At 35.4% G+C, this 215,035-nt stretch overlaps 5 protein-coding genes across 6 annotated transcripts in view; 2 read left to right on the top strand and 3 right to left on the bottom strand.

Moving 5' to 3' along the window:
- Positions 1 to 7,609: 7,609 nt before the first annotated feature.
- Positions 7,610 to 88,129, top strand: LOC136029122 (lysosome membrane protein 2-like). Its single transcript, XM_065707199.1, has 10 exons — positions 7,610 to 7,722; positions 12,846 to 13,001; positions 28,378 to 28,535; positions 36,899 to 37,046; positions 43,455 to 43,733; positions 61,689 to 61,924; positions 71,184 to 71,457; positions 75,817 to 75,978; positions 84,134 to 84,283; positions 87,969 to 88,129. Exons 2-10 carry the CDS (start codon positions 12,876 to 12,878, stop codon positions 87,987 to 87,989), a joined length of 1,554 nt encoding a protein of 517 aa, XP_065563271.1. The 5' UTR covers positions 7,610 to 7,722; positions 12,846 to 12,875; the 3' UTR covers positions 87,990 to 88,129.
- A 12,512-nt stretch (positions 88,130 to 100,641) lies between these two features.
- Positions 100,642 to 137,887, top strand: LOC136029103 (ubiquinone biosynthesis monooxygenase COQ6, mitochondrial-like). The gene is made up of 9 exons (XM_065707170.1): positions 100,642 to 100,842; positions 111,922 to 112,112; positions 115,064 to 115,297; positions 118,251 to 118,361; positions 124,953 to 125,015; positions 127,055 to 127,377; positions 129,922 to 130,037; positions 134,136 to 134,329; positions 137,773 to 137,887. Exons 1-8 carry the CDS (start codon positions 100,734 to 100,736, stop codon positions 134,327 to 134,329), a joined length of 1,341 nt encoding a protein of 446 aa, XP_065563242.1. The 5' UTR covers positions 100,642 to 100,733; the 3' UTR covers positions 137,773 to 137,887.
- LOC136029104 (uncharacterized) lies at positions 134,979 to 152,206 on the bottom strand. 2 transcript variants are annotated; one of them, XR_010617975.1, is made up of 6 exons: positions 152,047 to 152,205; positions 145,392 to 145,470; positions 143,511 to 143,610; positions 139,099 to 139,314; positions 137,105 to 137,272; positions 134,979 to 135,951 (listed from the first exon to the last, which is right to left on the bottom strand). XR_010617975.1 is itself a non-coding variant. In XM_065707171.1 (5 exons), the coding sequence occupies exons 1-4, from the start codon at positions 152,126 to 152,128 to the stop codon at positions 139,141 to 139,143; spliced, it is 435 nt and encodes a 144-aa protein (XP_065563243.1). In that variant the 5' UTR covers positions 152,129 to 152,206; the 3' UTR covers positions 135,814 to 135,951; positions 139,099 to 139,140. The 2 variants fall into 2 exon arrangements, 1 of the variants encoding a protein (XP_065563243.1); XM_065707171.1 differs by lacking the exon at positions 137,105 to 137,272 and having other exon boundaries at positions 135,814 to 135,951; positions 152,047 to 152,206.
- A 15,203-nt stretch (positions 152,207 to 167,409) lies between these two features.
- Positions 167,410 to 194,992, bottom strand: LOC136029106 (uncharacterized). The gene is made up of 4 exons (XM_065707172.1): positions 194,851 to 194,992; positions 183,061 to 185,991; positions 181,538 to 181,718; positions 167,410 to 168,645 (listed from the first exon to the last, which is right to left on the bottom strand). Exons 1-4 carry the CDS (start codon positions 194,879 to 194,881, stop codon positions 168,447 to 168,449), a joined length of 3,342 nt encoding a protein of 1,113 aa, XP_065563244.1. The 5' UTR covers positions 194,882 to 194,992; the 3' UTR covers positions 167,410 to 168,446.
- Positions 194,993 to 207,803: 12,811 nt separating this feature from the next.
- The window catches only part of LOC136029107 (C2 domain-containing protein 2-like), a gene marked incomplete in the record, with an annotated part of 86,613 nt that continues 79,381 nt past the window's right edge, over positions 207,804 to 215,035 (bottom strand). The window contains 3 exon segments of the mRNA XM_065707173.1: positions 207,804 to 208,195; positions 211,540 to 211,692; positions 214,288 to 214,398. Coding sequence (XP_065563245.1) covers positions 208,156 to 208,195; positions 211,540 to 211,692; positions 214,288 to 214,398 — 304 coding nt within the window.

Below are 215,035 nucleotides of genomic sequence, written 5' to 3' on the forward strand. Positions count from 1 at the left end.
ATCAGGCTTGCTGCTGATAGAGAAAGTAAGAAAAGAAAGCGTGCCGAGGAATCAGAGCAACCTGAAAGTTATCGCCTGGCATTCAGGTACAGCCCAGTCGATGATTATAGCTTGAGTAGATGTGTTCAAATCGGGACAATGTCTAAAATTTGTCCCTATTGCAAGGCCTTGAAATTCAATGGTGAAACAATGGGAATGTGTTGCGCCTCATTAAAAGTTAAACTTCCTCTATTGGCTGCACCACCAAAGCCATTGAAGACTTTCCTTACTGAACTACGTCAGAATCTAAGCGTTTTTTGTCACAAATCAGAAAATACAACTCATGTTTCCAAATGACGTCGTTCGGAGCCCAAATCGGAAATCCAGATGAATTTATGTCTTCTTTCAAAGTAAAAGGGCAAATTTATCATAGAGCAGGGTCCCTTCTACCATTCTCGGGCGAGAATCATAAATTTTTACAATTGTACTTCATCAGTGATAGAAATTCTGAATTGAATGCACGTTGCGAAATTTCTCCCAACGTTGAAAGGACTATCGTTTCCCAATTGCAACATCTTTTCCACGAAAATAATAATTTAGTGCGTCTGTTCAAAACAGCCATCGATTTAATGCCTACTGATACGCATAAAATTGTTATTTCCGCTGACAAAACGCCTCCTGGCCAACATATGCGTAGATACAAAGCTCCAACTATCGACGAAGTGGCAATCGTTATGCTCGGTGATCAGTTTTTACCTCGAGATATTATTCTTCATAAGCGAAACGCTCAATTGTTAAGAATTGCTGAGACTCATCGATGCTACGATGCCCTACAATATCCTATCATTTTTTGGGATGGAGCCGACGGCTATCACTTTAATATTAATTGATGAATCCAGCCACTAACAAAGAAATGAATAAGAAATGCAGTGCAATGCATTATTATTCCTATAGACTAATGATTCGGCAGGATGAAGAAAATTATATTTTAAAATGCCGTGAATTGTTTCACCAATTTGTCGTTGATATGTATGCTAAAATTGAATCAGAACGTTTGCTATATATCCGCCTGAATCAGACCATGCTCCGCTCTGAACAATACATTCATTTGCGAGATGCAGTTATAAATGACGGTAATACCACAAACGTTGGAAGATTAACAATTTTACCTTCGTCATATGCTGGCAGTCCCCATCATATGCATGAATATGCTCAAGATGCTATTGCGTATGTTCGTCTCTATGGTCGTCCAGATTTATTTATTACATTTACATGTAATCAATCTTGGGACGAGATACTGCAGCTTTTACTTCAAGGACAATCGGCGGTTCATAGGCATGACATTACGGCCCGTGTCTTCCGGCAAAAGTTGAAATCACTGATAAACTACATAGTAAAACTTGAAGTGTTTGGGTCAGTGCGATGCTGGATGTACTCAGTGGAATGGCAAAAACGAGGTTTGCCACACGCACATATACTAATCTGGCTACATAAAAAAATTACTTCGAACGAAATTGATGATGTGATTTCCGCTGAAATACCTGATAAAAATGTCGATAAGGGGTTACATGATATTATTGTAAAAAATATGATACATGGACCTTGCGGTGCACTGAACGAAAATTCACCATGCATGGCCAAAGGAAGGTGCACAAAGCAATATCCTCGACTTTTAGTATCCAACACAATTACTGGCAATGATGGTTACCCACAATATAGAAGAAGATCTACTGAAGATGGCGGTAAAACAGCAATAATAAAGAAGCGTAACGGTACCAACATCGAAGTAGATAACCAGTGGGTTGTTCCATATTCCCCATTATTATCAAAAACATTTAATGCACACATAAACGTTGAATACTGTAACTCCGTAAAGGCAATCAAATACATATGTAAATACGTCAACAAAGGCAGTGACTTGGCAGTTATTGGCTTGCAGCCCGAAATCAAAGATTTCGACAAAATCGTACAATATCAGGCTGGAAGATACATAAGCAGTAATGAAGCTGTTTGGCGAATTCTTTCATTTCCGATACATGAACGTAGTCCAGCTGTTGTTCACTTAGCGGTACATTTACAGAATGGTCAACGTGTTTATTTCACGGAAACCAACGTGCAACAAAGAGCCCTGAATCCACCGGATACAACATTAACAGCTTTTTTTTCGCTTTGCAAAAATGATTCTTTTGCAAAAAAACTGCTGTATACTGAAGTGCCTTCGTATTACACGTGGAATACTAAAAATAAAGTATTTGAACGTCGAAAACAGGGTAAGTCAGTCGACGGCCAACCTACCATCTTCAAAGATACCACGATAGGAAGACTCTACACCGTTCACCCCAATCAACATGAATGCTTCTTTCTACGCCTGCTTTTGGTGAATGTACCCGGTCCGACATCCTTTGAGTATTTGAGAACTGTAAACGGTACTATACATGACACTTACCGTAGTGCATGCCAAGCTCTGAATTTATTGGAGAATGACCAACACTGGGATAACTGCATCAATGACGCGTACGAAACGTCAACCCCAAGTCAAATTCGTGCATTGTTTGGCATCATTTTAACAACTTACTCTCCATCAGCTCCTACAGAGTTATGGGAAAAATATAAGTCAAAAATGTCCGAAGATATACTCCATCGAAAACAGTTAGAGACGTCAGATATGACTTTTTATTTTACATCAGAAATTTATAAATCAAATACATATGTAAATACGTCAACAAAGGCAGTGACTTGGCAGTTATTGGCTTGCAGCCCGAAATCAAAGATTTCGACAAAATCGTACAATATCAGGCTGGAAGATACATAAGCAGTAATGAAGCTGTTTGGCGAATTCTTTCATTTCCGATACATGAACGTAGTCCAGCTGTTGTTCACTTAGCGGTACATTTACAGAATGGTCAACGTGTTTATTTCACGGAAACCAACGTGCAACAAAGAGCCCTGAATCCACCGGATACAACATTAACAGCTTTTTTTTCGCTTTGCAAAAATGATTCTTTTGCAAAAAAACTGCTGTATACTGAAGTGCCTTCGTATTACACGTGGAATACTAAAAATAAAGTATTTGAACGTCGAAAACAGGGTAAGTCAGTCGACGGCCAACCTACCATCTTCAAAGATACCACGATAGGAAGACTCTACACCGTTCACCCCAATCAACATGAATGCTTCTTTCTACGCCTGCTTTTGGTGAATGTACCCGGTCCGACATCCTTTGAGTATTTGAGAACTGTAAACGGTACTATACATGACACTTACCGTAGTGCATGCCAAGCTCTGAATTTATTGGAGAATGACCAACACTGGGATAACTGCATCAATGACGCGTACGAAACGTCAACCCCAAGTCAAATTCGTGCATTGTTTGGCATCATTTTAACAACTTACTCTCCATCAGCTCCTACAGAGTTATGGGAAAAATATAAGTCAAAAATGTCCGAAGATATACTCCATCGAAAACAGTTAGAGACGTCAGATATGACTTTTTATTTTACATCAGAAATTTATAAATCAAATACATATGTAAATACGTCAACAAAGGCAGTGACTTGGCAGTTATTGGCTTGCAGCCCGAAATCAAAGATTTCGACAAAATCGTACAATATCAGGCTGGAAGATACATAAGCAGTAATGAAGCTGTTTGGCGAATTCTTTCATTTCCGATACATGAACGTAGTCCAGCTGTTGTTCACTTAGCGGTACATTTACAGAATGGTCAACGTGTTTATTTCACGGAAACCAACGTGCAACAAAGAGCCCTGAATCCACCGGATACAACATTAACAGCTTTTTTTTCGCTTTGCAAAAATGATTCTTTTGCAAAAAAACTGCTGTATACTGAAGTGCCTTCGTATTACACGTGGAATACTAAAAATAAAGTATTTGAACGTCGAAAACAGGGTAAGTCAGTCGACGGCCAACCTACCATCTTCAAAGATACCACGATAGGAAGACTCTACACCGTTCACCCCAATCAACATGAATGCTTCTTTCTACGCCTGCTTTTGGTGAATGTACCCGGTCCGACATCCTTTGAGTATTTGAGAACTGTAAACGGTACTATACATGACACTTACCGTAGTGCATGCCAAGCTCTGAATTTATTGGAGAATGACCAACACTGGGATAACTGCATCAATGACGCGTACGAAACGTCAACCCCAAGTCAAATTCGTGCATTGTTTGGCATCATTTTAACAACTTACTCTCCATCAGCTCCTACAGAGTTATGGGAAAAATATAAGTCAAAAATGTCCGAAGATATACTCCATCGAAAACAGTTAGAGACGTCAGATATGACTTTTTATTTTACATCAGAAATTTATAACTACACTTTAGTTATTATAGAAGATTTGTGCGTACATATGGCAAACAAACCTCTTCAGGATTTGGGAATGCCTTCACCTAACCGTATCGCTGCTGTTTCGACATGTGTAGAATTGGATCGTGAACAAAGTTACAATACGAGTGATCTATTGTCGTATGTACAAAATAACATTTCCAAGTTAACGTCGGAACAAAAAGACATTTATGATACGATAATGCATTTTGTCGATAACAACGTTGGAGAAATTTTCTTTTTGGATGCACCAGGAGGTACTGGTAAAACGTTTGTGATAAAACTGATTCTGGCATCAATTCGATCAAAAAATGATATAGCGTTGGCAATTGTGTCGTCCGGAATAGCCGCAACATTGCTGCCTAGTGGAAGAACTGCTCATTCCGCTTTGAAATTGCCTCTGAATTTGCATTTTACAGAAACTCCCACGTGCAATATTTCCAAATCATCTGGGATGGGTAAAGTATTGCAGCAATGCAAACTTATTATTTGGGATGGGTGCACAATGGCGCACAAAAAATCGCTCGAGGCTCTGGATCAATTCTTGAAAGATTTGAGAGGGAAGTCGAAACCGACTTACTGCTAAAAGAGGAAGTGAAAAAAGAAGGCGTGCCGAGGAATCACAAAAACAGCAAGAAATCAGGCTTGCTGCTGATAGAGAAAGTAAGAAAAGAAAGCGTGCCGAGGAATCAGAGCAACCTGAAAGTTATCGCCTGGCATTCAGGTACAGCCCAGTCGATGATTATAGCTTGAGTAGATGTGTTCAAATCGGGACAATGTCTAAAATTTGTCCCTATTGCAAGGCCTTGAAATTCAATGGTGAAACAATGGGAATGTGTTGCGCCTCAGGAAAAGTTAAACTTCCTCTATTGGCTGTTCTAATTTATGGGCACACGTAAAAATATTAAAATTAACCACAAATATGCGTGTCCGATTGCAAAACGATGACTCTGGTCCAACATTTTCAGATCAATTTCTGGCAATTGGAAACGGAAAGCTCCCAGTAGACTCAATTTCAGGACGTATACAACTACCTGCTGATTTCTGTAATTTAGTAACGTCCAAAAATGAATTGATTGAAAAAGTTTTTCCGAATATTCTAAAAAATTATAAAAATAATAAATGGCTAAGTGAAAGAGCGATTCTCGCACCCAAAAAATATAGACGTCCACGAAATCAACAATATTGTTTTGACCAAGATTCGAGACCAGGCAGTCCTTTACAAGTCAGTCGACACAGTTTTGGAACCAAATGAAGCGGTTAATTATCCATCTGAATTTTTCAATTCCATAGATCCTTCAGGGTTTCCACCACACGTGCTACAACTAAAAATAGGCGTACCATGAAGCGCCACCCCAACACCTAGTTGGTGGGGGCACTTCGCGCCCCCCCAAGCCCCCCCGCGCGCGTAAGTCGTTACGCGCCATATTAGTTACGCGCCATTGTAGTTGTGTCCCTATGTCCCACCTGTGAATATAGATATATATATATATATATATATATATATATATATATATATATATATATATATATATATATATATATATATATATATATATATATATATATATATGTTTTTAACTACGTAAAACTTGCGAATATACAACATTCTTTGCTGTCCCATTGTCTGTGCATATAAATGGATTGTCAGGTTTACCGACTCTTGAACATGCAACATATAATGGTCCATAGGAAAACAATCCGTATTCAGATCTATACCTCATGATTCTAATGATTGCCCTTGAGCTTTGTTGATGGTGATTGCTAATCGACGATTCCCTGTGTCGCCGTCGTCATTTATATATCCCCGTGTGCCCCCCGGTGTCCCGGTCGTCATTTATGTCCCGGTGTCCCAGTCTGTGAATTCTCTTTGAAGGTCCCGTGCGTCATTGATATTCCTTGTGTCCCGGTGTCCCGGTCGTCATTCGTGTCCTGGTGTCCCAGTCTGTATATACATTCGTTTTTGAATTGGTCTTTATTTAGGTTTTAGTTTTCTGCCTTTTTTTTAGTTTTTTTTAGTTATACCTCATGATTCTAATGATTGCCCTTGAGCTTTGTTGATGGTGATTGCTAATCGAACATATTCCCTGTGTCCCGGTCGTCATTTGTATTCCGGTGTCCCAGTCTGTATATACATTCGTTTTTGAAATGGTAAATGATGAAATAAATTTTTGTATTTTTCCCCTTTTTTTTCTGTTTAGTTTTTTTTTGGTTTTTACATTTTTTTAGTTTTTTAGTTTTTTTTTCTTTTTTCTTTTTAGTTTTTTTTTTTATTTTTTTTAGGTTTGTTTTTCTCCTTTATTTTTCTTTTTGTTTCCTTTTTTTAGTTTTTTTTATTTTTTAGTTTTTTAGCTTTTTTAGTTTTTTTATTAGTTTTTAGTTTGTTTTTTTCTTTTTAGTTTTTTTGCAGTTTTTACCGTTTTTTTAGTTTTTTTTTACTTATGTCCTGGTCGTCATTTTTACTCCCTGTGTCCCGGTCGTCATTTGTGATGGTTTGTTGACGGTGTTTTGTTGATGGTGATTGCTAATTGAACATTCCTTGTGTCCCGGTCGCTTTCTCTTTGAGTGTCCCGGTCGTCATTTATATTCCCTATGTGCCGGTGTCCTGGTCGTCATTTGTGTCCCAATGTAATTTCGTAATTTCGTCAGTCGAAAACATGACGTCAGTCGACACAGAAACATGACGTCACCTGACACACAGACAGACAGACAACTTATTTTTATATATATAGAAGATATATATATATATATATATATATATATATATATATATATATATATATATATATATATATATATATATATATATATATATATCTTGTGTAGACCATGGGAATATAGAGTATCGCGCATTAGATAACCTATATTTTAGTCTCAAATAGTCTAATTACTCTTAATTTTCGTTTTTGGCAAAGATAAAGATGAATATCCTTAGATTTGGAAGTAAAAGTTTTTACTGTCAGACGCAAAAACATAAAATAAAAACACCAACGATTAGGTACAAACTGCATTATTTTTCAATTGTGACTCGATTTTTTACATGGCCAATCAGAATCTGAAATCTAAAACACGATAAAAAAAAATCCTCATGGCTTTATTCCAAGAGTTGATTGCAGCTATAACATATCAGCAAGATTAAGGTGAAAAAATGTTAAGTCATATATTTTGTTCATCTTTCTTTGTTTACACTTCGATTTTTTAATCTGTCAGTAACTGTTCGACTTTGAAATTGATTAACCGTTTCTATTAATAGTACTTTGATAAGAGATTTATTTGTGCATAATAAAAATAAGACGACCTCAGAAGTTAGTTTTTCTTCAGCTGTTCGACCATAACCGCAAAATACTCTTGAAAGATATTCACTTATTCCTTTTGCTTGAAAGAATTGTTAAGTACAGGTACGTAGGCATAGGATTCTAGCTCTCTTGACTTGACCTTTTGCAAATCTGAGATTTATTTTAATCATTATTTCCTGAAATTCTCATATATATCCTATTTATTCATTTAAATAATAAAATTATTCTTTTATTCTTTTGATTAATTTAAATCCACTCCCCTAAAAGGCGTATGTGTCTGATTGGATCCTTGGAGTTTGTGCACCAATTTTGTACTTGTACGACACTTCTTGCATATTATGATGATTATTTAAGTGGAATCCTACATCTTTAGTAAAAAACTAACCAATTATAGGTTTAAGTCAGGCAGTTTTAAGTCTTTAAATCCCCCACCCCTAACACACAAAAACAGATTAGTTCGTTTTGTTTCTTAAATGTTGACAATTTCTCAACTATCCAACATTTCAACTTCACTGAAACTGTCACGTACTTCACAATATAAGTACACTCTTAATATATTTATGTTATTTATTCCTTGAAAATTAACAATTCCTCCAAAAAGTAAAACTACTGAATATTACCTTTCCCGACCTGACCAAGACCATTGAGAGTGGAGAAAATTATAATATTGCTGGAATTGACACAACAATTTATTTTGAGCGATGGTTTCATTTTGGAGGGTAGGGGCAAAGTTCAAAAGTACACGAAAGTGAAGACAGTATAGGGGTAACCAAACCCAAAAAAAAATCGTACCTCAAAGGCTAGGGAGAGGGGACTGGTATAAAGCTTCCTTCCTACGTGTGTTTCTGTAATAAATTGCTTTATTTTTGCCAGGAGGTTAAATCGTAGTAATTTTAATTACTAACATGATGAATAGCAATTTGGACAAAATGTATCCAGGCTGACATTATGAAATCCAGTCAACGCATCTCCTAATTTTACAACTGAGAGCGATTTGGAAGAAAATTTCTATTAAGGCTGCCATTATGAAATCTAGGCAGTAAATCATTGTTAAGAGTATACCGTTTTTAAAATGCGTATCAAAGGGTTGTTGTTTTGCGTAACGGGAGAGTCTTTGGACCGGAACGAGTGTTTGTGACTCCGGATTTTTCACCTGAGGAATGCGAGATTAGAAACAAATTAAAAACGATACATCAAAAAGCCTGCACCGAGAACCTGAAATCTAAGTAGAAGGGAATGAAGTTAACTGGTAGTGAAACCATTCCATCCATTAAACCATACCATCAGCCTGGTGAGCAGATATATGGGTTGATAGGGCTATAAACAGGAATTACAGGAATATTTTTGATAATAATATATCTATTGATTCTTTCAGTATTGAAAGAATTCAAATCAATATTTTTCAGTATTGATTTGGTCTTTGAACTGTGAGGACATAAACTGGATTTAACTCTGAATCTAATTGGATTGCGCAACTAGTGACATTGAGTTCAGTAAGAGATTAAAAAATATTATTATCTTTGAGCATTCAAAGAGTGTAGACGTAAAGCGGCATAATAAGACATTAATGTAACCCTAATTTGCAAGCAGGAGAGGGGCAGTTCTCCCGTCGCAAGCGTCAACACTGGAACCACACAATATTTATTTCCATTTGTGAAAATGGAAACAAACTTTCGGTTTAATTCAGTGGCATTGGAATATAATTATAAAGGTGTACCGTGTCCCGCAATTCCCGTTCCACTGGGCCACCTTCCAACGGTGATTGCCACTTCTATGTGCCCATATTCAAGAAAAAGTGCTTGTTATTTTGTGTACGGAAGAGAATAATGGAAGACTAATACTGTTCATTCTTCGCGGATTATAGCTGAAATTTACAATGTCAGTAGTGACCCAGTCGTCCTTTGAGCAATTCAAGATGCTGATCAATGAGAAGTTGGACAAAATCCCAACGGCACAAGCTCAAGTTTCTACAAAGCTACACTCAACTTCGGCAGAAATTAAAATTCTAAAGGATGAGGCTGTGTTGCGAGACCATAAAATTTCTGAGCTTGAGTTAGCCTTTGATGACCAAAAGACCCAATCAGAAGCTGGTGCTAGCCTTTGAAGTAAAAATTTCTACTGCATCTTCTTGGTCTCGTGTTTAATTAGTGTCCCTTTGTTTTAGTATCTTCAGTTAATTGCATTGGACGAGTGAAGTTTATTGTTTTGTGAAGTTTATTGTTTTGTGTCAGTGAAGTTTATATGAGGAAATGCTGTTCGAATTTCTGGTTATCGAAGTCAACATAGCATCTGAGAAAGGTACTTTTATGCTTGTTCTACCACCATCCTAGTTCTAGCTCCAAGAAATATTTGGATATATTTGAAGAATTTGCTAAGATGGTCAGTTCCAAGAAAAGAAAAATCATTCTCATGGGAGACTTTAACATCGAGACTTCTTCAGTAAGCCATGACTCAAGTACTTCTGCGCCTTCGAGTACTCTGGCTACAGACTTCCTTAATACATCATTGGCTGCTGGCTTTGTTCCATCCTTCTGGATTCCAACTCGGGTTACAAATCAAAATGCATCTATTATTAATAATCAACTCTCAAATTTCCCTGTTGGGTTATGTGACGTAATATTTACGGATGTGTCTGATCATTTTATTCTCATGAGCGAGTTTCTCCGGTATTCCGGTGAAAAGGGTCAAATGAAAAAATCTAGAAGGATGGGTCAAGGTTCAGTTAAGCTATTAAATGCCAAGTTACTTTGTACTGATTGGTTGCAATGCTTGGAGTCAGATGACGTTGAATTTGTATCCAGGTCGTTTACTGAAACATTTCAGAATGCTTTAAATGAAACTTGCCCTCTTGTGAAGAAAAGGTGTAAAAAGTACGAGGTGCCTGTAAAGCCATGGATAACAAGAGGCTTGCTTAAGAGTATTGAGGAAAAAATCGACTTTACGCTGAATACATAAATTCTCCCACATCAAATAATGAAACTACATTCAAATCTTATAAAACCGTCTTACAAGACTAATAAGATGGGCGAAGAAAATTCATTTTGAGAAACTATTACTCGAAGCTGAAGGATCTCCAAAAATGACCTGGACAATAATTAACGAGTTTCTTAACAAAAGCAAAAGTCAAGGGCTTCCCGACTCAATGAATGTATCGGATGGATCAACAGTGAATGGTAAGCAAAAGGTAGCCGAGGAAATGAACCAGTACTTTGCTAGGATTGGAGAGGCCACCGTAAACAGTAATTTAAATGACTGCTTGGATGTGGAATCTGGATTTGGTGACTTTCTTCCTCGCCCCGTCGATTCTTCCATATTTCTCTCTCCCGTGACTGAAGTAGAACTGAAGAATCTGGTAAAAATCATGAAGAACGGATATTCTGAAGGAACAAATTGCTCATCTACTTATCTACTGAAACAAACCATTGGATGCTATGCTCAAGTGCTGGTTCATCTGGTCAATCTAGGCTTCAAGCACGGATCTTTCCCTGAAGTGATGAAAACTGCGCGAGTTATTCCCATACATAAAGGAGGAAACAAGCAAGGTCCATCCAATTATCGACCTATTTCCATTTTGTCCGCTTTTAGCAAAGTTATTGAAAAGTGTATTTATAACAGGTTGAACAGTTTTTTGAAGAAAACAAATTTTTTCAGCCCATTTCAATTTGGATTCAGGTCTTCATACTCTACAGAACATACAATATTAAAGCTAACCCGGTTTTTGAATGATGCTATGGATAAAGGCCTGCTACCTGCAACAATATTTTTTGACATAAAAAAAGCTTTCGACACTATTTCTCATAAAATTCTAGTATCTAAGCTACATAATTGCGATGTTAGAGGACAAGCGAGTCGCCAAATTGAATCATACCTGAAGGACAGAAAACAAATATTGGATGCAAATGGCTACATTTCAGGTAAGCAAAATCTATCTAATGGTGTGGGGGTTCCTCAGGGGTCCATACTTGGACCACTGTTATTTCTTATCTATGTAAATGATCTCCCTCTAAGCCTAACCTGCCATAGGACTGATATGGATCTCCGTTTACTGTTTGCTGATGATACGGCCAGCTCTACCTGCGACATAGATCATCAATCTCAAAAATCAAATCTTGAATTATCACTGAAAAAGATGCTTCACTGGTTCCATTGTAAGAAATTAGTTGTCAACACTTCAAAGACTCTTTTAATGGTTCTTTCAAGAACTACTGCAGTACCAGCGTTACAAGAGGTTGAAGTCACATTTGGAGGTCGAGTAATAAAAATAAATCGAGTGCAGACAACTCAGTATCTTGGAGTCATTGTTGACCAGAATTTAAGCTGGAAAGCTCATATCGCTAGCCTAAGGCTTAAGTTAGGAAGGAACGTAGGTGTAATCGTCTTAAATTTTTCCTTCCTTTTTATGCTTTAAAATCAATCTATTTTTCTCTTGCTCATTCGTATATCAATTATTGTTCCATTATTTATTTGAGTACGTTTCAGTCACACATTTCTCCTATTGTGAAATTACAAAATAAAGCAATGAGAATCCTTAAGATGCGTGTCCGTTATCTAAAGGATATGCAACCAGATTGTTTTAAATTATTTTTTCCAGGCCCTCCCTCAGTCCGACCATATAATACTCGTTGTCCTTTAAGTAAGCTTCCTGTGCCTTTCATTGTCTCCGAACGGTCTAGATTTTCGCCTAAAAATGTTCTTACAAATTATTGGAACACATATGAATCTTTTTTTGATCTGAGTCTATCGCCATTAACATTAAAAACTAAAATCAAAGCTCTGCTAATTAGTAAATATTAATTTGTGAGTAGCTCCCGACCCTTCAGCTATCGGATAAATATTGAGAATATTTTTAATAAATATTTTTCTGCATTTATTTTCTTGGCGTGGGATAGAGTGAAAAGTGTGATGACATCCGTTTCTTCTGGGTTTGTTTGTTTTTACTGTATTGTCGCCCAGCTTTCAAACCAGTCTCCCTGCTGGGGATGTTATGTGAATAGTTTGAGTATGTATAGTTAAAGAATAATAAAGAAATTGAACCTGAACTTGAACTAAATTCATCAAGAAAAAATTTGAGGTAGATAAAATTGGGGAGGATAAGGTGGTTAAATGGCTAGGAGAGAGCGTTATTGAGAGTGTAACTACTACTAAGAGTGAGTAACCACGCTTAATCATTGTTAAGAGTAGTCCTTTGTGCATCAATTCTTTAATTCAAGTATACTCCTTTTTAGGTCATCTACAATTTCGATGAGTATAAGATCATGGGTTGTTGCACATTAAAAAGTGGTGGGATTACAAGTCTAGTACTAGGTATAGCAATACTTCTAGCTGGAAGCATTGGAGGTTTTGTTGGATTTCCAGCACTGTTTAAGAGCGAGGTTAGAAAGGTAAGAAAAAGTCAAATTTAATGTTCAGGCTGTAACTCGGATAATACCTGCGACTATAATATTTAATATATTATAATTGAACTCAATAAGACAATGAGTTTATATGCTTTTACTTGCTATTAGTTAAAAATGGGCCCAAAAAGAAATTTCAAAGAAATTTAAGAGCTATATTAAACCAAATGCGAGCAGAAATAAAGTCATATAATCATTCGAATTGAAACAAACAGAAATTACTGTCAGCGAACAGATGAGACCAAGATTAAACAAAATTACAGTGAAGACAAAATCAAAACGAACAGAAAGCACCACGATCGGGGTAGGGCTAAGTCCCCAAGCCTTCCAAAGGCCCGAATGTCATTTCAGAGACCCTCTCAAATACTCCCTTCAGAGACCCTCTCATTAATACTGATGAGTTAAAGTTTTAACTCAATACCGTAAACTGTTCCCAATGTATTGTAGATAATGTCAAAAAGCGGTGTATATAGTGTCTTCTGATTACATGGGTCCGTTTTCGCTTCCAGGGTATACTTTTGAGAAATACAGGGAATCTTGGATTGGCGAACGATCCATAAGAGCTTGCTCAAAGTGCAACTATTCAGGAACAAAAAGTTTCATGATTATTTCTGGGTCCCCTACCCCCTCCCCCATTCCCAACAAAATGTCTGATTTTCTTGTCTAACAGGTATATATATATATATATATATATATATATATATATATATATATAATATTTCGAACTAAGGGGAAACCAAGGATCATATATTCCCCTTTTTCCATTATAAAGCTTTTTTAGATAATGTGCAATTTTCAAAATTTATGGCCCTTGTCCCAGGGCTCTGGGGGTCATATCATTCTCGGAGTCATATTTATTGTATCTTCACTATTGTGTAATAAAGTTTGACTCTTTCTCAAAGCTCTACTTTTTAAAACAATAAAAAAAACTTTAGTGTAAAGAGCGAGGTGTTGAGGAGGGGACAACCTCTTTCATATACGGAATAATTTCTGTTTGTTTTACGTTTTAATGTCGCTCCTTACTTGCAGTTAAAACAAACTTGTTTTCTTATTTAATTTCTGAACGTTTTTTGAATTAATACATGTTTAGGTTTTGGCTCACTGCACATGAATGTTTAAAACGAAATTTGCATATTAATATTTGTTTTTGCCAAATGGCTTTCTCATAGTTTTGATATGACGATTTTGAAAAAGGGGTGGGGGAGAAGGCCTAGTTTCCCTCCGGTTTTTGGTTACTGAAAAAGAAAACTAAAACTTTTTATTTTCTTACGAGCGTTTTTATTAGTAATAGATATACGTAACTTACGAATTAACTAGCGTAACGAACTTCTATATTTGTATACTTCTATTACGCATATGATGGGGTTTTCACCCCTCGTCAATACCTTGCTCTTTACACTAAAGCTTGAATTTCATCCCTGTTCTTTAAGAATGACCCCTGAATCACAAAGGCCGTAGAATAAATAGTTGAAATTACTAAAAATACTTTGGCTTAAATAGCAAGGTATTGTGGAAGAGGCGAACCCCCTTATTCCAAAATATTTTCTGTTCGTTTTGAGTTTAAATGCTGCTCCTTACTTCCAGTTGAAAAAACTTTTTTATCATTGTTTTTTTATTAACACTAGAAAATCCTGCGCCCCCTTCATGGAAATTCTCTTCCCTCATGATAAATTCCTCCATGGAAAGATACCGTTTTTATATACCTCAGTATTGTAATGACCTAGTCACGCTTGTTAAACTTATGCGGAAAAATTGAAGATTTTAATGCATGGAAAAGTTTACATTAAATTGCTTAAACAGCAAGAAAACTGGTAATTAAAGAAATATTTGTTGTATTTTGACAAGGAATTATAGTACTATTACTACTACTACTACTACTGGCGGTACTACTATTGCTACTACTACAAGTATTACTGTTAATAAGACTAACGGTATTCAGTTGAAACTATCAGGGTATGTCGAGGGGATATTGAACTAGCCGAAAATACTGTATGTGAGTAGTACTATTGATACTTTTGCTAATACTACTGCTGCTGCCTCTACTAGTATTCCCAGTGCACCTACCGCTACTGTTACTACTACTATGACTATTGCTGTTGCTTATGATAAGTATATTAAGGTAAAACTTTCAAGGAATGGTCGGGGTAGTGTTGAACTGCATCAAAACATCCTATGGGCATGTAGGTTAGGTTGTTGAAACGAAAAGTCCGTAATATCTCGAGAACGGCTTAGCGTATTAAGTTGAATATTTTAGGGAATTTTGAGGAGGAAGTCAAACTCAATCTAAACATACCATGCACTTGCGGGTTACCAAAGGGGTATATTAGCAATATCCAAGCTAATTTACCCCTAATATCCAATATCCAACCTTAGGGAATTGCGCTAAATATTTCAGGGTTACTTATATTACTACCACTTTTGCTAATGCTCCTGCTGGCTGCTAATTCTACTGACACTATTGAACTAGATCAAAATAATCATCCAGTGCATTGTGATTATCAAAAGAGCGTATATAGGATATTTTGGAACTGGAATAGAGTTTAAGGCAAACACTATCAGGGGAAGCTTATGTTGGTATTAAACTACATCAAAAGGCACTTTGTGCATGATGGTTATCGAAGAAACGTGTCAGCAATATCTTAAGCACGACTGAGGTTATTAAATTGAAGGTTTCGGAGCTACTAGTATTATTACTTCTACACTACTACTGCTATTAATATTGACCTGAATTAGAAGTATTTTAGTGTATCCAGGTTGTAAAAATGGCATAGATACAATGTTTAGGAATAGGAAAGGGTATTAAGTTATATACTAATACTACTACTTCTACTAATAACTCACTGCAGCACCAAGCCGCCTGAGGCCAACACAGTTACGCAGGCTCCTCCTCCAACCTAATCTGTTGAAGGCCTCCCTCTTTACACCCTCCCAGGAAGTTCCCATTTCCTTTAAATCTTTAGCTATGAAATCCTCCTAACCCAGACAAGGACGACCAGCTTTCTGTGTAGCCCCAGACGGTTGGCCAAAAAGGACAATATTCGGCAATCTGTCACCCTTCATCCGCAGAACGTGGCCTTGCCATCTCAAATTTTCTTTCGTTATAGCCCTAGAAAGCGGGATTGAACCACATTTTTCGTACAACCTACTGTTTGAAATACGATCAGTCAGCCGGGTACCCAGAATAATCCGTAGGCAATTTCTCTGGAAAACATCTAGTAAATTTTCATCTGCTTTTCGGAGCGAACCTTTTTTAACTGTGAAAAAACACCGTGAGCCTTAGCTATTCTGCTTTTAACATCTTCACTGCTCCCACCGTCTTCACTAATAATACTACCAAGGTAAGTGAAGCTCCCAACCTGATCAGTCTTTTCGTTACCCAATGTCACATTTTCATCTTCACTTATTCCTAGCCTTAGTGACTTAGTCTTGGAAAGTTAAAGGTTGGTGTAACACTAAATCAAAAGTTATTACATGTATCCAGATTATTAAAAGGGCTTATATCCAATATCCCAGTAACAGCTTGTGGTACTGCATTGGAACTTTCGAAGCATAATATTGTGAATGTTAATCCAACACAAAAGACACTATGTCCATCACGTTTGTTATAAGGATGTATTTGCAGTACGCTAGGAACGGATAAAGGCAATTACTTGAAACATTCAGTGCATGTTGAAGAGGATGTTTAATTAAATTCTAATGTTAAAAGGAAGTATCTCTAATATACCTGGAATGGCAAGAGGATTAAGGTCAAACTTTCAGGGGTTACTGGGGTGTATGTTGAACAAAATAAAAGCGTGCTTCATGCATGCAGGATGCAAAAAAGGCGTATCAGCAATATCTCAGAGAAGGCTGAGACAATTCAATTGAATCTTTCAGGGCTTCTGCAGCTACTAAAGTTAGCCTATTTGTACTACTACTCCGAATACTGCAACTACTATTTATGCTACTACCAGTACTGCTACTACTACTAATACTACCAACTATTTTTCGTAGCAGTTGTTGCCAACTGCTTGTGACTGCGACTACTTGGAGCTGCGATGATGACTGTGTGCAACTTTGACTGCAGTAAATGCTTGCGCCTGCAGCTGTTTATGACTGCGTCTAAGAATACTTGTGACTCTGACAGCAAATACTTGACTCAATGACTTTGACTACTTGCGACTGCTACTCCTTGTGACTGATGCTGCGAAAACTTGGAACTGCGACTGTGTCTAAATGCGACTACTACTACTGCCACTACTACTACTACTGCTACCACTACTACCACTACTACTTCGACTAATGCTACTAATACTGCTGCTGCTACTAGCTCTACTACTACTACTACTACCAGTATTACTACTGCAGCTGCCACTACTAATACGAATACTACTTCTACTTCTAGTACTGCTTCTACTTCTCCTACTACTGCTACTGTTACTACTACTTCTACTACTACTACTACAACTATTACTGCTACTACAGTAACAGTAACTACTATTACTACTATTTTTACTAAACTACATCAAAAGATTTTAAGTACATCCAGACTGTCAAAAGAGCACAGATGTAATAACTCAGAAATAGAAAAAGCTATTGAAATAAGTTGAAAATCTTAAGGGAGGTTGAGGGGGATATAAAACTAAATAAAAACAATTACATGTATCCAGATTGTCCAAAGAGTGTCTATGCGATACTCAAATAAAAGCTTAGGATATTATGTGGGACCTTCAGAGTATGTTTTTGAGGATATTGAACTAAATTAAAAGAGACTAGGTGTATTCCCATTGCCCTTAGGGCATATCTACGATAATTAAGGAACAGCTAGGGGTATTGAGTTAAGACTGCCAGGACACATTAAGTGGAAAATTGAACTTAATCAAAATACACTATGTGCATATAAGGTTGTCAAAAGGGTAAATCTTCAGTATCGCCGGAAGAGTCCAGAAACTTTCAGGGCATATTAAGGAGATACTGAACTAGGCATTTTGCACGTTTTTTGCACATATCTCGGTTCTTGTGGCTGTTAGGTTATTTATGTTTATTATAAATATTGTAAAAGACTAAATTCTCAATAAGTTTTTTGATTTTTTTTGTATGTTCAATCGTGTTTTCGACTGAAGGAAATGATTGCGCAGTGTTTATTTATTTAGAAGAGGGCCGGCGTCTTCAAACCCAGGAAATTCCCCCACGAATAATTCCCCAATGCGCAAAATTGAGCAGTTACAGAGAAAGTATAAAATGGATGCCTCAACATGTGAATCAGGTGTCCTAAGGGGCAACAGAAGGACGAGATATCAAAATAGGTTCTTGAATTTTAAGAGAAGGACTAGAATTTTTGATTTCTGATCAAATGAGCACCCTTCGAAGCTTCTATGGCAATGCGGGGAGATGGGGATAAAATAGGGGAAGTTTCCTCCTATACAAAATGAATTCTGCTCGTTTCGGGTTTGATGTTACTCTTTACTCTCATAATAACGGTGTAGATCAGAGGTAATCCCAGAAATCAAAGAGGATTATACATCAATTTCTAGCTCCATTTCTTTTCTTTAGAACTTATTCTGTATCATGGTTGTGGCAGTAGCTGCAACTTAGTAAAGAGTGAACAACAGCCCATACTAACCAAAAGTTGTAAAAACACGTTTTGAAAAAAACTGCTTAAAAAAAAAAACCCATCTTACACTGATTCAGGAATTTTAACTATTATTGCGGTTAATTTTAAAAGTAGAAACTTTTTGCGAAAACGAATTTGTGGTGATTTTGAAAAAGAGCCTGAAACCCCTGAAAAATGGTGCCAAATCGAGATAAAAAGTGCACCAATTGGAATCAGCATGGTCGAACCCTTGTATAAGATAAATACAGTCCACCGCCTCAAATAACAAGGAAAATCATTTTTTACATGGGTAGAACTGATCGGTCTCCTTTTTTTTGTCTTTTTTTATTCCTTTTTTCCAGGGCTAATGAGCTATCAGAACATCAGAGAGAGATGTTTAATGGCTTATTTTAAACCATTTCTAATATTTACGATTTTTATAGATTCAACAATCTGCAAGTGTCACATGGCATTAAAATTGACACTTTCTGTGGCATTTCTCACGGGGTGGGGCTAGCAGGCTACCAGAACATTACAGCAGATGTTTAATAGGTCAGATAAAAGCTATCGCTCATATCTACATATTTTCAATAAATTAAACCTTCTGTAGGTGCCGAATGGTACGAAAAATGACACTTTTGGTACCGTGTCTCAATTAGAAAATCAGGGGCTAGTGGGCTACCAGAACTTCTTAGACAGATGTTTAATGGCTCATTTGAAACCTAATGGTCATATCTAGGTGTTCTTTTTTTATCAATTCTACCATCCGTAAGTTCCATATAGCATTAAGAATGGCATTTCCGGTGCTACTTCTTAAGTCGAAAAGCTTAAAAATATAAAACGGTACCATTGTAATAATTATGATCCAAAACCATTGATTCATAAAAAATTGAGATTCATAAAAAAAAATTCCTGTATAGGCCCCCTCCAGACCCCCTTAGTAAATTTCGTAAATCGTATGCTCACCAGTAGGCTACTGCAACATCAGCAGGGCTAGCAGGTACCACACTATCGTAGAGCTATGTTTAATGTCTCATTTAAAAGCTATTGCTCATATCTACATGTTTTTTTTTCTTCTTTTTTCTTACAAATTCTACCATCTGTTAGATTTAATAGATTTCAATGTTAACTAGTCTCTTGGGAGAATTCGCTATGAACACTTTGTCATTAATATGGTCAGCCAACGTTGAGGCTCGCAGAATGATTTACACTTTTAATCAGAATGTCAAGGGTTCAAGTCCTTATTGGGGACTTTTTTTTCTATCATGGTTTTGTGCTTTCTATGTGATTGTTTGGAGAACCCGTCATTTTGTTAAGGCTGACTAAGGTAAATCTCAACCAACGTTATTTTTCCTACTATGCCAAAAAAAATATGATTAACCGCCAAATTTATACTTGGTTTTTGTGTTTTCAGTAAAACACGAGTTTTCTATAATCCTACAAACATTGGGAAGTACAATTAGTCGGTTTATTTGTACTAGTTTTATTGATATATGTTACTTTATTTTTTAAATTAATCTTTGCAGGTTTTTTAAATTTAATGTAGAAGCAACACTAAAATGATATTTTTTTGGGGGGGAGAGAGCATTCCCCTCGTATAGGAGTAATTTCTGTTCGTTTTAAGTTTTAATGTCACTTTTTACTTTCAGTTGAAAAAAACTTTTTTTTTATTTAATTTCTGATCGTTTTTCAAATAATACCGAGAAATCCATGCTACACAAAATGGTCTACACGATTTTGAAGGTGGTCAACCTTGACAATTAGGAAATAGGAGCTATTTTTCTAATGAGATTTTTAAGGTTTTCAAAACCTAAGGAAAATCTTGGTACGTCTATCTTATTTTACTAAACATCCCCCCTCCTCCTGATAAACACCAGAATACTTTAGACATACAGGTGTGGAATAGCAACAAGCAAAAATAAGTTGGAAAGTAACCTGACAACTAGAATAGTATCACAGAAAAAAAAATGCAAATAGGTTTATAGTGCTATAATTTCTCTATATACATTAAAATATTTTTATTATCTCTATCAAATAGCATAAAAAGTAAATAATATGAATAAATAAATATAATAATAAGTAATCCTTCTTTTATGATACAACTTTGAGTAGTTCCAGCGACCCCTAAGTTGCAGGGGGTTGGGGTTCAGAGCATCTTTTGTTCCAAAAATAGTGCATGGAACATTAACAGTTCACAAAAAAAATCACAAAAATTGTTAATTAGCAGAAAAATGATCGTATATAAGGAACAAAACCATAATTGAAAAAATATTCCCGATTAAGGATTTGAAACCATGTCATTCTGATTACGCGCTAGAAACTGAACTGCGGCGGCTGATAATCGAATTACAATCAAATGGTTTTTTTATAGGATCATAATTGTGTAATGGTACTTATGTATTATACCGCCAATACTCATGTTATTCATCCATTGATTCACTTTTAAACTGGTTTCTTTCGCTATTTTCTTTCAGCTTAGTGTGTGACAAGAAAAAAGTAAGTAACAGAATAGATGGGAAATATGTAATTTGGGCTATATATTTGCACTTTAGAGGGTGTTGGGGGTAAAGTATTTGGACAGTGTGAAGTTAGAAAACAGTTCTTGTTTGATAATATGTGGAATAATTGTACTTAACACACCTTCCACGCAGACACGCTATACTCTATCCTTGTCCCCCCTAATATGCAAATATATAGCCCAAATTTGTTTCTAAACATTAGATTTTAATCATACTTAGGTGTATTTCGTTAGAATTAACCTAACTACACTTCTTAAGTGTTGACGGTATAATATATAGGTACCTGTGTAACTTACAGCCCTTTTCCCTGGGACTACGGATAGCCATGTCATCACCAAAAGCACAGTTATTGGACTTTATTCAGAAAATACATTTGTAATTGGCTATCATAAAACACTGAGTTAATTGAAGTTTCTGTTGTAAAGAGTGAGAGTATTAAACTATATTTGGTGAAGCCGAACGTTTGCAAACAGGAGGGAGGAGGAGGTATGTCAAGGAATAGTCATTGGCTAATGGTTAATGGAATAGTTATGATTGAGTTAGTTGGGAGGGGAGTATACAATAGAGGCTCTTTTAAATATCCAGTGAAGGGTTTTGGACTATAATTTTCATAATGGTACCGTTTTATACTTTCAAGCTTTTCAAGTTAAGAAGTGGCACCAAAAGTGCTGATTTTAGTGCGCTATTACACTTGCAGATGATAGAACTGATAAAAAGTCGTAGATATGAGCAATAGCTTTCAAAAGCAATTGAAAATTTCTCTAAGAAGTTCTGGTAACCCACTAGCCCCAGATTTTCGACTTCAGACATGACACCAATTGCGCCACTTTTAGTACCATTTGCCACTTGCAGATTACGGAATCTATAGGAAAATTTGTAGATATGAGAAATGGCTTTTATATGAGCTGTTAAACATCTGTCTACGATATTTTGGTTGCCCACTATCACCACCCCTTGAGAAATGGTACCATGTGAGAAATGGTGCCATCACCACCCCATTTTTAGTGCCATGTGGCACTTTCAGATGATGTAATTTATAAAAAGTACGTAGGTATAACAAATAGCTTTTGAATGAGCCATTAAAAATCTCTCTATGATGTTTTGGTAAACCACTAGCCCCGAAAAAAAAACGGAAGACAGATCAGTGCTATCAATGCGAAAAAGTGACTTTCCTTGCTGTTCTGGGTGGGGGGCTGTAATTTCCCGGTTCAGGGTTGTCAACTATGCTGATTTCAATGATACTTTGATCTGACGCCGTTTTCGTGGGGTTTCACGTTTTTTTATTTGAAATCACTGTAAATTTCTTTTCGCAATAAGCTTTTACTTTTAAGAGGAACCGAAATATTAGTTACCATTCTTGGCAGTTACTATTCAGTTACCATTCAGCGTCAGATGGGAATTTTTTTTACTAGGTGGTTTTTTCTAAACGCATTTTTTAACTTTTGGTTTCTATGGGCTGTTGTTCGCTTAGTTACCATTAGTTACCACTAGTTACCGCTTAGTTACCACTTAGTTACCAATCAGTGTCAGATGGGAAATTTTTTGCTAGGCAGTTTTTGTCTAGACACATTTTTTAACTTTTGGTTTCTATGGGCTGTTGTTCGCTCTTTACTAGGTTGCAGTTACCGCTGCAACGATGATAACCAGATTCCCAGAGTTCACATTATGGCTTAGTTGATCTTCATTTTGAGTAATACTAAAGCGTATTTTTTGCAATTTAAAATTATATATTGCTCACTATTGGTATTCTGGCTGGTAAGACCAAAATATTACCTGATATATCAATCCATTATTTATATATGTTTATCAATGCCTTGGCGGTTATTAAAAAAATATTATTTTTATGCTTATGTTTTAATATAATTTTATTATTTACTGACATCGTGGCTGGTGTAACGTTATAAAGGCTTTATAGATTAGTTGGTGCTTGTTAATTAAACGAAACACACTCAAGAATTACGCTTAGGGTAGATATGACAAAAACCGCTCTCACAGCCACTTAGACAAGTGACTGATCAGAGAGGAAATATATAATATGGGGTGTATATTTGTATATTCGGGGGGGGGGGGGTAAATTATGGCGGGTCTGCATGCAAAATGTGTTAGCTACAATATTCTGCATATTATGAAGTAAGAATTGTTTTCTAATATCACGCTGTCTAAATACTTAACCCCTACCACTAATGTGTAAACATTCAAATTATATATTTCTCATCTACTCTGTCACTTGTTCTTTTGGCTATGAAACCGGTTTTCTCAGATCTAACCTACGTACTCACTTTTGACTCCTAAATAAGTATTCTTTTATTTATTAATGGCTTTTGTGTTTTCAGTAAAGCGCTAGTTTTCTATAGTCATACAAACGTAGGGAATATAATTAGTTGGTTTATTTGTTCTAGTTTTATTGTTATAATCTAGATAGACTTTGAAACAATAACTGTTGTTCGTTTAACGTTTCAACTTCGCTCTTTGCTTCTGTCAGAAATTTTCTTTTTCATTAGTTTATCTGAAGGCTCATTTAGAGTTAGGATGTTTTCGCTTTAAAAATGCAGCCATCGAGGCATCTGCCCCTCTCCCTAACACTATAATACAATCAGAGAAGCCTACTGTAGAAGTTCATAGCTCTTATCTGCAAAAATTTTGTATTTTTGTACTTTTGATCAAAGAGATCACAGATGCATACTCTTTGTCTTTTTTCCCCGATGGATGATCATACAGAACCAAGGGTCCTAGAAGATTGGGAGAAGACTCATTTGAACAAAAATAAAAAGTTTAAGTGCAATTTTAAATACCCAGATTGACTGGAGGTCTATCCCTTCTACCGGAGACTTACGGTCTCCTGGCTTGAGCAACAAGGAGAATCCCTGTTCGCGTCGGTAGCACTGATGCGTCCTTATTTTTTTTTATCTTTTCTGTTGCTAGCTAAGCACTGGAATATCATAGAGAGTGACAAAATTCCCATACTACTTGAATTGAGACCTTTTACTTTTTAGTCATAAAATAAGCAACAAGCATTCTATTTTAGTACCTTTCCAACCCAAACCTTCCCTATTTAACACAGTTTTACTTGCTTAATGTCATTCACTCAGAATATTCTTGCAGAAAACCCATCAGAAATGAAATCTAGTTGGTTATCAAGTTTTACAAGAAAAGGTAGAAGATAGAACAATCGCAACATTTCGAAAGCGTTTTAAAACAGATAAAATTATAGATAGTGATTTAGAGAGGAACAAATTTTTTTGGGCATTTCGAAGTTAAGAATGAAATAGCTTCCAAAGAGGACTTATAGTTAGTATTATTGATAATTTGGTATACTAGTTTTTTAAATATTATGGATACGAAGTCAAAAATAGATTATTGAAGATTATGAATATGATTCTCGTAAAAAGGGGAGTATATATTCATTTTAGGAGAGCTATGGTTAGTCCCCCTTTATAAGAAAGGGGATAGTATGGTAAATAGAGACGTTGGCTCTATTTCGGGAAGATAGAAATTCTTTAGTATAATGATACTTTTTAACCCAAGAATTTGTGGAAACAAATTTTTAAGAGAAAAACAGTGTGGTTGGTTTTTAGAAGGGGAGATAATGTTTTGATCAATATTTAACCCATAGATTAATAATTGAGAAGTAACTGGATCATCATACCTCTTTATTCCTCAGTTTAGCAAATTATGAACATCCATTGGTTAAGCAATGAACTTTGAAAACACGAAAAAAACAAATCTTTTTTTCTGTTTGTGAACAACGCTACATCGGTGGTACAGTAGTCTAAACATCCGTTTTTGCCGATATTTTCGCATAAAATTCAGAAAGTCATAAAAAATTCCAGCAATATTTTGGAGTTTTATTGTAGTAAGTCAAAGGACATGCCATCTATGAATTATTCAATACACCGATGTTTATATGCGTTATCTACAACATATAGACGATGTAGTGTGTATGTATTATTCTATATATAATATTTATAATAATATATAATATCTTTCTATACCGATGACTCATTACGCTTGGCTAGAGCACTCTATTTCCACTGATATACAATTAATAAGGGGCTGATATTGGAAAAAAAGAAAACAAAACAAAATCGCATATGTTAGTCTGGTAGGAAAACTCACTATAATGTTCATGCCAAAATTTATATCTTATGAACAAGCATTTTTGACGCTAATCAAGACATAAACTAGTGGTAATTATTCAAAGTAAGTTTAGCCAGTTCACAAACTTACTAAGTTTAGGTAACACTTGATAAGGGTAGCAAAATATTTGGATTCAACCGAAGTTTGGCAAATACACTAGCATCTAAATAGCCAAGGCAATAGATTCCAAAATCTAAATCTAACTAGCCCAGCATGGGATAAGGCCGAGATCAGTGTATTAATGTTTCCTATTGCCTTACTTCGGATTATACTTTTTTAATGAAGCATTCTGTATAGTCAAAGAGACCAGAAAAGCGGAAAAGATGACCCCCCAAAAAAACAACAACAAAAAAACAAGAAGCAAATGGGCATAAGAAGATAAAGCGGATAGAAATGAATATCAATATTTAGCTCTTGACAACTACCTTTCACGTTAAGCAAACCATAACTAACGAAAACAATTTACAAAAACCACAGTTTAGTTAGACTTACGAAATATTTAGTTTCAGCCGATTTTGAGCAAAAAAATATTTCCATCCACCCAACCACCGCCGTGGTTGGGAATTATTCCAACCATTGAATCGTTCAACCACCATATAACTCAATCACGATCAGTTCAACCACCATATAAATCAGATTTGTTTCAATTTTGTGTCTCCAGAGAGGTTTTTCGACACATAGTTTTGAAAAAAGGAGCAAAAAATAAACATTGCAATTGATGCTATTTTCCCCAATAGCAAAACGCGACTCAATGAGAGAAAAACCCGACTCTTACACCATGGGACATACAAATACTGGGAAAAAAGGAGATATATTCATAAAGTCAACAATTTTCTTCTTTGGGGGGAAATATGCGACATGTTAATAGAAAAACATGTCTTTGTGGGTATTTTTACAGTCGAACATATTGTTGCCTTTGCATGTGAGCAATTAGTTTCAGGTATTTTTTTTCTTTTCTTCTTGAGGGTTTGTCCGAACATGTCTTTTTGTTTTTATTCCAAAAGTACTCAATTACCAAAAATTATTTTTACACAAATGTATATATATGGAACACTTTCTTGTGATTGTGTATAATTTTCTTTTCCCGTAGCCTACTCCTGAAAAAAAATCGATCATATTTTATTCTTCTTTTCTTTTACCTTAAGACTCCCTGTTTTTTGTAATATATTTCAGCACGATTTCACTATCATTTTCTTTACTTTACTACCTAAGTATATTTCCACTTAGTCGGCATTCCATACCTTTCTACCTTTCTAATTCCTCACAAACATAATTTTTTCTTCCCTATTTTTCTATCTTTTTCCTAAAATTTTTTTTTTAACAATTCCTTTATTCATACGATTCTCCATCCATAAATTTACCACACAACATTTTCAACATTCACTTTTTAGCTATCCATGGTGGTAAGGGGTGCTCCCATTGATTATACCTTTAACATATAAACATTAAAATTCAAATTTACAATCCATATTGTAAACTTTAAACTTAAAATACACTTTTTCACTACATTAACATAATTAAACCAAATCAAAAAACATAATACCATTTTTTTTAAATACATCACATTTCGTCACATTCTACTCTCGCTGGGCTTGCAATACTAGATAGCTACTTTAATCCATAAACAATTCCAAGAAATCAGTCAATTCACAATCCAGGTGATTCATATCTCTCTCAAGACCAAAAATAGTTTCCACTATTTTAAATTAAAATTCAGGCAATCATCTAAAAAAAATCACTTCAAATCTAAACTCTATAGTCTAAAATTTCATACAAAATCCATTACCATTTCTGTATTCCCAAGAAATTTATTCAATCTTACACGCCTCACGTTCAAAATACTCTCTTACATTCAAATCTTACCTAATATATAAACCTAGAAATAGTAAATAAATTTTGAAACTAACTATTATAATTTGAAAATTCTAATCTGATATCAAACTCTAAACTCAAACACTTCAAAGTCTTGAAAGTCGTTGAACTTGTATTTTATATTTGAAACTTTCTGACCATGCTATTAAGCAGCCTGTGATGCCACTAGACTTTGAAAAGCAATGTCACACTCTAGTCCATCAAAGAGCTTCCAAAGACTTGGATCTGCCAAGATGAACACTGTGGAAACTCTCTCTGGCGGCCGTCGTTTTCGCCTCAAACTACCTGAGGTCAACGCAGCTAGGCATAATCCTCCTCCATCCGAATCTATTCAAAGCCCTCCTCTTTACACTATCCTAGGAAGTCCCCATTTCCCTTAAATCTTTCCTTACAGCATCCTCCCACCGCAATCGGAGAGGACCTGATTTTTGTTTGGCCCTAGATCTTTGGTTTTCGTTTGCCTGATTTTTGGCAATCTGTCATACTTCATCCGCAGAACGTGCCCTAACCAACTCAACCTTTGATAGACCTAAAAAGAAGAGTTGAACTACACTTTTCGTACACCCTTCTGTTTGAGATACTGTCAGTCATTCGGCTACCCAAAACATTCCGTAGACAATTTCTTTGGAAAACATCTGGCAAATCTTCGTCCGTTTTTCGGAGCGCCCCTGCTTCAGAACCGTACTTTACAACCGTCATCACTGTAGCTTCCAATATTCTTATTTGTAGACTTATCTTCCTGTTCTTCGCAAAAAATTTCAGCTTCGAGAAAAAACCTTGAGCCATGGCTATTCTACGTTTAACATTCTCATCGCGCCCACAGTCTTTACTAATAATACTATCAAGGTAAGTTAAGCTATCGACCTGATCGTGTAGTAAAGTAGGGTCTTGGGGTAACACTATAATGGTTTGTTAACCTTGCCCTTGCAGGTGGTATGATTAGGGTCTTAAGATGATTAAAACTTGGCTAGTATTTCCTTGGGGAGGGGCTGACTAATTATCTGAAGCGTACCTACTGGGAATTGACGAGAAGCTTAAATAACGTTTTATATATATATATATATATATATATATATATATATATATATATATATATATATATATATATATATATATATATATATATATATATATATATATATATATAATATATATATAAGGCAATGCTAAGTCAGCTAATAGTCAGCTAAGGCAATGCTGATAAGAAAATATATTTGAAAAATGCTTTAAGTGTTTATGTTTATGGCAATATAATTAATTTCAGCAAGCCGTATTAGAAAATGGCACGGATGTTTGGGCAGCCTGGATGGAACCGCCAGTTGCAGTCTACCAAAATTTCACATTCTTCAATGTACTCAACCCTGAAGAAGTATTAAGTGGTGGGAAGCCACGCTTGTCAGAAGTGGGACCCTTTGTGTACAGGTTTGTTTATTAGTCACTTTTTATCCTAGCGTAGTATCTGTCAATTAATTATTTCGTCTTTAGCGTATGATGAATCAGACAACTTTAAGACGTTTTGAAATACGAAGTTTTGTTAAAATTTATTGCAAATCTCTTTTATTTTAGGGCGAATTTCATAAACACGATAAGTGCAGCAAAAGCTGTAAAAAAAAAGACCTGGTTTGCAAATTCTTTCCAAAGGTACTATTATAACAACCGATAAGATATATTAAATTGTCTTATATATTAAACTTATATAACCGATAAAATGATTAAACATGCTCAATCAAACCTGTTTATCGTTTTGATCCGATTACGAATTTCGAAAGAGGATATAGCGTCAAGTTCTCAAACAGTTTTACTAAATCTAAGCTATGAATTTTTATAGTCGAATGTTTTTTCCAGTTTAAGATAAAAACAATAACAATTGTCCAAGTTGTAAACGGTTTGACGATCAACCGTCAATCGTAACTCTGAAAGAAGAAGTTAATGCTTAAGAGAGTCACTTCTTCGAAAAGGGAGTTTTTTTTTTATGAGTTGAATCCAATACTGAATCCAAAATAACCAAACTGAAGAGTAAAAAAACCCTAGTATTAAATAAATGTAGAGTTATATTTAAATATTTTCTGATGATCGCTGATGTGTTTACCATATTTGTGTTTTTTTCTGGTATATATGACCGTATTTCCTAATACTAAGCATTATCTACTAGCATTAGGTAAATGTAGTGTCTCATTTAAGTGCTCTCTGATGATCGCTAATTTAAGTTTATGATGTTTGTGCCTTTTTTTTTGTTTATGACCGTATTTTTGGCTTTAAGATTCACTTAATCTTATTTATCTTATCTTATCAGAATTATATTTGTGAAATTCTGGTACCTGGAACACTTTAGCAACATTACAGCCATATTATATTTGCGCTGCTAATGACTGTTTATAGGTACAATCGAGGGGGTATAACTTTCAAAAATCAAATACACCATGTGGTGAGGGCCAAGCAAGGTGAAACTAGGCAAAGCGTGGCAGAATCGTCTGGTCAATTTGACACTCGAGATGTACACTTGGTTGTGGAAGCTGTCCAAACCCTCGCTCTTTATTATGAAGTTTTGATTTATTACTTAGATTAGAAGAACGTTAACTACATCCTTGGAACTCATAATAATTTTGAAATATAAACACTCCATTTTGAGACCCAGTAGCCTCACCAGAAGCAACTTGAAAGGAATGCTTCTACAGGAGAAAAGACAAAACTGAAACAGGTATTTTAACTACCGCAAATTAAATACACATTTTGCTACTACTATTACTAATAACTCAGCGTAGGACCAAGCCGCCTGGGGCCAACACAGCTACGCATGCTCCTCCTCCAACCCATTCTATTCAAGGCCTCCCTTTTTATACCCTCCCAGGAAGTTCCCATTTCCTTCAAATCTTTATTTGTGACATCCTCCCCTCCCAGACGAGGACGACCTGCTATCCGTGTAGCCCGAGACGGTTGGCCAAAAAGGACAATCTTCGGCAGTCTGTCATCCTTCATCCCCAGAACGTGGCCTACCCATCTGAACTTTTCTTTCATTTTAGCCCTAGAAAGTGGGATTAAACAAGATTTTTAGTACAGCCTACTGTTTGAATACGGTCAGTCAGCCGGGTACCCAGAACAATCCGTAGGCAATTTCTCTGGAAAACATCAAGTAAAGTTCCATCTGCTTTTCGGAGCACCCATGCTTCAAAGCTATATTTGACCCTTGTTATCACTGTACCTTCCAATATTCTAATCTTGGTTTGCAGACTTATCTTCCTAATCTTCCGAACTTTTTTTAACTGTGAAAATACACCCTGAGCCTGGGCTATTCTAATTTTAACGTTTTAACTGCTCCACCCGTATTTACTAACAATACTACCAAGGTAAGTGAAGCCCCCACATGATCAATCTTTTCTTTACCCAACGCCACCTTTTCATTTTCACTTATTCCTAACCTTAGTGACTTAGTCTTCTTAAAATTAATTTTGAAACCTATTCTAGCACCCTGAACTCGCAAAACTCTAAAAATTCCTTCACTTTGCTCGCACTTCATCTATTATGCTTAAATCGTCAGCATAATTTAGTCTAAGAGAGTTTTTCCTCTCCGTTTAATTCCGTGGTTTCCAATTACCCTTCCTTTGCTCCGTAAGAAAAAGCCATCAAAATGATCCATATAAAGGGGGATAGAAAATATCCCTGCTTAACTCTTGATTTAATACAAAACCAGCGTCTAACCTCATTTCCTACCTTAAGCGCAGCAGTATTATTCTCGTACATAGCACAAATCACTTTAATGTATTTGTCTCGTATACCATATAAGGAAGAATGAGACCTTTGCTAAAGCTCTTCTATCAACAGAATTCAAATACTTGCTCATAATCTATAAAATTGAGGACCAAAGGTGTTTGACAACGCTTGGTTTCCATAATAGGCCCTCTGATAAGCTTAGGTTTTGAGAAAACAAAGATTTGGAAAGCTGTGCCAGTTTATCAAAATTGGCAAATCAAGTTTATCAAAGTTTTAAATAACCAAACTGCTATTACGAATCCCATATTTGTTAATGCAATTTGATAGTTTCTTGAAGCACAATATATTTACTTGACTTCAAGCAAAAAGCGTGTTTCTAAACAAGTGCTTTTTTCGTTTCATTTTACTTTATTATTGCTTAAGGCTGCTTAAAAAACCGGTAACGTCATAAAAATGATCTAAAATGACAGCCTGGGAGCAGTCAGGATCTATGGGATCCAAAGTTTTTTACTTTTACTCTCTTCTTTACTTCTCTTCTTTTAGACTAAAAAAGTACATTGTCATTATCAAAAGGCCTTGTTGTTGCTCTTTGTCAGAATTTTAATTTTTAATGTGATAATGAGGAAACAACTAATTCAAATCCAACACTTGTATCTATAGATTAATTTAAAACACATTTTCCACCAAAAAATTTTCGGAGGAAAGTCAAGAGCTACGGTAACCCAAAGATGACCAGAAATAAAGTCAAACAATTTTTTAAGCTAAAACTACCATAAATAAATAAATAAAACCCAAGAAGACCAGAAATTACAGTAAATGATCAAGTCTAACTTAAAACCAGCGGAAATTACCAAAGAGAAAAGTTGCGCTATCGTCCTCCGTTCCTTCAAAAAAACAAAAAATAATTTGAACTAGACTGAAAATAATTTTATTTTGATTTTATTTCTGTTTTTATTTCTCATAGCATAAAAAATCCCAGTCATTACGAAGGTTACTGAAAAAAAAATAACAACCAAATTAATATAGACTTAGAATTTATTGTACATCCTGACATTCTTTCCTGAAAGTCTTAAAATTTTTATTTTGAGTTGTACGAGGGTTCTGAAGAATGGGATTAAGTTGCACAGGGGTTCAGTTGCACAAGGGTTGAGTTGCATAATGGTTCATTTACATGGGGGTTCAGTTAACCGTGACTTTAATTGCACCTGGATCAGATGAAGAAGAGTCCAGTTTCTTAGGTTCAGTTGTGCGGGGTCTAGTTACACATGGGCTCAGTTGTATTGGAACCATCCCTAAGACAACTTATTTGCATATATATGTGCTACTAAAAAGTGATACAAATTAATTGAATGTCTATGAGTGCCCTTGTAAATTTTTTGGGGATGGTAGTCACAATAGAATTGTAGTAAAGAGACACATTCGATCCTGTTCTTTGGGTATGTCGTGCATTACAAATCAATATATTCCATTCACTGATCCTCCGGAATTTCGTCAATGTTAATTAGAATGAGAAAGAAAACAAACTGAAGCTTATGAAAGTCTCCCTGAAGTCTTGAAAATTAACATAAAATTTATTTCTTAGTTCTGATAAAAAATATTTGTACTTTTGGGGACTTTTCTTACAACAAGTTTGAAGTGCTTGGAAATGCACAAAGTATTGCTGTTTTGATTTGTGGCTCCAAAAGTCACAATTTCATTTCAAAAGTTTTAGCCTGATCAAACATAGCAGTGAATAGTTGGTCCTTGTCTCTGAGACATGAGTTAAGTTCGTTCAATTGTCATGTTATATCAAGTAGAAAAGCAAAGTCATAAATCCATTCTGCATGTTAGAAATCAACAATGGCTTTACCTTTCTCTTCCATAAATATTTGTATTTCGTTTCTGAGATCAACACTAGCTTCAATATTTTACCAAGCTTAAGCATCTAATGTCAGAAACGAAACAACATCTTGTAATTCTGAATCAAAATTTTATAAGAAATTTTGAAATAAATTTTATATGTCCCGAACCATGCAAACGAATGAAATTCCTTCTTTAACAACAACTTTCAAAACGCTAGGACAAACGCGCAAAGCTCTTTTGACAGGTTGGATGAAAATATTATCTTTTGATTAATTTCAATATTCCCTTCAAACCTTCCTGTGAATTTTGACTTATCTGCGTCTAAAGTAAATTTAACCTTTACTGTTTGTGAAATGTTGCAAACTAATTTAACAATCTAAATTCACATAGGATCTTCTTATTTAGCTCATAATATGAAAAAAACTTCGTTTTCTTAAAGAGTTAAAGAGGCTGCGTCCCAAAGTCGAACCTTAAAACGTACAGGAATTAGGAGAGGCAGTTTAGGAGAGGCAAGATTTTCCTACGAAACTTTCAAGGGCACTTACTCGGAGAATTCCGCATCGAATGAGTCTTCGTACACCCAGATCCGATGTCGGCTGTGACCTGTAGGCGAGGCAACAAAAAAAGAATATGAAAATTAAGTGGCTATGCGTGGTTTCTGGAAAACACGGAAGGAGTTATCGGATCGAGCTGAAATTTCGCGGATAAGCTCCTGGGCCCTAGGGGACCTTAACTTGGCAATTTCAGCCCGATCGGACAACGTTAAAGGGGGGCTGGGGTTGGTTGGTCGAAACTTTCGGCCAGATTTTCCCCATGAAGGAAAAGTCGGAGGGGGATGAAATTTGGCAGGTTTCTTAGTTGGAGCTCGGGCTACGAAATGCATCCCTCCCCATCCCTCTGCGACCACTGGAACCGAAGATGGCTTAACATTGTCGTGGTTCGCCTCTTTATAGAGGCACGAGTGTGCCTCCTTGATTATTCCCCTCAGCATTCACTGAAAGCGTCAACTAAATACCATTAGCAATTCCTCCATCTTTTATTGCAGGGAGGCGCACTTGAAAGATGGAATGCACAAAGTGTCTTTTGATGAACTTAAGCATTCCACTCAAAATTCTCTCGAGGTTTCAATTTAATGCCTTTAAATGTTCCTGAGGTATTGCACTCATTTGTCATTTTGACATACTGGGTTTATATAGTGCCTTTTTATTTAGTTCAACATCTCAAGTTACATTTCCTGAAAATTTGAAGTTTATAATCTTAGCCGTTCCTGAGATATTACAGCCACGTCCTTTTAACAGCCAGGGTGTACACACTATAAGTTCAGAATCACCTTTCAAATTCTTCAAATGCTTCGACTTAAAACCAGTCCTTGACTGTTCTTGAAATATTGAAGATATACCGTTTTGACAGCCTGGATGTGTATAGTTTCTTTTGATTTAGTTTAATATACCCGTTAGCATCCCCTGTAATTTAATACCTGTAGCCGTTTGCCCAGATACGCCCTTTTGACAACCTGGATGCACCTAGTGTATTTTGATTTGGTACAAAATCCCCTTTAACATTCCGTAAAATTTTTAACTTAATTACTTTAGCTATTTACAACATATTAAAGATAATCCCTTTTGAAAACATGGATGCACTTAAACTCTCTTGCAATCGCAAACAATCACGATCGCAAGAAATCGTATTTGCAGTCGCAAATATTCAAACTCACAAGTTGTTGCAGGCGTACGAAGTCGCAGTTTTAGTCACAGTTGCAAGTAGACATAGGCAGAAGTAGCTCGAGTCAAAAGTAGCTGCAGTCAAAAGTAGTAGCAGCAGCTGTCGAAAGGAGTCGCTGTAGCTGTCACAAGTAGTCACAGTTACACATAGTCTGAGTCACAAGTGGTCCTAGCTGCAGCAGCAAGTAGTCAAAGTTGCAGTCGCAAGTAGTTGCAGTCACAGTCATAATTAGTCGAGTTGGTCAGTGGTCATAGTCACAGCCGCAAGTAGTTAGACTAATAAGTAGTTACAGTCGCAGTGGTAGTAATAGTCTTAGCCCTGGAAGTTTTCTGATACGCCCCTTTGACAACAAGTATGCACATAGTGTTTTTTATTCTGTTCAACAACCCCCTCGAAATAACCTGAATATTTTATCTTAATATTTCACCCTAAGCCTCTTTGGGTACCAAGGATCAAACATGACCCCTTTTCCCAACCCTAACACCTTCTTACTAAGTAGAAATTAAAAAAAAAACATGTCATTGAATAGCCAAAAAACTGAGTAGTGCATTAATAAGATTATTGTTAAAATTACTCAAGAGGAAACATTTCAAATTAAGTACCTACAAGAACACTTCCAATTATCCTCTTTGTTATGTTTATCCCTTTCATTTTTCAAATTTATTCCTAAATCAATAGAGTTCTTATTTTCTTCTAATTCCAAAAATATCAGTTTTATTGCTTAATTTTTATTATGTAAAGAACAAACATCCGATTTAATTTTTCCCTTGGACATCATAATAAATTCCACAGACAAGATGCACTTTCAGTGCCTAAATAGAAGTTATCAAAAGAAATGTGCAATTCTTTGGGGTGTTTGCTCTGCTTGGATCCATCCATTGATAATATAACAAGAAAATGGATTCATCCAATATTACTTAAGGTGGAAATAACGTATGATTAAGATAGATCCTCCTACTTAGATCCTCCCATGCTAAGTGGCGTATAGGGCAGTAATGGTTGACCTCCAAGTCGGATGATCCTGAGACACAGACGACAGCTCATTGACGGCTGATCGTACAACTCTTGCCTCATCTTCTGCACAACTTTTGAACTCTTCTAGATGCCCAGAGGAGTCCAGTACCAAATGTCATAGGGAAGTCATCCTTGCCTCATTCGTGTCATGTGATCTCAGTATCGTTACCTTCTATGTCGGAATTCATCGGTTATTTGATGTTTCTTAGTGAGAAGCCTGAACAGGGTGCTGGGTACTTTATCAGCCCAACCAACCGCAAGTATTACTCGCAAGCGACTATTCTCAAATCCAAGTCACCTTTTCCCTACAGCTATAGACAGGCTCCAGGATTCGCATCCGCATGCCAATCTGGAGATTATGTTTCTATTGAATAGAAGCAGTTTCAACTTAAGAGAATTGTTGCTAGATTTTATAAAATATTTTAACTGAGAGAATGCCAAGACCTGCATATGCAATTCAAAAGATGATCTCTCTACCGCACTTGACGATTTGAGTTGGTATATTGCGTAGATACTTCAACTCGCTTGCTTCTCCGAATTTTATTTCCTTGAGCTTAAGGCCTGCAGCTAGCGAAGTGATGACACTGTTGAACATTGCCTTGGTATTGTTCGCATTAATATGCAGGCCTGTTTGTTAAGATTTTGAAGCTACCTCCTCAATGCTTCGTTGTTTATGTTCTGTAGAATGAGTAGCTGTAGCTAAGTCATGAGTAAAATAGCAGTCATAAAATTTTTTCCGAGGGTTCAACTGTACCACTCCAAAGAAGTTGCAAGATCTCAAATCGAATTCGATGATTATGAGAAATAAGATTGGAGATCACACGTCAGTATCTCTTCAGTTTTTACTGCACACAAGTGCCCTTTATACAGGGCTTTTATCGTCTTTTTAGCGTTTCGAGGGATTCTTAAAACCACATAATTTTCAACTTTGCTCTACGATCGGCTGAGTCAAGAGTTTTCAGAAATTTTATGAAAACCAAGAAGAAATGTCCCTGTTATTCATTCAATTCTTCAAGCAGAACCCGAAGGATAAAGATAAGGTCACAACACGATCGATTTGGTCAAAAGCCATGTTGTTCATATCTTAGCATAGAATCATCTTGTCTTTGAATTCGAGGATTACAGTGGGAATCAATAGTTTGTTTGTTTATGAGTTTTTACTAACGAAAAGCATTGTCGAATTAGTTTATGCTTGTTATATTCAAGGTTCAACCTGGAATCAATGATGAAACTTTGATGAAATATCGCTTGAAGACTTGTAACAGCAAAAGAAAAACCGTCGAAAACTCGGTTTCCGGTTGTAGGTAAACATTAGATGGAGCCAGGGGACCAAAAATGTTTTCATTTTGATATTATTTGATAATGTAAGTGTTTTGAGGCTAGAATTTAGAAAACTAAAAAAAAACAAAAAAACACACATTTGATAAGATTGAAACTTGAAAAATTCACAGATTTTAATATTCATGACAAAATAAGACTCTTATTTACCATTAATTTAGACAGGATCGAAAAAAGATAATCGTCAATGCTGAAACACCAAACGGAACTATCGTTTATAAGGAATTCAAGTATTGGTTTTTTGATGCCGAAAAATCTGCACCTCTTAAAGAAGACACAGTTGTCACGATAATAAACCCTGTACTAACGGTAAGTCTCTTCTTCTATCTTCTTATGCAAATAACATTGCGGTTTCTTTACGTCAAATATGTTTAAAATTTCCCCTTGAAACCATTTAAATTATGACACAGCTGTTACGATAATAAACCCTGTACTAACGGTAAGTCTCTTCTTCTTTCTTCTTATGTAAATAACATTGCAGTTTCTTTACGTCAAATATGTTTAAAATTTCCCCTTGAAACCATTCAAATTATGACACAGCTGTTACGATAATAAACCCTGTACTAACGGTTAGTCTCTTCTTCTTTCTTCTTATGTAAATAACATTGCAGTTTCTTTAGGTCAAATATGCTTAAAATTTCCCCTTGAAACCATTTAAATTATGTTTTTTTTTCTTGAACAAAGGAAAAACATATAACAAAAATAGTCCGGGAGATCTAATTGCACATCTAGAAACCTTTGTCCTCAGGAAAGCGAAACACATAGGAAATAAATGCACTCAAAGCAAACAATCACACGGTAAAAAAATAAATAAATATAAGAGTAGAAGACTCAAATCTAGAAAAACTTATATAGCCCAAAATTCCGAAGAGTGCAAATTGAAAATACTCCTCCATGTGGCAATTTTGTAAAAGTATGAGGCAAAGAAGTGCTAAAAAAAAGAAGTGCAATTAAACGATAATTAAACGATTATTCTTATTGCATGTTTTTGCTGTTTTATTTTTATTAGTAACATCGTTATGAAAGTTCATGTTATGAATTTGTAAATTTGAATTGGACCCTTTGGAAAGTATGTTTTTTTCCTTGTTTAATTAAGACAGCTCCCTTGGTAGCCTTTATCAACGGGCAAAAAACCTTAAAAAAAACTAGCTTAAACTAAACATGAAAGAACAAAAAAAACTACATCCAAACACTATACTAAAAACGGAAAGAAAGACGAACAACAACTCACATTAAAAAAAATCCAATCACATAACGACACATAAGCCACAAGCCAGGATGTATGTTAACAACTAATGTATAAATATATATTTAAAATGATTTTCTGATATGGGACTCGAGCAAAGTAACACCATGTTTTTATTTATAAATCTTACATTTTCCTTGGGTGAAATTAACTATAAAAAAATACAGGCCAAGAATATATTAAATATAATAAATTTAATAAATATTTTGCATTACTTATCTTGCACAAGCTCATTGACTTCTTCCAAAATTCATTTTGTCTTAGCCTACTTTTTAAAATCGAACTTTTATGAGGCTGAATATACTAAATGGCTTAATCTTGTTTACTGTTATGAGTATATATATTTTTTTAGCCATTTTTTGATAAAACTGTATAAACTGCATTTACTCCATATTGATTTTCGTGTTTTTTTTTACACTAAGTTGTTTAAACCTAATTTTTATAATTTTCGGGAACTTTGTAATGGCCCAACACAATTATCAACTATTTTTGTTTCGTCAAACATTATAATTTGTTGCGAAAGATCAAATGGATGTTCAGCAACTCTGAATCACAATATTCTGGTTTTCGTTTTAATTTAAGAAATGATATCTTGCAAATGTGTGCGGTTAGAGTTCATTTCTTACATTTTGTTGATTTTTTTTAGCATAAGATTTTCCACGGGAAAAGGGATTCTGCACACATCATTTTGTATTAGTCGGCTTTCAGGCCCACTCAAAAGGAAACCCTATAAAATTCTGAAAACAACTTGAAAATATCCTAAATACTTACTTCTACAGCTCTTAAAAGTACTTCACTTTAATCTACCACCTCTTCCCCTTCTAAAAAGTGCAAATATATAGCCCCAGTTGAAATTGCATTGTGCTATGCGTCAGTGTTATGTTCAAATAGATTTGACGGCAAAGAAACAACGTCGACAAAATCAAGAAACGGGAAAATACATGGGAAATGTACGAATATGGCGATATATTTGCACGTTAGGAGGAGGGGGGTCAAAATAAAGTGAAACACTATTAGGAATCTTTACAATTAAGTATTTTTAGGATTTTTGAAGTTATTTTCAGAATTCTATAGTATTTCCTTTTGGGTGGGCCTTGAAGCAGACTAATACCTACCACGTAGTATGTGTTTTTTAATCACATCTTTGCCTGTGCTTACTAAAGATTTTATAGTTATTTTGGGTCTGATTTGATAACAAATTCAATATTTTGTTTATTTGTTTCTTCTCTAATAAAATTAGGACAAAAAAGTAACGATATATATTTATTTTCTTATCAACTTCGTTTTCTCCTATAACAAAAGTGTTTTTTTTTTTTTCATTGCAAAAGTTTGGGCCAATTTTATCACAAATGTTAGGGGGAGGGGTGCAAATTATCTTTTTATTGGATGGAAATACTCTGAAAACGGCATTCATCAAAATACTCGCTGTTGCCCCAGTAGTATTACTCGCTCAGCTACAGCAAAAAGAAAATGGTTACTAAATTTGTAGGGAAAAACTGGGGTTTTGAATTGACAAGGAGATAACCAAAAAAAGAGGAAAAATTTCGGCTAGATCACCCCTAGCCAAGCCAACATTCACAGATCCATGAAAAGGCTAGGCCAACATTCACAATTCAGAAAATGCGGGGGCGGGAAGAAAATTTTTGAATTATTTTTATAAAGATTACAAAAAGGGGGATTTTGAAAATATAGGGGGGACTTTTGGCTTATAAAAATTATAAACACCGAAATAAAAATACCTTGTAAAATCTAAAGGAGAGTTTGCACCACCACCTGATTGGTGCCCCTGTGTTGAATATGTTAAAAAATTATTCAAACTTATAATATAGTCATGAAAGCCTAAAAACTACTTAAAACCGGCAATTTCGAAATGCAATAGAATGTTGTCTGTTGAAGCAGCTAAATTATACTTTTAGCGATTTTTCGCTGATATATTGAGTCAACTATATTTTCTTTCACGGTTGGGAAAAAATGGATCTTTCAGGATTTTGTGTGGGGAGAGAGATAAAGAGAGATGTCATTGCCTAAAATAGACTATTCATTATTATCCTTGGGGTCAGGTTCAAACTTTCAGCAAAAGTTTGTTTTTTGGCGGGTGGGTGAGAGGAAGTATCATATTTTTCTCCTGTTATCACAAAAGAGTGCAAACAAAAGTCAGTTCTTCTCTACCTAGGTCAGGTCCCTTTAGATCCAGTGTCGAGGCAGCAGCTTGATAATTTCAGAACCCAATAAATTTTAAGGTATATGAAAACGTGGATGTCAGTTGCTAGTTCTAGTGCTCAGGGAAATTAGAGAAGGATTGAAGAAGTGTCTTCATCAGTGGCGGTTCTGGCTTCTCTTGCGCCAAAACAAAATCTTAATTAGCCCCCCACCCCTCCCTTTGTCTCACAACATTTTTCGTGCCAAATTTTAACAAAATTATCCATTAAATTAAATCTGACTGTACTCACTTTAGCCTCTACAAACTAATGATTATCTCGACATCCTTCACAATACGAACAGGATTAACAAGAAAATATACAAAGGTTTGACAACAAAAAATAAAAAAAGTTAATTAAATTCAGACTACACACTTTCAATTTTCAAGAAGTTGCGAAGAAGATATGGGAGAAATGAAATTTTCGGATTCAATTTGCTTATGCTTATTCGGAACTGCACCCTGTGCTTTATTTTAACAAAATTAGATTTCAAAAATTATAGAATGGTTATAACCGTTATATTTTCAATTTAAAATTTTTCCCCCGTGAAACTCCAGCACCCAGTGAAACTGTTTCCTCTGCCGAAAGTAAAACAGTTCAAAATAGGGATGATACCTTTTTATTGACAGTGAATAGATATAAAATTATTTAACTGGATATTTCGAACCCATATACAGTGTTCATCATCAGCAGTAAAACTAAAAGACATGAATAAAAATAAACAAAATTTATACCTAATAAACTAATTACATATAGTTTGGTTATAGTATTGGTTTAATCATATCTTTAACTGACCGCATTTTTAGAATTTGTTCTCCAAAATTCATTGAGGAGGAATTATTGTTGTTAAAAGAGATTTTAATAAGTAACCATTATCTGGGTTGGTTAATTGACCAGACTTTTTCGAAAAGAAGGAACAAATTTCTAGAATGTTCTAACGATATTCTGGAAACAACAGAAAAGAAAGATATTTTTTGTTCTCTACCATATGTTCCAGGTTTGAGTGGAAAACTTAAAAGAATTTTAGAAAATAATGGTTTAAAGGTAGCTTTAAGAGGTAGTAATGCTTTGGCCAGTTTTTTAAATTAGTTCTTTTAAGAGGTAGTATTCTGGAAAGGATAGGACTTCCGTAGAGCAACAAAGTGGGCTTTATAAAATCCCATGTACTTGTGGAAGCTCTTATGTGGGACGTACTAACCAGAATTTAAAAACGAGATTGCTACAACATCACAATTCTATTTCATCGTCTTTAAAGCAAAATACCAAACCTGAAGATTTCACGTCGGCCCTCTTGGAGTATATCTTTAATTTTCCTAATCATTTTATTTTGTTTGAGAATGTTTCTTTGATTTCTAGGGACCAAGGTTAAAAGCAAACTTTCAGGGAAACAATCGAAATTAAAAAAAATTCTATTCAAGAATAATTCCATAAACAGAGATACAGGTGAATTTGGATTGAACTCAATTTATGATAATTTACTGAGGTCAAATAAAGTAAATATCACCTCACCTAAGAGCTATGACCTCTGTCCACGTAATATGTCAGATAATTCCAATGAACCGGAACCGAAAAGGTCAAAGAGATTTGCCTCGGCTGTTGCATTAAACCAATACAATAATCAAACTATATGTAATTAGTTTATTAGGTATAGATTTGTTTATTTTTATTCATGTCTTTTAGTTTTACTGCTGATGATGAACACTGTATATGTGTTCGAAATATCCAGTTAAATAATTTTATATCTATTCAGTGTCAATAAAGAGGTAACATCCCTATTTTGAACTGTTTTACTTTCGTCATGGAAAGGCAGGTGTGGTCTTCGAAGTTATCTGTGTTTCCTCTGCCTCCCACCCCTTAAAATAACCTCTGATTTTCGTATATACCGATAATGCTTTCATGTATTTGGCAAAACCGCTGAGCCTGGAAACAGGAGTCGGTGGAATATATATAGAAGAAGACAGGGGACAGAATTTCGTTGATATATTAAGTTCATTAACCTCCCCTCCCTGATCCAAAATTATAAACCTATAGAATGAAGACTTATTTTTGCTATAAAGCATTTTGCTAGAAAGATACTATCGCACCATCTATTTGATTTATTTGGTTTCACGGGATGCTGGAATTAGCAAGCTGCCTTAGATGTTTTTGGATCGCAAAATTACCAAGCTGCAATTCTGAGTTAAATCCCAAAAATCACCAGCCCGGTACCAAAAGCTCACTTTTAGTGAGTACAGTATACTCTACGGGTTTTTTTTTCAGCCTGCCGTCCGCTTTGGTTCTATATAGAAAAGACTGTCCTTAAGCTTTGTGGATTCGAATTTCTAGAAATGCAATTACTTCAACGTAACAGAACTACAATATTACAGGGAGTTGCGTCAAATATGACTGAATGTCGCTCAGTCTTACTATTTAACGGGGTTTTCAAATTTATAGTAACTACTTTCTTCTCATAGTACAACGAGGGGCTTTTCACAATAAGAACAGCTCGGGAATTTCTTATTCAACGGCTAAGAAACTGTAAATCTGCGCGATTTAAGCAGTTTGCAATGAAAAATTGTACCAATTTTCCATGTCAATGGGTTTATAAATGAGACGGAATATGAAAAAACGTAAGCATGGGGATGGTATGATTGTATGATTGCTCAGCATGCACGTCAGTTGTTTTCTTTCTGTCAGGAAAAATTACATTGGAAGAGGTTCTGCTTGTATTCATGTTTGTTGTATCTCACACCTTTAGCAAAATAGTCACCGTTGTAAAAAAAAAATTTCGTTCCCCACCTGAACCAGGATGGCCACTCTTCTTCGAGAGTGAGGCTATAGCAACGACAAATCATCATACCTGTTAAGTTTTAAAACTTAGGGTTTCAGGTTTTAACCTGAAGTTGTTTTTGGTATTTTTTTTCTAATTCATAGTAGATTATTACTGTTACAAGTAGAGATTCTGCAACAACTTTTTTTAAAGAATTTTTATTCACTCTCTGTGTATATATATAAATATTTTTTTTAACACACAGTTTCATGAAAAAGTCATTCATATATAACTTGTGTGAACAATTTATATATACAAAGAAAATGCGCTTCGAGTAATGTAGCGAACTTTTAGTGAACTTTGTCTATCGTAGGCAAATATTGAAATGGCTATAGAGCTATCTAAAAATATCTTACATAAAGTTGCTGCTGTTTCCTTCTTTAATTCTATAGGTCACACTAACTTTATCTCTGTTCCAAATTTCTGTTCCAAATTCACAACACAATATTCTTATTCATTTTTAGACTTTGGCAGCACAACTTAACGGTTCCTCAGCCTCAGCTGATCTATTAGACGCACTTGCCAGGTACGAGGAAGCTTTAAACAGGAGGGGTGTGACGATAAAACTATCAGAGAGTGTTAAAAATATTCTTTTTGATGGATTTCCTCTGGTTGCCTACTTTGAAGCCATTGTTGATGTCTGCAAAGAAGTTTCCCAAGATACTTGCAGAGGGCTAGAAATTCTTATTAATAGCTTTTTAAATCAATACGCTGATGACTTGGTCTTTGGCTTTTTCAAAACTGTAAGTCGATATTTTGTAGTCCATCCCTGTTTTCTCACTAATTCTGTTTTGTCACAATACTTTGAGGCATGATGATTTATATGTTTATACGGGTAAACAAAAAAAAAATAGACCGTTCAAGAAAAACGACCCGGTTAATTTCATGGAAGGTCGTAACATTAGGTAATTAGGATTTGCTGCATTTCAGTTATTTAATGGGCGTGGAATCAATGAGTAATTGTAAATATCTATTATTTAGTTGTGATGAAAGTATGCTGATGAGCGTATGCAATAAAGAGATATATTTACTGTGCAACTTAATTGACGCTTAGGTGAAAACTATTAACGGGCAGAAATGTTCATAGGGAGAGCAAAAAGGAAACTGTCAACATTGATGAAGATCGAACATACACAACTATTGAAATATTAAAAAATATGAAACTTACAGGAGATATACTACTACTACTAATATTAAATATACTACTACTACTACTAATAATAATAATAATAATAGAATCGTTACCTAAGAAAAACACATCTACGCACGCTCCTTTTCCATCCCAATCTATTCAAAAGTCTTCCTCTTTACAACCTCCCAGAAATTTCCCATTTCCCTTACATCTTTCCTACGACATCTTCCCATCTAAACTGATGAGGATCTGCTTTTCGTTTAGCCGTAGAAAGATGACCGAAAAGGACAGTCTTTGGCAATCTGTCATCCTTAATCCGCAGAACATGCCTTAGCCATTTAAACCTTTCTTCCATTATAGGTCTAGAAATCGGGATTAACCCACACTTTTCGCACAGCCTACTGTTTGAAACATAGTCAGTCAGTTGGGTACCCAAAACAATCGGTAGATATAGTACAGTCAATCGAAGGTTTAACCTAAAAATAATTGCAATAGTTTTTATTTTGGTGGTATTCGAACCGAAAAAAGCCTCTCTACAACATATAAAAGATCGGCAAAAATCAGGCGAGGCAAAATTGATCGTTTTTTGTCTTGTCTTCAAAAATATCGACTTTTTACGAACGAGTTAATTTGCACGTATTGAAAGTCAGTAATAGGTAAATCTTGCGCATAGGTCATGGATATTCAATAGGTTTTTGTTTGAACACTCATGTTCAATTTGCTTAGGCTCGCTGTGCAAGTAGACCTTGTGATGTTCAGCAATACCATGATAAAATAAAAACGCAAACAACTCAATATCGTCACCATAACTACAGTGTCCCAAGTTTTCGAACAATCAGCCACTGTAAACAAAATCAGCAAGTCAGCATCAAGCTTAGCTTGGGTGGTTCTCAGACTTTTGCCTCGTAAATAATCAGAAAATACATTGACGAAACAGCTTTATTCTTCTTGCACGAAAGAAATATCTCTTTTTTGGTGGTTAGTGTCATTTCTGGGCTAGATAGTACTTTACGTCCATTGACGCGGTTTCTCTTTAATGAGTCATATCTTTTGTCGAAGCAGCGATATCTTAACCATCAAAGACAATAATGGCGTCTTGATATTTTGACGAAATGTAGTTGCAGTATCGTTCTAATATCTCCAAATATGCTTCTTTCTTCACCTAGAAAATCCTGTAAAGCAAAAAAACCCAGTCTAAGAAATAGGTGCAATTCAGACTACGTTACCCCAACCCCCCCCTATAGTATTAATTTTTCAAAGTCACATGGAAGCTTTTGCTAGCTCTGGCTATTTGGCTTTTGGAACATGCAAGAATCATCGAAAAGCAACGCAGGACAGGAGCAAAGTTCATATTTAAATAAATATTCTTCGTCCGTGTTCAGTCATTTGAATGCAGTTAGAAAACATTGAAACAACAATGAAGGATCTAAACAGTAGATTTTTCCCCGATTTTTTCGCTTCGTCGTTATAATGACTGCCTGATCCTTCCGTTTGAACATTTGCTCCTTCAGAGCATTCCTACCATTCCGTCAAGAATCTTGTTCCCGACTTCCATTGTTTTGTCGGCGTTAACGTATTGTGCAGCAGTCAACATTTGAAAGGATCAATCAACCAAAAAAGGAATTCTTTATTGAGACATGAAGGCTAGATGACACTCTTACTAATTTTTGTAGGATTTTTCACCAAATCCTGTCTGAGTTATTGAGAGTGTCCAGTTCAAACCATGCCAGGTTCAACCCCAACCTCCCCTATGTAAAACCGGGTTTCACGTGCGTTAGAAGCTGATCAGTTTAGAGTTTGAATAGCACCAGTCTCGTCAGATGCTTTTGAACGCTTCATAAGTCATTCTTGTCACACCGTGTGCATAATTATAACGTTGCCGTTATCCAACGTATATCTCAATGATACTAGTAGAGAAGTAGTATTTATTGCCAATGAAATGTATCCCTACTTTTGGTGGCTCACAGTAAAACATATGCACCACGTTCTTTTACTATTTAGATAAGCTCCAATTTCAGCTTGGCAAAACCTATTAAGATCTTGAATCTAACTAAAAAGTTAACTAGAAGCCAAAACTGATCAATAAGCGTATTGCTTACTGCAATAAGTAGTAAAGAACGTGTACGTTCTTTCAAACTCGAATGTTGGCAAAACGGGTTAGCTTGTTCTTGCGCATCACCGCATCTATTGAATAATGTCTCACCAAGAGGGTTGAAGAAAATTACAGATGCGGGAAAATTTTGAGATGTTTGCAAAACAGGGGGAGGGGGTGAAATAAGTAAGATACTAGGACACAACTTTTTCCTAGAATTTCGGCATAGGAAGTGTCAATTTTCTCTGCACAGATATGACTTCGTGTAATACCCAACATATATTAATGCGCACTTTATCACGCGTGTGTGTGTGTAACGGAAGAGGGGGAGGACAAGTGACTCAATGAAGGTCAAAACACAGAACTTAGTTCGTGATCTATTTACCATATTTTCCCATCACTGACACTTTAAAAGTGCAAGCTAATTTTTCTTTTAAGGTCGTTATTTTAGAGGAAAAGAAAAAAAAACGCTAATTTTACCTCGACCGATATTGGCCGATTTTTTATATCGTAGAAAAATAAATTCGGTTCGAATGATACCAAAATATAAAGTATTGCAATTTGTTTGGGGTAGCCTCTAAAACTAATTTAAATTGACTGTACTAGTAGTTTTTCTGGCAAACATTTGGCAAATCTTCCTCCATTTTTTTGAGCGTCCATGCTTCAGAAACACACTTGACCGCTGTCATCACTCTAGCCTCCAATATTCTAATCTCGATTCGTGGACTTATATTCCTATTCTTCCAAACTTATTTTCAACTGTGAACAAAACACCCTGGGCCCTGACTATTCTTCTTTTGACATCTTCATTGCACCTGCCGTCTTTACTAACAATTAAATAAAAAAATAAAGTTTTCTTAAACTAAAAGTGAGGGGTGAAATTAAAACTTAAAACGAACAGAAATTACTCCGTATATGAAAGAGGCTGTTCCCTCCTCAAATTCTTACACTTTACGCTAAAGTTTGACTCTTTCTTTCAACTCTGCTTTTTGAAACAGTAAAAAACTTTAGCGTAAAGAGCGGGGGGTTCAGGAGGGAAAAGCCCCTTTTATATATGGAGTAATTTCTGTTCGTTTTAAGTTTTAATATCGCTCCTTACTTTCAGTAAAAATAAAATTTGTTTTTTTTATTTAATATCTGAAAGTTTTTGAATTGATGTATGTTTGGATTTTGGCTATCCGCATATGCATAATTACAACGAAATTTGTATATATTTTTTTATGGCTAATTGACTTTCTCATAATTTTGATCGGACGATTTTGAGAAAAAAGAAGCGAAGGAGTAGGCCTAGTTACCTTCCAATTTCTTGGTTATTTAAAAGGCAACTAAAACTTTTAACTTTTTACGAACGTTTTTATTGGTAAAAATATACGTAACTTACGAATTAACTTACGTAACGAACTTCTATATTCGTATGTTTTATAACGCATATGAGGAGTTTCCCCCCTCGTCAATACCTCACTCTTTACACTTAAGCTTAAATTTTATCCCAATTCCTTAAGAATGACCCCTGAATCACAAAGGCCGTAAATAAATAGTTGAGATCTATAAAATTACTTTAGCGTAAAGAGCGAGTATAGGAGGAGGTGAACCCCTCATATGCATAATAATTTCTGTTCGTTTTAAGTTTTAATGCTGTTCCTTACTTTCAATTGGAAAACTTTTTCATATTTAGTTTTTCATTCTTCTTTAAAAAAATGCTAAGAAATCCTGCGCCCTCTTCATGGAAACTTTCTTTCCCCATGACAAATTCCTTCATGGAAAGTTCCCCCCGCATAACTCCATCCCCTGAACCCCTCCCCAGCGAAAAATCCCCCTGAAAACGTCTGTACGCTTCCCAATAACCATTACTATATGTAAACACTGGTCAAGGTTTGTAACTTTCAGCCCCTCCCACGGGGACTGTGGGGGATTAAGGCGTCCCCAAAGACATATTTATTAGGTTTTTAACTATGCTGAATAAAATGGATATCTCAGAATTTTTATCCGGTGTCTTTGAGAAAAAATGAGCGTGGGAGGGGTCCTAGGTGTCCTCAAATATTTTGGAGGGCACTAGAACTTTCAATTCCGTTAGAATGAGGCCTCTCACGACATTCTAGGACCATTGGGTCGATATGATCATCCCTGGGAAAAAAAACAAAAACAAAACAAATAAGCACGCATCCGTGATCTGTCTTGTGGCAAAAAATACAAAATTCCACGTTTTTGTAGATAGGAGCCTGAAACTTCTACAGTAGGGTTCTCTGATATGCTGAATGTGATTTTGTGATGTTCGTTAAGATTATATGACTTTTAAGGTGTGTTTCTCCCTATTTTCTAAAATAAGGCAAATTCACTCAGGCTCGTAACTTTTAATAAGTAATTCTAAATTTAATGACACTTTTATATTTAAAATCAGCATTAAAATGCAATTCTTTTGATGTAACTATTGTTATAAAAATTCCGTTTTTTAGAGTTTTGGTTACTTTTAAGCCGGGTCGCTCCTTACTACAGTTCGTTACCACGAACTGTTTGATACTATCTAGGTAAGTGAATCTCCACCTGTAATCATACAGCCAGTCCCAAGCCTGGATAAAGGAGGAGGGTTTGGCGGCAGACTAGCAGCCTGCCCTGGAAAAAAGATTTGCCATAGAACCGTCTAATTGAGAGCCAACATGATACTGACTATGCAACCTGCCGACGACTATGGACCGCCCCCGGACTCCTTGATGACGAATTGGGACCGCCCCCGGACACGATTTTTGAAAACGAATTGCGAAATTAAACTTGGTTTTTGGAACGTAAGGACCGTGGTTCAACTTTCTAAAACAGAACAGGTTGTGAATGAGATGGACAATTATGGCCTTGACATCCTAGCTCTGTCGGAAGTCCGTTGGACTGGTGCAGGTAGTCAAACCCTCAAGAAGGGATCCAAAATCCTGCACAGTGGCACCGAAAAAAAGAAAGAAGCAGGCGTTGCCATAATGCTGTCGAAATCTGCGTCCAGAGCCCTAACGAAATGGACGCCTATAAATGAGAGGATCATAGTGGCACGGTTCACAGGTCGCCAAGCTAGGTTAACAGTAGTCGCATGTTACGCACCAATTAATAAGGCAGACGATACCACAAAAGACAACTTCTACAACACCCTACAAGCTGTCGCCAAGGATATCCCCAGCCACGATCTCGTCTGCTTTGTTGGAGACTTCAACGCCAAGGTGGGGAGCGACAAGTCCTATTGTCCTGAGGTTCTTGGGAGCCAAGGCCTCGGCGAAATAAACGAGAATGGGATACTGTTAGTTGACTTCGCACTAACAAATGACCTTATCATCGGAGGAACCCAGTTTCAGCATAAAACTATCCACAAATACTCATGGAACTCGCCTGATGGTCGAACCCACAACCAGATTGACCATATCTTGATCAACAAAAAGTGGAAGTCAAGCCTTCAAGATGTAAGAGCCTACAGAGGAGCCGATGTCGCCTCAGACCACGCCTTGATGATTGCAAAACTGTCCCTCAAACTGAAAGGCACAAAAAAATCCCAAGCCAAAGAGAAACCTGCCTACGACTCTGAAAAGCTCTCAAACGCAGCAGTTCGTCATAGGTTCAACATACAGCTTACAAACAGGTTTGAGAGCTTGGCCCTAGATTTAGATAGAGAAGCCACTGTGGAGACAACCTGGGCCATCTAAAAGAAGCCTACAACCCAGCAATAGACAGCAATAGAAAACAACTACAAGACAGCAATAGAAACAATTGGGCACAAAAAAAGACCCAAAGACGAGTGGTTATCCGATAAGACATGGACCCTTATCGAAGAGCGTTGGAAACTAAAACAACGTCTTCTAAATGATGGAGATAACAGCGACACAGTCTTGAGTAAACAGCTGTATCGATACCAAGACAAGCTGGTGAAAAAGAGCGCTAGGGGAGATAAACGGAACTTTCTAGAACAAAAGGCAGCTATGTCAGAAGAAGCGGCCAAGCGTGGCGATTCCAGAGCCGTCTATAACATCACCAATGAAATCATCGGGAAACGTCGCAACCTAAATGGACCAGTAAAAGACGGAAACGGGAAGACAGTCACAGCCCCCGATGAAATCTCTGAAGTTTGGGCCCAACACTTCGAGAAAGTTCTCAACCGACCTAGTCCTCCGAACACAGCAGATATCCCCACAACCCCTTTCCTGGAACTTCAAATCAATACGGAAGAACCGTCAACCGAGGAACTGGTACAAGCCGCTCGCAAACTGAAGAACGGCAGAGCACCAGGAAGCGACAGGATATCAGCAGAAATGATCAAAGCCTCTTTAGGCGCTTGCATAACTGTGTGGATCACATTTTTTGCATGTATATGGAAATCAGAGAAAGTCCCTGAAGAATGGAGAAAAAGCACACTCATCAAGCTTTTTAAGAAAGGAGATGCAGCAAAATGCGATAACTGGAGGGGCATCAGTATCCTTTCTATCCCGGGGAAACTATTCTCACAGATAATCCTTCGTCGCATCCAGACAGCTTTAGATAAGCGCTTGAGAGACGAGCAACATGGCTTCCGCCCATCCCGCTCCTGCTCCGACCTTATATATGTCCTACGCATGATGATCGAAGAATGCAATGAATGGAGGCAAAAGATGTACCTTGTCTTTGTGTATTTCGAAAAAGCCTTCGATTCAATACACCGAGATTCGCTGTGGAATATCCTCCGATATTACGGCATTCCAGAAAAACTTGTATCCTTGATCATTGCCCTATATGAAAACACCGAGTGCTGCGTTCGGACCCACGAAGGAAATACAAGGTATTTCCATATCATGTCCGGTGTCAAACAGGGGTGTGTCCTCTCCCCCTTGCTTTTTGTCCTTGTAATCGATTATGTGCTCCGAGACTGCACGGGGTTTGGTATCCAAATCTGTGACAATAAACGACTAGCAGATCTTGATTTCGCCGGCGACATCACCCTGATGGAGGCAAACAAGGAAAGGCTCCAGGATCTTCTCGAAGTAATCCGAGAGAAAGCGAGTCTTTTGGGACTAAAAATCAACTCGGACAAAACAAAAAGCATGGCAACGAGCGACTCACCACTGGGCTTAAAGTGCGGGGACAATACAGTAGAGCAGGTAGTGGATTTTAGATACCTTGGAAGTACAGTCGAACGAACTGGATCCAGCGAAAAGGAGGTGCAGTCTCGGATTGGACAAGCCAGTGGAGCTTTTAATCGACTAAAGCCAGTGTGGCGATCGAAAAAGTACTCCCTGAAACTGAAAATGAGGCTGTTCAACAGTAACGTCATCTCCGCCCTCCTTTATAGCTGTGAATGTTGGAAACTAAACCAACACCAAGAAAAGAGGATTCTTGCCTTCGAGAACAACTGTCTTCGCAGAATACTGAACATTAACTGGAGAGACCACATAACCAACCAGACTGTTCGGTCTATCTCGCGCCAGCCCCTGGTAACAGATGTCATACGCCAACGAAGATGGCGCTACCTGGGGCATGTTATCCGTATGGAGGGAGACAGACTCCCCAGAACTGTACTGGAGTGGCAACCAGAGGGAACCCGAAGAAGAGGGAGGCCGAAGAATACACTTCGTCGTACGTACCAGCGGGACCTAAGACACATCAATGCGATAGTCCAACCCCAGTGGGAAGACGTCTGGGCAGCAGCACATATGAGGGACGACTGGCGGCTCTTTTTGGATGCCCTGGGTGCCTCTGGCGGCACAGGAGGAACTAAGGTCTAAGGTCTAAAGTGAATCTTTCCACTTGATCGATCTTTTCGTTACCCAACATCACCTTTCATCTTCAGTTTTTCTAGCCCTAGCGACTTAGTCTCCTTAAAATTAATTTTGAAACCTATTTTAGCACAAAGAACTCGCAAAACTTCTAAAAGTTTTTTATTTTTATTTTGCATACACTTTCATCTAGGATGCTTAAATTATCAGCATGACCTAAGTCTACGAAAGTTTTACTTACACATTTGATTCCATGTTCTCTCATTCCTTTTGCTGTGCTACGATTAAGTTCATCAAAATGATCCATGTAAACGGGGATCGACCATAACCCTGCTTAACTACTAATCAAACAGTTCGTGATAACGAACTGTAGTAAGGAGCGACCCGGCTCAATAGTAACAAAAACTCTAAAAAATGGAATTTTTATACCAATAGCTACATCAAAAGAATCTCATTTTAATACTGGTTTTAAATATATAGGTTTCATGAAGTTTAGTCTTACCCATCAAAAATTACGAGCCTGAGAAAATTTGCGTCATTTTAGAAAATAGGGGGAAACGCCCCCTAAAAGTCTTGGAATCTTAACCCTACTGTCGAAGTTTCGAGCTCCTATCTACAAAAATGTGGAATTTTGCATTTTTTGCCACAAGGCAGATCACGGATGCATGTTTATTTGTTTTATTGTTTTTTTTCCCAGGGGTGATCGTATCGACCCAGTTGCCCTAGAGTGTTGCAAGAGGGTTCATTCTAACGGAAATGAAAAGTTCTAGTGCCCTTTTTAAGTGACCAAAAAAATTGGAGGGCACCTAGGCCCCCCCCCCACGCTAATTATTTTCCCAAAGTCAATGGATCAAAATTCTGAGATAGCCATTTTATTCAGTGTAGTCGAAAAACCTTATAACTATGTCTTTGGGGACGAATTACTCCCCCACAGTCCCCGTGGGAGGGGCAACAAGTTACAAACTTTGACCTGTGCTTACATATAGGCGTTTTCAGGAGGATTTTTTAGGTTTGGGGGAGGGGTTGAGAAGAGAGGGATATGCTGGGGGAACTTTCCATCGAGAATTTGTCATGGGAGAAGAAAATTTCCATGAAGGGAGAGCAGGATTTACTATCGTTATTAAAAAAAAAAACAATTAAAAAATAAATGCGAAAAAGCTTTTTCAGCTGGAAGTAAAGAGCAGCAATAAAACTTAAAACAAACAGAAATTATTACCCATATGAGGGGCTCACCTCCTTCTAATACCTCGCTCTTTACGCTAAAGTATTTTTAGTAATTTCAACTATTTATTCTACGGCTTTTGTGATTCAGGGGTCATTCCTAATGAATTGGGATAAAATTTAAGCTTTAGTGTAAAGAGCGAGGTACTGACGATGGGGCGAATCCCCTCATATATGTAATAAAAGCATGAGAATACAAAAGTTCTTTACGTTAGCTAATTTATAAGTTACGTAAATCTTTCACCAATAAAAATATTCGTAAAAAATTTAAAGTTCTAGTTGCTTTTTTAATTAACCAAAAAATCGGAGGGCAACTAGGCTTCGTCCCCCGCTCTTTTTTTTCTCAAAATCATTCGATCAAAATTACGTGAAAGCTATTTAGCAAAAAAACTAATATGCAAATTTCGTTTTGATTATTCCTCTGTGGAGAGCCAAAATCAAAACATGCATTGATTCAAAAACGTTCAGAAATTAAATAAAAAAAAACAAGTTTTTTTAACTGGAAGTAAGGAGCGACATTAAAACTTAAAACGCACAGAAATTACTTCGTATATGAAAGAGGCTGCTACCTCATCAACGCCCCGCTCTTTACGCTAAAATTTTTTACTGTTTTAAAAAGAAGAATTGAGAAAAAGAGTCAAACTTTAGCGTAAAGAACGGGGCGTTGATGAGGTAGCAGCCTCTTTCATATACGAAGTAATTTCTGTGCGTTTTAAGTTTTAATGTTGCTCCTTACTTCCAGTTAAAAAAAACTTGTTTTTTTTTTATTTAATTTAATAGGAATCCAGCTACTAAACTCATTTCTTACCTTAACTACAACAGAGTTATTCTCGTGCATAGCACTAATCGCTTTAATGTAAAGAGTCGAGACAGAAAAGAGGTTGTACCAGCTCTCTCTCCTTCGCCAAAAAGAGGACTGAAGTCTCCTAGGAAAGTAATTTATTGTATTTAGGGGGGGGGGTATTCAATTAAATCAAAATTAACTAGGTGCATTCAGGTTGTCGAAAGAACATATCTAAATTATCCCAGGAACGGCTATAAGTGTCAAATCGAAAATTCCAGGGGATGTTAAGAGTAATGTTGAACTAAATCAAAATACACAATGCGTATCCAGGTTGTAAAAAGCGCTTATATGCAAAATTTCAGAAACTGCTAGTGTCGAGTGAAAACTTTCAGGGAATATTGATGGTGATGTAAAAAAAAAAAAAAAAAGACACAATTTGCATTCAAGATGTCAAAAGTGCGCATCTGCAAAATCTCAGGAATGGCCAGATGTATCATGCTGAGACTTTCAGGGGATGCTGGGCGGATGTTAAACTAAATCAAAAGGCACTAAATATAAATTTGTAATACTTGATGACAGGTCAAGGGTATCAAGTTGAAACTTTCGTGGAATTTTTTGGGGGACCTTGAACTAAGTCACAGAGCACTAAGAACATCCATTTTGTCAAAAGGGTATAACTGTCATATATCAGCTATGGCTAATGGCATCAATTTAAAAATTTCTGGATATTTTGAGCTAAATCAAAAGACAGTTTGCACATCCAGGTTTTCCAAAGGACGTCTCTGCCTGCCAAATTTCAGGAATGTCCAAGGGTATTCAGTTGAAAGTTTCAGGGCATGCTAAGAGGGATGTTGAACTGAATTTAAAAAAAAAACTGTGTGTGCATTCATTTTGTCGAAAGGTTTATTTGTAGTTTTTTAGAATGACTAAGAATGTCAAATTGCAACTTTTGGGTCATGTTGAGGGGGATGTTAAACTGAATCAAAAGCCACAATGTACATCCATGTTATCAAAAGGGCGCATCTATAGTATCGCAGGAATAGACAAGGGTATCAAGTTGAAGCTTTCTGGGTATGTTAAACGAATCAAAAGACAATATATGTATCCAGGTTGTCAAAATGGCATATCTGCAATATTTAAGGAAGAGCTAAAGGTATTTGGAACTTTCAAGGAATTTTTAGGTGGGTGTTTAACTAAATCAGGAGACACTATCTGCCTGCAGGTTGTCAAAGGAGGTGTATGGAAAATCTCAGGAACGGCTAAAGATAATATTAAAACTTTCAGGGAGTGTTGGAGGGCATCGAATAAAATAAAAAAATTTTATGTGTATCGGGGCTTACAAAAAGGTGTAACTGCTGTATCTCAGGTATGACTAAGGAAATAAATTAATGGCTTATGGAATTTAGCAGAATCTGTGATGAAATATTTGACATGAAAATAAAATAGACAATAAAATAGACAACAAATTTGTGAAGATGAAGGTTGTTCTTTTGATTCTTATCATGAAACAGTATCTTTTTTACATTGATCTGATTAAAATTTCAGGGCTTGAAGATGGCTCCATTAAAGTTTTAGAACCAAGGGAGAATTAAGTAGTTAAAATGAAATATTGTACAATAAGGTTGTTATAAAAAATTGAACAAGCAATATTCGTCTATATTCAAGGTTATAAATGAACGAGGGCTAGGATGACTTCAGGTAGGTTGGCAAAGGTGGTCAGGATGTCTAAGTTTATGCATATTTTTAAACCATTTATTCGAGAAATATATCCCTCTCCCCTTCCAATCGATCAATTTTCGGTCGTAGAAGTTTTTTTATTTTTTGCAGAATTTTGTCGAAAATACAAATAGCAAGCCGACGAACATTCTCAGCCGACGAACAGAATAATTTCTAATTTAATCTAATTTAATCTAATTTAAACAGACGAACAGATTAACGAAATAGCTCAATTCTCAAGCCGACGAACAGAAAAGAACTATACAAAAATATTCATTTTGTTAATCATTAAAAAATATTTCAATTAAAACAAGAATATTAGTCAAAAGGGAAAAATTCCCCTAAAAGGAATTCTTCAAAGAATAGAAAAGAGTTAAATTAAATCCAATGCGAGCAGGGATAAAGCCAAATAATAATTCCAACTTAAAACGAACAAAAATCATTATCTATGAATAAATGAGACCCAAAACGAATTGAAATTTTAATAAACTAACAAGTCAAGCCTAAAACGAATAGAAATTCCCACAAATAGGAGCTGGGATAACGCCTCCTAAGTCTTCGAAGGGCCAGACCGTCCTTTACACTTAACTGAAAACAAAATATATTTTGAAAATTTTCTATTTATAACGCTAATAAATCTGGAATCACAGAGACATCTATGACCAGGACTTCTGGGACTGGTAGTACCACACTTATTTATAAACTTTGATTAGCCTTGAGATATACATTTTTTGTTGCTGTAGATACTAGGACTAATTAAGCACACTGCTCGAGTGAAAATGATTTTCAGTAAAGAAGAAAGGGTGTTCTCACCTTTAAAAGGCTTGGGGAGTGTTGTCCCTACTCTTGTTTGCAGTGAGCTCTGTCCGATTTAAGTTTCATTTATTATTTTACTTTAATTCTTTTTGTCTTTGGTTAAACGGTACTCTTAGTTTTTTTTCTTTTTTGGAAATTTTTTTTTACAATAATTACACGAAATGAGCAGAATAGTTTCCTTTGGCATCAATTCTTATTAGCTTCTTATTAACTTATTAACTTCCCAGCTCGACCATTATTTGCCCCGCATTCCAGCTTCAAAGGAATGGTGTATATAGATGGTGTATATCCTTATCCTCCGCCTTCAAAATGCCCATAAATCGGCAAATCAAACGCAACAGTAAAGATCAGTTGGTGAATCCAGTATCTAATTTTTTTTAAATCCAATCTAACAATATGAAAACTCCTAAGCTGTGGTAAAGTTTTCTCTGCGTCTTGTATATATGATTTCAGATCTCTTGTAAGCGTGGTTATTTTTTTTCAAGCTGTAGTTTCATTTCGAGCCAATTTAAAAAAAAGAAAACTTTTTTCTTTTTTAAAAAAAGAAAAAAAGACAATTGAAAAAAGATTTAAATGTCTCTTTCAGAACCAACGCTTTAGCGTTGCCTATAGCAAAGGTCATAAGGCTCCAATGTTTTATTATTATTATTATTATTATTATTTTTCCAGAGGCACTTCATATGAAAGGCGTGCTCGTATAAACTTTGGAACGGGTTCACTCGACTGGAAGTTGGATGTTCTGTTCCTGTTTTTAAGAGTTAAGGGTAATTGAAGGGTAACAATTCCCCCCCCTCTTCCACGCTCTTTTTTCCAAAATAAATCCAAAAATTTTTTGAGATAGCCATTCTGTTAAAAACTGTTTGAAGATCAGATAAAAAAAATCTCCGGGGTCGAAACAACCCCCAGGACCCTAAGGAAAGTGTTGTAAGTTATGCCCTATGAGCAAATAATGTTTTTATGGAAGGGATGATCGTATAAATTTCTGCAGAGGCTTATTCAGTTTGGAATTAGAAGTTCTAGTGCCTTATTTAAAAGTCAAAAGTGATCGGAGTGCAACTAGCCCCCCACCTAAGGCCTTCTTTTCCCCAAATGCATCGATCAAGATTTTGAAATAGCCATTTTGTTCAAAATAGTTTAAAGATCAAATAACAAAACGTCAGGGTTGAAACGACCCCCCAGACCCGGGGACAAGTGTCGTAAGTTATGCCTCGGGGTATATAGGGCTTTTATGGGTATATAAGGGTTGCAAATTATGCCCCGGGGGCATATAAGATTCTTTTCGAAGACGTGGTAGTATAAACTTCAGAGGGGACTCAAACGATTAGAGATTGAAAGTTCTAGTTCCCTTTTTAAGATTCGAAAGGGATGGGACAGCAACTGGAACCCACTTACCAGCCGTCTTTTCCCCAAATGTGCACAATCCTCGGGGTATACAAACCCTGGGGCTTAAAAGCCCCCCCTCCTGAAACCAGGGGAGGTATTGTAAATGATGTCCTTGGGGTATATAAGGTTATTATGGAAGAGGTGGTCGTATAAGTTTGAGAGGGGGCTCGTTTGATTGGAGATAGAAATCTCCAGTTCTCTTTTTAAGAGTCAAAAGAAAACAGGGGTTGGCTAGCCCCCCCCCCCCGTTCTCCTCTTTTCCTCAAATCCATCCAATCAAATTTTGAGATAGCAATTTTGTTAAGATAAGTTCAAAGATCAAATAACAAAAACCCCAGAATCAAGACAACCCTCCAGAGCCTGGGGACAAGTTTCTTAAGGTCTACCCCAGGGGTATAAAAGACTTTTATGCGAGGATTTTTGAAATAGCTCATAGATCAGATAAGCATGACCCCCACCCCACTAAACAACTTATCAACGGTATTTTATTCCAAACTCTTGGAAACTGATCTCTAACCCTCCCTCCGTGGCCCAACCCTCCCACCAAAAAATCATTAATGATTTTAAATCTAAAAATTTTGGGAACTCACCCTTAGCCGTCCATGGCCCAACCCCACTCTCCCCCCAAAATGAATTATTTACGATATCTTATTCCAACACTTATGGGAGATGACCCCTGGCCCTCCATGGCCCTATCCCGCCCAAAAAATATCCATGATAAATCATGGGAGTTGAATCCTGTCCCGATCTCCATAGAGATAATAAAGCACTTATTAAAACCCTAATAAAACACTTATTAATGATATTTTATTTTTGAAATCTGACCCCTGGACCTTCCTCTATGGCGTAAAGTCCCCCAACATAATTCACTAGAAACAAGAGCCTAAAACCTTCTGCGTCATTGGAACTTCACTGAAAACGAATTATGTTAAATTTTTTTGTACTTGTAAACATAAAATTACAATAAAATTTGAGCTGATGAAGTTTTAGCAACTAATATTGTAATATATAAAGTATAATATAAAGTATTTAATTTTATTAGTTATATCCCAGACTGTTCAAGACAAATATAGTTCCACTACTAACAAGAGTTCGGATACTGCCCCTTTCCCAACAAATGAATAATGTTACAAATATTTTCTTTTTCAGTTATTACAGCCTTAAAAATGAAAATAAAAATTACAGTGAAATAAAATTTTCAACTGATGAGCTTTCAACAACTAATACCATTATATAACAAATATTAATTTTGACTTTTTTTAGTTCTTTCCTAGACTGTTCAAGATACATATAGTTTTCAGTAAAGCGCCAATGACGAAGTAGGTTTTAGACTTTTACAGCTGGGAAAGGATGCAGTACCCAAAATCTTGTTTGTAATGATTTTGTTCGTTTTAAACTTGATTTGGATATTCATTTAAGTTCTACTGGTTTTAAGATTTATTTATTCATTTATATTAGTACCTGTTGTATGTTGGTTAGCTATGGTTGTTTATTTAATTTATGTTCGGTTTGGATTTCATTTATAATTCAATAGCAAAAGATTTTTTTTCATTTTAAGCTTGATTTGCATATTCAATTTAAAGCTTTACTCGTTTTAATATTTATTTATTCGTTTATATTAGTACCTGTTATATGTATTTTGCTATGATTATTTATTTGATTTCCGTTTTGGGTTTCATTTACTCTTTAATAATGATTTCTGGTCGTTTTGAGTTTGATTCATTGTAGATTCTTATTTCTTCTGTCTTACGTTTAACATGACCCTTACTTTTCATTGAAAAACTTCCTTTTTGGGCAGTTTTTTTTTTTTTTTTATTGATCTCTTAAATAGGATGTTTTAAGAAGGAACTCTCAGATAAAGCTTTTTCAGCATAAATGAGAAACTACAAATATTGCTTAATTATTTCGAATCAGAGTAACGAAGAGGCCCCCTATTTTAACCGATCATCAATACAATTGATCATTGTATAAAAATATTTTTATATTCGGGAACCCAGTCGTTTTTGACTGAAATTTTATTTCAAAGGAAACGAACCATTAACTAAAAGACTTCAAAATAACCCATATTTTCATAAAAAGAATATTAACAAGAACACATTCTTCATCGGGTGTCTTATGCAATTAAGTTTGTGAGTTTTTTACATAAACAAGTTTTTGAGTTTCCTACGTTTCCCTTTTTATTAAATAAAAAAAAACAAGTTTTTTAACGGAAAGTAAGGAGCGACATCGAAACTTAAAACGAACAGAAATTACTTCGTATATGAAAGGAGCTGCTTCCTCATCAACGCCCCACTCTTTACGCTAAAGTCTGACTCTTTCTCTTAACTCTACTTTTTAAAACAGTAAAAAACTTTAGCGTAAAGAGCGGGGCGTTGATGAGGAAAAGGTTGTTTGTTAGGTTCATCCCCCGGAAACTTCTATCTCAGTGGGATATTCTCCCCGTAGAAAATCTATCCCAAGGATATCCCACTGAGATAGAAGTTTCCGGGGGATGAACTTAACAAGGGTAATTTTACGCGACAGAAATTTGCCAGAATCATGTACAAAATTCGTTTTATTTCTTTAACTTTTTTGTCAGCGACCTCATGTTACATTTAGAAATGTTCTGGGGAAAAGGTTCCGAGGGAATTTCACGCGGAGTTGGACTGAAGCGAGTCTTTTTTCAAATAGAAGTAAGCTAAGAAGTGTTTTTCAAGTGGAATATTAAGCTAGGAATTTCCTTGGGAGTATTTGCAGTGAGGATGGAATAGTCCGTGGGTAATTTTCTGGGGAAGAACTTTATATAGGCGGGACAACCTACTGAAAGTAAGGAGTAACATTTAACCATAAAGCAAAGAAAAATGATCCGTATATAAGGGGGGCTGCCCCGCTTACATACCCCATTCTTCATGCTAGAGTTCGACCTTTTGTCTAAATTCCTTAAAAATAATTCTTGAAACACAAGGGCCATGTAATTAGAATCAGAGCCTTTTTAAAAGTACTTAACAAACCTTCGCGTGAAGAGAGGAGTGTTGAGGAGGGGGTAGCCCCCCTCATGTATGGAATAATTTGTGATCTTTTTAAGGTTTCATACTGCTCCTTACTTTCAGTAGCAAAAATATGTTTTTTTTTTATTTAATTGAATACTAGGCAGATGGTCTACTAATGCATTATGGCATTTTCAGAAACATATTACACAGCCAACTTACTAGAGGGGATAATTCACTGAAATGGGCTACTCGAAGCAAATTGTTTTTCACAGCGTCTAGCATTGTATTTAATAAGAAATTTGCAAAACCCGATCATTATGAATAGTCACGAATGAACGCTATTTATAACATCTTAGCACTCAGACTTTTTGTTTTGCAGGGTATTTTGAATAAAAGGTACTTTGTTTAACCGCTTGACTTACTACATGCTGTATTAGAAATTTCTATTCAATGTGACCTTGTAAAAAGTACAATAGATCTAATTCAGCAGCTGTAGATAGAACTTGGGTAAGAACGCTGGTGGATTTGGAGCTTTGACTCCAAAAACCATATGATTTGCCCTCATGTAAATCCCCCATAATCTGCTAAGAACTTCCATATATTTGCATAATTTCTTTTCTTGAAAACTCCCTCCTCGGCCAAAAGTATTTCCTGTGTAACTGTCCAAGTTGAAGGGGTTTGAGGTACACAGGAAGAATATTATCTGCATTGTATTTGTAAAGATGTTTGATTATTCGCTCCTTGATAAGGTTTGTTCTTTTGATTTTCTTTTATATTACTCAAGTCTTCTGTTTATTTTTGATACGTTTTGATCAATTATAGTACAAGTTTTTTGACATTAATATATTTATTGCTTATTATTTTTTTTAAGGCAAATGGAACAGATGAAGGTAATTTTGAAATCGAAAATGGTAAAAACAATCCAGACAATTTAGGAATCATCAGATCTTGGAAAAACAGTTCATACTTGGACAACTACTGGTATGACCTGGATGGTCAGAACTCTTGTAACAAAATCAACGGAACAGACGGGACAATTTTCGGTCCCTTGACAATTGGAACCGATAAAACCCAGCGTCTGTATCTTTTTGTTACTGACCTTTGCCGGTAAATTTTATTTTTAACTCTTCTCTGTTATGCCACCGCTCTAAATTGTTCTGAAAAATAATTGAACATTAAACTAAATTGAATTCCTTTTAGTTTTTCGAGGAAACATATTACCTTTGATTTAGTCTTATTACTTAAAATGTACTATTTAATGGAATGAAAATATTCCACTTAACATAGTATGAAATGATAAATGCACCTCCGGTGCCAAGGCCCCATGGTGTTTTGCAGCAACTGCGATCCATGGGTCATTTTATGACCCATTATGATAATTTTACATTATGATCATTACATTATGGTCATTTTAGGAATGTATTAAATTATATCTCCGGGTAATAAATATGTAGACTTAGACTACGCATTACATTTCCAGATGTACCTCTTATACTTATCAGATGTACCTCTTAAACTTTAGAAGTTTGTTCATTGCTAAAGAAATTTGAGTTTATTCTAAGTGAATAATTATCCTTTGCTACTTTCTAAGTGATGAGGTTAGAAACTTGGCCTACAGCAAAAAAGTCAACTTTTGAACTAAGACAGATAGATTTTTTTTTTACGGCAGTCGATAGCTCTTGATGAGCTGATCAAAGTATATGTCATCCATTTTTGGTAGAAACATTCCTTCATGAGATATACCAGTTTGAAAGTTTAAAAGAGTTGACTGCTTCAGTAGTAAGGTTCACACTAAAACTAAAAAAATAGACAATGTCAGTAGGAAGGCCCAAAAAAACAAAAATTTGCAATTATTACAAATGGTGATTCTCTATTTTGACAAGAGATTACAATAATTCAAAAACCTTACAAAAGAAAACCAAAAGTTTGAAGCTTAGCACATATCCTTGTTAGAAATCGAACTAGCTTCCATAATGAATTACCTTTGAACAAACTCAGTATGAAAAGACATTAAATTGCAGAAAGAGCAAAAAACTAGACATTGCCAAAATATGTGTATATGTTTAAACAAGGAATCACAACAATTCAAAAACCTTACAAAAGAAAACCAAAAGTTTGAAGCTTAGCACATATCCTTGTTAGAAATCGAACTAGCTTCCATAATAAATTATCTTTGAACAAATTCAGTATGAAAAGACATTAAATTGCAGAAAGAGCAAAAAACTAGACATTGCCAAAATATGTGTATATGTTTAAACAAAGAATCACAGCAATTCAAAAACCTTGCAAAAGGAAACCAAAAGTTTGAAGCTTAGCACATATCCTTGTTAGAAATCGAACGATATGTTTCCATAATAAATTATCTTTGAACAAACTCAGTATGAAAAGACATTAAATTGCAGAAAGAGCAAAAAACTAGACATTGCCAAAATATGTGTATATGTTTAAACAAGGAATCATAACAATTCAAAAACCTTAGAAAATTAAACCAAAATCTTGAAGCTTAGTAAAAATCGTTGTTAGAATTGGGACTTGTCTTAATAATAAAATATCTTTGACTTGCTTTAATAATCAAACATCTTTGAAATGACAGTATGAAAAGACAATGAATTGCGTAAAGAGCAAAACAATGGTAATTGCAAAAATATTTGTATATATTTTAAGAAGGGATTACAACAATTCAAAAACCATAAAACAGAAAAACAAAAGTTTGACCCGGCTCAATAGTAAACGAAACTCTAACAAACGAAATTTTGATACTGAGAGATACATTAAAAGAATCGGATTTTTATGCTGATTTTAAATATACAAGTTTCATCAAAATTCAGTTAGGATTTACTTACTCATCAAAAATTACGAACCTGAGAAAATTTGCTCTATTTTGGAGAATAGGGGGAGACACCCCCTAAAAGTCATAGAATCTTAAACATTCAATAACACGATCGCATTCAGCGTATCAGAGAACCCTATTGTAGAAGTTTCAAGCTCCTATCTACAAAATGTGGAACTTCGTATTTTTCGCCAGAAGACTGATCACGGGTCCATGTTTATTTAATTTTTTCCCAGAGGTCGTCGAGTCGACCAAGTAGTCCTGGAATGTCGCAAGAGGGCCAGTTCCAACGAAAATTAAAAGTTCTACGGCCTTTTTTGGAGGGCACCTAGGCCCCCTACCATGCTCATTTTTTCAAAGTCAGCGGATCAAAATCTGAGATAGCCATTTTGTTCAGCATAGTCTAAAAATAATAATAATTATGTCTTTGGGGATGACTTACTCACCCACAACCCCCGAGAAAGGCGCTACAAGTTGCAAACTTTGACCAGTGTTTACATACATTAATGGTTATTGGGAAGTGTACAGACGTTTTCAGGGAGATTTTTTGGTTGGGAGGGGGTTTGAAAGGAGGGGGCTACCTGGTAGGATCTTTCCTTGGAGGAATTTGTCATGGGGGAAGAGAAATTCAATGATGGGGATGCAGGATTTTGCAAGTATTTAATAAAAAAACAATGAAAAAATAAATATGAAAAAGATTTTTCAACTGAAAGTAAGGAGCAGCATTAAAACTTAAAACGAACAGAAATTATTACGCATAAAAGGGTTCTTCTCCTCCTAAATACCTCGCTCTTTACGTTAAATTATTTTTAGTAATTTCAACTATTTATTCTACGGGCCTTCTGGGGTCATTCTTACAGAATTGGGACAAAATTGAAGCTTTAGTGTAAAGAGCGTGGTATTAACGAGGGGACAAATCCCCTCATATACATAATAAAAATATACAAATATAGAAGTTCGTTACGTAAGTTAATTCTTAAGTTACGTATGTTTTTTACTAATAAAAACGTTCTTTAAAAATTAAAAGTTCTTGTTGCCTTTTTAAGTAACCGAAAAATTGGAGGCCAACAAGGCCTCCTCCCCCACCGCTTTTTTTCTCAAAATCGTCTGATCAAAGCTAAGAGAAAGTCATTTAGCCAAAAAAAAGAATTAATGTGCAAATTTCATTTTAATAATTTATGTACGGAGACTCAAAATCAAACATGCATTAATTCAAAAACATTCAGAAATTGAATAAAAAAAAAACTAGGTTTTTTAACTGAAAGTAAGGAGCGACATTAAAACTTAAAACGAACAGAAATTACACCGTGCATTCAAACTTTAGCGTAAAGACCCGGGTGTTGAGAAGGGAACACCTCTTTTCATACACGGTGTAATTTCTGTTCCTTTTAAGTTTTAATGTCGCTCCTTACTTTCAGTTAAAAAACTTAGTATTTTTTAATTTATCGTTGTTAGAAATCTGACTTGCTCTAATAATCCAATATCTTTGAAAAGAAAGCTAATTGTCACAAAATGTCTGTGGCCTGAAGACAAGCGACAATGAGAATCCATATATAGAAAACCTGCCGCGTGCCGAGCGGCGGGGCCCGATGGCGGCAGGCAAATATTCCACGTTTTTTCAGATAGAAGCTTGAAAATTTGGGATTTTTTGGTATCATGAATATGATAGTAGGACTTTTCTCAAGATGTTTTACCTTTTTGGGAGTGTTTCCCCTTTTTGGAAACCAGGCAAGTTTTCTCAGGCTTGTAAGTTAGGACATTCGACTTCGATAAAACGATGATGAAATCAGCAAAATGAAAACTTCAAAATAAAAGAATTTCGCAGAAGAAATGTGATATCTGGAAAACCAATTTATGCTCCAGTTCTTCAAAATCCAAATATGTCTATCCGTATTGGACAAAATTCCACCTTAGCTAGAAAAAACGTTACTTCTAGCACAAAACAAATCTTATGTATCATGACAACTTTAGAAATTATTTTTAAGTTAACGAAGTCAGTTTATATGTAGAGAAGTTTATGTCATCTTCCATGATTTTCATAGTATTACTGTATTAATATACAAAAAGCAGAAGTATCAAATCAGAAGTTTCAGAAAACAACCCGAAAAATTGCAATTATGCGTATGAGATTGACGATTCCAGAATTATAACTATTATTCTATCGGTCATAGAATATCTTTTTCTAAATCCTCCCAGTTCTTCCCTAGTCACTTGTCTTTTCTTCGACCACACTCCTAGCCTTACATCTAGTAGACGGTCGGAAATCTTACTTATACATACATAAAAACAGAGTTATAGGTTTATAATTAACTTGCACACCCTTATCTCCCTGTTTAAACAGAGGCAGCACAAGAGATATTTTCCATGATGTCGGCCACTATTTTTCCTACCAAATTTTACTAAACAGCATCCGGATCAGGGGCATTGTAAATGAACACTGCTTTTTGTATTTTATCGCTGGAATACCACCAGGGTCAGGGACAGAGCCACCTTTAGCACTTTTAATTGCTTTTTCTGTTTCTTCCTGAGAGATTGTGCCACACAGTGTATAAATTTTGTTCGTTTAACAGGCACTCCACCTTCTGAGAATTCAAACCTGTTTCAATAAGTAGATTCGTCAGTAAAATGGGTGCCATCTTGTTTTCTTTGCTCACAAAGTGATCCGGCCATGATTCCGGATCTGGAACTAGGTTTGGGCTATTCTCTATCAGTTGTAATTCCTCTGTATTCCTCACTCTATTCCAAAATTCTCCCATACCTATACTCCTGGAAAGTTCTTAGAGTAGAAATTAGTTGTTTTTTTTAAGGTGAACATTTGTTTCTTTTTCAAAACTAAGCTTTTGTGCGTTTTCCTCTCAATCCTGTGCTACTGTAATTGTTGCAATTTGTTCTTGTGAGTCTGCACACTTCATCTTTTGTGCAAGAATTCTTAGTCTCTGTTTACTGTTTTTGGAATCATCACCAAAAGAACTTCAACTTACCTGTTTCGCTTCTTTTACTATCGGGTTTATAGTAATAGCTGTATCATATCCTAGGGTACAGTGTCCGCATAAAAATCTTCTTTATTAATTTTTTCAAAATTTTCATCATTCCTCCTGATATAAAATGTTTTTTTTTACATGCTGTCATTTTTTCCCGTTCATTCTTTTTCAACCTGCCTAGACAAATCGTGTCTCTTATTATTTAATCGTTCTGTTCTATCTCTAAACTTTTTAAGAGCTACCGGCATCTTTTTCCTAATTTATAATCGTACCGGAATTTGATCTGAACCTTTGTTATGCGTAACTCGAACGTCTAGGGATCCAGTTGATAGCCTAGAATCCACAAGCGTATATTCAATTACACTAAAATTTAACCAGAAGAGCAAGTAAACTCACCCCTTTGCTTATCCTGACCAAACCCTCCGTTTCTAATTCCCAGACCCTATTCTCTACAAAGTCACAAGAGCTCTCTCCCCCAGCAGTTAACTCTTCTCTTCTCATCTTGGCTGCTGCTTTGCATCTTATATGCTACTGGGACAACTAGCGTTTTAACAGCCAATTCTAAAGATGAATGAATAAGCAGCTCCGGCACAACTGACGTATAAGCAATAAAATCGCCTATAACTACTAGACAATTATGACGGTATTTATTTTTTACATTTTCTAATTCGCACACTAGAATTTTCCAAGTATCCTCACTAGCGAATGATCTATTTTGGGAGGCAATATAAGCAAAACTTATAATTATGCTCATCACATCACGACAACTTACTCTAGTCCAAACTATGTTTTCCGAATTACTTTGTATTGTGAACATTTTAACGAATGATTTGTTCCTTTATGCATGTTCGCAAATCTCCGCAGAACTGTTTGCTATTCAAAAATTGTCTCGACAACTTAAATAATTTAAAACCCGGCACTTGTATATCATCATGTTCCGAAAACCATGATTCCGTTAATCCTTTTACATCCCACTTCGTAAAATTTTCTTCTACCACTTCTTTTAATTTATTCCGTAGGCCTTGCACATTCCATGTTGTTATCGACACCGTTTGTATATGACCAAGATCCTCCTGTTTATTGTTGAGGTAAGACCCTCTTAGACTGGCTTTGACCTATTTAAGTAGAGATAAGATTCAGTGGAGGAACTTGTATACGAACCCCCTCGTCTAGCTGTTACTATGGCACCATGTTGCGCTACTTTTTCAAACTTCTTCCCTTTTCTAGCAACATTTCTGTGGTCAGTTCTGTGTATGTCGTTGGGGCTAGGGATTTCTCCAAATTTACACGCTCTCTTTTGGTCGCTCTTTGTTGTCATGTGACCCACTAGGGAAAAGTGAATTCTTTGCTACACGTATTGTTACTTCAAATATTGTCTCAGTTTCACTCACACTTCGAGTTTCATTTTCTATGTTTTCTTCCATTTCCGCTTGTTGGATTTGCATAACTTCCATTCGCATTAGCTCACCTTGTGGGTACTGTGCCTAAGGCCTTGTTTTGAACCACCCAACCTTTGACGACATTTTCGCAGGGGGTCAAAAATGGATATTTTCTCGTCGACAAACAGTCGATCTCCGCAAAGACGTATACGCTTGTTTTGTCCAATCACCTTTCCTTTAATGATAAAGCTGGCTTTCAGCTTCTTACTAGGCTAGCGTGCAATCTAGGGCTGCAGATACGACCTGGCGTTTTAGTACCACTCCATTTCTTAGTGTCTTATCTCGAATGTCCGAAGAATTAAATGCTGTCACAATGGGTCCTGATTTGAGGTGAAAAATGTCTTTAATATCTATAAATACAAGATCAAGGGACGGAATGTACCAAGAACTAAATTCACCAATTTTTTCTTTTAATGTTTGCCTTGGGGGGGGGGGTCTTTGAGCCAAATTGAAAAGAATCAGGTTGTCCTGCTTGAATTAAGCTTCCAGCATATTTGCTCAGATCTCCCAGTCGTAAAGGTTTTTACACAAAAAAACTATTTTTCGTTTTGCTTCCACCTTTGATTCAGTAAGTTGAAGTGTTATTGCACTAAGATATTCTTCAATAGCGGATATGCTCTTTGATAGACTGGGCAATCGGTTAATATATTCTAAATTTTGAATCTTTGCCATAAACTCCTCTATCGCCAATGTATTTACTGCAGAAACGTTTTTCAGTGAAGTTTCTTATTGTAATAAACTCGTTTGCTATCGTAATTCAAACTGGTATTTGAAGTCCCTTCAAACTATTTCGTTCAAGATATGAAATGGAGGAGTAATTTCCACAAGTATCTAATGACGATAAACTCGTTCGGTATCGTATTTCAAACTGAAATATGATAGCGATATCGTATTTTGTATTTCCAAATAAAAATCACTACATGTGAACAACAGGCAAATTGCATAGTTAAAATCCCTTCCCCCGGAGGCTATGGGGAGTCATGTCATCCCTAGAGACATAGTCATTGGATTTTTTCAACTATTGTGAATCGAATGGCTAACTTAAAATTTTAATCGGATGTTTTTGGGAAAAATAAGAGTGCGGAAGGGGGGCTAGTTGCCCTCCGATCTTTTTGTTCACTAAAAAAGGGCCCTAGAGCTTTTTATTTCCATTCGAATGAGCCCTCTCCCGGTCTTTTGTTCTAGAGCCATTGGTTCAATGCGATCACCCCTGGGAAAAACATGTACCCGTTATCTTTCTTCAGGGGTTCTGTGCTATGCTGGATCTGATGTTACGATATTCATTAAGATCACCTTATTTTTGGAGGGATGATTTTCTCCTTTTTCAAAAATCAGAAAATTTTTCTCAAGCTCGTAGCTTTTGGTTGTTAAGATCGAACTTGTCGAATCTTGTATATTTGGAATCAGCAGAACAAGCCAATCCTTTTGACGCACACATTCTTATCAGAATTTCTTTTTTAGAGTTTTGGTTGGTGTTGTGCCGACATACTCCTTCCTTACAGTTTGTTACCACAAACCGTTTGATAATAAAGAAACGATATGTGAGAGCAAGTTTACTTACTCTAGGAGAAATATACTCTTGAGCATGTTCTATATCATGTGTATTAGACATCTTAAGGAATAGGGAAGATCAGCCATGATTGGGACAAAACATATTTTAGTACCTCTGGCTCGCAGGTAATTAATAATCACATTGTAATTCTTACATATTTGTTCCTTACTGGAATTATCATAAAAACTATTCCGACCAAAAATTTTAGATTCCTCATTTTCACTCCCCTCTAAATTCATGAAAGTATGAGAGACTTTTGTTCAGACAAAAAAATGCATTAATAACAAGTAATTCATTAAATAATTTATTTGATATGAACAAACATGAACAATGAACATAAAAGTAAATCTTTCAAATCGTCAACATGAACATTGTCTTATTAATAACAACAAACTGATTCATTTATACATAACATATATACATCTTAATGTTAACTATTTAGGATTTGCGATACAATAAAGATTGATTTCAAGCTGTAATCTAAGAGCCATACCGTAATCTTTCCTCTGTACAAAAATGAAATCATACGAATATGGCAATCTCGTGGCGTTGCTCAAATTTCAACTGTAATTTATTAAGTTTGACTAATCATGGTTGCAGCGGTAGCTGCAACCTATTAAAGAGCTAACAACAGCCCATAGTAACCAAAAATTAAAAAACGTGTTGTGAAAAAGCCCTCTGACATTGATTCGGAAATGGTAACAATTACTTCGGTTCGTCTTAAAAGTAAAAGTTCATTGCAAAAAGAAATTTATGGTGATTTCGAAAGAAAACCTGAAACCCCTCGAAAATGGTTTAAGATCAAAATGGAGAGTGTTTCATTAGAATCAGCATGGTTGAAAAATATATAGAAGAAATCACAGTCTCTGGCTCGGTGACAAGCAAAAACCATTCTTTTTGGCCCCAGGCAAGAGTTCTGCGGAACTTTCCAAAATGTAATGTCATATTCATCAATCTGGCCTGAGGTCCACACTTTCCGTAAAATCCGCACAGGTTAGACCCTTACTAGTTTCCAGGAATAAGCCGACATCGGCGGCATAGAAAGAAAAAGAAAAAAAAACGGGACAAAACCAAAGGGTTGCTCTCGCAACACAATTGTCCGTTCTAAGTTCCAACTTCGCTCTTTACTTCCCTTGGAAAAACTTCTTTTTTTAAATTTCAAGATTAAGATCGGTCTGCAAGCGCGACTATGATCTTGCCCTCTTGCGGATGCTACCCGGTACTTTCTTAGATGGGTTGGTCTGGAAAACGCATTCATACAGGTCCTATTTCTGTATAATAATTTTTTATTCTTTCATTCAGGCGTTTGAGAAGAATTCTACTTCTTGAGTGGTTTAATCGGTTTGTATTGGGCTCGAATGACTGTGACACTGTACGATTTTAAGTCGAAGGGGGTGGGTCCAAAATCCTATATTCATCCTCTGCCTATCCCAATCCCCTTAGGGGCCAAATGAACTAGTCTCACTCATTGTGATTTTTTGTTTTATTTAATATGCAAAGTAATTATCATTTTACAAATTTTGCACAATAGTTTTCTTTTTCCAAGTGGCTACTCTTATTTTAGGTCCCTTTACATGACATATAACAGTGATATTACCCACTTTGGAATTAAAACTAGAAGATATACTGTACCACAAGCAGCACTCGCTAGCCCAATTGATAATTCTGAAAACTTGTGTTTCTGCCATGATCTTGATCATCCAGAAGTATGTCCAGGTGCTACTCTTGGCCTTGAGTCGTGTCAGTTTGGGGCCCCTGTTGTTATGTCTACACCCCATTTTTATACTACTACCTCTTTGGAGCTGTTGAATGATTTTGACGGGATTAGTCCTACACAGGTAAGAAGGAAAAAACAGGTTCTTGTGAAAATTTCAATTAAATTAATCTACAATTGGCAGGAAACATGGGACCAGTTTAAAAAAAGATCATGATTTTAGTGAAGCCCTCACTTTTTTTTTCTTTTCCAAATATAAATAAAGAGAACGATGCATGTCTATAAGGCATTGTACTTGAAAGTTATCTTTTTATTACATTTATGATGTGTATATGTAGGAGTTTTTTTTATTTTTTTTATTATAAGTTTTTCTTTTTCAAAGAGATTTAACTACAATTTAGCTGTTACTGCCAACCTTGCCTATGGATGGATTTTTAGTTATTCATCCAAACAAGATTCATGTCTGTTCAATGGAAGACTGTATATACTGTGTCTTTAAATGTGTTCTAATACACAACTGCATATGATACGCATTCCAGTCTTCTATTGATGAATTCTCATTGTCATTTGTCTTCTAATTGCAGACAATTTGAGCCTTTTCTTGATGTCATGACTTCAGCACAGGTTCGATACATCAATCCTGTGAAAAGTTCGGATTCATTTTTCAAGTCCTGACCTATTTAGATCATTTTCGTGGCCAGTCATCATTCTACCTTGTTTTCCAACCGTAGATTACATTGTTCATTTTTGTTTATATAGATATAGATAAGTATATCTATATCTATAGATATAGATATAGATATATATCTATATATATATAGATATAGGTATAGATAATAAATACGTCTCTCCCAGTTTCGAACCACAGATCACTGTTCAAAATTTTCCGCTGTCGTTTGTCCCATACCTTTTTCTTTAGCTGCTGCGATTCTCACTTTTACTAGTTTTCTCGTCACATTTATCTGTGCTTTATTTTGATAAATCAATCCCTTAAGCATTTTAAATTACCTGAAATTAAAATTAGCACCTTTGGAATGTTACGCTTTTTTGTTATTAGACCATTAACTTTGCCTTGGCTTGTCGTTTGTCATTATGAAAAACATAATGCCGAACATTTGTTTTTTTTTAACAAAGGCTTTTAACAGTATCAGGTTCTTGGCTAACGTCCTTATAAACTCTAATGTCTTTATTTATAGCTATTTCATTGCTTAGAACTTTTACAAAATGTTGAACGTCGACTTTTTACCCGGCTTGTCTTTTATCATTATGAAATACATATCCCCTAAACTTTATTTTTTTTTACAAAGGCATGGTAACTATTGACAACCTTATCTATGTCAAAACCCCAAACTATCATTTTTCAATGTTGACACATTATGGTTCTCGCTGTCGCTTATCTTCTTACCCCATTTTTGTTTCTTTTTCTTTTTGGACTTTCATGAATGTAGAAACAACGCTACCAGGATCTTTTTTACTTATACGAAATAATGTATATTCATTTTAAGTTTTAATGTCACTCCTTAGTTCAGGTTGAAAACTTATTTCTAGTATAATTTATAATTATCACCAAGCTAGGGGAGATAAGACACCTCTAGAAAATACTGCAGACAACCTTATCAGCTACGAAAAACTTTCGTTCTATAACATTAAGTTCATTATCCATACTTCAGAAAACAATACATGTTCTTCAGGAACGTTTGTTTTTCGATGAACAAAAAGTTGTTTTTACTCGGCCGACTTCGCCTGAAAAAGCCATAATGAAGACAGGTCTTTATAAATCGCCTACTGACTAGCAGAAACTAGAAAGCTACAGTAACAAAAGAGATCTGTTTCCTTTTCGGATGAAATGACCAAAAAATGTGTTTTTCTTTAAACCCTAAGCAGAAGCAAAAACTTTCCCTCCCCTCATTTACTGTCGTTAGAACTACACAGACTTAATCGTAATGTGAAGTTTGAAGGATCGATTCCAAACTATCATTCGAGTTTAATTTTGGTGGAATTTTAGTTGAAAAGTTTTTTGCTTTAGTTAATTTTTTTTCACAATAATCTTTCGCTTGTAAGATGTGTAGGCGATTTGTAAAACTTACTAAGAGGGTCTAAAGAGGGAGTATATGTCAGGGGTTCTTGTAAACTTCCAGTTAAGGGCCATGGACCTTAATTATTGCAATGGTACACTTTACTAACAGAATCACGCCTCTAATAATGTCATTTCACATATTGGTGTTTCTGTTTCTAGGATTTTAATTGCGCAGCTTATTAAGGGGGTCTGTAGGAGGAACATGCGGGAGGTGTTCTTGCAAACCTCCAGTTAAGGGTTTAGAACCATAATTATTACATTGATACCGTTTTATACTTCCAAGATTTTCCACTTGAGAAGTAGCACCAAAAGTGTTATTTTCAGTACTATATCTCACTTACGATTGGTGGAATTGATAAAAAGCACGTAGATATGAGAAAAGGTTTCCAAATGAGCCACTAAACATCACTCTTAGAAGTTCTTGTATCCCACAACCCCAACTTTTCCACTTGAGACATAGCACCAAAAGTTCCATATTTATTACCATTTGAAACTTGCGGATTGTGGAATTTATAGAAAGATCGTAGATATGAGCACTATATTTTATACGAGTTATTAAAAATCTACCTAAGATGTTGTGGTAGGCCGCTAGCCCCATCCCTTGAGAAACGGCATCCTTTTTTCGTACTATATGGCATTTGCGGATGGTGGAGTTTATATAAACCACGTACATATGAGAAATAGCTTCTGAATGAGCTCTTAAGCATCTGTCTATGGTTTTCTAGTAGCCCGCTAGGCCTGGAAAAAAGAAGAAAAAAGGTCGTTTTAACGTTTTTTAACTTTTAGTTACTATGGGATGTGATTCGCTCTTTCCAAGGTTGCAGCTAATGCTTCAACTATGACGAAGAGTTCATTGCAAATTCTCCCCAGAAACTAGTTAACATTGAAACCTGTGAAACCTAATAGATGGTAGAATTTGTAAAAACCTAGTAAATATAAGCAGTAGCTTTTAAAGGAGCCATTAAACATCTATCTTTGATGGTATGGTAGCCTGCTAATGTTTCAGTACCTTACTGATGAGGAGACGATTTATGAAACTTACTAAGGGGGCTAGGAGGGGGAGTGTATGGTAGGGACTCTTATAACCTTCCAGTCAAGGGCTCTGGAACATAACTTTTACTATAGTGGCTGGTTTGTACTTCAGAGCTTTATCGCTTAAGAAGTGGCACCAAAAGTGCTGTTTTCTGTGGTACGTCGCACTTACGAATGGTAGAATCGACAAAAAAGCATGCAGATATGACAAATAGCTTTGAAATTAGCCATTAAACTTAACTCTTAAAAGTTCTCTTAACCAATAGCCCCAGCTTTTCTACTTGAGACATGGCACCAAAAGTGGCATTTTTAGTGCCATTTGGAACTTGCAGACGTTTATCAAAAGAACGTAGACATAAGTCATATCTTTGATATGAGCTATAAAAATTTTGTCTACAATGTTCTGGTAGCCTGCTAGTGCCACCCCTTGAGAAATGACAAAGAACTGCCATTTAAAATACGTGCAAAAAAAGCACGTATATGTGAGCAATAGCTTCTGATTGAGCCATTAAGCATCTCTCTATGTTCTGGTAACCCTCCAGGCCTGAGAAAAAAATTGGAGGCAGATCAGTGCTACCGATGCAAAAAAGTGATTTTCCTTGTTGTTGAAGAAAAGGGACTGTTGAAGAAGGGGGGCTGTTTTTGACCATAATGATTTCAGTGGTACCCTTTTCATCTTCATCTGACGCCATTTTTGAGGGTTTTCAGGCTTTTTTCGAAATCACTCTGACTTTCTTTTCACAATAAACTTTTACTTTTAGGACAAACCGATATAATAGATACCATTCCTGAATCAGTGTCAGATGACAATTTTTTCCACTATGCAGTTTTCTTCAAAACGCTTTTTTTAACATTTGGTTACTATGGGCTGTTGTTCGCTCTTTCCTAGGTTGCAACTACCGCTGAAAGGAATTGCTATCCGTGATGTTGCGACGGCACGAGCAGAGAACTATGGTCCAAAGATTGCAACTTATTCTTTATATATTTTCGGTAAAGAATTTCTGTTTTTCCGATGGAAAAGGGTCACAGATTGCAAGTGGACTTTTTAAGTGGGAGCTACATAATATTACAAATGCTACTAAGCACTAGGTATCAGATAGCCTTAAAACCACTCTTACTAAACCACGGAGATAGATTTTAGGTTTCTGAGGCTTTATCAAGCTGATATACTAATTTTTCTCTGAGAAGGCACCAAATTTATTTCCTTTTGCTCCCTATACGGTCAGAACCTTTATTACGTAACTATTGGACATGCTGAAATAGGTGGTACGGTTTTCCTTTGAGTTGTTTTTAGTTATTGATATTCATGTTATCTTTATCAAATGAATGGCAGTAGTTCAAACGCTAATCATTTATGCTTTCTTTTTTTTTCAGGAGTTACACGAAACTTACTTGGACCTTGATCCGGTTGTTTCAGTGCCTTTAAAGGCTAGAAAGCGTATACAGATTAACTTACGAGTTAAGAAGTCGTATCCTTTTCCATCATACCAAGGCTTGAAGAAGGATTACTACTTTCCAGTAATGTGGGTTGAAGAGGTGAGAAGTCTTCTTTCTTAGTAAAAAGGAGAGGTTAGTATTCCTGTTTTCAATTTTTGACCAAAACTCAAGAACAAAAAATCATCGGAAAGCAATTTTATGGGAGGGAGATTTTCAGCGATGATTGAACTGTCTTGAGGGAATTTGAGGGAAGGGAAGATGCACTTCACGCTGGATGAAGTTTCCAGGCATGAGTTTTTTGTGAGGGAGGGGGTAAGCGATATTTATTGGCATTATTTGAAAAACGGTCAGATATTAAATTTTAAAAAAAACAAGCTTTTCTAGCACAAAACTTTTCGACCAAAGCTTCAAGTGTAATAGACTTCTATGCGAATGATCCAGCTAGATATTCTACAATTATTGACCTATTGACTGGATAAGATGGTCTTGCAAGAGACCCTCCTCCTCTCCCCGTCCCCTGTTACTTCATGAAAAATCTCCAAGAGGGCTCAGGTTAAGAAATGAAGGTTTTTCTACAGAAAAAGCGTCATATTGTCTCTGACTGTCACAAAATCATGTTAAATTTGAACATTTTGGGTCTAGATAAGATTGGGGCTGAAGCGTCTTAATCTCTTACCATGAGCCAAAAATTTTGAACAATGGCTAACAATTTAATATTTGTGTAAGCATGTTCTACGAGTATAGATCAAACAGTTTGTGGTAACGAACTGTAAGTAACGAGCGACTCGGCTCAATAGAAACCGAAACTCTATAAATTTTAATATTAGTAGATACATCAAAGGAAACAGCTTATTATGCTGATTCCAAATATATAAAATTCATCAAGTTTAGTGCTACTAATCAAAAGTTACAAGCTTGAAAAAAAATTGCGCGATGTTTTAAATAGGGGAGAAACATCCCCGAAAAGTCAAGGAATCTTAATAGAAATCACTCCATAATAATCAGAGTACCAGAGAACCCTATTATAGAAGTTTCAAATTCCTATATACAAAAATGTAGAATTTTGCTATTTTTGCCTGAAGACAGATCACGAATGCCTGTTCATTTGGGTTTTTTTCCCAGGAGTGATTGTATTGAGATAATGGGCCTAGAAGACCGGGAGAGGGTACATTCGAACAAAATTAAAACTTCTAGTGCCCATTTAATAGAAAAAACGATCAGAGGGCAGATGGCCCCCCACCCACACCCATTTTTTCCTCAAAGCTAGCTGATCCAAATTTTGCAATAGCGATTTCGCTCAGTATAGTTTAAAGAACGAATAACTATGTCATTAGGTGTAAAATGAATCCCATAGTCCGTGGGGAGACGCCTGTAAGTTATGAAATTTGCCCATATTTACTTAAAGTATTTGTTATTGGGAAGTTTACAGACATTTTTCGATTGGGGGGGGGGGCTGGGTTGTTCTTGAGGTATATTTATATAGGGAGAATCTTTTTTTGAGAGAGTAAATTTCCTGGGAGGGAATTTTTCAGGGAATTCTTCTTTTTTCTATATGGTTGAAGCTTCTGGTGAGCAGTTCTTTGGTAGGCTGAAATAAATAGTGTAATCTTCTTTAGGATTGGAACCGTCTTTTAGCATTTTTGACCCATTTTCTTAAAATCAAGAAAATTGCCTTGTATTGCCTACTTTTGATGAAATCTTATACCTTAGTTCCTTCTGTGCCTCCAGAGATGCCTAGAACATCCACGAAAAGTCTCCAGTCATCTCGAAGGTGTGCTACAGCTAGTACGGCTTCTCATTCGGTTTGTAGGGACGCATGTATATTTGACAAGTCTCTTCTATGTGAGCACCTTTGGGTGTTTCTAGGAAGGCTTCATCTTGTTGATCCTTCTGGTTGCAAGAAGAGGATGGAGTTTGGCAAGCGATCTCTGCCCATCCTGTCATTTCTTTTCCTCTGGGTCCAGTTTATATTTGAGATTCTTCTGAGGCAAGTGTTTTCGAATGATTGTATTTATTTCTCTTGTTGCTAATTATTGTGTCAAGTTTCAGAACCGTAAAGCAGTACTGACAGAACATTGCTTTGGAACAGTCGTAGCTTTAGTCTCAAAGAGTTTTTTTAGATCTTCAAACTCGTCTGAGATGGTTAAACACCCCGTGTACTTGTCCCAGCCTAAGTTGGACTTCTCTTGCGTTTTAGCCAGTGTTTTTTACTGTACTGCTCAGGTGTATGAACTCAAGCACCTGCTCTATTCGGTCATCTCCGCATTTAATATCAAGAGGAAATTCACTGGTAGCCATGCGTTTTGTTTTATTTTTGTTGATTTTTAGTCCAAATTGTTTTGCTGCATCTTTAACACTATTTATAAAGGTCTGCAGTCTCAGTTTGCAAGTTTCAAGAAGGCTTATGTTGTCAGCAAAATCGAGATCTCTAAGTCTGGCCAGCTATGTAATATCAATTCCATATCCCTCACATCTACTTAAGATTTAACCAACAACAAGGATAAACAGTAGGGGGAGGGAGAGGACACATTCCTACTTTAATCCAGTCATTATTTTAAAATATCTCGTATTCCCTTGTCCAGTTTGTGAACATCATTCTGTATCTTTGTAGAAAGCGATGATAAGTTTAATGATTTTTTTTCCGTATGCCATAATGTGAGAGTATTCTTCAGGGTGTTGCTTCATCTACTGAGTCAAAAACTTTCTCAAAATCAATAAACATAAGATACAATTTCCTTCTCACCTCATTGGTTGCTTCAAGCAGCAATTTGAGGACAAATGTGAGATCAGTACAGAAGCAGTTTTGACAAAAGCCATGTTGCTGCTCGCGTAGGTGTTTGTCAGGATGTGGTTTTATTTTGTTGTGAATTACGAGAGCGACCAACTCGGATTAAAAGAAGGGAGACACACTTTGTGGCATCTTCTAATTTGACACATTTTACCAGGGTGCTTCTAGTCCAATCTTTAGGCAACTTTTCCGACTCCCTAATTGTCTTGAAGAATTTAATTCAGAAGGTCATGCAAGGAATGACAGTCATTTTAAACATTTCTGCTGTGATCCTTTCTTTGCCAGGGGATCGTCCATTTTCAATTTTTTTATTGCCATACAAATCTCTGTGATATCCGGAGGGTCTAAGTTGATTGGAAGGCTAGGTAGAGGTATATCATGGAGCGTTGGTGGTTCTAGAGGAGGAGGACGGTCTAGATGCATCTGAAAATGGTCTGCACAGACTTTGCTCACATCTCCTGGATCTATTACAAGACGTCAATTCGGGTCTCGTACAGGACTTTCCATACTCTGGTGTCTCCCAATGATTTCATTGGTTAAACGGTTTACGGTCTTCGAACCCCCTCTTCTTGCACTTCTTCAGCTAGTTCCACTTTCTTTTAAAGGTGGTTACGTTTGTCCTTCCTAGCACTCTTTTCACCATCTTGTGATGATATTGCTACGTCGGGTTGCTGAACATGCGATTCTCAGCACTGCAGTTAGGAAGAAGAAGTTTTGCCTCCTTGCGCTTTTCAAAATAGTCTTATGTTTCATCCGACTACCATTGAACTTTTGATAAGAAACTACATTTAATGAACATAAGTAAAATAATTGGATGTACGTGTGTTAGAATATATATATATATATATATATATATATATATATATATATATATATATATATATATATATATATATATATGTATGAATAGAATATACATGTGTTTTGTTTTGAATCATTCAACCTTCAGAGTTTAGGTATGTTCGGGAGGTAAGGCGTTTTTGTACTAATTGTCAATTATTTTTGACAGTTTGATTTAATAAGATTCCATAAGCTGTGTCCGTTTTTTCTTTCTTTTCTTTTGACGAGAGGAGGTTAGTTTCAAGAAAACTCTTGAATTCAAATTAAATCTAATCAATATTTGAATTATCACTCACCAGAGTGTTCCCTGATATGTCTCATAACGTCATAGATTTATAAGCGGGTAGTGTTGGGATGATGCTTTAACCTTCGGCAAGTTAAAAGGTGTAAAGCCACAAAGCAGACATTTCTTAATAGAGAGAAAACCCTAAAAATTGACTGAGTTTGACTGACTGATTGATTTTGACTGATTGACTTTGGCTCTGCGGTATTACCATTTTTTTCACTATCAATTTTTAAAAAGACTTTTGCCAAAAAAGAAGTTTTTCAAAGAAAAATGAAATGCTACTTGAAACCAAAGACGAGAAGAAAGAAAAATGATAATTCAAACTTAAAATGTACAAATATCAGTGAATAAATGAGACCAAAAATGGCCACAAATTACAATTGAATTAACAAGTCAAACTTGAAACAAACAGGAGTAGGTTTAGCAGGTTGAACATTTTGTTATTTGAACATTGTGTTTTTATTCGTCACAACATCAACAAAAAAGAAATTAACCAAAACTACCAAAAAAAAGCTAATGAGAGCAGACTGATTGTTTGATATATAATGATGTTTGAGAAATGAACATAAAAGAAATATGATCCTCTCTTGTTCCCCCCTCCCATTTCAAAATATTATATCTACTTTATCTCCCGTCCGACCCTTCCTCAAATTTTCAGAACTGTAATTGAGGTGTCTTCATGGGCGGAAAGTTTTAGCAAATGAACATGAAAAAAAACATGTCCCTCTCTTGGTCCACCCATTTCAAAATTGAACATCTACTTTATCTCCCGTCCGATCCTTCCTCAAATTTTCTTCTGGGTCCCTTAACTGGTAATTTACACCCTTAACTTAGACCCAAATCCATGCCTATACCTAAGATATTGTAGATACGCCCTTTCGACAATCTGAACACGCAGAGAGTGTCTTGTTTTAGTTCAAGATTCCCTTTAATATTTACCGATGCTTTAAATTTAATATAATTGGGCGTTCCTGATATAATAAAAAGAGACCCTTTTGACCACCGGAATGCTTAGCCTAAAGTTTTTTTTTTTGTTTATTTCAACATCCTTTAGAATTTCCCTAAATTTCTCTACTTGACACGCTTAGCTGTTGACACGCTCTCTACTTGACACACTTAGCTCTTCCTCAGAGATTTGAGATACGCCTTTTTGACAGTCTGGATGTATATAGCGTTTTTAGTTCACTTCAACATCCACTTCAACATTCCCTGAAAGTTTCAATTAAATACCCTTAGCCATTCCCAAATTATTTTATGTAAGCCCTTTTGACATCATGGACGCACATAGTGCTTTCGATTTTCTCACCATACTCCTCAACATTCTCCAAAAGTTTCAAGTTAATACCTTTAGCCATTTCTGAAATGTTGCACATTCACCCTTTTGACAACCTGTATGCTGACAGGGTCTTTGGTTTATCTTAACATTTTCTTCAATCTTCCTTGAAAGTTTCAACTTAATACCTTTAGCTGTTTCTAAGATATTTCACGTAAACCCTTTTGACAACCTGCACGCAATTAGTTTCTTCTGGTTTAGTTAAAAATCCCCTTGAATGACATAAATACATTAAGTTAAAACCCTCAGCCACTCTTGGAATATTATATACGGCTTGTTAAAACGTGGATGCAAATAGTGTATTTTTATTTAGTTCAGCATCCTTCTCAACATTCCTTGAAAGTTTCAGCTTGATACCTCAACCCGTTTTGTGATATTGCACAGTGACCCTTTTTAAAACCTGGATGCACAAAGTATCTTTTAGTTTAATTCAACATGCCCTGAACATTCCCTGGCGGTTTCAACTTGATACCCTCAGCAACTCCTAAGATACTGCAGATACGTCATTTTAACAACATTAACAAACATAGAGTCTTTTGACTTAGTCGAACATCCCGCTCAACATTCTATTAAATTTAAAAATTCATATCCGTCGCCGTTCCTGAAAAATTGCATGTAGGCCCTTTTGGAAACACAGATGCATGTAGTTTCTTTTGATTTTGTTCAGCATGGCCTTGAAGTTTTAGTGTAATACCGGTAGCCATTCCTTGGATACTGCATAAATGTCCTTTTAACAACCTGGATATAGACCGTGTCTATTGATTTTGTGCTAACTCCCCTTTAATGCTCCTTGAAAGTTACAGCTTGATACCCCCAGCTGTTTCTCAGATATCGCAAAGATGCCCTTTTGACAGCCGTGTGTCTTTTGGTTTAGTTCCACATCCTCTACTACATTCCGGGAAGTCCCAACTTAATACCCTTAGTTGTTCCCGATGTATTACAAGTACGCTCGTTGACAATATGGATATACTACATTGTTTCTTTTGATTTAGTTCGATAGTCCCTCCAACATACCTTGAAATTTTAACCTTAATACCCTTAGCCACTCCTGAAATCTTGCAGATACGCCATTTTGGGAAGCTGGATGAACGTTGGGTATTTTGATTTAGTTCAACATCCCCTAACAGGAATGTCACATATAGGGATAGGGAGACTCCCTCCCACTGATATTTTCAGACAGTCGGTAAAAAAAATTGTGTCGGTAAAATACTAGATTAAAGAACAATTATTTAACTTGCTCAAATTTTTGTATTAGGTAAATTGGCGTAAAATTAATGAAAGATCAGTCGTTAAAAAACAAAACATGAAATAATTTTTCCAGGCTAGTCACCCAGACCAGTCAGCAAATTTGATTCACCCTCCCCCCAACATTTTCGCTAGTGACACCTCTTCCCCTTAAAGATTCCGGGACAGTTTTAACGTGACACCTTTATTTTTTTTTTTGAGATATCGTTGATAAGGCCTTTTGACAACCAGAATGCAGATTGTGTATTTCGATTTAGTTCTAGCTCCCCCTCAACACTCCCTCTAACTTTCAACTTGATACTTGCAGTCGTTCCTAAGATATTGGAGATACCCCTTTTTACATCCTCCATATGCATAGTGTTTTTGATTTAGTACCACTTACTCCCAACATTTCCTGAAAGCCTCACCTTAATACCCTCAGTCTTTTTTGGAGACCCAGGATCAAACATACCTTCCTCTCCCAACAATAAGACCTATGTGTAAATAATAGGTACTTATTATAATTCCCCAAGACGCATAGTTGTTGGATCTTTTGCTATTTTGGACAAAATGTCTATCCAAAAATTTATATTAAGGTTGGGTGGGCGGAAACTATGAAGGGCATGGGAGAGAGGCTGATTGCACTTCAATCACTTTAGAGTCTTAAAATGGGTATTAAGATTTTTACTATTCAATTAAATATACTCCGAAATTTTTCTGACAACTTCTGCCATACGAAGTGACCTGAGGAAAAAATAAGTAAATAATGCAAGAAAGCCGCTTCATTGTTTGCGTATGCAGCTCTGATACACCGCCTATGATAAATAAGTGAGTAATTTCATGACCTTAAAATAGGAATCTTTTTGTCTGAATTTCCATTTTCTCTATTATTTTAGACAGCAAGAAAGGAAAATTTGGACAAAAAAAATGTTAACAACATACAACAGAATGGATGCTTCAAAAGAACAAAAAAAATAATAGGAACGGTTTAATCCCAAAGATTAATTGTTTCGATTTATTCTCAATATGTCTTTTTTTAAATTGCTATTTTGTAACTGCAAACCGATCTATTCCACTTGCAAATGAAAATATTGAGGATGCACAAAAGAGCACCGAACAGGTACCAAAGGCTCCCTTTTAGAGAGGATTGCCGCCCAATGATTCAGAGTCCAAAAATGTATGTCAAATATTTAAAAAATATTTAAAATGTTATATGTGTCAATAGACCTCAGTCTCACTATACCCACTGACAGAGCTAATCCAGGTAATCCAGAGCTGTGTTTTTAGGCCCACAAATTCCACGCTTACACATTTTCACCTTTCAATCGTTAGGTTTTAAGCTGTAGGAAAAAGCAAAATATAAAATTCAAACTTTGACTTAGTTCTATTAAGTTTTTGAATGGCTGTAAATTACTTATCAATCGCCTTTTCTTTAAAAATAAGCCTTTATATATTTGATGATACAAACTTAGTTTTCAGTAAGTTGATAATTTTTGGGAATGAGAAGTGGATTTTCTTAATGATGTAAGTAAATAAGCGGATTCTAGATTATTATTTGGAATACAAATATTCAATGATAAATATACAGCTACACTGGAATCCAATTGGCACAAAACCTGGTACTTTGGCTAACTAGTGTAATCTCTTTTATAATCTTCTTGTTCTTTTAATGTTATGGAACTTTCCCAAAATTTATTATAGTCATTTACTCATGGTGTCTTATCATGTATATTTTACCATCTATACCATCTATATCTATATTTACCATCTATATATATTTCAGGGTGCTGACGTTGATCAGGCTACTGCGGATCTGCTCAAAACTGAAGTATATGAAGTAATCGCTACATTGGATATCACTAGATGGGTTGTAACTGGCATTGGAATAGCATTAACTCTTACAGGTGCTTTTGCTACAGCCAAGGCTTTTAAAGTAAGCTCTTCGACAATTATAGTAAACGGTGAAATATTCAAAGGGGAATCTTTTTCAGCCAGGAAATTTCGATTTCCTGGCGCTGTTTTATTTCGATGATAATCGTCGAAAGTAAGTACAAGAAAAAAATAATACGGCGTTCAGCTTTACAGACCCTACCGTCGTTGCTGATCTGCGTTTCATGACCCTTCAGCCAGGAAGTTTGCCCTCCAAGCTTTTTGCTTACTCGAAAAGGACACTAGAACTCTTAATTTCCGTTCGGTTGAGTCCTACACCGATCTTCTAGGGCAATTGGTTCGACAAGATTATCCCTGGGGAAAAGAAAATAAAAAAAAACAAACACACACAAAATATCCGTGATCTTTCTTCTAGTAAAACCTACAAGATTCTACATTTTTACAGATGAGAGCATCAATCCTTTACAGTAGGGGTAGGGCTCTTTTATACGCTGGATCTGATGGTTGCGATTTTCAAGATTCCCTGACTTTCTGGGGTTGTTTCTCTCCTTTTAAGAAAATCAGGTAAATTTTATCAGGCTCGCAGCTTTTGATTAGTCATATTAAATTTAAGGAATTTTATATGTTTGGAATCAGCAGAAAAGGCCAATTATTATGTATCTATTTATTAAAATTCTGGTTTTTAATGTATCGATTACTATTGCACCGAGTGACTCCTTACTTACAGTTCTTTACCACGAACTGTTTTATAATATATCGTTTTGAATAAATAAAAAATAGGTAAAATTATGAATACTCTAAAACAATAAATCAAAAATAAAAGAAATAAAGTAAAGTCTAACAAATAATATAAGAAAGTTGTAAAACCAGAAAGCTGGGGAGAGGTTTGTTTATACCTCACCTTAGAATAAAAGTTTTATCAATCGAGGGACTAGCTTTCATCAAACTCCTTTCTTTTCATGTCTAACAAATAAGGAGTTTGGTGGTAGTTTCATCGAATTTATTTCATTGGTGGAAGTGTACACTTGTCTGACTGTTTTGAGGCATTTTTGCCTTTTTCTACTGTTTTGAAAAAGTGAAAAAAGCCGTGGCTTTTTTAATAGGGTCAAACAGTTCGAGGTACCGGTAAGTAAGTAAGGAGTAAGCAAGTAACGACCCTGCCCAATAGTAAACGAAACTCTAAAAGATGGAGTTTCGATACCCATGGATATATATAAAAAAATTAGATTATATATATATATATATATATATATATATATATATATATATATATATATATATATATACATATATATATATGTATATACAACACTGTGCTGGGTAGAGAATTTAGAGTGGCGAAACCCTATATAGGCCAGTGTATTCTCCTGATGAGCCCTTATGTTGGGTGTTGCCTCTGAATTATTTGTCTATATTATTTTTTCTATTGTTTGGTAAATGACGACTTATACTTATCGACGACATGACTGCCTGTCCATGGATTATTCTTTATGGTTGATTCTGTGTGGCTATGCTGTTTGACCTATGTGATTGTATGGATGAATAGGGTTGAGGCCTCATTCAAGTGCTGGTCTATATTAATCACTAATCTAGGAAAACAGTCTTCCTTTTCTCCTTCTGTCTCTCTTTTTTTTTTCTTTTTTTTTTGTGTGTTTGTGCTGTTGCATTGGTGATTTCTCTTTTCATGATATATATATATATATATATATATATATATATATATATTTATTTCATTAAGTTTAACTTTACCCATCAAAGGCTACGAGCTTGAAAAAGTTTGCCTAATCTTCGATAAAAGGGAGAAAACGCCCCCTAAAAGTTAGATAATCTAAATTTAAATCACACCGTGAGTTTCACCGCATCAAATAACCCTATTATAGAGGTTTAAAGCTCCTATCAGCAAAAATGCAGAATTTTGCATTTTTGCCAGAAGAAAGATCACGGATGCATGTTTATTTGTTGGTTGTTGTTTTTTGTCAGGGATGATCGAATCGACCCATTGGTTCTACAAAATCGTGAGAGGGCTCATTTGAGCGTAAATTAAAAGTTCTAGTGGCTCTTTTTAAATGATCAAAAAGATTAGAGGGAAACTAAGTCCCCTCCCCACCCCATTTTTCCCAAACTCGCTTGATAAAAATTTTGAGATAGCCCTTTTTGTAAATCATAGCTGACAGGCCCAATAACTATGTATTTGGACAATAACATGCCCAATAGTTCCACGGGAGAATTTTTATAGGGAGGGAAGTTTCTAGGGGGTAAGCTTGTCAGGGGAAATTATACACTTAGGGAATCCGCCAGAACTCCTATACAAAACTATTTTTATATGACTTGCTTTCTCTTTTCCGTCGTAATTTTACGCTTGGGGTTGTTAAGGGTAATCGTTCGGTGTAAATTTTCACCGATGTTGAATTGTCTAGAGGATTTTTCTGTGTGGAGGGTGATCTTTCCGTGGAAGTGGGCCCAGATTTCCTGGCATTACTTAAAAAATGATCAGGAATTAAATTAAAAAACAAGTTTTCTCAACTGAAAGTAAGGAGCAACATTAAAACGAGCAGAACATATTCCGTATATGAAGGGGACTGCCCCCTCCTCAATTCCTTGCTCTCTACACTAAAGTTCGAATTTTGTCTCAATTCTTTAAAGATGACTGAAACACAATGGTCCTTTAATTAGAAAAATAAGTTTTTATTCAAAGTGCTAAAAAAGTTCAGCGTAAAGAGCGAGGTGTTGAGGAGCGGGCAGCCCCCTTCATGTATGTTATAATTTCTTTTCGTTTTAAATTTTTACATTGCTCCTCGCTTTCAGTTGAAAAACTTGTTTTTATTTAATTTTTTTAAGAACTATTGCATCACTTCTTTGCTGACCATACAAGAGGGCTTGTGCTTGAGCTTCTCCGTACCGCAGCTAATCATTTTGTGAGAAGATATTAAATTGTTTTTGTTTTACAGTATTTGTGTTCCCCTAGTAGAGTAGCACAGTTAAGTATATTTGAAGATTGGGCTTGCCAAATTGGCTTCAAGGAAAATGATTTATTTTCAGTTGATATTTTATCTATAATGAGATGCTACTTCTTATTTCCAGGAAATTTCATTTTGGACGTACAGGTCTACAGCGATTAAGTGCTCTAATACTCATTTGCACCTGACAAAACAACAGTGGCGTAATTTCGTTAAAATCCTGGAGGGGGACAAAGTCGGAGCCAATTTTCCTGAATCAAGTGAAAATCGTAGTAAAAACTAAAAAAAAAGCCATTTAGTACCATAAAGGTAATTATGTACTAAAAAAAACTGATCTGTTTCTTTTGATGCTTCAATTATGCAGGTTTATCTTAGTTTTGACAATATTTTGTAAGAAACTAAATTTCATCTGGGGGGACGGGGCAGTTGCACTCCCCCCTGCCCATAGAGAATTATGCCCTTGCAAAATAATGAAAAAAATTTTGGTGATAATCATAAGAAATATCTTAGCGAGATAATTTTTCCTTGGAATAAACTTTTCAGCCAAAGCCTGAAAAAGTGGCAATTTTTACAGCTCATTGATCTCTGGGCTTTGTGTAAAGGAGAGATTAAGTCAGGTATTACTTTGTAAAGTTTTTTTTGCATAGTATAGGGCGTCTCTCCATGTATAGTTATTGTTTACCCATCCATAAATGAAAAGGCAGTGCATTATTTGATCAGTAAATATGAGTAAAATGCTGCTTGAATATTATTTATTTATTTTTTTTTCAGAATTCAAAAGAAGTTGTTTGAAGACACTCAAAACTTGGAATTATTGTAAATCAATGTCTGTGATCTTTTTTTTTTATTTTCACTACTACTCAAATAAAGCAGAATGTACGCATGGCAGAAAACCTTAATTATATCCTAAATAAAGCAGATGTCATCTTTGATTCAGAAAATGTCTTCTTTTTTAATATTTGACCCAGCTAGGGCCATAAATGCTCATGCAGAAGATGCCTTTTTCGGTCAGGTTCTGATGAATATACATAAGCAATTGCTGCGTTTAATGTATGGAATAAGGTTAGTAGCTTGTTTCGTATTAAATCAGGAATCGAGTCAGGTTGCATTTTATCCCCATTTACACGGATCCTTTTGATAACCTTGTCCTAAGGCACACAGCAAAGACAATGGGAGAACATGGAATCAAATTGGAAAGTAAAACTCTCCTGGACATAGATTATGTTGATGATTAGGTGGAAATATTAGCAAAATGAATGATCTTTTGTAGGTTTTGCGAATTCAATGTGTAAAAATAGGTTTGCAAATTAATGTTAAAAAGACTAAGTCGCTAACACTAGGAATAATTGAAGATGATACTGAGTAGCGAGAAGACTGATCAAAGGGACAGCTTCACGTACTTAGGTAGTAAAAATTAGTAATGATGGTAGGTACAGTGAACATGTTAAAGGCAGAATAGCCACGGCCTAGGGTGTTTTTTCACAATTGAAAGAAGTTTGGAAGAATAGGAAGATAAGTCTTCGAACCAAGATTAGAATATTACAGTGGTCAAGTATGTTTCTGATGCGTAGGTGCTCCCAAAAAATGAGGAGGATTTGTTAGACGTTTTCCAGAGATATTGCCTATGAATTGTTTTGGGTACCCGACAGACTAACTGCATCGTAAATAGTAAGCTGAAAGGAAAAATGTGGTCCGATCATGGACTTTTTAGGGCTAAAATGAGAAAAAAAATTAGATGGCTTAGGCACGTTCTGCAGATGATGGACGACATATCGCCATAGACTCTCTGTTGACCAACCGTCTAGGTTTAAACAAAAGCAGGATGCAATGAATGGGGTGCGGGGATGTCGTAAGGAAAGACTCAAGGGAAATGGGGGGGGTGTAAAGAAGGATGCTTTAAATAGATTGTGATCGAGGAGGAACGTGCGCAGCTTTGTTGGCCTCAGGCGACTTGGTGCTGCATTGAGTTGCAAGTAGTACTAGTAGTAAACATACTGTAAGCCAACGTCTTGGTTAAAATTCTTAGAAAGTAATAGTAGTGGGGACTTCTTGGAATCCATCAGAGCCCTATCCCTTCAAATCCCAGTCCAAGCACTTTTTTTAAGTTTCTTCAAGACAAAGGTACTTGTTACGTCATACTGGGTGGTTTTTCTTTGTTGTTACGTCATAAGAGATTGTTTGCCTATGCAAATTATTTGAGGATGACGTAATCTCGCGTGACTTGACTTGTTTCTTCAGGACCCATCAGTCAAGGGGGAACCTCCAGTTGTAACTGAGGATGACGTATTGAACACATCTAGGTGTTACATAATAGCTATGTAAATTTAAATACACGTGTAGTTTATTTTATTTATTTAAGAATTAACGACGCTTCTTGACTACTATGGTCCCTGCGTCGGCCCTGCAGTGTATTCCTGCAGCGTGATTCGATCTCTGGGTCCCGTATTACCAAGCTAAGGTCAAATCCACTGCGCCACCACAGGACAATACACGTGTAGTTGTTTTTTTTTTCTTGAAGATGTTTTCCTCAGGGAACCTTATAATCCTTCATTAAAGGTTTTTGTTCGCTGTAGGAATCGAACGTAAGACCAGAGATTTCCTCAATGGAATGGTGCCTTATACAACAGAGCCAACAAATCATTCCTAATAATATGTTTCGGGAAATCAATTCTACGCCGTGGTCTGTTCCCGAGCACGTTCTAGCATGCAACAATGTTATTGACTATTTATCTATTACGTACACCTGCTTGTTACATTGTTCTTAATTTTCAACGTTAAAAAGGTGCCCTGCTACTAAAGCATAGTAGCTTGTTTCGCATTAAATCAGGAGTTAAGTCAGGTTGCATTTTATCCCCATTTACATGGATACTTTTGATAAACTTTGTCCTAAGGGACACAGCAAAGACAATGGGAGAACATGGAATCAAATTGGAAAGTAAAACTCTCCTGGAAATAGATTATGTTGATGGTTAGGTGGAAATATTAGCAAAATGAATGATCTTTTGTAGTTTTTGCAAATTCAATGTGTAAAAATAGGTTTGCAAATTAATGTTAAAAAGACTAAGTCGCTAACAATAGGAATAATTGAAGACAATACTGAGTAGCGAGAAGACTGATCAAGGGGACAGCTTCACGTACTTAGGTAGTAAAAATTAGTAATGATGGTAGGTACAGTGAACATATTAAAGGCAGAATAGCCGAGGCCTTGGGTGTTTTTTCACAATTGAAAGAAGTTTGGAAGAATAGGAAGATAAGTCTTCGAACAAAGATTAGAATATTACAGTGGTCAAGTACGTTTCTGATGCGTAGGTGCTCAAAAAAATGAGGAGGATTTGTTAGATATTTTCCAGAGATATTACCTATGAATTGTTTTGAGTACCCGACTGACTAACTGCATCTTAAATAAAAAGCTGTAAGGAAAATGTGGTCCGATCATAGACTTTTTAGGGCTACAATGAGAAAAAATTAGATGGCTAAGGCACGTTCTGAAGATGAAGGACGACATATCGCCATAGACTCTCTGTTGACCAACCGTCTAGGTTTAAATAAAAACAGGATGCAACGAATGGGGTGCGAGGATATCGTAAGGAAAGACTCAAGGGAAATGGGGAGGGATGTAAAGAAGGAGGCTTTAAATAGATTGTGATCGAGGAGGAACGTGCGCAGCTTTGTTGGCCTCAGGCGACTTGGTGCTGCATTGAGTTGCAAGTAGTACTAGTAGTAAACATACTGTAAGCCAACGTCTTGGTTAAAATTCTTAGAAAGTAATAGTAGTGGGGACTTCTTGGAAACCATCAGAGCCCTATCCCTTCGAATCCCGGTCCAAGCACTTTTTTAAGTTTCTTCAAGACAAAGGTGCTTGTTATGTGATACTAGGTGGTTTTTCTTTGTTGTTACGTCATAAGAGATTGTTTGCCTATGCAAATTAATTGAGGATGACGTAATCTCGCGTGACTTGACTTGTTTCTTCAGGACCCATCAGTCAAGTGGGGAACCTCCAGTTGTAACTGAGGATGACGTATTGAGCACACCTAGGTGTTACATAATAGCTATGTAAATTTAAATACACGTGTAGTTGTTTTCTTTTTGAAGATATTTTCCTCAGGGAACCTTATAATCCTTCATTAAAGGTTTTTGTTCGCTGTAGGAATCGAAAGTAAGACCAGAGATTTCCTCAATGGAATGGTGCCTTATACAACAGAGCCAACAAATCATTCCCAATAATATGTTTCGGGAAATCAATTCTACGCTGTGGTCTGTTCCCGAACACGTGCTAGCATGCAACAATGTTATTGATTATTTACCTATTACGTACACCTGCTTGTTACATTGTTCTTAATTTTCAGCGTTAACAAAGGTGTCCTGCTACTTAAGCATCATTGTGCAAAATGATTTCACTAGGAAATTGAGTTTTAAGTAGTACTAGTAGTAAACATACTGTAAACCAACGTGTTGGTTAAAATTCTTAGAAAGTAATAGTAGTGGGGACTTTTTGGATTCCATCAGAACCATATCCCTTTGAACAGTTCAACTTATCCTGAGCACCGGTAACACAATTATGTAAAAAACTGGAGAAGTCAGAGCTCCTTGGCATACACCATTCGGAATCGGAAATAGTTGACTTCCATCTTTAATTCCAGCCTTCAGATTTCCATACATGTATCTTTAACAGGTAATTACCCCAGCATCAGTACCTTTCAAAAGGGCATCAAGCAAAACTTGCGAAAATATACACGAATCAAAAGCTCTTGCAACATCAAGTGCACAAAAGACCAAGAAATCATCTTGGAATGAAATATATATATAACAAGAAATATATATATATATATATATATATATATATATATATATATATATATATATATATATATATATATATATATATATATATATATATATATATATATATATATATATATATATATATATATATATATATTCAATTTTATATATTCAAGAGTCTGTTTACGGACTCTTGAACATGCAACATATAATTGTGTCCATGGGGAAACAATCCGTAATCAGATCTATACCTTATTTTTCTAATGATTGCCCTTGAGCTTTCTTATCTCTATTACTAATTACTAAATTACTAATTACTAAACTAATTACTAATTGACTCTATTACTAAAATATTTACTAAGATCAACCACCAATATTATCTGAAAAAACCCTCTAACAAGCAGTTTTGAGTCAAATGTGAGTGATTTCCATTAATCTACTTTCTCCGTATCTCAATTATTATAGACATAGGAAAGACGCGATCCGTAGAATTTCCGAAACGTTTCCATTAGAAAGTATTCCCCGAATCAAAATATTAGTATTGCTTCCTTGGTCCAGCTGTCTAGTGCATCATTCTGTTGAGGGGAAATCTCTTTCTATTGCTAAAGGGGACAAAAATCTTTGATATATGAAGGCTCTTTGAGGAAAAAGATCTTGAAGAAAATGAAATCTAAAAAAAGTATTTTTTAAGACATTTTGAAGAAAAACGTCGTGTTTGAAAAAAACACGTGGCGGCACCCCACATGTGTGTCCTCGTCAGTAACGAGCAGGGATCCCCACGAGATCTAAAGAAACAAGTCACAGGAGAATGCGTCATCCTTAACACAGGTGAACAATCCCTTTTACGTAAGAACCGAATAAATCTTGAAGAAAAACCTCTTGAGAAAAATGTCTTAAAAAATGTCTTAAAAGATACCTTGAAGAAAAATGTGCCAAAATTGTCTTGGAAAATCTTGAAACGTCTTGAAAAATGTCTTTAGGAAAAATATCTTCAAAAACATCTTGAAATTCCTTGAAGCGCCATGAAAAAATGTCTTGAAGAAAAACTTCACAAAAACCGTCTTGTAAATGTCTTAAAAAGTGCCTTGAAATGTCTTGAAGAATATCTGGTACTCTAACAACTCCTATTATGTAACATCAACACAAATCATGTTTTGGCGGGGGCCCTGAATGTTTTTCCCTACATCCTTAAATTTTTAAGATATCAAATTAACTAGTACGAAACGTGTACGTTTGTATTTTGCTTTGATATGGATCTGAAAGTTTTTCCTAGCCCTCATAGGTTTTGAACATAAGAACAAAAGAAATTTCGAAGAAAACATTCCCTGTTACGTAACAAACACCTGTATCTCTTTGAAAACACTCCCAATTACATAACAAGCACCTGCGTCTTGAAGAAAATTAATAACACTTGCATCTTGAGGAAATCGTCGTTAAACTTCTTCGTGATCTTAAATCATTAAAGAAGAAGAGAGTATAAAAAGAAGAATATTGATATTGGAGTCAAAAGTAAATATGTAGTCTCACAACAACAAACTAATCTTTAAGGCTTTTCATAGTCTTACAAGAGCTGTGATACCATTAACTTTCAGTATACAATTAAAATTATCTTAAAAACTTTGCCATAAAAACAATATGTTTAAATTTATTAAACAGCATACGATTAAACAGCTAATTGCAGTTAAACAGCATACATTAAACAGCATACTGAGGGGGAATCCCAGTCGAATCCGAATTTGGACAAAAAATCTTCAGCTAATAAAGGGTCCCTGAGAAAAATGTATTGAAAAAATGAAATATCTTAAAGCATTATGTAACATCCCGCGTTTATGTCCTCTTAAAGTATTACCCAAATGCGTGTTATCCTTAATTACAAGTTGGTATCCCCTATGGGGGCCTGAAAAAACAAGTCACGTATGAATGCGTCATCCTTAACATAAGTAAACATTCCCCTATTACGTAAGAACTAAAGAAGGCATAACGAAAAAAGCCTTCAAGAAAAATGAGATGAAGTAGTAGCAGTAGGAGTAGAGTTAATAGTGGTAGTCTTAGCTTTAGTAGCCGTAGTAGCAGTAGCAGTAAGAAGTAGTTGTTCGAGTACAAGCAGTAATATTATCATTCAAGCATTGTCTTTTGGTTAGTTCAACATCCCCCACAGCAAGCCTTACAACTTTTAATTTCTCACACGAAACTGTTCATAAGATATTGCTGGTATGCCCTTTTGACAATCTACATACGGATGGCTGGTTGTCTTTTGTATAGCAGAAATTTTAAAAATATTAATTGAAAATCTCATCTTTATACCCCTAGGTATAGTCGTAATAGGAGTCAAAGCAGTAGTATTATCACTCAAGTTAATTCAATTAGCCATTGCTATTACATTGTCGGTATACCTTTGGATAACCAGTATATGCATATACTTCTTGAAACTTTCATCTTAATGCTTTTAAGCTTAAAAGTAGTAGTGATAGCAGTCGCAGTTGGAGCAATGGTAATAAAAGTAGTAGAACTAGTAACTATTAGTAATAGTGTGTATATATTGCCTTTTGGTCAATCGATCTCCCCGTTTAAGTATTCTTTGTGAGTTCCAACATAATACACAAATCAACTCTTAAGATACGCTGTTTTCACAATCTAAATGCACATAGTCTCTTTTATTAGCTTGAATTTGCCATTTATATTCTCTCAAATTTTACCTTCATATACTTGGCCTTAATATTACTATTATCACAGCAGTTTGGGGTGGTATTGTAAGTAGTTCAGTGTTGGTGTTGTATTAGTAGTAGTAGTAGTAATATCAGTAGTAGCAGCAGTATTAATAGCGGTAGTAGCATATGCATATTCCTTTTGGTCTGTTGAACATCGATTGCATGATACCCCGGAAGTTTACCTTGACACGGTAAACCATTCCAGAAATATTGTTGCTTTGTCCTTTTGACATCTTTTCGACGCCCTTTTCACCTTAATCCTCTAAGCCTTACAAGTTGTTGCGATTGAAGTAGTATTTATAGTAGTTTAGCAGCAGTATTAGTAAAAGTAGCAGTGGTATTAGTGTTGGTAGTGATATGTATATATTACGCTTTTGTCAATTGATCTTCTTCTTCAAGTATTTTCTGAAAGTTCGAAGTTCGAATCTGCTTGCGCGTAGTGTGTTCTGATTTCCCCCTCAATATTCTGTCAAACTTTCACCTTCGTATACTTAGCCTTAAATGTACTAATCAAACAGTTCGTGGTAACGAACTGTAGTAAGGAGCGACCCGGCTCAATAGTAACCAAAAGTCTAAAAAATGGAATTTTGGTACCAATAGCTACATCAAAAAAATTGCATTTTAATGCTGATTTTAAATATATAAGTTTCATCAAGTTTAGTATTACCCATCAAAAGTTACGAGCCTGAGAAAATTTGCGTTATTTTAGAAAATAGGGGGAAACACCCCCTAAAAATCATACATTCTAACGAAAATCACACCATCAGATTCAGCGTATTAGAGAACCCTACTGTAGAAGTTTCAAGCTCCTATCTACAAAAATGGGGAATTTTATATTTTTTGCCATAAGGCAGATCACGGATGCGTGTTTATTTGTTTTTTGTTTTTTTTTTTCCCAGGGGTCATCGTATCGACCCAGTTGTCCTATAATGTTGCTAGAGGGCTCATTCTAACGGAAATGAAAAGTTCTAGTGCCCTTCTTAAGTGACCAAAAAAATTGGAGGGCACCTAGGCCCCCTCCCACGCTAATTATTTTCCCAAAGTCAACGGATCAAAATGCTGAGATAGCCATTTTATTCAGCCTAGTCGAAAAACCTTACAACTATGTCTTTGAGGACGACTTACTCCCCCACAGTCCCTGTGGGAGGGGTTACAAGTTCAAAACTTTGACCAGTGCTTACATATAGTAATGGTTATTGGGAAGTGTACAGGCGCTTTCAGGAGGATTTTTTGGTTGGAGACAGGGGTTGAGAAGAGGGGGACATGCTGGGGGAACTTTTCATCGAGAAATTTGTCATGGGGGAAGAAATTTTCCATAAAGGGAGCGCAGGATTTACTAGTATTACTTAAAAAAAAACAATGAAAAAGTTTTTTTTCAGCTGGAAGTAAGCAGCAGCATTGAAACTTAAAACGAACAGAAATTATTACCCATATGAGGGGCTCACCTCCTCCTAATACCTCGCTCTTTACGCTAAAGTATTTTCAGTAATTTCAACTATTTATTCTGCGGCTTTTGTGATTCAGGGGTCATTCTTAATGAATTGGGACAAAATTGAAGCTTTATTGTAAAGAGCGAGGTACTGACGAGGGGGCAAACCCCCTCATATATGTAATAAAAACATAAGAATACAAAAGTTCTTTACGTAAGCTAATTTATAAGTTATGTATATCTTTTACTTATAAAAAGATTCGTAAAAAATTAGAAGTTCTAGTTGCCTTTTTAATTAACCGAAAATCGGAGGGCAACTAGGCTTCCTCCCCCGCTCTTTTTTTCTCAAAATCATTCGATCAAAATTATGAGAAAGCCATTTAGCCAAAAAAATTAAATATACAAATTTCGTTTTAGTTATTCCTCTGCGGAGAGCCAAAATCAAAACAAGCATTGATTCAAAAACGTTCAGAAATTAAATAAAAAAACAAGTTTTTTAAATGAAAGTAAGGAGAGACATTAAAACTTAAAACAAACAGAAATTACTCCGTATATGAAAGGGTCTTTTTCTTCTCAACGCCCCGCTCTTTACGCTAAAGTTTTTTTGCTGTTTTAAAATGTAGAGCTAAGAGAAAGAGTCAAACTTTAGCGTAGAGAGCGGGGCGTTGAGAAGGAACGCCCCGCTTATATATAGAACCCCCCTTTCATATACGGAGTAATTTCTGTTCGTTTTAAGTTTTAATGTCGCTCCTTACTTTCATTTAAAAAACTTTTTTTTTTATTTAATATCATAATAGTACTGGTAGTAGTAGGACAGTAGTAGCAGTAATAGTGTATTAATATTAGTAGCAGCAGTATTAGTTGCGGCAGCAGCAGGTACATTTTGCCTTTTGGTCAACTGAACATCCCACTCATGATTGACCCACTTGCTGATACACCCGTAATGGTAACCTTTATACACATAGTATTTTTTTATTTAGTTCAATTTTCCCCTCAATATTTCATCAGATGTTTTTTTTTTTTTTTTTCAATATCCTTAGCCTTAGTAGTACTCGCTACAGAAGTAGTTTTAGTGATAATGGTGGTAGTAGTAATAGTAGTTGTGGTAGCTGTAGAATCTGCAGTAGTTGTAGTAGTAGTACCGTCCAAACATGACCTTTTTGTGAATTGAATATCTCCCTTATTATTTACTTGACAACCTAAACACACATTTGATTTAGTTCAACGCTCCCCTTAATATTCCCTGAAAGACTCGTCTTAATTTCCTTCGTATTTTGGGAAAGTAGAAGTCAAACATGTATACCTTTTCTCAATAATATATACTATATGTAAACAATGAAAAATTACCTAACTTAAAGTCCTTGCTCTGAGGCCTTTGGGGGGGGGTCTCCAAACGTACAATTACTAAACCTTTCAACAATGCTAAAAAAATTGATTTGGAAATCAATTTCCAATGTCTGTTTAGGAAAATGATGGGCGTAGGGGAGTTTGGGGGGGGCTCTCTAACCACCTATTTCTTATTAACCCTATATACCCCCAGGGTATAACTTAAACCCCTTTCCCCGGTGCTCTAGGGGGTTGTGTCAACCCTGGAGGCATTGTTATATGTCCTTTGGACTATTTTAAACAAAATTGCCATCCCACAGTTTCAATCAGATGTGTTTGGTGAAAAAATGGGTAGTTGGGTGAGGGGGGGGGGGGCTAGTTGACCTCTATCGCTTTTTACTCTTGAAAGGGAACAAGGACTTCCAATTTCAGCCAAATGAGCCACCTTTAAAGTTTTATACAACCACCCCTTCCATAAGAGCCTCAAATGTCCCAGGGGTATAACATACAACCCTCGCCCTCAGGCTCTGGTGGTTTAATTAAGCCCAAAAGCCTTTATATATGATCTTTGGGCTATTTTAAATAAAAGGACTGTCTCAAAGTATCTATTGGACTACAACCCTCGCCGCCAGGCTCTGCTGGTTTGTATCAACCCTAAGAGCCTTGTTATATGCTCTTTGGACTATTTATATGTATTTTTGGAAAACACGACCTGTGTGTGTGGGGGGGGGTAGCTGACCTCTAATCACTTTTACTCTAAAAAATGCACTAGAAATTTTCATTACCAATCCAATGAGTCATCTCTAAAGAATATACGACCACGCTTTCTATAAAAACCTTATAAACCCCCAGGGAGTAACTTACAACCCTTGCCGATGAACAAAATTGCTATTTCTAGATTCTGATGGGATATCTTTGGGGAAAAGATCAGCGTGGGGTTGGGGGAACTGGTTGCTCTCAAATCACTGTCGACTCTTAAAAAGGTCACTATAACTTCCAATTTCAAAACAAATGAGCCTTATCTGAATTTTATACACCATCTATTTTATAAAAACCTTGTATACCCTCCAGAGCATGACTTAAAACCCTATCCCCAGGGCACTGGGGGTTTGTGTCAATCTTATAGGCATTGTTATATGTTTTTTGGACTATTTTGCACACAATCACTTATCTGACATTTTCAGCCCGATTTGTTTGGTGAAAAGAGGGGTAGTCAGGTGAGGGAGGGAGGGTTATCTGCCCTCCATCACTTTAGACTCTTAAAAGGGAAGTAGATATTCCAATTTTCAACCAAATGAGTCTCTTCTAAGGTCTATACAACCATCCCTTTCAAAAAAACCTTACATACCCCAGGGGTATACTTTACGTGTGTGTTTCAGTGTGTGAGGGAGAGGGCGTCGGCCTTCTGATAACTTTTACTTTTAAAAAGGGAACTAGAAATTCTGATTACCAATCGAATGAGCCCCCTTCAAAGTTTATACGACAACGCTTTCTATAAAAACCTTATATGCCCTCAGGCACAACTCACAACCCTTGCCCTAAGGGTTATATGCGGTTTGTCATCCTCAAAGCCGTAACTTCCGGACTTTTAAGGCACTTTGAACAAAATGGATATCTCAAAATTTTAATTGGATGTGTTTGCAGAAAGGATGGGCATGGGGGAGATGATTGCCTACTAAGCACTGTCGACTATCAAAATGGACACTAGCCCTTTCAAATCCCGATCGAATGAGCCCTTTTTCAAGCTGTTATGACGACTCCTTCAATACGAAGTGCCCTGGTCTAAAAAATTAAATAATAAAAAAAAATTAATAATACATTGCTCCAACATCGTTCAATTGGCAGCTATTACGTTGCCTATGATGATCTTCCTCTTTGAGCATTATCTGAAAGTTCCAACTTAATACCCAAATCAATGCTTGATATACGCCATTTTGACAATCTGCAAGTGTCTTTTGATTTTGTTCAAATTTCCCCTAAATATTGTACATAAAGTAGTCTGGTAGCATTGGTAGTGGTATTAGTACTGGTTGCATGCAACTATTGCCTTTTTGATCATCACCCACATCATTTCCTGAATTTTTCAGATTAATATACTCAGTTATTCCTGTGTTAAACCCTTTTGACAATCCGTATAGTCATAAAGTGTTTTGAAATCCTCAAAGACATAAATTCAAAAAATTTCAAATACGCTGAACGCAATGGCTATACCATTTTTTTTTATTTGATGATTTTGGGAATTGATTGGCAGGGGAGGTTGCTTGTTAATTTCGAGTGACTTTTGACTACTAAAAAGGGCACTAGCCCTTTCAATTTACAATCGAATGAACTTTTTTGAAGTTTCTATGACAACAAATAGCCATCTCAAAAATTTCTATCAGGGAAATTTCGGGAAACTAAGAGGTGTGGTGGGGGGCTATCTGCCCTCCAATCATTTTGAATTTTAAAAAGAGCACTAGAACTTCTGATTACCAATCCAATGATCCTCTTTTGAAACTCATACGACCATCCTTTGTATAAAAACCTTATATGCCCCAGGGCTTAACTTACAGCCCTTGCACATAGGGCTATGGGGGATTGTCATCCTCAAAGACATATTTCCCGGACCTTTTAACTAGATTGAACAATGGGTGATTTTGATTGGATGTGTTTGGAGAAATGGTGGGCGTGCGATTGGTTGCCCTCCAATTACTTTCGACTATTAAAAAGGGCAATAGCCTTTACAATTTTCAATCGAATTAGCCCTTATTTAATTTTTTTATGACAACTCCTTTGATACGAAGTACCCTGGTCTATAAAAAAAGAGATGAATAGCCAAAGTCGTTACCAGTTTAATCGTGCATTTACATATTACGAAAATCCGTCCAGATTTAGCAATCCGTGGGGAGATTTCGTCTGTTTTCGTGCTTAAAAACTTTCTAGCTTTCTGCAACGATTATAGTCAAATCAGGAAGGATTCTTGGCATGGTTTTCAAATGAATGAAACCATGATTATAGATCATCGAAAACTTCATGGACTTATAACAGTGGTTCAAGGCTACCCAGCTTGTATGATTCTGCTCACCCAGGGTATAAGAAAACCAAGAAAAATTGTCATTTTCTTGACAAAAGTGTCATTTGGCCTTCTATCACTCAACAGCCTTCAGAGGAGGGTCATGTCGATGCATTTATTCAAATACTTTGTCTTAAAACGTTGAGTTTTCTGTGCCTTCGTTTGAAAAGATACGACCGGATTTCCGAAATGTGTAAATTAACCGTAATGGACGAATAGACCAAATTCAAAATTTAGTAATGCTTAAAATACTTCAGATCTCGAAATTTTCGACTAGTACCTTTTCTGGCCAAAATGTTACTATATCAGGTGGAGGAATGGTGGGTTTTGCTGCAGCTTGCTGCTTAGGTATGATTTCAAAACGAACTTTTTCTATTAAGCCTTGGCTATTTGTCTAGTGCTAAAATAATGTTGGGGAAAAAAACTGTGACTTATGTGGTCAGGTAGGTTCTATCAGACTCCTAAACTGGTATTATTTTGTTCAGAAAAATAAGTGAGCTTTTCTAAGCCTTATTTTAATAATTTCTAAAACACAAATAGCCTACTTACCCTAGGCTATGCCCAAGGTTAGGCTGTGTAATGACAAAGTCTTAATGATAGCTTTTTGATGAATTTGAAAGTAGTATAATTAAGAAAATACAGTAATAAAACTCTATCTGAGAAGTTTTCAGCTATTTTACAAAGTAGTTAAGTTAAGGAAAGGTGACTTACAGGATTGGACCCAGAGCCTCAATGATAGTCTAGGCCATTCTAGGAAATTATGGTAAATGTTAAGTTTTGTTCCAAGTGCTCTAGTTTCCAGTTTAGAGCACTTAGAAATGCTAATTCTAGAAGTACATCCATTTTTGGTGGACCCTCTTCCTCCATGGGGCAAACTAAAAACACATAAAGTGGGCTTGTTTACAGGTAACATTACCTGTAGAGCAAAGTGTATTAGTCCATGAGCCCTGTGGGCAGCAGGGCAAGGTCTGTAGTCTATACTTATTTAATAAACCTTTTTTTTTTTGTTTTTTTTAATCTTATCACTCTTTGTTGAATAAATATAGAATACAGACCTCGCCCTGCTGCCCACAGGGCTCATGGACCAATACACTTCACTCTTAGGTAATGTTACCTGTAAGCAAGCCCACTATATGCATTTTTAGTTTGCCTTATGGAGGAAGAGAGTCAACCAGAAATGGATGTACTTCTCTAATAATAGCAAAGAAACAATATGTGATTGTCAGAATCTTGCTATATGCAGTAATATGCACTTTAGAGCATTTGGAATGAAACTAGACATTTACCAAAATTATTTTTTAGCATTTACCTCTACTCTATCCTCCTCTGGTTAAGGTTTATTATAGGCTAGAAATCAGATAAAAAAAAGAAATATGCTATTATATTCATAATTAAATTTTCTTTCCAAATGATGTAATTGCTGCCATTACAATTGCATTCTAACCCCTCCCACTGGTAGGACTAGATATAGGCCTTTGCTATTCAATTTTTGTTTGGTAAAATTCTAGCATAAGGATGTCTTGCTATCTTGGAAAGTAGTTGAATTAGGTGTATAACCCACTGGGTAATGGCAACCCTCCAGATCTATGAATGGCCCATACCAGCCATTATCTGGGTAATTTAAAGCTGAGGCAAGCCTAACCACTGTTTTACTTTTCTACAGTTTGTCTGTTGTTCTTTTTTGTGTTTGTGGGTATTTTTTTACTTGTCAGAAGAAGCAAATTCAGCTCTAAGCAAGATATTATAATCTTTTCTCTTATGTCCCTCATTTGTGTTTTGTATTGTAATTTTTGTCTGTATATATCATAAATGAATTTAGTTCTTCATATTATGCTTGATTTTTGTTTGACCCCTGATTTGAGGAGTGTTTAAGGCATCCTAACAAAGTGCTAACAACCTTCTTTGCTAAGAAGTGTGTTTTTGTTTGCTAATATAAAATTCTTATTTAAATTACTGAAGAACTTCTTCAACAAATATAATGGCTTTTAGAATTTTAGTATGATATTCAGACATTTTGACAAGTAAAAATAAAACTCACTAATTTTGATGTTGTTGTTATTCATTTTGATAATAATCACTAATAACTCTCTAGTTTTAAAGTTTGCATAATATTAACTGCAGTATTAAAAAGTTTGGAGTCTAGCTAAAATTCTTCTTTTTATGTTTGAAGGTTATGTAATGATTAATTCTAAAATGTTAAATTCATGAATTTACTGCCCAATTAATATGTTACCAGTAGTTTTTGTTAGATGGCAATCCAGCCTCCACAAGGTAACAAAAAATTTCCTAGTTTATATTATAAAGGACACTAGCAAGAATCATGATTTTGACTTCATATCAGCCTGCTCACCAATGTTCAGGCAAAATAAGGACTTGCCTTGCTATTGGCTTTGTTGCAAGATTTTTGAAGTATCTTCTCAAAGTTGTAGGCTTGAAACTAGCTCTAATAAGTGATATGCTGTGCTATTGTCTTGCTTCACTTGCTTATCTCAAGCATAATTTCAAAATTGCAGGCTTGAATCAAGGATTTACCCTGCCCTTGACTTGTTAGAGATTTTTTTTTCAAAACTGCAGGCTTGACATGAGCTTGAGCCAAAGATTTGCCATGCCATTGACTTGTCTCAAGAATTTTTCAAGATTTTAATTGCAGGCATGAAACAAGCTTGGATTAGGGGTTTTCATGCTGAAATAAGCTTGAATCAAGGATTTGCCTTGTCATTGGCTTGTTTCATGACTTTTTATTTATTTTAGGCCAGAAGCAAGCTTGAATTAGGCATTTTCCTTGCTACTATCCAGTTTTGCAAACTTTTTCTAAGTATTTGTTTGAGTTTGCAACAGGGGAAAAGCTGAATTACTTGCAGGCTAGAAAGACTTAGATTAAATTTTTGGGGCTCACCCAAAACCCAATGGCTGAACATATAGTGATTAAAATACTGAACAATTTCCTTTCAGCATAGTGAAGTTCACTATGTAGAATGATAAAAATATTAGGTGGTAAAAAAAATAATTGGAAAGAATAATGACATATATTAAACTACAGTTCTGGGCCAGAAAACTACTTACCAATCCCATAGTATATGGTCATACTCAACTGAAAATTTAATTAAACTTATGTTTCTCTTTTAGTTTTCTTTTAAATTCACCAAGATCTTCATATTTTTCACAATATGTTCTAAATTGTCAGATCATTTAATGCCTCTGAGTTTCATGTCTTTTAAGCAACATCAACCTGGCTGACACAGTAGGTGAGGCATAAAGATCATGTCTAACCTTTTTACTACTGCTACTAATAATAATAACTCACTGCAGCACCAAGCCACCTGTGTCCAACACAACTACGCACGCTCCTCCTCCAACCTAATCTATTTAAAGCCTCCCTCTTTACACCCTCCCAGGAAGTTCCCATTTCATTTAAATCTTTATTTATGAAATCCTCCCAACCCAGACAAGGACGACCTGCTTTCCGTGTAGCCCCAGACGGTTGGCCAAAAAGGACAATCTTTGGTAATCTGTCAACCTTCATCCGTAGAACGTGGCCTAGCCATCTCAACCTTTCTTTCAATATAGCCCCAGAAAGCGGGATTGAACCACACTTTTCATACAACCTACTGTTTGAAATACGGTCAGTCAGCTGGGTTCCCAGAACAATCCGTAGGCAATTTCTCTGGAAAACATCTAGTAAATTTTCATCTGCTTTTTGGAGTGCCCATGCTTCAGAGCCATATTTGACCACTGTCATCACTGTAGCTTCCAATATTCTAATCTTGGTTTGTAGACTTATCTTTCTATTCTTCCAAACTTTTTTTAACTGTGAAAAAACACTCTGGGCCTTAGCTATTCTACTTTTAACATCTTCACTGCTCCCACCATCTTTACTAATAATACTACCAAGGTAACTGAAGCTCCCAACCTGATCAATCTTTTCGTTACCTAATGTCACCTGTTCATCTTCACTTATTCCTAGCCTTAGTGACTTAGTCTTCTTAACATTAATTTTCAAGCCTATTTTAGCACCCTGAACTCGTAAAACCTCTGAAAATTTGTTCATTTTGCTCACACTTTCATCTAATATGCTTAAATCATCAGCATAAACTAAGTCCAAGAGCCTTCTTCCTCTCCATTTGATTCCATGGTCTCCTATTGCTTTTCCTGTGCTCCTTAAGACGAAGTCCATCAAAATGATCCATATAAAGGGGGATAGAACACAACCCTGCTTAACTCCTGATTTAATACAAAACCAGTTGCTAACCTCATTTCCTACCTTAACGGCAGCAGTATTATTCTCGTACATAGCGCAAATCACTTTAATGTATTTTTCAGGTATTCCATATAATGACAAGACCTTTGTTAACGCTGTTCTATCAACATAATCGAAAGCTTGCTCATAATCGATAAAACTGAGGACCAAAGGTGTTTGACAATGAAGGGACTTCTCAATTATTAACCTAAGAGTGAAAACATGGTTGACACATCCTCTACCTTTTCTAAAACCGCATTGTTCTTCCCTTAAAACTTTGTCTACAGCATGTCTCAGTCTAAAAAGTATCATATTACTCAGTAATTTGCTACCTACAGAGACCAGACTAATGCCTCGATAATTACGACACTCACTCTTGTCACCTTTCTTATACAGTGGTTTAATCAAGATTTTCCTAAAATCATTGGGTACTTCCCCTTTTTCAAAAATCATGTTTATAATCTTCAATAGCTTATTCCTAACCTCAGAGCCACCATATTTAAGAAACTCATTAATCATACTATCAGCACCTGGGCCTTATTATTTTTTAATCCTTTTAGTACTGTCTCTAATTTTTCCTCACTAAACAAATCTTCCTTCACATCCAAGGTATCACAAAGTTTTTCATTTTCATCTATATCTTTTCCTGCAACTGTGTCTCGGTTTAGCACATTCTCAAAATGTTCCACCCATCTTTCTTTAACTTTTTCCTTATCACTAATTGTAGCCCCATTTCTATCTTTAACTGGGACTAGTCCGGATTGGCTACTCCCTTTCAATTTATTAACATGCCAGTATAATATTTTACTATTTTGCCGTCTAGCCGCATCTTCCAGATCCTCAGCAATCATATCCATCGCCTCCACTTCACATCTCCTTAGTTCATATTTTAATGCTTTCTCCACTTTCTATACATTCCTTTTGTTTTCATACAACCTATCCTATCCTTGTTTCATACAAACCTAAAGCTTTTTCACTAATATTCCTAGTTGCAGTCTTAGCACTCTTCCCTAGGATACCATCAGCAACTTCACAAATTGTTTTTCTGAAATTATTCCATCCATCTTCCACATTGTCAAATTTTAAACTCTCAAGTTTAGTACTCAACTATTCCTGGAATTTTTTTCTCAAATTTTCATCCTGAAGTCTACCAACATCATAACTTTCCGGGAGGGAGTTACCCTTCCGAAATTTCAGCTTTAAATTAACCTTAGACACTAATAGATGGCGATCTTTACTTTTAAAATTAATAACAGCACTCCTATTTACCCTAGTATCTTGTATTGATCCTGCTTGTCTTCTGTTTACAATAACAATCAATAAGGTTTGCTGTCTTACCATCACGTGAATACCATGTCAACTTATGGGCCATTTTGTGACCAAACACCGTATTGGTTATAACTAGGTTGTTATACCTACAAAATTGCAAAAGCCTATAGCCATTACTGTTTTCTTTTTCTACACCAAATTTACCTAGGCTAGGATACCATCTATCCCTATTTCAAAAACTATTTCAAAGTAGCAAAAACACCATATTTCTACCTGGTACTCTGTCTATTTGCTCCTGTAACTGTAAGTCAAATTCATCTGAGTCACTAGTATCTCCATCAGTTGGTTCAATGGGGGCATATACTATTATAAATGGTACCCTAAACTTTTTAGTCATAAAATGAGTAATTAATATTCTATTATTAATACCTTCCCAGCCTAAACAAGACTTAGCAGCTTCCTTATTCATCATGAGCCCTACTCCCTGTCTATGTACCCCATCCTTCCTGCCTGAGTAAACAAATTCTAGGTCACCTAATTTCATGCTTCCTACCCCTGGGATATGAGTTTCTGAAACTCATAATAAATTCAGTTCAAACCGTCTGAATTCGTCAGTCAAAATGTCGATGCGATATTCATTTTTTAACGTCGTAACATTCCAAGTTCCAATTTTCATGTTCTTTAAATCTTTGAAATTATTTTGGGCTCAAGAAAAGCAGTGATCCCGGATACCAGTGCAGGATGGGGACCAACATATCTTCTCAAGTCTACACCGAAGCGCTTAGGCCGGCTTAGAACAGGACAGCAAGAAGTCCCTGGGACCTCCAGTAAGTTGGAGGCTTTGTGCAATCCTGTGCCAATCTTGGTCACAACATGGTTTTCAGCACTTGGCGATGCTCTTCTATCAACAAGAGTCTAAATCCTGCACAGACAGTCCCAAGCCTATTACCTCCGACTCATTATATATTCATGCCTACAAATATTATGCTACTACGGGAAGGCAACCCATAGTAGATAAATTAGCTAGGAAGAGGTTTTTCAGCCCGAAAACGCCCATCAAAACACACCAAGCCCAGAAAAATATCCAATAATCAGAATCCCGTACGAGTGCTGTGTTGTTTACTAGGCTATAATTTCCTCGAGGGGCGCCACTCCTCAAGTGGGAAAAATTGACCGCAAGTTTTCCAGTCTTGCAGGTACCCCGAAAGGGTCGAGGCAGCCCTTTACAGAGGCCGCTGTCCATAAATCTGGATCTTATGCCCTGCCGCAGTTGTCCTCCTGTAGAGGATCCTCCCATGATGGTGTTCTGCTTCACCATGCAATTTAACTCATTACTGGGAGAAGGTTTGTAACTCATCTGACGTGTGAACACGGCAGTGGGCCCTGTTGAGTGTACGTTTGAGGGGCCTTCTTCCTCCTCCACCTGTAATCATGACCCCCCAGGGGAGGGTTTCTCAGTTTCTATTATGGACCCCACTGGGACAAGGTCCTACTTGGTCTAAGCCTCCTATGGAGCTACTTTACCTATCTGTAGGGCATTCCCCTATCTGTTGTCCTCTACCAAAACCAAGCATGATTATCTAATAATTAACTAACTAATGCAACTAATAAATAGTTGCAGTAAATTGCAACTTTACTTTAATTTAGACTATAAAGTAAAGGACAAAAATAACATATACAAGCTCTGTTGTCCTCTGCTAAAACCTAGCATGCAAACTAATAATTAACTAACTATTGCAACTAATTAATATTGTAATAAAGTACAACTTTCCTTTTAATTTATACCCTAAAATAAGAAAACACAAAAAAGCTCTATTGTCCTCTACCAAAACCTAGTATGTTAACTAATAATTAACTATTAAATAACCCATTTGGCCTGATTGCAACACCTCACAAGCCACACCTTATAGAAAACACCTTTAAGAATTTAAATTAAGAAGGAAACTTATTAGAAACCCTGCTAGTACTGAAAAGTAGACCTAAGTAGCCAATTTAGCCTGTTTGAAACATCTCACAAGCCAACACCCTATAGGAAACACATTTGAGAATTTAAATGAATAAGAAAACTTATTAGAAACTCTGCTGGTACTGCAAAAGTAGACATAAGTAGCCAATTTAGCCTGTTTGAAACATCTCACAAGCCAACACCCTATAGAGAACACCTTTGAGAATTTAAATGAAGAAGAAAACTTATTAGAAACTCTGCTAATACTGCAAAAGTAGACCTAAGTAGCCAATTTAGCCTGTTTGAAACATCTCACAAGCCAAAACCCTATAGAAAACACCTTTGAGAATTTAAATGAATAAGAAAACTTATTAGAAACTCTGCTAATACTGCAAAAGTAGACAGAAGTAGCCAATTTAGCCTGTTTGAAACATCTCACAAGCCAACACCCTATAGAAAACATCTTTGAGAATTTAAATGAATAAGAAAACTTATTAGAAACCCTGCTAGTACTGCAAAAGTAGACCTAAGTAGCCAATTTAGCTAGTTTGAAACATCTCACAAGCCAAAACACAATAGAAAATACATTTGAGAATTTAAATGAAGAAGAAAACTTATTAGAAACTCTGCTAATACTGCAAAAGTAGACCTAAGTAGCCAATTTAGCCTGTTTGAAACATCTCACAAGCCAACACCCTATAGAAAACATCTTTGAGAATTTAAATGAATAAGAAAACTTATTAGAAACTCTGCTAATACTGCAAAAGTAGACATTAGTAGCCAATTTAGTCTGTTCGGAACATCTCACACGCCGACACCTTATAGAAAACACCTTTGAGAATTTAAATTAAGAAGAAAACTTATTAGAAACTCTGCTAATACTGCAGAAGTAAACCTAAGTAGCCAATTTAGCCTGTTTGAAACATCTCACAAGCCAACACCCTATAGAAAACATTTTTGAGAATTTAAATGAAGAAAAAAAAACTTATTAGAAACTCTACTAATATGTTGCTCCTTGATCTCAGCTGAAAAGACTTCTTTCAAATAAAAATAATTTTTGACTGTGGCGGGTCATGCTACTCCTTAAGGCATAGTTGAATTTGGATTTTTCAACTATGCTGAAAAAAATGGCAATCTTAAAGTTTTGATTGGAGGTCTTTGAGGAAAAACGGACGTAGGAGGGGACTAGTTGGCCTTGAATCCTTTTGGTCAGATAAAAGGGGCGTTAAAACTCTTAATTCTAACGCCCCTAACCTAACCTAACCTTTTTGCTTTCAATGATAATTTCCTTTCACAAGAATGAGGAGCTAAATGTTTACAGGAGGGACTGATCCATAGTCCCTCCTGGAAAAACAAAATATGCCCCTAAAAATGGACCCTTTTACCCTTTCACCTGCCCTAAGAAGAAATCCTCTGAACCCCCTGCCACTAGAGCTTGATCTGCTAGCACATACATGCTAATACGTTTTTTTAGCTTCAAAATCATAATGACTTATCACAGCAGAGAAGTATCAGATGTTGTCAGTTCTATCCAACAATTAATTAAACAGCAGTTTTAAAATATATCGTTGCATTAATTAAGAAGGGATTTTTCATTTAATTTTCTAATCTAATCTGAATTATCTAATCTGTTTTCCAGTTGCTTTGATGTCATTTATAGCCTTTGGTTTTTGAGAATGTTACATTTTCTTTATTCCTACGAAAATGCTGGAAAATGAATTATTTGATACCAAACTTAATTGTTGCATATTTGAGGCCTAGAAAATGCTTCTTTTTTATGGAACTTGGTATTAACCAAGTGACATATAGCAATCACAAGTTATGTCAGTCTGTTGGTCCTGGTTTTGCTACTTAGGCACTTCCAGGTAAGCTAGGACAATGAAATTTGGCAGGCACATCAGGGACCGGACCAGATTAAATAGAAATAGTCGTTTTCCTGATTTGACCATCTGGGGGGATTGGGGGGCCTGTTAATTCGGAAAGAATAGTAGAATACAAAAATTAAGTATTTTTAACTTACGAAAAGTTGATCAGATCTTAATGAAATTTGATGTTTGGAAGGATATTTGTCTCAGAGCTGTTATTTTAAATCCCAACCGGATCTGGTGACATTGGGGGAGGGGAAGCCTAAAATCTTCGAAAACACTTAGAGTGGAGGGATCAGGATGAAACTTGGTGGGGAAAATAAGCACAAGTCCTAGATACATGATTGACATAATTGGAACGGATCCGCTCGCTTTGGGGTAGTTGGTGGGGTGGGGGTTAATTCTGAAAAACTAGGAAAAATGAGGTATTTTTGAATTACAAACGAGTGATCGGATCTCAATGAACTTTGATATGTAGAAGGATATCGTGTCTCAAAGCTCTTATTTTGAATCCCAGCCGGATTTGGTGACATTGGGCGGAGTTTTGGAGGGGACCTAAAATCATGGAAAACGCTTAGATTGGAGGGATCGGGATGAAACTTGGTGGGAAAAATAAACAGAAGTCTTAGATACGTGATTTACCATAATTGGAACGAGTCCGCTCTATTGGGGGGGGGGGGTAATTCTGAAAAATTAGAAAAAATGACGTATTTTCAACTTACGAAGGAGTGATCGGATCTTCATGAAACTTCATATTTAGAAGGACCTCGTAACTCAGATCTCTTATTTTAAATCTCAACCGGATCCAGCGTCATTTGGGGGGGGGGCAGTTGGGGGAACGGAATTCTTAGAAAATATTTAAAGCAGAGAGATCAGGATGAAACTGGATGGGAAGAATAAAAACCTGTCTAAGATACGTAACTGACATAACCGAACCAGATCTGCTCTCTTTGGTGGAGTTGGGGGGGGGTTTAGGAAAAAAGAGGTACTTGTAACTTACGAAAGGGTGACCAGATCTTAATGAAATTTAATATTTAGAAGGATCTTGTGCTTTAAAGCTCTAATTTTAAATTCCGACCAGATCCTGTGACATTGGGGGGAGTTGGAGAGGGAAACCAGAATTCTTGGAAAACATGAAAATTGGGGTGTTTTTATCTTACGAATAGGGGATTGGATCTTAATGAAATTTGATATTTAGAAGGAATTCATGTCTCAGAGTTCTTATTTCCAATCCTGATCAGATCTTTCGACATTGGGGGGAGTTGGAGGGGGAAATCTCGGAAAACGCTTGGAGTGGAGGAATCGGCATGAAGCTTGGTGGATAGAATAAGCAAATGTCCTTGATACGTGATTGATGTAACCGTACTGGATTCGCTCCCTTTGGGGGAATTGGGGGGAGGTGTTCAGTGATTTGGCGAGTTTGGTGCTTGTGGATGTGCTATGACGATGAAAATTGGTAGGGGTGTGTGGGACCTGCACAAATTGACTTGATAAAGCCGTTTTCCCAGGTTCGCCCATCTAGGGGGCTAAAAGCAGAAGAAAAATTAGAAAAAATGGGGTGTTTATAACTTACAAGTGGGTGATCAGATCTTAATGAATTTTGATATTTAGATGGACATCATGACTCAGAGCTCTTATTTTAAATCCTGGCCGGCATTAAGCCTCTGATTTTCCTTTTAAATCAATTTATTGATTCTTAGGATTTTGTTAGAGCTCATACCATATGAGCTCTTGGCTCTTAGCTCTTCTTGCCTCGACACAAGTGTCATATGAGCTCTTAGCTCTTGTTTTTAAGCGAAATTGATCAGAATTAACAAACTTCTACATCCTTTTATTGGTTATATTTTTGTCTCCGTAAGTGAGAGGCTTGACAGGATTAAAGGGATTGTAGTTTTGTGGTTGGTTGCTGTTGTTGTAAATAAATCCTAATTCTGAACAACTTTGTTTATTTTCAGTTTTTTTGTTTACCAGTTAAATTAGTTTTTACAATATGATACATTTTGAATTCCAGCAGGATATGGACTGTCCTAGTCTGTTCTCACGCCAATCCGTTGATAATGCTGTATACATATAGCTCTGATGAATCATATAGTCTTCTTTTTTTATTTTAGCCAAATCACCTGTACTGAAAGATCTTTCATTTACCATCCTGGAAGCAAGTAAGCAGAGATTTTACAAGCTACCTGAAAACTATGGCAATCGAGTAGTGGCATTATCACCAACCACAAAGAGGCTGTTTGAGTCCATTGGTGCTTGGGAACATATACAGCATGGTAGATTTAAAGAAGTAAAAGAAATGCAGGTAGTGATGAAGAGTTTGTGCAACCTAAACTATAGGCATAGCTAGGAGGATTTTGGGCTGACAATCTTTCCCCTGTCTGTCTCAAAAATTTTATTTCTAATCAAGCTTTATGTTCTTTCAATGGTTTCACCTAAGTTATACTATTACATGCATAGGTCTTATTTGGAATCCTTTGCAGGTCAATACTTTATTCTTCTAAGTCCTTACCATAATTATTCATCAATGCTTTATTTTTAGGGCAATAATCCATCTTTTGTTTTCCTCTGTTGGTCAGTCCTGGCAACATTTATAACTGAGATGGCCTAGTGGACATGACTTTTCTACTAAATCCTACTAAATCTATTAAGTAAATTACTATTAACTAAATCTTTTCTCTACTAAATCTACTAAATCTACTAATCTCCATTTAATGCAAGTGTGGATGTAATTTCCATTTATAAAGCCTCCCAAAATGACTGCAGAAAATATTTTCAATGGAAGTTAAAAAGAACAATACAATAAGGATTAACAAATGAATCGAAGGGTTTGTGGAATCAAAATGTTTCTTATTCTGAAATTTCAAGACTATTTCTATTGATGAATTATGCTCATGTAGTCTTTCACCTTTACTTTCTATGCAGTTAAACTATTATTTCCAGCAAGGTCGTATCCAAGGAGAGTTGCAAGGCTTGAAATCTCCTCTCTTCGGCTATAATTTTTGCTCGGCTCGTAAAAACATAACAAAAATGTATATAAACAAATTTTTAATGCATTTTTAATGTTTTTTTTTTGTTGCTAGCTCCTACCAATATAAAATTTACCACTTGCCTAGTGGACTCTATAATGACCACTGCTAAGATTAGATTTTGCTTAGTCCTTAGTGATAAAAACTGTCTCCGTTTTATTTTTATTTGGGAAAGAAACAGGTTACCCTTGCATTAAATTTTCCTGAACCTGTCCACAAGTTTTGCTGTAATACCTTATGTAATACCTATTCTTTACCCACTTATGGTATTAAAATTTAGTTTATTATTTTGCATAAGATTACCCACTGACATACACGTACACATAATTTTTTTTTTCTATGGGACCCAACAAAAAAAAAAAAAAAAAACAGATTGTTTTTAATAGTTCTGAGCAAGAATGGTCCATCAATTTAAGGAAATTTTGAATTTTGGCAGGGAGGGTGTCCCCCCCGTCCTGGATATGCCCTTGCACACAGGATGCGGCATAATCAGCTGTTTCCTTCTTTTATGCATATTCTAATCTTTTATCCATCAATTTCTTCATGGTTTCAATGCAAGAAATATTAAAAAGTAAGATATCTTTCAACTAATTAAGTTTAGAGATTATTAGGAGCAAGATTACTGGAACAATATTTTTAGATAAAAATATATAATGTTATTTTGACAAAAATGTAAAAAGCGTCATTGCTTGTGGGTTTCCTGTGTTTTGCAAGTTCCAGATTGGAACCCTTTATAGTAATACTAGCTGTTGGGGTTACTAGCTGTTGGGGTTACTAGGTAGTATGTTGGGAATACTACCTAGTTGGTGGGGGCGCTTCGCCCCCCCCCCCCCCCCCCAAGCCCCCCCGCGCGCGTAAGACGTTACGCGCCATATTAGTTACGCGCCATTGTAGTTGTGTCCCTATGTCCCACCTGTGAATATATATATATATATATATATATATATATATATATATATATATATATATATATATATATATATATATATATATATATATATGTGTTTTTAACTACGTAAAACTTGCGAATATACAACATTCTTTGCTGTCCCATTGTCTGTGCATATAAATAGATTGTCAGGTTTACCGACTCTTGAACATGCAACATATAATGGTCAATGGGAAAACAATCCGTATTCAGATCTATACCTCATGATTCTAATGATTGCCCTTGAGCTTTGTTGATGGTGATTGCTAATCGACCGTTCCCTGAGTCGCCATCGTCATTTATATATCCCCCTGTGCACCCCGGCGTCCCCTTTGTAGTTATGTCCCTGTGTCCCGGTCGTCATTTATATTCCCTGTGTCCCGGTCGTCATTTGTGTCCCGGTGTCCCAGTCTCTGATTTCTCTTTGAGTGTCCCGGGCGTCATTTATATTCCTTGTGTTCCGGTGTCCCGGTCGTCATTTATATCCCTAGCCCTAGAATAATAGACACACATAACGATTTTATTGTAGCTTTTTGTTGTAGAATTTGTCTTATCACAAAAACAAATGAAAGAAACTGGAAAAATAGTTAAACACAGGCTATATGGTAAAGAAATATCATAAGTAGGTAAAATGTTTTTGGTAACTGAAGTATGTAATGCTAAGAAAATATTAGTGCAAAATAGAAATAGAGTTTGGTTTCAGGTGGCAGAGGCAGAGTTTTATTAGTTTTCAAGATGTGGAAGGTAGGAATCAGAAAAAAAGAAAAAAAATATCCTTTAATTTTTCTCATTTGTAGCTGAAACGAAATGAACATGTAATTTACAACAGAAATCTATTTTGTATGCAATTCTAAGTAGTCCAGATGTTGCAAATGTTATATAGATTATATTAAGAGCCTTTCTGTGTGCGTAAACAATAATAAATTTTTGACAAGAATTTAATTCTTCAAGTACTCATTTGTTATTTGTAAGAAGTTTCATTTTCACTAGTTACATCGGCCTTTATATAGCCATGTAATTTCATTTTCCCCTTATTTTTTTGCATTTGTATCTGCTCCTTTTGTGTGTGTGTTTTTTTTTTTTTGTTAACAACACTATGATGTACTGTTTTACTGTAAGAAATAAGAAAAAAGAGAGAGAGAATAGTTCTCAAAGCGTAACATATAACATTGTTGCTAGCAAAAAATTAGACTATTAATTTTTTTCTGTTTTGAAATGGGCTCTGTGTGTTTGTTCTATCATTTTGATTTTCATTTAAATTGGGGTTGCCATTCTTGTTATAGAATCTTTTTCTTGTAGGTTTGGGAAGCTTGTACTGACTCTATGATTTCATTTCAAGACTCTGGATATAGAGGCACCTTATCATATATTGTTGAAACTGGTCTAGTTTTAAGTGCCCTTGAGAAAGCGTTGCCAGCAAATGTTGAAGTTAAGTATGAATCATCAGTTGACAGATATGAGCTACCTCATCAGGAGGAAGATAAAGTCTTGATTCATTTTAAAGATGGATCAACAATGGAAACAGATTTACTTGTAAGTAGTTTAGTGTTGCTTGTCACTTTTAATTTTGTTTTAAATTTACTTTGTGTTTTTATTTTTCTAATGATAAGAAGTTTACTTTAAAAAAATAGCATTAAAATCACTTATTAAGTAATCAATTATCTGCAGGATATTTAGTAAAATGGATTCTGCTACTGCTAGTGCTACTAACAACTCATTGTAGCGTCAAGCCACTTGAGGCTAACTCAGCTGTTCATGCTCCTCCTCCCTCCCAATATGTTTGGAATTTCAATCTTTACCCTCCTAACATGAAGATGTAGTTTCCCCTAAATCTCTTCCTATTTTCATCTTCTTCGGGAACGACCTGTTTTTTGTTTGGTCCAGATGGTTGGCCAAATACATAATCTTTGGCAACTATTTATCTGTAAAACACGGCCTAGTCATCTTAACCGTTTATTCTTTTTATCCTTAGAAAGTGAGATCAAACCATGTTTTTTTCTACAGCTTTTTGTTTGATATATGGATTGATTTTTCGATAGTTGAATGATTACCTAAAACGGTCCTTAGACAATGCCTCTGGAAAATATCTAATAAACTTTCTAAATACCCATTGCTTCAGAGCCAAATGTGGCGTCTGTCATTACTGTAGTGTTCAATATTCTAATCTTAGTTCACAGACTTACCTTACTATTCTTCCAAACTTTTTCCAACTGTGAAAACAGACCCTGTGTCTTGACTATTCTACCTTTTAGTTTGAAAATTTTTTCATTACTTTATTTCACCTCTTCATCCTTATTTATTTCCTGTCCATTATGGCTGACTTGTTTTTAAGACAACCAGAATATAATTACATGATATATAAGGATAGGCCAAATAATATTAAATAGTCTCTTTAAAGAAATGAAAAAATGTTCGGATAATCTTTTGGTTATAAATTGTGACGAGGTTATTATATTTTCTAAAAATATTTACCCATCCGACTTAATTCTGGAACCTAGTCATGGTACAAGTTCAGAAGTCTGATAATAATGAATTAGTTTTAAAAAAAATATAATATAATTTCGATTCTGAAGCTGTTAATTTCCCGTTCCCAGAAAGTAATATACATTGAAACATCGCATACTCAGCCTTTGACCCAAATTTGTAAGATTTTGCAGTAATTGTACAGATTTTGAAAATAGATGTGAAATTTTAAGCCAGAGACTAATCTCGTGAGGTTTTTCAGTGAATAAAATCACTTGGTAATTCAAAAAAATTAGTTTTCAATATAATGAACTTTTAAGTGAATACGCGAAAATTATCAAATAATATTTAAGGAAATTTTATTTAATTTCTCTTTCTTTGTTTGATTGGGGTTGATTTATGTATATGGTACCCGTGCCAGCTTGGAAGGTTGTTACACTATCATGGATCCCAGAGACAAATAAAGCAGTTTATCTTCTAACCCATCTGCTGTATCTGGGACAAATGTTTATTCTGAAAAATCTTTTTGGGGCTCATTTGCTAGCTGGTTTGTAGCAAGGATATATCTAACCTGATTTTGTCTATATCTTTTGATTTTATTAATATGTATGTATTTCACAAGCTTTGCCCATTAAAGGAATATCACAAAGAACTTATGGTAGGTGCGTCGCTATGCCTGGGTCAGGAATTTAAAGTGCCGAAACCCATATAGGATATTGTGTATTCCTCTTAGGAGCTATGGTGAATTGTGGTCACTTGGGAATTAACTCATTAGATTTAATGTGTGTTCTTTTTTAATTTATGATGGTTTATATTTACTAGTGATCCCGTTGCATGTTTATGGACCTCTCTTTTTGGTTGATTGTGTTTGACTGTATGGTTTGTCCTAGTTAATTTAGTAGGAGAGTAGGCTCAATGTCTCGCTAAAGTGTCTAAATTACCTGTCTCTCTGAATTACCGAAGTAGGAAAACAGTTGTTTTTTTTTTTCCAGATAATTACCTTTACATATTATAACTCGAAATCTATACTATTTATATATATGTATAATATGCATAGTCGATCCTCGCTACCGTGAAATTCACGGGGTCTACGATTTTTCTTCGAATTACGCATAGTTCCACTTAGGCATGGTTGGAGTTATAGAGGTCATTCTACACGAAATTCGACTTGTAAAGGTAACGAGCTATAGAGGTAAATCGAATGAAAATACCAGTTACAGAGGCACAAAATTGTTAAATCCACTCCCTATAGCCATTACAAAGTTAAGGTTAACTTTATTACTGTATGAAAATTAGATCAAGTTATATATTGTATTAGTGAAAAATACTCTCTGTATAAAAAATGCACAAACACACCACATAGCACAGTCTATATATTAATCTCAATGTGTAGTCAATCTCAAGTCTTCAGTCTTTTTCTGCGTTGGCAACATGTACATCAATCATATTTTTGATTGGAACAACTGATGAAAAATACTATCTGGTACATGGTGTATTAATTTCTTGAATTTTATAGTTGTACAATGAAGTGTAAAAGAATGAATATATGATTAAAGTTTCCCATTAGGGGCTCTTGGCACCTTTAACGGTAGTCGGATATAAGTTAGTAGTGGGGTTAATTGATTTGGCTTCTGAATAGCTCATGTAATATAATTTTTTGACATATATATATATATATATATATATATAAATAAATAAAATAAAATCAACGTCTTTGGGCTAAGCATACCAATGTGTATTTGATCAAAATTGGTCACTAGGGGCTAGAAAAAGCAACTTTTAAGATACAATCAAAGTTTTCTTTCTGTTTAGATTGGGTTACCAATATAGAATATTTTCCACTAACAATACTTTGATTCGGCTTCAAAAACTGCTTCAAACGTTTCGCGACCAAAGCCTTAGTGACGGAAATTTTTTGTAAAATTTAATTGTTATATTGTTTCTAATTATTTGTTAAGGATTTTGGTCCTGCTCACTGAAAATTTCTGGTGTTTTGAACTTAACGCATTGACCTTTTATATAGGTAGGAGCTGATGGCTTCAATTCATTGGTTCGCCGGTCTATGCAGAGTTGCAAGTATATCGACTGGAATTACGATCAAATTTCAATTGTTGGAACTTTAGGAGTTTCTGAGGTGAGTAAAATATGTGTTTGTTTTACTGTTTCAACTGTTGTGTACTGCAACATGTGTTTTCAACTGTTTCAATATTGAAATTCAGGTCTAATATGAAAGCAAATTTAAGTTTTTTCCCTTGGTAGACTGTTGTGACATATTTGTTCTATATGAAGTCAAGCGTAATGAGGAAAGAATAACAAACCATAGCAAAACAATGAAGAGTAATGCAGGACAATTTAAAGGAATCATGTAAGATTAATTTTGATTCAATTTGATTACTTAATACCTTGATACTTGATACCTTATACTTGATACCTTATAGCTTTATTGATACCTTGCTGTGATTCCTCCCTATTCGAAATTAAAGTATATACCAAAAGTACAACGAATAATTTTGGCGTAGGAAATAGGCACGTGGATAAATTAGCTTATGTAAGATGTCAATAGTAGGAGTTTCTTCTTCTGAAGAAATGAAATCTTAAAAAGAATTGAAATTACAATCAAACATAAAGCCGAGCTTAACAGGAACATAAATTACCATAAATAGCTATGTCTCCTCTCAAAATCCTCAAAGGCTTTATTGTCATTTATGGTAATCTACCATAATTTACCGTAGCATTGATTGTTAGTTATTTAGGGGAAAAAATAGATATCTAAAGGTAAAGACTCTGTTTAGCCTTTTGATTTCCTATAAATGTGAAAGAGACTTATATAAGAGGAAAGTGAAAAGAAATTGCAAATCAAAGTGATAAACCTAAATCGTTTAATACGTTTATAATCGAGTCAATTACTGTTATGATCGTCAGCTTACCGATTAAGAGTCAAAAGAAGTTCAGAGCTCGTAGATTAAGGAATGTTTGGGAAGAGGAAGCTGAGATTTGCTAAAAAGGGGTTTTTTTAGGGCAGAATTTATCTATTGTTCCAGGAAAGTCAGCACGAGTGGACTTTTTGATTAACCTGGGGAGGGGTCCCTCTCTACATGAAAGTACTGTGAAAATGCAAAAATATAGACATACCAACAAATTTGAGTCGAAATCTGCCCACAGGGACTATGAATTCTTGCTCCCCTCAAAAAAAAGAAAAAAAGAAGACATTGGTATAACGGTATCCTTCATTGTATTTCAGAACCCCCCACCACCCACACACAATGCTTGGGCATAAACTACTCTTCAAGGCCCTTCCTTAGGAGCTTTGAATATGTCGAAGAAAAATTATACAGATGGAAGAATCCTTCGCTTTTTTAATAAAAAATACGTAATTAAACGCCACATGAGAAATATTTATTTACCGTTTTTTTTTTATATACAGCCATCTGATAATTGAAGAACACTTCCATAATGGCATCCGAATAATCACAGGTCTAAATCGGTGCTTTCGACTGTTTATACTTGTAAAATTTGTTTTTATTTGTTGTTATAGCGGTGTTTAGACTTGTAAAAAGGGGGGGTATTTGGGTAGGATTGCCCATACTCCTACTATTACTTAGACCAAAGGTTTGTTGCACGATCCTGATTTTAACGAGGCATGCTTTGGTCACTGATCTTCTGAAATTTATCTGGAAGCCATTGAATTATAATGAGCTAAATAGGCATGTTTTTAAGCCATTGTCTGTGGGGTTGCAGGCAATAATGCTTCTAAAATCGCAATTTTAGTCCTATTTGTTTAAATTAGTGACTTCAAAACCTGAAAATTGCATATTTGATGGAAATCAGACATCATATCTGAAACTCGTACCTACTATCTTTTTTGACACATTTGATCATTTGAGATGGCTCCTAAACAATCGCGAGTTGAAAGAGGTGTAACATGTATACACTTATAAAAATTTGTGAGGTGGAAGTAGTAGGAATTGTTGTATCTATAAATCTTTTCTTTGAAAAGGGATATTTGTATAATAGGAAGTCCTTTGGGCTGCAAAGATAATGTTGGCCTGGAAGCATATTTTATGAACTCTTTGATCGCCCCAACTAAATTAAATCCTCAAATATTTTAATCCGATGCTATGTAGGGTGTTGGGGATATACAGGATACCGAGGATATTGGGAGTGCTTTTTTTTCTCTGATTTTGTTTTGTATTTAAAAGATGCTAGTACTTTTAATTTGAGATTTTTTAAGCCCTCCTTTTACTTCGTAGAATGATCATCTGTTTTATATCAAGTCTGCGCGCGAACGTAAAGGCTATTAAATGTACTGAAATTTATTTGCTCCTTCAGGTAATATCAAAAACCACACTGCCTTTATATGACGATAAATAACAGTTCGAATAGGGATAAATCCTCTTTTGGACTGTGAAAAAAAAGATAAAAAAATATAATGGATATTTAAATATACAGTGATTGTCATCAGTAAAAATACTAAAATAAAACAATTAAAAACAATTATGAATATGCAAAACAAAATAATTACATATTGTACCTCCCCCAAGGAGCCTAGGTGTTTTTTTAAATTCATGTAGGTCTACTCCTCTATTAAAATCCTTGCGGGGCCTGTGGAAGTTCGGCTGGGCTATCATGCCATTGATTATTCCTTAAGACTCTTTTTCGTTTTTTTTTCGTAATGATTTTTTAATCTTATCTTGTGAGAGCTTGGACGTTTATTTCTTTAAAAAGAAGTTAAGGGAAGCTTGATCAATATTTTTCTAAGCAAGATTTTATTATTCTGTTGTTGTCTTGATGTTGTTGTTGTTTGGGGTTCGGCGCGTTCAACCAATAGGTCATATGCGTTCGTAACACTTGATTTTTCTGTGCCTTGTGTAATCATTAGCTTGCATGGGTATCACTTCAGTCAATATTCCATGAATTCATATATGTATCACTTAAATCCTGCTATGGAAAGGGATATAGTCACCTGCAGCAATCGCCTGCATTTAAAAACAAGAATCAAAATAATACATTTATGCTTTGCCATTGTACAATTATAATACATATACAATGTATGCATAATAAATTAAATATTTTATAAAGAAGAGACGAACAAAAGTGGGGTTTTCAGGGCCAAACGAAAATGCTGAAAAAGCAAAACGAATATTTTGAAAGGTCAAACGCCTCTCTTCTTCAGCGCGAACAAAAAAAAATATTTAAGGGACATGCCCAAAAAGACAAAGAAAAAACCAAAAAACAAGTGCGGAGAGTCAATGTGAAAAACAAACCAATAAAATACAATCAAAAACCAAATTAAAAGATTAATAAAATTCAATAAAAGCCAAAATTAGAAGAGTTAAAACCAAATACCTAACAACGAAAAAAGTGAGTCATTCACCAATATCCAACGATTTGTACAAAATCCAAAAACTCTTGAACTGCTATCGAAGAATACTAGCAAACAGCTGACTGTTAAAAAAAAAAAAAATCATTCACTTAGACAAACGAACCAGCAATTAAATAACTTGGAGAACTGTCATTTGATCTATATTTGCATTCCTTGTACAAACCCTTTGAAACCTGAGTGGTTGATAAAGCGTTTCATTATGCGAATACGAAGGTGATTCAAGGTTTATTTCAGGGACGGTCAAAAACCCCATTTTGATCATTTTTTTCTTTATATTATGGCAGGCCAATGTGGCTTAAGAGATTATCCTTAATGATACATTTGTACTTCGTAACCTGTCGCATAATTCCAGATACAATTATAAATAGATTAAATACAGGTAAATAAAAGGACTCTTAAGATAAGAATATATAAAGAGTGAACCAAATCAATAGTCGGAACAAATTTACCTAATAAGCTTATGCTTAGTCTTCTAGCCCGAGAAGGTGAGGTGTAATGACCCAGAACAGCACGTGCTGTAAATACCTTAATAATAATAATAATTTATTTATCACCCACTTCACAAAACAGAGGTTAAGTGGAGTAAAATACAAAAGAAAAACAGCAAAAGTAATACAAAAGAAACAAATTTAATCACATACAGAAAAAAGACGGATAAGGCAATGAAAACATCCTAGCCTATAAAGCGCTTCAATAGCTAGCTTTGCAGATAATTTTTCGAAAGCACCACTAATATCTGTCGCACAATACTTTTTAACCAGTTTGGTATTCCGGTAAGAACGAGGTAGATATAAAAGAAATTTGCAGTACCGGTAATAATTTATGCGAATACGTTTTAGATCACCAGTCAACAGAAGTGGCCTAATACCAGAACAGAATGATCACAAAAATTTGAGTAAAGCCGAGTTAGCGCTCTTCTCCTATAGTGTCCACGATTTGCTACAATCTTAGATTAACCGAGCCTCAGCTTATCACTAATATCTTTGACAGCACGAGACCGGAGAGCATTCATAGAATCGCATACTGTTACCAAGCCAACGAAACGATTTAACACGAGGAATACTAAAACCATCGCAGTATAGTGTGACGAAAGTATAATACCAATCGCAGTATAATACCAAGCCAACGAAACGATTTAACACGAGGAATACTAAAACCATCGCAGTATAGTGATTCTGAACAATTATTACCGTTGAAAACGAGAAACTCGCACTTGTCAATATTTAGGTACAGGCCGATATCGCGGAAAGCAGAAGTAAGTGACTTCACTGAACGGGCAAGACCAGACTCAGTTTGACTAATCAGAAGAAGGTCATCCGCATAAGCCAGATATGAGATATCAGATGGTTCTAGTAGGCACGTAGTCGATATTTATGATAATACATTTTCAATATAAGCATTAAAAATATACGGCGAAAGAATTCCCCCTTGTCTTACACCACAACGAACAGGGATATGACCAAAATAAGAATCATCTAATGACTTAAGGCGAAGGTAAGAATGGGAGTACTAGAAACGAAGCACGTGAATTACCGACGGATTTACTCCTCTCTGGCATAATGCTGTCCATGCTTCAGTATGACAAATACTGTCAAATGCTTTAGACAAGTCTAGGGTTGCGAAATGAAGTACGCGACGAGTGCGATGGGCATCTTTTAATAAAGAAGTCAAAGCACGGTGAGCATGCTGACAGCCTAGCCCAGATCTAAAACCGGATTGATTATCATCATTTAGAGCAAGCTTAGTGATATAAGGTGTTCAAAAAGCTTGCTAAGACTACAAGCTACCGTTATCGGCCTATAAGAACTATAAGAAACCGGATCTTTTCCTTTTTTTAGAAGTGACGTAACGCTACCGCATAGGAACGAATCGGGCACACACGAACTTCTTAAATGACTTCTCGCAGCGATTCCTTAATGATTTAATGCTAAGGAATAATATATAGAGTGCTACTATGCTACCCCACTTTTTCCACGGCAGCACCCTAGTATGTTTTCTTCTGTTCAACTGGAAAGGCCTACATGCCCATTTATCAGCTTATACATAGAAGTAACACTCCTTGTCATATTTTTTTCACTTGCAGAAAAGGTGCCATATGTCGCCAAAGCCTCCACGTGTCGTGTTAATTATTTAATAATGCGTGTGCAATAAAGCTTATTGTTAGCTACAGTAAATAGTACTCTTTTACAAGGCCAGTATGAGACTTTACCAAAGAAACAGTTATACAATTTGTACGATATAAATTGTATAAACAGTTATCGTATTTAATCGAAACACCCAAATTTAATAAGAGAAAACTTATAAATTGCAAACCAAGACTGAGTAATAGAAAGTAAGAAATCTATCAAATATTAAAAAATTCTGGCCGTATTTTTGAATAGCAAGTTTTTTTGAAGTTAAACCAAAAAATTCAGCTTTGTTTTCCAACATCATCAGATATTGAAAAAATTTCAAAGATTCTTAGATTAGCCTCATGAGTTTCTTTTATTTTCATGCTAATTATTTAATAATGTGTGTGCAATAAAGCTAATTGGTAGCCAAAGTAAATAGTACACTTTTACAATGCGAGTATGAGACTTTACCATAGGGACAGTTATGCAGTTTATACGATATAAATTTTATAAACAGTTATCGTATTTAATCGAAATACCCAAATTTAATAAGACAAAGTTCATGAATTTCAACGGACTAAGTAATAGAAAGACAGAAATTTATCAATTATTAAAAACTTCTGGTTGTATTTTTGAATAGTCAATTTATTTTTTAGGCAAAATCTAAAAGTTCAGTTTTGTTTTCCAACATCATCAGATATCGAAAATTTTTTAAAGATCCTTAGTTGAGCCTAATGAAACTCTTTTATTTTCGTGTTAATTATTTAATGATATGTGTGCAATAAAGCTTATTATAACCTACACTGAATAACAATATTTTACAAGGCCAATATGAGACTTTACAAAATGGGGAGTTGGGAACAATGATAAGGCATGGAATCCTCTGATTCAAAATAACCTTACCAAGGCTTTCAAAACATTTTGTGGATGCTAGACTGAGGCAACAATCCCTGGCCTTCCTGAAAATCATATCTTTGTGTAAGAAGTTTCTTAGCTCGAGTCATCAGAATTCGCCAAAGCGCTTTTTAATAAAAAAACATTTTTAACTTTTCAGGAAACCCGTTGAAAAGTATACACTAAAAAAAGTTGAAAAGAATTATTATAGCATATATTTATTGTTTTATGTGTTCTTTAAGAATGATTGTCCTCATCAGATTTTATCTGTTTATGTTTTTGTTGATTATAATCAACAGTAAATTAAGTATTTCGCTAATTTTTCTCTTTATGCCAGGCTGATGAGAATTTTACAGCGTGGCAACGTTTCCTACCAACTGGCCCTATTGCACTGTTACCTGTAAGTATCCAATTTAATGGAATAGACTAATAGCGCCTAACCTACAGCCCATAGGTACTGTTAAGGCACCCATAGTTGTAGGGGTGCGAGTCAAAAATTAAGACTTAGGATATATTTAAATTTAAAAAAAGTAAAAATTCAATTTTGACTCCTTCTCGTAAACATCCGTCCCGGCAGACCCTTAGGTTACTAAAGACTGTCATAGATGGAAAAAGGACAATTGTCACTAGAAATAAGTCGTTTTTGGGCTCAATTTATGTTTTTCATCGTAATCCTAGTGTTTCTATTCTTTTCTTTTTAGATTTTTTCTATTCTTTCCTTTTTACCACTCGCCATTGCAATTATTCCTAGTAAAGTGATTTTTTGTTAAAATAATGTAAAATATGATGCAAGGAACTTGAAAGTGGAGATAGCATTGAAATTAAAGTTCCTATAAATGGTTATCTTAAATAAATATGCAAAACCTATTCTGCACAGTGGTTGTTTCGTGTGAGTAAGTTTTAGACACTTTTCAACATGCTGATCGTAAATTTTGTTTTGTCTCTTCGAAAGCTCCGAAAACTGCCTCGACCCATTGTTTAACCGATATTACGTCGCTTTTAAGTACGAATTTTCGCTCCTCCAGGTCCATTTATACTTAAATTCATCTGTTTCAGTATAATTCTTTAATTGCTTCTTTTCTTTTCAGTGTTATTTTTCATTAAGTTTAGATTGTATATTTATTTTATTGATTGAAAACGGAGTTTGACATTTCCAAGGCACTTAATAGACGTTATTAGATAAAATCTTGCTCTAACCCTTGGGCTTTATAGCATTTAATCCTAACATAAGTCTGCCACGTAGAAACAGTCTGATAAAACTCAAAAATTTGCTTCCATTGACTCTTCTTCTTTGCAATGTCGTTTGTATACTAAGTTAGCGGAGCTTGTGATTGACGTTTTTCAATGAAATTTTGTTTTCCCCTATCAACTTTATTGCATTACATCCTAAGAAAACTCTACCAGTTAGAAATAGTCTGATTCTCTGCTAAAAATTTTCTTTTACTGGTACTCCGTATTTGCAATTTCATTCTTCAATTTGGTAGGGAACAATGTCAAAATCTCATGCTAAAAGTCGATTAATGTAAATACTAAGAATACAGCCAACATCTGCAAACAAAAGAACACGCAAATATTGCATCTAATAAAATGTTGACAACGTAGAAGAAGGAGAGGAAGAAAATAAAAATATAATTTTCATGTTCTTAATTTGGTTCAATCTTGTGTTTTTAGCTGTAAAGAGATTGATTAAGGTATTTTTATATATTCATTACAGTTGTATTTTGTTTTCAAAATATTTTTACGGTATACACGTGTCGTAAGCGGCTTTCAAATCTGTGACATATATAGGGTATTCAAATTTATTCATCTATTGGCTAAGTAGTAAGAAGAGACAAGTGAATATTGCCAAATTATTTTTTAGACTAAAAACACACATGTATAGACATGTAGTCCTCTTAAGTATGCCCTATTTTTAAGTAATCCTAAGTGTCGTCTGTATTCAGCATACCTAGATATTCTCATGGGACTTCATTGTCTTAAAGACTGTATGAAGAGTGACCTAGAAAAAGATATTCAGGTAAAAACGAAGCAATAGTATTAAATCCAGATCTTAATTACTTCCAAAACATATTTTTGAGATGAATGCTAAATTATTTGTTTCTTAAGGTTTTGGGAGAATCCTTAAATTCGCTTTTCTAATCCGTTAAACCGTAATGTAATGTAAAAACGAAATCAGTTGTTTTCATTTATATAAAAGAACTCATTCAGTTATGTCACTTATTCAGAGCAACACTTGTTCTGTGTAAATAAAAATATAAAATTGGCCAATAGAGGAGTAAAGAAAACAGGGAATTATGAGATTTTTTTTTCTGAATCGAATTGAATTCACAAGGAGATTTGTATGTTTCCACAAAAAGAGGGAACTGATTATCAGTAACCATCATATTAGTGATACCAGCCTTTAATAGACCAATTACCAAAAGTATTTTGTTATTATAGCTGACAGAATCACTTAGTTCCTTGGTTTGGAGTACAACTCGAACCGAAGCAAAACGACTCATGAATCAATCCGAAGAAGAATTTGTTCATAGCGTAAATCATGCATTTTTTGATGAAGGTTTGAAGCAATCTGGCCCTTCTTCCGTGGTTCGTGAACTAACACCCTTTTTAGAGCAATTCATACCTTCATTTTTGTCAGAATCTACAAGAAGCTTCATGCAGCTGCCACCCAGTGTCACTAAAGTTGAAGGAACTAAATCGGCATATCCATTGGCGCTTGGGCATGCCAGCTCATATGCGGATAGGAGAATAGTGCTCGTCGGGTAAGACGTTTGCTTATTTTGTGAAACTTAGGGCTAATATTTGACATACAGGAAGGAATAAGTGGGAAAAAATTAGCGAAGGATTAATTAATTTTAAATGAGCCCTTTGAGCCTGCAAAGCTGTGTGTGCACCCTGGATATGCTTAACAGGATATTGACGAAATTTGATTCTGAATGAGACACATTAGGTCTAAAAATTATTACGACAAAATTAAGAAAGAAAAAGTAAGGAATCAAATCTGATTTTTGTCGACTCCTGGCGTCCCTTTTTTCTTCGTTTTTTTTTAAAACAACAAATCAAAAACCTTATTAACCTGACTTTTAACATGCATCTATTAGCATATAGACAGTTTCAACAAAATATAAACCAATGATTTTTTTTAAGAAGCTTTTCGATGATTTCATACTGATGCCTCTTAATTGTCGGAACAAAAAATTGTTGCTTTACTATAAGAAGAGGCATAAATAGGCAGTATGCTACAACGTAATCTCTGTTGCTACGCAAGAAGATTGCTAGAACTGTTAATTTGTAATTGAGTGATCCCTCTCCAGAAATCACTTCCTTTAGAAAAGAAAAGGATCTGTGACCGTCCTTCTCTGTAAAAAGTGTTGTATTTATGCATATACGGACTTGATACTTACGACATTGAGCTTTCGGATACTGACTAATATACTAAGAAACCCCTTTGGAATAATTTTCTGTTAAATGACTTGTATCCTCTAATCTGCGACCGATTTGGATTACGTAGATGTTGTAGATGTAATTACGCAGAGGTCTGGAGGTGCAGTGGACTCACTGTTATAAATGTGAATAGATTCGACATATACTGTCTTTTGGTCTATATAATTACTTTATCGTGTATATATTCTATTCCCACAGTTACTTATAGCGCCAAAATTAGTAAAAGGATTTAAAATGCAAACTCTTTTAGCCTCCAACCCCCAAGTCAAACTTCTAGGTCCACCTGCCTCTCTCCCAATGCACCCTGAAGGTTTTGCATTGGTCAACTTAGTTTTTGTCCAATTCAAAACTCGAGGTTCACCTGCCCCTCCCTAAATACGCCCTGAAGGTATCAAAGTGATCTACCTAGCTGTGTTTGAAATATCGCGGATTTGCCGTTTTGAAAACCTGAACAAAGACAATGACCTTTGATTAGTGTCTGTCTCCCAGCCCAAGTCATAACTTGAGGACCACTTGCACCTCCCCTCCAAAACCTACTGGAAGTTTCAATATCCCTCGAGCCCTTCCTGAAATATTATAGACATCGTATTTTGAAAACTCGGGTGCTTATAACGTCGTTTGCTATACGTAAGCGCCAGTGATGCTCCTAGGGCTGGTGGTGCTTGGAGAAAAATTAATTACAGCGCCCCCCTCACGACTCAAATGTAAGCAAAAAAGCCGAATTGAATTGAAAAATTGGACCAAAGTGGGCGATTCCCCAGTCATGGCACCAGGGTCAACTGCCCCGATGCCCCCACCCTCTCGGAAGGGCTCTGGTGAGCATCATTATATATTATTATTCAGAGGAGCATTACGACTTGAGGTGGTTTGAACTTATGCTTAAAGATTTGATTGGCCAATTTTTTAAAAAACAATATTAGTTAGAAAATGGTGTGAGGAATAAATAACTATAGAACTGATATATTGTAGTCACAGGTTATGGGTCATTCCAAGAGTAAAATTGAAATAATCTAAAAAATATATCTGAAATACTAGACAGTTTTGACAGTAAATCCTTTCTTATTTTGATTCCTGATTATTGAAAAAAAGCGTCATATATTCTTTCCATTTCTTATTTAAATTTTGCACCCTTAGAATGACAAATTATGTGTAGTAAAGAAAAAGAATTTATGAGGAAACTGACCTATGGCCTCTGGTACTAAAAATGTTCATGTCTTTTGGAGTGTTTGTGTATATGCATGGGTATGAGTATTATTTTGAGCAGACTTAAGTAAGGAGTGGGATCATATTACCTTCTTAAGAAATAAATTTGGTATAAAAGGGCTAATATATCTTTTGTCGTTTTGGGACATGAATTAGGGAATTTTCTTACGAACGTACAAAGTTAAAGGTTCCCAATTAATTGTATGAGGCTTTTTCGTTTGTAATTTACTCATTTGTCACCTGAACAACTTGATTGTTATCTCATTGTATTTCTGAAGACAATTGATTTCTCTCTAAATCTTCAGAATGATATAAGTGAGGCTTGTATATAGTAACTAAAAAGGAGTTCTATTTATCTTTATAGATTAATAAGTTTGTTTTTAGTAAGTTGCTTCTGCTGGAAGTGATCTTCAGGAAAACATGTCGGCTATTCGGTAATGGCTTTGATGTATTTTATTATTTTTCTTGTCTCTATAGTCGTCTAATAGCTCAATTAAATGCGCTTTCTTATCTGTGGCTCCCCTTAAAATGATGAATATACCAATATTTATGAATTGTCTGTACTAGAGTTGTAGAAAAGAGTGCAAGGGATTTTGTACTGAATTGTAGCTTACGCCATATATGTACAAACTCACGGCAATTTTTATTGTCTGATTTAGTGACGCCGCTCACCGTGTTCACCCCTTGGCTGGACAAGGAGTCAATCTTGGTTTTAACGATGTACGAATTTTAACTGAAGTTTTGGAGCGGAACGTCTTAGATGGCGCTTCGTTGGGTATGTTATTTTTCTTTTTTTCTTTCCAAAGGTTAAATATGCGAAAAAACCTAGGTATGGAACGTACGGAAAATATTTATTCGTTGTCTTTTTTTTGGGCGAAGGGTGGGATTAATATTCTGGAAATATGTGTAAATTTTTCTACAATTGTCAAAATAATTACTTGTCTAAACGATATTAGCAAAATTTATATTGAGTGCAAGGGATTGTTGTAATATTCAAGAGACGAGATAGGTTTTGTCTACAGAATAAAGGTCATCTCAACATTATAAACAACATTTTAAAAATAACTTGACATTAAAATTAAAATTAAAGGTCGTTCGAAACAGCAGTTGTTATTGTCTGTATTTAAGTGTAGTTTTTTTTTTGTAGAGTTAGATACGTCTTAATCCGATTCTATGTTATCTGATTGGAGATCTATTTAGAACTGAGGTGAATTTACTGGTGTTCTTGCAATACATATCTCGGGAGATCTTATGTTGCTGTATCCAATTTATGCATTAAATCATACCTAATTGAAACAATGTATTGAAATATTACTGCATTTGAAATACTATCATTATATTATTGTGACAAGCTGAATTGTTGGATTAAAAACTGCTAAATCATTAATAGTCTGATGAAGAACATTTACATTTTTGGTTTAGGACATCTTATTATAGCATCTTTCAAGCGTACAATCAGGGAAGGAGTTGATAGAGGAGCTGGAATGTAAACTGTTCAACTCTAACTAGATGGCTCTAGTTAAAATCTAGATGGCTCTGCACATGCTTAAAGTTTCATTCATCCAGCACAATCATTTCCCAATTTATTGAGAAGTCGTTGTTATGGATAGGAAATGTAGGAACCTTCTTCCCTGGTCTTCATTCCTGCTGTAGGTCCACTATTGAAAATGTTATTTGACCTAACTCAATGTTTTATTGGTGTTAGCAAGAAGTTCTACACTGGGAATGAAGCCTATATCATTGAGAGAGAAGGTTTGAGTACGTTTTGGACGTGTAGCCTAGGTGGATAAGCGAGATAGAGATGGGTGGTAAGAGGTACGTAACTGGCGATTCGGCAATCCTTTTGACATTTCAAAGAGTGTAGGTCTAGTGCCTGGTCACTCATGGTAGGTAACGATATATGGTGTGAGTGTCCGTACACAATGCAGCTCGTGTAGGTAACCTTGGTAGATAGCCTAAGAAGGCTGTAGAGATGATTTTGGTGTGAATACATGCATTCAGCCTAAGTGAGTGGTGGAGATGAAGCCCAGACACATTACCATGCATTTATATCTTATAAGTTATCATCTATATCTATTAGGCCGTAGGTTATTTGGTTATTTGGTAGGTTATTTGGCTAGTACGGATGAAACTGACAATGGTGCATGTATGGCTAATATTATTAACAGTATTATTGTCAGGCTACTATCGGTAAAAATATTCCAAACGTATATTCGCTTCAATCGATCTAGATACCTGAATGTTTATACTGATTTTTGTAGACCCTTGATGTAGAGGTGGATGCTTTCAGCATGACTTACAGAACAATGGAAAAAGGTTCGTCGTGTTTCTTTTTTTTTGTTAAGTCATTAATGTGGCTGAATGGATGAAATTGACCATGTTATATGTAGTCAGTTGCAATTGCTAATTTTATTAGCAATATCTTATCAAGTCACTATCGGCAAAAATATTGCTAATGTATGTCCGATGCAAGTGATTCAATCTGACAAACCCCCTGATGTAGCTGTGGATGCTTGCAGTCTGACTATGATTGAATAGTGCTGTACCTGTAAAGGCTGCGGAATGAGCTAATACCCCCACCACCCCTGCAAATAAAGTTCCCTCTGTTTCTGGTTTAGGTATCAATTCATTATTTTGTACGAAATGCACATATTTATTTATTTTTTTTGTTCTTTTTTGAAGAATTAAAGATAAACTCGGGAACTCAATTTGTAATGAAAAATACTTCTATATGCACTTATGTTTTACGCTTGTAGTTTATGCCTAGCGGGTGCCAAGTTTGAAAATAAAAACATGTGTGAAAATAAGCAGGAAATTAGGGAAAAAAATGTACCGTGATTGAGCTATAGAAACTAAGTTTCCTGATTGCCATCGCAAAAGACAAACACTGCCATAAATCTAAGCTATGCATTAATATGGGTATTTCTAAAATTATTCAAGATTATATACTTCAAATTAATAGTTAGTTGACGTGCCAACAAAAGCATATTTTTAGAAAGATAAGTTAGACTACCCTATTCTGTTATATTTATCCCTTTAGTTGACTTTTGTCTAATCAGTAGAATCCTTATTGTCTTCTGATTAAAAATAATAATTTTTATTACTTATTTTTTATAATCCCACTAGCTCTATATTTTTTTTAAGATCCCTATTGAACATAATGCTTGCGCTTGTGCTATCGATTGCTGTATTGCTTGACGGCCAGATAAAGAGGGCGTTACAATCGATTGGTTGGGCATGTTTAAAACAACAAAAGTTTCCGCTTAAGCGGATCAGTGTGACGACAAAATAGAGAATTTATGCAACGAAACAGATCTTAATAATAACATAACAACCAAATGAAAATTGTAGAAACTCGTAGTTTTCGGGTACGGATAGACCTAAGAAGGAGTCATGGGGCAATGAATGGTTTTATTTCGATGTTTTTGGTACTTCAATTGCAGTGTTTTATTTAATTGATTCCAATATTCAGATGTATTGAGTTCGCAAAAGGAATATGAAATTATGACTACAAGAAAAAGCAGTTTTCAGTCTTATATTTTTATTGGTATTTATCTGTTATTGTGTAGTGAATTATGTTTCTTTTCTTTTAATATTCCACTATTTTTCACTGTATGTGGGGCTTAAATGAGATAAATGTATGTTTCAAATAGTGTTTTATAATTTCTGATTATATGGGGGGAGGGGAATCTTTTCATTTTGATGTCGTTGGTATCTTCAAGGTCATCAGCAGTCCGTCATTTAGCATAGTTTTAGCCACGGAATTTTTTTCTACAGTTTTATGCTCCGTATTTGCTCCGTCCAACAATGTTTTACGAAAAATTTTGAGTATACAAAATTTTCCCGTATACCAGCAGGAAATTTCGTTTACACTTGTCGGTGAAATTTAACATTGTAAATACTATCCAACAAATTATCCAACATTATTATCCAACAAATATAAACATTGCTGGTAGAATCTCTTACTGGATTTTGAATGCGAGATTCAAAGAATTCGATATACAATAAATAAGAATTTTTTTCTTTCTTTGAAAATTCGCTTTTTGTGCGTTTAAATGCTTGGAACCTTTCCACAGGGTTAGAATTTTTATATTTGCGTCTTTGGCTTTCGTTATTAGATTTCGCACTAAATTGGCTAGTTCAGGCATACTTGACCAGCAGCTTTTTATTAGTTGACAATTGTTAGCAACAAAAGGACGGTTGAAACGCGTCCTTTTTTTCAAATTTATTTAGAATGAGATGACAACTAGTTCAGGGGATATCTTATTAAACACAACTATGACATTTAGGAATATCCCAAATAATGGCTAATTTAACATTACCTATCGATCATTAAAAAACAATTAATGTCAAATAGCTGGGATACACAAGGAAAAGAATGCAAGGGATTTTGCAGTGATACATCTGATTTAGCGGTGTAGTGGTATAAGGTGACATATACATTCTACATCCGATAGAACCAATATTTTGACAGAGGAAAGTGTATCATTCATTTTAATCGCTTATTTTACTATTAATTATGTCTCAGACAAACTAAATAAGATTACTCAGCATGAGATTAATTTCTTAAGAAACGCTTAATCTGGACGTATTTTGCTGATAATTTAAGTTGTGTGGATATTTCTTCTTTTTTTACGTTCGGTCAGACCCTAAAAATAAATATAAGTGGTATTCATATTGAAAAGCATTCAAGAAAGGATGTTAAAAAAATATATATATAATCAAATTCAATGTTGTTTTCCTACTTTTTGGTACACACAAACAGCTAAATTCACGGAAGTAGAGTGTTTCTTTGATGACTTTTTAGTCCTACAATAGCAAATTTTAGCTGTCAAGTTCTTATTTTTGGTAAAGTTGTTTAACTTTGTTGCAGGAAGTATGCTTTATCTTGCTGAATACGAAGCGCTCTCTCAAAGGCATAATGTTCCAATAATGGCCGCAATCAACTCTTTATATAATCTGTATACTACTAATCTTCAACCTTTAGTAACGCTTCGTGGCATTGGCCTGAATTTAGTAAATACAGTTGGCCCCTTAAAGTCTTTCCTTATAGGCAGAGCATCTTGAGTAAGTAATCTGAAATCGATTCGTTAAAACGTTGAAGAGCTCATACTTTTTTTTCTTGGAAGGAATGGACGTTCTTTTATAGTGACTGAAATTTTTTGCTTTACCCTTGGGTACAAGATTTGAAAAGGTTTAAACTCTTCTAAAGTTATTGGCATTCTTGGGGATTTGGTAACTTCAAATAGGTGCATTCAACTTTTATACGCTATGTTTTTAGACTCTCTCTCTCTCTCTCTCTCTCTCTCTCTCTCTCTCTCTCTCTCTCTCTCTCTCCTCTCTCTCTCTCTCCTCTCTCTCTCTCTCTCTCTCTCTCTCTCCTCTCTCTCTCTCTCTCTCTCTCTCTCTCTCTCTCTCTCCTCTCTCTCTCTCTCTCTCTCTTCTCTCTCTCTCTCTCTCTCTCTCTCTCTCTCTCTCTCTCTTTCTCTCTCTCTCCCTATCTCTCTCTCTCTCTTTCCCTCTCTGTCCTTTTCTCTTTTGGATTAGACAGAGGTAATGATTCAACTTTTATACGCTGTATTTTTAGATTCTCTCTTTTTTTTCTCTCGCTTTCTCTCTCTTTCTCTCTCTCTCTCTTTCCCTCTCTGTCCTTCTCTCTCTTTTGAATTTGAAACAGAGATAATGATTACAACAAAGATTACAAAAAAACGATGAATAGGTAAAAAAAATTTTATTAAAAATCTTAATTGAAAACCATTAAACGAAACACAATCAAAAGAATAAAGGAATAATTTTTTTGTCAAGGAGTAAAAACTAAGACACGCAGTTGTTTTGGGAGGAGGGGGGGGCTTCAAACTACAAAGATTTGGCTTGGTCATCAGGATATCCGGTCCTTAGAAAGGTTTCTTGAATATCCATCATAGTGCCAAAGCTGTGTACTGGACTTTGAAGCACAGTAATGTCTTTGTTTCTGAATATTTATAACTGGAATTGCTGAAAATAGTATGCTTGAATCAGCGTTGTGAATTAGTATTGTTGGTATTTTGTTATTCAATTTATAATATTTTTCTAGTGACTTAAATGGAATATAGCTCATTATTTATCTTGTGTAGAATTCTCTTTCAGGTTTTTGGCAATAACTCCAAAGTTTTGTATGACAGAAGGATAGGCTAGTACAATATTTATCGTCAGGGATCGGAATATCAAAGCCTGATTATCATTCTTATTAGCGTTTATGCCTGAAGACAAAGGTCTGGGTACGGGGGACAAACAGTTCGATCGTTCTACTGATAGCTCATGTCGTTCATGCTTATAATATGATGATACAAAAACGGGGATATTTAAATAGTCTATGGTAAAGTTAAATAGCTAAGTTCTAAACAAGTTAAGTACAAAAGCTAAGCATTAAAGTGCTAAGTACTTCTAATAATATGATGAGACGAAACAGGGTCGGTGTTTGACCGCCTCTAGTGATCAATGCATTGGCTTAAGTACTTCTTTAAATAGTCGATGGATGGTCTATCTGCAGGAGTTTTGCTTTTGTAGTCCATTATTAATTGAGAGTTCTTTACTATGAAATCTCCGCCCATCTGTAAAGGGTCGTCAGGGATTTCTTCAAAGGGAAGAGGTAGGCTGATATCTTGCGCTATTTTTTCTCCGTAATATGATATTGACCGGTGGTTCCAAACCTGGAAAGCAAAAACTAAAATGTGAAAAAAATGATTTTGTTCTATTCTTGATATACATCCTCCAGTACCCTAGGGGAATTCCTGAAATTGGATAACACTCGTTTAAAAGCTAATTCCCTTTATTCGTTTCGTAATCGTAAAGAAAATATATTAAATCTTGCTTCAACAAACCTAAATTTGAACTTTCCTTTTTAATTTGAGTTTAATAGTAAGTTTTTAAAGTAGATTTCATGTCAATTTTAATAGTATGCTTTGAACTAGACCTATCTGCTCAAGTAAATCTAAGTGGCTGACAAATTTGCTGATGTCCTATCTGGCTCGATTTTGCATACAGGAAGGGTTCTTTGGTTTAAAAGAAAATTAAAATAACAAAAACTCAGAATGGGGAGTTAAGGTTTGTGTTTCCTGTGTAATGTTTTTTGTGCTATTTTGTTACTCTTTTATGGTCTTCATATATCAACGAAAAAAAAAAGCAATTTTGGTATTATTTCATAGCTGACATTCAACTACATCTATCTTCCGAATTCAGTTTTTGAAATTTTGTGTATATATTGATTTTTTAGATTGGAAACACATTGAAAATTTGTTGAAAATTGTTAAAAAGGATAATATCCTTATTTTTCTTAGTGAGTTTAGAATCTTTCACTAGAAAAAGTCGAATTAATATCATAGGTCTGGCTCGGTGAAGGGATACATCTGAGAATAATGAATCCAATGATATACGTATTTTTCCTTTTTGTACAAGTTAGAGCTGCAGGATTATTGTAAAATTGCTTGTTTCAGAGCGAACATATACCTTAAGGCTAGGAGAATTAAGAGAACAAAAATATACTTAAAAAACATTAAAAATTATTAAAAACAAATTGTTCTCATTTTTGTTCTTCTTCTTCTGAATTCTGTCGTTTTAAGTTAAGTCGGCTTTGGATCTTATATTTTTCGTTGAATTCACTTCCACTCCCCCAACGAAATATGAAAGAGTAGCAGTAAGCATTAAAGATATGATTGTTGTTTATATAACGGCTTTATAAAAACTTTTCGTGGTTAAGCCCCTTGCCGCAGTGAAATGCTGGCAGTGTGCCTAGTCTATCTAACCTTACAAATTACAGTCGACTTCGGGCAAAAATATGTAATTAATTATAATTATGCGACTAACCTTGTATAAAGATCGCTCTAGTTTAAAATATTGGTAAACAGCTCTGGCTTCATCACAAAACACGGGAAAAATAGTTTTGGTTTCTTCTTTCCACTTTCTGGCGCCTTCTTGACTCCCAAACGAAATTATATGTATCGATAAACCAGGGCAAATGGATTTAAGAGACTCCTACAATGAAAAAGGGGTATAGCTTCTGTTTTTAACTCATTCGCATTCAAATTAGTGAAATAAATAAAGTAGAAGATCATAGAAAATGTAAATTACTTAATTTGCATGCATTATAATAGGTGACAGATTGACAAACAGTTATACTATATTCGGATTTTTAAATAAGGAGGTGGATTGAAAAAATAGGTTTTTCAGTAGACTTTTCAGAAATTTCAGTTACCTGACGAGAAGTCACTAGTCCTGGCAAGTTGGATTAATAGCTGTATGTGTTACTATTATAAATAGAAATATTATAATAAAAAATATCTAAATACAACGTTGGTTTGTGGTTTAAGTAATGTGCAATGACCCTATCCTCAGCAACTGTGTTAGTGATCCTTAAAAGGGTTAGAACCGGCACAAAGCAAAACCTACCAAGGTCGCTAATATTAAATACTTTCATTGTAACTGGATTATTGTGATACACTCATATTGCTCTACAAAATTGTAATTTTTTTCAGTCATGAAGATGTAAGGCTTTCTACGTTGACAGATGCTGCTATTGTGTTTCTGCGAGTATTTTTATTATAGTTCTACTGATTTTAAATATGTAAATAAATAAACCGATATACACGATATTATTTCAAAAAGCCATTTTTGTAACAAGACTTTGGACAAGAGGCTTTAAGTCTTTTTCTTATAAATTTCTCAAATAGTTTTAAGTCCTATTTTGATATCAACGCCTTAAACCATTTGATGTCATTCCAATGTTACTGTGACGCATCCCGAGGTGAATAAATCCGAGATTTAAAGAATCAGTAGTTGATATTTCAGAAAAACTATGAATACTCCGTGGATAAGGATATTAGTCTTGGAAGATCAGAGCACTAAAATACTCACAGACAAGAAGGAAAAATAAAAGGAGAAAGATGGAAAAAAGTGCTGATTAACTACCAAGTACAACAATAATAAAGGGGCAATCCGCCTCAGACAAAGACAAAGGGCAAGAGTTTAGCTGAAAGCGGTATTTTCTGTTAAAGTGAACTGTGTTCATTGTAAAAGTTTCCGGTATATATGTAGAATCAACTCAGAATTCCACTACCATTTTAGAATAAAACCATTTAGAATAAAACTGAACGGATTGTGACTTTTAACTTAATCTAGATGAAATTACTACTGGAAATGATTTATTACTAAAATCTACAAGGTTTTGTGACAAGAAATAACTGTGGAATATGTAAAAGTGCTTTTAGAGATCACTTTTTCATATTATAGCTGTAATTCGCAATCAATTAAAAGCTTTTGAGTAGAAATATGCTATAGCCTAATGTATCGAATTTTTTGGTGAAGTTTTATCTTCACAAAAAAAGTTTAATATTTAAAGTTTAATATTTTCCAACTGTAATTTTGTTTTCAGTCCATATAATAACTACAAAGTATAGATTATTTTCTTTATGATGTTATTTCATTAATTGTGCGAAAATTTCTGAAGCTCAAACTCTGCAGAAAAATACCCCAATTTGTACATATTTAATTTTATACTTAAGTATGTTAGTTCAAACATTTTAGAACTTTGTAGTATATGTGGCAATTAACTGATGTTTGGTGGTCTGCATTTCTGGAAGGCGTCAGCATTCTTAAAAATAACAACACATTAGCGAATTGTAATATATCATTAAAAATAAGTCAGGATATTTTAAATGGTGGACCCAATGACACTATTTTGCGTACGCTTCCAGTGCCAATTGAAGATTAAGGGCTAATAAGTTAAACGAATTAATATCTTTGAGATCTGTAGTTTATTCTTGTGAAATACGGGCTGTACGGTGTAAAATAAGAGTGCTTACAAATTCTCTTTCCAAATTTGCCACGTGGTTCCGTCAGGGTAGTCAAGCAAAATGCCTGAGAAGAACAAACAAACATATTGAGGTCTCCCCAAGAGATTTAAAATTAGTTACTTTGCCAGTTGAACAATCGCTGACATAAATTTGGCTTGGGACACTTAAATTCGTTTGCTTGAAATATGTGGAGTCGATTTCCTTCAAAAAATTGTCCCAATCGTCCTAGATAAAGAGAATTATTTAAAATTAAGGTTAAACGCATTTTAATCTTAAAAATTAAGTAAATTACACAAAATAAATACTACTAATTGCTAACTGAGAGTGGAATTATCCTATTCCACATATCCGAGCTCCACAGTTCTGGAGATCTTACACCATTTAATATAATTTTTACTACCTTATGTCACTGCCTTATGATCCTCGTTGCCCTCTAAAAGCCCGTGAGGTTACGGAAAAGGAGGCCGAAGTCTTATTTTATCTTCGATTAATTTTTTTTGCTCATACAAAATGAGAATTTTAATGAAGGTACAACTTCGATTGAGGTACAAGGAACAAATAACCTTAGTAAAGCAGAACTTTTAAATGTTTACTAACATGAATAAACCGTGCGATTGGCGTCCAGGAGTAAATGTAACAATCACTGGTATATTTACATTTAACAATATTAGCATCATAACTTCTTATGCCTTTTTGAAAGGCGATCAATCACTTCTGATTTCCTCTTCAAAACAAGCATTTCCATAGATTGAGCAACATTTATCCTTTCCTTTTCTTCGGAACGAGCTTTTAGTGCTGCTGCCAGTATGCTTTGAGCATGCTTTATTTGTGAAAAAAAAAATATAGATAAATATTAAGTACATTCATTCTTAAAATATACTTAGATTCTATTCACCAATCCCCACCCGAGCACAATTCGTCTCCACACCACTTACTTGAAAAAATGTACACCATTTAGTATAATTTTCCGCTCTGTTGAATATTATATGTGGGAGCTCTGTGTGACTCTCTTTTGCTCATCACCTGAGAATTCAGTTTTATCTTAATCGACATTTTAGAACTTTTTTTAGGACAAAATTATCCAACAAGTGAGACTATTCTATTCCCCCTACTCTTTTCACACTATTACTAATGGCCGAAGAAAAAATTAAGCTAATGCAAACTTATGAACTGAACAAAGGAACGTTGCAAATTAACCTTCAAAATATCCTATTTACCTTAGATTGAGTTTTCGAGCAGTAGTGCCATATTGCTGTCAGGTCGCATAATGCTGCCAACTCACCAGAAGATAAAATAATCTGAGACCAACGTAGCTGCGCACTCTTCTCCCCTCTCCCACTTTGTTAAAAGCTTCGCCCTTTAACCCCTCACATGAAGTTCCTACGATCATTGAATGTTTTCTTGTGACCTCTTCCCACCCCATTAAAGAATTTACTTCTTTTTGTTTGGCCCAAGCTTGATTGCTCAAAAATTGCATTCTTAACCTATCATCCGTCGTCCAGAAAACGCGATATCAACACTTTCAATTTTCTATAATTATAGCTTTAGAAAGTGGGACTGAATCACGTTTGCGTACAACTTGTTTCTCGTTTCTTATATCTAAAATCGTCTTTGGATAATTACTCTGGAAAGCAACTAGATTATCTTCCTCAAACTTTTGAAGTGGTTCCTTTCTAATGCCATACTTGACCTCTGTAACAACTGTCGCTTCTAGCATAATAGTCTTTGTTCTAAGACGTATCTCCAATTTCTTCAGAATGTATTTCACTCCAAAAAAAAAGAAATAAAAACAACACCCTGTGCCTCGACTGTTATATTTTTTACATCTTAACTGCACCCTTGCCATTAACGGTTTCTGTGTAAGTGCAACCGACAACTCGATCAGCTTGCTTGTTACCTATCTACAGTTTTCATCCTCAATCAGATTTAAGCGACTTACTCTTCTTAAAATTAATTTTCAGGTGCATTCTCTCACCCTGAACTCTCAAAGTCTCCAAAAGTTCATTCATTTTGCTAAATTTTAAGGACACTCAAATCGTTTTACCAATTTAAGAGAATATACACCTATAGCCTTGGCTGTGTTCCTAACACATAGCACTTACCACTTTAAAACACTTATATTCTAAGGCGTACACAGCGTTGCTATGTCAGAATTTTAATTTGTACCTAACAAAGCTCTAAAAATGTACCAGACACCAAAAATTATAGCGCTTGTTGTGCGAAGTGCAGCACGCGCATCTTCCTTCGAACAGTACTCTCTACAAAATGAACAACCAGGGTTGGTAATCTGCACCTTTAGCTATTTATGTATTACCAATGGGTCAATTATTAAGTATAATTAAACAGGCCTCCCTTAAGGATGGAACTAAATGAGCCTCGTTCTTAGAGTTTTAAATTGGATGCCAATTTCTGGAAACAAACAATTGAAAACGTACGTTCACACAGAACCTAAAGAGTGCCTGCGATGTCACAAAGACGAAAAAGACAAGTCCCGAGACATCAGTATTTTTATAACAATGAACAGAAAGAGTCCTAATTCCGGCTATCGAAAAAAAATGCTGAATTTTGTTGCAAATGTTCTGGATTTTTACCAGTTTGGCAAAATTGTACCGAATTTTTGAGATAAAGAAAAAATTGTAAAGATGTACAAGTCGGAGGAAAATGTACTGAATTTGGTACAGTTGTACCACCCATACCATCACTGGGTGTACAATGATAGGACCGCCACTGAAGCTTTTCTATTAGCTTAATAAATGTCAGTTTTTATTCTATTGAACTGAGGACTAAATAGGTTTGATAATTCTAAAACTTCTCAATTATTAAACTAAACCCAAAATTTTGTCTTCGCTTGATCTTACTTTTCTTAAGACCAAATGTACTCTTAAAACTTATCTAGTGCCTCTCTTGGTAAGATAAGTATTATCATACAAAGTAATTAGATTCCTACCGAAACAAACCTATGTCTCTGCAATTACGTCCTTAACTCATCACTTTCCTTATGGAGGAGTTTAAGCTTAATTTCTTGAAAAAGGTCTGGTGAGTTTTCCTAAGAAATCCGTTTCCCTTGAACCAGTTAAAAATTCGTATTTAGAATTTACCTCTTTTTTGGAAACTTCTGACCTCCTCCCAAAAGTGTTCTCCTATCCTTCAGATCTACATGGAAAGGGAAGCAATTTACCATCCAACCTCCCTTCGCTAAAAGAAGTGTATTTTGGAAAAGTGTTAATATTGTTGCTGATAGAGCAAAGTAAAGATTTTTGTTGTAAAAAATATATGCAGCAATGAGTAGCATGGAAGGTATGGGCCATCTTATCAAAATCAAGAGAAACCGAAGAAAGTACCACTCTTTTAAAGAAATAGAAATAATTTACCAAAAACTCGTTTTCTGGAAAATTTCAAGTTAAGGTTTTCCAAAGCCTTATGAAATCTACCAATTAATAAGGGCACACTCAGTCAGTGGTAGATTTGGTTCTTATGATTAAGATTTCCTGAGGAGTATGTGACCTTATGACTAGCCTAGAACTATAACTTGTACTGAAAGGACAAGATATTTACACGATTATATTTCATTAGTGCAGATCTATTCTTTCATCAAGCCAGAACTATGATACCGTTTAGAACCTTTCTTAGAGAGTGATCGAAAATAATTTCAAAATAGGAAAATCTTCCATGTTCACATGTTTGTAACGTTTTGGTAACGTTGTTTCAGTAAAAAAAAAAAAAAAAATCGTAAAGCCCATTTCAAAAGATGAATCCTGTGGATGGATAGAGCTGAATCGCAGCTACCAAGTGAGAGTAAATTGTCGTCTAACATTGAGACGTTAAAACCATAGGATTGCAGAAAAATAAAGTACCGGAAACTTGCATAGGGAACATGAAGCTTAAGAAGAATCATGATTTAATACAGATTTAAACAGGTTTAATTATCACAATTAAAATAACACTGGACTTTAACTAGTAAACAAAACACTTTTTTGAGAGTAAAGCGCTACGCGTAAACTTGAAATGATAAAAAAAAGCTATACAAAATGCGAAGGGGTTCCTGTCCTGTCTCATTCTCCCTCCTCCCTCCCACCCTTTCCAATAAAAATTATTTTTTCCTTACTGAATTTATTTTACAGCTGGGTAGAAAAACTTCAATAAGAGTTATACATAATGCTTCTTTGACTCTCATAATTTCTAATTTGGGTTATGGTGACTTTTTATTGCAAAATCGTGACATTTTCATTTTCAAAGTATTGTAACAATAGTTAAAGTTCAGTATGAAGAGCTGGTCTGCCAGTCCTCCCTCACGCAAATTTAGGATGATTTGTGCTCACTTAAGTTGTAATGTCGCTCTTTCCTCTCACTTGAGAAAACTTCAAATACTTTTTTATTATAGAAAAAAAAATTGCGCTCGAAAAATATTTAGTATTCAATACCTCAGAATCGATTAGCTCTTCATAGATGTCTCTTGCCACCTGACTGCTATGGTTGAGCTGAAAATAACTATTGAGCTCTTCCCTGTTACGGAAACCGCATCTAAAATAAAATTGTGAATTAAATGTACTTGAATGAAACATAGCTTAGAAAAAACTGCATGAATGTAAAAATCTGGAAGTATGTTGTGCACAGCTAACTTCATTACTTAAATATGGAAGTGCATCCGTAACCTTAAAGATGCAGCTGAGGCATTTTGCTGATATTTGCTGATATTGTGTCAGTTTCACAAGAAATGCAAATCTATTAGATTTGGGTCTTAAAACAAAAGAATTTCTTGAAAGGTAAAAAAAATAATCTAAACCTTACTGTAGAGGACACTTAATCTTATAATGTGTTTTTTTTTTATTATCCTTTCGTATGCTGCCACTTCAGGGAGAAGTTGTAAAGGCTACATTCAAGTTAATTTCATTCTACTCCAAGATAAAGACTAGGGCGACTTAACAGAAGAATATAGCTCTGTTCATGATTAAATAAAAAAAAACAAGTTTTTTTAAATGAAAGTAAGGAGCAACATTAAAACTTAAAACGAACAGAAATTACTCACGTATATGAAAGGGGCTTTTCCTCCTCAACGCCCCGCTCTTTACAATAAAGTTTGACTCTTTCTCTTAACTCTATTTTTAAAACAGTAAGAAACTTTAGCGTAAAGAGCGGGGGGTTGAGGAGGAAAAGCCCCTTTCATATACGGAGTAATTTCTGTTCGTTTTAAGTTTTAATGTTGCTCCTTACTTTCATTTAAAAAAATTTGTTTTTTTTTATTTAATTTCTGGACGCTTTTGAATTAATGCATGTTTTGATCTTGGCTCTGCGCACATAAATAATTAAAACGAAACTTACATATTAATTAATTCACTGCTGGTGTGAAAGGTGAACTCAAGATTTCCCGATGACTAGCCGAGGCTACTAACCCTTGTCCAACAGGCTCACTGATATTCTCAAACAGATAAAATCTTTTATTACTAAATTTAAAGTTGAAGGCTTGTTTGTTGCAATAAGTGTATGCTATGGGCTCAATTGTGCCAGCCGAATGTGTAGCACTAGTGGCAGGGGGTTCCAAATGAGATTGTCTAGCCCTCCGTGAACACTAGGATAAAAATAGAATGGGGAGTGGGGGAGGGGTGTGAATTAGTTACTAATCTCTCTTTGTTTAGACTAAGCCTGAATAAGGGTGCTGCGGGGTGATACCTCCTTTCTTATTACAAAAAAAAATGTTCTGACATTTATCTTAAGGCTGGATTTTACTTAAGTGATTTGCTGCATATTTCTTAAGTTATATATAGCGAGGTTTAACTGCGCATGCACTAATGTGAAAGCGGAGTGACAAGTCACTGTTTGGTCGGAGGAGAGGGGGTGTTTTGCGTAAAGAGTTCATTTTGATGCCTCCCTGAGCCGTCAAATAAATGCAGAATGAGTTTTGAGGATGGGATGGTAGAAATTGATATGTAATTCCTCTGGGCTCCTGAGAATATTTTTGGTCTACGCCTTTATTATCGGTGCTTGGAAGGAGGGGAATAATAGTATCCCCCTAATGAGTGAGCGGTTGAGGAAGGAAAGCCCCCTTGCATACGAAATAATCTCTCTTCGGCTGAAGTTTTAATGTTGCTTCTTGCTTTCAGCTGAAAATACTTCTTTCTTTCGTTTAATATCTAAAGAAATGAAATCTTTACTTTGCCAGAGGCCACCCGAAGCCGATATGCTATTCTATTAGCACTTTATATTGCTGACTTATTCTGGTAATTCGCTTCTTTAAGTTATTTAGAATCTCAGGGGATTTTGTTAGTATATTAGTAGGAATTTACTAACAAGAATATAAATATTACCTTTTATGAAATTGTGCATATGCGTCCATACCCTTTCCCAATACTTCGTAGCCTTCTTTTAGAAACCTTTCCGGATCCTCTGAAATTGAATATAGAAGTGAAAGAAATCTGCGTAAAAAGGGGAAGAGAAAGAAGAAATATGAAATAGCAACAGGCATAGATTAAGTCTATGTGCCAAAAATATTCTTCTTACCAAATATAATCAAACAGTTCGTGGTAACGAACTGTAGTAAGGAGCGACCCGGCTCAATAGTAAACGAAACTCTAAAAATCGGAATTTTCATGCTAAAAGATACATCAAAAGAATCGGATTTTTATACTGGTTTTAAATGTATAAGTTTCATCAAATTTAGTCTTTGTCATCAAAAGCTACGAGCCTGAGAAAATTTACCTTATTTTGGAAAATAGGAGGAAACACCCCCTAAAAGTCATAGAATCTTAACGAAAATCACACCATCGCATTCAGCGTATCAGAAAACATTATAGCAAAAATTTCAAGCTTCTATCTACAAAAATGTGGAATTTCGTATTTTTTGCAACAAGACAGATCACGGGTGCTTGTTTATTTGCTTTTTGTTTGTTTTTTTCTTTTTCTCAGGGGTCATCGTATCGACAAGGTGGTCCTAGAATGTCGGAAGAGGGCTCATTCTAATGGAAATGAAAAGTTCTAGTGCCCTTTTTTAAGTGACCAAAAAAATTGGAGGGCGCCTAGGCCCCCTCCCACGCTCATTTTTTTCCAAAGTCAACGGATCAAAATTTTGAGATAGCCATTTTGTTCCGCATAGTCAAAAACCATAATAACTATGTCTTTGGGGATGACTTACTCTCCCACAGTCCCTGGGGGAGGGGCTGCAATTTACAAACTTTGACCAGTGTTTACATACAGTAGATGGTTATTGGGAAGTGTACAGACGTTTTCAGGTGGATTCTTTTGGTTTGGGGGATTGGGTTGAGGGGAGGGGGCTATATCGGAGGATCTTTCCTTGTAGGAATATGTCATGGGGGAAGGAAAACTCAATGAAAAGGGCGCAGGATTTTCTAGCATTACTATAAAAAAAAATAAAAAAATAAACATGAAACAGTTTTTTCAATTGAAAGTAAGGGGTAGGATTAAAACTTAAAACGAACAGAGAATATTAAGCATATGAGGGGTTCTAAAAATACTTTAGCATAAAGAGCGAGGTATTTAGGAGGAGATAAATACATCGCTCTTTATGCTAAAGTATTTTTAGTAATTTTAACTACTTATTCTACGGCCTTTTTGATTCAGGGGTCATTCTTGAAGAATTGGGACAAAACTTAAGGGTTAGTATAAAGAGCGAGGTATTAACGAGGGGACAAACCCTCTCATATACATAATAAAAATATAAGAATATAAAAGTTTGTTAGGTTAGTTAATTCTTAAGTTACGTCTATTTTTTACTAATAAAAACGTTCGTTAAAAATTAAAAGTCCTAGTTACCTTTTTAAGTAACCGAAAAATTGGAGGGCAACTACGCCTCCCTCCCCACCCCTTATTTCTCAAAATCGTCTGATCAAAATTAAGAGGAAGCCATTTAGCCAAAAAAGAATTAGTATGCCAATTTCATTTGAATAATTTATGTACGGAGAGCCAAAATCAAACATGTATTAATTCAAAAACGTTCAGAAATTAAATAAAAAAAAACTAGGTTTTTTTTAACTGAAAGTAAGGAGCGACATTAAAACTTAAAACGAACAGAAATTACTCCGTATATGAAATGGGTTTTCCCCTCCGCAATCCCTCGCTTTTTACACTAAAGTTTGACTCTTGGCCACAATTCTAATTATTTAAAACAATTAAAAACTTTAGCGTAAAGAGCGAGGGATTGCGGAGGGGAAAACCCATTTCATATACGGAGTAATTTCTGTTCGTTTTAAGTTTTAATGTCGCTGCTTACTTTCAGTTAAAAAAAACCAATTTTTTTATTTAATGTGCATTAAGAAACCGCTTTACATGTAGGGTGCAAAATAGAATTCATTTATTGAGATAATGGTGAGCGATACGAGTTCTTGGTGAGGGACAATGCATTCTATATCAAGAAAAAAAAGTCCGGTAATATGTTGCAAGTTACTATTACCATTGCTAATTTACTTTACTTTTTCAAACATACCTTAAAGGCGTAAACGTCATTTAACTAAACCTGATACTACCTGGACTTCCCTTGAAAATCAGCCTCTTGGAAAGATTTTTCGTTACTAAAGAACAACAGGCGTTGTATATCCTGTAAGTACGGCCATGAACACCTGGAGATCTGTGACATGAGCATAGCATGAAATTCTCTGTAAGGGGGGGGGACAACTGTCCAGATGGGAGGGGCAAATTTACTTTCTTTTGGTCAGAACTCAGCTTTATACTCTCTTTTGAGGATTCTTTTTCTAAGTAGACAATGCATAATTCTAGGGAGGGACCCTGCTCCCCAAAGTAATACCCGTTGGGGGGTTTTACACGCCAAAGCCTGATGCGTCTCAATATCCTCCGGAGCTGAGTATGGATGTATTTTTTTCACCACAACTTTCCATCGTTATCATCGACTTTGTGCTGGGGAACGTTAAATAGATGGGAAACTAAATCATTGATTGTGTACCAAGAAACCTTGATTTTCTAGTTTATACAATGACTAATCGATACTAAAGAAAGAAGAAAAGATTAGGTTTGATTTTTTTCAACGAAAGTTCTATAAAGATTAGAGCTTTGCGAAGAGGTGTCAAATGTGACTCTGAACGAAGCAGATCGACCCTACTCAGTATTTGTGTTGTTAAAGAGTGGCTTGTGTGGCTTGATTATGTCCTTTTGATATACGAAGACCGCATATGTCATTTCTCACTTACAAGGATGTATTACAAAAAAGATTGTCGGTCTTATTTAAATTCTTTACTGGTGTACCTATAATCCACAGGCAGCAACAGAAAAGCTGTATAGCCTAGATTAGGCTTGGATAAGACTATAAAATCCCGTTTTGCACTAGGTCAGGACTTGAATCGTTTTCACAAGGTGTCAACGAAATTCCTTTATTGCACCCAGGAGGACTTGGCTCGTTTTGTATTGAGTCTGTCAACGCCTTGGACTTGGCTCGATTTTGAAATAAGATTGAGAACCCTTGGATGATTCAGGTTTAAATAAGGTACAAAACGTTTACATTTCTGTGATAAAGTTAGTGGTTGTGAATGGAGACTAAAAGGGTTGATTGCCCCCTGTTTGTACCTTTAGTCTTACATTTTTGTATTCATTGCAATATTCTGGTTTTTAGTGAGTTTTCACACTTCATTTTTACTTAAAAGTATATGTAAAGAATGGATAATTTGCATAATCCTAGGCATTTTCCCTTGAGTTTACTTTGGTCACATCTGGAGGTAAGTTTTTAAAAAGATTTTGATCGTTCTGAACGGGGTGGCTGTATTCAAGGTAATGTGCCATTAGGGGGCTAGAGGGTGTCAAAGAGCAAAGAAAGGTCCGGGTTTGATGACATTAATCACTTTCTGTCATTAAAAAGGGCACTAGAATTTTTCGATTTTGAATCAAACAACAAGCAGAACAAAAGGGAAGTTTTTCTTCGTCGCTATTTATTATCGAATGAGCCCCCTGTCTCGGTTTTACGACCACCCATTTTTGTGTGACATGGTCTGTAAAAAAATGAAATAAAAACATTAATAAAAGCTTAAAAACCGGCTGCCTTGTCTGCTGTTTTGCAGCAACAGCAAAATACAGGCTAATGCGTGAGCTTCGGCAGGAATGTTCCACTGGAGCTAGAGTTTGACTGATAGTTAGTTGCGCTCTGCTTTTATACAACCATTTTAGGATCAGCTTTTTAGTCAACTTAATTCAAGTTATTTTTAAGCAGAGTGGAGTAAATACGGTAAAATTTTGTTGGCCGTTTTTTATTGCGTTGCACAATATATTTTCGTAGTCATGCCTTGCTCGAAGTGCAAAAGAACCCTGAATCGCGATATACTATGTCGGCCCAATGAAATAATCTTGAGAAAGCTTGACCTAAATCAAATTTCCTGTAAAAATCCGAATTTTCACTGATACTTATTTGTCGGCCAGTACACACTCGAGAATTTGGATCTACATGTACGGGGTTGAAACAACTGAGACGCTCGGGAGATAGATAGGATATATATAATTTGGGTTGCATGTTTGCGCATTAGGAAGGGATGGGGGTAAGTATAGCAGGGCTGCAATACCAAATAAATATTTATTCAAATATAGCTATAATTTAGTTTTCCACTGAGTTGAAGCTAATTGTCTCCGGATACAAACAGCAATAAACCAGTTATTGTCTGATTTTATAGATCCAAATTCTCAAGTCTGCGCTGGCTAACAGATAAGTACCTTTTCACTTTTCAATGTGTCATTTGAGCTTTTGGAATTTTATTCCTTTATACCTTTTACATTTATTACTTTTCCAGAATGAGAAAGTCCTACTTGAAAACCAACATTAGTATTATTAGCCTGCTACCTGTTTGTTTCCATAATAGAAGAACTAAAAAAAAAAAACTGTTGAATAAAAAAGAAATCATATTAGCTCTAACCTAAGGGGCTGCGCACACGCCTCTTGCTCCTAAATCTTGTTTAACGTTACAGTACTTCTTTCCCTCTTGTACGCAAATCAAATCACGACTCTCTGAGATCAAAAATACTATTCCAGTTGACCACGCACGATTCAATTTCCTATTTCTAAGAACGGGGTATTAAGGGGGGGGACATTTGATACATAACTTTGAGCTAAAAGATTTAGTTCGATTTGATGTTCATCATTTAAATTCTAATCTTAAAAATAGCATTACGAAAGTGAAGAAGAATGGTCATTTGCTAATCTGGAAAAGCTCCAGTGCTAAACCAGAAAATTTTTAATAATTCAGCCAAATTCCTGTGCAACTTGAAATAAATTAATGGCACTTGTAAAAAAGAGCTTGATGAAACTATTCTAATAAGAAAGACATACGATTTAGTTATTTTATCCCCTTTTTGTCGAAACGGTGACATCGTAAAATTACAGTTCCTTCATTTCACTAATCGAAAGGCTAAACAAAAGTTTTCAGTTTTTTTTTTAAATTGGCCTTATTTTGAGTTATCAATCGACTGTTGGTGAGAAATAAGTACAAAAACACAAGCCAAAACAACAAAAACAAGTTTTTTCTATAGCCTATGGCTACACCTGGCCCAATTGGGGAGTAATCGGTGCACTTGCAGAGATAGTGATTAGTATTTCTGGGAAAAAATTCGTCGAGTGCTATATTTGGTAAGGGTCTAGATTAAGGGCTAATGAAAAGGAAACCTGTTAAGAAAACAATTGTTGCTTCATAATATGCAGAATAATTGTAGCTAACATAGTTTGGCTGCAGCTCCACTATACTTTATACTCACCCCCCCCCCCCTAATGTGAAAAATATATATCCCAAATTATATGTTTCCAATAAATTCCACCACCCGTCACTCTTGTTTTTTAGGTTCTTGTTCGTCACAGTTGATTCAATTTACGAGTACACGGGTTAAACCGAGAAAGAGGCATTGGAATAGCGTATCTGATTTGGGGTATGTATTTGCACGTTACGGTGGGATGGAGGTAAATTATATTGGAGCTACTGTCAAAATGTGTTAGCTACAATTATTCTGCATGTTATGGTGTAAGAATTATTTTCTTATCATGTTTCCTTCTCAATAGCCCCTAATCTAGACCTTTACCAAACATAGCACTCGAAGCGCATTTTCCCAAAAATACTAATCGCTATCTCTGGGAAAAGGTCTTGTCGTTAGGTCTGGGAAAATGATTCCTAGTTTAAGATGTTACATCGAAAATGCATCCTATATATGAGGAGACGAGACCAATCAAGTATACAACTATAAATTCAACATTCCTTTCCAATTAGAAGACAGAGAAGACTTCGCCAAATTCATTGGAAATTCATTTTATGTTTAGGGAAGATTAAAGAAGAAATTTTTATCTCAAGACTTCGAATGAACCCTTTATTATAAAAATTTTCTGTTATTTTAGAATGTAAGAATTATTTTCTTAACATGTTTCCTTCTCAATAGCCCCTAATCTAAACCTTTACCTATATCTGGTCCCATTAGAGGAGCACGGTTGGGATGTAATTTAGAGACGGTAATTGTTACATTTGAAAAGAGGATAAATTTCTCGTTGTTCATAATACTGACTTACGAATAAAGTAAACCTACCACACGATGCCTTTTCTTAAGCTGTTTACGAATATAGTAATCGCTTCTATCACAAATTCAAATTTAAGCCCTTTTTGAGCTCTTGAAAATAACCAAAATATTTCTAGTTTTCCGGTATAAAAAAGACTTGAAACACTGGTTTCAAACTTAAAACAGACAACCTAACCCAACCTTTAAAGCAACAAAATCTGCGATAGAAGCGAGTATTATATTCGTATAGAGCTTAAAAAAGGCATCGATTGACATGTTAACTTTATTCGTAGTCAATAATATGAGCAACGAAAAATTTACCGAAAAGAATATTAAATAAGAAACCAAATGGTTTATTTCCATTTTTTCCGTTTGATTTCTGTCTTATATGTAATCTTAGCCAAAAAAGTGCGTAAGATATCCATGACGGTCATTTAATTACAAAGCCCAGTGAAATCGAAAAACTTTTAAGAGAATTTTTACCTTTGATTGAAGTTTTTGCTTCATTGAGTGTGTGATTTAATTCCGATATCAAATCATTAACAGATGTTCTTAGTAGTTCCATATCTACTGAGAATTGACATTTGAAACTTTCACTGTTGATACAGCATAATTTGGGTCTTTACTAATCTTGCTCTTGCGCATGAGGAAAATACATAAAATGCAGATTGACTTTGATTGCTACTATCACCATTACAGGAGTTCGCAACTCTTGTTTTACGTTTAGAATGCGAAACGAATTTGCTGTCTCTGTCCCATTTCTTATTCTTTGTTTATGAAGAATTGGTCATTGTCTGTAAATTTTATAAAAGAAATTGGTCGTAAAAAATATTCATGTTGATGTTGTGAAGCTGCAATTTGTCAAACATAAAAGGATGTAGCAGATGGAGAGGGGAAGTAATAAGAATTATGATATCCTCAAAAGCGAGTGAAAAGTTAATTTTTGATCGAATATGGAGAATTTCTTCCTCAAGAAAAATTTCTTTGCACATTCATTAAATTTGCCAGATCAAACAGTTCGATGTAACAAGATGTAAGTAAGGACCGACCTGGCTCAATAGCAGCCAAAACCCTAAAAATAACGGAATTTTGATATCCATAGACACATCAAAAGAATTGGATAATTATGCCGATTGCAAATACATAAATTCCTTAAGGTTAAATTCACCCATCAAAGGCTATGAGCCTGATAAAATTTGCCTGATTTTCGAAAAAAGGAGGAAACATCCCCAAAGGGTCATAGAATCTAATAAAAACCCCACCATCAGATTCAGTGTATCAGAGGACTACTGTAGAGGTTTCAAACTCATATCTGCAAAAATGTGGAAATTTGTATTTTTGACAGAAGAAAGATCACGGATGTGTATTTTTTTTTTCCAGGGGTGACAGTGTCGACCCATTGGTCCTAGAACATCGTGAGTGGGCTCATTCGAACAAAACTTAAAAGTTATAGTGCCCTTTTAAGTGACCAAAAGGATTTGAGGGCAACTAGGCCCCCTTCCCCACCCATTTTTTCTCAAAATCGTCATATCAAAATTTTGAGATAGCTGTTTCGTGTATCATAGTTGAAAGGACCAATAACTGTACCTTTGGATATAACATGGCCCCCTACAGCCTCAGGGAAAAGGTCTTTAAGTTACAACATTTGCCCATTCTTGCCGTATAGTATTTGTTTTTGGGAAGTATGCATACATTTTCGGGTGGTGTGGGGAAAAATTTTCTGCTGGGGGTTTCTCCAAAAAGAATTTTCCACGGGGAGGTAAGTTTCCAGGGGGTGAGGTCAGGGAATCTATATACTGAGGGAATTTGCCAGAATTCCTATACAAAATTCTTTTTATATTTCTTGCTTTCTCTTTTCCGTCTGAATTTTACGCGTGGAGCTGTTAAGGGTAATTCGTATGGTGCAAATTTTCACCGGGATTGAATTGTCTAGAGGATATTTCCGTGGGGAGGAGGATTCTTTCGTAGAGATGAGACTAGATTTCCTGGCATTATTTAAAAACCAATGAGATATTATATAAGAAACAAGTTTTTTCAACTGAAAGTAATGAGCAAAATTAAAACTTAAAACGAACAGAAACTATTACGTATATGAGGGAGGCTGCCCCCTCCTCAACACCTCCCTCTTTCCGAAAAGTTTGAATTTTCTCCCAATGCTTTAAAGATGTAACACAACAGTCATTTAATTAGATCAGTAAGCTTTTTTTTATAACTTCTAAAAATCTTTAGCGTAATGAGTGGGGTGTTGAGGAGGGGGTAGCCCCCATCGTATACGTAATAATTTCTGTTCGTTTTAAATTTTAATGTTACTCCTTACTTTTAGTTGAAAAAAACATGTTTTTTGTTTAAAATGAGATAAAAGTGACTGTGATCAGAGTGGTTTTAATTGGTTTTGGAGCAATATTAAAACACTAAAATTTGCTCTTCGCACTAAAGTTCTTTGCACTTTTAAGAAAGCTTCGTATTCTAATTTAACCGGCCTTGTGTTTTGATATCAATACTAATGTCAATTTTGACATAAATATCCTTATATATATATATATATATATATATATATATATATATATATATATATATATATATATATATATATATATAAAGAATTAGCTTTTTATGCTGATTTCAAATATATAAGATTCACTAAGTCTAGTGTTACCCATCAAAAGCTACGAGCCTGAGAAAAATTGCCAGATTTTAGAAAAAGGGAGGAAGCGCTCCCAAAAAATCAGATAATCTTAATGAAAATTGCACCATCAGGTTCGCCGTATTAGAGAACCATACTGTAGAGGTTTCAAGCTCCATTCAGAAAAAAATGTGGGATTTTGTACTTTTGTTATAAAAAAAGGCCACAGATGCGTGTTTAGCTCCTTTTTTTACCCAGGGGTGAGTGTCGCGAGCTTATCGAACTAATAGTCCAAGAAGATTGGGAGTGGGCACATTCGAATGAGCTTTCCTGAGAAAATTTTACACTGAGGGGATTTGACAGAATTCATAAACGAAATTCTTTTTATTTGTATTACTTTCTCTTTGTGAACTCAATTTTACATGTGGAGATGCTCCTGGGGAATTCTCCGGGGAAATTTTCAGCAGATTTGGATCCTGAGAAAAATTTCCACGGAGGGGAGATTTCTGGAGTGATTGGAAATACGATTAGAAATTAAAGTCTTTTTCAAATGAAAGTATATTAAGGAGGATTTTTCAGGCCGAATCGCCCGCCAAACATTTTACGGCAGGGGAGAATTTTCAGTGAGGATGGAATTTAATGGAGGAGGGGTGTCTTTCACAAGGCAGGATCTTTCCACAGAGATGTTTCACGGAAGGGAAGGGAATTTTTCACGGAGGGTGAGCCAGATTTACCGAAAATTATTGATCCAATTACAAGATTAGCCCAAATTTTGTAAGAACAACTTCTTAAACACAAGGCCCGTTAAATTAGAATAGGAAGCTTTCTTAAAAGTGCAAAGAACTTTAGTGTGAAGAGCAAGTTTTAGTGTGTTCAGTGTCATATACGGAATAATTTATGTTTATTTTGAGTTTTAGTATAAGCTCCTAACTTTCAGTTGAATAAACTTGTTTTTATTTAATTATTATCAAAACCACTGCTGATCACAGTCACTTTCATCTCATTTTAAATAAAAAACATGTTTTTTTTTCAAATGAAAGTAAGGAGCAACATTAAAACTTAAAACGAACATAAATAATTACTTATACGATGGGGGCTACCCCCTCCTCAACACCCCACTCTTTACGCTAAAGCTTTTTAGTAGTTATACAAAAGCCTACTGATTTAATTAAATGACTTTTGTGTTACATCTTTAAAGCATTGGGACAAAATTCAAACTTTAGCGTAAAGAGGGAGGTGTTGAGGAGGGGGTAGTCTCCATCATATACGTAATAATTTCTGTTCGTTTTTAATTTCTTGTGAAAGGGAATCTCCGGAAAATCTCTTATTCGAAAATCTATCCTCAGACGATTTTGTCAGATGGCCGGGTTAGAATAGGGTTGTTTCATTATGATTTTCGTTTAAAAACAAAAAAAAAACCTTTATGGTTAGCTGACTTGACTTTACTTCCTTCTGGTTGGGGAACGACCTCTTGGGCGTTTCTCACCGTGCAGCACGGGATCAAAGTCAAAAATCCTTCGTGCGGGAGTGTCGGGGGGCATGCGAAGGAGATGTCCGTACCAGCGTAGTTTTCGTTGGGCGAGTTGGACTGAGAAGGGCGTTTGAGCAGTTAACGCCATGAGGTTCTCGTTGCTAACAAAATCGTTCCAGCGTAGTCCTTCAATGCGGCGAAGATGTTTTGTTTGGGCTATATTTAAGGTGCTAATCACAGACTGAGTGGCTGGCCAAGTTTCGACTCCGTAAAGAAGCACGTATCCCACCAAAGCATTTTATTTGCGCATCTTGGTCCTACGGCTGATAGAAGGTTTCCTCCAAAGGGCACTTAGTCTCCCCACTACTGCTGAGGGTTTGGTAATTCGGTGCATTAGATCTTTAAGGATTGATCCGTCATTTGAGAGGATAGAGCCAAGGTATGTAAATTCCTCAACAATCTCAGCTGGTTCGTCACCAACCATTAGGACTGGCGGGGGACGCGGCAAGTTACGGGGTTCAACAAACATCACTTTTGTCTTCTGCCAATTAATCGGCAGCCCTATCTTTAAGGCTTCATCAGCAAGGATTTGTAGGGCTTCTGTGAGCTTCGACGGTGAATCGGATACAAGAGCAAGGTCATCGGCATTTTTCATTTTTTTTTAGCTGCCGCAAAAAAAATGCAGTGAAAAATGCTCTTGATTTGTTTTTATCTGAATGAACTGCATGGTTTCGTGTTTTCTTTTTTTTTAAGTCAGTTATTAAATAAGCTAGATTTCACTGTCTAAAAATAATTCTCGTTGTTTTATCGTTTGTTGTTTGTATTATGGAAATGCAGTGTGATTTTCGTCGTTATTTAAGTACATAATTCAAAATGTTCGATTTTTAACATTGGAGCTGTACGATCCCAAGCTAAGCAGTTCCGGACCTGTTTTTTGACTAGTTAGTACGATTCTGCCTCTGTTATTCTGCTCTGTCTCGGTCCACATTTGTTTTGAGATTCAGTGTACATACATATATAGCCTATTGCACATACGAGCATGTACATATATTGCATATATGCTCGTACATATACTTAAACACACAAACTCACAAAAATTGGGTTAAAATAATAGAGGTACTTGACTCTTATCAAACAGTTCGTGGTAACGAACTGTAGTAAGGAGCGACCCGCCTCAGTAGCAACAGAAACTCTAAACTCTAAGTTTTTCATTGTTTTAGAAAATAGATTTGTCACTGAGTCTAACTTTAGCGTAAAGAGCGGGGCGTTGCGGAGGGGACAACCCCTTTTATATACGGAATAATTTCTGTTCGTTTTAAGTTTTAATATCGCTCTTTACTTGCAATTAAAATAAACTTGTTTTTTTATTTAATAGCCTCCAGACTCAAGTTCTTGGTCTATGTGGAACCGGTTTCTTTCTGTATTTCAGTATGTGCTCGGTTATAATTAGCTTAGCGTGAGAGTGATAAACTGCAATGTAGTTATATTTTAATATAATATTTTAGTTGGTATTTTGGTTAGGTTTGGTTAGAAACCATTTACTAAAATGCTTTCTGGGTGGGAAGTCATGATTTCCATAATCTTTATAGTAGGCTAGTCTCCATAATCTTGTTATGGAAGTATATTATTTTCAACATACTTAGGTATATTTGATTAGGATTAGCCTAACTTCACTTTTTGAGCATGGTGGCTAGAAGAAATAAGTACTGGAATAGAAATCGTAGGGGTTGGCTGTAGTAGTCATTAGCCTTCAGGTGCATTGCGTTATAGTATTACAATGCCTTGGAATAAGGCCTCATCTAGGGGGGTGGGGATTTGAGCCCCACCCCTGCGAAATATGTCTGACTTGTAAAACCGTAACAAAAATGGATAGAAAATAACTTCTATACGTTTTTTCAGTTTTTTGTGTAGCCCCCCTCCCGAAAAAGATTTTTGTGTAAAACACCCCCGAAAAAAATCGTGGATACGGTTCTGCCTTGGAATAAAGCCTGTACATTATTTCACTGTCAAATTTTGAAAGAGCAGAATCAAACGTCCAAAAACTTAAAAGTTCTTAGTCTCAGACAATTCGAAGTAAATAACACTTAGTTTGCTGAAGAAAATGAAACTTATAGCTCATTTACTTCTATTTTTAATAGCATTGTATAGGAACCTGCTATGAAAACAAAGCATGTTTTTTTTTTTAAACAAAATATAGACTTCCGTTGCAGTTTTTGCTTAATTGACTCATGAAGTTATTGCTGACAAAATCAAATGACCCACATACAATTTTTGCACCAGCTGTTCAACCATTGTATATTCACGTCTTTTCAGTGGTTTTCAACTCTACGTCGCGGTTCCATTATTTTCTCGATTTATAAAGGATGGATTTCTTTCATCCTTATAATTTTTTTTTCAATCAAAGCGCTTTCTGTTGTTTAGGGCTGTAACCACGGAGATCTATCTAGACAATTGCAGCTTGAACATGGACAAATTTTAATCGTGATTTTACATACAGCAGTCTAGGGGCATATTGGTCGCCTAGATTTTTAGAATCGTGGAATTTAGAACTCATTAATATGTTTCGTGTATTTTATATTTATGTGTGGTAAATGAATTATGTTGCTTTCATGGTTTTTTTTTGTCCATAGTGTTTAGCTTTAGAATATAAAGTGAAATGCTTTTTGTAAGTCGAATCACTAAATAATTTCATTCAGTCTAGGGGCATAATTAAATTCTGAACGAGAAGCTCTAGCGCTGCCTTAGTAAACCGCTGATCACTAATGTTTTTCTTCCTGATCATTTCATATAGGAGGTGTAGTCGAAGAAATTTGGAAGGGTTTGATTCAATTAGAGCTTGTAAAAATCGTTGCCGAGGCTAAATCGACCGAAGATTTCGTTGGAAGGGTGTTGGATGTTGGGGTCTGCGAATAGGGCCGAAAATGTGCTGTCTTGTTTAGGTTTGGAACAATTTTAGTTCCTCGGCAGTGGCGTCATTGGGGGGGGCAGTTGCTCTCCCCTAATAATTTGGATAAAAATTATTAAACAACGTTAAAATTGTTGCTCGTTTTAAGTTTTAACTTCGTTCTTTACTTTGAGTAGATAATTTTCTTTTAATTAATACATCCACGTTTTTAATATAACAAAACACGAAAAACAGGGGTCTATTACACTTCCTAAAATGTTCCACATTAATATTTATCAAAATATACCGCCTTCGAAACCTTATCATCGAGTGAATAGGTGAGCCTAGTTAATGACAAAATTGTGAAAATGTACTATACTCTCTGTTTGGCCGCGTTTGCTCAGATTATATTGTTTCCCTTGATAGGTAAGGGTCTAATACTTCCTAAAATCTATTAGTTCAATTCAGTTCACAAGATTGTATTGTTTTAAAACTTTCAAAAATGGAAATAAATACACCCTCTGTATATGCAAATAGTATGGAAATGGAATCACTGAAAAAAAGAAATTACTGAAAACAATAAAAAAAATTCCCTTAAAAACATGGAAAGAAAATCGTCGAAACAGAAAATAAGACTTGGTCCTTTTTATAATAATATTCGTACTGTACCCAGATAGGTCAAATCCGTTGTAGTCTAGTCATAGAAGTTAGTAGGGGGAAGGATCAGCTCCAAGAATCATTTAATTTTTTTAAGTATTTACTTCCAAGATTTAAATCAAAACTGTAATATAGCTCCAAATTCTGTTTTCAAACAGTTCGTGGTAACGAACTGTAGTAAGGAGCGACCCGGCTCAATAGTAACCGAAACTCTAAAAAATGGAATTTTGATATCAATAGTTACATCAAAAGAATCGCATTTTAATGCTGATTTTAAATATATAATTTTCACCAAGATCAGTTATACCCATCAAAAGTTACGAGCCTGAGAACATTTGCCTCATTTTAGAAAATAGGGGGAAACACCCCCTAAAAGTTATACAAACTTAACGAAAATCACACCATCAGATTCAGCGTATCAGAGAACCTTATTGTAGAAGTTTCAAGCTCCTATCTACGAAAATGTGGAATTTCGCATTTTTTACCAGAAGACACGGATGCGCGTTTATTTGTTTTTTTGTTTGTTTTTTCCCAGGGCTGATCGTATCGACTCAGTGGTCCTAGAATGTCACGAGAAGTTCTAGTGCCCTTTTTAAGTGACCAAAAAATTCGAGGACCCCTAGGCCCCCTCCCACGCTCATTTTTCCCCAAAGTCACCGGATCAAAATTCTGAGATAGCAATTTTATTCACCATAGTCGAAAAACCTAATAACTATGTCTTTAGGGACGACTTACTCCCCCACAGTCCCCGTGGGAGGGGCTGCAAGTTACAAACTTTAGCCTGTGTTTACATATAGTAATGGTTACTGGGAAGTGTACAGACGTTTTCAGGGGGATTTTTTTGGTTTAGGGGGAGAGTTGAGGGGGGGTTGCGTGGGAGGATATTTCCATGGAGAAATTTATCATGGGGGAAGAGAATTTCAATGAAGGGGCGCAGGATTTTCTAGCATTATTTGAAAAAAAAAGTAAAAATAAATATGAAAAGTTTTTTTCTACTGAAAGTAAGGAGCAGCATTAAAACTTAAAACGAACAAAAATTATTAGGCATATGAGGGGATTACCTCCTCGTTATACCTCACTCTTTACGCTAAAGTATTTTTAGTAATTTCAACTATTTATTCTACGGCCTCTGTGATTCAGAAGTCATTCTTAAGGAATTGGGACAAAATCTGAGCTTTAGTGTAAAGAGCAAGGTATCGATGAGGGTTGAACACCATCATATACGCAATAAAAACATACGAATATAGAAGTTCGTTACGTAAGTTGATTTGTAAGTTACGCATATTTTTTACCAATGAAAACGTTTGTAAAAAATAAAAATTTCTAGTTGCTTTTCTAAGTAATCAAAAAATTGGAGGGCAACTAGGCCTCCTCCCTCGCTCAATTTTTCTCAAAATCTTCCGATTAATTGCAATTAATTAATATGCAAATTACGTTTTAATTATTTATGTGCCGAGAGCCAAGATCAAAACATGCATTAATTCAAAAACGTCCAGAAATTAAATTAAAAAAAAGTTTTTTTAAATGAAAGTAAGGAGCAACATTAAAACTTAAAACGAACAGAAATTACTCCGTATATGAAAGGGGCTTTTCTTCCTCAACGCCCCGCTCTTTACGCTAAAGTTTCTTACTGTTTTAAAAATAGAGTTAAAAGAAAGAGTCAAACTTTAGCGTAAAGAGCGGGGCGTTGAGGAGGAAAAGCCCCTTCCATATACGGAGTAATTTCTGTTCGTTTTAAGTTTTAACGTTGCTCCTTACGTTCATTTAAAAAACTTGTTTTTTTTTATTTAATTTTGTAGTTGAAACGCCTAGTCAGCGTATATAACGACCTATTCCTTGCGTTTTAAATTCACATACTAACCCATAAATGTAGAGCTGCCTCTATATACAATACCATACTGACTTTTCGTTATTTTCGCTTTTCAAAATGTGTCTTTTAACCAGCTCCAAAAACAGAATTGATCTAAATATGCTGAGGATTATTCCTGTTATTAATCGCATTTCACGTAATGCCAGCGCTACTTGTGTGACATTTATCTCTTGATCTGCATGATGCACGAAGTTTCCGCTGGAAGTAGTACAAAGTGAATCCAAAGCAGTGGCTTGATTTCGTCAAAATCCTGATGGGGGTGGGGGGGGGGGGGTCACAATTGAAGCAATTTTTCCCAAACCAAGTGAAAATGACAGCAAAAACAAAAGAATGAGCCATTTGGTACCATAAAGGTACTATTTTGTACTATAAATGTACTTTATAGTACTATAAAGGTAAATATGTACTAGAATAATTGTTCAATTTCTGATGATGCTTGAATTATGCAGATTTATCTTAGTTTTGACAAGATTTTGGAAGAAACTAAATTTCAACTGGGAGGGGGCTAAATAGGGTCTGGGGGTAAAAAAAGTCTGGGGGGGAAGCTCTATATTTTCGAATTCTATTCAATTCGTATTTGCACTGACTTTGTCAAGGAGTCCGCGGAGTTTGCAACGAGTCAGTCTGTAGTTTAGTTTTAGCTGGGCCTTACAGTGATTCAGGACTTATCTTGTTTTGTACCAAATCAGGACTTAGTTCTTTTTTTACTCTGCTTCAGAACTTGACTCGTTCTTGCACCCGTCAGTCAAAGGCTTATGTTTCAGTCGGGTTTCACTGAGTTTAAGGTACCTCGCATGATTCCGGTTTAAAGAGAGTTTATGGTCGAAGAGAGGGGCAGGGTGATCACATGCCCGATTTATTAATCGTATATATTTAAATCCTTTGTAAAATCAACCTTTTCTCGTAAAGTGTATTTGTGAAATATTTTTCATTGGCATAATCTTTGGGGCTACGTAGGTCAAACTCACCATGGAGGGAGATTTTTACTTGATTGCTCTGAGTGAAACACCAATCTCCAAATTTTGATCCTGTGCCATTAAGGGCCTAGAGGTGTCTGGGGGCAAAAAGGACACGAAAGGGGGGTGGGTATCCTCCAATTAGTCTCGTCCCTTGAAAACAGCACCAGAATTTTCCAATTCCAATCGAAGAAACTTCCTTCCGAGTTTATTCAACAGATTCCTCTTTACTTTGTCAGCGCTATTGTTTTGACTCTAAAAATGTATCTCTGAAGCCTCTGTTTTAATTGAGCTGCTTGCATAAATTTAGACCTTTGCGTTTGTTGCCGAACATAATATGTCATCCCGGATATACAGTATTTGGACTTTTAGACCCTTTTGACCGTGGTTACTGCTCAATGTTTTTCCTAAGATCTCTAAATGTCAGTTCTGAGCCAGGGGTCTTTGGAAAATAATATCCTAAAAAAGCACATTTAGCATTTATTGTATGTTTATGGTATTTGACGGGTTACTCCCCCCCATCACAAGATACACCGAAAAGTTATCCCTGAAAACTCCTCTATAGGGACAATTCCACCATTCCCTGGTGCTGACCCCTCCTGTAGGCAATTACCCTTCCCTCCGTAGACAATTACCACCTGAAATTCCGCCCCTATCAGAAAATACCCTGAAAATTCCTGCACACGGACAATTACACTCTTCTAGTGTATTGTACTTCACTCAGACAATCACCCTTCCCCCCATAGACAGTTACCCTCCGTAAACTCCCCCTAAAATTATTCCCTAAAAATTCCTCCACGTTTAAAATTGAGCTGGCAAAGTTAAAGTAATACACATAAAATTCTCCCCAGAAAATTCCTCCCCCTCTCTGGAAAACTTCCCCCGCAGACAATTACCCTCCAGAATATTCCCTCTACATGTAAATTTGAGCAGTCGAAAGCAAAGTATGATTTCGGGCTTCTTCAAGATTTTAAATGAATATTATTCTTCTTTAAGATTCAGAAGGATATTAAGATTTTTTAATATTTTTCTCAAACCCTCCGTTTTTTCAACTTGAAGAACACGTATCTATTTTCAGTTTCATCATTACTATTCAATTTATACGTACCCCAACACAAAACAATACTTCGCAAAAGTCTTTATTATATCATTTCAGAACAAAGACTTTTCTTAATTTTTCTCCCAAACCCGTTTTTTTCAACTTGGTGTACACATCTTTTTTCACTCCCAACATTACTTTTCGAAGTTATGCATACCACCAAGCAATGCTTTTCGAAGACTTTACTATTTCATTTCAAAACAAGTTATTTTCATAATATGCCCCTCCCCCCCAAAAAAACCCTATTTTTTAAATTGGTATAAACATATTCTTTTTTTTCACTCCCAACATTACATTTTCGATTTTATGCATACCACCAGACTAAACTCTTCAGAGCCCGGTTATTTGCAGTTAAGCCTATGATAATAGTGGTTTTAAAAGAAAGGTAGGCGTGTTCCTGGTGTAAAGTGCTAGCAGTTAGAAATGGTACCAGGAAAATTGATCTATTTTTTGTTTTTCGAACAACTCATGTGCTTTCATTAACATTTTCAGACCTACAGGAAGCCTTCTCTACGGTATTGTTAAAAGAAAGATAGGCGTAGTCCCGGTATTAAGGGCAAGCAGTAAAAATCGTTACCACAAAGCTTGAAAATATATTTCAAGATTAACCTAATACTACAAGAGTCAAAAGTGTTTTTTACTACGGTAAAAAATCTCCAGAAATCTGATGAAAAGCCACGCGCCCTTTAACTAAGAAAATAACAAAAATATGAAAAAATTTAAATGTACGAAAATAGTCATTTAAAAATACACAAGGTTTTTTGGTACCTCCTCCCCCAAACAAGAATACCCCGCTCCCGAAACAAAAATCTGGATACGACCCTACCAGTGCTACCCTCCTGGAGTGCTCTCCCCTAAAGCACCCGGCAAAGGTTAAGACCTGTGCGAAGATCGGGACCTTGTTTTTTTTTCTTTTAAACACTAAAAAAAGACATGAGGTTGAACTTTGAATCCAAGTGGACTATCTAATGCAATCGTAAAATGTACGTCACGAGTTGTGTAATAGTATACTGCTTTGTTTCTAAAGAGGGATGCAGCCATCTCCTATTTATTCTTTAACGGAATGCTGCCTTATTTCCAAGCAAGCTTCAACCGGTGGTTCAAGGTGGTCGCCAACCAGATGCTTCTAATTTTATTAGAGCCTCACTGGATCTGGAACGCTTTTGAATACGACTTAGTATGGTATTGTCTGTTGTGAGCGAAGTATAAAAACTAAAAATTGATGATATTCTTAAAATATTTTTTCCATCTATGAATAATGCTAAGTCCTTTATTTTGGAAAAAAATAATGGTTTTCATATGGGTTAAATTGGATAAAACATGATAGAATATAGAGATTACCTGTCTAGCGGGGAGAGATGGGGGGGGGTCTAAAACCAGGTTAGGATCATGTCTCTCAGAATCCATATATTTAAGAGCCAAAAGGTTTGAGAAATATTGTAGTAGAGCTGTTTGCCGTATAAACCCATGGCTTCGGCAGCTAGAAAAAGGAACTGTTCCATAGGATTTGCGATAGGAAAGAAGAAATCGCATCATGTTCTACATAGGATTTTCCCCAAGAAAAAATAAAAATAGCATCTCGTTCTGAATAGGATTGGCCGTCAGAAGGACCTACCAAAAAGGAATCCCGCCACGTTCTGAATAGGATTTGCCGTCGGGAGTACAGCAGCCATTCTTACTCATCAAACTCTTCAAAATCTCATTCTCACTCATCAAACTCTCCTACTTTTCAAAACCAGGAGAGTTTTCGCAAGAGAATCTTGGATATTGCCGAATTCTTAGTGGCAGTCCTGGTGTTGACATCTTGATTCAATGTCGTGAATACTCTAAGGACGCCTATGGACGTTGAAAAGGTCGTTGGCTGCTCTCTGATCGCCTAAGTCCTTAAACATATACACTAAGACTTTTAGTTACTGTTCGATTGAGCTGCCCTTCAATTATTTTCAATCATCATTCCAATCATCATTTCCAATTCTTCATATAGAAGGCGTTCTATGTGAAGAAGCCGAAACCAAAACAAGGAAAACATGGAAATATATCGCTTTTTACTAAGTTTTCGTTATTGTGCTGAGGGTTTGACTGATTCTTGCCTGTACTGTAAGATAGAATATGGGATTTTCTTCAAACAGTTCGTGGTAGCGAACTGTAAGTAAAAAGCGGTTCGATTCAATAGTAGTCGAAACTCTAAAAAACAGAATTTTGGTTAATAGCCGAGGTTATTGAAAAAAACGAATGAATGTGGATTGACAGTTTAGTATATACACTAATATCCATTCCTGTAAGCTGTGTTAACTTTGGATAGTTAAAAAAGAACACTTAAAATATGTTTCTTTTAGGTTGCTAAATGCAATAGGTTGTATCCTCCATAACATCCCTGAAAGTTTCATCGTAACATCCTTAGCTTCAATAGTACTACCAGTAGTAGTCGTGGTAGTAGTAGCACTCGTAGTAGCAGTTATAATAGTAAGTGTAGTAGCAGTATTAGTAGTAAGTACCAGTTTTAGTAGTACTAGCAGTATACGCATAGTGCGTTTTGGTTAGTTCAATATCCCCCTTAGCATGCCCTGAAAGTTTCAACTTAATAACCTTAACAATTTCTGGTATATTGCCGATACGCCCGTTTGACAACCTGCAGGAACGGAATGTGTTTTGATTCAGCTCAACATCTTCCTAAACATTCACTGAAAGTTTAATCTTCATACAATTAACCTTTTAAGTGGTAATCGTTAGTAGTAAAAGTTACAGTAGTATTTACGAAGTACCTTTTGTTTGTTCAGCATCCCCCCTCAACATGCCTTGAAAGTTTCATCTTAATTCTCTAAGCCGTTCCTAAAAACTTTTCTCATATGCTCTTTTACAACCTGCATGCACATAGTTTGTTTTGATTTAGTTGAAACTACCCCTTAAACATTTCCCAAATGTTTCACATTAATACCATTAGCCTCAATAGTACCATCAATCGTAGTAGCAGTAGTAATATTTATAAAATATTATAAAAAGGTCAAACCTGCCCCTCTTTCCTAACAACAAATACTACATGTAAACAATGGGTGAAATTTATAACTTATTGCCCTTGTCTGAAGGTCTGGCGGGGGAGAGGGGTTGTTATCTTCAGAGTCACAGTTATAGGACCTTTCAACTACGCTGAACAAGATGGCTGTCTCAAGATTTTGGTCGGATGTCTTTGAGGAACAATGATGCATGGGAAGGGTGCCGGCTGCCCTCCAATCACTCTTGACCCTTAAAAAGGGCACTAGAACTTTCAACATCCTATCGAATGAGCCCCCGCCGATGTTTCTACAGTGATGTGCCTTGGTGAAAAAAAGAATACCTTAGACACACTTGGCTCCTTACTTAGGAAGTACTCTTGCGCTGCCAATTATTTTTTTCCTGGGGTGATCGTATCGAACCAATGGTCCTATAAGATCGGGAGAGGGCTCATTTGAACGAAGATGAAAAGTTCCAGTGCCCTTTTGAAGTGACTGGAAAGATTGGAAGGCAACTAACCCCCTCCCACTCCCCTTGTTCCCCAAAGACATTCGATCAAAATCTTGAACCATCTATCTGATTTAGCATGGTTGAAAGGTCAAATAACTATGCATTTGGGGACGACATGATCCCCATAGTCTGTGGGGAAAGAACTATAAGCTACGCAATTTGCCCATTGTTCATTAATAAACAAGTGTTTGTTATTAAAAGACATACGGATTTTTGGGGGTAGATGTAATTTCTGCGGGGGGGGGGTATTCGATGGGGATAATTTTCTGTGGAGAGTAGAGTTTCTGAGAGGAATTTTCCACGGTAAATTTACATAGGGGGAGTGAGGGTGATTTCCTGGCATGATTTGAAAAACGGTCACAAATTAAATTTAAAAAAAACAAGTTTCTCTACTAAAAGTGAGGAGCAACATTAAAACTTAAAATGAACAAAAATTATTACGTATAAGATGGGGACTCCCCTTTCTAAGACATCACTTTTTACGTCAAAGTTTGACTTTTTGTCAGAATCCTTTAAGAATGCCTGCTCAAACACAAGGGCCGTTAAATTTGAATGATAAGTATTTTTAAGTGACTTTAAGACTTTAACGTAAAGGTTGAGGAAGGTGCAGCCCTCTTCATATACGGAAGAATTTCTGTTCGTTTTACGTTTTAATGTAACTCCTTAGTTTCAGTTGAATTTTCTTTAATAAATTCTTTACTAAACGTAATCCGTCCCTAAGGCTTTCTTGTTTTGCAGAGGGGGTGTACTAATCCTGCTGTTATTACCATGGAGCGCAAGCAATAGAGTAATCGTGAAATAATTTATTATTGGTAATAAATAATAGCCTAATATAATATTGTACAGTAAAAAATTATATTAAAATTAAAACAACACAAATAACGAAAACTAAAAATACTTAACGAGATAGAAATTTGCCTCTTCAATAATCAGAGTAACACTCAATTTGTTTAAACATTCTTGCTCTTTCTTTCAGTTTTATCTCACAATATTATCAAATTAATTTAATGGGCTTGTAATAACGGATGGGGAACCTTTTTGCGGTAAATTCTGAAATTGAACTTTATTATTGTTTATTTGAATTGTATCATATTTAAATGAACAGATGGTGGCTTAAATTAGAGCTTTTAATTGGTATACTAGCTATCGTACTACAGTCCTTCAAGTACATATTAAAATCTGATTGAAAAAGAGAACTAAACGATTCGGTATAACATTGATTTGATTTTACTTATAAAGTTGTCAACATATATATCAAACACAAGAAAGTATTATTCGTAAGGCCTAACAATCATAACACAAGAGTGCAATTAGTAAACAGCAGTAACAAAATTAAATAAGAGCCCGTCTTTGGTGTTTATATAACTATAATTGGTAGCGATTCGATTCGACACCAGTAATAAAGTTATATTAGGCTAAATTCACTTTTGTGTATCCAGAATTGTGTTTTGAGGAGCAAAAATTAATGCGATATTTTGTTTTGATACAGAGCATCATAACTAAACAAAAAAAGAACAAGAAACACACACACACAAAAATATTTAAAAAAGAATTAGTGATGAAAAAATATATTGAACATGATGGCTATTTTAAAAGCCTTCAATTAAAAATGTGTCATGTACAAGCTAATTGGAAACTTTGTAACTTGAATCCTATGCGAAATTATCAGAAAATGGAGCATGCATTTTGGACTACAACGGATGTCGCAGTTTAAAGATACATTATCTCATTAGTAGCAGCTTTACTTTCTTAGGTGCAGAGGTCAAATAACGACAAATATCACCCAGAAGTTCAAAGTTCACTTTAGACATTTTACATAATTAGCTTATCTTAATTTCCTTTTGTTAATTAATCTAGCTCCGTCCCCAATGTTCTGTAAATGTTGTAAATACTGAAAAGGGTCACTAACAGCAACACTATCAGCTATACTTTCATCTTCATCACTGTATCTCTGGTTTCTAATTGTGAAGAAAACGGGACGGGCTCCACCATGAAATGGCAGTGTATGTTGCGCCGAAGTGTCTCTAGAAGAAAGGAAAAGTTTACGAATCCTCCCTTTGGGGAAAGTTTATTTTCGTGCGGTTTTCAATAGTATTTATAGAAAAAATAAAACAAATAGAAATAGTAAAGAAAAAATAGAAAATGCCATCAATGTTGCCAAAATTCCACAAATGAGTTTTTCAAGTTCGAACTACAGATTATAAATCCCAACCTGACTAAACTCTAGCTACGAATCAGTCAAGCAAAATAAATCTTAACCACTCCCTCCTTCCCAAAAGCTTGCGTCTGCCACTGAAACACGAAGGCCTTTCTTACCGACCAGAACTTATTAACATAATTGGGAAACTAACTACCATAAGAAAAGAGGGGAATACACCGCAGAATTAGGGGTAATTTCAGTCGAAATATCAACGTCAAACTCGACATCTAAGAAAGCCTTGTAGTTGAGGGTTTTTCTCGGTAGCAGTGTTTTAACGCCACCGCGGTTTTTCGCCACCTTTTAATTCAGGTAGGTTAGAATAGACATAGATATAAGAACAGATATAGACATAGACATAAACATAGATATAGACAAAAACATAGACATAGACATAGATATAGACATAAACTAACCTAACCTGTCTATTCTGATCCAACTAATCCTCTTGATGATGCAAGATTTCCTGGGTGGTGGAAAACCGCAGTGGCGTTAAAACACCAAATTCTTTTTCTCTATCTATAAAAGTGCAGAATTTCCTATTCTATAGAACTTACTCCTCTCCTTCGCCGGTAATCATACCAAACCAGCGATTGATCATGGAAGGGCTCATTTGAGCAGACATTTAAAGTACCAAGAGCAAACAAAAAAAATTGAATTTTTAAATTGGTTAAGTGGAAGCTTAAACAACTATGTGCAACTTGGCCGTGATTAAGTGAAATTGAAAACATCGAGGTTCAAAATCAAAGTTAGGGTAGCCTTCTGTCTCTCAATTCTCTAGAGACCGTCGATTTTCAAAAACCCTTCAAATAGCACTTATTCATTGGCGGAAATAGCAGGTTCATTATACCAGCTTGTCTATCTGGTCTCTAGGGGTGTTGTCGACGATCTGAAACGATTCTTCCTGACAAAAAACTTGTAAAAATTTCAGGTAGCTGAAAATATTCTATGGGACTGCTAGGACAATACATCGAAAAATGGTTGCAATCATCTTGCAGGTTCATGATAGTACCGATTTTTTTTCTAAAAGCAATATCCTTCATAGAGTATACTTGTGAAAAAGAGTGAGACATTTTCTAAAATTCCTAAGCAATTAGAGGAAACAGAGCAAAATCCTAGGAAACATTTTGTAGCATCTTCAAGAAGCTACGGCCTGATATTAAAAGCGGTATCTTCCGCCAATGAATACTTGATTACTTTTTAAATATAAATTATCGATTTTAACACAGGATTTTCGAGTTCCATCAGTTCACTTTATCACGGCCTTAAGTGGAAGCTTAAACAACTATGTGCGACTTACAAAAAAAAAAAAAACTAGGAAAAACCCCGGAGCTGGTATTTTTTAGTGAAGTTGAGTCACTACCAGCGGTTATCATTGAAGGGCTCATTTGAGCAGATATTTAAAGTACCAAGAACACAAAAAAATTGAATATTTGAATTGGTTAAGTGGAAACCTCCACAACTATGTGCGACTTAAAAAAAAACTAGAAAAAAACCCGGAGCTACATTTTTTAGTTAAGTTGAGATACATGCAACAAGTCCGTTAATTTTTGAATTGAAATCATATTGGTGGACTTTTAAATAAAAAAATTGAGGGCCATGGCTAGTTTTGCGCTTAGCGGGTGCCTACTTTGAAAGGAACGGGTATTAAAAATCAGCAGAAAATGAGCGAAAGGGATAGATCACTATGAAGCTGTAGATGTGCAACTTACCTGATTGCTTTAACTTAAGACAAACGCTGCCATAAATCTAAGCTATGCTTTAATATGAACATTATTAACATTATTCAAGATTAAAACTTTAAATTCTGGTACTTGCTAAATATCTCGATTCTACCCAAGAAGTTAAGTTAGGTTATATTTAATGAAATAAACCAAACAATGACGAATATATAACACTTTAGAAACAAATTATGGAAACTACAAGAGATAATTATGGAAAGCAGGCCGCCCAGAATGCATTATGTTAAACACCTAATCTAGCCTAATCACCTCTACTTATTAAATATTAAATAAAAATGTACATGTATTGTAGTTTCAAACAGTTCGTGGTAACGAACTGTAGTAAGGAGCGACCCGGCTCAATAGTAACCAAAACTCAAAAAAATTGAATTTTGATATCAATAGCTACACCAAAAGAATCGCATTTTAATGCCGATTTTAAATATATAAGTTTCATCAAGTTTAGTCTTACCCATCAAAAGTTACGAGCCTGAGAAAATTTGCCTTAATTAAGAAAATAGGGGGAAACACCCCCTAAAAGTCATATAATCTTAACGAAAATCACACCATCAGATTCAGCGTATCAGAGAACCCTACTGTAGAAGTTTCAAGCTCCTATCTACAAAAATGTGGAATTTTGTATTTTTTACCAGAAGACAAATCACGGGTGCGTGTTTATTTGTTTGTTTTTTTTCCTCAGGGGTCATCGTATCGACCAAGTGGTCTTAGAATGTCGCAAGAGGGCTCATTCTAACGGAAATGAAAAGTTCTAGTGCCCTTTTTAAGTGACCAAAAAAATTGGAGGGCATCTAGGCCCCCTCCCACGCTCATTTTTTCCCAATGTCAACGGATCAAAATTTTGAGATTGCCATTTTGTTCAGCATAGTCGAAAACCACAATAACTATGTATTTGGGGATGATTTACTCCCCCACAATCCCTGGGAGAGGGGCTGCAAGTTACAAACTTTGACCAGTGTTTACATATAGTAATGGTTATTGGGAAGTGTACAGACGTTTTCAGGGGGATTTTATTTTGTTTGCGGGGGTGGGGCTGAGGGGAGGGGGCTATGTTGGAGGATCTTTCCTTGGAGGAATTTGTCATGGGGGAAGAAAATTTCAAGGAAAAGGGCGGGTGATTTTCTAGCATTACTATAAGAAAACAATGAAAAATAAACATGAAAACGTTTTTTCAAATGAAAGGAAGGAGTAGCATTGAAACTTAAAACAAACAGAGATTATAACGCATATGAGGGGTTCTAAAAATACTTTAGCATAAAGAGCGAGGTATTTAGGAGGAGATAAATACCTCGCTCTTTATGCTAAAATATTTTTAGTAATTTCAACTATTTATTCTACGGCCTTTCTGATTCAGGGGTCATTCTTAAAGAATTGGGACAAAACTTAAGATTTAGTGTAAAGAGCGAGGTATTAACGAGGATACAAACCCCCTTGTATACATAATAAAAATATAAGATTATGAAAGTTTGTTACGTAAGTTGCTAATTTATAAGTTACGTATAATTTTTACTAATAAAAACGTTCGCTAAAAATTAAAAGTTCTAGTTGCCTTTTTAAGCAACCGAAAAATTGGAGGGCAACTAGGCCTCCTTCTCCACCCCTTATTTCTCAAAATCGTCTGATCAAAACTAAGAGAAAGGCATTTAGCCAAAAAAAGAATTAATATACAAATTTCATTTTAATAATTTATGTGCGGAGAGCCAAAACCAAACATGCATTAATTCAAAAACGTTCAGAAATTAAATAAAAAAAACTAATTTTTTTAGCTGAAAGTAAGGAGCGACATTAAAATTTAAAACGAACAGAAATTACTCCGTATATAAAATGGTTTGTCCCCTCCGCAATCCCTCGCTCTTTACGCTAAAGTTTGATTCTTTGTCAAAATTCTACTTTTTAAAACAATTAAAAACTTGAATCTTTGCCACAATTCTGCTTTTTAAAACAATTAAAAGCTTTAGCGTAAAGAGCGAGGCATTGCGGAGGGAACAAACCATTTTATATACGGAGTAATTTCTGTTCGTTTTAAGTTTTAATGTCGCTCCTTACTTTCAGCTAAAAAAAAATAGTTTTTTTTTATTTAATCTCTCAAAGAGACTACGCTAATTATAACTGAATGTAGACAGACAAATCGGTTTTTCTCAGATCCTTAGTTTCTTACTGTTTTAAAAATAGAGTTAAGAGAAAGAGTCAAACTTTAGCGTAAAGAGCGAGGCGTTGAGGAGGAAAAGCCCCTTTCATATACGGAGTAATTTCTGTTCGTTTCAAGTTTTAATGTTGCTCCTTACTTTCATTTAAAAAAACTTGTTTTTTATTTAATTCCCCAAAGGAGCTCACCCCATAGCCTCTTTTTATTGAAAGAAATATGTTTGTATTAAGCGTGAAATAAGGGCTCTGAGGGGCTTTAGATCTTCCTAATTCGTAGTACATCTTATATTTATGAGGTAAAATCTTGTGGTAAAATCTTGTTTGTGTTTTTTTTTTTTTTTTTTTTTTTTTTTTTTTTTTTTTTTTTTTTTTTTTTTTTTTTTTTTTTTATCGAACTATTATGATAGAAACTTGACATCTAGTGTAAAGAGTAAGAGGTTGAGTAGGTTTGCAGCCACGAGATCTAGGTAATCATGTTAATGCAAAAAATACATTGAAATGAACCATTTCGTCCCCAAAGCATTATTATGCAAAAGTTCAATTGAAGTGCAAAGAGCTGGATTGAAGAAGGATGGCAACCCCATTATACATAGGTTAATATTGAATACTATATGATAAACGAACAGAATTCAAACATGAATGACGTTGCTTTCAAGTAATAACAAAGATTTATGCTTGAAACAAACACAAATCATCTTATTTATGAAGGTGGCTACCACTGTGTTGAACCTCTTCACTTTATATTAAAGTTTGCGGGTTATTTTGCTATGATTTTACCCATGAAGGGGCTCATTTCGTTTAGTTTGTTTAAACAGCTCAATTTGTCCCTTCCACGTTTCTGAGGTCATAATGTGACACAAATGCGCATTAACATATCCATTTCATATAAAGTAAATGGTTATTATAAACAATCAAACAGTTCATTGTAACGAAGTGTGACCAAGGAGCTACCGAGGCTGACCAAGGTGCATTAGCATATTCATTCCATATAAAGTAAATGGTTATTATAAACAATCAAAAAGTTCATTGTAACGAAGTGTGACCAAGAAGCTACCAAGACTGACCAAGGTTCTGATAGTAACCGCCACTAAAAAAAATGGAGTTTTGATAACAGTAGATGCATAAAAAGAACTGGATTTCCACTGTAATTCAAAATGTGACAAATTCACAAATTTTAAAGTTACCAACCAAACGAGCCTGAGAATATTGGTCTGATCTTCGAAAAAGGGGAAAACCACCGTCAGAGAGGCTAGTGATCTTCATGGGAGATTGTGTAAATATTTTTCCGAGAAGTATGATCGTAATCGCGTTTTTATTTGTTTGTTCGTTCGTTTGTGATTTTTTTTCAGGGTTGATCGTATGGAAACAATGGCCTAATAATTTCTGGATAAACGTAATTAAATTGAAAATTAAAAGTTATAGTGTAATTTTTGAGCAGCAAAAAATATCGCGTTACAAGTGGCGTTTTCTGCATTTTTTTTGGCGCAGAAAATAATTTTGGCCCAAACGGTACTGAAATGCCATTGAGTAAATATTCTGACATCCCCAATCAATTTAAAATTATCGAAAAACTATATATCGAGCTTTCCAGATTCTGAGGTAGTTACGTCCCGTGTCGACAAATTCGTCCCTAAACATGCACGTAGTCGCTGCAAAATAAATGGTTGATATGGACATTTGTTTTAAAGCTTGGTTTAAATTCATTAATGGCTTGATAAAATTACGACAGTCGTTTATAATGGAGGAAGATCTGTGAATGTTTGTGTGGATGGAGGAAATGTGCTTGAAGCATTAAATAGTGTGTTTTTATGCCAAAACTTCTAACTCCCGATGAGCCGTCATATAGATATAGAATTTTGATTTTTTCGGAGGGGAATAGAAATTAATCTCTATTACCCCATCGTTCTCGGCAAAGTTTAGGGCTACGTCTACAATAGAGATGCGGGGAGGTGACAAGACTCCTTATATTGTAGACAATATTTTCCTCTGCAACACAAAAGATTAAACACTCACAAGTGCAGCCTACCTGAAATTCTTTCCAGTACAAAAGTTGGAGAGGTGGGGGAGGGATGTGATGAGTACAACCAAGAAAGTTCATGGAAGTAGAGGATGGAAAGGATACCAGGATATTTATCTTCACCAAGCTTTAAATGGCAATATCTCATTATATATATATATATATATATATATATATATATATATATATATATATATATATATATATATATATATATATATATATATATATATATATATATATATATATATATATATATATTATATATATACCTGCTCTTGTAGTACGATCTTTACCTCTTTTGCCTCGGATCCTACTTCTCCTCTTATGCCTACCCGCTGTTTCCAAATTCGTGACATCCTACAACTATTCAAAATGTTTCTTCTTTGATTTGACCATGAATCTTTCCTATTATCCTATATCATTTCTCTGTATGCTACCTTAACTAACCTATCCTCAGGCAATGATGTTATCCTTTCCCAAAACTTAAGCATTTTTACTAGTCTCTTATTCCTAACGGTATCTAGGCCTAAATCTCCTCTTACTGCTAGACTATTAAACCTATCATTTAAGCCTAACAGTCTCTTAAAGTACCTAAGCTGAATCCTTTCTAACCCCATTCCTTTCTCGCACCCCCACGATTCTGATCCATAATTTACTACTGAAATCAACCTTCCCTTAAAACTTGCTTCTGCAGCTTAATATCATTTGGGGTTAATTCTTTAATGCTACTTCTAAGGAACATTCCCAGTTGCCCATTCCCTTTAATTAACACATTGCCTATATGTCTCTTCCATTTTCTATCACCCATTAACTTAATTCCTAAATAATTAAATTATTCAACTATTTTTATTTCCTCCCCTCTATAGCTAAATCTTAGCCCTCAAATTTCCCTTAGCCCTCCAATTTAGTCCTAAACACCATAACTATCGACTTATCTATATACAAAGCTAACCGTTTTTTCTTAAAATCCTCTGAAGCTAAGTCTAGGAGTTTTTGAAGATTTTCCTAATTATCCGCTAGTAGCACAATGTTATCTACGAAGAGTAATCAAATCATATTAGCCATAAGCAACTTGACACTTGGTCCCTTTTTCTCCTTTATATCATTAATATACAGAGAGAATAGCCTAGGAGACAAAGTGCTTTCTTGTTTCACTCCTATCCTCCTTTGTACTATACTTGATATACGTCTACCAACCCTCACAACTACCCTCACCACCAAATACATTTTAATCACTGCAAATGCTCTCGGCTGCACTATTTCTAATGATTTTTTATCAATAATTCCCTATCAACTCCATCAAACGCCCCTCTAAGGTCTAGAAACGCTGCAAAAAGCTCAAATCCCTGTTTCCTAGTATGTTTTCTAATTAGACTATGTAAAATAAATATCTGATCGATTGTACTAAAATTTTCTCTTAATCCTGATTGAACCTCCGCCAGTTTTTTTCTCTTTCCAACCATTTATCAAGCCTTCTACACAAAATCTTAGAGAATAGCTGACTTAATGTGTTCCCCAATTTTACAAGCCTATAATTGTCATGTTCTTCTGGTTTTCCATTTTTTAAGAGGGGCACCACTATTGACGTAATCCAATGTTCCGGCCATTGGGGAACCTCTATCAACTTTGAAAAAAAATATCGCTGTCCTTGGTATTGCCCAAATCCGTGTCCACTTCCAAATCATTGCCGGTGTTCCATCTGTTCCAGATAATGATCAACCTCTCATAATTTTTAGAGATTTCTATACCTCATATTGGTTTACACGCTGAAAAAGCTCTTAATCTTCTTTTTTAAAAGGTCTATCTGGCCGCTGGCTTTCTATTCCTACTATGTTCCTAACATAGGAACTCTCCGTTTCCTATAAATAATCTGGCCAGCTTTCAGCTGGTGGAATCCTCCTTTCTTTATTTTTACACCCTAACGATCTTTTCACTAACTTCCAAAATTCTCTAATATCGCTGCCCCTAACTGCTTCTCTGATTTTATTTACTCTTTTCATATTGAAATGACCTCTTTTTCGCCTTTATAAACCTTTTATACTCTCTCCTCTCAATCTTATATTCCTCAAAATACTTATCAAACTCTTCCTTCCCTCTATACCCTTTTACTAATATGATTAAACTATTCAGTATATTTCTCAAAGCTCAACAATCGCTGTAAAAAAATCAACTCTCCTCAGACCTCTCTCTCCCATTTACAACCCTTTCTCCTACTGAATATACTACTTGGCTCAATAGGCCTATAGAACCTTAACTTCCCCATCTTTCGCCAATCTCAGGCTTCTCACCAAGCTTTCTCGCTCATTTTCTTACATTGTTTTCTCCTAAAATCACTTTTCCACCTTAGGAGACACATAAGGCGGATTCTTCATATCTATAGACTCTTCTTCTTTCCTATTTTCTACTGCCCTAATCTTACACAGTGTCCTACTTCCTTTTTCTTTTTGTCTCCACCTTTTTTCTCTAAATTTAATTCTATCTTGGCTCTAATTGCCATATGATCAGACTCCCACCAGCGCCAGAGTCTCTAATCAACACATGAAGGCCAAAGAGACAAATCCACCATAACAAAATCAATCGCACTTGGAGACCTCCCACTATAGCAAGTAAATTCTCCCTTACCCTTATCCATTCTTATTCTCCCATTCAAAGTTACCAACTTATTATTATTACAAACTCCAAAAACTTCTTTCCCCAATTATTATTCTTGTGGAGGTGATCCCTATTCGCCCTCTGCGGAGGAGCCATATCAAAATCATACAATTTCTTCCCGTTGGTAAATACATGTAGTCATGAACAGACCAGAGCATCTCTCATGTCGATCCAACATAAGCACTGAAATCTCATAGAAAGTAAAAACAATCGGCAGGATACTGTTTTGAAAAGACAAATTTTTTCCCTCTCAAGAATTGTCCAAGTATCCTCTTCCGAAAATGAACTGGACTCTGGTGGAATATATACAGCACAAAAGATAATATTTACTTTTGAAAAACAAACTCTAATCCACACAAGATTACATGACGCACTTTTCAGGTTTGACAATTTACTCTCCGCAAAAAAAAATTTATAATAAAAAAGCAACACCTCCATACGTTCTTCCGTTTCTTGATTTTCACATGAGGACACCAAAATATAGGTATTCTTCTATAAATATAGGACTTTCCAAGTCTCACTTCACCAAGTCTCAACCACTGATATCAAGTCCCACTTGCAACTACTTAACCTCAATAAACTATGGATTTTGTCTTCCGCAATTTTTTCCCGCCATGGTCCGCTAATTCCTAGTTCCAGTTTCCTTTTCCATTGTTTTCTCTTTGATTAAATCCCAAATTTCTTGGTTTAAAATCTTGCCTTTCATTTCTAAACGAGTTTGTACGGTCGCGAAAAAGGGTCTAGTGTTCCTTCTTCTATCATATGTCGGGTCATGAGGACTAATAACTTCCAGATTCGACGTTTTAGAGGCCTGACTGGAAGCAGCCGGCATAGAGTTTTTGCGCCCTGTGGCGGATAGCATTCCTACTGTCGAAAGTGCTATGCGCACTACTAAACGACGGCTGCGAATTAGCGCTCTGCTGAGACACTTGGGAAGCACTTCTCTCTCTAGCTAAATTATTTGCCATTCCACTTTCTAAATTACCTCCTTGCTGTTGCCCATTACTTCTTTTTCCCCTTCCAACAGTCTCGCGGTTCTTTAATTCTTCAGTTCTACCTGTTTCGAAGCAATTACGATAGCATTTATTTCTAGTAATCAATTTCAAACCGCGCAGCCTCACTTCTGATTGATCATCGTTTTTCATTTTATCCATCTCGATTTTTTTGGGGGGCTTCGTGCCAGCATTTCTCGTTCTGTATACTGCGGGCTAACTGATAGTTTGTGCAGACACAAATAAATGTTTTGAATATGAATATGAAGTCTCTGCCAGATACAGTACCAAATTTTATTAAGAAAGGGGGAATACTGCGGGATCATTTTTAGGCTAAATGCACCTCTAAAATGACTAGGATGCATTTGTGTGTTTGCGATAATGCTGTTAAAAGCCGAAATCAAATCATCAAAAAGTAACCGACCTCTTCTAATAGAATCAAAGTTGTAATTGCTTCGAAACAGGTATAATCATCATGAGGTTACAGCGCTTAGCATCAGCTTCAAGCTGCTGTAACTTTGATTTTGTTAGCTCGAGTTTTCTATCAAGGCTATCCACTTCGGACTGAATTATAGCGCTTTGCTGCTTAAATTCATTCATTGATTTGTCCATTCGCTGAGACCATCTTCCCAGATCCACACTGATCGGTGATACCTGTTGAGCTATTGGGTCGATCTTTTTTATATTCAAGCTCACTTCGTTAATTTTAGCTAGTATATCTGAGAATTTCTGAGCTTGATTCTCTGCCATTATTCCTTTCCTGTTATAGAATTGTTTTAACACAGAAAGGTACTTAATTTTCTATAGGCACCCCCACAAACTTTAGTCTACCGCAATCCGACGTCCCACTCATCTTCTATTTTATCCAAATTTTAACTAGCAAAGTCCGTATTATACAAGCTGTCAAATATCAGTCAAAATATTAACTTGTTCACTACTATCTGCCAAGCAAAGCTTATTCCACTTATGATTGAATCAGATAATGCACAAAGTCAATATAACCAGAAACTGGTGCTTTGACATGTAATCCTCTCAGCATACACGATGTGTTCACTGAATGAATGCCTAGTTTGAAGTGAAGCTTAAACTGAAGTTTTGTGCCTAGTTTAAGACTATCGTGCAGCAAGATGTCAAAATACATGGGGGATGTTCCTCTCTCCAAGCATACTTGCTTAGCCTCGTAGTATAGGTTACAGGTCTTTTGCTTGTCTATTTTCATCTCTTAAATAAGATATACGTTTATATCTACAATTGAATATATATATATATTTCTTTTGATCTCGGAGAAAAAGTGCTTAGAGATTAAAATAAGACAAGATTGATTAAAACTTAAATGGAGCAAACGTTGACACATATTCGAGAAGGACTGCCATCATCCTCCTCCTCCCCCAGACTCTCTGCTAAGTCTAGTAGGACTTGCAACAAACACTAAATACACAGTGGAGTTTGGAATAAAAAGGTGATTTTCCTCCTCAACGCCCTGCTCTTTACGCTAAAGTTTGACTCTTTCTCTTAACTCTATTTTTAAAACAGTAAGAAACTTTAGCGTAAAGAGCGGGGCGTTGAAGAGGAAAATCCCCTTTCATATACGGAGTAATTTCTGTTCGTTTTAAGTTTTAATGTTGCTCCTTACTTTCATTTAAAAAAACTTTTTTTTTATTTAATTTCTGGACGTTTTTGAATTAATGCATGTATTGATCTTGGCTCTCCGCACATAAATAATGAAAACGAAATTGGCATATTAATTAATTGCAATTAATCGGAAGATTTTGAGAAAAAAGGAGCGAGGGAGGAGGCCTAGTTGCCCTCCAATTTTTTTATTACTTAAAAAAGGAACTAGAACTTTTAATTGTTTACAAACGTTTTCATTTTAAAAAATATACGTAACTTACGAATTAACTTACGTAACGAACTTCTATATTCGTATATTTTTAATGCGTATATGAGGGGGTTCAACCCTCGTCGATGCCTCGCTCTTTACACTAAAGCTTAAATTTTGTCCCAATTCTTTAAGAATGACCTCTGAGTCACAAATGCCGTAGAATAAATAGTTGAAACTACTAAAAATACTTTAGCGTAAAGAGTGAAGTATAACAAGGAGGTAAACCCCTCATATGCGTAATAATTTTTGTTCGTTTGAAGTTTTAATGATGCTCCTTACTTTCAGTAGAAAAAACTTTTCATATTTATTTTTTCATTGTTTTTTTTTAAATAATGCTAGAAAATCCTGCGCCCCCTTCATCGAAATTCTCTTCCCCATGAGAAGTTTCTCCATGGAAAAATCTTCCCACGTAACCTCCCCCCCTCAACTCTCCCCCCCCTAAACCAAAAAAATCCCCCTGAAACATCTGTACACTTCCCAGTAACCATTACTATTATGTAAACACAGGTCAGAGTTTGTAACTTGTAGCCCCTCCCACGGGGACTGCGGGGGAGTAAGTCGTCCCTAAAGACATAGTTATTAGGTTTTTCGACTATGGTGAATAAAATGGCTATCTCAGAATTTTGATCCGGTGACTTTTGGGGGAAAATTAGCGTGGGAGTGGGCCTAGGTGCCCTCCAATTTTTTCGGTCACTTAAAAAGGGAACTAGAACTTTTAATTTCCATTAGAATGAGCCCTCTCACGACATTCTAGGACCACTCAGTCGATACGATCACCCCTGGGGAAAAAAACAAAACAAAAAAACAAACAAAAAACAAACACAAAATCAAATAAACACTCATCCGTGATCTGTCTTCTGGCAAAAAATGCGAAATTCCACATTTTTTTAGATAGGAGCTTGAAACTTCTACAATACGGTTTACTGGTACGCTGAATCTGATGGTGTGATTTTCGTTAAGATTGTATGACTTTTAGGGGGTGTTTTCCCCTATTTTCTAAAATGAGGCAAATTTTGTCAGGCTCGTAACTTTTGATGGGTATAACTGATCTTGATGAAACTTACATATTTAACATCAGGATTAAAATGCAATTCTTTTGATGTAACTATTGGTATCAAAATTCCATTTTTTAGAGTTTCGGTTACTATTGAGCCGGGTCACTCCTTACTATAGTTCGTTACCACGAACTGTTTGGTTCATTCTTAAAGTTTTGATTGCTCTTTGCTTGGACAATTCATTTTATTTTATTACTGACTCATATATGACTATAAGAACGTAATACTGTTTACCTGTTTGCGGCAGTCTCGAATGAGTCAGCATCCATCTTGTCACTATAAAATTCATCCATATGTTCAGGTTTAAAATTGTCGGCTTCAGCTCCATCATCAGGATGGTGTTTAATGTCATCCAAAATTTGTTGTTTTTTGTCATAAAGGGCATTGGAACCAAAAATGTGAACTTTTGAGTGCCCTAGAGAATAAAAAACTCAAATAGTACTCGTTAATTGTATTAATATAGTTAATGCTGCATTAATTGCACCCGGTTTAATATAACGTCATTTCCTACGGATGTTATAAACTGTACATCATTTTGTTTTATTATATTATATTCATTTTTCTCTTGAATTTTTGTCAATCATCTTAAATTTTCTTGATGCTTTTTTTTTCATTGACTTCCCAAAACCTTGAGTTCCCATTATTTAATTTAGCTGATACTTTCGACAATTGGAATCGATTATGCTGATTTCTAAACCATTATATAAATAATATTTTAGCTAAAGTAGGTAAATGGCAACTAAATCATTGTCAAAAGACCGTCGGAATCTTTTTTTTTTCTAGATTATACACATTATACATCAAGAAAACACGATGGTGCAATGAAGAGAAAGCAGGACAGAGGAAAAAGAGAGAAATTGAGAGACAAGAGGAGAAAGGGAGAGGGAGAAAGTAAGAGAGAGAGAGAGAAATTGAGAAAGAGAGGAAGTAAGAGAGACGGAGAGAAAAAGCAAGAGAGGGGGAGAAAGATTGAGAGAGAGAGAGAGAGGGAGGGAGAGGGAGAAAGAAAGAGAGAGAGAAAAAGAGAAAGAGAGAAAGGATAATCCCCAGCCTTTGTCCATTATAGTCAACTCTGTAGCGGGACTTGCTCATTGTGAAGAACGATGCGTTTCCTCTGTTTTGTTCCACCATTTCCTGTAGAAGGTATACTCGTAGACAATTAAAAATGTTCCATTAGATCAAAAATTGGAAATTCTAGAGCTTTGGTGATTCAAGCTCAAGTAATTAAAGGCCCACTGATCCTCTCCTTAACCCTTTTCTCCCATGTACCTTTTAAAACCGCAAAGGCATTGAAAAGGAATTGGAAATTTAGGGATTGCCATTTTGCACGAAAAGATTGAAAGAAAACTCCAGTATATGTGCTTCTAGGAGGCTATGAATGTTTAATTGTGAACTGGCAATATAACATGCTTCTAGGGTGTAAAATTTATCATGTTTATGTTTTGTGTTTGCTATTGGGATGATTATTTTTTTTTTTGTTATCGGACAGGACATATTTATCCAAGTTTTATGCAGTCCCTTTTGCTGATCAGCCTGTAACTTATTTATTTTTTTCCGTCCCCTAGACGTTAGCTTTTCATCAACATTATGTGACCGCTTACATTTGACACTGTTTCTATTGTCCTATCAATGTTCTCTCATTTCGTGTGCTGCCATAGTATTTCACCCTGAAATACTTCAACAAACGTCTATGTTTTCACCGTTTATTTCTAGACAAACTTTTTATTTTTGATAGTGCAATTGTAATTTGCCCTTACCTTGAATAATACTGTACATAGCTCCTTTTGGTGAATATTTTAATGGTTTTTCATGAACATGGTAATATGCTTTTTTCCTCTTCCTTTCTTTTAGTTCCGAGTTTTGTGGAACTGTTGTATAATCCGCTGATTCTTTATATTCATCATAGCCATACTTATCCGATAGACCAAACTTTTCAAACGGAGCTCCAGAACGGTGCATTTTAGTCGCTTCATTTTCATCGTCATATGTATCATAGACAGCAGGATCCAAATTCATTTTTGATTCTGAAAGGACCGACCCATTTTGTATAAAAATGGGCATTATTTCAACTATGTTTCGTTTAGTAGTTGGCTCAGTTGCAAGATTATTCGACGATTCATTCTCATCTATTTTCCTACCAAATTTATCTGGATGCTCGTACTGTTCTTTGTCAAACAGGGAAAATGAACTATTGGCATTTCGTGATTGCTGCAACAGTGACTGTCCTGTTTTCACACTTGCGAATAAGCTACTTGAACCAGTTCCAGATACCTCATTTGTTGGTCTAGATTCCAGGTCTGAAACCTCAAAATTTAATCCTTCATTTTCAATCTCGGGATACTTCTCAAGGTGACTAAGTACGTAATCGAACTCTTGGGACGAAAAAAAGTTTATTTCGTCCTGCTTTTCTCTTTGGTCTAGAATTTGGTGTTGAAGATTCAGAAAACTTTCTTGTTTCTGCAATGAAGAGCTGTGACTCATGGAATCTCCATTTTGAAATCCCACATCCTTTGGTGAAATGAATGTTGGGAAGTTTGGAAATGTTTCAAAGTGTTCTTGTCCTGAAGCTACTTCTATTCCATCATTTCTCTCTAAATAGTATTTCTGTTCATTATGCTGCGATTCACCTGTCCATATTTCTCCTATGTCTTGTCTTGGCCGCAGGCTGTGTAGATCAATGTTACTATTTTCACCTCCTGATTCACTGTTATGGACTTCTTCACTGAAATCAATGCTTTCAGTTGGTGACCTTGCTAACTGCCCAATATTGAAAACAGCTTCAGTAGCGTAGTTCTCACTTTTATTGGCACCAGTCTCGTAATTTGTTTGCTGGGTTTCTTGGATATCCAAGGGTACTGGAACCCAAGATCCTTTGATTGTTGTTTCGTAAAATGTCCCATGATGACTTGTCGTTGTTGCATATCCGTAATCATCAGAAGTCTTGTGTACGACATTGGAAAGATCAGGAGCTGGTACTTCTACTATATTAGGAGCATCAGTTCTAAAATATTTAGGAACAGAGATATACTCTGCGTCAGCAGTGTTATTACTTCGCTCATTATCATATTTCAAGCTGATTGATTGGTCATTTTTCGAAGTATTTACAATACCAGTTTGCAAAGAAGCCAAAAGTAGATTGTCCCTATTAGTGCTCGGTGAAGAAAGACTGTTTATTTTCCTTGTACGTTTATCCGAAAGCGGGTTCTTAACATCCTCATAAGTAAATGGAAAAAGTTTAACATTTCTAAATTTTGTTTGTTCTCGTGTCTGGTTGGGATCTTTCAGCTTTAGATTTAAATTATCTTTGTTCTGAAATGGATCAGCTTCAAGTCTACTTTCAGCTACTTGAGCTTCAAGGGCTGTCGATACAAGTTTTCCAGTGCTCACTGCTGTACTTGACTTTTCGCGAATTAATGGTATTATTTCACGTGTAGTGCTGGAAATATAATCATTGTTCTTAGATGATGGAACAACGACAAATTTTTGGGGCTTTGAATGAGTAGCTACTGAAGGACTTTTAAAAAACTGTTTTGCTGGTTGCTGAATATGCTCACTCTGGGAAACTAAAACTACCCGAGTAGAATCATAAGGATGATTATCTGAGCCAAGCAGAGGAATATGAGGCACGTTTAGCATTCGGTCGTTCAAATCTTCTTCTGATGAGTCCTTTACCCTAAAAAGCCTTTCTTTTACCCACCCTGCTCTTTTAGCCATAACACCTGAAAGCATACCTTTTGCCGACATGATTGTTTCTTTGGCTGATGCTAAAGTCTGCTTCACGTTTTCCATTGCAAAAGAGTCATCACTGTCACTTTTGTCTTCAGCTAAAAATGAGGATATAGGCACTGCTGCAGGGACGTTTCTATTTTGTGCTAATGGCACAGGTACGAATACCAATTGATGCTTTACACCATACGGATTATCAGGCGAGAAAGACAGTGAGTTATCCGTTCTTCTAGAAATGACATTATTTGGATGCTGATAGGGTGTTTGTGGAAGTGGTGCAACTAGTTTAAGAGGTGGTAGTTGGATAACTGGAAAATGTGCGTCTTGAGGTGACGATATCTTGTTCGGTTTTGTCCTTTTATCAAAATTTTCTAGGGATGAAGAATTTGAAACAGGTGATAGAGTAGTTACAGAAATCTTGTTTATGGGTAGCTGTATTGCTTTGGTAACTCCTCCTTTCACTCCCAAAGGAAATATACTTATTGACTTAGAGTCATTGCTAGCCGATTTTTCGTATTCAGAATAATCTAACGTTTCATTTTCTCCCAACTTTGTCTCTAGTTTTTCCGAAAATGTCGAAAGAGGGAAAAAAGGTAAAAACTCTTCGCTAGAAGATCCATACTGCAGGCTTTCTATTGCAACGCTCGGTGGAGTGTCTTTAAAAGCGCCTTCAACTTGAAAGTTGAGGTTATCTCTAATGACCATCCCATCTGCTATGCTCAATGGCTTCCCCACAGCAACTTTAACCTCTCTAGGAGGAACATTTCCACCAAAGTTGAAAGTAGCTCCAACTTTAACATCAAAGTTATCGAATTCTCGCAGACTCTTTTCTCTTGAAATGAACTTCGGTGGCTCAACGACCTTTATTGCATCGTCAGTTACTGAAGGTTTTTGGCTTTCTTGTGGAGGTTTAATTATATGAATAACTTCACCTCTGTCATCAGGACATACAGTTGATAAACCTGGAAAGCAAAAGAGTTGTCAAGTTTACAATTATATCAATTTCATTTTCCTGCCATGTGCCTTAAGTTGTGTCATCAATATATAAAGTGGAGAATAGTTTAGGAGTAATCTCTAGAGTTACATTAATTAGATGAGAGTGGAGAACAAATCATCCTATTGCGTGTATAACCCTCTTAAAGGCTCGTGAATTTTGGTGATATTTTAACGGATGTATTAATAAGAGGCCCGATCAGATTGTCACACAGCTTGCTGGACTTTTATTTTACCATTTTCTTATTTGATTTTAACTTTTACTTTCGCTCTCGATTAGACCAGTGGTTCCCAACGGATTTTGGGTTCTGCCCCACCTACCAATTTCTAAAATCCAGATGCCCCTCGTCATATTTAATTATTTTTTTTTATTCAAAATTTTACCTGGATTCACCTGAAGGAAGCTTAAAATACCATTAATTTGGTATCTTTCAAAAATTCGTCTGAATACTACACGTATTATACAATATTATCAGGTATTACAATATATCAGGTATCATTACAATATTATCGTCAGTATTATACGTCATTACAATATTATCAGGTATGTTTTGCTAGTCAAATGCATATGAATATGACGTCACTTAGATAAAAATCTTTTATCACAATTAACGCTCCAAATCATAGTTGGCCGAAGGGTGCACGTCTCACCCATGACCCACCAAAATACTGCTATGTCCCACCAGTGGGGCCGGTGTCCCAAGTTAGGAACCACGGGATTAGACAATCAATCATGGTCATTTCTTCTTTCCTTCCGTATCAATTTCGATTTATTTGATTTTTAACTTCTTAACAAAAAGGTGTTTAAAAAATAATGAAAAAGAAGCTTTAATGGGTAGTTTTTTAATCTTGAATTTTTGTGAGGGCTCAGGGAAAGCTTTAGGAAGTCCAAAACAGACAGAAAAGTATTCTGTTTCCAAATGATTGGGAAATTACGTCCGTAAATCCTAGTGCAAAGGAAATTCAGTGAATATGTCTCAGGAGATGTAAATAACAGGGAGCCACGCTGTCCAAAAAGTAAGAAATAACTGATTGGGAGTACGACATCTCCCCCCAAAATGTACCGAAAGTTTTTCTGTATGATTAAAACTTGTATCTTTAAAATGCTTGAGCTAAGATTACCCAAATGCGCAAAATAAGGTGGAAAAAAAAATACTAAGTCGTCTGAAAAAGGGGCTCGAAAAAAGGCCAAACTAATTATTTTGTCTGATTGGCTGGAAACCTTCAGGGGTCGTTCCTTAGGCCGAAGCATTAAAATAAGCCAGTTTTTCTCGGATCAGTTTGAAACCTTTGTTTGAAAATTGTTTGGGGATCCTAATTTACCAAAAAGATTAGGTTAAGACAACCGGCCACCGAGCATGGTGTTCGAAAACGGGCAACAACTTTTTTCCTGATCAGCTTGAAATTAAAGTCTGAAAGTCGTTGGGCTAATAGTACCCCAATAAAAACAGAAAAAGTTGGAAAAGAGTACTAGGTACCTTCAAGTGGAGGCCGATAAAAGGCCCAAAAACGTTTTTTCTGTCTGATGGGCTTGAAACTTCCTTAAAACGTTCCCCAAGTGGACTTTAATGCACAAAACAGGTTTGAAACTGAGAGCAAGGGCTTGTTGAAAATGGGAATGAAGATTGTTCTTCCTAATTTGACTGAAACTTAAACCTTTATTCTTCTTGGAATTTTTATTTTGTTGGAAATTTGTCGTTTTTGGGCAATAGGAACTTAAGTATGCACACTCACACATTAAAAGCTTTTCCTTGGCTTTCGATCAGCCCAGAAAATAGGTACAGGAAAAGGGTCAAACAACTTTTTTGTCGTTCAACAGCTCAAAACGTATACTGGAAAGCATTTGGATCAAGGAGACCTCAATATCAAGGATAAAGAAAAACTGCTTCACACAAAATGGATTCCTAAATTAAACCGAAAACTTTTTTTTTTGATAGGCCAGGACTTGGAACGTGTCTCTGTTTGGCTTTAAAATTTTATTCACAATTCTCTCGACCAAGTGGAATCAAATGCAAAAATTAATTAAATTTGGCTTTATCTATTTGTAATGGAAGAAAGTGGGCCCAGATCTCTTTTGTCTTAGATAGGCTTAGAACTTACAGGGCATGTAAACTAAATCAAGTAGATCTTAATGGAGAAAAAACGAAAAAGTTTTGTTGCATCAATTTTCTAGTCCCAAAAAGGGGCTAGTACTTTTTTCCCTCCAATCGACTGGCATTTGTATAACAAAAAGACATATTTGGACCGCCCTCACTAGTTAAGATACATCGTCATATTTATCGCCAGGTCATACAAAAGAGTACCTAGTAATCTATATATATAAAAATAAGTTGTCTGTGTGTGGATCTGTGTGTGGATCAGGTGACGTCACCTGAAAAAACTGGATTAGGTGACGTCAAAACTGAAAAAACTAAAAAAAGGCAAAAACTACAAAAAAAACTAAAAACTAATAAAAAAAATAAAAAAGCTAAAAAACTAAAAAAACTATAAAGGTAAAAACCAATAAAAAACTAAAAAAAAAACTGAAAAAACTAAAAAAAGGCAAAAACTACAAAAAAAAACTAAAAACTAATAAAAAAAGTAAAAAAGCTAAAAAACTAAAAAAACTAAAAAAACTAAAAAAAGGTAAAAAACTAAAAAAAATAAAAAATAAAAAAAAACTAAAAAAAAGGAAAAAACTGAAAAATAAGCTAAAATAAAGGTAAAAACCAATAAAAAACTAAAAAGAAAAAAAGGAAAAAACTAATAAATGACGACACTCAAAGAGAAAGCGACCAGGACAAAAGGAATGTTCGATTAGCAATCAACAAAGCACCGGGACACAGGGAGTATAAATGACGACCAGGACATAAGTAAAAAAAAAAAACTATCTATATATATAAAAATAAGTTGTCAAACTAAAAAAAGGCAAAAACTACAAAAAAAACTAAAAACTAATAAAAAAGCTAAAAAACTAAAAAAACTAAAAAAAAGGCAAAAACTACAAAAAAAAACTAAAAACTAATAAAAAAAATAAAAAAGCTAAAAAACTAAAAAAACTAAAAAAACTAAAAAAAGGTAAAAAACTAAAAAAACTAAAAACTAAAAAAAAATAAAAAAAAGGAAAAAACTGAAAAATAAGCTAAAATAAAGGTAAAAACCAATAAAAAACTAAAAAAAAACTGAAAAAACTAAAAAAAGGCAAAAACTACAAAAAAACTAAAAACTAATAAAAAAAGGAAAAAACTGAAAAATAAGCTAACATAAAGGTAAAAACCAATAAAAAACTAAAAAGAAAAAAAGGAAAAAACTAAAAAAAATTTTCATCTAAAAAACTAAAAAAAACTAAAAAAGGTAAAAACTAAAAGAACTAAAAAAGAAAAAAATAAATGACGACACTCAAAGAGAAAGCGACCAGGACAAAAGGAATGTTCGATTAGCAATCAACAAAGCACCGGGACATAGGGAGTATAAATGACGACCAGGACATAAGTAAAAAAAAAAATTAACAAAACTAAAAAGAAGGTAAAAACTACAAAAAAACTAAAAAGAAAAAAAAACTAAAAACTAATAAAAAAACTAAAAAATCTAAAAATCTAAATAAACTAAAAAAGAAAAAAAAAGGAAAAAAATAAAGGAGAAAAACAAAACTAAAAAACGAATGTATATACAGACCGGTACACCGGGATACAAATGACGACCGGGACAGAGGGAATATAAATGACGACCGGGACACAGGGACACAACTACAACGGGGACACCGGGGGAAACAGGGGGATATAAATGACGACCGGGACAAAAAAACTAAAAAGAAAAAAAAACTAAAAACTAATAAAAAAAACTAAAAAATCTAAAAATCTAAATAAGCTAAAAAAGAAAAAAAAAGGAAAAAAATAAAGGAGAAAAACAAAACTAAAAAACGAATGTATATACAGACCGGGACACCGGGATACAAATGACGACCGGGACACAGGGAATATAAATGACGACCGGGACACAGGGACACAACTACAACGGGGACACCGGAGGAAACAGGGGGATGTAAATGACGACCGGGACACCGGGACAGGGAATGGTCGATTAGCAATCACCATCAACAAAGCTCAAGGGCAATCATTAGAATCATGAGGTATAGATCTGAATACAGATTGTTTTCCCATGGACCATTATATGTTGCATGTTCAAGAGTCGGTAAACCTGACAATCTATTTATATGCAAAGACAATGGGACAGCAAAGAATGTTGTATATTCGCAAGTTTTACGTAGTTAAAACCATATATATATATATCTATCTATATTCACAGGTGGGACATAGGGACACAACTACAATGGCGCGTAACTATTATGGCGCGTAACGACTTACGCGCGCGGGGGGGCTTGGGGGGGGCGCGAAGCGCCCCCACCAACTAGGTGTTGGGGTGGCGCGAAGCGCCACCCCAACAGCTAGTCTATATATATAAAAATAAGTTGTCTGTGTGTGGATCTGTGGATCTGTGGATCAGGTGACGTCACCTGAAAAAACTGGATCAGGTGACGTCAAAACTGAAAAAACTAAAAAAAAGGCAAAAACTACAAAAAAAACTAAAAACTAATAAAAAAAATAAAAAAGCTAAAAAACTAAAAAAACTAAAAAAAGGCAAAAACTACAAAAAAAACTAAAAACTAATAAAAAAGCTAAAAAACTAAAAAAACTAAAAAAAGGCAAAAACTACAAAAAAACTAAAAACTAATAAAAAAAATAAAAAAGCTAAAAGACTAAAAAAACTAAAAAAAGGTAAAAAACTAAAAACTAAAAAAAACTAAAAAAAAGGAAAAAACTGAAAAATAAGCTAAAATAAAGGTAAAAACCAATAAAAAACTAAAAAAAAAACTGAAAAAACTAAAAAAAAGGCAAAAACTACAAAAAAAAATAAAAACTAATAAAAAAAGTAAAAAAGCTAAAAAACTAAAAAAACTAAAAAAACTAAAAAAAGGTAAAAAACTAAAAAAATAAAAAATAAAAAAATAAAAAAAAAACTAAAAAAAAGGAAAAAACTGAAAAATAAGCTAAAATAAAGGTAAAAACCAATAAAAAACTAAAAAGAAAAAAAGGAAAAAACTAAAAAAAATTTTCATCTAAAAAACTAAAAAAAACTAAAAAAGGTAAAATCTAAAAGAACTAAAAAAGAAAAAAATAAATGACGACACTCAAAGAGAAAGCGACCAGGACAAAAGGAATGTTCGATTAGCAATCAACAAAGCACCGGGACACAGGGAGTATAAATGACGACCAGGACATAAGTAAAAAAAAACTAACAAAACTAAAAAGAAGGTAAAAACTACAAAAAAAACTAAAAAGAAAAAAACTAAAAAAAGGCAAAAACTACAAAAAAAACTAAACTACAAAAAAAACTAAAAACTAATAAAAAAAAATAAAAAAGCTAAAAAACTAAAAAAACTAAAAAAACTAAAAAAAGGTAAAAAACTAAAAAAACTAAAAACTAAAAAAAAGGAAAAAACTGAAAAATAAGCTAAAATAAAGGTAAAAACCAATAAAAAACTAAAAAAAAAACTGAAAAAACTAAAAAAAGGCTAAAACTACAAAAAAAACTAAAAACTAATAAAAAAAGTAAATAAGCTAAAAAACTTAAAAAAAATAAAAAAACTAAAAAAAGGTAAAAAACCAAAAAAAAATAAAAAATAAAAAAAACTAAAAAAAAGGAAAAAACTGAAAAATAAGCTAAAATAAAGGTAAAAACCAATAAAAAACTAAAAAGAAAAAAAGGAAAAAACTAAAAAAAATTTTCATCTAAAAAACTAAAAAAAACTAAAAAAGGTAAAAACTAAAAGAACTAAAAAAGAAAAAAATAAATGACGACACTCAAAGAGAAAGCGACCAGGACAAAAGGAATGTTCGATTAGCAATCAACAAAGCACCGGGACACAGGGAGTATAAATGACGACCAGGACATAAGTAAAAAAAAAAACTAACAAAACTAAAAAGAAGGTAAAAACTACAAAAAAACTAAAAAGAAAAAAAACTAAAAACTAATAAAAAAACTAAAAAATCTAAAAATCTAAATAAACTAAAAAAGAAAAAAAAAGGAAAAAAATAAAGGAGAAAAACAAAACTAAAAAACGAATGTATATACAGACCGGGACACCGGGATACAAATGACGACCGGGACACAGGGAATATAAATGACGACCGGGACACAGGGACACAACTACAACGGGGACACCGGGGGAAACAGGGGGATATAAATGACGACCGGGACACCGGGACAGGGAATGGTCGATTAGCAATCACCATCAACAAAGCTCAAGGGCAATCATTAGAATCATGAGGTATAGATCTGAATACAGATTGTTTTCCCATGGACCATTATATGTTGCATGTTCAAGAGTCGGTAAACCTGACAATCTATTTATATGCAAAGACAATGGGACAGCAAAGAATGTTGTATATTCGCAAGTTTTACGTAGTTAAAACCATATATATATATATATATATATATATATATATATATATATATATATATATATATATATATATATATATATATATATATATATATATATATATATATATATATATAGCCCCAATGTTACGCTTTATATTATCCTGCTACGATAATTCAACCAACAGAAAGATGAAAAAAGAATTAAAATAAAAATTGAAAATAAATATTATCAGACATTCTACACCAGATATTCTGCGTATATATTGGAATATTGGTAGAATATTCCAAATCCTTTTTTTCACTATTTTCATTTGTTATTCTTTCTCTTTGGCTGCTAAGTTTCATATGCGGGGGAATTTTCCCTGGGGTAGGGGATAGTCCGGGGGAGATTTTGAGAAGGGGAAATTTCCGTGGAGGAAATCTCCCGGGGGAGTTTTCCAGGAGATTAAGCCCAACATCAGAAAAATAAGCTATATCGTTTAAGCCTATTCCTGGCACCATTAGAGTGGGGTGTGAGGTGCATAGTAACTATAGTGACCATTATATTTGGAAATTTTACTAATTGGGGAATCAGACGGTACTACTCCTTTGTTTCTTTAGAAGAGGGCATAGACTAGAATGTTACTGAAAGGTATCAAAATCTAAAATGAGAGGAACTATAGGGAATTAATTAGTCAAGTAGAACAGAAATTACTCTGAATGAAAAAATGAAAGCTAAAACAAACACAATTAAAATAAATAATCAAGTAAAGCTTGAAATGAACAGACTTCCAGAAATATGAGAAGGGCCAGTCCTTAAAATCCAGTAAAGGCTATATTTTCTTTTGCTCTCTACTGAATAGAACCTAACTTCAAAAATTTTCTTTTTTTTTTTTATTTCAAAACTAAAAAGGGATCAGCTGAGTTGTTGAACATTTCTAAAGAAAACATACTAACAAAAGTAGTAGTAACAAATTGCAAGATTAGACTCATTATTTTATACTCTTTTGAAATATCATGGTCGTTTTTCTGACAATGCATCCTTTCCCCACTGATGGTCCCGTACTTTATAGCCCTAAATTTATATTTCTTTCTCCGTTAACTGAATCTCGAAACATACCCTGAGTTCTTTTTTAAAGCGGGTTTTAAATTCCGAACCAGGTGATATCTAGTTTCACCTATGATTGATTGTAGAATTAACAAAAGAATATATATAATTTTAAATGATAAAAAAAGTGGATAAAAATGGAAGGAAAAATTATAATTGGATTAATAAATACATCCTGATTATAAAGTAATAACTTCAGCATTTTCTTTTAGCTTTATTTGTTCCTAGGACAATATCCAGTACCACCAAGGGGAGGGTGGTGCATTGTCAGAAAAGCTACCATGGTGTTTATAAATAGCATAAAATAAGGAATTTAAAGTTACAGTTTTTGTTTTATTAGCATATTTCCTTTAGAACTAGTCAACTCCTAAACCGATACCCTACAGAATTAAAACTCATTCAAACTTTAAGGATTTCTTCGATTGTATATATTGTTCTATTTCAAACAATTAATCTAGCTTAAGTAATTTGATATTTAGTAAATTCCCATGAGTATTTTCTTCCCGTTAAATAAATTCCACTCGGAATATTTAAAAAGCCAATTGTAGAATCACTTGCTGATTCGCAAATTATTGCATGCCCAAATCTAAAGGAAACATGCTAATAAAATAAAACTAGTTCTGTCAGATTTCTTACTTTATACTCTTTCAAAATAACCAGGCTGCTTTTCTGCGACGGATCCCCCCCCCCCCGACAGTCTCATTTTTCCATTCGTCACTCTTGTTTCAACATGTGTGCCCGTAAATTGAATCACCACTGACAAAATCAAGACACGGAAAAGCACATGAGAAATATGCAATTTTGGCTATAAATTTGCACATAAGGGGGGGGGAGGGGTAAAGTATGGTGGAAGCACATTCAAAATATGTCAACTATAATTTTTATGCATATTATGAAGCAACAATTGTTTTTTCGACATGTTTCCTTCTAAATAGCCCCAATTGTAGGTTTATACCACCATCGCGGTGAATTTTTCGTTGTTTATATTATTGACTGCGTTTTCGATAAAATATCGAAAGCATGAAAGCTGAAAGAGGAAGGTTATGCTATTTTAAGCCTTTTTTATACCCTTAAACTAGAAATATTTCCCAAAAACTAAGAAATATTTCCCAAAAACCCAAAAAATAGCTCAAATAGGGCTTAAATTTGAATTTGTGATTATTATTTTCGTAAAGAACTTAAAAAAAGGCATCGAGTGGTATGTTCACTTTATTCGTAAGTCAATGATAGAAACAATGAAAAATTTACCACCATCGCTCTTCACTTTTCTTGAATAGCTCTTTTTAAAGACTAATCAAAAGTAAAATCCAGAACCTACCTATTAAAAAATAAAAAGCAAAAATCCACATTTTACTATCAGAGAATATTAATCGTCATACTCGTATGATTAAGCGTTATAATGCACCCATCTGTTACACCTAACTTGCGAACAACCCAGAAACATACTGAATCCACGTTTGCTTTTTCACACACAAATAATTAAGATATCTTGCCTCTTTCGCATCTAATAAAAGAAAATTGTCAATATAGTGTTTTTAGACACCCGGAGATTTTGATTTTTCGGAAAGCAACTTCGAAACTCCTCTTTGCAAAAAAATTGTTTGGTTTGCAGTAGGCTAATAAATTTATACACTGAAGAGTATTCTTTTGCATCAATTACTACCGAATTTCGGCTGATATTATTGTGGGGGGGGGGTGCAATGGAAGAATTGAAAAGTTTATTTTAGGCCATCATTGTCGAATATACTGTGAGATGTCCTTCAGACAAATATGGGAGGAAGGAAAAGAAGATACAGTTATTATATGGCATCTCTTCCTTTAAAGAATATTTTTAAACTGAGTACGCGACACAGCAACAGTAGAGTGACAGCCCCCTCCACAAATGACGGAACTTCATTTACACCTTACTCAAAACTAGATTATTTAAAGCTCTTTTATTTTTATTTGGCATAACATTAACATAAAGAACAAGAGCTAAGAGCTCATATGGCACTTGTAATGAAAGATCGGATCCGGTCCGATTATGTTAAACACGCATCTGGAACTTGTGCTTATTCTCGAACTCGCCAAAGCACTAGAAATCTCTCCAAAACCCCCATAGAGATCGGATCTGATCCGGATATTTCAATCATGTACTTAGAACTTCAAGTTTTCAAGATTTCTGGTTTCCTATTTTTCCTTTTCCCCCCTCCACCTCCCAACGTCCCGAATCCGATCTGAATTATAAGTGGAGCATCTGAGACATGTAATCTTTCTAAATATCAAGTTTCATTAAGATCTGATCAACCATTCGTGAGATAAGCATACCTCAATTTCCCTCCAGCCCCCCCCCAGATGGTTGAAATTGGTAAATTACTGTTATCAAGTCAATTTGCGCTGGTGCTCGACACGCCTACCCATTTCATCGTCCTAGCGTGTCCAGAAGCATCGAACTCACCAAAGCACTGGAAATCCCCTTCCTCCAACTTCCCCAAAGAGAGCAGATCCGGTCCGTTTATGTCAACCATGTATTTAGGACTTGTGCTAATTCTTTCCACCAAGTTTCATCCCGATCTCTCCACTCTAAGCGTTTTCCAAGATTTCCGGTTTCACCCTCCAACTCCCCCTACTGTCAACGGATCCTATCAGGATTTAAAATAAGAGTTTTGAGACACAAGGTCCTTCTAAATATCAAATTTTATTGAGATCCGATCGTCTGTTCGTAAGTTAAAAACACCTCATTTTTTCTATTTTTTCCGAATTAACAGTCCTTCCGCTCCCCTCCCAGATGGTCAAATAGGGGAAGCGACTATTTCTAATTTAATCTTGTTCGGTCTCTGATACGCCTGCTAACTTTCAGCGATCGTTATTTTGATCACGTATCTAGTTTCGAATCTTCTTCATATAAAAATTGGGGTGGTCCGGGGCTCGAACCCAAGACCTCTCGCACCCTAAGTGAGAATCATACCACTAGACCAGCATGCCACACTTACGAACAACAATAATTTTTTATTGGTAAATAAACTCCTTAACTATCTCGTTCGCTTGCTCCCCCGCCTCAGATGGTCGAATCGGGTGAGACACTATTTCTAATTTAATCTGGTCTGGTCCCTGATATTCCCCCCACTCCCCTCCAGGTGGTCGAATCGGGGAAATGACAATTTTTAATTTAATATGGTCTGGTTCCTGATACGCCTGCCAAATTTCACCGTCCTAGATTACCTGGAAGTGTCTAAAGTAGCAAAACAGGGACCTGCCAACTTTCATCGTCCTAGCTTATCTGGAAGTGCCCGAACTAGCAAAACTGGGACCGACTGACAGACAGAACGAAGGACAGAAACTGCGATCGCTACATGTCACTTGGTAAATACCAAGTGCCATAAAAAGGTAATCGCCATACTAACGAAGATTACTGAAAAGGACTAATGAAATTCAGATTGATAGTCAAATATACACTGACATTCACTTCTGAAAGACTCAGCAATTTTTGTTTCATTAACGCTATAAAAGAAAAAAACGTTTAAATACTTTTTGTTTAAAGTCAAATGCACAAATGAAGTTCTGATCGAAGACATAAGGGCGGTTAGCCTTGGTCTTGTTTGTGGTAATCTTTTGTCCGTTTTAAGTTTGACTTGAAAGCTTATTGTAATTCCTGTTTGTTTTGGGTTTCAATTATTTATTGATAGTGGTTTATGCTCATTTTACTCTAACTTTATTCTGATTCGCCTTTGGTTTAATCTAGCACTTTACTTATCTTTGAAAAATTCTTTAGTGGGAAAAGCTCTTTAAATTAATTTATGTTTGTTTTAATGGACGTTAAATAAAAATAAAGAACAAGCTTTCCCAATTGAGAGTAAAGCACGAAATGAAAAGATAAGCCGAACTGAAAATTATTTCAAGTATCAGGGGGGATACTTATTCCGAGAATTTCTTGGTATGCCCGAGAATTTCAAGAATGATGCTGAATCTGGTATTGTGTAATCATTCATATGGTCAGTGAAGCCCTCACATTTGATCTTTTAAGATAACAACATCCCTGGAACCATGCAAATTTTATTTTCTCCGTGAAACAATACAACAAATGCTACAACAGCCCGTACCATTGCTCTATCTGGTATTGCGTAATCATTGATGTTGTCGGTGAGACAAAACAATACAATACTTCCTGTGACAGTCCTCATAACTGGTCTTTTGAGATAACAACTGAGCCAACAATATTTTCAACTCCTGAGCAGTTTTCCATTAATTTTTTGAAATTATGATTTTATGAAAATTCTGATGTAGGAATCGATCGTGAGACTCATGACTTCCTATAGTAAAAGAACGACGAAACTTCCTATAGTAAAACTCGACTGAGCCAACAAGTCGCTGATGATATTATGTACAATCAATATATTATATTGATATGTATTAAATATTATATTGATATATATTTATATATATCATGTACAATATATACAATCAATATAATATATATACAATCAATATACTGTATCTGGGACTCTAATCAACTGATGCAAAGCGTTGCAATATCGTAGCAAGTTAATCGTGCAATTGATTTCACAGTAGAATAGAATTTTTGGTAAATGCTACCAGTGATTTGTTTCCAGGCACTTTTTTGCATCATTCCGACAATATGCATACCAAGTTGATTTGAGATGCTTGCTGGACACATATATTCTTTAGATGATCAATGGAGCTTGTTTCGATCTCCAAAAATTGTAATGTATAAAATCGGTCAGGTATTTTTTTGTAATGTAATGGTCCTGAGCACATCGGATTTCAATTACCGGGCTTGCCCCTGAATTTGGGTCCCAACACTCCCATCCAGGACCCTGTGTCCCCCTACAGGGCCCCAATTCCCTCATACAGGGCTCCGTGTCCTCCTCTAGGGCTCTAACGACCCCCCCCCCAACTTTTTGCTCTCCCAACTATTTATATAATTTTGTTATTTAAAAAAAAAAAAATTCCATGTCTGAAAATCACATTAAATATACTTATAAAGAAAAAAGTCACTCGTGATATTTTAAAAATACAAAATGAAAATGATATGAATATTTCAGTCGTGACTTTTACCACTAGAAAAATAATGTTTGTAGTGACATTTTTTTATTAGTTTGATTTTTTAACTGAAATTTTTCAACTTTTTTCATGTCTTAAAATCACATTAGATGTACTTATCATAATAAAAAACTCACTTGTGATATTTTAAAATTCAAAATGAAGATGATATAAATATGTTAGTCGTGATTTTTTCTATTATCAAAATATGGTTTGTAGTGGCATTTTTTATTTATTTTTTAGACTGATTTTTTTAGACCTGGGTTTTTCATTTAACTTTTTTCCCTGTCTTAAAATCACGTGCAATCTTTTTTGAACATGTTTTTTTTTCTTATGCGGTCGTCTAAGTGGTACTCTGTGGTTGGTCATCGGTAATGATTTTTATTGTGTGTTTTCGATCAACAATGGTTGTGCAATGAAAGGATAAATACATACGTCTCACTTTTATAATGCGAGCCTAAAACTAACAGTTGATGATCAGGGCCAACTTCTTACTCATGGCGGGGAAATACATTACCTTTTGATATATCATATGATCATCTTTTTGGTATTACCATTCAACGGTACCTAAAAGCAAGACGGGCATACTCCGGCATCAATGTCATAATGTCTATGTGTCAAAACTGTAACCTATGTAAAAATAATATGGTAATAGTGAAATCGATGGCAAAATTAAAAGGGCATGGGAAGATAACATCGCCAAAGAAATTATAGACAATTTAATGAAAAGCAAAGCATCGCTAAACGAAATTTTTAGAGAACACTAGTAACTCCAACGTTTAGAATGTTTGTTAAAAAGTCAGAGATGCAAAAATTAAATTTTCAGAGACAAAGGGACAGACACACAAAAAGACATATAGACACACATACAAAATGTCACATAGACACACAGACAGAGGGAGCAAAAAGACACACAGACAGTTGCACAAAAAAAATACATAGATAGACAAAAACGAAACATAGACACACAGACAGAAATATAAAAAGGCACACAGACGGACAGAAGAAAGACACACAGAAAGATAGACGAAAAAACACATTGACACACCGACAGACAAAAAATACATATAGACAGATGGATAAAAAGAAACACAGACACACGGATAGTCAAACAAAATGTCACAAAGACCGACACACAAACACACGATCAGAGGGAAAAAGAAACATAGACACACGGACAGACAAATAAACACACTGTCAGAGAGAAAAAAGACACATAAACGCACGGACAGAAAGACAAATGCACAGACAGAATGAAAAAGACGCATAGACACGCAAACAGACATTCAAAAAGACACAAGAACAGACGGGCCAGAAGAACAATAGGTTTTTAAATTGCTAATAAATTACAAATTTAAATCAAGGCTTTGTCTTGCAACTGGCACGGTTAAGGAGAATGTTTGATGTTACATGCTAGAAACAACCTTTAATCACGGAATGTACAATGAAAAACCAAAACTGATTTTGAAAAAAATAAGGGATTTTCAACAGGTTCATTTTAGAATGGCACATGCTATGCTGCTAATGAGGTTGACAGAGACCAATTGAAATGATATCTACATCAATTTGACAGGTTATTAGAAAATTGTTCTGTCAAGTGAATATTTTTGAAAGAAAACCATACGACAATAGGTTCTTAAATTATGGATTTGTCTTGTAATTGGCTTGTTTTAAGGAAAGGTTTGAGGATACAAGCTAGAAAATAGATACAGACAACTTGAAATGATTTCTGTGTAAATTTGACAGGTTATTAGCAAATGGTTTAACTTTCAATATCAATGTTGGTTCCTCAGTGCACATCCCCTAATTCAAGCTTGTTTCTAGCATGTAACATCATGCCTTTCGCTGAAACAGGCCAGTTGCTACACAAATCCATGATTTAAATTCGAAATTTGTACCAATTTAGTAACATATTTTGCTATGGCTCCCTTCCAAAAAATTCTCACTTGACAGATCCATCTGTGATTAACCCGTCAAATTTACTCAGAAATAACCTTTAATTGTCTATATTAACCTCAGTTTCTAGCATGCAACGTCAAAAAATTCCTTAAACAAGCCAATCGCAAGTAAAATCCTTGATTTAGCAGCCTATTGTACTTTGACCCCCTTCCAAAAATATTCATATGACAGAATCATTTGCTAATAACTTCTCGAACTTGCGCAGAAATCACTTTAAATTGTCTACACCAGTCTCATTTTCTAGCGTCAAATAGTTCCTTGAAACAAGCCAATTGCAAGACAAATCCTTAACAACTTATCGTCCTATAGTCCTTTTCCAAAAATATTCACTTATCAGAACCTTATCATAAACCTGTCAAATTTACGTATGTGATTTCAATTTGTTTATGTCAAACTCATTACCAGCATACCATGCCCAATTCTAATATCAACCTGTTAAAAATCCAATTAATTTTCAAAATTAATGAAGGTTTCTGAGGGTACACTCAATGATTCAAGGTTATTTCTAGCACATAACATCAAATATTAACCTAAGACAGTCCAGTTGCAAGAGAAATCCTTGATTTAAATTGGGAAGTTTTACTAATTTAAGAACCTATTGTCTTATGGCACCCTTCCAAAATGTATTCACTTGACAGAATCATATTTTAAAGACCTGTCAAATTTATGCATAAATTATTTCAATTTGTCTATCTAAACCTCATTACCAGCACATTACGCCCAATTCCAATATGAACCTGTTAAAAATCCTTTTAATTTTCAAAATCAATGAAGGTTTCTCAGGGTAAATCCAGCGATTCAAGGTTGTTTCCAGCATGTAACATCAAACAATTCCCCAAAACAGTCCAATTGCAAGACGAACCTTGATTAAAATCTCAAATGTATACCAATTTAACAAACTATTGTCCTTTGGCAACCTTCCAAAAAGTATTTACTTGACAGAACCATTTGTTAGTAATCTGTCGAATTTACGCAGAAATCATTTCGAGTTGTCTATGTCAAACTCAAATTCTAGCATGCATCGCCAAACGTTTCCTACCAAAAGCCAATTGAAAGACAAATCCATGATATAACAGCCTGTTGTCATATGGTTCCTTTCCAAAAATATTTAATTGACAGAATCATTTTCTAATAATCTGTCAAATTCACGCAGAAATCATTTCAATTTTTCTATATCAACCTCATTTTCCATGGTGAAACGTCAAACATTTCCTCAAAAAAGTCAATTGCAAGACAAATCCTTGATATAAAAACCTATTGTCCTATGGTTCCCTTCAAAAATATTCACGACAGAACCATTTGCTGTCGTGACAATTTGAAATTGTCTATGTCAATCTCATTTTCTAGCATGTTCGTCAAACATTTCCTTAAAGCAAGTCAATTGCAAGGCAAATCCTTGATTTAACAGCCTATTGTCTTATGGCACCCTTCCAAAAAGTATTCACTTGACAGAACCATTTGCTAATAGCCTGTCAAATTTACGCAGAAATCATTTCAATTTGTCTATGTCAACCTCATTACCGACATAACAGGTCCAATTCTAATATGAACCTGTTAAGAATCCCTTTAATTTTGAAATTCAATCTCAGGGTACATTTCATGATTCAAGGTTGTTTCATGTAACATCAAACAATTTCTAAAAAGAGTCCAGTTGGAAGACATATCCTCGATTTAAATCTGAAATTTTTACAAATTTAACAATCTATTGTCCTATGAAAACCTTCCAAAAAGTATTAACTTGACAGAACAATTTCCTAATAACCTGTCAAATCATATTCAAATTGGGATTAGATTCCAACATTTGGTCTCTCATATTCAACAATATTCTTCGGAACATTTTGAGGCAAAGCATGTACTCTAAACCTGTTTTCAACCTGGTCTGGCACACTAGGTGCCACGGTTATGATAAATCATTTATCCAATAATTGTTTTGATTATATGGCATTCCTTTGCTTTTCATGAAAAATCCCTCACATCAATGTGGAGGGCGGATTTCATCTTTAGCACCCATTCCTTTAGAAAATATGCTTACTTGCACACAGTTAGAAGAAAAGGGAGGAATGGTAGGGACATTTACCAGCATCTCAGTTTGTCGGTTGATCTCTCCCTTTGCAAATGAAAACAAGAGCTAAGAGCTCATATGGCACTTGCGACGAGGCAAGAAGAGCTAAGAGCAAAGAGATCATATGGTATGAGCTCTAACAAAATTCTATGAATCAATAGATTGATTTAAAAAGGAATTACATAAAAAAAAACTAGTTTTTTTAACTGAAAGTAAGGAGCGACATTAAAACTTAAAACGAACAGAAATTACTCCGTATATGAAATAGATTGTTCCCTCCGCAATCCCTCGCTCTTTACGCTAAAGCTTTTAATTGTTTTAAAAAGCAGAATTGTGGCAAAGAGTCAAACTTTAGCGTAAAGAGCGAGGGATTGTGGAGGGAACAATCTATTTCATATACGGAGTAATTTCTGTTCGTTTTAAGTTTTAATGTCGCTCCTTACTTTCAGTTAAAAAAACTAGTTTTTTTTTATGTAATTTCTGAACGTTTTTGAATTAATGCATGTTTGATTTTGACTCTCCACACGTAAACTATTCAAATGAAATTTGCATATTAATTCCTTTTTTGGCTAAATGGCTTTCTCTTAGTTTTGATCATACGATTTTGAGAAATATGGGATGGGGAAGGAGGCCTAGTTGCCATGCAATTTTTCCGTTACATAAAAAGGCAACTATTAATTTTAATTTTAACGAATTTTTTTATTAGCAAAAAATATACGTAACTTTAGAATTAACTTACGTAACAAACTTTTATATTCTTTAATTATTATTATGTATATGAGGGGGTTTGTACCCTCGTTAATACCTCGTTCTTTACACTAAATCGTAAGTTTTGTCCCAATTCCTTAAGAATGACCCCTGAATCAGAAAGGCCGTAGAATAAATAGTTGAAATTACTAAAAATACTTTAGCATAAAGAGCGAGGTATTTATCTCCTCCTAAATACCTCGCTCTTTATGCTAAAGTATTTTTAGAACCCCTCATATGCGGAATAATCTCTGTTCGTTTTAAGTTTCAATGCTGCTTCTTCCTTTCATTTGAAAAAACGTTTTCATGTTTATTTTTCATTGTTTTCTTATAGTAATGCTAGAGAATCCTGCGCCCTTTTCATTGAATTTTTCTTCCCCCATGACAGATTCCTCCAAGGAAAGATCCTCCAACATAGCCCCCTCTCCTCAGCCCCACCCCCAAACAAAATAAAATCCCCCTGAAAACGTCTGTACACTTACCAATAACCATTACTATATGTAAACACCGGTCAAAGTTTGTAACTTGCAGCCCCTCCCCCAGGGATTGTTGGGGAGTAAGTCATCCCCAAAGACATAGTTAATATGGTTTTCAACTATGCTGAACAAAATGGCTATCTCAAAATTTTGATCCGTTGACTTTGGGGAAAAAATGAGCGTGGGAGGGGGCCTAGATGCCCTCCAATTTTTTGGTCACTTAAAAAGGGCACTAGAACTTTTCATTTCCGTTAGAATGAGCCCTCCTGCGACATTCTAGGACCACTTGGTCGATACGATGACCCCTGGGGAAAAGAAAAAAAAAAAAAACAAAAAAAAAAACAAACAAATAAACACGCACCCGTGATTTGTCTTCTGGCAAAAAATACAAAATTCCACATTTTTATAGATAGGAGCTTGAAACTTCTACAGTAGGGTTCTCTGATACGCTGAATCTGATGGTGTCATTTTCGCTAAGATCCTACGACTTTTAGGGGGTGTTTCCCCCTATTTTCCTAAATAGGGCAAATTTTCTCAGGCTCGTAACTTTTGATGGGTAAGACTAAACTTGATGAAACTTATATATTTAAAATCAGCATTAAAATGCGATTCTTTTGATGTAGCTATTGATATCAAAATTCAATTTTTTAGAGTTTTGGTTACTATTGAGCCGGGTCGCTCCTTACTACAGTTCGTTACCACGAACTGTTTGAAATAAGAGGCTTAATGCCGGTCAGGATTTAAAATAAGAGCTCTGAGTCACGATGTCCTTCTAAATATCAAAATTCATTAAGATCCGATCACCCACTTGTAAGTTATAAATACCTATTTTTTCTAATTTTTCCTCTCCCTTTAGCCCCCCAGATGGTCGAATCTGGGAAAACGACTTTATCAAGTCAAATTGTGCAGCTCCCTGACACACCTACCAATTTTCATCGTCCTAGCACGTCCAGAAGCACCAAACTCGCCAAATCACTGAACCCCTCCCCCCAACTCCCCCAAAGAGAGCGAATCGAGTACGATTCTGTCAATCACATAGCAAGGACATTTTCTTATTCTATCCACCAAGCTTCATCCCGATTCCTCCACTCCAAGTGTTTTCCAAGATTTCCCCCTCCAACTCCCCTAATGTCAAAAGATCTGGTAAGGATTTGAAATAAGTGCTCTGAGACATGAATTCCTTCTAAATATCAAATTTCATTAAAATCCCATCACCTATTCGTAAGATGAAAATACCCCAATTTTCACGTTTTCAAAGAATTTCGGTTTCCCCCTGCAACTCCCCCCAATGTCACAGGATCTGGTCGGAATTTAAAATTAGAGCTTTAAAGCACCAGATCCTTCTAAATATCAAATTTCATTAAGATCTGGTCACCCTTTCGTAAGTTATAAAAACCTCAATTTTCAAAATTACCCCCCCCCCCCTCCCAAACTCCACCAAAGAGAGCAGATCCAGTCCGGTGATGTCAGTCACGTATCTTAAACAGGTTTCTATTCTTCCCATCCAGTTTCATCCTGATCTCACCGCTTTGAGAATTTTCTACGATTTCCGGTCCCCCCAACTGCCCCCCCCCACCGGTTGAGATTTAAAATAAGAGATCTGGGTTACGAGGTCCTTCTAAATATGAAGTTTCATGAAGATCCGATCACTCCTTCGTAAGTTAAAAATACGTCATTTTTTCTTATTTTTCAGAATTAACCCCCTCCCCCCAATAGAGCTGATCCGTTCCAATTATGTAAATCACGTATCTAAGACTTCTGCTTATTTTTCCCACCAAGTTTCATCCCGATCCCTCCAATCTAAGCGTTTTCCAAGACTTTAGGTTCCCCCACCCCAAAATCCTCCCAATGTCACCAGATCCGGTCGGGATTTAAAATAAGAGCTTTGAGACACGATATCCTTCTAAATATCAAATCTCATTGAGATCCGATAACCCGTTCGTAAGTTACAAATACCTCATTTTTTTCTAATTTTTCAGAGTTAACCCCTCCTCTCCCAACTACCCCAAAGAGAGCAGATCCGTTCCGGTTATGTCAATCATGTATCTAGGACTTGTGCTTTTTTTTTACCAAGTTTCATCCCGACCCCTCCACTCTAAGTGTTTCCCAAGTTTTATGTTTCCCCCTCCCAACCCCCCCCCCCCCCAATGTCACCAGATCCGGTCGGGATTTAAAAAAGAGCTCTAAGACACGATATACTTCTAAATATCAAATTTCATTGAGATCCGATCACCCGTTCGTAAGTTAAAAATACCTCATTTTTTCTAATTTTCCAGAATTATCCCCCCCCCTAATAGAGCGGATCCGTTCCAATGATGTAAATCACGTATCTAAGACTTCTGCTTATTTTTCCCACGAAGTTTCATCCCGATCCCTCCAATCTAAGCGTTTTCAATGACTTTAGGTTCCCCCACCCCAAAATCCCCCCAATGTCACCAGATCCGGTCAGGATTTAAATTAAGATCTTTGAGACACGATATCCTTCTAAATATCAAATTTCATTGAGATCCGATCACCCGTTCGTAAGTTACAAATACCTCATTTTTTCTAGTTTTTCAGAATTAACCCCCCCCCCCTCCCAACTACCCCAAAGAGAGCGGATCCGTTCCGGTTATGTCAATCATGTATCTAGGACTTGTGCTTATTTTTTCACCAAGTTTCATACCGACCCCTCCACTCTAAGTGTTTCCCAAGTTTTAGGTTCCCCCCCTCCCAACTCCCCCCCCCAATGTCACCAGATCCGGTCGGAATTTAAAATAATAGCTTTGAGACATGATGTTCTTCCAAATATCGAATTTCATTAAGATCTGATCAACCGTTCGTAAGTTAAAAATACTTCAATTTTTCTATTTTTTCCGAATTAACGGGCCCCCCACTCCCCCTCCCCCAGATGGTCAAGTCGGGAAAACGACTATTTCTAATCTAATCTGGTCCTGTCTCTGATACGCGTGCCAAATTTCATCGTCCTAGCCTACCTGGAAGTGCCTAAAGTAGCAAAACCGGGACCGACAGAGCGACAGACCGACAGAATTTGCGATTGCTATATGTTACTTGGTTAATACCAAGTGCCATAAAAATACGATCTAAAAGGGTCGGATATGTCCCACCCTCTCCAAAAACGAAAAACAATTTATGGGTACAGTTTTTCAATTTTAATATTTCACTTTTGAAGTACTGTTACGCAGAAATTAAACTTCGGCGTAAAGAGAGAGAGGAGGGCTTGAAGGAGAGGTACCTCCTGCGCTTGAGATACCTCTAAATATAATGTTAGAAAACCAACATAAATTAAATTGAAAAGAATTAAAGATACTGTAAAGAGCGGCGTTAGAAAGACTAAAATTAGCCCATGTACAGATGACTCTGTATGCTTCAGTTTCAGCATATAATAGATATTGATTGTGCCCTAACTAGAGCAGGAGTTAAACCTTAGCGCAAAGGCCAGGGGACTTAGGGCTGCAGAAGTTAACCTCATAATGTAGTAGAATTTATGTTCTTCTTAAGTTTTAACTTCACCTTTTAATGTCATTTGAAAAAAATGTTAACATTTAAGTAGAAGTGCATTTCATCAGTTGGAGTTATGCTTTTTTTTCACTAAAGCAGGCTTCTAAGACTACTTAACTATACTCTCTTCTTAGCTCCACCTCTAACTCTCTTAACGGTGTTTAGTACCAGCTGTGACTCCGCTTCTCAACTCTGTGGACCTTCGACATTTCCCAATAGCTTCACTTTGCTTTAAACACTTCTCATAATTATGTAAATAAAAGGGGCTGCTGATGTTCATTTGTTCAGATGAGGGTTAATAGCATGTTAACTATACTTCTGTATCGATTGGTATTATCTGAAATTTACTCGATGTCTAAACACGACATGAGCCTAATTGACCTAGTAACTTCAAATGGCTGTCATTACAAAAATGCTTTTTATATTTTGTGTTCTGAATGTAGATGACCGAGTGTGCTGAAAGAGAAAGCTCTGAAAATTTACTAATGATAAACCAAAATCATTTATTTTAATAGGATACGTCGTATGTTTCTAGTTACAATAATGGATTCAATGTAAGACATTTAAGAAATATTAAAACAGATTCTATAACTTTTACATCAATAGGTAATAATCACTTTCATTCACTTTTAAAATTCGAAAATTTTTCAAATCAACCTAGAGTAAAAGAAAAAAAGAAATTGACTAGACTTCGTATTTTCTGTAAAACCAACTGAGAAAAGGCACAAAGAAATCACGGCTTCTCGTAGTAAATATTTGCTTTTTTTTAAGTTGATTAAGCATCAAGTCTCTCAATTAAAGCATATTTATTTGATACACCTTGCATATATTCAAACAATCATGCCTTTTTCGGTGGTGGCGCATCCTGAATGTATTCCCTGAAACAAAAAATTATATGAAAGGATTAAGTTACATAAATTATTTTGTGCGAAAAAGTCTTTTGAGACTACAATTATATCCCAGTTGTCAAGCACTGTTACTTTAGTAACTCTAGTCAGCCCTGTATGTATTAAATAAAAAAAAAACAAGTTTTTTCAACTGAAAGTAAGGAGTGACATCAAAACTTAAAACGCACAGAAATTACTTCGTATATGAAAGAGGCTGCTTCCTCATCAACGCCCCGCTCTTTACGCTAAAGTTTGACTCTTTCTCTCAATTCTTCTTTCTAAAACAGTAAAAAACTTTAGCGTAAAGAGCGGGGCGTTGATGAGGAAGCAGCCTCTTTCATATACGAAGTAATTTCTGTGCGTTTTAAGTTTTGATGTCACTCCTTACTTTCAGTTGAAAAAACTTGTTTTTTTTATTTAATTTCTGAACGTTTTTGAATCAATGCATGTTTTGATTTTGGCTCTCCGCAGAGGAATGATCAAAACGAAATTTGCATATTTTTTTTTTGGCTCAATGGCTTTCTCATAATTTTGATCGAATGATTTTGAGAAAAAAAGAGCGGGGGACGAAGCCTAGTTGCCCCCCGATTTTTTGGTTAATTAAAAAGGCAACTAGAACTTTTAATTTTTTACGAATCTTTTTATTGGTAAAAGATTTACGTAACTTATAAATTAGCTTACGTAAAGAACTTTTGTATTATCATGTTTTTATTACATATATGAGAGGATTCGCCCCATCGTCAGTACCTCGCTCTTTACACTAAAGCTTAAATTTTATCCCAATTCATTAAGAATGACCCCCTGAATCACAAAAGCCGTAGAATAAGTAGTTGAAATTACCGAAAATACTTTAGCGTAAAGAGCGAGGCATTAGAAGGAGGTGAGCCCCTCATATGGGTAATAATTTCTGTTTGTTTTAAGTTTTATTGCTGTTCCTTACTTCCAGCTGAAAAAGCTTTTTCACTTTTATTTTTTAATTGTTTTTTTTTAAATAATGCTAGTAAATCCTGCTCTCCCTTCATGGAAATTTTCTTCTCCCATTACAAATTTTCGAAGGAAAGTTCCCCCAGCATATCCCCCTCTTCTCAACCCCTCCCCCAAACCAAAAAAATCCTCCTGAAAACGCCTGTATACTTCCCAATAACCATTACTATATGTAAGCACAGGTCAAAGTTTGTAACTTGTTGCCCCTCCCACGGGGACTGTGGGGGAGTAAGTCGTCCCCAAAGACATAGTTATAAGGTTTTTCGACTACGCTGAATAAAATGGCTATCTCAGAATTTTGATCCGTTGACTTTGGGAAAATAATTAGCGTGGGAGGGGGCCTAGGTGCCCTCCAATTTTTTTGGTCACTTAAAAAGGGCACTAGAACTTTTCATTTCCGTTAGAATGAGCCCTCTTGGAACATTCTAGGACAACTGGGTCGATACGATCACCCCTGGGGGAAAAAAAACAAACAAAAAAACAAAAAAACAAATAAACACGCATCCGTGATCTGCCTTCTGGCAAAAAATGCAAAATTCCACATTTTTGTAGATAGGAGCTCGAAACTTCTACAGTAGGGTTCTCTGATACGCTGAATCTGATGGTGTGATTTTCGTTAAGATTCTATGACTTTTAGGGGGCGTTTCCCCCTATTTTCTAAAATAACGCAAATTTTCTCAGGCTCGTAACTTTTGATGGGTAAGACTAAACTTGATGAAACTTATATATTTAAAACCAGCATTAAAATGCGATTCTTTTGATGTAGCTATTGGTATCAAAATTCAATTTTTTAGAGTTTTGGTTACTATTGAGCCGGGTCGCTCCTTACTACAGTTCGTTACCACGAACTGTTTGACCAGGTACAAAACGCAAATACAATGTTTAAATATAAGAAAGCATTTGCAAAAGTCTTGAGATTCAATATAACTATAAATAGAATCTAGATAAATAAAAAAGGATTATCAAAGAGATACAGGTAGTGGAATCCCTACCTATATAAGAGATAGGTTTTTTTTTGTACAGGAGCAACACGGACTATATGGGTTTTGACGGGTTCTTATTCAAATCGGGTCTTCAGTACCCGGGTTGGTCCTTTTTGGGATATAAAATCGGGGTACTAGTTTGTTAATTCCAGCGCCTTAGAAAATCCGATATATCAGTTCTAGCATTTTTTTTTTTTTTTTTTTTTTTTTTTTTTTTTTTTTTTTTTTTTAATTTGGTTTTGAGCAGTGGCAGCCAATTCAAGGAAATGTAGTCGGAATAGGAAGAATTTAATTTTTTTACGGAGCATATAAAAGGTATTTTTCTTTGTCTTGACAGTTTTTTTTAGACAAAAAAAGAAGATTAAAAGAATGTGTGCATCAAAATCTAGCAGGAGCAATTTCGAGCCCCCTTCGCAAATCGTATAGTTATTATGAGGGGTAGGTTTCTGGGAAATTTTCTTCTGCAATTTTTTCATGGGGTTAGTAAATTAATAATAATTGCTCCCTATTTTCTTCCATCTGCATTATTGACAAATGTTTTCCTAACAAATGGTTTTTGAAAGTATGCTATCCAAATTACTTCACTGATTTTCCAGAGCATCGAAACCTGGAACTAGCATTCCCGACTTCAGTTTGCTTTAAATTACCAGGTGACAAAATTAGCAAGCTACCGCACCGACTTCAGATACTAAGAGGACTGAATCGGTTACAGAAGGACCGATTAGGTTTTACCAATTTTGTCGCTTTGTTACATCAGTCCCTATTACTTAAATTGCTCTGTAAATCTTATCTATCTTTGTTAAGTACTACAGTTTACTATCTCATCCTTTATTGAGAGGTGTTTAGTAGATATACTTAAAAAAAAGGTCACCTTTAGTAAGATACATTTTTTTGTGATTAACACGAAAAACAACGACAACGAACTAACATCAATTTTATCCACGGAAAAATTAAGAAAAATTCAATAAGACATTGTTAAGCCTTACGCTGGTGTTTCACTATATATTTATTGTTCCTTTCTTGTTAGTTATATTCGTAATGCTGAAAATCATTAGAATACATACAACTGAGAATTTTCAAAAAGCATAGGCTTTTATTGGTGCAGTTTAATAAAAGAACTAGGAGACTAGACGTGCATAGATATACGTATAACTAAAAATATCTAAGAACTGGTAGCTTTTGATAATCTATAAAGTAAGATCGCTAGAAAATAACAGGTAATGGTAGAATTAGTTTACTCTAAGTATTCGCCAAAAACTTTAAAACTAAAACAAAAGAAAAAATTAGTTATTATTGCTTTGGATTATGTTTTTGGGGTGAAGCATAAGAATTTTCAGGTCAGTTAGAACCATTGGTTGGCATACTTACAATTCTAAATGATGAACGGTTGAGAGAGGACACAAAGTTTCTGTCTTTACGTGGCACGGCTTGTGGCACTTCAACTGACAATCTCTGCATTCATAGCCTTGTTTTCCTAAGCGTCTAGATATTGGTGTTTTACAAACATCGCATACTGTTCCTCTGTGACAAGAAGAAGAAAATAGGTTAAAATTAAAAATTTGAAACACTTGAAAGATAACAAGTTGCTATTGTTATTTTTTTTTCTCTAAGCATGTAAGACTAATTATACCTTCATTTACTTCAATGTTTCTCCTTCGGATCAAAACTTATAGAATTCATGCACATGAAGTAAGTTGAAAGAAAACTAAAATGACAAACTAAGAAAGCAGACTACTAGAGATACTGAAAGAAATAATCCAAGGAATAGACTAAGTCGGTATAAAAACGAGCTAAACCCTGACTAGGTGCACACACTAGTCAAGTCCAAGCTCCACTTAGTCCTCCTTTCTGCCAACTTTTTTTGTAAAAAGATGGGCAGTAGTAACTTGTTTAAATCAGAAACATGAAGTTATTTTATGATTGAAGACGCAGAGAGTTCGCGCAATCCTTCCAATTTAATTTACGTTTAGTTTAATTTTAATTATTATACAATTTATTTTAGTCCATTTTAGCTCTTAATTTTGTTGTTCAGTTTTCTTTAAAAAAGTTTGTATTAGATTTTTTTTAATATTGAAGGTTGAAAATTAGACTGTATAAGCTAAGAGAGTGAATTTCTTAGAGGAATCGTTGGGTATTCGTGTAAGGAAAGTAAAATTTGCTGTTTGAGATTAGAAACCGGAAATTCTATATCCACTCTAGGTTTCTAGGAAATAATTCTCGAAAAATCAATCTGGAAATCCCGAGTCAATGTTTTTCAAACGAGATTCTTAGTTTTGATTGGGTTTTGTGAATTTTCGTATACATTTGGAGCTTGTGTTCAGAAGTTAACCGAAAAATCTATTATCCAAAACACAGGTCATTGAAAAGAGGGAGATCTAGACTCATGTTGTTTGGATCTACCAGAGGAGATTCCCAAGCAAAATCGATGGAATATAAAAACTTCCGTCTTAGTTGTGCTTTTGGTGTTTTCAGATACATTGTATTCTCTGTTGTGGAAGTTTCTAAATTCCTATCATCAAGAAAGGAATCAAAAAGTAGAGGATCTCGACAGTACTTGGTGAGAAGTAACTACCACTGACCTAACTGTGTCATTCAGAGTTATTGATCCAGTTTTTTAGGGAGAGAAAGGGGAAGAAACCTGTAATTTATTCTCCTTTGTGCTTCTAGTAGAGCCAAAAATGGCTGGAAATCAGAGTAAGCGTCGTTGTAGTATGTTTTGAAAATGTATACCTTTTCCAATCTATGTGGTGGGAGAACTATTTAAGTTCTTTCACCAGGATATCCATCAGAAGGGACCGGGAGACTTAAAATAAATTTGGTAGGGAGTGTGAGCTACTGTCCTAGACATTAACTTTAGAGACCAGAATGCATTTGATATCTTGAGGGAGGAAAAGGAGGGTTTTAAATATCTTATTATAAGAGAAATAACGAGAAAGCTTTGTCAAATCATAGCCAAAAATAGTGGGAAGCAACATTTGATGCGCCTATTTATGGGGGATTGAAGGCGACCCTAATCTCATGCCATCAAACTCGTTTCAGTCGCGGTTATCGAATTTCATTCAAATCATCGGAGAGTAACAGCTAACATCCTATTAGTCTGCTTTCTTTGGCCCGATTAGGCCAAATTCTAATTCTCTAATTTATTGTTATCGTCATATCGTATCCAAATGAATTTGACTGGAAGTATGATTTTATCAACCAGCAAGGGTTGCCATATTTAAATCTAAGATTGTACGATGCAAGATTCGTGGTCTTTTTTGTGCTTTTTAGGGGTCAGAGGCAGTTCTAGCTCTGTATATAACAAGGGGGGTATCCAATTAATACAACTAGAACATCTACCACAACTAACTATATGAACTCAAAAACAATAGAAAAAAATAAGGTCTATTTCCAGTTTTCGGCCTCTTGGGGTTCAGGCCCGATGCATCTTCGCTACCAGAAGATGCTATTCAATTTCAACCAAACTTGACAGAATGTAACGCTTAAGTTCCTTTTAGTTAGTTAACTTTTCTTTTTGGGGTTCTCTGACGAGGCTGTTTTTTTTTATTGAGAAGGGGTCTAAATATCTTATACCTTGCAAATTACTAGCTGGGTTGGCCAAATTCGTTCAGAAAGACCTGGTCAACAGCTAGAGTTATGGTCTAATTTTTCTTCTTTTTCTACCATTAGTAAGACAGGAAGTGGAAATTATAGGCTTTATTGGAAAAAATGAAACAGGTTACGGAACGACTATAGTTCAATCAAGTTACACAGAACGCAAGGTTATTTAGCCTTTGACAAGATAAGAAAAGTAATGAACAAAGATAGTATAGCGAAGATATATATGTATATATATATATATATATATATATATATATATATATATATATATATATATATATATATATATATATAGGCTATATGGTTATACAAAATGTAAGCATAGTTTATATAAAATATCGTTGCATAAAAAGATGGTTATTCTTATGATACAGCAACATGAAAGAGGCATAAACATAAAGTAAAAAAAAAAATTGTTCAGCTTGAAAAAAAAAATTATTGACAACCTAAATATACGGTTGCATTAACTATTATCAAAATAAAAAAAAAAAATAGGTAAAACGTATTAAGACTTACCCAGGTAGGTGTTTTGCTATGAATATATGGTCGTTGAATATGTGAAGTTTCGTTCCTTTCCTTCCCCAAGAACGCTTTTTTTCTGCTAATGTCATGGGAATCAAATAATGTCTGAAAATAAGAGATTAAATAATGAATTCAGCTGTCATGAATACTTTTAGGCCTGAAACAAACTTGGCGTTAGTACTGATCGGATTTTTCAGCGGTCGGGTTTTTTTTACTGCTGCTGATCTAAAACAATGTCACGTTTACACTTGGCGGTAAACATTCTACTGATGTCACATCAGTCCGATCACAGACCTGACACCATGCAACAATAGTCTATCTCATTCATAGTGGTCCGTGTAACATGAATAGAGAAAAACTTCTTGTATTAATATTATATCATCGTTGATTGAAGAGAAAGTGAAGAAATTGACTTTCGTGGGCTCTTCCGATTAATAAAAGGAGAATGAAAGTTACAGTGTTCTTCACATTGCGGGGCACTTGGCACTCGAAGATGCACACAAGGTGGCGGAAGGTGGACAACCCTTCGAGACTCGTAATCTATAAAAAAAAGAGCCAAGAGAGAGGATAGAAAGAGGGATATGGCTTTTAGTTACTTTTACTTAAAGTGTTACTTTTTATTTTAGTTTCTCTAAAATTACACTTTAAAAAAAAAATTAGCCAAAAACAAAAATAAAAAAGATGTCATGATAAAATACACCATTTATACACTCTTAATGCAAACACAACAGCGTTCGTCAGT

Source organism: Artemia franciscana, chromosome 7 (genome assembly GCF_032884065.1).
Source record: "Artemia franciscana chromosome 7, ASM3288406v1, whole genome shotgun sequence".
Lineage (NCBI taxonomy): Eukaryota > Metazoa > Arthropoda > Branchiopoda > Anostraca > Artemiidae > Artemia > Artemia franciscana.

What these genes read in the sequence shown, in the direction of transcription:
- LOC136029106 (XM_065707172.1), bottom strand. Translation starts at nt 194,881, where the DNA reads ATGTGGATTTTTGCTTTTTATTTTTTAATAG. An exon ending in TGCTTTTTATTTTTTAATAG is followed by an intron (nt 185,992 to 194,850) that starts GTAGGTTCTGGA and finishes TTTGCTTTCCAG; the next exon opens with GTTTATCAACTGTATGTCCT. An exon ending in TTCGAGACTGCCGCAAACAG is followed by an intron (nt 168,646 to 181,537) that starts GTAAACAGTATT and finishes CCTTTCTTCTAG; the next exon opens with AGACACTTCGGCGCAACATA.
- LOC136029104 (XM_065707171.1), bottom strand. Translation starts at nt 152,128, where the DNA reads ATGGAACTACTAAGAACATCTGTTAATGATTTGATATCGGAATTAAAT. An exon ending in AGCAAAAACTTCAATCAAAG is followed by an intron (nt 145,471 to 152,046) that starts GTAAAAATTCTC and finishes ATTCAATTTCAG; the next exon opens with AGGATCCGGAAAGGTTTCTA. An exon ending in TATGCACAATTTCATAAAAG is followed by an intron (nt 143,611 to 145,391) that starts GTAATATTTATA and finishes ATTTTATTTTAG; the next exon opens with ATGCGGTTTCCGTAACAGGG.
- LOC136029103 (XM_065707170.1), top strand. Translation starts at nt 100,734, where the DNA reads ATGCTTAAAATACTTCAGATCTCGAAATTTTCGACTAGTACCTTTTCT. An exon ending in AAGAAGTAAAAGAAATGCAG is followed by an intron (nt 112,113 to 115,063) that starts GTAGTGATGAAG and finishes TTTTTCTTGTAG; the next exon opens with GTTTGGGAAGCTTGTACTGA. An exon ending in GCCCTATTGCACTGTTACCT is followed by an intron (nt 125,016 to 127,054) that starts GTAAGTATCCAA and finishes TTGTTATTATAG; the next exon opens with CTGACAGAATCACTTAGTTC.
- LOC136029122 (XM_065707199.1), top strand. Translation starts at nt 12,876, where the DNA reads ATGGGTTGTTGCACATTAAAAAGTGGTGGGATTACAAGTCTAGTACTA. An exon ending in TAATAAACCCTGTACTAACG is followed by an intron (nt 37,047 to 43,454) that starts GTAAGTCTCTTC and finishes ATTCATTTTTAG; the next exon opens with ACTTTGGCAGCACAACTTAA. An exon ending in CAGTAATGTGGGTTGAAGAG is followed by an intron (nt 75,979 to 84,133) that starts GTGAGAAGTCTT and finishes TATATATTTCAG; the next exon opens with GGTGCTGACGTTGATCAGGC.